The 288,358-nt window shown below is 37.0% G+C and overlaps 1 protein-coding gene across 2 annotated transcripts; it reads right to left on the bottom strand.

The window, feature by feature from the left end:
• Nucleotides 1–127,630: 127,630 nt before the first annotated feature.
• TBC1D22A (TBC1 domain family member 22A) lies at nucleotides 127,631–287,005 on the bottom strand. Of its 2 annotated transcripts, none has more exons than XM_032688434.1 (13): nucleotides 286,806–287,005; nucleotides 284,351–284,407; nucleotides 282,306–282,646; nucleotides 281,383–281,562; nucleotides 266,852–266,922; nucleotides 261,767–261,895; nucleotides 260,554–260,616; nucleotides 253,896–254,010; nucleotides 229,427–229,536; nucleotides 215,140–215,215; nucleotides 200,288–200,415; nucleotides 159,418–159,513; nucleotides 127,631–130,751 (listed from the first exon to the last, which is right to left on the bottom strand). In XM_032688434.1, the coding sequence occupies exons 1-13, from the start codon at nucleotides 286,865–286,867 to the stop codon at nucleotides 130,623–130,625; spliced, it is 1,557 nt and encodes a 518-aa protein (XP_032544325.1). In that variant the 5' UTR covers nucleotides 286,868–287,005; the 3' UTR covers nucleotides 127,631–130,622. The 2 variants fall into 2 exon arrangements, with proteins under 2 accessions (XP_032544325.1, XP_032544326.1); XM_032688435.1 differs by lacking the exon at nucleotides 127,631–130,751 and adding an exon at nucleotides 147,755–147,949.
• Nucleotides 287,006–288,358: the final 1,353 nt, after the last annotated feature.

The following is a 288,358-nucleotide window of genomic DNA, read 5'->3' as shown; positions in this document are numbered from 1 at the left end:
ACATGAGCATATGCTGATGATTTTTGTGAGGTAACAACAAGTTGGAATCAATGGAGTTTAGATTTTAACAGAATACTAATGGCAGAAGTGGCCTGTACAGCTATTCACTTTTCATGCAAAAGATTAGATCATCACATGTCAAGACTTTCAAAGCAGAGCAGTAGCTCAGCCCTAAGTAGATAAATGGGATTGAGGGTAGTAAAAAATAATAGCCTTTTTGGTTTATAGATATTTGTGTGGGATAGGATGAGCAAACTGATTTATTCAATGAAACTCCTTATTGAACTCATACAATACTCATATTCTTTTAAAGAAATTGCTATTGGAAGGGAAATAAGTTGTGGCTTCCCAGATTCATTTCCTCTATGCATTCTTCTACACTGATTCATCTTTAGTAATTGCCACACTCCGAGAAGGCATCAGTCTGCTTAATATAAGCGCATGAATCTAGGGAGGCAGGAACTCTCTCTAGAGGCCTTCAAAGATACTGAACTGTTCACCATCTTCTGTACACAAAAGTTAGGCATGGCTTTTTTTACTCATAGAAAAATAGATGTGAAAAAAGTTATCTGTAATATAGAAATTAGATCTCACTCTTGGCTATCAGGAAAAGCATACAGGTTTGTTTTTTTTTAATTAAGTGCAACATTTTAAAATATTTGACCATAAAGCATAGCTACCTGACTGGGGATTGACTTAGGGTGACTGAACACAGGAATGGGTTGCACAGAGAGGTTGTGGAATGTCCCTCCTTGGACATATTCAAAACCCATCTGGACATTGCCACTTCCTGTAGAAGACCCTGTTTCAAGCAGGACAGTTGGACTAAATGATGTTCAGAGGTGCTGGTTGATTTCAGTTGTTTTGTGATTCTGGGATTTTGAATTCCTCCCAGGTCACCTGACTGTGCTGCTACCTCTTATATGTGTCCTTTTCGTGCCCAAGTTGAATCAGGAGCAGCTTGTTCATCCATGCATGTGTCCCGTCACCATGGCTTGATTTTCTGCTCAGTGGAACGGACCATTCTTGAGACTGGAGGAGGTGATGTTGGAAACCAAACAACTCCCCTGGAAGCATCCTCTCTCCAGCACAGTTTCCCACAGGATTCTTGCAAGCAAGTCCCTAAACAGGTCGAAGTTCACTCTCTTGAAGTCTGATTTTGGAATCCTGCTGTTTACCTTGATCCTTTCTCTTGGGATCCTGAACTCCACCATCTCATGGCCACTGCAACCAACAGCCAAAATCCCCTACTCATTCTTCCTTCTTTTTAAGGATCAGGTCCAGCAGAGAATGTCCTTTCATCAACAGCACTGTCATCAATGTAATGAGTTTGTGACACCGATGCACACACCTGTATCGCTTATGATCTGCTCTGGTGGCCTTCTAGAAGATATTAGATACTTTTTGGCAAATTTCCTACACAACAGAGCAAATGGAACCATGTCTTTTGGTCTGCAGTGCTGGAGTTTTTTTATAAGGCTGTATACCTGAGTAATACAGAGTGTATTGTGTTTTTTTACAGCCACCATTTCCACAGTGCCAGATATCTTGTATATTATGGTGTTGTTTTATTAGTCTTGTTGGGTTTTTATATTTCTGTGTCACTAATTTTAGGATTTTTATTTCTGCAGAAAGAAAAGTGAACCTCTTCCATTTAAAATTACATTCTCTCCCAAGTTATTTAGCAGGAAACTAAAAGACTAAAAAAATAAAGTTCAATTTGAGCTTGAATGTTAACCAAACAGACATCTTTATGTTTTATGAATAATTTAAGAGGAAACATAGTGTGATGAAAAAAAATGTAGTAAACAGTGTACTTAATGTCCATCTGTCACAACATAATCATAAATCAAATTTGTGTTAAGCTCAGTTGAAGACGATGACATCCAGGAGTAAACTCACCACCTGTTTAAGCTAAAGAGAAAAAAATTAAAGCTTCACAATGCACTTAGTCAAAGAACTAAACGATGGGAAATTTTTGAAAACTTTAAGATGTCTAGGAGACTAAGTTAAGAAATAAATTAAATACAAACAAAATCTGAAGATCAAGATGAAAATCTATCAATCTCTTTCTGACATAGCCTTTTCCTTTTCCTGTTATTTACCAAAAGAATGTAAATAATAAAACATGAAAAAATGTAAATGAGCACTTGAATGTAAATGTCCTTAAGAGTATAAGAAAATATTAAGTTCTGTGTAGATGAAAGTTCACCCAAAAAGTGAGTCCTGCAGACTATAAATTCACGTTTAGATGCTTCTCAGAATAAATAAATAAATGGTGGCCGTATATTCACATAACAAGGCCCTTGGCCTACCGAATTGTGGAAAAAAGTAAAAGGCTACACAAACTAATTTGTGCATATCTGTACATTGTGCATAGCTTTTAATGTGCTCTACAAGACAAAAAAACAGTTAACAATGTTGACAGTAAAGGTATCTTGCTCATAATTTCATAATATCTGACAAATAAATACACCTTGTGGTATATATCATTGTCCTAGGGTTTCTGCAGATATCGACATGCACACCTAAGTAGTTGTGCGAAGCTTATCTTTTCAAAGACTTTCTGTGACTCTAAGAACCAGGCATGTTTGATTCTAACGAAAGTTTTAATCATGGATTAGAAAAAAGAACACTCTGTTTTAACTGGAAAGCCTGATGTGAAAAACCTGAAAGCTTTTCTTGGCTAATCAGGACATTTTGGTCTTAAAGTTTAATGGGAAAATCTTCACAAGTGATTGGGAGGGATGTTATGCTCTTATTGGCTCAGGATTTTTCAGGCTTCTGAATGAAAACTGTAGAAGAAATGGTACAAGGGTCTGGGAGGATTCCTTCCTCATGGCTTTCTAATCATGCTGGATGCATGAGATGGAGCCGAGGACTGGACAAATGACTAGAGTTGCCATCAGGGGTGTATTGACAACACTGGATGACCACCTCTTTTGACACACTATATAGGTATAAAATGCAAGCTGCACATTGAACATCAACTTCTCATCAAGGATTACTCTTCTGATGCTTTAAGAATCAGAAGGCTATGAGAATTTTGAGTTCCAGTACTTCATTGGGCAAATCGGTAGTACGGTTATGCTGCCAACAGAGAGGATCTGGAAAATATCCCCAGAAGATTCTGAAATCAGAAAGACTTTCTACTTCAGAAATAGAAATTCTAGATATGACATCAAATATCTGATCTGGAAGAAATATAAAAAGCTTCCTTGCAATCATACAAGCAAAGCACAGCACAATTGAGGCTATGCACTGCCTTCCTTAACACCAAGAAGTCAAATTTTAAATGTACCAGAGATTTACAACTTCCACACACATAAGTTATTAGACTAACTCCTGAGCAAGAGCAGTGTGTTTTAGCATACTAATAAGAAATTTGACCTTGACTGCTACCTGTTGTGAATAAAGAGGATAAAGAAAAAGAACCGAACAAAACTATAATCTAATGTGACTGTTTAGTTAGAGGTAGTTTTAATGGCAAATGTTCTTGCATGTGAAAAACAGCCAAAATTATTATACTATTTATAAAATACAACATAAACAAGTAATATTTGATATGCAATAGTATGAATTGGGCCATATTTAGTGTTTTAGTGTGGAATTCATCTGACCTGATGCTGAGTGTCTGCTGTATAGATATATTCATCTGCACAAGTCACCCTAAGATTTTTGACTGGTATGAAAACTCCTGGTATTGGTAATTTAGCACTCATGTATTGCTAGCTTCAAAGTAGATTCCTATATTGGATTATAGTCATAGACTGTGATAGGCTAATTGACAATAACTGGAATAAAGTGTTTGTTTTAAGGTGGTGATAATAGTTTCCCAGCAGTACTTTTCAGATAGTCAAAAATTCACATTATCCATTCTGTAGACCCAACAGTCTGTATCAGTCTGAACATAAAAGAAAAACAATCACCCTGATCCAAGAAGTCTACAGAAAGACAGTTGTAATTTCCTGGTCTCCAGTTTGGAGATGACTTATAGTCAGAGGAAATTTGAATTATCAAAGCAAATGTTTAGGTATCTGAAAATTACAATCAGAGAATAACAGAATCATCTAAGTTGAAAAAGACCTCTGAGATCAATGAGTCCAACCTATGACCCAACACCACCTTGTCAACTAGACCATGGCACTAAGTGCCACATCCAGTCTGTTCTTAAATACCTCCAAGGACAGAGAATCTACCACACCCCACACCCCCCCGGGCAGCCCATTCCAATGTTTGATCTCTCGCTCTGTAAAGAATTTCTTCCTAATGTCTAACCTAAACCTCCCCTGGCAGAGCTTAAGACTGTGCCCTCTTGTCCTACTGCTGGTTGCCTGGGAGAAGAGACCAACATCTACCTGGCTACAACCTCCTTTCAAAGAGTTGTAGAGAGTGATGAGGTCTCTCTCCCCTGAGCCTCCTCTTCTCCAGGCTGAACAACCCCAGCTCCCTCAGCCACTCCTCATAGGTCTTGTGCTCCAGTCCCCTCACCAGCCTTGTTGCCCTTCTTTGGACACGCTCCAGAACCTCAATGTGCTTCCTAAACTGAGGGGCCCAGAACTGGACACAGTACTCCAGGTGTGGCCTCACCAGCACTGAATACAGGGGAGAATCACTTCCCTGGTTCTGCTGGTCACACTCTTCCTGATACAGGCCAGGATGCCATTGGCCTTCTTGGCCACCTGGACACACTGCTGGCTCATGTTCATCTTCCTGTCAATCAGAACTCCCAGATCCCTCTCCACCTGGTTGATCTCCAGTCACTCTGTCCCCAGTCTGCAGCGCTGCATGGGATTGTTGTAGCCAAAGTGCAGGACCCGGCACTTGGTCTTATTAAACATCATACCACTGGATTCAGCCCATCTATTCATTCTTTCCAGGCCCCTCTGAAGAGCCATCCCACTATCCAGCAGATCAACACACACCCCCAACTTAGTGTCATCTGCATATCTGCTGCTGATGGACTCAATCCCCTCATCCAGATCATCAGTAAAGATATTAAACAGAACTGGGCCCAACACTGATCCCTTGGGGACACCACTAGTGACCAGCTGCCAACTGGATGCACTGTTCACCACCACTCTCTGGGCCTGGCCCTCCAGACAGTTCCTAACCTAGCACAGTGCCCCTGTCCAAGCCGTGGGCTGCCAGCTTTTTCAGGAGTATGCTGCGGGAGACGGTGTCAAAGGCTTTGCTGACGTCCAGGTAGACACATCCACAGCCTTTCCCTCATCCACCAAGTGGGTCACCTGGTCATAAAAGGACCAGGCATACAAAAGTTAAAGTATGTTAGTGCACCCTGTGGGTATCCAGGAAATATGTCTTATATACGTGCAGAAATAGAGCAGAAATCTAATAAGACTTTTATAACAAGATATTAGCAAGTTCAAATGCATTAGGGACCTTCAGTACCACTGACTGTACCTTTCACAGATACACATGAAAGTAAGAACATAAATAGACTTTTTAAGCAAGCTGGGATTATAATGAGCTTGGGTTATTCAAAAAGTGTATTCTTTCATGCTATAATCCTGGGATTAAGTTTCACTAAGATATTCATATATTTTTGCTTAAGCAAGATAATTGCAAAAAAGTGATTAAATCTCTTGTTTTATTTGAAATGTAAGGAAAGAATATATTTTTGTTTAAATATGCATTCTTGGCAAAGAAGAGATATTTGCAAGAAAGTCAAATTTGTCATATATTCACTCCATAGCCCATTTGTCTTCACAGATAAATAGGAAACTGAGTAAAGCTACTTGAGATATGTCTTATCTGAGTCTATAGATTGTCTAAAACAAGATGACTGGGGTCTTGATTTCCAGAATCTACTAAGCTATAGTGGTAAGCTTCACCTCTCTGAATCCAGTCATCTGAAAACAAGGCATCCAGCCTAAAAAAGTCATCTTGGTCTTTCTACAGTAAATTGGAAGAACCAGACACCTCTAGAGAATACCCTAAGCTAACATTTTACCCTAGATACGTTGAATGAACTGTACAAGTGCTTCAGTCTCAAATGATTAGTAAAAGAGTCAATGGAGGAAATTTAGATTATACATCTAAATGGCACATGGGAAAAGTAAGGTGGAAGTGATTCCACTCTGAGGGTCCTGACCCTTAGCTCTCCCTCACATTAGATGGACGACTATACCACTATGTACACTGAACAAGATGCTGCAAGTTGCACTGAAGAGTGCAACATTATTGTGCAACAATCAAAGGCAGCAACACCTCAGTCATAATTTACCTATTTTGTACAGATGGCACTTTGTACATATAAACTGTATATTTAAAAACAGTAGGTTAAATAATAGGATAACTTCTTACCAAAAAACAAAAAAAGTGTTCGAAAAATAAATAAGGTAATAAAACCAAGTCCCTAATAAAATGTTTTTTAGCTACCAACTTTCAGGTTTTTTAGAGTTTTGTTCTATGACTGAGTGTATTTGCTATGTTAGCTACTAATTGGCTACTCACACGTACAAATCCTCACTGACAATGATTTTGTATTAAGCTTGTAAAAACAAAAGCATTTGCTTCAAAGGTAAGATTAATGTTATCCTCTCAAATATGACAGAAATGGCATATTTTATCCCTTCTAAAGTTCTCTACCATTTAGAATGTGCAGCATTTGCTTTAAAACAGTTACACTATGTGAAGTAATGCCTAAAGTATGATCACTTGTGTTTCTGCCATGGAGATTTCAGGTTCAAAAATATGCTACATTCAACTATTCTTGCTGTGATAGAAAGAAGTAAAATAGCATCAAAAATAAGAGCTGCTATGGAAAAGTACAAGAATATTAAATACAAGTTGAAATTGAATTTTCTATTCATGTTCAGCGTACTTAATCTCTCTGTTTTTCATTGAAGTGTAGGCTAAGAAAGTCAGGAAAATTTGAGAAAAGCAAATATAATCTTTTGCTAAAAATTTGTGTAACCAAGCACAATTTATAAAATTGCTAAAAAGCTTGTGAGAGATTTGGAAAAGTCTGAAGAAAGCTAGCAGGGAGAAATGCTAATAATCAAATAAATCCCATTCTTACTTACATGGATGTCGGGAATTAGCCAGAAACGGTTAAAGAATTGTGAAAACCAGTTCTCTGTCAACAATCTGTCAGACTGCAAAGCTAAAACAGTGCTTCCGATGAACATAGGTGGATGAACAAAATATATGCATAAAAGTATGTAATCATGTCAAATCCAGATAAAGTGAAATAGATTAAAATATATTAAAAGCTGTCATATAAACTGTTCTCCCTAGATTTTGTTTGTGAAGATGGTCTCCACTGCTCTCGTGCTTTCTATTTGTGACCAGTTGGCTCACAATCCTTTTAAATATTATTACAATAAACCAACATTTTCAATCCAAATTACATGGACTCAAATAGCACTTTTTTTGTGTGATTTGAGATCTCATGGAACCACTCCCATTGGTACAATGCCTTTAACTATAGTAGCCAAAACTAAATACATATTAGTTAAATGAAGGGTTTTCATCCAAGCTCCGCAAAAGTGCAGTGTTGGGACAGCTTTCTAATGAAGTAGAATAGAAAACGCATAAATAGTTTGCACATAGAGTGCCCCTATTTTAGGAACAAGTGTATATGTATATATTATATAATGTGTTATATAACACTTTGTATGATGAAATTTCCTGAAATAGATTGATTGACACAGCTGATCCATTCCATCCCTTGGCTTTCTCAGACCGTGTATCATTTTGTATCCTGCTCAAGTGAAAGGTTTATAGTTGCCTGTTTTCCATACACTATTCCTTTCTTAGTTTCACAAAGTCCCCTAGGTTAATAGCATAGCTATATCAACGTGTACTAGGTATTTGTGGAACTGTGCATATGACTAAGGATTTGCTCTTTGGATTTCAACTTCGACCCTTTGGCTCAGATTCTCAACAATTAAGTATGAGCAATGGGTTGGTGACTTCCTTGGAGATACACTGATTTACACTGGCAGAGGTGTAAATCTATGCTATTGTTGCCTCTTGCAAAAGCATAAAGAGGTTTTTAACAGAAAACTGTTTGGAACTGTACTTAATTTTCCATTAATCACTGTGCATCCGAGTAAATGCCGAATTATTCTCTGGAAGGATTCCTGTTGGTAATCCATTGCTTAGCAGGTAATGTCATAGGAAATTACTTCTTTCATCATTTGTCTGTGCTTCTGGTGGTTTATTCTCAGTCAATAGTTCTGATGATCCCTTCACCACTTTTTTTCTACTTCATCCACTCTGCTGACTTTTTCTTAGGGATATGCATACATCAATTTCTTGTTAAAACAAGACTTGAAGAAGCAATGCCACTTTTTTGCTAGGCTCCTCCATCTGCACCAACTGCTATGTGACAGAGCAGAAATCCTGCTTAAAAGTTGTCCAATTATGCTTCATTATTTTGTAACATTTTCAACAGCTGGATGCTTGATTACATGCACTACAGAGCAGAAGTATTTTCTTTCTTTTTGCAAGTGTGCAGCTGCAAATTTTGTGGCTTTAGCATAGTATCTAGAACACATTAATCATCCTTCCAAAGACTCCTATCAGCAATAGCAATGAAAAATAACTGAGTTATTCAACAAGTAAATGATCAATTGCATATATACTTTGAATATTATAATTTGCAGCAATATAGCAATAGCAATAGTAATACTGCTTGAAAGCACCTAATATTATGAATGAAATAACTTGAAAACTATTGATTGTGGAATGTTTATCATTGCAACTATTTTTAGTAACAGAATCGAAATGACAAGTTTTACAGAAACTGAACTCAAAAGGACCATTTTGAAGGACAAAAAAAAAACCAAAACAACTGTTCATAGAATAAGTGTTCTCAGTTTGCAGGATCTGAAAGTGATATTTGAAAAAGGCTTATATTTGCTCTGATTTATACATTGCAGTTCATTTCAATATAGGACCACGAAAACATTGCTATAATGTGGGGGACAATAAAAAGAGGGGGTTTAGCTTCATTAATGGCAACAGGCAGTGTAGAAATATCAACGACATGGTACAGGATGAGGATAATCACCACGCAGAGACAGAGACAAGGAAGAGGTGTTTAACATTTTCTTTGCCTCTGTCTTCAACACAGATGAAGGAACAAGGGGGGTCTCAGTGCCCTGAGCTGGAGGACCATGACTGTAAGAATGATCAACGCCCATTCGACCCTGAAACTGTGCAGGATCTACTGCTCCAGCTGGATCCCTACAATTCTATGGAGCCTGATAGGATTCATCCCAGAATCTTCAAAGAACTGGCTGTTGTCATTGCAAAACCTCTCTTGATGATTTTGGAGCAGTGTTGGGAATCTGAAGAGGTCCCAGTTGATTGGAAACTGGCAAATGTCCTGATTTTCAAGAAGGGCAAGAACTTCAGTGCCTGGTGAAGTTATGGAGAAAATTATTCTGGGAAGTATTGAAAAACATCTGAAAGACAACACTATCATGGGTCACAGCAGGGCTTCACAAGGGAATAGTCCTGCTTATCCAACCTGATATCTTTTTATGACAAGGTAACCCATCTAGTTGATCAAGGGAAGGCAGTTGATGTAATCTTTTTGGATTTCAGTAAAGCTTTTGATACTGTCTCTCAAAATGTCCAGCAAACAGCTAGACAAACTTATCGTGTGGTGTGACTCACAGGTCAAGCACAGAGGGTACCAGTGAACAGGATGACATCAGACTGGTGACTTGTCACTAATGAGGTTCCACAGGGCTCCATCTGAGGCCCTGTGCTCTTCAACATCTTCATATATGGTTTGAACACAGGACTGGAAGGGGATACTAAGCAAGTCTGCAGATCACACAAAATTGGGAGGAGCTGTTGACTCCCTCAAAGGTAGAAAGGCCCTGCAGAGAGACCTCGACAAATTAGAGGACTGGGCAATCACCAACCATATGAAGTTCAGATACTGCACCTGGGATGGGGCAATCCCGGATGTACATACAGACTGGGGAATGAGATGCTGGAAAGAAGCACCATGGAAACGGACCTGGGGGCCCTGGTCAATGGCAAGTTGGATATGAGTCAGCAGTGCCCTGGCAGCCAGGAGAGCCAACCATGTCCTGGGGGGCATCACGTATAGCATCACCAGCCAGTCAAGGGAGGGGATTGTCCTGTTCTGCTCTGCCCTGGTGCAGCCTCACCTTGAATATTGCGGCAGTTTTGGGCACTGTAGTATAAGGAAGATGTTAAGCTATTAGAGAGTATCTGAAGGAGGACAACAAAGATCGTGAAGGGCTTTGAGGGGAAACTTTATGAGGAGCAGCTGAGGAGACTTGGTCTGTTCAGCCTGGAGGAGACTGAGGGGAGACCTCATTGCAGTCTACAACTTCCTTGTGAGGGAAAGAGGGGAGGTAGGCACTGACCTCTTCTCTGTGGTGACCAGTGACAGGATCCAAGCAAATGGCCTGAAGTTGTGTCAGGGGAAGTGTAGGTTGGATGTTAGAAAAAGGTTCTTCACCCAGAGGGTGGTTGGGCACTGAACCGGCTCCTCAGGGAATCGGTCACAGCACCAAGCCTGACAGAGTACAAGAATCATTTGGATGTGCCTTTCGGGCAAATGGTGTGACTGTTGGGGATGGTGCTGTGCATGGTTAAGGTTTGGAGTTGATGATCCTTGTGGGTCCCTTGCAACTCAGCACATTCTGTGATTCTGCGATTCTGCGGTAAGTTTAAATTCTGATGAATAAAATTATATATATTCAAAGTATTAAAGATAATTTTATTCTTAAGAAATGTATAAAACCTCAAATAATCTGAAAGACAAAGTACTTTTTAGTTTTAAAATTTATTTCATCAACTTCATGTAATCTACACAGTTTTTCTGTAACCCAAGGGGACAGGTTAGGGATGTGTTAGGGATGACCCATACAGTTTGTTTGACCTAAGGAGGCCCTATAACAAAGCTAGAGAAATTTCCAGATGTTAAGGAGAACACAAAACAGAAGAGACACAGAGTGAAAAAGAATAACTGCTGGAAGGAAGGGATAACAATATTTTCTGATTAAGACCAGTACTTTCTACATATTTATTATTCTCAAAACGCTTCTATCAGTGACTATTGATTACTTTTGTAAAGCACAGAGTCAAGAAGAGCAATATAGATAAGAAAGTAGTGGAAACACGTTTTATAGGGTGAAAATAAAAAATTACGATATCTGATTTCCAACAGCCCTCCAGGACAGCACTTCCAAACATGACAGCCATACATTCTTTGACGTCTCAGCCTGTCCCACTGACTGCATCCTTCCCATGCTTATATACAGACTTCCTCATTATTTCCTAACTTACTCTTGAACACAGAATCAACTAGAATGGAAAAGACCTCTGAGATCAACAAGTCCAACCTATGAACCAACACTACCTTGTCAACTAGACCATAGCACTAAGTGCCACATCCAGTCTGTTCTTAAACACCTCCAGGGACAGCGAATCCACCACCCCCCAGGGCAGCCCAATTCCAATTCCAATGATTCCAATACTCAATCACCCTTTATGTGAAGAACTTCTTCCTAATGTCCAACCTAAACCTCCCCTGCACACCTTAAGACTGTACCCTCTTGTCCTGTCACTAGTTGCCTGGGAGAAGAGATCAACACCCACCTGGCTACAACCTCCTCTCAATTAGTTGAAGAGAGCGATAAGAGCTCCCCTGAGCCTCTTCCTCTTCAGGCTAAACAACCCCATCAGGTCCCATAGACTACTGAGGATCTCAGTGGCTCAGCAGGTCACTAACTTCTTCCTCCTGGATTACAGGGGAGCTATTCCACTCCCCATCCCTGTCTACCAGCTCAGGACACCACTTGTCCTGAAGATGACCTGTCATTGTTGAAAACTGAGGCAAAAAAGATATTAAATGCCTCAGTCTTTTCCTCATCTTTGGTAGCTCTATTTCCTCCCCCACATCCAATAAAGAATGGAGGTTTTCCTTGCCCCTCCTTTTATTATTAATGTATTTATTAAAACACTTTTTATTGTCCTTTACAGAAGTGGTCACATTAAGTTCTAATTGAGCTTATGCCTTTCCAATTTTCTTTCTGCATGACCTAACAACATCCTTAAACACTTATTGAGTTGTCTACTGCTTTTTCCAAAGGTGATGCATCCTTTTTTTCCTCTGAGTTTCTGCAAAACTCTCTGCCCAGCCAGGCCGGTCGTCTTCCGAGCCAGCTCATCTTTCCACATGTAGGGACAGCCTAATCCTGTGCCTTCAAGATTTCTTTCCTGAAGTGTGCCCATCCTTCCCGGACCCCTTTGTTTTTAAGGGTCTCCTACCACTATGGTACAAACACGTCTTGATACCACACACAGTCCTTGACAACACAAGCTCTCTCCTGCCACCCAGCAGCCATCTTATCCCACTTCCTTGTCATTGCTTACTAAAAGTGCTGTTTACAACTACAGATTTCCTCTTGTTCTACTCAATTCTAATGTTCATAACTGATTCAGGTCTAGCCAAGGTTTGTGACTGTTTCTTGTTAAACTTGGATTGCTTATGAGACTGTGGACATTGCTTATGGGTTTGACTCTGTATTTTCAAAGTACCTTCACTAAAGTCAGTATGATATGAATAATACAGCACGTATCAAGTTGATGGCTAAAATAAAGTGGTGCAGACAAGGTAAACTGATTCATTTCACTAGTAAAGATAACCAAACACAATATAAGTAATTTTGGGAATTGTTACCCAGCTGATAGAGAAACAACTGCTGTTGTGCTGTAATCAACAAGCTGATGTTCTTGAGAGGCCATTGTAGTCACTCAAAAATAATATATTAATAATAATATATTAATATATTTTCATCATGTTATGATTGACTGTTATTGATAAGGTACTAGCAGAGTATTGCTTGCAGAAAGAAATACATTAATCTTGTGATTTCCTTCTGACACTGCATTTTAATCAAATAAACATGACCTTTGTAAGGGATATACAATAATGAAGGAAAGTAAGAAGGTGGCAAAATCATGAGACATTCATTTGGCCACTGAGTTCATTTTCTGGAGGAATAAACCATATCGTGATGTTTAATTCCCTTGTCTGTTACAGATTATCCTTTAACACATATGAATGTAGTATGAACATACTTGCCTGATTACTCAGATGCAAATTTAAACATATTATTTTAATTACAAAGAAATTTTGTGGCACAGATAACTTTAGAGACAGTTACAGTATAGTGTTACAATGTGGTCATTACATTTCAAAGGGAACCTTTCACTGTCAGTAAGAATGTTAATCAATAATTAAGATATGAAGATAAGTAATGCAATAAGCCAAATGAGTTTCATAGCTGGTTGCTAATATTGATGACTCAATTACAGGTGAAAAGTGAAAGCATATTGAAAATGTTTTTGAATGTGCTTTCAGCACTTAATTTTTAACGTATTATGAATATAAAACACCACTTCAGAGAAGATTGTATGAAAGAGTTGTTGTAGTTGGAAGAGGATTTTAATTGCCATGATTCATTTTTGTTTCTACTCCAAAGAACTTTTAAATATACTCAAGGATCATCATCTATAAGAACAGCAATAAGGGTAAGTTTCACCAAAGGCAACTAACAATTTGTAAAATCAGACTCCAACTTTCCACCAAAGTCACATGTCATGTTCTCACAGTGAAAATATAAAATTATGAATCCAGAGTTACAAGTAATAATATTTAGACAGTCTGTGATATTGGAAAGTGAAGAGTATCAAAGCCTTCTGGTAACACTGTAGTTCATTTATGTCTTTCATAGGGCAGACGCTGTTAAACCAGCACCCTAGTCACTAAAAAATATGTAGGAATGTGACACAACTGTCAAGACTTCAGTATTAGAGATGTCAATCTTCAAGGAGTTTTGAAGATTAAAAAAAAAAATCAGGAAAAAAAAGTCAGAACATACTGATTAAAAAACAAACAACAAAAAAAAATGTTCCACAGAGACATGCCCAGATATTATTAAGGAATATGGGCATAGTGTAGTAAGAGATATTGTGAATTATTATTGTAAAAATGCCTTAATGGAATACACTAGTGAAGCAGAAATATATAAATACCAAACTATTGCATTAAACTTCAGGGAAAACAGTGCACATTGTTCATCTAAAAGCACAATGATTGAATAAAACTTTCTCTTAGATTAAACTTCTTCAAAATTTAGAATGGGAAACTGCAGATGTGAGATGTCATGGATAGCATTAAAAAACGAGTATCTAAAATCAATTGGTGTCATGTTCCTGTGGGTTACCTTCTTAGCAAGATCATTGAGCTAATTCACATCTTAGAGCATTTGCTTCAGCACCTTCTGTGACCCATCTACTACCTTGGAATACAGAAACAGATAATTTTATGAATGAAAAAGGATTCTCACTGGAAGTACAGAAATAATATGGACTCACTTACTTTCAAAGTACAGGGAATATCAAATCATCTAATAGGTCGATGTTGACCATTTGAAAACTCATTTCAATGTGCCATGTTTTGAAATTTTTCCTTTAGCTCAGGACTAGACTCATAACCTGATAATCTCAGTAACATTACTGCGATTTGTTTTTGAAGAGAAAATCTCTCTTAGTAACCTTAGCCAGGTAGTCAGCAGGTCAGGGCTCAATACTCCAGCCAGGCAGCAAGGCAGTACTGTGGGGGCCCCCACATCCCAGGGAAAGGGGGTTGCTCCAGCAGGCAAACCTGAAAACCTCTCAGGAGGAAGGATGCACTCAGACCCCTTATACAAACATCAAAGTGGGATTTGGTCACTTCAGAACAGCAGCAGCTGGTCAGCAACATTGGGAGAGAACAGTAGGATGGAGATGCACTGGTCCAGTTGAAGTGGGGATCACTGCAGAGTCCAGCTTCCTCCCAATTTACCCATACATACTTTTGCTGCTGCTGTACAGCTTCATGACTTGTATGTGGCTTTCTAAGGAGTTATGCTTTATGGCCCTCTGTTGTTTTTTGGTTGTTTTGATTTTTTTTCCCCCAGACCTTGCAATGCCTTTTGGATTCTCTAGAATTGCAGGATTGATATGTAGAAATTTATGTGGGGGTAGATTGATATAAAGAGCTCCATTAAGGATATATACAACTCTGTTCGTAAGTAAGTAGGCTTAATAAATTTGGTTTTACCACTAATATCTTCTTAATACCATGAAGGTTCCAGGGATTAAGAGAAAATCTGTTCTTCCATGGAACAGAGGCAGCAGTATAATTTGAGATACTAGAAATATATACAGTAGTTTTAAATAGATGGCATGATGCTGAATTACAGATAAATTTGCCATGAGTATTGAATATCTGATAGTGGTTAATATCTTCAGTCAAATATGCCAAATAATAGAAAAGATTAACAATTTACACATTCTGAACACTGTGTATAAAACTCGCAGACAGTCCAATGCACTGATGTCAGGATATATTCCAAATGTTCTTCAGCTGTGAAAAAAAATAGGAAAATAACCGAGACAAAATGAGAGCATTCTTTAGCATGTCAAGACATGCAATGTATATAGCACTATCACATGGCAAAGGAGTGTTTACAGTAACAATAAATTAAACCTTAGTGAACCACTGCAACCTTGTTCTTCAGATTTGCACAACAGTTTACAGTACTGTAAATGTAGAATTCTGGAAATGCTGACATCTTATGCAAGATGGTTTTTTTATCTTACAACTGATGCATAGCTAAATTGTATTGGACTGCTGTGAGAAAATTACTTTGACTTTCCACTGCACAACTGAATTTAGACCTTTTTGTTCCTCTGAATGCTATGACACATAGTGACAGAGGTGAAATTCATGACACTGAAAAAAATCAATAGACATTGAATTTGAATATGGCATAGTAAGAAATAGATGTAAATTTGCTTATGTGAATTGTATAAAATAGCGCTGGCTTCTTCTACCCATTAACAAAAGAACAGGCTCTAGAAAATCCAAGGCTTACCTCCCATCTGTACAGTTGATCTCAAATGCTCAATAGATACTCCACATATCATCTCTCATTTGTGGTCACTTTAGTTACTTTCTGACCCATCTTGTGTGTCTGGGACCCTAGACTCTGGAAAGGATGTTCTGACATTGCAGAGGATATAATAAATCAATCCTGTTCCAGTCTATAATAAAAAAATACAACTGAGGCCTCACTGTCACCCTAATCTCTCTCTGGAGCCAGTAGAAAAACACATGCATCTCTAGGAGGGGAATGAATCCATGTAGTATCTAACTATAATTCTAATTAACCACCTTGGAGGGGAACAGCTTCATAAATCCCAGTACAGTTAACTTCATTTTTTGCAGGTTCCAGTTTCTCCAATGGAAAAAATGGAGGAGAAATGCACATTCAGAATTTGTAGAAATTTTAAATTCAATGCTACTTATCAGAACTGTAGGCACGTTTCTGGGTAAGTGACAAATTGGGAACTGTATAAGCAGTAAACTAGTCTGTTCATAATTTTTCTTCATTTAAATAAATTATTGCAACATTTATTTACCAATCCCTATATTTGTTATTGGAAAATTATTAACAGACAAAAATTATCAAAATTATTTTTCACTTTGGATATGATAATTTTACTCTGTTTTGGATAGTTGTTTATTTAGTTTCCATTGTAAGACTGTGAGGAACTATAGTTTATGGCTTTCAGAAAGTTTACATGCAAAAAGTGTATTTTGTTCTGCTTGGAAAGTAATTGTCAAATTTTGTCCTGGATGACATTTTCACATATTTGCTCCAGGTTAAATGTACCATTGCCACATTAAAATCTGAACACATTTCACAGCAAAGTACCTATTTCTGTCAACAAAAATCAACCTCTGTACTTGAAGAAGACACCAAGCCACCTGGAAAACTTAAAAAAAAAAATTATCTGGTATAGTTACACTGATTTTTTTGTGTGTGCAGATTTCTTTGAGCTTACAATGTTGGTTGCAATGCTTCTTTCCACATAATGGCTATTTTCATATAGTCATGAATTTAACTCTTTCTACATTAATTTCGATGCCAGTCTCTACTGGCAGTCTACTGTCTTATGTTGAAACATTTGAATATTCTTTTTAGGCATAAAAACAAAAGGAGAAAGCTAGACTTTCACAAGGAAAAAAGAATATTAAGGGATGATAAAAGCTGCTCCATAAGATGTTCCTTAATTACTATTTCCCTTGCTAGGGCTAGATTCTTACACTTGCACAGAAGTGAAATACAGGATTTGATGCAAGGGTCACTCAGCTATTAAACAGGATTATGTTTTGTGTGATAAACAACAGATCTGTTCGCTTGTTATTTGGAACAGAAGCCAATGCTTTTGGTAACTATATGAATATAAATTTTGAGAATTGAATTTACTTCCACATAACCCCTGCAATTTCAAAGAATAAACAAGCTCTAGGAAAACTGCCAGGGGACATTCATACTCTTATATGAATTGAAATTAGTAGTAAAACTGTAAGTAGTATACAATTAATTCCTGTACAACATGGAAAAGAAAACTTTACCTGTTCTGTCTTCCTAAACATGAAATACATCTGGCTTTTAAATAGTCTCCCCAAAGAAGATGTTAAAATTTTGTGCATTCATCTAGAGTAAAACTGATACATTGGGTACACAATCAAGGGAGTAGCTGAATCATCTGTTTCATCTCCAATATCCAAAGAAACAGCCAAAGCAGGCAGAGGCTTGATACATGTAATGCAAGATGTAATGCAGACAAATACTCAGTGTTAGATCTGGTGAAAGATATTGAGCTTGACAAGAATTTTAGGAATCTCAGCCCACAAATGAACACTCAAAATACTGTCAAGTGCTTAGGAGGGTTGTACAGTGAGATAGAATAGTGGGAGAAAATTGATCCACCGAGGAAGGTGATTTTTATGACTAGCACCTGCAGTTGTTCTGTCAAAGAGCTGAGACAGCTCACTGTCGTCCTTTTTAAACAGGGCAGAAAAAAGAAAGGCAGTGCTATGGTCTACCCCTAATACACCCACTTAAATAAGCAGGGTACCAACTCAAGAACGGGGGGAGAAAAACGTGGGGTTTTTTCTGACCAATGTACTCGCTACTGGAGAGTGAGGTCTGTTAGGTACTTCAGAATACAATTCATCTCTGCCTGAAATAATGTAGTCTGACTCAGAGGAATGGAGGCAAGAGGCAGGCACCTCAATACTTATGCCAGAGCAGTTCTAGGCATGTGCAGAGAAAACCCATAAGTATTGTGAATAGGACATATCAAACTTTTACATCCTGTGCGCTTTAATTGTTTTAATTCTGAAAATCCCCACAGCTCTGAAGTATAACCTGTTTCTTTCCAACATACATCCCAACAATGTAAAGATGACAAATAGCAGTAGTTCCAATCTGTGCAGCTCTCTTTTTCACTTCCAGTATGACTACCTTGTTCATGGTTTTCTGCGTTAGCCATAATGATCAGATTGTGCCATGGGAGAGTGGTAAGCTGGAAATAGAAAAATGGAGATGAAACTTTCAGGTGAAATCCTTGGAGACCATTTTCCGGTAAGACTTTAAAGGATGCAGTGTTCCACAATTTGCTGTGTTTGAGCCTGTAGATGGTAAGCTGGGCTAAAAGACTGCAACTGGGCAGTGGAGGGGAAGGCTGGTTGATTACTCTGGCTATTGCAGTCTGGGTCAGGTTAAATGACTTCAGAAAAAATAATTGGAAAGGAGATTGCTCTTCCCCAACAAATATCTATGTATGCTCAACCTGGAGACCCATCTGCAGAGGCAGATGAGACAGGCAGGGATGTAGCAGGGTGCTTACAGCCCAAGCTGGAAGTGGGAGATTCCTGTGAAGAGTCCAGAGCCCAGCTCTGCAGGTAGCATGTCTTCACTCCAGCACAGCTGGAAAGGGTCTCTCCCAGGGAGACACATGTTCAGAACTACTCAAATTCTTGATTTATTCCTCAATACTGAGAGGAAACAAATATTCTTATAAGAACACAGGGGCCAGAGAGAGAGCTGTTATCTAGCATTTATTTTATCTCATTCAGAAGTACTGATTTTTCATTATTTAGAGTATTTTTCTTTTCTAACTCAAAAATTTCTGTGCAAGTAAAGAGTACTTTTGAAGACTAGAAGTCATTGGTATCATCTAATGCTAAGATAGTGAGATTTATCTACCCTAATTAAATAGTGTTCAGTCAAACTAGGCTTCTTTTGTACTTACTGCAAAGAAGTAAGCAATTACTAAAGGTCATCTCATAATAAGCCTCAAGGATGAGTAAAATGAATTGCCCTACAGAAGAATTCTAGAATGATCAGTTTTTACTTGATAGCTAACTCCTAGTGTCTAAAATTTGGTGCTATGACTCCTTTCCTTCTCATACTTCTCATCCTAGTTCTAGCAGTAGTTTATATAGTCATAAATGTAATACCTACATTTCTGAAGATAGAACTTGGTTCTGTCCGTGAGTTCTCAGAAAAAATTATCAGACTAGTGATATCTTTTAAAGGAGAACCAAGCCTCTTGCTCATTCAGTTGCACGTATTTTTTTGAGGATGATTTTTCTTTTGTAATACAAAATGTCATCTTTTAATAGTCATCATTAACAACACTGAATTTTTGTGAAAATGGAATATCCTAAAGCAGAAGCCAAACAAACTCATACAGCAAGGCTAAAACTGCATGACTCTTGTGTAGTACACATTAGATTCAAATTTAAATTAATATTTTCTAATGTTGCAAGAAAGAATTTTTAGTATTATCTATGCCACTGATAATGTTTATTCAGTCTAAATCCAAGAAGTAAACCAAAATTCATATCAAACAATCTGATGAACTCTTTGAAAGAACAGCAATCTTTAAAAATCTTCATCATAATTATATGAGTCTTAACAGAACTTCTCTGATCTCTCAACCGTGCAAAGATGTAATAACGTTTACAAGTAAAGCTAATTTTTTTGCCTTATTAAATTTACATGTCATGTAATAGCCTACACATACAAAGTGACTGCATTTACTGTGTGCATGTAATCTCCTCAAAAAATAAGACATTCATAAAAATCTATGAGCTTCAAACATTTATTTCTTAAATGATTTCTCCTACCAAAGACACGCATGAGGCACTTTCCCAGAGTTATCAGTAAAATGTTGCTGTGGCTCTGAAATCAGAGACATGAATTCAACCACAGAAATAAAGAGTGAAAGAGGGGCTAAAGAGATAAGAAAAACAATCCACTAGATGAACAAGGAGAGGATTTTAGCTTGACATATATGAATCATGGAAGTTTAAAAGATTGTAAAGTCAAAAGAAATATCTAGGACTGAACACAAATGTTTCTTCATAGAATCACACAATATGCTGAGCTGGAAGGGACCCACAGGAATCATCAAGTCCTCTTAGCCCTGCACAAGACGATCCCCAAGAGTTACACCATGTGCCCAAGAGTATTGTTCAGATGCTTCTTGAACTCTGTCAGGCTTGGTGCTGTGACCACTTCCTCAGGGAACCTGTTCCAGTGTCCAGCCACCCTCTGGATGAAGAACCTTTTTTTAATATCCAACCTAAACCTCCCCTGACACAACTTCAGGCCATTCCCTCAGGTCCTGTCACTGGTTACTGCAGTCTGCTCCTCCTCTTCCCCTCAGGAGGAATTTATAGACTGCAATGAGGTCTCACAGTTCTTGAAATAAGCACAGAACAGATGATCTCTGCTTTAGCAACCACAGGTATTAGAAAGTGTAAAAAGGGAAGCAAAAAACTTGTTATTGATGGTGATCCTACTAAATCCAGTAGATACGTTACTATTGTCAAGGGATTCAGATTACATGGTAATTCACATGGTAATTTTCATTCATTTCTTCTCACAAGTGCCAATAAGGCTATAAATAAAATTGATTTTCACTAATATTTCATGCTTATACCAAGCTTGAATGAAATGTGACAGAATGCGTGACTAAAATTTCTCAAAAATGTAGGAAGAGGCTTCGATGTATTTCAATAAAATGCATCTGAAGCTTGCTCCTAAAGTCAGTGACACTCCCTTCTGCTGCAAAGGGCTATTACAACAGCTCAGTGAAGTTAAACTCACAAGTCTTATCAGTGTCACTAAGATATTTTTACCAATTCAGCTTAGTGTCCTCAGATCTCTAGAGTAAGTGAGAAAACATTTTGTTCAGGCAGTAGAATTGTTAGAGAACTGGGAGCAAGTTCCTGTGCCTCACATCTGTAGATTGAAAGATTATGGTAATCTTACCAAGTTTCCTTCATCAAATGACTAGTGCAGGGTTAACTTTGTGAAGTGTTATGCCATGGAAAGAAATGTGGATGGAAAGGATGATTGCTTCAGGAACAGTGCGGCCCAGTGCCATGCTTTGTATTGTAAGAGCAAGGCTCAAGAGGGTAAACTCATCTAGTGAGTGAATACGTACTTTAGTCTACAAAAGCACTTATAAACAAGGTAGCAATACAGAAATTGCTACTCCCTTCTTTATGAACTTCAAGAGATATATTTATGTATGTGCATGTGTGCTTTGAGTCCCATTTAAAAGATAACCAAGACAAATTAAAAGCTTTTGTATAGAAGCACTTTTTACATTTATTCATTTACTTAAATAAACGGTTACCCTTTTAGCCTCAGAAAGAATTTCTTCTGTATTGAAAATGTCTGTCTTTATGAGAAAATAATAACAGAAGATTGTCCAGCAGGAAAGAGAGACTTGTTAGACTTCAGCATACTTTAAATAGATACATTTGATTTATCTGCAATCCCTCAGCAATTGTTTTCTTAGCAGGCAAATAGCACAGTAGATTACAGAGTAAGCAATGAAAATTCCTTGTTACTAAAGAAGTGGCCTCTGAAGTTAATTCCCCGTGAAGTAACATCGACAAAGCTGGACGATAAAACAAACATGAAAACACTACAGAAGTTACTTGATAACATGAATTTTATGAAAAAACCCAAATGGTTTTCAGTGCTAGAAAAGTAACTTTACAGGGGAAACTAAAGCATTGACTTAACAATCTAAAATCTCAAAGCATAAATCCTTATATTGCACATTTACCATTGTTCACTTAAGAAAATTAACCCTTGGACTATGGGAAGAAAGAAGTTCATTGCAGAGGTAAGAAATATGACAAGGGCATTCACCGCTTGCACATTTGAGAAAAGAATGGAAAGCCCCCGAAGACTGACAAGAATAACAACCTTTCATTCAATGGAGCCTCAGAAGGATTGGAAGCTGTCATGTTGCTGAATGAAAGACTAGTGATGTATGTCTCATAAGTAATGGGGAAAATACAGAAGTAGTCATGGAAGAAAGATTGCTATAAGCACCTGGTAAATATTAATATATACAGTGTCATCTCAATTATCCAAATCACTAGCCAGGCAAACTCTCAATTACTAAAAATAAAATATATTCTCTAAAGAACAAAGAGGCAAATAAAGAATAAAGGATCTCCCTGAAATTAAGAACGTGATATCATGCTGATGCCATGGTGAGTTTTGGTGTCCTTCATTCCCAAATTGTGATGAATTTTGATTTCATGCTTCAAGAAACAAGATGTTCTGTGAAAGCCCATGTCATTCATTATAACAAGATATGGCTGTTCCTGGGAAGTTCTTTCTACCTGATGTTACTTGAACGTGCTGTTGTAATCACTGGGTTGATCACCAGATCTCCCTAAAGATCACATAAGAAGTTATCCAAGTCGGAGGAAGTCTAGTTGTACACAGCAATTAAGAAAAATTGGTTTTTTTCTAGTGCTTACTGAGGTGTAAAGTTGCATTTTTATGTAATGAAATATCTGACTGTACAGGGGGAAGAATCACAACATTGAGTGCTGCAAAATGCTAAAAAATTAGTCATCAAACACAGAAGAATTGTAAAAGACAGTAAAAGGAAGGTCATATATGTAAAGACATTGAGTAACCACAGGAATTAAAGTTATTTATTTTGTGTTAATACTTTAGCCCTGTGGACATCAAGGGTAATGTCCATATGTTCACACGTGGAAAAAGATCTTACAGAACCCAAGTATGACAGACTGGATTTAAAAAAAAAAAAAGAAAAAACATGACAGTGACATTAAAATTACACAGGTTCCTTAAGCCTTGATCCAAGGTTGACTAAGTTTACTTGAGTACATCAAGAGGATACTGCTGACAGGCTAAACTCCATTTCAAAACTGATAGGCTGCATAATACAGTACATCAAGTAGCACTGTGTTAATGCATTTTAAATGTCAACTTACATGCAGTGCCAGTGCAAAAGGAATAAATCTCAGAAAGAAGTCCATGATTTCACTGTAAACTAGTGATCAAAACTCAGTCTAGGTTTTCTGTCTGGGGCTGTGAGAAGCCCACACCTGGTCTGCTCTAAACCCTCAACATATCTCAGAAAACTGCTCAACATATCTCAGAAAATTTGTTAATTAAATCCTTAAAGTCTGTTGTGTGTGTTTTTGAATATTCCCTTTTTTTTTCTTCAAAACTCAAAAAGAATTAGTGTCAAGGAATAAATCACAGTTCAAACAAGAAAGGAAACAAAAGGATAAAGGCGGGAGCAGCCTTGAAAGTCATCCATCACAATTTCTAAAGCGTCATAAGCTCTTTGAGCAAGTTTTTTCCCTGTGTCAACTTACAGGCAGTGGCTCAGAGACCATTAGGGCTGGTAGAAAAGTAGCTAGCTGTCTGTCTTGTTCACAAGTGAAGAAAGTAGTTAAGATGGATGAATAAGGGTGACAGAAAGACTAAAAGTAGACACCTAGTTAAATAAAAAAATGAAGTATCAGTGACAGATGTTCTTAAATTCTCAAAGATATTTAGATCTTTTCAAATAGAACAAATTATATTTCATTGGAAACAGCTAAAAACATGTGGATTCCTTTCCAGTATTCCTGATATAGCTTCCAGACAGATTCTCGTCTCAAAGTCAAAACCTACTGAAGGTACTGGGGACAGAAAGAAAAGCTCTCAACTACTTTTTATGTTCTACATAATGAAGCAGTCCAGACACACATTTTGAAACAGTTCTGGAATTAGAGTAAAAGCATTATTATAACAAGTAGCTCCAGAATTGCCAGGTGACAGGTAATTCACATGATGGACTTAAAATCCAAAAGAACAAAAGGAGATAGCACTTGCTAAAATTGTTCTCTGGTAGACGAAACTTAGTCAACTGCTGTACCTTTATTGGAGTGTATAATTAAAAAACAGTGAATTTTTCTACTTATTTTAACAGCACAAGTCTAAGTAGATCAGAATTAACTGCAGTTAAGTACCCACTGTGGTGTTCTAAGTTATAGACAGACTAATAATAAAATGTCTGTAACAAGAAACCCAAGACAGAGAAATATATATATATGAGATATAGATATAGATATATATATGATAAATAAGCTTTCTAAATACAAACTGAGTGGTTTTTGCTGGATAAACAAGGGGAGAAGCAATCTTCTCATCTGTTTATAATGTTTCAGGCAAAAACTTTGACCTTGTCATTTTATTCTATATTTGGAAATGTCAAAGCAACTTCTTAGCAACATGAGATTTAATTAATTAAATAATTGATCCTTGCTTAATGGGAAACTACAGTCAAGCAAAGCCTTCATTAATGGATTACAGAAAATCTGATACCCTTTGCTAAATTCCCTGGACTCTTTCCTGGGAGAGGTAAAAAGGTTAAAATTCTTGCAAACAAAGATGGGGCAAATAAAATCCTTAGAGTACTATATTTCCGTTGTTTGAACTTACTTATCCACATGAAACTGTATTTTTCAGATTTTACTGGTTTTTATTTTCAAAATCTCCTTTCATTTAAAATTATTTCTTAAATCAGGGTACATTATAAATAGCCTTTCAAATTAATGATGTAAAACTATATATATTAATTTATAAAAGTGAAATATTTTACTTCACAATATATTTTCAGGATATATCTTTGATTTATGACAGGTGTTTTTGCAGTCTTCTCTGTCTTTCTGAGCGTGAATAAGAACAAAACCAATGCAAGCATTCTCTGATCTTCTGCATTTCATCTGCTGTGTTGTAAAAATAAGATAATTTACTCATTATACCTCACTTTGAATTAAAACTGTAATGCAACAAAGCAACGTGCAAAGTTTCATAAATTTCTTGGAAGATTCAGAAAGTCTTAAGTTTAAACCATAGTAAATTCTTTATAAAATTTATTCTGAGTTTAAACTCCAGGGTATTTCAAGGGGCATAAGACTGGATTTAACCCTGACCTACTATTTCATTGCCTTATCTCAGATCAAGAATTTATTATTTTGTACTGGAAAAAGTGTGAAATACATAAATCTGAGTTATATCTGAGTGTAATTTTTAAAAATTAACATGCTTTTGATTCTCAGTGTGAAAGACAGGGATGACTCTCCATGTCCTGCATAAAATCTTGGGCTGTTCTTGCTGTGCAGCCAGAGGTAGTGCTGAGCTACCTAAATGGCCAGGCAGGTTCATTCTGTAAAACCATTCTGTGTTCTCTACCCCCTCACATCCTTGTGCTCAAAAGATAGCCATGGAAAACATTGCTACAGCTGAGGCAATTTCATACCTAAGGGACTAGTAACTATTAGGCTAATTGGTCTCTTGGTCCCTTGGTCTAGACCTTGGTCCCTTGGTCTAGGCCTGCACTTGGACCTTCCTCACGTATGTCTCGGCAGATGAGAACTGTCTGGGTGGATATATCAAACTGAAGTGTGCATCAGCAAGAGAGCAGAAGCACATTTGTACACCAGATAAGTCTCAGCCTTCTTTTTGTGTACTTCCTAAGCATGTGCAACAAATACCTAGAAGTTTCATAGGAAGTTCCAAAAAAGAAGGAAAGACATCGATGGCACATGACAGGTGGAAAAAAAGAAACAATGAAAAGTCTTAGCTTTGGTTTTGTGTTAAAGCATGAAATGCATTGCAATGATAGAAATATTGGTTTTTCCCCTAATTTGTGTCTTTCACTGATTTCTTCATTAATAAATATATTTGCTTTTAGAAACAGCTTTCTTCGCTGTCTTCCTACCCGGTTTCCTATACAGTTTTGAGAATTAATCTAAATGCCATTAAAACAATTCATTTTTATAAGGCTTACAGCCCATCATACCATACATATGTAAGAATAAATGCAGCATTATAGACTGCAAGCAGTTCATCTGCTTTATGATGCAACAAAGCAACATGCAAAGTTTCAAAGATTTCTTGGAAGATTCAGAAAGCCTTAAGTTTAGCAAGAAAATGTTTAACAGAAGTAGAAGTGCAGTACAAAACATTTGAAGTCATCAGATAATTTTTAGGATTTTTATTTTTTATCTATAAAAGCCTTAATGATTTTTTCATTGTGCAATATTACCCATCAGGTTTTTTCATCTCATAGTGTCTTCTTTGCATATTTTAAAGCTTGGTCCGACTCCTACCCACTTTAGGTCAATGGGAGTTTAATGATTGCCTTGAATAAAAGGATCAAGCCCATAATGGCTGTCAAACTAACAAAAATGTTCAATGCCTTTAAGTGAAATAGATGACCTTCTAACTCACCCTCATGAAAAATGAAGCTGCTACTCTGATATACATACCATACATTCTCATATCTTGAATTACCCTACAATTTTGCTCTATGTGGTATCCATCATTTGTCACATTATGTTATTTTAAGTAGGTAACCTTGCAATCAATAGCATTGAACATCTTTCTTTGGAAGAAGTGCATTACACAATAAATCTCAGTCAAGCTGACAGAAGGGATGTTTAACCCTCACTCCCTCAGATGGCTCTGGTCAAAATTTTCAAACTGAAGCCACAAGTTAGGCAGAGTAGCACAAAATTCAGATGACCTTATTTTCAGGAGGACTTAGCAATTGCAGCCTTTGCTGAGCTCAGTGGGGAGTGTGAGCTCCACGCTTGATACCTGATAGCCCTGAAAAGCGCTTGCCCAAGTACAGATTTAGGTCCCTAACCTTAGGTACTCAAGCTGAATTATTGAGATCTTTTTGCTGTGGTGGCATAATTCAAGTGATTACCATATATTGACATATACTTTATTAATCTACCTTTCAGCTGTCATGCACTTAAGTAGATAGCTTCATATATCATCTGTTTAATAAGCCATACAGTTTTGTCCTTTCATTAATAGTTAACTACATGTGTTGGACAATAAATTGGATGAGTGATAGCATACCTTATAGACAATATGGCGGATTTAAGATGGCTAGTGATGTGTCAGCAATATCTAGTTCATTATGTGAGGCTATCAAATATTTTGGGGAAGTTTCTGAAGAGGTGACTTTATCTTTGGATTTTCTAACCTTCAAAACCGGTATTCCTGCTATTTTATTGTCATATAAAGTACATTCTTCAATCATAATTCCAGTTTAACATCTTTTGCTTACTTTGTTTCTCTCCCACACCCAACCACCCCCCAGTGATTCTGAATACTCAGTACCAAAAAATGCTAAAAAGAATAATATGCCGACTTCCAATTCAGGGATTAAAAAAGGCTAAGAAGGAAAGCATTCCAAGCTGGTACTAGTAAATTAGTCATTCCTTCAAAACACTAGCTGAATTTCCAGAAACTCTTAAAAATCTAAGCCAAAATGTCCCTTTTTAGCAAGAAGTTTATATGACAATTGGAAAGTATCTTTGAAGGTAGTTATAAAAAGAGAATAAAAGAGAAGTATAAAAGGATGAGAATGACTTCTGTAAGTCTATCATGAGGTCACTTTAGGGTATTCCATAATACATAGAGAAAACTGGAAAATGAATGCAGGTGATGTGAATAGAGGGCAACCATTTTTTCACATTATTTTACAGACAAAGATACTGAACCTTTGAGAAGAAAACATAAAATTGGACAAGAAGTATTCTTGCTGTACTTGCTTATTGTAAAATAACCTTTCAATTCAAACTTTTTCATATGTTGAAATCTGCCACACTAATAATTTCATTATTATTATCCACATACACAAGACATCAAAAATCCACCATCTTTACACACACATATATTACTCAAGACTGGGATTATTCAAACTGAAATTTAAGAGTTAATATAAACAATTACTCCTCTGGTATCACACCTTTGACTCAAAAATTACCCTGACTTCTACACTGCACTGATTTTTTCATAAAACTCTTAAGATGCAACTCCTATGGCTGTTAAATACTCGAGAAGTAGTCAGAGTCTCAGTAAAAATCAAAGATTGTTCACACTGCAGGTTCTGGAGCTCTGACATGTAGATGTGGCACATGGGGGCATGGTTTAATGGTGGATTTGGCAGTGCTGGGTTATCGATTGAACACAATGCTCTTACAAGTCTTTCTCAACCTAAAAATTATATGATTGCGTGAAAGACCAGGCAGTGGTGTGATGCAGTTTTCAAACATACTTAACTAGACCCAGTTCTTCACTAGTATACAAAACCATCAACCACTGGATTTGGAAAGTGCACAGCTGCCTTCTACCTACTCCTTGCCTGCCCTGGAGCAGCTGCCAGTGGCAGGAACACAGAACCACAGGAAAGCAGTTGTGTTTGCTGTGTGTGGTGTACTGGTATCTAATGTCCAAAACTTTCCAGCAGAAGAGTGACCTATGTTACTCAGACCTGCTTTCAGACCACTTTTCACTGTGTTTTCTGAGTACCTGAAAAAGACATGGACGAGTGGGACAACAGTGATGGTCAGTTGAAAAATCTGAAGGGAGATATCTTCTGTCGTATGGATACCAATTACCAGCTTGATATTCACACTGAGTGCAGGTTTGCAACCAGAATATGAAAGCTGCCAAATCCCAGCCAGCTCAAATCCCTCTCAACTCAGTTTGACATGGACTTATCCATCGACAGCACAAAACCTCTGAGGTGTACAGGCCCAAAAGAGAGCTCCTGTCCCTCCTTTATACATGCCACAGACAGCTCTGCATGCAGAGCTCCCCAAGGCCTCAGTGGTGACAGGTGAAATGCGCTTACTCTTGCCTTTTCTTTACCCTACCCAGTCAGTACAATCCGGGAGCAAGTAGAGGATGAATCAAGGAAAGTTTTTTTTGATAACTCTGTGAAAATAAAATCAATTTACAGGCTATTCAGAAACTTTTCATCTAGATTCCTTTCCTAAAGAAACAGGCAGGTGAATAATTCTGTGTATGAACAAAGAAAAATATTCTCGTTGATGTTACGGATATAAGACTATAAAGTATTTCATATGCTCTAATGAGGAAAGCAGTGATAAGCCCATATCTGTCAGACTAAAGGTTTGTTCCTTTTTTCCTGCTGAGATGGTTAACTTCTTGCAGCCTTTCTTATTTACATTTTAAATAATGAAACACCCACGAGGACGAGGCACTTTTCTACTGCTGCTCTGTGCAAAAAGAATATTAATAACATTATTAATAAAGCTGGGAAGACTGCAATAAATGTCTCGGTGCTTAAAACAAAGGAGCATCTTGAAGAACTCAGCAGATTTTCTGTTTCATGCAGGTTTGATAACACAAGCACAATTAAAACGTTCTCTGTTAGTAGATTAGAAATGCTAATACATGTAACAGAAACTGCCCAAAGTGTAGGCACATTTCTTCAAAGAGATTGCATTCCCAGTCGGTTACCAAACACTTGCCTGGTCCTCAAATCCCTTCTCAGATTTGCTGCTGCAAATCATGATGGAGCAAATCCCAGTATGGTCTTCACCAGTGCAAACCTTATGGGACTAAAAAATATAGGATCTATGCAGAATATGGGTCCCTGGTGCCAGAAGCTGCACTCCTGAGGCTGTGGCTTGATTTGTCCTCTCACCAACTGCAGGTCATGTTGATCCCACAGTATCTGTGAAAACGTGCTCACATGATCCAGTTATAATTGATGACAGGCATAATACATATGCTGCATATGCATTGCAGGGCTGAGGACTCATGGAAACAACTGGAACAGTGCTAATGTATTCTGACAGCTTCATTTAGGGTGGGGGAATTGTCACAATGTTTTAAATACTGTATGTTGCCATCAGGAAAATAACTAAAAGAACATATTAAATTCATGCTTCACAGTCTACACGTAGTATTTTTTATCTTTCCACAATGCTAGAGGACTTATTAGCTCAGGACATCAAAATTAATTTACTTCACTTTATCTGTGCTCTGTATTTTGCCTGGTCCAAAACAAACAAAAAAAACAAACAAACAAATTTTAAAGCCTGAATGGCAGCAGGGAATGGTTCACAAAGTGTTTCAGATTTTAGGTTCAATAGTATACTTCCTCTGAACAGTTGTGTACGGGGCGGGGGGAGGGCAAGGCTTCCTCCAGGGCAAGGATAGCTGTCCTCATTATCAACTGTTTTAAAATAAATTCAATAAAAGAGGTGGGAAAACAGAAAAATGGTAATAGTGGGTGCAGTCTGGTAGTATAATACCAAAGGAAATAGAGGTGAAGGAAGGAAAAAAGGGACTGATGTGACCTTCCTGCCTGAAGGAGGAAAATCTTTTTTGTAGGACAGACATGCGTCTTTCTGACTCACCCCGATACCTATAAATTGTCTTCCAAAATGCTGTCTTTTCTTATTCACTGCTTTTCTCTCTTTTTATCCTATTCCTTGTTACCAGGGCTTCTAAAATGTAGCCACTAAGATTTGTTACTCAAATATGAGACTGAATTAGATACCACTAAGCCTGAATGCTTGAAAATCACTGGAGTCTTATTTATATTGTGTTATCTTCTCAGTAACAGCTTTTAACACTTGTGGTGCACAGTGTATCACAGTTTTAAATAAATTACTGCAAATACATAATATAACAAGTTCTCTGTATGGGCAGACTTGTGTCATATGTATATACACATAAAGTACGCAGTAGGAACATGACAAAAAGGGAGATGATGTGGCCCATAATCTATTATTGCACCCTCTGCACTCTCTTGCAGCTGCTCTGCAGATTCTAACTTCAAAGACAGATTCAGCCTTTTCTACCTCTGAACTACAGTACAGCTGTTCTACAAACCCCTTGTGTATTCAAGTCCTGGGGCTGAGAGAGCAGAGGAGAAAGATCAAGACTCAGTGTGCTGGTTTTGGCTGGGGTAGAGTCAATTTTTGTCACAATAATTAGTATGAGGCTGTGTTTTGGATTTGTGCTGAACACAGTGTTGATGCTTTAGTTAGTGCTAACACAGAGTCAAATCCTTTTCTGCCCCTCACCCCACTCCACCAGCAAGGAAGCTGGGGTTTCACAAGGAGATGGAAGGGGACACAGCTGGGATGGCTGACCTCAACTCATCCGAGGGATTTTCCGTACCATATGACATCACTTTCAGCATATAAAGCTGGGGGGAAAGAAGGAAGAAGGGGATACTCGCAGTGATGGTGTTTGTCTTCCCAAGTCAGCATTATGCATGAGGAAGCCCTGCTTTCCCAGAGATGGTTGAACACCTATCACAGAATACTCTGAGTTGGAAGGGATCCACAAGGATCATCAAGTTCAGCTCTTAAGTGAATGGTCCATACAGGGATCAAAGCCACAACCTTGGTGTTATGAGCTCTAACCAGCTGAGCTGATCTCAGGCATAAAAAGTGCCTTAGCAGAGGATGGTTTCATTCCATTGACCTTTGCGTTATGGGCCCTGCATGCTCCCGCTCTGCCACTCTGCTCCACGTGCCTGCCCATGGGAAATGGTGAATGAATTCCTTGTTTTGCTTTGCTTGTGTGTGTGGTTTTTGCTTTCCCTATTAAACTGTCCTTATATCAACCCATGAGTTTTATAATTTTCACCCTTCTGATTCTCTCTCCCATCTCACTAGGAAGGAGTCAGTGGCTGCATGGGGCTTAGTTCCTGACTGGGGTTAAACCATGACACAGAAAAGCAGATCAAGATTCAGAAACACACAGGAGAGAATACACTGCTAGCCCCTCTCATCCCTCCTCTCTGCAGAACAGTCTGTGAGTTGCATCTATTTATGGAATTTCTGCTTAAATTGTCACAGACATTCACAATACTGCCTGGCAGAATCCATCTAGGACTGTGTACCCCTTCAATACTGTCTAAAAATAGCAGTAAGAACTTACCATTTTGCAGTGTTTGTCAAGGGCTAAAATCCTCTGAAGGTGCATATGGTGAAAGAGCTTGAGCTCTGTAAGTCATGGAATCCAGTTGGTGTTGCAGACTTCACTGCGTGCTGACCATACTGCTAAGCTTTGCTGGAGGTCAGTCCTAATACAGTACTTACCTGGACATTTCATGCTAATATCTAAGACAGATGGTTGATAATGCACTGAAGAATAGCAATCTGAGGGTGGGTGCTCTAAAGTAAGCCCCATCCTAGCTTAGTGCCTCAACCATTAAGTTAAAATCAGTGTCTTTAGTTTTTCTCAGAGGCTTCTGCAGCAGAACAGGCAGAGGATATCCCAGAGCCAGGTAAGGAAGCTATTGGCTGAAGATATGGCATCAAATATCCCAGTACTGAATAAAGCCTAAAACTCAACTTTGTCTTTTCATGGACAGGTGCCTAGTCTCTGTTCTAGTGACTGTGCCCTAACAAGGGCTATTCTATGAAACTGAACAGATTTAGCAGGAGAGAATAAGAAACATCAGCAAACACAGGAGATGGAGCAATTTGAGAGTCTCTTAAGATTCAGGAGACTGCAATACAAGCTCTCATACCAAACCAAGCATAGTGGTTCCAAAGCCACCTATAGTCCAAACAATTGCTACTCTGACATTCAGCCTCAGGCAAATTTCTTCCCACATAGCTTCATTATGAATCCAGAGCCAAAAATCAGCAACTGGAGCATCCTGATTCATCTGGACTTAGAGCACGAGAGGTTATTTGCTCCAGAGAGCAAGGTCTAGGTGACACTGTCTGTGTATTCTTCTCAGTTCCCCATGAGACAGTTCAAATGAATGAATAAATATTTGTGGGAGATTAAAGGCTTTGGATCAGATAGTTAATAAATCCCACAAGGAGAAAAGTAGTGCTTTCAATGACCATCAGATTTCCCGGTCAACTCAAAATGACAAGAAATGGTAGTCATAAAAATAAAGGTATGTTACCAGCTATGTTACAAGGGTTGTGTCCCAAGCACTGACTGACTGTACCCCAGAGGCCAGAGTCTGTGTGCAGCACTTTCTGAAATAACTTCATGGACAACATATGAGCATCTCCTGGGAAAAGATAAAAGCATTCTAAAGAGAAACATACTGAGGTAGGATGAGTATTACTGACATCAGTCCAGGGCCATTCAGGAGAATTATAGTGTATACAAGTGATTTTACACTACAATAAAAAATGCAGTACACAGAAGAATGATATTGCTAAAAACAGTAGGAAGATCTGAAGCTTTCACAAGTCAATGCAACAAAAAATACTTCTGTGGCATGAAGTTTCAAGTGGGAGCTGGGAAGAAGTGTTCCCATAATCAGATAGCTAAAAGTCTGAAAGGTAAGTTACATATGGCTGAGTGACCTACTCAGGTTGTCAATCAGGCTTGGTTAAAATACATGTAAAGACTGTAAACTGCTTCTAGAAATGTCTGAGAGTCCACTGCATATTTTAACAACTCAGCTGATTTAATGACAAAAGAAATACCTTTGTCCTCTAAACCTCTGCAAATAACGCAACTCAATGAAATATTAAAGGTGTACAAATCATCTGCAAATATTACATGTCCAAACTGCTACGATGTTCAACATATTGCATCTGTGACAGGATATATATAGAAAAACACTGAGCTAAAGGAAGACCCTGAGAGTACTCTGAATGTATAGAAGAAGAATAAGCTGTTTTAGGAACTACTGCTTGCTGTTCAATGTAAACATTGGATTGGTGAATGCTTGTTACAAAAGCTGTAGACTTCATCACCCTGAGAACAAAGATTCACAGTCACAGAGGAAGTGTTAAAATCAATAACGCAGAGAAATATCTCCGAAGTGCAAGAAAGTCTCTTGGATTCTTATAGATGGCCTAATGACTTCATGTGAAGCACAGTAAGACACTTTCCCCGGGAAGTGGTCACAGCACCAAGCCTGAGTTCAAAAATCAGATGCCTTGTTATGATCATCTAATCTGACTTCTTGTGTACCAAATACCATCAAACCTGATCCAGTCATCAAGTCCTCAACTTCCCAACAAACAGTGTAGCTTTCTGAGAGACTTCAGGCTAGATTTAAAAGCATCAGGAACAAAATTCCTGATAATTACTGTTATTTATACTTGTTTTCCTGTTTCCAATTAGCTATGGTGTCCTACTATGTCTTTTTTTTAAAATAGATCAAAGAAAATTTTGCTTCTAAGTTCTCTTCTTTATGTAAGTACTTCTTGACCTTGGCAAAGACAAAATCAAATTTATCTAAGCTCTTCTTCTAGGACCAATGCTGTTCCTATAGCTCTTTCCTAATTCCGTCCAAGATCTCCACTTCTCTTTGAAGTGTTTCGGTGTTTTGTGGGTTTCATTAATACCAGAAAAGTAGGAATAACACCTTCTTATGTCTCTACAAGACATTTCCCTGCTTAGTAATCAAAAGACCACGAGCATTTTTAACAACTGCAGCATCCTGAGAATTCATTGTGCGAGGATAAAGCAGCATTTTTACAGAAAGTTTTCTGAGAAGACACGAGGGCAAGACACAAGTAGGAGGAACTGGCAGTGTATTGGTTTTTTGATATAGTGAGCTAATTTCCTCGTTTCCCTCATTTCTTAGCCTTCCTTTTCAAACCATATAATCTCTCTTAAACATTTGGGAAAGTGTCCTAAGTGGATGTAATTTGGAAAATTATAGGAACTTTTCTAAAGTAAGGCTGTAACTCAGTGTCATGATCAAGATGGGCTTGTGTTCCTCCCTGTTACTCACATAGCTTCTACCTCTGAATTACTTGGAACATTCCCTTTTCCACACTTTCATGCAACTGCATCACATTTAATGCTTCCACTAGCAATTTACTTTCCCTTCTGCTGGGCATAATTTCATCCAAAGAAATAGTATGTTTTTCTGAAATATCTCACACATCAAGATATTTTTTAATGATACCAGCAACTTCCTGAGAAACATTTTCTCTTTTTCACTTTTCTATTCTTGTTCTTTTCTGCAATTGCTAGTATCTGTTTTAATGTGTTTCTTTTCCTCAGTGTCACCCTTTCTTTACTTTAGCTGTTCTTTGCTTTTTCTTTAAACACTTATGTTTTCAAATTAACTTTGATCTCTGTGTGTAGGTTGGCCTGGATAATACTGCTTTTTATCTCTGTTGTATGTCTGCACCTTTTTCTCCATTAATCTTCCAAACCTATAAATTATTGCGGAACATATTTCTATTTTCACCTCACTGCTTCCGCCACAGAGAATTCACACTGACTTTCAACTTACTATTTTAAATTGTCCGACTTTTATCATTCTCGACTTCTTGAGAAAGGCTGTTAATATTTTAGGGCTACATTTTGAACTCAGAGAAACACCTGTAACTCCAAGTATTTTCAGTGGGAGTCTGTAGGCATCTTTCAGAGATGAGTTTGATCTTAGTCCACAAACTAAGTCAAAATATGTTCCAGTGCATGGAATATGTTCTTTCCTCTGTCATATCTATCTCTCTATATACATACTCAATATATAGAGAGTGTATAGAGAGTATATATATACCTATATATATATATATATATATATATATATATATATATATATATATACTCAATTATGTCGTGTCTCAGTTTTGGTACATGGGGAACCACATCTTCTTGCAAGCTAGGCCTATGAAACAGTAGAATAACCATCCCATCAACACATAAAAATTAAGGCAAAATCACTTTTAGACTGTCTAGGAATACAATTAAAATGTAAATAAAAAAGATATCTGTACAGAATAATGTTTCTGTCACTTGGCATTTTAAAGGTGTGGATGAATGTTGGGCTAGTGAGAACATTAAAAAGTTGAAATCTTCAGCCTGGGCTCCGCTGTGAGGCAGAACTGCTCACAGCCTTGAACATTTTTGATACATGAAAACATCCTTCTCGTCCACGAAGCCCTCCAGTGATCTAAGGTGGGAGAAATATCTTTTGGGTATGCATAGAGCATTCTATGTTACAGTGTCAGAGGGCAGCACCTCCTGCATTTATTGAGCATTGGCCTGTCCATGACTTCAAACTCCTGCTAGATAAATTTGATTGTCCTCAACTGCGTGTTACGTTCTTCAGAGAAACAGGATGTCAAGTGGCACTTCCTAGAAGAAGGGGAGATGGTTCTTTTTCTGAGGAGCAGTGCATGTGTTCAGATGGAGAACAGGTGAAGTCAGTCATCAGCAGTGGCAAGAGTCCTCATCAGGACCGGAAGAGACAGAGCAGAGTTTGCTGCAACGTCAAAGGTTTCTGACTTAGCTGAATGTAAGTGTGAATGCAAAGACTTGCATCAGACAAAGGACATTGTTTATAAGACATTTTTATTGCTAGTCATTTTGAGACTGTGCTACTTAAAAGGCGACTTAAGCTGGCATTTTTAATACAACTAAGCTTTGGAGACTTAAAGGCTTTTGTTTGGGAACTCACTAGAAGAAAATATCTAAGTGGATACTCTTCAAATTTCTGGCCAGTTCAATGACCCTGTTGGAAAACCATTCTCTTCATTACTCTGCATGTTTTATTAGTGTCTGACAGCATGTGAAGGAGGACCTCCAGGCTCAGCAAGCTGGAAAAGCCAAGTTAGAGAGAATTTAGGGTCTTGATTCCCTGTGCATCAAGACACAATTAATGTAGCATGCAGGTTTGCAGCTCACTGACTGCACAAGCATAGGCACATGGCCCATATTCATCTTACCTCACTGACCTGAGGTCTCAGTCTCTCCTGATCTCTGTAAGAAGTGTTTCTGCTATGAGATGGATGGCCTCTAATGCCTGAGAATTGGGTCTATCTCTATTAATTTCTCCATTTGATGACTTCTCTGGGGAAAGAAGAGATTCACCAAAAACATTCGATTTGGGATCTGCATGGCTCAAGAGCTCTCCAAACAGCAACGGAACTATTTTTCACAATTATCCAGTTTCAGACATGGTCTTAGTGTTAAATTATGTTTTCCTTGAAGAGTAAAACATTGCTTTATGCTAATTGTGACCATAAAATAAAAAGGGAAGGCATAACAATGCGAGAATGAATTCACAGGCAAACATACTTTGAAAATAAAAGTGCTAAATTACACTTTATTGCATAAGCTAACTATGTACACTGCAATTTTTATAACAATGATATATTGAATTAATACAAATTTTCACAGGCTTGAATGAATTCTGTACTGAACCAGGGAGGCACTTTTTACTATTTTCTAAAAGTAACTGAACTGCTGGTTTCTTCATGAAGAAGGCAATTTGTATTGCTCTGATTGTTTCACACAATTAAGGAATATGCCATGCATAAACAAATTCTTTTCATTGTCATGAGGATAATTTTACTCTATGCTATCTCTATATTCTGAAACAGCTTGAATACAGATGGTTCTGGATAATAACCACATGTAAAGAAAAATCTCAAAGTTTTTACTAACAATCATCACTTAATCTCCAAATCCATTTACTTTTGGGGGGTGATGAAAATACTGTTTATCAAATGCCATGGTTCAAGATTATTTGTCTTCGAAGTGGACTTCAGAGCTCAGGATATCCATTTCTCTCAAAGACAGAGTGAACATTATTAGAACAGACTCAATCTCCATGGTGTCGGTTAAAAGTTAGATTCAATTATGATTTGGGATTAAGGAGAGACTGAAATGAATGTTAACCATGAGCAAATCACTTAAATTGTCAGATTATGCTTGCTTTATTGATATCTTTAATAAATCAGATAGGATATTTACATTTTTCTATTCAGAATGGAAACTACTGAATATTTAAGAGATCTGTGTTTGCATTTTCCTAAAAATTCTATAGTAGATAAACAAAGCATAATCACGCTTTCCCTGTGCCAAACCTGACCACCTGAAGAGATATTGTACAGGGAAAATAATAGTGTTTTGGCTTTACTCCTGGTTCTATAGTAACATTTCCTAAAATTAAAATTGATAGCATTTAAATTTAAGAACAAAAGACAGATTAATCATAGTTTGAATAGGACACGAGCTCCTTTGAAATTCTTACTACAGTTGCTCAGCCCTTGTAAATCAGCCCTTGATTTTTGAAATGTTTATTACTCCCTCCAATGTAGACACAGGCTCCAAAGAATTGTTTTAATAACAACAGTTGTAATTTCAACACAGTCCTCTTATTTTTCTTGATGCCTTCTTTTGAACTCAAAACAGAAACACAATAGATTTAAATAATGATTAACTTTTTTTGCCTTCTTTGGATAACATTTCTATTAATATAGGAGGAAATAATCCTCAAAAATTAAATTTTGGTATTTAGTTTATAAGAAAACTATTTGGTTTGCTTCCATGATTTTCTTCATGAAGACTTTGAAATCTATTTAAAGGAACAAATATCCTTCCATGGTCAGTTGGTAGGGACCACCTTATATTCACGTTGTAGAGACCATCACACTGGTGTAGACCTTCCATTTCCATGATGTGCATCAGGTGGCATATGCAGTTGCATAGAATTTGTTAGCCTAGAACATTTAGCTCCTCATAACAAGAAGGGCCTCCTGACACAAGCCACAGCTTCTCATCTGTTTAACACACGGCATCTCCCTGCTCGTACAGCCCATGTGAGATGATCACCCTCCTGTGCAGGTCTATGGGCAATATTTATCTTATATCTCTGGAGCATATTGCCTGCTGCCATTTTGTAGTGTCTGAAAGCCTTGGCATGATGTGGCTCATCCTTCAGAAAAGGGTTCAAATAAATGGGAAAGGCCTTGTCAGCATACAACAAAACTCCAGGGTGTTGACTCTTACAGTGGCCACAACCAGGTATGCCCACACAATATGAGAAATTAAAAGCTAGTAACACTTCCAGAAAATGCTTTTCCCACATGAGCAGTTCCCACATGAGGCAATGCACCATGACACGCAAGTGGGAGGGAAGCATTGGGTTCAGGACTGTCAGGAGAGCAGTACAGCATCACTGAGTCTCATTCAGGATTCAGAGGCTGCAGTAAGGATGCATCCCACTCTCAGTCACCAGGGAGGTGACCTGGGACAGAAGGGCTGTTGCTGAGCAGAGCATGGCAGTCCTAGCTCTATGTCCCTTGCATGCAGGTGGTGAGGTGTAGTGGAATTGGGATGTGGTGGCTCCAAGCTTGTCTCAACCTCTCGGTGCTGTGCTCCTGCAGTGCTTATCTCCTATTCATTAAAGGCTGTTTCCTTGTTTCCCTTTCATGACCTACTGAGGTATTATTGCTGGAGGACTTTCTCAGGAGAACTGAGACAGGATGCACCTTATGGAAGGAGTTACTCTCTGTGTAACCACATTTTCCTGCCAGCAGAACTACTTTCATTTTTCAAGAAGAAACCAAGTTCAAACTAACAAGTCTGTGGACATCCAGGACCAGAGCCCTGCAGAGAAACAGAAAGAAAAACAACATAACAGTGAGGATGAGCCAGCCTCATTTCAAAATGCTACAGAAAGAGAAAATCAGACAGACTGGCATTTACATGACCTTTAAGCCAAGTATTTGTGTGTGGCAAGATCTGTCTCCTAAGACCAAAAAGGCATTGACTTCTCTATGCCCTCACTAGCTCTCTGGCTTTTCCTGGAGAAATGACCAGCTATCAGTGAGCATATCAGTGCAGTTATATTTTACATTTGCACCTTAATTTTGTTTACCTTCTATTCTGTTTTTATTCCCTCTACCTTTTGTCATCCTCACATTTTCAGAATCAAAAATAGGAGACGGAAAACAGAGCAAAACACTCTTAACTGCACACACAGGATTAGGGCCACAAAACAAAACAAAACGCAAATTTAAGAGCTGAATAAAATCCTATAAGAGGTCATATGATAATTTTTTAGTGTGATTGTTCTTATTAAATGGGCAATGACTAATCTGTGTGGGTTTTTTATAGGAAGAGTTTTCCCTATAGTTCTCAAGAATTAAATGTCAAAATGGCTGTGCAGGGAAGGAACCCGCCATTAGGTGTTGCCAAATAGGAATGTTTCATTGGCTGCTTCAAAGCCAGTTACTGTCAAATACTTTGAGGAAGGAACCTATGCATGCAAAATAGAAATCAAGCGGTTGAATGGCCCCTACAGCCTTTTTTGCACTGAGGTTGCTTGTTTAAAGAAAGTTCCAGTCAAGAATAATTGAACTCAGTTCAAATTAGATTGTTGCTCCTCGGCTCTGTGAAATGAGGTAGATGATCACAGTCCACTTCCCATTAGCCTGTCTGCTTCGCTAAAACCACCTGCACAATTGAAACTAATTGGTGCCTCAATAGCAGTATCAACAGAGAGGATGCAATTAAATAGTAATGCATCATGAACTATAACCTCCCCTTAAAGACATGATACCTTTAGACACTTTTAGTGAGTGTCTGGCTGGCACTTGGAGTGGGGTTGAATTTACACCAGTGGGCTGCCAGTCAAGATCCAGTCACAAGAAGAAATGTAAGCCTATGCACAAATGAACATTAATAAGGATACATTTATTCAGCTAGAATACAGGCAGGCCTGGAGCAGTGGAAAACGCACACTACTCTATTTGAGTTGAAGGGATCAAAGTGATATGAGCCCTAGAGCTACCAAAAGGTCATCAGACACAAATCTCATGAGGGACTCCAAAACTCCCCTTCTTCCAGGGACTCATCCAAAGTCAGTGCAGCAACAAAAATCAAATGGCATTGACTCATACAGCAGCATATTTAGAGTAGACTGTACAGTGCTGCTGCTGGTAAGGGCAGCCTCTGACCAAACACTGGACTGCTTTCACCTGTCGGTGCAAGCCAGACCACAGAAGTCTGGTGCATGTCTGGCAGAAAGAGGTCCTCTTCTAACTCTCTCTATTGTCATTACTGAAAAGAATTTATCCTAAAAACAAATTTCGCCTTGGCCTAGAGTACTGGTTCCAGCCTTCACCAAGCAGTTTTCTCATCCTCCTCACTGCTCACACAGACTTCGCACATCACAGCTCTGTTAGGCAGCACACATAGCTCTGTCATAGCACCCTCCCTCCATTTACTTCCTTCCTTAAAAAGGGGTGCTCTCTGAAGATTTCAGGATTCCTGCTGCTGCCCTCTGACTCCCTTTTCTCTCAAGATACCTTCATCATCTCCTAATCCTAATACTGCCAGATCAGCTGGTCATGTAAGTGCTGTCAGTGTCCAGGATGCACAAACAACCTTTCTGTAAAAAAAGAATGGCATTTTCCATTCGACTGGCTTCTTCAGACAACTCTCTCATACAACCCAGCATGAAACTTGTGGCATGTAGAGCTTGGCGAGGTGTCCTTGTTTTGACTGGGAATAAAGTTAATTTTCTACTTAGTAGCTGGTACAGTGCTCTGTTTTGGATTTAGTACAAGCTTAATGTTGATAATACACCAATATTTTAGTTGTTGCTTAGTAGAGTTTCCTCTAAATCAAGGATTTGGTAGCTTCCCATGTTCTGCCAGTGAGCAGGTCACAAGAAGGTGGGAGGGAGCATAACCAGGATAGGTGACTTGAACCAGAGCATCATGTTCAATATACAAACTAGGGGAAGTTGGCCAGAAGGGGATGATCACTGCACTGGTACTGGCTGGCCATTGGCCAGAAGGTGGGGAGCAATTGTATTGTTCATCACTTGTTTTTCTTGATTTTTTTCCCTCTCCTTTTCATTACAAGAATTATTATTCTTATTGTTTTAAATAAAATTATTGTTGTTGTCATTATTATCGCTATTATTATTACATTTTACTATATTTCCATTATTAAAGTGCTCCTATCTCAACTCATGAGTTTTCTCTTTTTCCAACTCTCCTCTCCATCCCTCCAGAGGGGGAGTGAGTGAGCAGCTCTGTGGTACTTATATGCTGCCTTGGGTTAAAGACAAGAGGGAAGGTGACTGGGGCCTGAGTGAAGTTTGTCCTCTGCTCTCTTTAGTCAAAAATACTCGGCTCTGGCCTGTTGGATTAATCTTGCTCTCTGCTGCGCTGCTCCTCAAAGGGCAGTGTGTAAGAAAGACATGAGCGAGTCATTAAGCGCTGGATTTTGAGGAGTTGTTTTGTAGACTCATCAAAAAATTATGTTATTGGTTTTTACAGATATACGAGCACCTGTGCTTCTCTGTTACTCTTTTTAATATGGAAGTTTGTACTTTGAATTTCTACAGGGTGCTTTTTTTTAAGGACTGTAAAATGATTAACAGGCACCAACAAAGAAAACTTCATACCACAGCTGGAAGAGAAGCAAAATTTTCTGCTTGAGTAGCTATTTTTCCCTCTCTCCAGGCCAGTTTGGACTTCAGATCATCAGCTCCAGAGCCAGGACTGAATGCCAGGCATCCTTCCCTGCACTCTAACAAATATTAAACATTTGCTCTAGCCATATTTGATGCCTCAAAGGGATTGATGCTCTGCCACAGCAGAGAGAATCATTTACTCTATTGTTCAGCCTACAGATATGACAGTTCAAAGCACACTACTTTGTGCTTCTTCAGATTTTCCTGTGTTTGTTCAGTAGCGAATTGCTACTCACTGACAACTTCTGTTCAATAACATAAAATATCTGTGATGTAGCTGGAGTAATACCTGTTGATGTATCAACGTACACAAGCCATGAAATACTTCAAAACAAATTGTAGAAAGCTACTTCTGATTCCAAATAATGACTATGCAAGACAGCGTTTGCTCTCAGACCACTGGTTTAAGAGTCATCAGACGTGCAGTGCTCTCTAGGATGCACATGAAGGTCGGATTTCTCAGAAGTGATTAGAGTGCACACCTGCTCCTGATGTGACTCTTGCAGTCAAATTTTCAGATGACTCATTTAGCAAACTGATGTGCTTTGAAAGTCCAGCCCTAGATATGGAAGATAAATTGATTTTAAGCCCCCACTCTTTTTTATAAAAAGTAAAAGTCAAAGGTCAACTGCAAATAGCTTTTCCTTAAAAAGAAAGAAAATTCTTCACTTCTGAAGAGATGGTCCATTAAGCACCTGTGAACTTTCCCTCACATGCACATCAGAATTACACTAGGATAGAGAGATGTTTAAACTCGTGAGTTTTCCAAAGCATAATTCTGCTCCTGATCATTGTGCATTTTAAAAATTTTTTGTAGGAAAAAAATCACCAAAACCAGAAAAATAAAATTATGAAAAAATTGCCTACGTTTGCTCATGAAAAATCACCCACATTAATTAAAAGTGAATGTCTAAAAAATAGGTCTAAAATGCATCCAGTCTACAACTGAATGCTCATGCATCTTTATTTCTTTAATCTTTATTTCTTTAGAGCTTAACATGATTTTCTTTTCAGCTGACAGTTTCTTTCATCTGCCCTGTAGTAAGTGTGGAGGGTATCCTCTGGTGATTGTTTTGGTGCTGGCAAAGAACTAAACAATGGCATCAGCAGTGCAAGTATGAGTCAGCTGTGGCGATGCTCCTGCTATTTGGAGTTTTGCATAAGGAACTACCGCTGATTTATTTCTCAAGGATCATCAAACATAGAGTCTGCAAGCAATAATAACTTCCTCATAGCTCTCCATTCCTGAAGCAGTGCAGAAAAAGAAAGAAACAGTATTACAGATCCATTGCTCATTTCTTTCTTGGATTGCTTTACAGAGTAAAATCTTTTTTCTACCATGGTTACCAAACTATTTTTCCCCAATCAACAGAGTTGTGTCTTCAGTCTAATCAGATCAGAATGGATATAAGTTATGTTATAAGTTATGTTATATAAGTTATGATATTTTAATTTTAAAAATAAAAATACTCCTGGACAGGCACATTTATACTAGCAATGTAAAAATTTATTTTTACAAGACTCCTACATTCTTGTTTGCATCTCACAATAGAAATGAGCAAAAAGAAAATTTTATCTACTACCAAGACTTAGAAAACTGTTGAAGGCAAATCCATTCCACTCAAATGTAGCTTTGTTTGGGATCATCACTTTGCAACTATATTTGCAGAACTTGTGAACTTCTTAACCAAAGAACAAAATCTACGTTATGCAATCCTGAGCATTCTGATATCCATGTTTAAGGAATATAAACACAGCATTATTCAAATTTATTTCACTTTGACTAAACTCTTTTTTTAAGAAAAATACTCTGAAATCTAATTGTTCTTTTAAAGAACTCAAGAGACACTGTAGCAAAAAAACCCTGATCAACTGTTTCAATTTTAAGAGCACACAGTAAAACCATTAGAAGATAAAGCTATGTGTCTTTATAATACATAGTAATAAATTAATTAAATTACCCAGAAAAAATAACAACAGCTACTTCAGAGATAAATACAGAAACTTGGAAATATAAAGGATAAAGTACTTCAACCTAAAATAAAATAAACAGTAAGAGGCAGTGAAATGTTGTCTTAGTCTCAAAAGCCTTATGTTACCCATTTATTTTGTTCTGAGTCCATTTATTTTTCTCTCATGCTCTTCCCTCAATGCACTCAGTGCATACTAAACAGTATAACGTGAACTGTATCATGCTGCATTTAAACTTGATGGTACCTAAGCTTACCTGTGATTTTTAGAGACAAGGGTTATATTCAGTTTGGGAAAATTCTCTCTCTATTCCCTCTCCTCCCATTAGCATCTAAAATGTCATTTGTGAGTTGGCTTTGCCCCCAGTTTATTGACCATTCTCATGGTAAAAGGAAGAAAGCTGAAAGATAATTAGATTTTGAGTCTGGGTGAGTAATTTAAAGAGCTCTGCAAGTCTGACTCCAGGATATATTTTATGTCACCCTCAGCTTTGTTCATTCAGTATAAAAGGCTACATATCACAAAACAGGATGGCTCAACTTCACAGAGCTATGGAAGGGCAAGGGGTGACATACTCAGAGTTTAATTATGTCAGCCTTAATTTGAGTTCCATCATAATAAGTAAGTGTAACTCAACATGTTTAAAGTCAAAAAAACTGATCCTTCAGTAAGCAAAAGCAATGAATTGCTTAAAAAAGATGCTAGCTAATTGAAACCAATGGTAATAAAACCATTTATACCAGGAAATGTCCACTTCAACAAAAAAACACAAACCAAAGTAAAAAGAGCCTCATATTGTCAAAACATCCTGTGAAAAGGACACATTTCCAATTTTGTCACAAATAAAGTAACAATTCAGACCAAAAACACCCAAACTTTTTTATAAAATGTTAGTTACCATGAAAGCCTGAGAGTTAGTATATCTTCTTTGCACCTGCAACAAATAGAAAACAAAATAGCAGGAAATCAACAATTTTGGCATAGAAAATGGTTACCCAGAAAAACAGTGTTTTTCTGAGAAACATGGTGTTGTGTGCAAAAAGTTCCTGCTGATCTAAATTTGACCATGGCATGCAGATGCCATATTGTCAGGTAGTGAGTCTGTTTGAGGAAGCTGCAAACTACTAAATCCCCCTCGATCCCTTTTTCCTGGTTGTGTACCTTTACCCCAAATATTTTTTCACATTCCTCAAAGCTTTCATTTTTTTCTATACTTATTAACTGCTATGAGGTCTTCAGTCTTCTCTTAGTAATTCTTCAAAACTTGTAATTCTCTCTACACCCTCTAGACCTTTCATGTCATTCTTATCTTCTCAGTTCTCTCAGGTCTTCCAGTAACAAAAAAGCATGATTCATCTCTAAAGTTTAGCTATGCAAAAGTTCAACTGTCTAAATCAGTCACCCTTGAGTCACTCCATAGAAAGAGACAGATCCAAAAGATGACATGTCTGCTCTTAAGACAGCCAGCTTATTTTGATGTTAATTAACTTCTAAACAGATAAAATCAGGCAGGATGGATACTACTGACCAGGCCTGTATTTTGCCAGATCCAGCCCTTCACTCCTTTTGCATGCCATATTTGAATTCCAATTAAAAATTGTCTCTATAAACCCACTATAGGGGAAGTTAGATGCAAAAATGTTTACTTCATTTACTTGGAGTACTTTTATGATGCACTTTTTTGTATAAATAGCTCAAATTTCATTGCCTTGTTTTACTTTGATATTGGATTACATTCATGTCTAACTTGCTGTCCTCTGTCTTCCCTAAGGTCTCTTTTAGCTTTGCTCTCTTTCTATCCCACTTAATATATGTTTTCCAGTTTATTTTCTTCATCATGCTTTAATTCTCATTTCTGCCATCTGAAACTCCTTTTACTGTTTTGGAGCCCTTAGGCCTTTTTTTCCTTTTCTCTCTTATATCCCTTACAATATAGTTCATGTCCTTGAAAATACATTAAAAGAATTATATATCTTGATCTTCTGTCCAAACTAGATTTTCCCCTAATCAAGACATTATATAGGTTTGGCAAACTACTCAAATGCTGTTGTTGGAAAGTGAAGCTTTTGATGGAAATGGTGATCAAAACCTCTTTAACTGAAATTCATCACATATATCACAGGCAAGCAGAGCTGGGCAAAACATTTCTGAGCAGTTCTAATTCCAATTTATTTTTCAGCAGCAGACTGGTTTATTTGCTGTAATATGCTAAAATTTCTATGGACAGCTGGAATGTGGGTTTAGACAGCCTTTGCACTGTAAAGTTCATTTCTGCAATGGGGAATAGGAGAAGTAATTTTCCTCACCCTGAAGAATGAAGTCTTAACCCAAAATAGTGAAGAAGGTCAGACTTGAGGAAACGTAGTGGGGGGGAAAGCAGAGTTCATGGTAGCAAAGTCTGTTGGTCAACACTATACATAAGTGGATTGTCTCTGCCTGTCGTGTTAGAGTTCTTTGACAAATCTGAAGAAAAAGAGGTAAGAATTATTTCCTATTGCATTCACAATTTCTTGGTGTTTAATGGGTGAACACTATGAAAAACACCAGGAACACTATGAATTGTAATTTCATCATGGTATCATCACACACTTGCAATACATAACACACAGATATGAGAACTGGATATTATGGTATAACGATGGCAGTGTTGCCGGTTAGCTGCGGACCTCAGGTGAACAGACAATGGGTAGCATTTAACACACTGCCTACAGTATTTCACAAAAGGGTGAGAACTGACTTTGTGAGGAGGGTATTTGTTGTTTTTTTAAATTTGAAGCTCAAAACACTGCTAAAGACAGGTATTATAAGCAAGTACTAGGTAATTTTGTCCTTTTAGTTTTGTCATTAGACTTCATGGGATCCTTGTTAAGCAATGGCTTAACCACAAAGAAATACCAAAATACCTCTTTTCTCGACTCTTGCATCAGAATCGAAGGCAAAGCTTCCATTTCAGATGTCTCCTTTCACCTATATAATTGTATAATAAGGTGGGGAGTACCAATGTGAAGAAAGATGAAGGTGAACATGAAGCAAAAAGTCTGAAAGAAGATGGTTACAGAATTATAAAATTAAGGAATTCAAATAACATATCTTCCTCTTTTAAGAGTAACTTTTATTTTCTTAAGAAATGGAATTTAAAGATTCTATTTAAAATAAGTAAGATGATTACAGTATTTGAGAACAAAGAATGGGAGAAATTAGGCACAGAGTACATTTTCTCAAATTTCACGCAGCCATGTCACAGCTCTCTCGGTTGAGAGGAGTCTGAAAACATCTATACAAAGTAATAAAGGATAAAAAGTCTTCCCAACTCTCCGTCAGAAAGCCAGGCCTGAACTGTGCCCTAGGTAAAAGCAGGAAGAATCTTGTTGATACCACAGGCCCATGTGCTTTAGTTGTTAAATAAAACTCAGAGAGAGTGCTAAGATAGACACAGACTGCAAGACTGATGTTAATTTAAATTCAGGAAAGAATTTTCTCCTGAGCTCATACCTGGCAGCTGGTTTTACACAGACTGAGTGATCAGGGCAGCAACCAGCCATCTAAGGATGTAATGCCATTAAAGGTACAATTTCACCCCATCTGTGTCCATTTGCTCACCTCCACGGCTTCAGAGGACAGTGAATGCAGACCCTAGAGGCCAAATACAGATCACAATAGGAAACTGATAGCTTTTTTCTAAGCAGTACTGAAGAGAAACTCAGCAACATGGACATGATTATGGCAAATCTCACTCTGAGAGATGTCCTATTTAGTTATGTGATCCCTTTCCAAAGCATATCACACTACTTATAAAACAGTTCAAATTACTCAGTTCCCTCCCTCTTTTGTCAGACAGTTCCATAAACATGTTTCTTGGATGGATAAGGAGCCTTCTTCCAATTTCCTCTCTAAATTTATTCATGGCCAATTTATAATCATTTGATCTTTTGCCAATACCATCCTTTAACTTAAATAATAATTCTCCTTCCTTAATATTTACCTCTGTAACATGTCATTCATTCATTTAATTCACTTAGTTGAAAATAATCTTAATAAATGGGAAAATGTTGTAGCTATAAAATTAAAATGCACCATGATGACCTTTACTAAAGTCTGGCACTAACCTGATTTTATTAAGTATCAGAAACATTATAATAGATATTAAAATGTAGTGATATTCCCACATTATGCAAATCTATCTGGACTCATTTAAATTCTTTTTGTCTTTACTCTTCCACCTTTTTCTACACAGTTGAGTTTCATAAATGAAGAAGTTTTGATATTAAACCTAGATTTTTAGAAAAGAATTTGCATATTTGTGTCTGCAAATAAAGATGGGAAAATATGTGTTCAGAAAGTTCAATGGTTTACACAACTGATCAGCTATTTCTGCAGTGTGTCTTTCAGGTAATAATTATCACAGTTGTCTGTAAAAATTAGTTGCTTTGAAGTACACACATTTTGCACCTACTCAGAAGAGAAATTGAAATGTGGACCATGTAATTAATAAGTCTGCCTAAATCTGCCAATGCTATTAACATGTTCAGTAGACTAAATACTCAACAGCAAACTACTGACTTTCTGCTTTTTGCTTTCCTGTGGTTACTACGCCTGCACTGAAAAATTTTGCATTACCTGTAGAGCGAGTTGAGTGTATCATATGTCTGACTTGTGCTTTTTTATATAAGAGTACTGTTAAGTTTGCCTATAATAATATATAGGAATAATACCAGCAAAATTGTTTGGTGAAAAGACTTATTCCTTTGATTCAGAAAGCCAGATTTTATGACATTATGAACTGATGAAAAAGATCAGGATTTTCTTACAAATGTCATGACCTTAAGGCCATTGTTTGATCTGGAGTCAAAACAGAAATATGTATTGCCAAGAAATTCTGACCACATCACAGCCTTTGACTGCAGTATTGTTCTTTGTACTGAGAGTGGAAGGATATGTATATTAAGACACCAAAACCCATTTACCAATATACATGACCTCTGGGATGTCTTCACAGAGTCACACCATGGTTGAGGTTGGAAAGGACCTCTATTGGTCATCTGGTCCAAGCCCCTGCTCAAGCAGGATCACCTAAAGCAGGTTGCCCAGGGCCAAGTCCAGACAGCTTTTTAATGTCTCCAAGGGTGGAGATTCCACAGCATGCTTGGTCACACTCACAGTAAAAAAGTGTTTCCTGACTTTCACTTTGCGTCCATTGCTTGTTGTCCCGACATCAAGACTTGCATATGGGACAGAGCACCCTCTTTGCAGCCTTGTGATCTGTAGCAGGCGTGAGGAAGAGACATCTGTGACTCTTTTGACTGCTGGTAAAAGGGATGCTCTTCCCCACATGCAAGTTTCCCGCTTTCGCCATAAGCATGTTTCTGCAAGCTACATGTGTGAGGCTGAATATTACACTGTGCTACCCCACAGTGTTGCTGACCACATGTCCTTGGAGCTGTACTGAGCTATGTTCATTGTATCTAGCAGGCAATTTCTTCCTAGACTGTAAACCATACAGAAAATTGGACCTTGCCACCTTTTAGTGACAGAAAACATTCATGAAGGAAAAAAGAAGTTGTGTTTTCAAATTGAAGAGTTTAATATAAAGGACAAAATATTAATCCCTGTGATCCTCTAGTAAAGAAAATATCACTATCATATTCCAAGTGGTGAAATTTTTAGGTACATAACATCATAAGGGTAAGTAAATTGCTCTGGCACTCAGCTGAGTTTTCTTCTTTTACATCCTATAGTTTCTCTTTGATAATAGAGGAGTGCATAACTTGCACTTCAGCACAGGAATTGCCCACATAGTCCTGTACTTCCACCCAATCTTTTTATGGACACCCTAAGCTATTATTGTTACTGAAACATGATATTTTCACCTATTAAACATCAAATTGCAACCTCACAACCATAAACAGGTTTCAATAATCAACTTGGGTTCATAAGTGAAACTATTTATAAAGAGACTATTTATAGGTAAACCTGTGTTGCTTTATTTAGACGAAAAAGTACTATGTGACTTAATAAAAATTACTAATTTCCACAAAACCTTTAGGCTGTTAAATCCTTCATTCCCATAACAGTAAGCATTCTGAACTTCAGAAAAGCTACATCGTGGCTTAGTTACTCATGGCTTTTCCTCAGCCACAAGCAAACAATCAACTCACAGCTCTGAAATTTGTGCAGTGTATTATCATGGCTAGGCTTTGCAAACCAAGATTTGGGAAGGGCTCTACCCAACGTATTATAGCAAAATGTATTATAGCTGTGCATAGACATTCATTCATCCACATTTGGTAAAATGTGCAAAGCACTGTACAGTATGTTAAAAATTATCTGTATTGACTTCCCCTCATTGCTCAAGCCATGAGGCATTCAAGATTTCCAAGATTTCTTGTGAAACAGTGTTGTACTTGAAGCTTTACCATCCTACAGGGATTTTACAGTCATTTGTCTGCATTTACAGCATTATCACTTCTGCACATAAAAATACTCTCCTTAGCTGCCCTGAGAAATAAATATTTAACTGATGAGATTTGCAGTATAGCTCTTTATCCTGTCAAATTCTAAAGTGCTTAATGCATTTCTGTGCATTCTGTGTAACATCATGAATCAGCTTTATTTGGACACAAAATGGCATTGTGGCTTCCTGTGTTTTCCTTGAAGCACAGTAATTCTCAACTTTTTTCAATAATCATTATGTCCTTTCTGAAATTTCTTGTTTTCTAACTTCTCAGGTTCAGGTTCTTACTTATTAGGTGGGAAATGCAAGCTATTTTTCAATCCGTGACACCATCCTTGGAGGAACCCTGGCCCCAGTCTGAGAGCTACTCTCTGAATATCTCAGGGCACATTCCCAATAATCATTTGTGTAATTGCTCCAGGAGACCATATTGTTTATTATTTTTCAAAGAAAATGTCAGCTATAATCATCCAGAGTATTATCAAGCTGTCATGTTTGCAACATGTTGTGAAAATAAATATTTTTATATTACCATTGCTTGGTATTTGAGTCAAGTAATAATACTAACATTTTCTTTGAAATCTCCATGGTATTTATTCTGTTTTGTTATGATTCAGATCAATTATATTGCATATAAATTAAACTCTTAAGTATGTTGTTGAAGAGGCTAACAAAATCTTTTTTGTTGCAGCTTGATAATTCTTTTCTTCATATGATGCTCTCACATAGGAAGAATTCTTTAAAAACTCATCAAGTTCTGAAAATGCACAATGGAAATACTCTTAATGCTTTTGAGGCTGAAAGAGAACAGGCATCATAAAACAATCTGTCTACACTTGGGATACACATCTTCATTCTATGTTACACATATTCAAATCACAGTAAGGTACTCAGGACAAAGAAAAAAGATCCCAATTCTAGATATTTTCCTTGCCCTCAAATCTTTTAGGAGAAAAACTTAACAAAATAAAAGAGCTCCCAGTCTATCCTCTACCTATATTAATTCTTGTTTTGCTTTCTTTTGTTTTGCTACATCCAAGATGCTTTTGTTCAATATAACTATTCTTTACACTCTCCTACATATTATTCCAGCACACCTACTTTGGCAGGTACTGGCTCTGCCTTTATAGCAAGCCCTTCAGCTGTCACATCACACAGAAAAACTGAAATAACATTTCAGTTGAAGATTTACAGTTTGGTCCTTAAATGGTAGATTTTCACAGACCAAATGTCCCTCTGGCATGAGCAATCAGTGCAACTGCTGCTTTACCAGTTCCTAACTTCGATTTCCTACCAGATATCCTCATTGGCACATTCCATTAGCAGGGTACACTAATTCATTCAGCTCTTACAGTCTTTTGCATTGTAATAGAATGCTTGAGCAGGGATCTGATGGATTCTCATCAGATTGTTTTCCATAATTAATGTTATCTTGTTTGAGATGCTAGACAGCCTTTTGGGGTTTGCCAGTGTGTCAACAAAACATGAAATGTCTGTAGTGCCTTTAGTTGCCCAAGTTTTCTCATAATAAAGTTAGTGGCAAATCCAAACAAGAAAATTATTTCTCCCTCACTTCTTTTCCATAGTCTCAATTATAATGGCTGAGGGTAATGCATTTCCAACTGTTGTCAATGGTAGTTTTGGCCCTCAAAAAATTACTAGGAGCTGCTCCATCTCTGCTTCCAAATATGTCAGAACTGGCCCTAGGAATATAGCACTGATTGCTTTGTATTCTTCAGCTGAACCTGAAAGACAATGTCTAACACCAAAAATTGAGTAACATATGCTGTGCTATTTGAGTAATGCTTATAAAAACAAAACCCATAACAAAAAGCCCACATAAAAATAAGATCCATATAATCCATGTCTTTTTCTCATTAGAAAGTTCAGCTGTTTGTCACAATCCTTCTATATTTCTACACATTTTAATTCCAAGCTTCCTCGTGGCATATGTTAAGGTTACACATGATGCTGCTTTGGTGTTCTCAGTGGTGCTTTAACATATTGCTGAAGTTCAACTACTGTTCTGACCCTTTTATGGAGAAGGGGAAAAAAAAAAAGGCAAGCAGAAATGTTGCTTTGAAGAGAAAAGTTGAAATATTTGCTTTTAGCTTTATTTTAAATTCGTTTTATTTTAAAGTATAAGAATAACCTAATATACTAGTACGGGGCTAACTGGATGGAAAGCAGCTTGGCCCAAAAGAACTGGCTGGTCCCAATGGACACCAGGTTGAACATGGAGCAGCAGTGTACCCTTGCCATGAAGCAGGCCAGTAGCCTCCTGAGCTGCATGAAGAATGTTGTCAGCAGGTCAGGGGAGGTGATCCTTCCCCTATGCTCAGGCCTGGTGAGACACAGCCAGGTACTGTGTCCACCGTTGGGCTCCCCAGTGCAAGACAGACAAGGATGCACTGAAGTGCATTCAGCAAGGGGACACAAGGGTGATTAAGGGATTGGACCATCTCTCACACAAGACAAGGCTGAAAGAATGGGGACTGTTCAGCCTGGAGAAGTACCAGAGGAATCTTATCAATGTATATAAATACTTGACAGAAAGACGTAAACAAGACACAGCCAAACTATTCTTCATTGTGTCCAGTGACAGGACCAGAGGAAATGGCCAAAAAAATATAGAAAATTCCATCTAAACGTAAGTAAGAAACTTTTTGTTATGAGGTTGGTCAAACATCAGAACAGGTTGTCCAGAGATGTTTTGGAGTCTCCCCACTTGAAGATATTCAAACGACATCTGGACAAGGCTCTGAGAAACCTTCTGTAGCTGATCCTGCTGTAAGCACAGGGGATTGCCACAGAGCTGATCAGAGGGCTGGAGCACCTGTCCTATGAAGACAGACTGAGAGGGATGGGGCATGTAGTGGCAGGACAAGAGGGAATGGTTTTAAACTGAAAGAGGGTAGGTTTAGATTAAATATTAGGAGGAAATCCTTTATTGTGAGGGAGTGGTGGTCTGAAAAATAAAAGCTAGACACAATCCCACTATGGGGGAACTGGAATAGTTTATTGAACACGAGAACACTGTTTTAAAGGCATCTGGGGCTGGACATGTTAATGAAGGGGACAAGTTATGTACATTATGGAATTACACAAGTTTTTACTACCATTGCCCAATGGGTTAAATATTTTCTTCAACCAAGATTACATAGAGGGAAAGGGATTAAGGAGTTTAGGCATGGTTTGATACAATCATCTCAAAAGTCTTTTCTGATTTCTGCTGGAGCCAGGTTAGATCCATAAGGTAGAACTTTAACAGGTCTTGTGAGAAGGGTCCAGCTCCTTCAGATCACGAGGTTTTTGTCAGCCCTTGTTTTCCTTTGCTGAAAGCTGGGTTTGGGCTCCCACATGAGGGTGTTGAGGTATTGTAACAGGTTGTCCAGAGAAGCTGTGAACGGCTCATTCATGGAAGTGTTCAGGGACAGGTTGAACGGGATTTTGAGCAGCCTGGTCCCTGAGAAGGTCCCTGCCCACAACATGTTGGAACTAGATGAACTTTAAGGTTCTTTCCAACCCAAATCATTCTGTGATTCTATATGCAGATCTGTGAATCTGTAGTCTATTGCACGCTAAGTATAATACATACTAACTTACAGACTCTTAATAAATACTGATTTGCTATTTGCAACCTAAAGGTGTGGTGGAGGGTTTGAAGGTGGCAAGACAGAGAAACTAGTTTGCCATTTTCTTCTTGAAGATCCTGAAACTATTAGTTTACCGAAAATTCTTATTAAGGTACGCTTTTTATAATACTACATTTTTTTCTAATTGACAGAGTGTATTTGAATAACTCAAAAGATTAATAAATCTCAACTAAAAATCATCTGTCTTAGCATCCTACACAAAGGTGTGCATTTCGTATATAAGACCCCACCAAATATCGTCAGTTTTATTTTGTGGAACCGTCATATGTTTTCTCATGGGCATCTTCACCTGGGTTTTTCACTGCTTTGAAGTGACTCTAGAATTGCTAATATGTACCAAATTTCCAAAGTGTACATCGAACAAGGACACAATTTAGTGTAATATATAATTCTACTGTGAAATAAAGGATCTAATTTAGCAGAAAGGACATAGTCTGGATTCACCAGTGTAACTCTGTGTTAACAATATACTTCCTTCAAAATTCTAGATACAATAAAAATAATAGAACTTTGGCCTGATATATATTCCTATGTTTCCACTTTCAACTGTATATTCTAGTCTTCCTCTCAACTTCAGCTATGTAAATTATGGGTTTAGGGGTGAGAGAGAGAGTTATTAGATATTTTTTGTGTGAAAGAGGGTTAGAGAGAAATGAAGCTGTAATGAAAACTTAAACAGGAGATAAAACAACATTGACTTTCTTTGATGAACTTGTTTTATGCACTCCCACTATAGATGTAATTACAGTGCATTAGTACAAATTACCTTGACTTCCATGGGAAGTTTTGTGCCACATTAAAAGAAAGGCAAAAAAATAAATATTCTACTGTTACTGAGCAAACATTTTGCCCTGCTCAGTTTCTTCACCTTGAGAAACAAAAATAGCTACTGATTTTCTTCTCTGCAATAATACCATATATCTTATTAAATCCTCTGTAATTTGCTCCATTCAATCTAGTTTTACAAACACACTACTTCAATAGTACATTATTCATCATGGAAATATCTGTTTATATTATTCTTTCTAGTGAAATATGTCATGACATGGCTTTACCTCAGGGATTTTCATTCTCCTTACTTCTATACTTCACCAGTTTTTACACCTTGGATACCATCATTGTCTTAAAGACTTTCAGTGACAATGTGAATAAAACATAACAGTACCAGAGGCTGGATGGGCTGTAGCAAAACCTGGATCATTCTCCAATGAAATGACTTATTTTGAAATTTTGCTATGTATTTTTTGTAAAGTTTCAGCCGTAAGCACTGTATCCTTTTCATCTCTTTAATTTCTCACTCATGAAGAGACACCATAGTGATATTTTCATATCTCTATATTAAGACAGTGTATTTGCACTGTAAAGGACTATTAACTAAATTTCATAATAATCTTTTCCTAAGCACCATTAACATAATTAACAGCCTGTTAACCAAGGCATTAGACCTTCAGTATCACATAATAAATTGTGAGTCCACAGCTGGTAGGAGACTCTTTCAAGAGAAACACTGCTCAGGAATACAACAGCTAGAACTGTGAAAATCTGTTTGTTCAGTGGTGGAGAACTTCCAGTGTCCATTAGAGAAAAACAAATGTCTGACTTAAATTGCTCCAAAAATGTGCTTAAATAAAATATCATGCTTAGGAGCTGCACTTCCACCAGCTAGAGCTCCATCAAAAATGGTTAATTATTCTTTTAAAGACTGTTTCCTTAAAGGACATAATTTTGCTACAATAGCTATAAATTGGTTCATTAACTACCCTTCAGCAACAATTATTTGATATTATGGCAAACTATTTAGAGAAATTTTAAATCAGAGAACAAAGATCTTTCTGGGCATTAGGAAGTAGGTAAGGAAAAAGCTATCACATCCACCCATCTTGAGATACCTTGAGTAAAAAATCTGGTAGTAGCTAGTACCTTAAAAGTTTCCTCAATAATTTTAAAATGAGTGCATCAGCCAACATCTATAATTCTTATGCTGGGTTCACCATGCAAGTCTTAAGTTTATGAATTTTAATTTCCTTCCCCTTCTTTTTTAAAACACTACCACACTGTTACAACAACATTAGAGGAACATAGCTCAAGACTCTTTTTCACATACACCAGTGCCTTTTCTTATTTGTCTGGGGAATGAACTGCTGTTAGACCAAATTAACTCACATGGTGTGACACATTTCACTCAGTCTTTGCCACAAGAGCTGCCCCAACAAAAGTTGCTATGTCCTACTTAAGAAATCAGTACAGAAACAAGCAGCGTAATGGCAACATTATGGGAACATTAATATACTGTCAACCACTTAGATCACTTTAGAAAAGTCTAGGGGCTACGTGGCTGCCAAAATGATTACCACTATGTTGTCTCAAAGTACTAGAGCAGAACAATCAATATAGCTTTGTAAATTTGAGATGAACTTCAATGTCCATCCTGAGCTTTCCAGTAGCCTCAGATCCTAACACTTCTGCAAGATATGACTTGAAGAAAATATATGTATCAAAAAATATATAATTTGCCTTTAATCACCCTTTACTTTCCCAGTCATTAAAACAATCAGTTTTTGTGTCAGTCCAAAATGAGCTGTTTTACATAAAAACTTTTTCTGTTCCTCTCCTGAGCTGTCATGTTCCTCTGTTGTATGCCTTTCATTTTTTTATTTACTAGATTTTGCAAGGGCTTGTTTGGTTGTTTTTCTGCAGTCACTCATTGTATGAGCAACCAAAGGATGAATGCAGCAACAAAATGAAGGTGAAAAGGTAGAAAATGCTGCTTTGCTCTTTTAGATGTTAGATTTTCTAGGGCAGCCACACTCTTGGTAACTGAATACTATCATTTTGCTAGAAGTGTGGAAAGGAACAAGAACATCTTTTTCTAATCTCAACTCAAGCCTCCTTATCCATGTCGTGCACTATCACTGCTGTTGCCATGGGCTACTTAGCACATCCACTTTACCTCTGGAGGCTTTGCACCCTTTCTTCAATGTTCGGTTAGGAATAAAGCTTTAGCTTCAAACCTGCAAGTCTCTCCTCAAGATCACTTTTGTACCTGTTGTGGACTCTGCAGGTGTGACAGCATCTAGGACAGCTGAGCAAATCCTAATCACGGCCCCCAAACACTGTTGTAACAGCAAACATAACATATCCATGGACTAAGAACCACATCCAAGGAAGCACATACAGCCAAGACAATAGCGTAATTCACCTCTAATTTGTGCTCCAATATTAAAAAACTTTACAAGAGAGTTACAGATAAAGAGAAAACACAGTAGTCAACGTTCACATATGAAAGGGGCTAAGAGCATAGCATGGCTCCTAACAGATTGCAGACCAAGGAACATTGCACAATACTGGGACTGTGGATTTGCTAATATTTTTAACAAATTCATGCAGATCCTAATTGTACACCCTCATTGATGGTTGCAAACTCATATCAACCTACATCTTTATGAGTCAAGCTTCTTTGCTCTTAGAAATAGAGGAGAGATTTTAATACTTATAGGGAGACAAAGAAGAAAAACTTTCTTCCCCTGTTTCTACATTTTGTAGTCTGAAAATCCCAACCACGTACTGTACTGTCAGAAATCCTTCTTCAGGATAGAAATGGAGGATGTGAAGGAATAAAGTGTGTAAGAGCAGATGGGTTTTCTGCTCAAACAACCTGACACCAGATATTGGAACCCCAAGGGGTTGGTCCTACTCTCAAGTTTGCTCACATGAACACTACTCAGTTCAACACAAGATACTGCAATGAGGTGATCTAAGGCATGTCTCCAGAGACACAAGGCTATGGAGCAGAAAATCCACATGAAGAAGGGAAATCTTAGGTATAAACTTATGTTTTGTGGGGTTTTTTGAGAATTTCTTCTTCCATCCATCTTCCTGATATGCAATTGCACATGTTGGAATTAATACATGTTCCATTCCATCTCTATGGATAAAAACCAGATTTTTTTCACCTATATTTTTAGTATAACAAAACGAACACACAGTTCCCCAATATCTGCCTTGTAAATAATCACAAAAGTACTCATTTCTCAGATTTCCATCACAAATATTACTGTCACTTCAGTCCACCCATCTTCCCTGAAGACAAATAATTTGATCTAACAGGGAAAAGAATTTGAGCATAAACCAGAGTTCATGCACACAGGGGAAATCACTAAGGAAACCAAATTTATGATCACTGTACTGTGAATAAATAGCTCTTTGATACATGCTATAGAATGAAAAAAAAATACATCTGCTAGTTTGTTAACACTTATTGCAGAAATAAATACAGTGTAAAATAAAAAGGTAAACCCTCACTGAAAACAAAATATGGTTTGCCATTAACATTCAGCAAATCTCTGTGTTGAAGTGACATTAAAATATTCTTGCACATCTTGACCTATACTGATCTGTCAAAGAGTTCTATAAATCATTATTTCTTGATCATGATTCTATGGCTAGACCTTCCATTTCACTGATGTTATCTGTGGTTGAGATTGGGATCAGTTCCAGAGGAGAAGACTTTCACTGAAAACAATTCCCAGCTGAACAGAGTAATGCACAAAGACAGTGAGAGGCTCTAATGATCAGAACCAACACACTGAGCTGCAACTCTGAAGAGGTAGCAGGTCATGTAGGGTCTAATATATGAAGAGTAGATGCTGACTGTGTCAAAGAACAGAATTTCTGGGCAGGCCAATCCCTTGGGATGACAGCAGCAGTCACTCTGCTTCCATAGGGCTAGGCTAACATGGAACAGGATGACTAACTCCCTCACCCCCAGGACCACACAATTCCCTGACAGCAATGTACTTCTCCCTCAGCACCATGCAGCTCTTCTTTGATCTCTCTTTCCATGAGGAAAGGAGAGAAGTGAAGTCACCTCTGTTTCAGAGGGCAATCACAGGCTCTTTTTCTACTGGGGGTGGGGAGGGGGGGGCAGAGGGTAAACTCTCTCTTTGTTCCCCATGCAGGTCCCAAAACAGAGCCTGATAATGGCACTGATGTGGGACCATAGCTTGAACATGCACTTCTCTGGCAGCGCTTTGGGCCACCCCAAACTCTCTAAAAAGTCCTAGAAGAATTCATGCGGTTATGTGAAGATTCAGTTTTACATAAAAAAAAAAAAACTATGTCCAAAAAAATTTTATCTTCTATCTTTTATGCTTGCACAGTTTGAATATCACAGGGCAAAAGAGCAGAATTCAATTTTCAAATGCTTTACCATAACATGACTTAGTGAGCAAACTCAGGTTTCTAAACATTTGGGTGTGCACATGGTAGACAACAGGGCGGTGGCTAGGAGTTTGCCACAGGGAAATTTGTGCTGGTATTACTGAAACAGAAAATTCACAAGTGTGTAGGCAGTGCTGGGATGCTGTTAGAGGAAGCTAGGGGCTCCTACAGACCAGTATATGTGGCTGAAGGCATTATCAACCCATCTGTCCACCCCCTTTTTTCTCCAAAGTCAGCCTTCCCGTAGCAGAGGCATCAGAGGCAAACCTACCTGCTGCTCAGCACGGATCGCTCTCGGCTCATCAGTGCTCCAAGCTGCAGAGCCACCCAACTGCTGCAGTGACAGAGAGGATCACGGCGGCTCCTGGCACCCTGCTCCAGAATAGCAGCTCACGGTAGCACGGGGCAGAGGAGAGCTGAGAGCGGTAACACCTTGGATCACGGCTGCTCAGTCTGACAGAGCCCATCTGTCAAAGCCCAAAGTGAGAAAGAGGGAGAGATTACACAGAAACTGTGGTTGTATTAAGGGGACGCATAAAGTCATGCTTGTAATTAAGTCAGTTACTGTGCTCGGTATTTGTGCACAGTATCTGTAGCAGCACATTCAATTAAAATTAAAGAAAAGAAAATAAATCTCAGCTGGAGCTCTTCCTGGTAAGTGCCCAAGCAGGAAGTAGATTTGTATTGTCTGAACGATTTATGTTTGTGAGCAATTAATAAAACAGATTTTTCTGTTGATTCTGTACTTTTCACTGATAATTATGGAATATTTTGGAGGTGAGGGGCTTCCAAGTCTAATTGAAATAAATTTTCCACTCTAAAAAAGCAGGAGGTAAAAATACCCCATATCTTATCAAATTTTAGGGAGAAGAGTGTTTAAAAATTCATTGTTTCTCATGGGTTTTGAGGGGTTTTTTAAAGTACACATATTTTGAAGTCCCTACCCATTGCCACAGTGGGCAAAAGAGATCCTTGCATAAAACACAGTTTTGACTGTCAGTGCACATTTTTAAACAACAGTGGTCTGGTGTGACGCAGGGCCTGGCATATGCATTCCAGTTTTTCTACAAGATTTTTACATAAACCTAGGCAAGCCACACCACCCCTCAGTGAAGATAGGGAGATATAGAAAGCCAATGTATCTCTTCCTTACCTTGGCAAAATGCTGAAAGGAGAAAATATGGAGAGTGGGTTCAGCTTCACGTATGTTTATGTCTATAATAATAAACTGAACAAGGTCAAGACACAGGCCAATTGGTGGTCTGCAACTCTGTGTTCAGTTAAGCTGTTACCACAGTCCCTAACTCTGGCTTTGCCTTTGCTGTCTCAAACGTTGCCTAGGAAGGGCTCAAGTGCAGCAAGGGCAGGGATCTCTCAGTGCTGGCGGCCTCGGTACGGCAGTCCTGTTTTATGGGAGAAAGGGAGCAGGGTTCCTTACGTCCAGATACAGCATCATGCAGCACCAACTGGCCTCAAGACTGTAGACCTGCCCCTGGCTGTTTTATTTACTATTATAGACATAGTCCGTAAAACCCTCTAATAAAGGGACGTGGCTTCTGGTTACAGACCATATAAAACTAGATTAATGTTAAGAGCCAAGCACATTGTGTTGTTTGTCAGTTTGACCGGCAATTAGATCTACAGAGACAGTTTCTTGGCTGAAGTTTTCAAGTACAGACATAGCCTTTGCAGGTCAGATTCTGTTGATGACCTAAAGCCCAACAGCATGACCTCCATCTCTCTAGCACTGTATGTGCTGCTGTGAGGACATCTCCTCTCAGTGTGCTGCACATTGGTATGAGTCAGAAAAACCAGAGGTCCTGCAGAGCTGCAATCCAAACACATTGGACTGGGAAACACATGGACTGGGAAATCACTTCTCTAGCAAACACCCAAGGAACAGGCTGTTGGAAGAACTTCTGGTGAAAGTTACAGTTGTATAACAAAGCACACCCCAAAGAGAGGAAGAGGAAAACTGGTTAAAAAAATTTCTGATGGAAGATTCTGTCCTACTTAAATCAAAGCATTTTTGCAGTAACATTTCTATCTGTAGATTTTACAAAAATAGTCTACTCATTCCTTTTCGTTATAGTTGAAACATTTCATTTTGAGAAATTCAGAGCATTTTCTTTCACTGCTAGTAATAATGTGTTTTATTGCAGAGTATCTCAGAACTGACAGGCTGGGAGTTGCCTGAAGACAGCAACTGACTGTCCATTCCTCTGCTTTTTTAGCTACAATCAACTTAAATAGAGCATCCCTGGCAGAGCTTTGTCTAATCTAGCCTTACAAGGCTTTTTTCATGAGTTTCATCCTGCTTACCAGTCAAAAAGTTAGTCCTAATATCTAACTTAAATTTACTTCATCGTTTTGAACATATTCTAGAAAAAATGTCATCAGTCATTCCCCTCTACCTGAATATGTGTAGTAGGACAAATAACATCAAATCAAAGTTTTTAGTCCTTATTGAAACAAAACACCCATGTTATACACACTAAAAAATGTAATCTTTCTACTCCCTAAACAGTTTTTCAGGATGTTTTTCACAAGCAGGATCAGAGTCAGGTTTTTTTTCAGTTTGACACTAAGGGATAAGCAGAATTTACTACAGAATTGTCTTCCTCACTTCCAGCTGTGTTTTCCTTTCCTGTTTAAATGTGCAGGACTACCTAAGAGCACATCTGCAAATGTAAGGAGAGGTCATAGGGTGCTGCTACTTCACCTTTGTTTCAGCTGAAAAAAACTTTCAATGAGCTCTCAAACATGGCACAGGCTGAGCAGGGAAGTCAGATCAGGAGAGACCACAAGAAAAGACTTACAGAAAATTATTGAAGTCTTAAATCATGAAGACCTTATTACCATACCAATAGTAGGGGCAGTGAGAACAGCAGGGAAGTCTCTGCAAATAGACCTAAATCTTGGCATGGGAAGATTTGCTATTTATATACTTGCAACACAGGACAAAGCTACCTTTTCAGGTATCCACTGGGAATGCTACGTTTCCCAAATTAATGAAAATCAAGAGTTAAGTTAAATGACATAATAAATTCCAGACATTGATTTTTATGTTAGAAGTCATCTTTATTCAAAGCATAATGTATCATCCTGAATGTCATTCATTCAGTTATACTATTATAATGCTATTCCTTGGTGATGGCCAGGAAAAAGTTGTCCAAGGCATTCATCAACACTGTCACTATGTTATTTTTTTCTCTATTATGAAACCTGACAGTAAGAAATCTCAGATATTGGTTGAGAGAAAAACTGGGAGACAGTTGCTACCAGAGCTGGTTCAGCTCTGTGTTCTCCATTCCTCTGCTCTTCTGTTTGTCCAGACATAAGTCACCTCTAACAAGTAAAGGCAAATGGGCAGCTGTAGGGCTGGAATACCAGCAAGGAGTTTTGTAACTGGCACCCCTAAACAATGCTGATGGAGCACTGGGTGTATAACCACCAGATTCCAGAGGTATATAAAGAGTTTGCAAAAAGTGGTTTAAAATGTGGAGGGTGCTGAGCTTATGTCCCTTTCTCAGCTCTACTCCAGCTCAGCCTAGTCAGGGATATAAGGTAGATTTTGAGGGAAGACTGCCATCTACTGAGTCCCAGCCTTTCTCTGGGCTGCCCACCCAGACACAGCTATCTCAGCCTGGAAGCCCCACGTGTTCCCATCTGCAGCCTTCCCTGCCCACAGGGAATGGCCCTTCCCCTCTCTGGTATTCCCTAAATACAATGAGAGCAGTAAAAGTCTATATAAATCCTACCAAGGTACAGAAACAGAAATCGAATTTCTCTTGTATTTCCTGTTTTACAAATTAATATCTTATTTATATAGTAAGAAAAATAACAGCTAAGCACACCTTTAATGGTTGGATTGTTCTGGGGGTGATTATCTCAAACAACTAAATACACACATCACTCAGTAGCACTGCAAAGGAATCATTCTTCTTCATAAAGAGGAAGAAATTGATCTATCCTCTTCTAAGACTAGAAAGCATTACATCTGCTGAGCAACGTCCCTATTCATCAGAGCAGTAACCTGCTGCTACATTATCTGGGCCACGAGGGTGCTACGGTATTTTTTCACTTCATTATAATAAATTAGCTGCTTTGCTATTAACATGCTTCATATTTAAGAGAGATAGTCACCAGCTCCTAAAGAATCAGAGCCAGTCCATTACATAAACTGTCCCAGAGTTCAATTAATTACTGTAGTGCCCAAGTGTTTAAATGAAACTTCCTCCTTCAGATATGCCCCATCAACACAGAGTGGAATCAATAAGGCTCATTTCAAGCAATTTACCCACCATCTTCTATATTCCAGGCAGCACTTGCATTCATCTGGATACTATTAGTTTATCATATGTCTCTGACGTATTTTCCTGTCAAACCTTCCTGTTCTGTGCTCATACAGATGAATGAACAGTGTCAAAATAATTTCAATCTGTTTTATCTTTGCAAGAATTTCAGAGCTGCAGATGGGGGGTGGAGGTGATTATCTAGGTCCATGAGGGCCATGGAACAAGGACAGCATCCTTTCTGGTTGTCACAGACACGCGTTAGTTACTACTCAGCCTTCAGCCAGATCACCCTGAATAAGAGAAAATGACAATTTACTGCATCATCCCAACAGCCTTTATGGTCCTTTGTTCAGCCAAGGCAACTGTCTCCTCAGAGTCTTTGTGCCACCTGAATAATATAGAAAAAAAGCACATTTCCATTTGCCTCACTGCCTCAAATAACAGTAAGGAATTTGGGAAATGCAATTGTAATTTGCCTGAATATCAGTTTGTTATTGTTTAGTTATATCAGCTCATCCCTTTATTTAGCAGTTACAAAATATGCAGGAGATGAAGCAGTTGAAATCATCTTTATCAGCAGTTTTAATCTGAAACAAAGGGGCATTAGGCAATAAAAGAGACAAACTGAGGTTTCTTAGCAGTCTGCTTGACTCACAGAGATCAGACTGAAGGAGACGTCTGTTCCCAAGTGACTATTTAAGAATTAACCTTTAAAGAGTGCATTTGCTAGATTGAAAAGAAATGAGAATTCATTACTTCTAAAGATGTGGCCCGGACTTGTTCCTATTCACCAGGCAAGGCATTGCTCCCTTGAAGAGCCTTCCTTTGACTTTCAGATGATTTGCTATCATTAAGTAATACCAATATGCTCAAATACACATTTACTAACAAGAGCTGTCTCCTGCCTCCAGTCCAGGCATCACAGGCTGTCCTACAGACTTAATACAATTGCAGCTGAGCAAAAAGCTCATTTGAATTTCAACAGCCTGTGGTCACAACAAGGAACAAGCAATTTCAGGTTTCCAGGAATTTCTGGAAAAGAAGCGTGATATAGCTGCATAATGATATTATAGCAATATATAAAATATGCAACTAACTGAGTATTTTAAATGATACTTGCAACTCAAAGTGATGCCTCCACTTCATACACAGCTTGATTGTCAAGACTTGTATCAATAAGATGGAATGGAGCAGGCAAGAAGAGAGCTGCTCCTGTCAGTAATACTGTTGGAGTGCCATGGAGACATTGCCAAAAGGGTCTCTTTCCATTGTATTAATGTATGCTCCCAATTACAAAGAAGTTTTTTTGTTTGCTTGTTCCAGCTGTAGAATGCAATGCAATACTTCTGCTCACACTCATGTCTAGTCCAGGGGATAAAGGCTTTTTGGAAAGAGACCCCAAATTCAGCTAGAAAAAAATACTGCCTTCATATCTCAAGTAAGCATCTACATTGTGCAGTTAAGGTTATACTAATCTGATTTTTTTTTTCTTGTTAAATTTCAAATAAGAAACTCTACAGTCTTATTTTTGTGCCTTCATTTTCTCTGCTATGAAAATAGATTTTTTTTTAACTCTGTCATGGTTTGAGATAGCCCAAATTCCAATTCCCTAGCTCCATCCCCCCTCCCACATCTCAACCCAATGTGAGATGGGTTTTTTTCCAGACAAAACACAACCAGACTCAGAATGGGGAAAGGGAATATATTACAATGACTGTACAAATAAATACTACAATACATTATACACACGACTACAACTATCTCTACCATGACATAAGTATTTACAATGGATAAGATCTCTTCTACCCTCCAAATAAAAGTCCAGGAGGGAAAGAAGAGACAGATCCCTTCCAGTCTCTCAGGGCAGCAGCTTCTTCAGAGTAGCAGTCACTAAGCAGCAGCATCTTCTAAGGCAGCAGGCTCTCTCTCTCTCTGTTGTTTCTTGTAGCAGCTGACAGCTGGATCTCTGCCAGCACACACGAGGGGGGGGTATCCCCCTCGGCCACTCGTCTCTCCAAACGAGTGGTCTTCCGTGGGCTTCGTCACCCCAGACAAGGTCGTTTCACCACGGTCATATCACGAAGCACAGGGGGTCTTCGTGACGGTCTGGTATCTCCAGGAGATTCAAGCTCCTTGCAGGGCCTCTGTGCCCTGTCTCAGGCTGCGAGCTTCTTTGTAGCTTGCAGCAAGGGAGGGCCTCAAGGCCAACCTCCCACACCGTCCTGGCTGAGCTCTCAGGACGTCCGAGCTTCTCAGCTCCTCTCTGCAGTGCATCTTGCACTTCAAGGCTCTTTCAAGTAAGAGTCTATCAACTTCCTCCTTCCAGGAGGTCTCAAAGGAGTTTTGGGGGGTCTGGTATCAGTTCTTACCCCCAAGAACTCTGTAGAACTCAGCTGCTGACTCTCCTTCCCTCAGGTCTCTTTCCAGGAGTCCCTTCTCTGGTGCTGCATGTCTTTGTTGCTTCTTCGGTTCAGTTCTGGCTGCTGCTTTCTCCGGCCGCTGCCACGGCCACTGCCCACGATGAAGAAAACATCTCCCAGCATAACTATAGGCACCTAGCCCAGCATTATGCTGTTCCAGGTCCCCACAGGCTCCAGCTGGGGCTGGGGGGCCAAAGCCCCCCCTGTGGGGCTCAGAGCCCCTTCCTCGTGGCTCACAACATGGCCACCTTCTTCTAACCAAACTACAACTCTTCTCTTCCGGTCTGGTTGTGATATGTTTACATTTTTTGCAGGAGCGCTCATTGGACAGAAATTCAAAACTTCCAGGGGTTTCCACCCCTTGGGGTCTACCACTTTTCTTATCCTCTGGGGGAAAACAAAGTCCAAACCACTACAAACTCCTTCACAAATCCCAGCATGCAAAGGTTTGAATATTGATTTTAATCAGAATGCATTCAGTAGCAGAACCTGGTCTTGCAAAGAGATCGGTGCAAAAACATCCTTGTGCTTGTGGCAAAATCAGAAACCTCTTTCAGAGAGATATTAGCTAAGTCTTCTTCTCCTTTTTTTTAGGCAACTGGCTCTTTTTGGACTAGGAAACAAAAGTGCATAAATGCATTTCCAGGACATCGACTTCCTTGCAATTTTGTACTGAAGAGAACAGTGCACCTAATTTGTGAGATCATCCTTGTCCTCTAACAATGAGATGTTTTCTAGGCAAAATTCTTCACCCCTACAAAAGGTGTGCTTGATTGAGAGATTTGGAGCTAAGAGCCCTTTCAGTTCCTATGTTGGAACTGTGAAGCACAGAAATTCCTACAAATCCAACAGCTATGGGAAAGAGAGGCAAGGAAAGCTCATCTCTTTCTTATCTAGAACTTGCTCCAATGACAAAAAACTAAAAGTGAATTAAAGGGAAACAAAGGGACAGTCCATCCTGTGGGATTCTGAATGCCCTTCCCTTCACTAAGTTCCTGGGGAGATAAGGATGCTCAGCAGCTCATACTTTTCTTGATTTTTCTGCAGTTAATGTGTGGAACAATTTAAAAAAAAACATACCTTTTGCATGCTATTTGTATCAGCCCAGGACCTTTCCCAGGAATGAGATTCACTCCGAAAAAACCAGTCACAAAACACCCACTGTTCATCAGTCCCTAGACACAGTGGGGTGGACTGAGAACAGCATGGCAGATTTAATTTTAAATGTGTCTGATATTTGTTTCTCATATCATATTTTCTTGGCTATTTTTACTGGATTCTTTTGACTTTTCTTGTACTAGTGCACAAGATTTTTAATTTCTTTAATTCTCATTAGGGTACATGTGAGCTAATACAGTCATATCATAATGTCAAGCATTTGCAAATAAATAAGTATTTATAGACTTCAAAAAATTGAATTATCTAAATGAAGTTCAATAAACTGTGAAAAGATGCATTATCCTCCACATTGTATGGTGTGCATCTTCTTAAAAAAAAATTCTTTTCAACTGATTTTATGAGCTTGATAGAGCATAACACTTCCACTGGAGCCATCATAGTTTAATTACATGGCACCATATGTACTCCAAGTATTTCTAAAATGGGTAGAATTTGCAATGGAAGTGCATACCAAAATAGCTACATGACCTGTACAATAGCCAGTTTTCAGAATTGTATAGTGATCCCATCCAGAAAACACCAACATTTTCTTAAAAAAAAACCAAGGAAACAAACAAACAAACAAACCATCATTTGTACACATTATGCTGAAAGACCAGGACCCAACACATGCAGGGCCAAACATCATGGGCTTCATTAGTCTGAAGGGACTGGGCTGCCTGCAATCTGCATTGCATTGAGTCCCATAACAAGATCATTCACTATTTTACAAGGCAAGAGGAATTTCAACCAGTAGAAATGTGGATTTTAAAAATATGGGACATTTTAGAAAGAAGTGTGTACTGATATTAACAGCAATGCTGAGGTGGAATGAATTTGGGAAACATTTGAAGTAGAGCATACTTTTTAAATTAGAAAAACCAGTAAAATCAAGACTACTATAAAATATTTACTACCTGTGCTATAAATATATACACACTGCCCATACTGTTCATAACACAGAGCCACTAGCATATTTTAAATCAAGGCATGTGCCTGACTTCTTCCTTAAAGTGGTTCCATTTTCAGAAGAGATCTGAACACTGTTTTACCAACTTCAGCAGAGAAGCTGAGAATAGGCAAAGCAACCTTTTGCTCCAGAAAATGCAGGCCACTATACATCTTCTCTAAAAATATAATTACATAAAAAAAGATCTTAGCTAATCAAACTCATACAGGAAGTCTGTGTGGGGTGACTCATGCCTTCCTCTGCATTGTACTGGCAGAAAACAGAGCTGGTAGAGGCAATGCCTTCCCTGTGTGCAATGCACTCATCTGGCAGCTGCAGTGGACTCCAGCCACCCCAGTTTCTGGCAGGGGAACACGCAGGGTGTGCCAGGACCATGCTTTATACGAGCCAAGGGAACTACTGCAGCAAGAAGTGGTTAGGATTTTCTACAGGGCACAGATCCTGTTACCTACACCTCTTCTCTTAGTACCCACTAGATGCTTTTTCCTGGCAGAATTTGAATGCCTCATAAACCATGTTCTTCTCGATGCAGATTCTAAAAGGCATACATTAGACTTGTATATATAATAGATAAAAAAAAGACCTTCATAATTGGATTATTGTTGCTGTGATAATCGTAGTGCTCAATTATACAATTGTATATAAAATAACTAATGCTTCAAGAGCAACATTTTTCAACATTAAATTAAACTTACTAAAAATACAGTATCCTTCCTGCAACTTCTCGCTATATGTCAGAAGAGTAATATTGTATTTATAGCAAAGATGATACTTCTATTAAATCTTTCAATCAGTTAGTGACTGAGATAATTGGCAAAATTCTTTTCGCTGCTATTTAGTCAGCTGGCTTTAAAACACAGTTAAACTTTACAAGTGTTTCTTTTCCACCCTACTTTTATTTGACGTTATTATATCTGTCAATCTTGAACAGGAAGATGAACAGAGAATTAAAAATGTCTGTGTTTGACTGATCATACTGAAATGCACTATGGTGGTAAGTATAAGGAATGGGGGAAGGCATCTAAGAAAGAAAACATTACAGTTATGACTGATAGAAGATCAAATCTGTTAAATTTCACCATGGTAGGTTATTGATCTTAAGTTATCCTCACTGTACTCTTTCCCATCTACTAGTCCACAGAATAAAATATGTCCCCATTGCACAGACACTCAATGTAAGGTCACCTGTCTATAGAGAAGAGTTTACCTGGAGATGTAGGACTATGCAAGGACGTTACCTGGAGAAGAAGCACATTTTGTCTCTGCCAGATGTTCTCAGAAGCAGTGGCTGACAAAGGGGTAATGTAGAATGTTTAAACTTGTCAGATGAGGTCTACCAGGATTTTTTGTCTCTTATGTCATATTTACAATGGAATTCATAGCAATGTCAAGGTCTCTTTCTTGGTAAATACCTTGCAAGATAAAGGGTTTGGATACAATTTTACAATTGTAAACCAAAAAAGGTACAAAAATGAGTGCATGATTTTTCAGTGATTATTATTCTGGGCTATTGAATCTCCTGAAATGCAGCTGCTTGATCAGCCGTTTTTAATCTAAACACTTCTGGAAATAACATGGGAAAGCATTTTACATTTTCACATAACAGTGATTGTAAGGCAAAATGTTGACCTTTTTCCTCCAAAATGACATGCAGAACGGGATCTATCTAACCTGGTTTTAACCACCTCCAGTGTAGGCATTTACTTTACATAAGGTATATATTCACAGCCTAACCAACAGAAAGACTGAAGAACCTCCAGAGAATCTCCCATCCTAAAATAATTGGCAAAGATGACTAGTGCAGAGTGAGCTGATTTTCCCTATTAGGAGCTCAAGTGGGAGGTAGGAGGATTTATATACTGTTTAAGTGTTTTCATAAGGTACAAATCTTCACCACAAAAACTATTAAGAGAGGCCAGCTGGAAACATTCCCACTTAATATTTTAATATGGATTTCCCCAAGAGGAAATGTTTCACTGTCACTTAAGAAATTCGAAAACTGCTTGTTTTAAAAAAAATATGAGAAGGAAAAAAGTGATTTTATGATGCATTCCAATAATACAATTGTTAAGTAATGGGATAAAAAGCTTGACTGCACACACACAGAGGAATGCAGAGGCACAAAGGTAGGAGGGGGAGTTCAAATTACACCCTGCCCCACCTCATCGCAGCCCCATCCCAGCTATTAGCCCATCAAAGGTCCATCTCCACACCCATGAAAGAGTACAGGGGCTCAAGGCAGGTGGAGAAACCCCAGTAACTCATTTAGAGAAATAGCACCTGCCCAGCAACTCCAGGACTGCCCCAGGAGTGCCTCAGCATCATGGGCTGGGGACACCATCACCATGAGGCAGTGGGAGCTGCTCTAAGGGATGAAGAGGAAGAGCATTTCAGGATTGCATAGGACTGACTGCGAGATGTTTAGGACAGGAACCAGAGGTGCGGAAAGTGAAGGATCAAGGTGATTTTGGAAGAAACATGCATAGGAAGATAGAAGAGTAAGGAGATTAAAAGGATCAGTCATATATGAACAGGGTCTGGTCAGTATGCTTGTCTGGCTGTGTCCTGCACCCGATTACTGAAATCTGTCCTGTCTTCTTGATAAACATCTTTCTAAGTATTTTCTTGTGTGAAGGACTCTCTGGGGTGAGTGTGCTTTGGTGCATGTGTCTCTGGGAGCGAGGTGAGAGAGAGGGGAGAGTGATAACCCAGAGCAGCTCCTGCAACTGTGTGACTAAGCCCAGTTACAGGAGGGAGGCACAGTGTGTGTACTGTGTGTGTGTCAGTGCAGGTGTGTGTAAGAAGGTCTGTACCAGCAGCTGGAATGAAGTTGCAGACTTGGGGGCTCATATGTCCAGGTTTCAGAAACAGGGGAGATTGGGACCCAGAGCAGCTACTGGGTGTAAGACCCCAGCTGCTGGAGAAATTCATGCTGTACATATGGAGACATTCATTTCCACCAGTAGACATACATCCTGCTCAGACAGACAGGGAAGCAGGATGAGGAAATAGAATTAACATTTTCAATTTTATTCAAGCAAGATATTTCAACCAACTCAAACAAACTGTGGATTTTTGCTTTAAAGAATATCTTCACACTGTTTTAAATGGGTTTTTCCTCCTGTTTTGAAGCACAGTATTCCCTAGGATACCAAAGATACGCTTCTATTTATTGCCCTTGGAAAAACTTACTGGTACAGATTCTAAAAGTATTCACATCAAGAGCAAAAAATGTCTGACTGCCTTTCTGAAACTACAAGTTTGGGGAGTTATTAAAAAATTACGCAGGGGAAATTTTATGACCTCGGTAATGCAGTAGGACAGATTAAATGATCATGATGTTCCCTTCTGGACTTAAAATTTATTAAATACCTCCTACTTTTCCTGTTGATAAGTTCAGTGATACTTTTCAATGGCACAGCTCTCTGTGGATATTTTATGGTAGCTGCATATAATTACTTCCACCTTAGAACAAGAAAAACTCGGATTCAGAGGAGTTAAGTGACACAATCATCATACAAGAATGCACTAGAACCCACATTGGACCTTAGATTTATCGAGTGACCATTCTACGTGCAATCTATCAGCCTCCCAGTTTCACACTAGTTAGTTAAGTCCAGTGTTCCTTTCTCTTCCCTTCAATAAAATAATAGCAATATCACCCTTCTTATTTCTATTAACCTATAAACTGCTGTCAAAGGTGATTTCAGCTCATGTGGAATTTCTGCAGCTATTTCTAAGTAAGCCACATGGGAAACGTTAGCTGTGTAGCTGCAGTAACATGGCGCTCATGCAAAATAATCACCTTAGCATTTAAAATACATATTTTGCATCCTCTGCTGCCATAAATGGTACAAAGGCATGAAACTTGCCCCAAGTTTAAAGCCAGAAGAGGCTTTCAGAGTGGATTCAAGCTATAACCACACACATTTACAGTGTACAGGTACAGAAAGTGCAGCTGTAAAGATCCACTGCAGGTTTTTTTATTTCATGTACACCTATGTAATGAGAATTTTGTGGATTCTTCAGGAGGTGCAATCATAACTTGCATATGCACCAATCTTATCTTTGATTGTCATTCTGGGTAAGTATTTACATTTTAAGTGATGCAGACTCATGCAACATTTAATATGCATAACAGAAAATTGTGACAATACTCTTCTTAATAAATAGTAGTGAGTGAAAGCTTAGAATTTGAAGTTTAAGATATAAAATAAATTGGATTTTAATACTTAATTAAGTTGATAAAAAATTGAAGAACACTTTTTACAGCTCATTTAAAAAATATATTTCATGTGTAAACTCTCAGAAGCAACTTAAAACCACGTGGAATGGAATGGAAATGCCCTGAAGCAGCTCGAGTTTCTCCTCTCCAGCTGAATTCAAGGGCTGTTACAGTGCCCTGATTTTCACATCAGCTTTTCCCCTTTCTCCATTTTACTCCATACCTGCAGAACTTTTAGGGAGAAATGATAGGATAATGTACACAGAACTGATAGCACTACCCAGTTGACAGTGAGTACTATGAGCAGTTCTTTCAATCAGCTCTCCCAGCAGCAGCCCGTAAGCAGTGCCTGAGCAAAGAGGCAGAAATCAAAAGAATGGAGAAAATACACCAAAGAAGTTGCCTCCTTCATAACAATACCGAATGCTAAGGGCATGCGTCCCCAGAAGATGCATTCATCACACACAGAGCCACAGACTGTGTGACAAGTAACAGCTGTAAAAATGTCTTTCCATCCTCCAGGTAGGAGATTGCACATCTCTGCTTTGTACATAAACCTGGTGTGCTCTGCAGCCTGCCTCAGTCTTATCAGGCATCTTAAATCTTGCTAAGAGCCAGACAGCAAACCTACCTACCAACCTTCCTAACCCCACACAGTCCTATACTCTTGTTAGGTGCTTCTCTATTTCATAACAGTTGTGCATGCTCAGAAGTGCCTTTTGTGCGGAAATGAGTGTCTGTTACCCAACTGGGAAAATGTATGTAGATGAATAGGTATTCAGCTTCTGTCTCAATCCCCCAGAGAATCGAAATGGTTAGAAGTGCTCAGAGATGTGACTAACATTACATAAGTTTCTAATGACCACTTCCTACCTAATAATCTATACATTACAGCATTTACTATATCCCCTCTCGAGTGTCTCTTTTCCAAAGGCAAAAATGCTAGGTTACTTATTTTGTCGTATGTAGAAATCATTCTCTACCTCTAGGGTTTTTGGCGTTTTCTTTTTGGTTTTTTGTGGTGGTTTTTTGGGGTTTTTTTTGGGTGGGGTTTTTTGTTTGTTTTTGTTTGGTTGGGTTGGTTTGGTTATGTTTTTGAGGGCTTTGGGGGATTTTTTTGTGTGTGTGCTTCATATTATATACTCTGCTAAGGGTATTGTGAGATCCTTTTTAGTATATACCTATACATTCTCCATGGACAGAAAAAGGAACACATAGTGATTTCAATAATTACAGTAAATACAAAACCAAGTCACTTATCCTTTACTTTTAGTTTTGCTCTTTGATTTCTCTTATGTATTTTTTTTCTTATTTGTGCTTTTGTTTTTCCTTTTAGTCCACGATCATTAGGTTTCACTGAAGTGAACTGATCTGTAAAGAGAACATGTTTTGCAGTTCTCAGCTACCAAACTCATGCGAGAAGAGGCAAGGAGTTGCCTTCTTCCAACTAAAAGAGACAAAGTACAAAATACAACTGCTCAACTTTAGTTTTTCTAAGAAAAATACCTTCACACACATCTTCCTACATTAATCTGGTTATTGCTCTTAAAAACTGAGGAAAGAAAAAGTGCGAATTTTGCTTTTATTTCCATTTTTAAGTATATGATGTGCTTAATTTATGGAAATGTGGCACTTGGATATATGAGAGAAGAAGGAGAAAAATCCAGGCTAGAGGAGGAAGAAAGAGGATTCTATGTTTTAATAAGGTATTTAAAGCTTTTTTATATACTGTAATTTTTTCCTTTCAATGAAGCAAGCTCTGGCTTTGCAAATTAATGATTCTGTGAAGGATTTCACAAGGAGAGAAAATTAAGGGGGAAGAATTTTGCATTTAAACTAGATTTTGTTACCTATATATGAGTTGATGGCAAATTAGACCAAAGAATTGCATGGAAGTGATTCAGAGGAAGCAGAGAGGGGAATGGGAAAAAGGATTTTGGCAAGTCCTAAATGCTTGGGAAGACAGATAGCACACCCATCTGACAGAATTAGCACTTGTATCTCAGCACAGAAAGTTCAGTTGCCTTTTGTGGCCAGGATTTTTGCCAGTTGTCTCCTCCTTTACCCACAGAGGGAAAAAATCTTCAGTATTAACACATTTGTTGAATGAGGCACATAATTCTGTCTTTCACTGTACTCCATTTCTCATAAGGCACATAAGCTATTCTCAGAGTTCCCAGCTGAATGCAGCTCTGATCTTGTGGAAAGGATTACAGAATTTTATTTGAATACAAGCTAGTAGTTACATTTTGTGCCTGGTACGATTACTGAAATCACAATATGTTCCTTTTTAAGTATGGAATAGATCTATACCACCATACACAGTAGAGGCTTTCTCTGCCATTGGCAGAGAATAATATCATCTGGAGCACCTCCTAAGGCCACACAGTTGAAGTACACCTGTTATTACATGTTACAGTCTTCCTCCACTGCCATAAACCACAAGATCTACATTTTCACGTGTGCTTAAACTAATGATAGATGAATCATATTCCAAATTACTGTTGTGGAAGCCAAGCCCTGGGCACCAACTCAAGCATGCCAGAATGAGATTATATCCTTCAGCCAAACTGTGATAAAAAGACCCTTAAAAACACTAATAATTCTGACTTAATCAATGATTATTGCTCTTTTTAAATGGGGTTTAAAATTTTTTCAGTGGCTTTACTTTCTGCTTTTTTTTAAACAAGCAATGTTTTTGCCAGTTTGGAAAATCTGTCACATTGCACTAACACTTCAGGTGCGTAAGTACAGTTTAAAAATTGGGCAAGTATAGCTTGAACATGGGAATGAGAACTAATAGTTCTTTTGCTGTAATATCTGGGGAAGATGAAGGCAATTCACGTTTCTGTGTGTCACCATAATAGTTTCAACCAAACTAATCATCCTTCTCCTAACCTCTTTTCCAAGGCTATATAAAACCCCTGAGCATGACACCAGCCCATCAGAATTCAGGTGAAGACGGTACTGAAAGATGAGATTCATGGAAGAATCACTTATTTCAGAAATTATGATTTGGTAGAGTAGATTTAACTCAACAGGATTTTCTATAGAAATCTCTCTCTTGTCATGCCTTTTAATTAAGTCTGAGGCCTTGCATGGCTCCAATTACTGTACACAAAATAAGTAAGCAGGAAGCTGCAAATACAACAGAGGGAAAGAAAGGATGTCATACTTTTTTAAACATAGATGTGACAGATTTACCAGATGGAGAAGAAAATAGAAAGAGCAGAAAGAAAGATTACAACCCAACAAGATTCTTGATTTTACATTCTTCTTCTCTTCTACTTTCATTTTGCTAGAACATGGGATGGATGCCAGAGATGCATCAAACTGTCCAAGTATAATTTAAGTAGTCAGGGAACAGATGTTCACAACAGTTTCTGGTCAGTGCAGAGATTTTATTACTTGCCCACAAGCTTCTACCTACTGTGAAAACTGTATTTCTTCAAGATGCACAATATCAGTTTATATCAAATTACATTCATTCTGTAATGTTGAATGATCCTAATCAACTAGCAATGTAATACAATATCTCCTCACTTCCTATTATCCTCCTCTTCTCCAAGATTGGATAGAAGTTACTTATATTGGCCAATATTATAACGAAGTCTTCAAATGCTCAAATACTTTAGGAATTTGACTTTGAATGTTAGAGACTTCCTGCAGCGTGAACAGGTGGGAAAATGCTGGAAACCGAAGCTGAGCAACAGTTCTCCTTCCCTTCTCCCTTGTACATCCAGCAAAGGTCACTACTCTAATCCTCCTCTTTCAAAAGAAGAAGACTGTGCCAGCTCCAGAGATCAACCAAAACTTTTTCTTCTCATAATTTTTTCACAAAAAAAGTAAGAAAAATGGTAATTTCTCTGAGTTGATCATCCAGGTATACTGATTCTTTTCATTCAGGTGGGAAAGGTAATCAAACACATTGATGGCATTGAACATATCAGGTTTTATATACAGGACCCAATATATTGACATGACCAGAACTGGTCATAAAAGAAAAAATTACTGGGAAAATGCCAGTCAGTGAATCAAACGTATGACTTCAGCAGCACAGAACACTTACTGTGCATTAAACTTAAACGGCAACAACTGCAGCCCACATATGCATATTTTTGCTAGCTTTGCATAATGGAATAGATGTACAAATGGAAGAGATGTATTAGGGGATCTTTGTATCTGAAATTCTTCCCAGCTTCCTGAGGACCCACGCCAAGAATGTGTTATCATGGTAGCTCTACCAGCAGAATCCAAGAAAGACAATCTTAAGTTAGCTGTGGTTTCTCTAAATTTGTATATCAGAAAACTTTGCAATTGTTATATGTCCTTCACTGTAGTAGAAAAAAATATTGTGTGCTTGTTCCTTAAATATGTAGCAAATTGCACACAAGTGAAAGATCTCTTTTGTAAGTCTACTGTTTTAAACAGAAGGACAGTATAATGGTGTCTTATGTCATTAGGTCATTGTGGTATATATGTTTATTCATGTCTAGGAGATCCCTTAAAATAGTCCTGAAACAAGTGGTCTGGTTGGATCTCCAGGCACTATCATATCATAGTAGACCTCTGTGAGGAAATAAAATAATCATGGTAAATAAAGCTTTCACTATTTTTCCACTGTCACAAAAGCAACAATGAGAAACCATTCTTCCTTTACTTAAACCGAAGGTCCTGAAGTGACTTGGAAACACAGACGAAGTAAACACTAGGTAGGCTTTCTTTTGTTCTGCACAAAAAAAAAATAAAATCTTCAAATGTGCTGGCTAGGTAGTTAAGAACAAAAAAAAAATCCAAAAGAGAGAAACAAAACACTGAGCAGGATCCTTCTTTCCCCACTTAAAATGCACTAGCACTCAGATGTTGTGTAAACGGTTCCACACCATCTGGCAGCTATGAAGGGAAAACAAAACATCATTTGCAGGTTACTGTACTTCTCACATTTCGAATAATGTACCACAGTGTACTAATTGTCATAACATGCATCACGATATACAGAAAATTTAAAGTGCAGTATGTTTGCTCTCATTCATGTTTATGCTGCATAGCTCAGGAATGCACTTCCATTGTGTGCCCTTACTATTCCATGTTGCCTGACTGTGTAGATTGAATGTGAAATATGAGAGAGTAGTTTATACAGAAATGACATACTTTGCACAATACAGCCTTGCACAACTAAAAGTGTACAACAGATGATAATCACAGCAACTCCTTCTTCCACCATGCTGATACAGGGAGCCTGTCATTGCTTCATGGCCTGTCACCACCACAGAGCCTGTCACCACCTCATAGCTCCAGCACTCTCACAGAATTCAGCCTATCCTTCAACCATTCCCACTGGATTCTGCAGAAATGCACAAACATTAACAGAGCTCCCTTAGCACTTGGCCAAAAACCAGGTCTAATAAGACTCAATTAGAATGCATTCCCTCTCTGAGACAATCCTGCATCCATTCACTTGCTTTAGTGATGCAGAACATAGCCCCAGCATACCTACACCTATACTGTGCCCCGTTCAGACATGGAGAGATGTGTTTCTGTGTTCACCTCACATGATTATGGCGATCACTGGAAGCACCAGTTCTTTGGTAATGAGCCAAATAGGAAGCAACCACCGACTTCATAGTATCTCATGCAGGGTCTCATGCTTGCAGCTCCCTGGGTTATTTTCAAAGCCAGCCAGAATGGGAGTATAGTCTTCAGTTTCTTTGCAAATACGTACCTGTCCTTACAGAGTTCCACTAACAGAAATTTAGAGGTGGTAAACAAGGGGAATTGCTCATTGCCTAGAAATGGCAACAAGCAGGACCTTTCCAGGATTTGGATCATTCATAGACTTAGGAATTAGATGGTAGCAAATTATTTATCACAACCTCTTTCAAAAGCTCTTGTATTCTTATAAATAACACTTTCTATCAGATGTAGCTGAACTGGGGACAAATCCACGAAGATTTCCACCTTCCTGGTTGACATCCATTAGACCTCTTTTTCCTAAGGAAGGCATCATTAAAACTTACATAGCCAGACAAGTTAGCATGTGTCATCCAGTCTGGGATAGCTTTTCATATATATCTTCTCAGCCCACACTGAGGCAATTAGCAATTTTAACCTTCTTTCTCTGAAAGTTTACATTATGGAAATGTCTTGCTCTATCAGTTGGAGAAATGCATACAGTATCATCTTCCACAGCAGACTCTTATACCTTCTGTTATCACAGTTTTTCTCTCATCTTTCACTCCTCTACCAAATGCAAACTTCAAACCTACTCCTGCTCCTTCCTCATCCGCTATCCATCCTACACCCCCTCCTCCAGTTCAGTAGGGTTTTTCCTTCATTATGTGTGCATGCTATCAGGCAGACTCAGTCACAGAGCGAAGCTGGCATCTTACAAGATCCTGCCTCTGCTTTCTGTACATCTTCATTACATTGAGAAATAAATTATCTTGTTAGTTACATTATTACATTTTAAGTTGACAAGTAAATCTTATTATAAAAGTGTAATGATACAATAATATATTTTATTCATGCATTTAGCCCTCTCTTTCTGACACTTAATTATATCTACTGCTGCACGGTGATCTGAAACATTAATTTGAAAAATCAACTAAAATCCTCCATAATAGACTGATTTCCTGTCCTGCTCTTAAGGTTCCAGTTTACCATATACTGAAATTACTTTAAACGTGTCCAGTGAACCTTAGAAGAGCTTGATGGGAACAAAAAAAAAAAAAAAAAAGGAAGACTGTAAAGGAAGTATTTCATTAAGAACTGCAGAGAGAATCAAATCTTGTGTATAGGATGAAGCTTTTCAAGGAGAGAAATGGGATTTTCCCTGACATGAACAACATAACATCCATGCATCTGCTCCACTACAGTACAGTCACCACATAACCAAAGAGTGTTATGCTATTGCACAACCCAGCTGAGGCTGCTTCTCAGCTCTTCGTGGTTCTTTGGCCCAGGCAGCTTAGTCCCCGTGAAGACATGCACACAACCATGCACACGCATGTGTATGCTGGCCCAGGAAGTTGTGGTGCAGCCAGATGCTGCACACCATGGAGCCCTTAGCATTCTTGGGATACAACATATGATATTCAGATTTTTCCTTTCAGGTAACAAGCATTCAGCCTGTACTCAAGCTCCCTACTGTTACCACCCACCCCAGAAGTTGAGGGGAATCCCAGATTCTTGTTAAAAGATCCCTTGGGGCGGATTACAGTGAAAAAACACTAAATGATCAGTGTTTGTAAATATATGTTCATGGGGGTTTTTTAGAACAATTTGGTTGCAATGCAAAGTAGATATATAAACATTTTGGTTATTATTATCTATAGTAATATGGCAACATGAAAGCATGAAAATATCACTTAAGAAAATGTATAGGAGAGAGAAGGAAGGAAGGAAGGAAGGATGTAAAAAAACCTCTGAAATTGAGAAAAAAATAATTATAGTTCCCAAACTACCTATAAATTGTGCTCATGTCACTGGGGTGATCTCCAAGCAAATAATCTTCTCCCATGCTGAAAACCAGCCTGACCCTACATGCTTTCAGTAAGGAGCCCACAGACAATAGAACAGGGATATTTTCATTTCGATAATGTGAACAAAACAAAACAAACAATTGCATCTCATAAACGTGATCAATTTCCACCCTCTTTAACTAAGAAAGCTGACAGATTTTCCCACCTAGTGTCAAGGAAAGTGGAAGAAAAAAGGCTGAGCCTCTCCCTGTGGTGATAAATAAGTCAAAGAAAATTCCAGTGGAGTTGCTGCACAAAATGTATAAGAAAGCTTAAGGAACTTCGGTACCCACCTTTTGCTGAACATCAAATAGAGGTAAATGAGTAACCCTCCTGCACTCCTTTGAAAATCCTTCTGAAAATTATATTCACTTCATCACCTCAATAAAATTTTGGCTTCTGCTTGCATATCACATATCCCATCAAACTTGGGACTTGCCACTTTAAACAGAAGGCTTACCATCAGTAAACATGTCTTTTCTAGCCTCACTCCAGCATGATTCTATTCATCAGTAATAAACTCTGAATATAAATCTTTTTTACTGCTGTACTCCTCTGTGTGTCAGAAATTCATGTTCAGATTTGGTTCAAGAAGTCCAACTTCCTTTGAAAGTTTAGGAGGAAAACTCTGCAATGGCAGAACATGTCAAGTTATAGGTGACTATAAAAACATTCAAGTGACAAAATATATCTATTTGCTATTCAGGAAGCGTATCAAGACAGCAATTCATGCTACAGTTTTCAGAGTAACTAAACCTCTATAGCTGGGACAAAACATTAAAAAAAATCAGATCTCACTAAAACATCAGGTTTTAATACAAAGTCAGTCCACAAGCTATCTACTAGGAGATCAGCATTTTCTCCAAGTCAAACTCTAATTGTGATCAACTCCACTGAAAATTTAAAAATCAGCTCATGAACTCTTTAAAGGTCTGTTCTTTAAGGTCGTTTCCATGAAATTCTGGAAAAGATGATATGAAGAGAAAAGCAGTCCAAACTCATGACTTGACCCATATGTCCACACTGCTTAACCATAAGTTTGGGTGAAAGTTTACCATATGGTACTTAAGCCATCTGTGTAAGATATATTCTAAGTCACAACTATTTCCTTCAGTATGCAATATTTAGGCAAAATGTACAAAAGTGATGCTGCAATGCTATGAATGGCTTAGGTTCCCTATAAGGGTTTAGCTCAATCTCTCTGAAAATCAGCCATCTGCTCACTGAGAATAGGCGTAAATTAATCTTGTCATATAGGAATAAATAATTCCTTTTTAATACAATCTTTCTCCACTGATATTCCAGTAGACAGTGATTCTTTTTCCTTTAATGTTGTTTTAGGATGCATCTTCAATTAAGGAGTAAAGAACCCCTTCTGAACCTGTTATTTTAACTTGAGAAAAATAACTAGTTCAGTTCCTGGAAGTCAAACTATTAACTTGGACAGTTATTAAGGACCAATTAGTTACAATGCAGTTCTGAAAGAAGTCCTTAAAAACACGTATATAAATACAACCTAAATTCTACCAATAATAAGCAGAAAGAAGTTTTTACACTAATCAGGATTCTATTTTTAGAGAATTATATAAAATACATCTGTGTTTTAAATTGACAGGTCTGAACAACATATGTATGAAAAACATATTTTTGTTTAGTAACCAAGAAACAAGTTTCAAGAATAATGCAACAACTCAGAAATATACTATATTATCCTCAGTAATTGGCAAAATCAATACCTTACTGCATGACCTACAGTATCTGTTCCTGGGGGAAAAATAAATTGAATCTACTTGGGAACAGTGAATAGCACCCTAAACTTTCCTAGAACTCCATTTGTCATGTATGATTTACCACTATTTTTTCGTTTCATGATGCGTCACTTGTTGGTCTCATCTTCCTGTAGAAAGCAAATTGTTTTGATGAAGGTCAACTGTATGAGTTGGGAAAAAAGTCATGATATTTCACTTAAATGGAAAACCATCCCCTATGAATGCCATTACCAGTATCCTTCCTGATGGCAGAGTATCTTAATGCAGTGACCCAAGAAGCGAAATACTCTTATCTCTAAGATTTACCTTGGGCATATTGAAATGTAAGTCAGAGCGTAGAAGACTGAATACAAAGCATGTTTCAGCCCTCCTTAGACAGAGAAATAGACTTTAAAGATGACAGATTTTTATTTGTATTGCCAATTATATTATTATGATTACACCTAGAATTTTCCCTTCCCCTTAACCTCTCTTACCTTATAAAGACCTCATTAAGTTACATACTGGAGATATGGATAGATAGAGGCCCACATAGATTACAGTTCTATTGAAACAAAATGCAAACAGTGAGGAGGAATGGAGCAAGAAGGTTAGAAAAAATCCCACAGTTATTATGTTAGACTATTAACATTAAGGAATTTGTTGTATGTACAAAAGAGATAAGGAATAGACCATGGATATATGACCTAACCTTGGGAACCTTTTCTATATAATGACATGAAACAAAGTGCACCATTGGCTGTATGAGTGCTTAGACTAGTGGAAATTGATGCTGTTGACAAAAATTAGGGGCATGCACAAGAGAAAGTATGAAGGAGAAGCTATGAAACCCCTTCAGGACAAGAACCTATGATGTACCTTGACTGCAGTTCAAGATTCAGTTTTCTGGATGCTGACATAACCATCTTCTTTAAAAGAGAAAAAAATACAATGTCCCTTCCAAATTTCTAGTTTTTGTAGGTAGGTAAAAAATGTAAATATTTCTTAAGAAATTAGCATCACAGAATCTGTTTGCTTTTTTACAGAGTTCTCAGGGAGATTCAAACTCCGAAAGTATCATACACTTCCTCGAAATCCCATTGGATAATACTAGCTTCAAAAAATACAGTGTTCTGGCTGGAGCTAGCACGGATCTGTATTATTCACATATGTCTGATATGTAGGGCAGATCCATGTGATGTAAATTACCTTTAATAAGAAGCCTAAAAAACTCTGCTCCCTCTCAGCCCCAAAATTCTCTTGATGGAAAAATTAGATGATCTCCAAAATGTCTACCTGTTCTGTTAGTATGGTATTAAATCAATATCTGTCTCTAATGCCTTGTGCTACTCAATTTATTTTGAGTAAGGTGGGGTTTTTTCCTTTTTTTCCTGCGTAGATAAAAGTCTTACTAAACAGATTTGATCACCACATAGAAATCTCTGTCTGAGGTTGGACTACCAATAGTTTAACCACACATCTTTAGAACTTTCCCATCCTTTAAAAGAGAGCTAAGATGTCTCCTCTAAGCAACAGAACGTGCAAGATGAATTTAAGAGTCCATGTCAAAAAGAGGTAGCAGTAAAATGGAAGACTGCTGCATATAAAAAAAGACTGAAGCAGCTACTCTTTTATATTTTAGTTCAATACTTAAATCTCTTCTGCACTGAAAGCTGTTAAATTTTTTCCCTTCATCATGATTTGTGAACATTTCACTTATCAGTTGCACAGATATTTTTCATAATTCCAGAGGAAACAGAACTGTCCATATGCTATGGTCGAGCTGCAATTATTTTATTTTTTTTTTTATATTCAAGATATTTTTCTGAGGAACTGTAAGAAGCAGTGAGGGCCAGGGGCTGAGTGATGAGCTGAGCCGAGCTGAGCTGAGCTGAGGCACTGGAACCCTAAGTAGGGGGTTCAGGTAGGGTCCTAGGTGAGGTCAGAGGTTCCTTGAGAACTTGATACTAATAATTTCAAAGGTTTGTCTTCACTCAGGAGTAGCATATTATCTACCGCAGGAGTGCATGTGAAACTTGTTCTGTGTCCTTGAGTCATCTTTCATACTAAAGGACAGAGTTTCTTGGTCGCTCCCTGGGAAAACTGAAATTCGTGAAGCTATCTAAGTCATTCTGCTAATATTTTGGTCCTTCTCGCTTTTCCTTTCTCATGTCCTTCCTCTTATTTTCCTCCCAACATACACCTTGCAAACATGGAGTATTCTGTCAAGCGTGGTAGAAGCTGAAATATTAAATTAACATTAAATTATTCAAAGAAACAGGAAAGAATAAATTCACTTCCACCTTCAGTGGAAGTGCTCAACTGCTTAATCTGCAAAAGGGAAGAGGAGACAGTACTGAGAGACAAAATGGCGCATGGAGCCACAGTGACCCATTGCAGCTTTCAGACAAGCTCTTGGGTGCTGGTTTCAGTGCTGGCAGCAGTGAGAACAAGAAGAGAGGAAGAGTGAAGCATAAATTGCTGAAGAGATGTGACAAGCCTGTTTGGCAACAGTTAGTGACCGCCTGGCAGAACTAGCAAGAATCAATCATGCAGTAAGTTAATTGGAAAAAGAAAATGAGAGTAACAAGGGATAAGCTAAACAGTAGCTGAATAAGGTGGAGAGGCAGAGTCTCAACAGGCTGGTGAGAAGCAGTTGATGGAGAATATTATGGCCACTGAGGCAGAACTGTAGCAAGTAATTAGGCATAGGGTCATTGTCAGAAGGTGGGTCTGAGCTGGGAAAACTTTGCTGCTCAAGTGTGGGAATGGCTCTGGTCAGTCCATATTCCAGCAGAGCTCAGCAAGGGGATGATCGTAGCTGTCTGGATGCGAGAAGGAATTTGATTAACCCCTGGGTGGGTAGACTTATACTTTTTAGCTACTGTGCCATGTAGGCACCCACTGCCTTGCAATAGAGCATAGCTCAATAGAGCTTACAACCTTCAAGGACAGAAGGACTTTCATATCCATATTTTTATGTCTTGATATGAAAACTTATTTCTACCTGCCCAGTACAACATAATTTCATGATTTTATGTCATCGTTTAATCCCATTTCATCCACAATAGTCTCACCTTGTTCAAGATAGTAATCATAAAACTCATAAAAGTATTTATTCAAAGGATAACTTTGCTCATTTATTAGTAAGGAAACAAAAGGAAGATAACATATAACCTAATGCAAAATACGGATTTCAACTTCTGGTTTTTTGCATTAAAAATGTTTAATTGTTTTAATAACAGGATCACTGACAAACTTCTAATTTGGATCTATTATCTTGCTTATTAGAATTCCAGTGACAGGGTGAACGCACAGGCTGCTTATTATACAGGAGTTCATTATCAAAATCTACCATAGATTGATTACCAATAAAGTGGTTTTCATTTCCTTAGAACTATCATTACAGCACTCTTTTATTTATTATCCTTCCAGTCTATTTTCTTTATCTAATCAGCCTGTGTTGAATCAGCTGCTAAGTATTCAAGAGCAAATGGTTTCTTTAGCCTTGTAACCATTACAAGTTGGTAGGAACTATTCTTCAGACCAAATGTGTTACTGTTCTGCTAAAGATCCAGCTCTCCTTTCATTTTTAAATACTTATACATCAAGACTCTAATGAAAACAAATGACAACCAAATGCTTTTTCAGATGGATATAGAAAACAAGCTTCAAATAAAGAGTTTACCCTTCCGATCTAGGAAGTTTGAGTGTGCCCATTGACACTCTCCTCCTCATTAAGTGTGGAGAACAAGTACTACCCATACTGAATTTATGCTGGAGGAGAGTAGGGCCTGAGAAGGAACCCAGGCAAGCTAGAACACATCAGCTACACCTCAGCTAGATGACTGAGGTCCAGTTGCATGCAACTAGTCTCTCTGGGTGCCTGTCTGATTAACAAGGGTCTGTTAGAAAACAACACATGGCATCTGAAATTCATACTCATTTGCAATCACTGAGACTGAAATACTCAAACATCCACCGGGGGCTGTGATTTGAGGAAACAAGAGGAAACCACAGGTAAGGATTAAACACCATCTTTTGTATATAAAAGTTATCAAAATTCATAAAAATAAATTACAGAAAGTGGAAAAGAAGGAAAATAATTCGGAAGGTTTGAAGGAAGACCAGAGGGCACCTTGTGCTAGTAAACAGGGCAAACACTACATACATCACCTATTTGGGCTGAAAATACCAGAGAGAACTGAGATGACAAGCTAGTTACATCCTTTGAGTCTTATTACTAATAGGTACTAGACAAAATAAGAGATATCTATCTCCAGCACAAGATAAAAAGGGAAAAACCTAATTTTTGATTTATGATTTCCATCTCAGCTGTTTTTATTTACCTATAGTGTAACACAGCATGCAGTACAACATACTCTGAGCTTTTCTATTTTGATTTTACAACAGTTGAGAGTTTAAAGATTCAACTGATTTAACTGATTATGGTTCATAAAGTGCTAAAAGCACGCCTTTGTAACAGTCATGAACTGACCATGGTCCCTCAGGCATTTGGGAAAGACTATTTCAAGGGACTCTGAGATGAAATCTCTGAAGTTTATAAGCTGTTCCATGGGATGCTGTGATGGTTGGTTTTGTGGGACCCTGCCGTGCCAAGGGGCCCGTCCTTGGCTGGTGGAAGGCGATGGCTCTGCTGTCTGGAGACTATAGCATAGGAGAGTCTTCTCTCCACAGCTGAGTCAGATGTTGCTCACTTTCAACTTATGAGTGAAGTTTCAAAGTGGAAAGGAAGACAGTATCAAAGCACTGGCTCCAAACAGGACAGCCACCTCACAACTGGAGCATCACAGCAGCATATGGCTGATGTCCTGCTGTTTGAAAAGACCAGTTCATGTGTTTTACCCACAAAAGGCACCCATATATCCCCTTTTCAAGCATTTTTTTGTGACTGAGGAAAAGAAAAAGTTGTCAAGACTTTAAAATATCTAAAAACCCCTGTATCTATTCATGGTATTTATTTAAGAGAAGTACCTTGACAAGTGGCATCCTAACAGCAGAGATTTCAAGGAAACAAAACAATTGTCTAGCTAAAGGCTATCTAAAACTTTCTATCTAAACCAGTCTTCTCAAGTCTATCTTTCTAAAGTGACCATCTCAGTCCCTGCCTCACCATTGAACTTTACCAGAACTAACCCTCCAATGCTGTCCTGTGTGTTCTCCTCCTGCAGGTCTACAGAAATAACTCTCCTTTCTGTCTGGGAATCTGTTCTTTTTCTTATATCTTGGACCTCAAGTCCAGACAGAATGGGTGAGAGACTCAAATCATTTAATGTTCTTAAGAAAAATGTAAAAGAATCATATAAAAACATAAAACAGAGAGACGAAGGATCCTGTTTCAAAGAAGGTGCATGAAGTGAAATACCTTTTTTTCAGTTGTTTTGTTTCTAACTGGTAGGTAGACCAGAAAGGTTTTTTGTAAGCAGATGTTTTCTCTACATTTCTCTGCTTCTCATATAATATGCAAATAACATATGCAATATTTTTTAGGTAAAATGTTAAAATGCTAAAATTTTACCAGCATAAAATACATCTGCACAAAAAAAACAAAGGTAGTTCATACTAACTGAAATAAGAACAGTAGACTACATAAACTAAAGCCTGAGGGCTCAAACTGATCAATGCTGGAAGCCAAAGACGATTTATATCCCCTTATATAATACTTTATTCCTGTCTAGATATCCTGTGAGCCTTTTCTGCCCTCTTTGACAAGCTAGTAGGCTTGATGAATCATTGTTTGTTTTCTGATTTGGCAATTCCCATGTTCTTATAAAGAAAATAACATATGACAAGGTCAAGAATATGAACACAATTATAAAGGAAACTTGACAGATCAGATAAAACTTCTGGGGTATAAAGGGAAAAAAGTAAATAAGGATTTTGAGAATAGACATTAGTGAGGATCGTAGGAACACAAGCAGAAATAGACAGCTCCAGTCCTGGAAAGGCACAGCAGTCAGTTATTTGTCAGAAACAGAAAGAAAGAGGGAAGAAGTAGGCATTGTTACCTGGTAGCAAATTAAACCAGGAATGGTAAGGTATACAAATTTAAATTAAAGAAAAAAAAAAGAGAAACCAAATTCTGAGCTGGCATAATTGCAAATAAATCAAAATTGATGTCACCCCACCTACAGGGCATGGTCCCTGCAAGGGTCTGGTCTGGATAGACATCAATTGGTGTTCAAAAATGTGTAATGGTCAAGGGTACAGAGTTTGTCAGGAAAAGAAACACTGAGATGAGTAAATTCAGAATGGAGAAAAATAATCATAAACCTCAATTCAGGTTTCAGGTAAGCAAAGAAAAGAAAGTCTTCTTGAAGGAAAAGCAATTTACAAGTGAGCAGAAGAAAAAAAGATTATCTGAGGAACATCAAGTCTTTGTAACAGGAGGGGAAAAGTTCAATAAAAATTAAATGCTTTTGATATAGATCACAGAAATATGAAAGGATTTGGGCTGACAGTGAGAGATGGGCATACAGAAACAAGGTGTAGAAGAGAGAGAACAGCTGAGGTAGAAAGAGGATGGTGTTGCAGTCCAAGTGCTGTGGCAGGACTGTGATGAATAGCATCTGTTTAATTTTCTGGTTTGCAGTTAGTATTTTTTGTGTTCCTTTTAAAAATCAGTGGCTGGATTAGCAGGTAGGAAGACTGCTTGTTTGCCTTGCTTTGACCACTTTGCCACTGGGCTTTGGCAGCAGAGGAATGTTTTACAGGTGGGGCAGTTGCTTCTTTTCTGACAGCAAATGAACTTGCTCAGCAGGAAAAAGGTGCAGGAGAGCAGAGCCGGGCAGCTGGGAAGGGACAAACTTGGCAGGCAGGGAACTGCTACGGTGGAGGAACAGGTGGAGGGGAGCAGAAGACAAATATGTAGTCCAGAGCTAAAGAAAAGGGAATTTTGTGAGGTACCTGGTGAGATGGTGGAAGTCAATCCAAACCAGCAGGCTACTGAAATTTTCTAGACTGAAAATAGGGCTGGAAAGGAAAACCTGCCCAGTACAGGAGAAAGAAGGTTTGCAGTCTTTTGTTTTCAGCTCTTTTTGAGTTTCTCACTTCAAAAAAATACTTACTGTTTTAATCTGTTCTATTAAAAAGTAGTGTTAGAAGTTCAGTGTACTCTGATATGTTTTGCTGTAGTCGCTTTAAGAAAAAGAGGCAGACAGTGGTTTCTCTTCTTTCTAGTAGATTCTGGCCACCGTTGTCACAGAGTGAGGACATTTTCATCTCAGCTCTAGTCCAAGCACAGATTTTTTAGGGGATCTTGAGGAATTTCATTTCTTCTTCAGTCCTAAGTTTCTGATATATAGATATATGTGGTCAGTGTACGACAATAAACCCATGCTTACTTCCAAATCTTCGTTCGCGAAGCCCAGCCATGACGATGACTTCTGGAAATTGTACATATCCAGATAAGCAGCAAGAAACTACTCTCGTGTTTCCTTTAAGAATTTGTCCAGTTTCTCTCACATGATAGTGCTGCAAAAGCTTTTCCATTAACAAAGATATCCTAGTTTTTAGGTGTAGTACAATATTAGTGCTAGTGTAAATATGTAAAATGGAAAAGATTAAACAAATTTTAAAGAGTAGGAGAATGTGATCAGTATAGTAAAACTAATGGTTTAGGCAGCTATTATGTATGTTTGTACCCCTCAGTAGCAATGTGAGAAACATCAAGTGTCTATGACTCTTTGGTTAGAATTGCAATTCTGAATTCATTTCAAAGCATGGCAATTACCTTTTGTAACACAACACCACCAGAAGAAACTTGAAAACATCCCACGAGGATTTTTGATCAATGGGAAGACTTCACCCTTGATCAGAACTGAGGTCTAATCCTGAGCTAGGTAGTCTACACTAACTCAGTCTTAACTGAGCTACTGTGGATCTGCTTTGTAGCATTGCCTTTATGTATGTTTTCTCTGAAGACTAACAAACCAATTTTTCACAGTTTATTCAGAATAGTAGCCCCACTGATTTCAGCAGGAATGTTTGGGAAAATGAAGTGCTTCAGAGACTAGGATTAAATTTTAAGAAGGGAAAGTGAGCACTGGAGATGGAGTGGCTGTAGCTTTGTTGCTTCTGCCAGTTGGAAGCGATGATTCCTGCAGGCATACCACTGTCAGCAGTGAAAGAAGGGAGAAAACAGAATCTGTCATGAACTCGCTCAGACCTTGCGTCCTTCCCATTCTGAAAATCCAAAGGAAGACCCACTGCTTTCTTCAAGCTCCTGCATAAGAAGACAACTGATCTTTGCTCTGAGCTGTAAGTTACCTGAGGATTCCATTCCCTTGAGCAGAAAGAGATAAAAAAGGGGTTAATTCCTTATTCTAGTGAAAGCCACTGCCAGCACACACATCCTAGCTCATGGATGTGCTGCCATGGAAGACATCTGTGAGAATGCCTTTCTGGTCAAATGCAATGAGTACATGAATGAATCATAATGTGGTTGCATTATTATAGACTGAACTATTAAACTGCATTTGTGGGAGCACAACAAAGTGATGCACTTTCTCAAAAGCTAGCATATATATTCATGAGCTTTTGATCACAACAGTGATACCTACAGTTAAGCTGATAACTGGTACTGAGGAGAGTAAAAACACAGAATACCGACATATCGTGGTGTGATTTAGCCAATCATACAGGTGAAAGAACTAGAGGCTGTTTTGTGTACTGAAACAGAGTGCAGACACTTCTTAACCTATCCTTGTAGTGGAGTTCAACTGTTCATTAACAAAACTATTTAAGGAAGGAAAGCTGCTATTTATTTTGTGAGATCCTTGTGCAATACTATTGCTTTGATTCCTCCAGCTCTGTTTTAGTGTGCATATTGTTTAGGAAAGAACTTAGATAAATAGGTTGAAGAAATGCAGCAGATTAGTATGTTAAGAAAGTCACATATTAAATTATATATACATTCCATTAGCAGACACTATCTCCAGTATCACCAACATGTCTGCTTTGTGATTTTTTTTTAGTTGATCAGTTCTAAACACAGGGAGTAAAATTTTTAAAAAGTGCACCTGTATTGCACCAATAAAACAGGCAATTTTGTGCCTAACAGGCCATACAAATGCACTCTCATGCTCTTGAGGATTTTCTGAGCACAAACATCATTATGGACCTAACTGAGATTGAAGTGACAAATGGTACAGCCTGAAGCCACAGTTATCTATTTATAATAATAACCTTTCCCTCTTGAAAGCTGTATCCAACTTGTGACATGATTTCAAGATAAAATTAAGAAACATGTCTCCTCAAATGGAGTTTGGGTCGATCCAGTCAGAGCTGCCTCAATCCTTTATTGCAGTCTGAATTTGTAGGGAAACACTGTATTTTGAACCCAAGACCTGTGCAACTGGAGAATGGAATAAAGAAGCTATAATAAATTGTCTTACTGTATTAAGAGATAAGAATCTATCAAGAAGGTGCAGCAAGTGCCTTACTTTTTAATTGTGTAAGATACCATCTTCAAACATAGAGGAAAAACTTTGTTCACAGCTTGTACTTGTGCCACAAAAATGTGCAGCATTGCAGGAATTCCAAGGCATTATTCTTAATGACCCATTTAAGGCCACAAGTTCACAAGTGCTTTAAGCTGGCATTTGGCAGCATTGCCCCTAATAAAAATGCCCTGCTGACTTCCTCCACTTCTCCTGCCTGCTGCTGCATTTCTCCTGTCACAAAGCTACATGCAACTGAGTGGCAGACTGGGACAGGGAGCTCATACAAGCTCAATCTGAACTGGGAGTGGAAGACAGGACAAAAGGCTCACTGTATTATTGCATAAGAAATTTAAGCACAAGGATGAAGGCGGTGAACTAGCAAGGTCAGGTAGAAGCTTCTGGGGAAGTGTGTACATCAAGGGTGGTACTTTGAGCACCAGTGCCAGCTCCTGGAATTATAACATAAGATTGTTCTGCTCTTGTCAAGAGACATTCAGCACCCTTCTCCTTCACTGAGACATCTCCAAACGCTGAAAGAAGCAGACTAGACACAGCCTGTAAATATGTGCCTCAAGCATTTCTTAAAGCACTTATAGATACTGCTAAAACTACAGGAAAACTGCAATTTACATTCTCCAGAGTTTTTCTTTGCACACTCAAAACAACCCTATTTACTTTGGAACTGTCAAAGCAAAATGTCAGTTATTTGGTATTAGATTCCTGGTAACTCTGTCCTGGGAACTTCTTTTTTGCTCTTCTGCAAGAGTAATTGTTAAATTATGATACAAGTTTAGTCCAGTCTAAGAGCTGCGTGTAGTGTAAGCATGGGCTAAGCTGCATCCTACGCTTCCAAATCAAAAGTAATTATACATCCTGAATTACAGTTTGTTCAGAAAAGGCATCATGTGAATGCTCTGTGGGCAAGATTCCACATTTTGTCTCCCATCCCAGCACATCAGAGCAACAGCTCTGCTGGGGAATTGTATATTTAAGGAGGCAAAGCAGGATTTCTAATTACTGTCTTGATAAATGTGCTATTTTACATGATTTGTTTTTAATGGAGATGAGTTCAGAAAAGAGCATCTCATTCTTCTATGAGATGAAATAGGAGTGGGAAGAAATATTCATCAAAAGCTGATAGGTGATGACATGCCTGGTTTGGAGTGGGCATTACCTAAGGAGAAAGGCTTTTGTTTCTCTAGGATGGAAAGGGAAAAATATTCAGTGAAATAGAAAACCTGAGTGATGATTTCATTATATCAGATCAGTGATCCAGTTAGATGGACTAGGACAGTTAGTACCAGCAAATCTTCTGGCTAAACATACAAAGGAGGAGGTTACTCGCCCTTCCAGGCTTATTAAGCTGCAGGCATCATGGATGCTTTTAAGCACTGTTAAAGATGGCAGATGTCTTTGCTGGTCACATATAGTTAGGTAACTTGTTGCCTGGAAACACATCCCAGTGGATTATACACTATAAAGAATCAATTAAAAAGCTGTCTTTGTTCCAAATTTTAAGTATTCTCTTATTTTCAGCTTTTGCCTTCTCTAAGGCAACCATTCTGCATTTTTTAAATTAGCCATAATAGATATCAAACTGATGAAATCCCTTAAAAAAAGTAACCCTTAGTAAAAGTAACCCATGGTAGGAATGGGTACTTGAAAGAGCACAGCTAACACAGCAGAGGTGTAAAGGAGTGAGCATCCTTTTGACCATCCCTCTTGATTGACTGAGTAGCAGAAAAGTATGGGATAAAGATCACTTTAAGGTGCCCAAGAGGTAAAAGTGAGGAAATAAAATAGCGGTGGAAAGCTATTAAGGGATCTGGCTGTAGGCAGCACACTTGTGTTTGCATAAGGGTTGTCCTTCAGACAGACTCTTCACTGTGCTTGGCCCTTTATAGAACATCAGAGACTCCAAGGCTCAATTTAAAATAAAATCTAATCAAACACTGTATGTAATCTATGTCTATCCTGAAGTGAAGGGAAATACTCCTGAGGAATGAACTATATGCTGCTTCTGAATTACAAACACCTCAGCCTAGAATACAAAGAGACAAGGTGTTCAGTCTCACAGCCTCATTTCAGGAATTTGGCTCCCTGTCTGAAGAGATGCCTCAAGAAAGGATCACAAAATAAACCAGCTGAGAGGGAAGCCGCTTATCTAGCCAAGAGGAGACGGAACAGGTTTTTCCTTTGTTTCCCGTGTTCTCCTTACTTTCCATGTCCTTCCATCTGGAGCAGTCTGTCCGAGATAATCGCTGCCCAAGGGTAAATCTCTCTTCCCTGAAAGTAGCAGGCTTCATCCAGTCCTTTCATGCAGTTACTTAGTGTGTAACTCACCTAAGATGCAGGCTGTTTCATGCCCTTCATCTCTCCATATTTTGAAACTGCAATTTCAGAACTACCTCCCTGGAGGAGATTAAACTGCTAGCCAGGCTGAGGACAGGCTGTAAGGACTTAAAGAGAACAGCTGCCTGTCTCAAAGCACTGTTAAGGCCACAGAAGGAACTTGACATAAGATAAGCCACCACAGAGGGAACTTGTGATAAGCACAGAAGGGAGGAATTTGCAAGACGGAAGCCACAAATTCCAGGCTGACAAGGCAAGATCTGGTTAGCACATCCTGGTTAACATATCTGGACAAAAATTCCCACTGTGGCAAACTGTGGGAAAGGAAGCAACTTCTCACACACATATAACCCCAAGTTATGAGAATGGCATCTGTGACCACCCGATGGATACCCAGAACTTGGACTATATAAAGGTGGTACCCCCATAAGAACAACTCTTGGATCCCTACCACCAAGAAGCCCAGGGTGACAAAAGACCAACAAGGGCCCTGCTGGATCCACAGGTGGTGATAATCTTCTACTTGATCTCCCAACATCTCTCTCCCTCCCTCAGCCTCCCCCCCCCCGCCCCCTTTTCTATAGATTTCTATCTCTCTACCTCACATTTACTGTTAAATAAAATCCACACTATTGACTTCAGCACATGATCTTCCTTGCACCTTAATTCAGGTGGAGGCACCCCCCACAAATCAGATCATAACACAGGCTGTCACTCTTGTCAGAGATGGGTCACGATGCAGTCTTCTCTGCAAAACTAACCAATGCATAAAGAAAGCTTCCAGAAGCAAAACTGGATTGCTACCTTTACCACAAAGGAACAAGTTCAGGAGGGGGTCTCCTGCATTTCAGGTTCCAGTATAAGCTTTTAACAACCTTGTTAGCATTTTATTCAGATATTCCATAATATATCAACAGTCTTTAGAAAAGGACTGCAACGCGGGATTTTCCTTTCTTCTCTTTCAAGTGAGGATCTCAATTTCTGATCCATGAGCTAGGCTGAGAGCATGTCTAATACACCAAACATCCATGCTGAGACAGATGGCACAGCATCCACTTTGTGAAAACTGAAAGCACTCAGGTATAACACAGATGCCAAAATGCTCAAAATTGTCAAATATAAGGCATCTGTGAGCATGCACAGAGTTGAAGTTTCATGTTCCTGCAGTACACAGGGTTATGCAGCAGCTGAGCAAAATGCTTTGGGATTTAGTTATCAAATTGTGTTTATGTCCTTCAGAGGGATATAGGATTTGATCTTTAAACCCATGAGTGGGACTATTGTTTGATACTTTATCACTGCCCCGTCTGGAGCCTGCCATTACAGTTCCCTCTGGGAACAACCATTTTTAACATGTGGATCTGCCACCATAAAAGAACTAAGGCCATTTAATTTGCAGGATTAGAAATCAGTCACACAGGACAGTGGTTTGTAGGGAATGGGTATTACAGAATTACAGAAACACAGGATATCCAGTTGGAAGGGACTCACAAATGCATCTTCAAGTCCAGCTCCCAGCCCTGCACAGGACCATCCCCAACAGTCACACCACGTGCCCAAGAGTATTGTCCAGATGCTTCCTGAACTCTATCAGGCTTGGTGCTGTGACCAGTTCTCTGAGGAGCCTTTCCCAGTGCCCAACACTCTCTAGGTAAAGAACCTTTCTCTAATATCCAACCTAAACCTCCTCTGACACAACTTCAGGCCAATCCCTCAGGTCCCATCACTGGTTACTATAGGGAAGAGATCACTGTCTGCTCCTCCTTTCCCCTCCCCCAACCCCGAGGAATTTGTAGACTGTGATGAGGTCTCCCCTCAGTTTCCTCTTCTCCAGGTTGAACAGACCAAGTGACTTCAGCTCCTCCTCACACAGTTTTCACTCAAGGCCTTTCACCATCTTCATTGCCCTCCTTTGGATACTTTCTAACAGCTTAATATCTTTCTTATATTGTGGTACCCAAAACTGCACACAATATTCAAGGTGAGGCTGCACCAGTGCGAAGCAGAGCAGGACAATCCCCTCCCTTGATGTACAGCTTCCAAAGTAACAGAACAGTCTACAAACTAGCTGCAATATAAGGAAACTAATTGGTAGCTATTAGCTTATTTTCTGGCTTACTATGCACTCCAGACCAAAGTCATGAATGCATTTATGTGTTCTCTCACTCAGTACTGCCCCATTTTTTGTCCCAGACATGGGTTCCCTCTTATGCACAAAGGAGGAAATGGGTACCCTGGTCTGGAACTGCTGCAGCAGCACTGGGAATGGTGGGCAGAGGTCAGCTAGTGAGCAAAAAAGAGATGCTGAAGTAAAACTTGTATCTGAAATGTTTTGTGTAAAGGGGGCTGAAAACATTTCTTAAGGTTAGGTATTCACATCACTTTTGATATATACACCTTTCACCTATGGGGGGTTTGTTTGTGTGTTTTTTGTATTTAATAGGATAAATTTAATAGGATAAATAGGATATCTATAGACCAGCCTCTTCCTCAAAGCAGCAGCATCAGCTCTTAGATCAGACCAGTTTACTCAGGGCTTTATCCAGCTGAGTCTTGAAAACCTAAAAGGATGAAGACTGCACAAACTCTGTGGGCAACCCAGCCCACTGCTTCATTGTCCCCATGGAGAAAAAGGGTTTCCTTACTTTCCTTTCTTCCTTTCCTTTCCCATCTGAACCTCCCTTGTTTTGGCTCATGACTATTGTCTCATCCTCCTTGCATGCCCTGATGTACAGGGCCTGGCTCCTCGATGACTTCCTGCAGGCACCTGGGGTGGTTCTTCAGCCCACCAGAAGCTATACCTTCTCCAGGCCAGACACCCACAGCTCCCTCTGCCTCTTCTCACGGGGCAAGGGTTCCAGTTCCCCACCATCTTGGTGGTCTTCAGCTGAACTCATTCATGGTTATGAGTCTCTGCTTGGGACTGGGGATCCAAAACTGTTTTGTCTCTTTTCTACAACACTTCCACTAGATGATACAAATAATCCCAGGAGATGGAAAACTCCTCTTCAGTGCCTTCTTCCCTTTGTGAAGCCAGCTTCCAAGCCTAAGTGCTCTTAAGAGGGCTTGTAGATACCTGATGCAGCAGGATAGGAAGGTGCATGCTCTGCAGATACACCTGGCCTGTACAGCTGGGGATGGAAGGTTGATCGAGCCACTGTGCCAGATTTTTATCTTTAAATTCTTTGGGAAAGGATAAGGAAAGCTGATTGTTTTCCTTTTGCATTTCTTTGTTTTAGTTTAACAGCTGCTTCATTCAGTTGAACTTTATCATTTCTCATCCAGTATGATTTTGAAAGTTACAGCTTCTCTGGCTCTTCTGCGTGGCTCTAAGCCTTAAGTTTCCCCATCAAAATTAACTTCATTTTCCAGCTGTTTAACTTACCTTTTAAATTTTCCATTTCTTTTTGCAGCTTCAGCCAAATAGAAATGTTCCTACCATTGACTGTGACTTTCTCACATGAAAATTAAGCTCAATGTATAATGGTATGTAAAGGTAATGACACTAGATCATCATCTGAGAAAAACAAAGCCTTTTACCAAGTAGCCTTTATGAAATTATTCTCTGTTTTCCTGTACAATGGAGGGCTATAATCTCTCCTGGCCTAGGTGGGGCACTACTCAGATGATAAAGATATTCTGATTCCATATAAATTCTTAATGATTCTGTTTACTCTTAGAGATTCACTTTCAGCAGATTAATGATTGTTTTCTTTCTAGAGAAGATGATTCAGTAATAATACTTTTGGGTAAGAAAGAAAAACTTACCTGATGGAATTGCTAATGTTTAGGTGAAATATTGCACAGGACAGAATTGTAAATTAGTGCCCCATACACATATCTGAAATGCCTAAAATTCAGCTAAATTGTTTGCACATTTACTCTTCTGTGAATGTGGGGAAATTATTTAGAGTCAAGTGGTGATCATTAGTCAACTATCCGATTAAGATGTAAGAAATGTTAACTTCGTGGACCTACGGGACTTTGTAATTCATTTTTTTCCTATTTTTAATTAGTGTAACCCTAATTATCGATTCGTAAACAAGCCTACTGACCAACTACTCCATGCAAATTGTTTCTGTGCACAGTACCTCAGTTACAGGGAGGGTATTTGTTGTAGAAATGCAGGGACAAGCAATAATTAGAAAAAAATTTCCAGAAAATATTTTTTCAGAGTACTATTTTACTGTACTTAGGACAGGTCTGTCTTTCTGCAGGAAAGCCATAATCAGCCAGACTTCCTAAGTGTCTAGTCTAAGCTCTGAAGCCTGATCCAATACCTCCTGGAAGCAGATGTTTAAGTGCCCCCATAGTCAACAGGGAGACCTAGAGATTCCAGTACTTCTCAGAGTGCAGCTCAGGCCAACAGCAGTCAAATGGCGGCAAACAACTCAGGCATAATAGGTGGGATGCCCCTGAAGCCTGTCAGTGTCAGAACATGGACCTTGTGGTGTCTGAAGAGTAGCTTGGCTGCAGGACATGCTCAACACTTGTAGAGACTGGTCCATGGCTGTGGGTGTATGCATAGTCACCTCCTGTTTCCAGAGCTAGAGAAGGAGAAGCAGTGCCAGCCCAGCCAGGTGTCAGAGGGGTGACGTTGTTGCTCCAGCTGAGTGTCCCCATCTGGGCCAGCCATGGGGCAAGGAAGGGACAGGCACTGCCCTGCAGCTGCAGAATGAGAGTGTGTAGCTGGGGCTGAGCCACTCAGGGACCAGGAGGACACATCAGGGGATAAAGCAGGCTCTGGTCCCCAAAGTCAGGTGGGTGCAAGAGCCATATGGATGGCACCAAATAAAATTTCCCTGTGTATTCCCAAATTAGCAGGACTTTGTGGCAGGAAGGCTGGCTACCCTCAACTGCCCTCTGGATTTCAGTTTTCAGCTACCAGTTTCACAAGGAAGATGCTCAAATACCCCAGGGATGGAAAACAGTATAAAACAAGCAAACAAACATCATTTTCATCCACTCCTAAGCAAGTTAATCACTGTGAATATTAATACAGCTGTTAATCCCCTATCTAATAATGAAAATGCCTGTCTCAAAACCTCTCTGACTTTTATCTGTAAGCAATGATGCTACAATGCTCTAGTTGTCCTTTGATCTTAGATACAATGAGACTTTGAAAAGCAGCAAACTGTCCATTCCACCCTCAGGAATTTCCCTCTGATCACAATGTTTCTGTCTGAACAACCCCACCTCTATGCTGCGCTTGCAAACAAAGATCCTGCCTTCTTTCCTCGCCTCTTCTCATCTTTCTTGACCTATTTCCCAACAAAACTTATTGCTTTTCAGAATGGTAACCAAGAAAAATTTGCAATTTTTCTTAATTTCTTTTTTTTTTCCTTTCTCTTTTGATGCCATTGGTGACACACTAACCTCAGGACTCTGCTCTCAGCACTCTCTTCCTCCCTCTGGCTCAGTTTGTGCCACCCGTCTCCACCTTCTTGCGCTCCTTCCTCTTTATACTATTTGGTTTATGAACTCAATGAATATAACTATTATGTTTAGGAAAAAAAATTACTTTTTCTTTTGATGCACTTCCAGTGCTCATTGTACTACCTCTTATTCCATTCCTTCTACAAAAGTCATTGTTAAACCCCTTTTTTTGAAAGTATATGCCTTTTTTTGATTCAAAAGTCACTACTTCAGTGCCTTTTGAGAACACTTTTATCAGTGCTGGTATCTTTTGTCAACTCCCACCACATTTTCAATCTCCATTTCCCTCAGTATGATCCCTGAAGAGTAATGTTTCATTTTTCTTACATCTCTTCTCCTCAGTGCTCATTTCACACAGGTTCCCATGTTACAAACAGCACAGTTGCTGTAATCCTTCATATATTTGGACAAACTACACATTTACCTTCTGAACATTAGTACGCTGAAATTTGTTTCATGTCTGCTGTTCCAATTCGTAAATGTCATATTTTTTTCTCTGCAGAAACAAGGGATCCTGCAAGCAATTAGATTCACACTTTATTAATCTTTGAACACAGTTTACAGTTTTCCCTGTTTAAAAAATGCCCATGTTGTGATTTTCCTCATATTTGTGAGGCATTTATTCTCCAGATTGAAGATTCAGCATCTTTCTGAACCATAACTTAGTTTTGTACTATTGTCCCAAGCTAATTAGAGTTCAGCTTTTGAGTATACTAAACATAATGCTGCACTGGAGCACTCAAACACTGACTTACTGTTCAGCATATGTGCAATCTGCTTCAGCTGTAAGCATCTGCTCACGTATTTAAATTTAAGTACAAAATTAAGTCCTCAGGTGGACCAGGCTTCATGGGCTCAGTTACAGAACTGAGCCTTATATTTTCCTCTGACGTCCTGCAGTGTTGCTCAGTGTAGAACCACATCCATGCAGCACCAGGTTCTCCAGAGTCTGACCTAAAACACAACATTTTTTTATAATACTAGTGAGTAGGAACTCTGTGCCTTCTGTGCCCTCAAATGCTTTAATTTCAGTAAACCCAAATATAATACTGGCAGACATACTCATCTGTGGATCAGCACCCTAAAAAAATAGCTGTCTGTAGATGTATCAAGTCACATTACCAATCTCCTGTGAAATAATTCCCCCATGCTAGTCAACCACCAACCAGACACTCCCCCAACTAAACCAGATTTCCTACACTACTTTTTCAATAACTTTAGCATATATCCTAGATTGCTTTTCCGTACAATGGTCTGTCCCTTGAAGCACAGGAGAAAATACAACCTGAAATATAAATTTGGAAATTAATAGAAACCAAGTAATTATAAAACCTGATATTGGAATATATTACAGTTATGAAAAGCATAACAGAAAAATTGGAATAAATGGAAAACTGGTAGGAGAGAGGATATTAAAAGGACAGTACAGTGCAGGGATCAAATTTACTGATGTGAATATCTGAGCAAACTCAAAAGTGATAGTGCTGCACATGCTAAATGGTTTAGAGAATTTTAACAGGAAATAATTGTGTCTCTCCTACAAAGCTCTCTCATTTTCTACTGACAAAAGCAGATGATTAGTGTCCCTTGAATATCAACTTTTTGCCATGCAAATTTGACAAGGAGTGTCAAGTTTCAGCAAGTTATCCCTAACCCAGGCTTTCTTGCACATTTTTCTTATCTAGTTGCATTTCCTATCTAGAGTGTTTCTGCAAATTTCCTGAGGACTTTATACTTTTACTCTAGGTCAAGATATTAATTTAATCCTTCTAAAGTATGTTCCCCTACTGAAAATGCAAAATAAAAAAGCAAACCATAAAAATTCTAAAACCACTTATTCTCTTATTCTTTACAATGCAGTGGATTTTTTAAAAGATAAAGTACCAAATGCTAACCCTAATCTTCAGAAGTATGTGTTCAGTTTTATAACACTTCCAAAACAGCTGGAGATTGAATAAGACATTTAAATTAAATATATATATATATTCTGGAAACTGATTGCTTAAAAGTAAGTTTTGGCTAGTATTATTTTGAATCCTTTATAAATTTCAAAAATGGAATGGAAGGTGAAGCATGTTCTGCAGATTTAAATAATTAAGATACAAATAGACTAAGGGGTGGATTACTAACCACTGGTGCTTGAAACTGCCAAGTGATACGACCACTACAGCCATGCACAGTTGCCCTGTGTTACACTGGAGTTACTGAAGTTACTCAGGTTTCCATGAGTGAAATATCCCAATATCTGGAGATTTTGTACATCAGGAAGTTAAAAGCTTGACCTGAGCATCTGACTCCAGAAAAATGAGGAGCAACTTCATATTGCAAGAGCCTGTGCTGGCTCCCTCCAGAGTTGGGTCCCAAGCAGCAGAAAGATTGGCAGTGGCTGTGAACTGCTTTAAAAGTTTCTTAAGACTCAATTGAGAGCTTGGACACAGAGCTCACAGCTGAGTTAGGAGAGATAAGGGCCTGAAAATCTCTTTTGTGGACTTTTTGGATATGTTCCAAACACATGTGGCGTGCACAAGGCTCACATGTTTGAAGCTAAACAGATGCTGAGACATCCATGGGTCTGGGGACTGCACGCATCTTTCAGGAATAGCTGTGGATATTCAATCAAACAGCAGCAGTAACCTAGCACCTGCCCAGCTGCAGAGACTGCAAGGCAAGCTGAAGAAGCTTGTTAAGAAATGCTTCCAGCAAAACTCAACAGAAAAAATCATTGTAAGGGAAAAAAAGGGAACACTTCAAACGCAGCCTAAAATGATTATTCTGCAAATAAGTGCTGCCTTCAATCTCAGTAAAAATACCTGTTTGCATAAATCCAGCTGCAGGGCAGAGCAGTGCATGCTTTAATTTGCAAAGCAAGGGGAGGGAACCTTTGGGGTCACACACTGAAGCAGCACAGCATGTGAGGAATCTGCTTCCCTGCTCCACTTCCCCTGTGCCATCCCCACCGAGCCTTCCTCTGTGCCTCAGGGGACAGCTCAGTCTCACAGGGACCAGCCATGGGCACTCAGTCTCTCCCGGCTTTCTCTCACACTCATCTCCAGTTCTCTATCAGGGCTGGCAGCAGACCTGCGGGCCCCGTGGGGCAGCCACTGACACAGCACAACACGATGCGTGGGCATGGCAGCACCTGTCCTGCAGCACCTGCCTGGTACCCCTCCCAAGCCACACGTATTTTCCTCAGCATCCAACCTCAGCAACAAAAACGGGAACTCAGTTGTTCACAGTAGAGACCTATTTAGGGAATATTTTGCCAAGTTTCTTTGAAAACAAAAGATAGCTGAAACAGCGATGTAAATGCAGACCATCCAGCCTGTATGACAAATTCCTTCTTCCCTTACAGCTGCTTTCATTCCTCAGTTCAAGGTGCAACAGGACTTGAAAACAGCCACGGTTCCCTGGAGGGAATTAGGCTTTGGGGTTTGCAGTGTCTTTGGACACTGTGTTAGCTCCAGCTCCTCCCTGCTGCATCCTCTGGAAACCCAGGAGAAGAGTAAGCAATGGGCCTTCCCCTGAGTGCAGGCAATGCTGCTGTGGCCTGCTGCAGGGTTGGGACACCCCCCACCTGGGCTCTGTTACCCCATCTGATCATGTCCAAAGGAAGGGTTCTCAGGCCTGTGAGCTTTCTACGGGGGCTGTGATGCTTCTCCACTGCCATCACAAAGCGGCTCTGTCTTATCCTGAGTACTGCCCACCATGGGAGGAGTTTTAGCGCTGTCCACCACTCTAATGGACTGGGGTTGTGTTGATGTTATACTTCTTCTCCTCAGATGGTTTCATTTGTGAAACTGCCAGGAACAAAGGCTGAACTTTGTTAGGTGTTGCTAAATCCTGTAGTCCAGTAGGAGAAAGGCTGCCACTGCTCCCTGTTCCCAGGGCTATCCTAAAGGGATTCCCATTTTGACTACTGGGGATCCATGTAGGATCCATGGGGCTCCAGGGGCCACTTACACCAGACATTCTGGTCCCTCCAGCACCCAACTCTCAAAGTCTTGGGACTCTCCACTGCCCATCCCAGAGTGGGAGCTGATTGCCTAATTAGCTACTGGGGCTTCCCCTCTTGCCTTCCCTTGTGCTCCACATTCTTTCACATGTGTGCGAAGATGATCTTTTAATCCCATAATCTAAAAATTTAAATTAGTATCTCCACTTTGTGCTGAAACGAGAATTTTGACTATGGAAACTATAATTTGGTGGGTATTTAAATTTTACTGGTTTTAATGTCATCTGTAAAAATATGTACCTGTTAGGAATGTCTTTGTATTTCCACACAGCAGTCATAACTTGCTTCAGGTGGGATGAGATTTATCAGAAAGGATTAAGGAAAAGATCATGCTGTGTCTACAGCTGTTGCCTTATGTCTCTGTTTTCATCTGATGCCTGGCTATGTACCCCCCAAACTAGAAAAAGCTTCTCTTGTTAAGCAACTGAAAATCTTGGGAGTGAGATAGAAAAAGATACTGTGCACTCAGTTTTATATTTGAGACGTTTCCACATGATTCAGTTTTATATTTGAGACATTTCCAGATGAATCTTCTATTTCCATTTAGTAGGTCACTTACAAAGAGAAGAATATAAATTATTAATGGAAGAATGGATCTCTTTTTTTCTTTTTTATCACTCCCACTGGGCTCTGATCGGTGGAGTTATACCAGAGATGAACTGTACCACAAGCAGAGTTTTTTTACAGTCTACTTTGTACTAATCAAAATGCATAAGCAAAATGTTAATCAAATTATTTCAGAAGCTGAATCCTAGTGTTCAGGGGTTGTTCTAGCTCATTACTGCCAGGACAGAATCAACTTTCAGGCTCTTGTCTTTCTTGCCATTCTGAAAGTATATGCACTGGTACAACATAGAGGGAAAGAATAATGTTCATGTATTCACAGTAGAGATTTTGTGTCCTGTTACCTGTTCATGCTAGTATATGTTATTGGTCCTAAATAATCAGACCTTCAAATTGTGTCATAAAAGAATTACCATGATTATTGGGGAAACGTTTTTTGGAGCTAAAGACCCACTCTGAAATCCCAAACTACGTACTGTGGCTCTCTGAGTTAAGGCCCACTGAACGCAGTGGGACTTAACATATAGCCAGTAACAAAATTTCTGGCAAATTTAGGAGATAAAAGATCTGTCTTTTGATATTATACACCTCCTTTTCATCTCTATAGCTAAAAATACTGAGTTTGTTTCCAATTATCTTTTATTAAGCCTGTATAATAAATTAGGGTTTTTAATTACAGAAATAGAAATACAAAAAGCAATTTGAAACACAGAATGATTCTTTGTGCCATCAGAGGTGGAAGATAATTACCACCAGAGTAAAGTATTATTTGTAAAAGACATCAGGAGAGAAAGAGCTTTTCAGAGTCACAAGTGGCAATTACACACCAACCTCTCCAGGAATCTCCATGGCCACCAAACAACTACCTATGCTTCTGTGAAAAATCCCCTTGTTAATGTATTTCAGCATCTCTTGTTAGCAGTAACATAGGTTAGAACCTATTTTGCAAAACAAAACACTAAACAAACACTGGCAAATCTACATATGCAACAGTTGATGTCCAGAGGTTTGTGAAAGTCTAATGACTAAAAGACTCACCACTGCTGTTGCCAGGTGAGCAGTGGAGAAAGCATGTCTGTAGACAAGTTTTACTTGACAGTTATGTGGTATCTTCTTTTTTGAACAGAAGCAGATAGTAATTCCTAAAATACTAACTGTGTTCTTGGAGTCATGTTTTACACTACTGCTATTAAGGAGGAAGATGATACTGGCAATGGGAGGTGTCAGTAAAAACCACTCTGGAGTAGACACAAATTTTAGATGTTATTCAGTGGGAAGACGTGCAGTTCAGAAAGTGCAGGGATATATTAGATTACAAGAGTTAGTGCAGGCTAAGTAATGAAAAACATGCAGAAGCACATTCTGCAGTTATGAATCATTTTTCTATCACAACTATCATTTTTATTAGCTACAATACTAATTGAGTTTCTTTGCAGTTACCTCAGTTCATCTCATTATTGCGAATCAGAGCCTGTGGTGATCTCATGCAGGTAGGTTCATAATGAAGGATTAAAAGCACCCATTTCTGCAGCTATGTTTCATGAAGTTTCTTCAGCTTCTGAAGCTGACAGGTAAATGTTTACATGCCACAGGAAAACTACAAAGACTTGGAAGAAATATGATGTATAGGAACCAGTGATGGTTCTCCTACTGCCATGAGCTTATTAGACCCTTCTTAGGTGTGAGCCAGTGGAACCCAGGCAGGAACAGTGCCACAGCCCACTCAGCTGCCTTCTGTCACTTAAAGCCTCGCTAGCCTGATTGCATCCTCTGCTTACAGGGCTTATGAGCAGAGTTCCCTGCAAACCTGACATCACCCCACAAAGATGTCTCAGATCCTGAGCTTAGTCAGAATAACAGGTCAGCATCAGTTTTTCTTTTCCACATAGCACAGGGGAATAGCTGTTACATGAATTCTGAGCAAAACTGTCTCCGAATTATGGGTTTTCCACGTGAAAACCAGTCTGGCAAATATCCCTTGTGCCACATCACACAGTGAGTTGTGTTGGCAAATTGATCAATTTTCAAATAACAAGTCACCTGCATCAAAGTTCTCTAATAATAATGATCTAGTCTCTTTTTTTCTCTTAACTTTAAAAATATTTTGTATGCATTTGTATATATTTGGTTATTATATATCTGAAATTAAGAGGTTATCAGGAAATGCTGCTAGTAATTGACTTTGGGGCTAGAAAATGGGTGTAGACATGAAATGTTAACACTGGAATATCCTCTGCTATCTGGAAGGACTTGGCGTGCAGTGAGCTGTAAGGTTTGGCATGTCTGATAACCAAGATCAAAGTTACCTTTTGCTTGCAGGTCTGTCCATTGTGGACAGAGCCAGGTTAATGTTCAAGACCATGAACTTCGTGCCATGGTCTAGTTGACAAAATGGTGTTCAGTCAAAGGTTGCACTCAGTGATCTTGGAGGTCTTTTCCAACCTTAATGATTCTATGATTCTTAGGAAACAAACATATTTTTCCTGGGAGGTACTTACACCCTGTGAGCAAATCATCTCTCTTTTCTTTCTGATAAAGCTAACCATAGCAATCTCTTTAAACTTGGTATTATTAGGCCTGTTCTCCAGCCTCTAATCATATTTGAAGGGTTTTTTGACAGCCATCTGAATTTTTTCAGTGTCTGTTGTTTGTTAGTGTTTGCCCTAGGACTATTCACATGTATTTGATGAATTCATGGAGGGAAAGCCCCTTCTCAGCTTCCCCTCTCCTAGACTGAAGAAGCTGAGCTCCCATCTTCCAAAGCAGACTTTTACACTCCTCCATCCTGCACCCAGTCAACACAAAACTCCCCTTTCTCGAGCAGGAGTAATGAGAAACACACATATACATATTATTCATCATCTTTCTCCCGTGTCAGTGGTTTTTCTTACCGAAGTTCTGGGGTTTTTGGGTTTGTTTTCTTTTGTTTTATTTTCAGGAGCTGCTAAATACTAACATTTGTGCTTCTGTGCCATATAATTATTTCCCAGTCTGAACTTTATAGTGTTCTCTCTGTCTTTGACAGTAAATAAGTTCTAGAATATTCAAGGAGTGTCTTTTTCAGTTGTTCCCTTGCTGTCCATATCTGCTACCTGGTATACAGTGATAACCAGCAATTCAAGTGTGCTGCCTGTGCCAGCAAGCCCTGCTGCACTTCACACGGATGTGCTTGAGAATGAATGGGACAGAAAAGGGTTCTGCAGGGACCTGAGAAACCCCAATGCTCCTCACAGACATGAAGAAACCTCTTTCTTAGGGATCAGCAATGGCACGTAATATCCAAAAAGACTGAAAAATACAAGGAAGTTTATTTGCTGCAGTAGTTTTTTTCCAGCCCTACGCATTTGAAGGCAGTCAACTTGTTATTCAGGGAATTAGTGCCATGGGATGTGGCTGTTGGATGGTCAAAGTCATTCTGAAATGTATTTGTACCAATTGAAGCACACTAAAGCATCCATGGTGCAATGTTGACATCATTCTCTGTGACTTCACAGAGTGCACACATAAAGGAATCAGTTTAACTTTTGGCCTTCCTACATTTAACTGACTGGTAGCTACTTACCCAAACAACAAGAGCATCAGCAATGAAACAATTTCTGTGTTCAACTGGATTTCACTGAAATGAAAATGAAAAGTCCTGACAAAGAAAGGGGAGAGACAAGATCTTGTTTTACCATTTTGTTGACTTTCCTCTTCTAAATAAAAAGAATAAATTGTAATTAATATCATAAATCAATTTTTGAAGTGAATACCTCTCTAAGTATTAACAGCAGACAAAAAAAATCTTATTAAAGAAATAGGAAGATGGCATCTTATATGACCCAAAGTCTCAGACTCCTGTTGGAAAATGATGTCTAAAGAGTAATGCTCAGCAAGCAAAAGGGCACAGTTCTGCACCTGTACTTTCAAATGTCCTATAGTATGAGTTTGAAAGAACCCCTGCTGTGTAACATCTAGGCTCAGAGCAAGACTAGCCACTGAGATCAATACAGACACTCAGAACCCTGCAATACTGATAGGCCATTACAGCAATTCTAAAATCAATGGAGTATTTAACAAGGTGCTAATATAATTCCATTGAGACCAAGGTAGTGAGTCAGCCAAACATGCTTGGGACAAATTTTTGCAGAAGTATTTTCAATTACTGCATATTTTTGAGAAAAGGATAAACAGCAGTCTTCTTTGTGCATGGCATCCTAAACAACCCCATATGCCCAGCCTGCCCCCGCTATGCAGCCCACATGGTGGTGTACTAGGTGGTGAGCTTGAACCAGCCCAACTGCTAAGACAGTCCTATCTAGCCACTCACTACCTATACCCAGCACCCATGTTATTGTTCTAATACACTGACGGGAGATGTACCACAGATAAAAAAAGCAATGCTCAGAGCAACCTCTTCAGCTGCAGCCAATTATTTAAACTCCTGTAGAGCGACCTATATAGGATATTCCTCAAAGGTCACTTATAACTTAATGTAGGCCAGTAAACTACTCCTTCTTAACATCTAGTACATGGAGCAGATGCTATGGCAGCAATATTGATGGAAAATTCTTTGTCTGCATGGAAATGTGTGACCTGCAACTGCAACTTTTTGACCCTGAAGTGAGAAAAGGGATGAGGGAACACGAATGACATTGCTATAATCAGTCACCTTGTTCATCCAGTCTCAGCTAGTGACTAGATACCAAAGGCATCACTCTCTACAACAAAGGCAGTATAAAAAGCCCCCATTCTGTCCATCCTCCCTCACTGCAATTTTCTGCACCCAGTTGTGCAGGCATCTTTTGGGAAAATATTCTAAGGTGGAACAGTCAAATTACTGTGCTTTTAAAAACAAAAACAACAACAACAAAAAAAAGACAACAACTATCACCCAAAAGCAATTAACCTTGATCCTATTGCACAAGTGGTTTGGATCATGGTCAACAGGCAATTGTGTAAGTGAGAGTAATTGCAGGTGGGATGTGAAAAGGCTTGCATCAGAAGAGAAAATCTACATGGAACTATGACCTGAAAAAGCATGAGATGATCATCATCTCATTCCCAGAGACCTCGATTCTGGAGAGCTCGTGAATCTGTCCTCTCTTCTACCCTATTCAGCTGCTAAAAGAAGCTGTTGGAAGAAGCCTCTACCGTACAAATTAAGATGCAAGCAGTGGACCAGGGAAACCTTTGATTCACATACAAGAATCTTTATTAAAGTTTCCTGACCTATGGAAACTGTTACTCCAAAGATTTTTTTATGATGTGGTATTTGCACACAGGAATTTGAGACTGCAGAGAGAAAACAAAGATGAATTAAAAAAAAAAAAAAAAAAAAAAAAGGCAAAATTAGGGAGTCACTCAAAAAGGTAGATGCTGCTTGCAATTGTTACTTCATATTTCTTATGTCAAGAATCATAGAATCATAGAATGGTTTGGGTTGAACAGGACCTTAAAGATCATTTAATTCCAACCCCTTGCCATGGGCAGAAACACCTTCCACTAGATCAGGTTACTCAGAGCCCCATCCAACCTTGTCTTGAACACCTCCAGGAATGAGGCATCTGCATCCTCTCTGGGCAACCTGTTTCAGTGCCTCACCACCTCCATAGTAATTAATTTCTTCCTAAAATCTAATCTAAACCTGCCAACTTTCGGTTTAAGGCCATTCTCCCTCATCCTATCACTAAGAACTGAGAGTAAAGCAGCCAGGTAAAAGCTTAAAGTGCTTGGGCTCCAAACCTCCCTTCCAGTCGATATCTGGAGCTGTGGGATTGAACACAGCTTGGCTAGAGGGAGATTTCCTTCTTTTTCACTTCTTCATCTTGCTTTCCTCCTCTTCTTTCTCCCTGATCGTAGTCCCTTTTATCTGTTCCCTGAATTTTGCCAGTTTCATTTGAGATGTTTTAAATTTATTATTCTAGTAATTTTTTAACTTATTTAGGGTTCTTCTAGAAACATTTGATTCAGAGCTTGGTCTTGTGAATGTTAGATCCAGCACAAAGTACACAGTGCATTGCTAGGAACCACAGAAGGGGTGGTGGATACCATCACATTTAAATCGTGGCTGCATGAAGCCATTCACTGGGTACCTAAACTCAGGTTCTTTTCAGGTGAGGTTCTCAAGTAATTTTCAATGGGATATCATGCTGCAGTCAGTAGTCATTCAAGTTAATATTGAATGGTGGTCAAATTCTTTGGGTATTGATTTCAAGAATCTGGAATTATCTACTGCCTGGCAAGACTTAGACACACTTCTGAAAAACAAGCTCTTTTCGCTTGGCTGCCAGTACTAAGTTAGCATATTCTTAATTCTTGGTATAAAGTATTTCTTTAAGACTGTTTTTTATAATATGTATCCATCTACAATTATAAATCAAATAGCTTTACAATCAAAAGACAAACTTAGCCTTTTTTATCTTGTGAAGGTTTGTGTGAAATTGGAGCCTTGCTGTGGGGTTTTTTACCTAATTTTTCAATTCACAAATCCCTCTTAATTAAAATCTACAACAGCTTTTTATAAAAAGAGCACAAATTCATCAAAACAAGTAACAGCCCAAATTGTCACTGAATTGTTGCATCTGTGTTTCCTTGTCAACAAGTTAGAGATCTGGAAAGTAATGCAGAAGTGTAGATGACATTTCATTGCTGGTGTCACTACAGACTCCCAGCCCTCTTCCACCTATTCTCCTCCAGGACAGCAGAATCAGTGGTTCCTTTGGAGCATGAGTGAGTGTCACTTGCAGCTCACTGATAACATCTTTCTACTAAAATATTGGTTTACCTGGTCTTTACCAATAAAAGTGTTTGTACCTGCATTAATACAACCCTTCTCTTCTCCCCAGCCCTATGAATTGTCTGTCAAAGTCATTTCTACTCACATTGAAGAATACATAACCACATCCTAGGACAACAAGTTACCTTTATCTTTCCTATCATAATACTACTTAATTTCAGAGCAAATTCATTTTTATTCTGTCATAGGCTCCAACCTTCTCATATTTGTCTGTATCACAGTATAGTGCAGTAAGCATATGATAAAATATGAATTTTTTTTGTGGCTGCAGAAAAAAATCATGTGTACTGTAGGCTGAAGTAATTGGATGATCCTACTGGGACATTCTCATTGTCCCTGAAGGATTTGAAGTGGCAGGTGTTTAGGTGTGATGCATCCTCTCATGTCTGTGCTGTCTAACAGCATGAAGGCAAATCCAAACCTTCTGAAAGCCTGTAAAACTCTGATAATCCTGCTAAGATTTATTGCAATGGTTCAAGAAAGAGATACAAGTGAGTCCTACAATCAGATAAAAAAAAAAAGAAACTTTTTTTTTTAAAAGATAAGCAAGTCCACTTGGAAGGAAGGAAGCCTGTAATTCACCTTAAGTACTATCCAAGGAGAAACTAATTCCTTTCAGATGCAGGGTCAAGTTTTATGTGGAGTCATCTTGACCTGTAATCAGTTTGGCTATGAATAAACATATGTACTCTAAGGAACCATGGAGCGAAGATAAAATATGATTACTAACAAATCTAGTCTAACTCTCTTGGAGGTCTGTGGAAAGGCTGCCATTGATTTTGATGGGATTTGGATGTAATTCTGTCATTCAACACGGGTGCTTTTATTCAGGACATTTTGGTTCTCTCAGTGTCAGAAAAAAATGCAGCCCACCTTATCATCAGAAGAAACCAGAAAAGCATGATACTTCTGAAAATTAAGCCAGCAAATCTTTTAGAAAGAAGATGTATTACCTCCAAATCAGTCCTTCTCTGCTGGTGATGAACGCCAGCTCAAGTGCTGGCTTAAATTGGAAAAGGGTTTTCAGCACAGCTGGAAAAAGCAGGTAGAGGTTTTGTGAAGCTGGAGGTTGCTACTTTTGTCCTTCCATGACTGGCACTTTTTTTAACATATGAATTCTGGGGCACTCATTGATGACAGCCATCACTACCCAGTGGATCCACTTCCTAAAGTGGAGGGAATGAAAATACATAATTGCAGTTTGCAATGGTCAGTGCACTAACAAAAGAGTTCCCTATTTCAGTGATTTCTCTAACTACCAACAAAAAGTCCCAAATAGCCATTTCTCAGACACATCAGCTATAAAACTGAATTCATTTCATGGCTCTGAGATCCATGGGCTAAAATCTTCCTGGTGCATGACAAACAGGGCCATAAAAAAATTTAACTCATATTTCTAATTGTTAGAGCTTTGGAAAAGATGAAAAGAAAAAAGAAAATATAATTTTCCATGACTTGAAGTATCTGAATTTCAGCTTCTGACTGGAACAGAAGTTAGAGAGAAGTTGCAGGGCCTTTGAGGGAAGGCTAGAAGCAGCTGTTTAAATCAGATTGAATAAGATAGTCATACTGATTTGCTCTGACCATAACATCATTGGACAGTAGATCAATGGCTGAGCATAACTTTGGCACTCTATATAGCCTGTTGATAATTTGCTGTTATAAAAAATTTGTGTCAGAAAACAGTCTGGAAATGAAAGCAAAATTCCTTGTGGAAAAAAGTCAATATCAATGATTCTTTACACTGAGTAGAAGGAAGGACCCCACAGTCTCTCATCAGTCAGACTGGATTCTATTGAAATATTTATGTTTTTCAGCTGGTTTATCCTCAGCCCCCAACAGGACAGACTCCTTGGGGCTGTATCCCAGCCATCAGTCCTTACATACCATTTGAGGCATGCATCCTGGGGAGGCAGGGATGATGGGGATCCCCTGGCACAGCAGCCCAGGTGTCAGGTCCCACCTGGGCCAGCTGACACAGTGTGTCAACTCAGTGCAATGCCAGTTCCTAGTGGCACTGACACCCCCTGTCATTCTTCCCTCTTTCCAGCACTGGCCTCTGAGGACCATTCTTTCTCTAGGCATTTAAGTTGGCTAAGTAGGAGCCCATTCTTCTGTCCTTAGGATAACTATCCAAAAATGATGGAGCCTTGCAATTTTGCCTGTTACTCTGAAACTACTCTTAGGAAAGGGTAGGAAAAGCAAAAAGCAAATTTGTTTACCAAATTCAAGAAGAGTAACTCCACTGCTCGTGGAAACAGTTGGACAGAAATGAAGGGAAATGAAGCATGCCTCACACATGACTGCTCCGTCAGCATGGTCCAGCTGAGAAGTTGCCAGCCACCCCCAACCCTTCTGTTGAGGACACTTTCATCCAGCCTCATGTCCTCCTTTTGTATCCTTGAAATGATGGAATAGATGGGAATAGAGGGCATCCTGGTTTCTTTTGCAACCCAGCTCCACCTCTGGGTGTAACTCAGATTCAGAACTCCCCCAGATTTTTTCTTTATTACCTCTACCTCCCTCACACAAAGTTATCGTCTGTTACAACCACTTTGCACAGGTAAAGCCTAGTGCTACCCTAGCTGGCCATTGCTGACTGGAAGCCACTGTGCCCAGCTAAACCTTAGTAGGGTATATCATAAGGACTTGTTCACAGACGTTATGCAAAGGTAGGAATAAACTTTTTCACATGCAAACTTAAAATTCTTCATATATATCCACCTTATTAATTGTATTTATTAGGATGTCACAACCACACTAATATATGTGGTTCATGACCAACAGTCAGTTTAAATAGAGTGGTAATCACCTCTGAGATGGCAATGAATTTAGGATTGTCACATCAACCTCTCTCCTACAAGCTTGACTTTAAAGGCTCACTTTGAACACAATCAACTGAAGATTTTAAGGTAACTGGGAATACTCTGAAACCCATGTGCTTTCAGATCACTGGAACTAAACATTGCAATATTTCGCTGGCACATTTTTAACTTTTTCACTTGAGGCTTTTGTCACAGTTCTGAATATAGGTTTTCAAAATATCAAAAACATGATAGCAGGATGGCAGTTAAATTTTCTGGACTCTGAAAGCAGACACTCACAGGCTGGGTTTTCTAGGAAGTACCTTTCAGACTACACATGGGTGTAAGAGGTGTATCTAACTCAAGGCATGGAAGTAAATCTGTAGCCAAGCTGTTTCAAGCAGTTGAGAGAAGAAAAACTTTCAGTCATCGAGGCTGGGAGATTACAGTGTTTGGTTTTCACAAGGTACAGTAAAACCTGAATTGTTTCCCACTGAAAAATTATATTTACAGTCTGTTGAGATGAAGTAATGTACTTTAATTCATGAAATTTAGAAGAGCTGAAGGGTTACTTTTTAAATAGCATTCTCTGTTTTTACTGCAGACTGTAAGACACAGCAGTAAATGTAGTCCCTCTCCAGAGCCTGAAAGCTAAAGTGGCAGCGCTGACATACGAAATAGTGAATAATACAATTAAAGTAGTCTGCTCTTCTTCTAATATGAGCTTGGAGATGTCAGTGCTAGTACTCTTCAGAGTAATAACATTGTACATTATTAAAGACAAGATTTCAACAGCTGTTTAATGTTAATACAAGACCCCTGAATGCGTTCTGAGAGGCTCCACGTTGGTCCAATATAGGCACTGCAATTTTAACTTGCAGTACAATTACTGCCTTTTCATGCACTCTGAAAGTTTATTTCCTGTTTTGTCAGGCAATCATTAATCTTAAAAAGAAAAATAAAATTGAATGTTCAGAAAAAGCTAGCCCCAGTTCTCCATATCCCTATCTGAAGAAAAAGGAAGTTACTTTAGAGGCAGCTAAACCTCTGCCCCCTTCCTTGAGCCTTGGCATTCATGCCTCATCTTACTCGTCTTCATTTGCCTTGAGTAGAATTCCACTGTCACTGTTTTTCAAGACCAAGCAATACTGGCAGCAGCTGTGATTCGTAAAGAGCCTCATGCAGGATCTGAGTTTAAATTCTAGCTGTTCACACACTGTGTGCTAGCATATGTTATAAGCAACTATAAATTGTGTGCAGATGTGTTCCGGAATTCCAGTGAAGCCAAGCTAACAACACTGAATAACAACTCATGTGCTTTGTAATTATACATAATGAATGTGTTTTCATATAACAGAGTCCATCTCTGTGGCAGGATTTATCCACTGGCTTTGGAAGCAAGAAATAAGAATTATGGTGTGAATTTTTAAATGGGATTTTTAATACAAGATGTGCAAACCAAAGAGAGGAGACTGATTTCTGGGGAATGTTTCATGTAAGAGATTCTGATTAAATGGGCACACAACCCAGGACTTTTAAAAAAAGGATTTGTTTATAACACATTTTTAAAGTCTAAAGACAAAAACCATTTACATATAAGTAAAAAGAGAAAGTATGTAAAGATTGCCCTAGTTGGAAAAGCAAAGTGCCAACGAACAGGAAATAGAGGGAAGCACAATAAAGAAATGGGGGGGCAGGGAGAGTGCAGCCTGTAGGGAGAGAGAGGTCAGTCTAACAGTCAGGAAGAGCAGGGCTGAAGGGACATGAGCATCCCTAAGGTATCTCATACATATCCTCTGCCATACTCGTGCAAAACTGATGATTTTCACCAAAAGAGGATTAACAGCTTTCTCTCTGTAAATTAGAGTTTGGACAATAAATGCTGGGAATACTGACCACCTCTGTTGTCTGTTGCAGGGAGAGGGCAGTTCCTTGTCACTGAAAATCGTTGGGAAGAAATGAAACCCTCCAACACCGTCTTTTAAGTGTTAGTGACTGAGGTTCTGACCAGGACATGTAGCAAATCATACCAGCTACATATGTTCTTTTCAAGACTTTTCACATATTTATACATTTTTGGCAAACAAAGAAATTAACATTCATTGGTTCCAAGTTACACAATTCTCTTCATTAATTAGTATTCTATCTTCTATTGGTTATTGATCTCTTGTCCTTAATGCTAATTTGGTCCACATTCTTTGGTCCTCTTCTCATTCTTCCTCAGAGAATCTCCAGTTTCCTGGGGTAATGTCTTTGTTAATCTCCTCTGCATCTTCTGCTTACTCCCAACATGTAAATTTTAAGATCCCAGATATCCAATTTTAAACCCCTTCAGGCTTTGTTTACTGAAGCTTGTGATGTCTAGCCCAGCAAAACCGAAAGCCTCAGTTATTTAAGGACCAAATCAACAAGAAAAAGTCCATGAAGAGAAACCGAGCCACTCACTGGCAAAAATGGACAAACTCATGACCATCTAAAATAATCAATTAAAAAGTTACTTGAAACCGTTAAAAAAAAATTAGGAAAGTTGTATCATTTCCAACACCCTCCTTGCTCATGTACCAGCTGTGCCCTATCCATGGGTCCAACAGAACAGCAGCACTTCTTTTCTTGTCTTCTGACCAGTGGCAAACACCAAGCAGATACAGACAGCCTACCTGGAAGAAATAACTCTTTTCTTTTAGCTGTGTGGACAAAGCAGCAGAGGAAAAAGAAAGGCCTGAACACAGTCTCAAAACATGAGCATAAGTTAGCTAGCAGCTGGCAGAAGAGCACACCTCTGTGTCCTCTCCCATGCAGAGCCCTCAGGAAAGGTATCTCTGCATGTGTTTTAAACTAATCTAAATCAAGGTTGCTCTGGTCCCACTATCCTGCCCATTTCCAGCTTTTTATCCCCTTCTCCTGTGTGACTTTGGCACAGGCTCTTATTTGATTGCATAGTGAAGTGGTTCACAGAGCTGGAAAAACTCAAAACTTACCATGAAATTAAATTACCAGCTTTCAGCCAGGTAAGTTCCCTGGGTGGGATCCACGTGATGTCAGAAAGATGCCAGGGATAATGCAAGAGTGGGGATGGAGATGTGCAGTCCTGGTCCACAGGGAAAGTGCAGGTTACAGTTACCCAGTCCTAGATTACCTTCAGCTTCTGTGGAAGCACACTTTGATGCCTTTAAGAAAATATCACAAGCTTCTTTGCAACCACATAGATACAATTTTGTCCCTTCTGGCTAAGAGAGAGAGAGAGACCTTTTCTTATATAGTAAGACATTTCGTGGTTCCTCTTCCCCAGGTTGCTTTCCTGATGGAAAGACGGTTTGTAGGTTTAATGAGAGTACTCCCCAAGTAGACAGTAGTAGCAAATCATTAGTGAACCGCATCAGCTCTGGCAGAGTCACAGCTTTCAAGATTCATCCTGCATTTGAAGGTGATTTGCTACATCAAAGCTGAAAAAATATATTAATAAGGGAAAGGAAAAAAACTCCATTAAAATTTGATTCTATCTTGCATTTTTGTTATTCAGCTTACCTTTTAGTATAAATTTTCTTTCTGCTTGTATTACACATTCCAGTGCATTTCTCCGTACACATAGTATTTGCATCATTTGGCAGAGAACATGAAAACCTAAATGATGATCAGACTGTGCTGGAGAGGGTCTGTTAACAGAAAACACAGGCAGTTAAATCACATCATATTAAATCAGCAACATTCTTAACCCTGAAGCATGGCATATTATTTATGGACTATTTACTCTTGACTCTTTGGACTCCTTATATCTCGGGAGCCTGATTAGCTACATATTTGATGGTTATGTTTTCTCCTCTCAGGTTATGTTTTCTCCTCTCAAACTCCTTGGATTAATCCATGCAGGTCATTTTGCTGACCCACTTTGTTCAGACTTGTGATACTGCTTGGTACCCTGAGAGTCTACCTGACAATGTTGATATAGCTTAACACTGGCTGGTCTCCAGCCATCCTCTGCCACAAACAAGAAGATGAATACTCCTATCCCTTATCTGGGAGGAACAGCCACAGTTGTACTTCCTAGCTCAATTTTAGCTGTATATTTCTGAAAGATTACGTGCTATATACAAATTCAAAGTGAATCTTTTGAAAACATATCTATGGAAATCATATAAAAGCACAGAAGAACTAATACTAGAAGGGCCATGGCTCAAAAATCCCAGGTAACACTAGTTAGTCTGCCTACAGGCTGTACCAGTCAGTGAGGAAGATAGATTTCTGCTATTTTATTGTTCTATTGCCTATTTTTGCATTGAAAGTTATACTCTTTCCTTGAGACTTCTGTTAGGGCAGAGTATATTAGACCGCATTATACAGCAATGTTTGCTGATTTTCTGGAAGAACTGGTCTGAATTACATGACATTATGCCATATAATGATGGTAAGATGTTAAGATGCTACCACTTAAGCAGTTTTTAGGCCAGGATAAACTGCAGAAGAGGAAGAGGACTTGGTGATAATTATTACTGGAGGAATTTTTGCATTTCATCTGTGTCTTGAACTTCATTTTAATAGCATGTCATAGAGTTGGGCAATTGATTTCAGTGGTAATGTGCAGGACTTCATAAAGGGCCTGCCACCAGCTTTCAGACTAGAGTCACTATGGTAGACCTGGTATCAAGTACACAGCATACAGGGCAACTTGGTAAGAAAGTAAAATATGGTAAGAAGGAAAATATGAAGGTAGTGTGTCATACATATAATCAGAATAACCCTGGCCTCAACAACAACAACAACAACCAAAGAGCTGTTGTTACTGGTTCTAGCCATTTTAATAATTTTAGAATTATTAGAAGAAAAACAGCACAAGAGGAGTTGCTCCATTCTGAAGGACATGTGTTGCTACACCAAAGAGCAGCTAACTACATTGATAAGTGTTGACTTAACATGCTCCACTGCATTCCCAATCCAGCATTCCCTACTTAACAGATAAGGAGTTAGTTTGGTGATTAAATTATTTCCATCACATGCTCCCCTCTTTCAGCTATGCTGGTTGTCCTTTTGTTGTTTTATGACCCCATTTGCCAGGCCATTGCATTTCCAAATAGCAGTCTTCAGAAGCATTATCCCATTAAGGAAACAATCAGTATCTGGGGCCCTACTGGTATCTGGTTGTATTTCTTCATCTGTCAGTTTGCTTCAGGAGGTTTTGCATGCTTCTGCTGCCATTTTAATTGATTGCTTTGGTTTATTAGGAGAAGCACTGCTGTAGTTGCCAGATCCAATGCCCAAGTACTAGACCACATTGTGCTGATATGCAATAATGCAGCTCCAGATGCAGCTCCCCAGATTTCAGAGTCAGGGAGAGAAATTTTTGCTTGGGGGCATGATTGCCATGGCTAAAGACAAGTTCAAACTTGAAAAGGTGACATAAGCAACATAGTAGAACTTTCAGAGGTCAGCCATATCTCTGTAAGGACTTTGGCATGGTCTCCCCGCTGCAGCAGGGAGACAGTGTTGTCCTGTGCAAAAAATCAGGCAGGATTGTGACTTTGCTTTTTTCCTTCATGATACCATTGGCCAATATCTGTCCTTGTAACCAAGAAGCCATAGAAGATTTAATTGGGATTCATCCCTACACAATGCACGTGTGCTTTTTGTCTCCTTCCGTTTCAATATTGAACCAAGTTGCAGAGACGAAATCTGGCCCCCTGGTATTACTCAAGGTGAACAGCTGAAGCATTCAGATAGTCATTCTCTGAATGAGCTTGCAGAGGCTAAGTAGCTAGATTAGAAGAGTACAGGTGGGAGAGCAATAAATCCCATGATCAGAGGCATTTACAACAAGCTATGAGGCTCTGCTTTGTGCTGTTTGTTGCTTTAGGCTGGGATTTTTAAATCCCAGTCTTTGTTGTTTTCCCAGCTTTGTTTGCTCAAGGCAAAGTGATTGTCAAATACCTCACACAGAGGCCCCTAATTCTGAGTGGGACAGCCCATAATATACAACTTTAATGAGACACAATACTAGTATGCAGAAATATGTGATTCCGGTCTTACTGCTGCTGGTATTTTAACATATGGTTGATGTTTTCAGTATGCTATTTTCCTATAGTTTCAGCCCATATGGCAAAGCATAGCATGATGTACCCTAAAGGCCACATTTTGCCAGATTTGCTCCGCTGCTGATGTGTCCTGTCAGACCTGACCAGCCCCCAAACAGCCACAGAAACCGAGCAATGGGGTTTCCTGGTTCTGAAGGCATCATCATGGCTAGTTAAGCAAATTTCTTTTGACTGACCTGACTGAGGATATGTGATTAATTTCTGAAGCCTGGCTTGCAACGTAACTATCCCTGTCTGGCATAAGCTTTTGGACTGCGGCTGTTTTTACAATTCTTATGTTGTAGCTACAGACTTGATTGCTACAGTCGGCTGTTGTATGCTCAGAAGTAAAGGGTTACTGCTGAGGAGTCGAATGCTGAGTGCGGCTTAGGCTCTGCAATTGTAGGATAGATGCGCCCTCCCGTGTACCAGCTTCGAAGTGTTTGCAGAGCCAAAGCATTCGGACGTCAAGGCACCTCTCTAGAGACTTGAAGATTCTTTTTTTTTTTTTTTAAACAAAATTTTGTCTCTCCAAAACGCTCTTTCAATCTTCCCGAATTTATTAGTAAAATTTTTCATTTAAAAGAAATGCAGAAGCTTAGACTTGCAAAACAGCAGTAAAAATAGTGGGGCTGGGTCCCCCCTCACCTCTTTTTTCTGCTTATGTAAAGAACCAAAGTCAGAAGAAACAAATGAAGAAACACTCCCCAAGAGTTTTTGCTACTCCCAAGATTGGTCTGATAAGATTTTGTACATCCACCTTTCATAAAATCAGTTCAATTCCTATCAAATAGAGGGGTAAACAAAGAAATGTTTCAAGGTAACAGTCACTTTGCATGAACTTCTTTTAAGGAGTGTAGCACCAGACGCATATTTTAACTTCAGGGAACCACCAGAGATTAGCTAGAGCCGCTGAGAAACCTTTTATTTTTTACTTACTTTGATTTTGACACCATCATCGCTGTATCAATTCACCACAAAACATTGAATCAAAATAGTGGCCATCATATCTGTGTCCAACAATGGAAATGACTGTGTTTTTTGTGTCTGTGTTTCTTCCTAAAATATGAGAGCTTATTAGTAAATTGTAAGGTGTCCATATTACAGAGTTGTAATACAGGAGTCTCCAGCTGCCCAAGGGAGTATCTTTGTTGACAAGGAAAAGGTCCTGAAGATAATTCTGTTTCAAATGGTGGAAGAGTTATGTCAGCTATTTCTTTATATTTTCCCTCAGCAATGGCATGGAGTGGGAAGGGGAGGTATTCCTATTGTCCATTTTTGTGTAGCTGATTGGTCCATCTCAGTTCTTGGCACGTCTCTTCCCCGGTAACTGAGAGCAGGACATAGGCTGGAGGCTGTCTCTGTATCTTGGTCTATCCATGGTCCCTGGAAACAACTTAAAGAGATCCTCTGAGAAGTGTAAGCTGGCTGTTTAAAGTTGGGTACTGTGAATAATACCTTTTTGGGTGACAACAGAGCTGCTTCAAAAATATGCTTTGCCTTCCCTCCTCCTTGCTACTGCTATCCAAGGCAATCAAATGATTGGTATCATTATTCGATATTGGATTGTTTTCCTTTCAGTGGATTATCCAGTCAGATTAATTTTTGTCTATTCTTCTTTTCCTTTTCTTTCTTCTACAAAAAAGGAGTGGTATTTCTATCTTTAGGTAGTTTTCAAGCTATTTCTCTTCATCTCCTATTCCAAGTAGGGAAATTCCAGATGTATTTTGTTTCCATTGATCTATTTTGCCTAGTCACCATAAATTTCAACCTTCTTCCTCTGCTTCATTTGTTCCATCCACTTGTCTTAACTGGCAGTTTCTTTAATAGTCCTTGTTCATGTATGAGAATTTCATAGCTCTGAGCTACTTCATTTCTCTAGAGAGAAAATTAATTTGCACTTTAAACATAAGCAACACTTAGTCTACATTCAGGCACTGGCAGCTTTTATGTTTTGGGTTCCCTCAGATCTATCAGGTTTATTGTTGGGTTTTTTACCCCAATTTTTTTCTTTCCTTTAACAAAAAAGAATTTTATTACTGGAACCTGGTTTCAGAACCTGAAATTACACTTTCTTTCACTCAGACCAACCAAGGAAGAAACCTACCAATTACTTCTGAAGTTAAAATCGCTTCCTTTTCAACAAACCTGAAGCTGATGCTGTATCACTTTCTCATTCTGTAGCTCCTGTAAGTATGCCTTAAAAGCCAGGGGAAAAAAAGCTTATAAAGTTGACTATATAAAAGTGGAGATTGACATTTGTACTATTGCTAAATTCTCAAATGTATTTAATGTATACAATATAAAGTTATCACATAATATGTCAGACTAGGAAGGGACCAAAATTGGATTTGACAAAAAATCCAAGAGTACACATAAATATTTTTCCCAGAGTTGTTCTTTTGAACTGAATTTAAAACATAGCTGGTAGTATTTACTATCTCCAAGACATTGTCCAAGACTACATGCTGGGATGCAGGATTCCAAAACTATGCTGTTTCAAACCCAACTTCTATTTGTTGTAGCCGTATTAATCCATAGGTATAATCTGCAGGTACCTTGGATGAGTTCCACAGTATGTTGGTGCCTATTCACTCTAACCTCCATCCGTTTCTGGTATCTCCTAAGTTAGATGAAAGTTGGTTTTGTCCTGCCTCTTAGAAAGGAGTCTAACAAAATCTATATAAAGAGCTCAGAGTAGTATAAGGAATGAAAGCAATAATTCAGAATTAAAAGATGCGTCCTCATGATGTTCCTGTTCAATAAAACTTGATGTATTTTCCCCTAGATCTACCTGATAATTTGAAATTAATAGAGTAACACTGCTGTCTTACAGAAACTTTCTACATCAATACTTCACAAACAGGTGGTGTAAAATACTATCAGTGTATGCAAATAGTAAGACAAAAGATTAACGTTATTCAGCTAAGGAGCAACGATTTAAAGTGGGCTAGTTGGGCTGTGATACAGAGATGGGTCTAGCTAAAGAGAGGACAACATGGAAACTTGCCATTTCTTAAGCCCCGTGTACCAAAGTTTGCCTTTTCTCCTGACATGGTAAAACAATACAACTCCATTCATAAAAATGAATGCAAGGTTTAGAAAAGCTTTGAGAACTAGTCTAACCTCTGATATGCAAACACTATGCAGCACCTCCTATATGCAATTACTTTTCAGACAGCTGTTGGATTCACACTAAACTTCAGGAATAGCCTCCAATTTTTCCATTGCTAGTAGTGTTGCTTAATATTGGTGTACTTGAACAAACAATTTAGTTTCACAACAATGAAGTTATTTTGTTTATTCCATGGGTTGATAATACATTACTGATGGGTTAGTCATTTTGGAGGTTTATTTGGTTTTGTTTTATTAAAGAACACATTCAGTCAGGATGCAATCAGACCATTTTTTTGCTGACATACTGTTTCTGTGTTCCAGAGAAACACGCAGGTATATGAAATGAATGTAGTTTCACAATAATTTGTGGATTGGGAATCTGGCCAGAGAAGCAGGGCCTCCTCTGGACATGTCTCAGGTCCCCACTCCCTGTCAGAAATCACCATCCCGGCCAACACAACCTGTAGTGCTCTGCACAGTCCATTCTGTGAGGTAGGATCTTTATATTCTTCACTGTAGGGAAAACCGATTATATAGTTTGGATGTGACTTAAATAGGAAGAGTAAACCCAACCATTACTATTACTTTTGGTTAGACAGAATGGGAATTTGTGCCCTATACATTTTACTTAGCAGCCTATAATATTTATTGACATAACAAGTGGTAGGAAGAAGATCCCAGTGCAAAGATTCCATTTTAAATGAAGTAATTTGTCAACATTTCCTTTCCCACTCATTTCAATTTGCATGCAAAGATACTAAGTTTTATCTCTGGCTGTGCTACAGGGCTATAGTTTATTCACAGCAGGAAAGAGAGCAAATATAAACAGCAAGCTAATGGGCTGAACCACTATCTAGCTGGAGCTGAATCTTAGGCTGATGTCACTGTACAGTAGCTGCCACAAACAAGTCAATGTGTCCTGTAAATTACAGCTTATTTGGGCCATGTGAATATAAGACTTGAAATTCAAGTGTGCATTTTAAAAATGCATCAGAGAGAGTTTGTGATTCTCATTTGTGTACAGAAACGCTGTTTCAAATTGCAATTGCTGTCAGCCACTTCAAAACATGAAACGGACAATGCTGACATCGAGTTACGGGCTTGTCCTCTGGGCCCCTTCAGTGCCAGTGGGGAAACAGAGAAGCTTTTTCAGTGTCACTCAGAATCATCGAACAGTTTGGGAGGGAAGGGACCTCAAAGATCACAGAATGTGCTGAGTTGGAAAGGACCCACAAAGATCATTGAGTCCAGCTCTTAGCCCTGCACAGGACCATCCCCAAGAGTCACACCATGTGCCTGAGAGGATTGTTTAGTTCCAAGCCCCCTGTCATGAGCAGTGACACCTGCCACTAGACCAGATTGTTCAATGCCTCATCCAAAGCTTCCAGGGAGGGGACCTCCACAGCTTCTCTGGGCAAACTGTTCCAGTGCCTGACCAACCTCACAGTAAAGAATTTCTTAATATTTCTAACCTAATTTCCTCTTTCTCAGTTTGAACCCATTGCTCTTCGTTCCTGATGAAGAGTCTCTCTCCAGCTTCCTCCCTTCAGATACTGGAAGGTATCTTCTCTTCTCCAGGATGAACAGTTCAAACTCTCAGAGTGTCTTCATAGCAAAGGTACTCCAGTCCCCCTAAAAACTTTGTGGCCCTCTTCTGGATTGGCTCCAAAAGTACCACGTCCTTCTTATGTTGGGGGCACTAGAACTTGGTTCTGGCACTTGGCACAGTTCAGGGGTCTACTCAGAGGCAATGGCACCTGGAAGGACCTGTTTCTCTCCATTGACTACAAAAGGAGTGTGAGCAAAGCTCAGATGTAGATGTCTCCATTTCTGACATACTGTAAGACTGGAGAGATAATTACTTGCACAAATACAACAAAGTGACTACTTAACCAACACTAAGCCTTATGTCGTCCCTGTCAGGACCAGTATTTTGTGTTTACTACCTTTCATGGGGAATGCTTGTTGGATTTGAATGTCCTTTGCTGGTTACTAGTGCTTTTAACTTAAATTGATATGAAAATTGAATAATATTATATACGAATATTATATACAAAATATAATATTTTCAGAGCATTTCCACAATGAATACAAGTTTGCTAAACCAAACAGGTACCCTTAGATGAAGAAAGATGGGATTTTTTCTTATTATTCCTTTGTGTCTTACAGAAACAATATTAGCAAGCATAATTTGAAGTATTTGCAATAACTACTACAACCCAGAGCATGACTGTGCACATATAGGAAGGTAAGACTGGTCCTTACCATCAAAATACTTACATAAAGTTTCATGAGTAGCCACTGTACTGAGAATGTAGTGGCTGCTTCACCTGAATCTGTGTGTGTATTTGATGTCCTGTATTTGATCACAGTGATGGAGAGAAAAGTACTTATTTTTCAAACTTATATGAAATTTTCCACTGATGCAATAATGGTAAAATATCTGGAAAAAAAACATAGCAATGAAAACTTTTCTTTACTGATATGCCAAGTTTATTCATTTCTGCATGTAAAAGCTGAATTATTTGTTTTCATGAGGTAACTTATTCTATAGGGTTGCAGGAAATACTTGATGTCTTAGGAAAAAGTTTTACTTCATCAAGTTGGTATAGGACTAAATTTCTTTCTCCAGATATATAGCTTATTGTTAACTACAGTCTAACAGTGCTTCTACAAGCACAGCTTTGAGCTGGAGTTACAGACTTATTTTTAGACCAAAAGCCACGAAAAACTACCAAGTCTGTTGAGTTGCCTTGGCTGTTTGAATGACATCTTGTGAGTGAGATAGACATCTAACTATTGATAAGCCTGGGTATCTCGTTACCTTCTGTGAGCTGTCATGACAGCTGCGTATTTTGTATTTCTGCTGCTGCTGGAAGAGTGAACAGAATTGATCAAACGGGCTGGTAGAAGGAACTGTTCACTGGAAATCTCAGATCTTTCTGGAGGAAGATGGAAATATATGAAAATACATAAGCTGAATTTCAAAAAAAGCTCTGTGTGAAAGATCGCATCCTAAGTTTGAGGATGAAGTTGTCCAAATACCCCAAGAGGCGCATTTTCTCCTTTCTGGAAATCAGAAGGTAATGGGAATAAAACTAATCTATTCTCTCTGTTTGGTTTTGATTTTGGTTTTTTTTTCTATCACTCTAAAATTCAGAATGTTCTACTTTCCATGAGGAGGTTCCCTGAGTAGGCCCATGTAAGTGATGATTGGATAAGAAATTTCCGGAATAAAGTGGTTTGGATCCCCAAATCCAGATCTCACAGAAGTGAAATCTCAGTTGAGAAGGATACATTAACGTGAAAATCAGAGAAATACGTATACTAAATCTTGATTAATCTGATAACAAAGGCAGACTAACAGACATTGCAGTACACTTCTGCTAGAAATTTTGGCCATTTCTGACTTACATTTCTGGATGATTCTGTATTAGGAACAACATTAATATCTGTACTATAGTTCAGACTTTTAGGCTTCTGCCTTGAGCATGGTTTTCAAGCATCTCTGTACATACTGGTTTCAATTTCAAACTTTAATTTTCTCTGATGTGGAAGCTTGATCACAAGCACCAACATAGAAGACAAGTTCAAACAACTATGCTTTACTCACTGTGCACATTAATTCTCCTTTGGAAGCTTGTAGGAAATTATTTTGTCCAAAAAAAGCCCAAGTTTCAGAGCACCTGTCTCTGAGAGGCTTTCTGTAGCATCACATCTCTCCCAGCATCTCGTTTCTGGCACATGTATTCACTCTAATGTGGGCTACATACAGAAGACTTTGAAGTGCTAAAAGGCTCTCTGATATGGTGCCATTGCAATTTAATTATTTTTTCCAGTGCTGCCTCAGCTACAATAAGCTAAAGGAATTAGATGGGATGCAAGATTTTTGCTTTAACTTATAAAAATGCAAATGATCTGGAATTAAATTGCTCAGGAACTTCACTCTCCATCATACAGTGATAAGAAGCACTTGAGCCGCAGTTCTTTCCCACGGCACAGCAGTTTGCCTGAGTGATCGCTGGACTAGGAGCTTTTCCACCTCACCTCCTCTTCCCATCTCCAAAGAATTTAATGTGCTACAGAGCACTTACCTCCCTCTCCACTCTGTTTTCAAGGAGGAAGTGACCTGAAATGCAGATCAGATTTCTGGAAAGTCCTTTCTGTTGTACTTCACATTTATATCCATGGAAAGTCCTCCATCTGCCCAGGATATCAGTTATCCAGGACTGCTTTTGCACAAGAAAATCAACAAATAGCTTTCAGCTTTGTCTGCCAGCACATACCTTGTCAGATCCTGGGCCTTTACTCCACCTTCTTGATCTCTTCTGCTTTTGAAAAAAATAATTTGAAAGATGTCCCGTTGCTGATTTTATTCAGGATCTTCAGAAGATTATTGCAGATGAAGAAACACAAATTTCATTCAAGGTGAGAAACCAGCACAATTACAATTCATCTTCACTCAAGCACATAATACAAAGATTGGCTGTTGCATCCCTATCTCTCTTTTCCCCTGAATACTGTGTGGACTTTTAAAGAGAGAAGTTATTTTTGCCTTCCTTGTATATTTTCTCACCAGACACACCGGATTATTGGAAGTCTCCCACTAGTTTCCTTGAGATAAGGGATCTCAGCTTCCTATACAGAACATCTCTCCCTGACTTAATCTACTTAAACTTAAGTTTCTAGATCTTATTGACACTATCACTCACGACCTGTTACTGTTTCCTCCCTATGAGCTGAAGTTTCCTCTTCTCCTGCACCTCAGAGCTGTAAACAATTCTGTACCTCCTCTATTTACTTTGCCCTGATTTGCTCCACCTTCTCTTCAGTTTAATTCTGCTATGGTATCAAATTCATCTGCTTTTTGCAGAAAATGCTCAGCACCTGTATGGACATGGTATATGCAGAGACACACCCTTGGAATTTGCTTGTATTACTGAGTTGCAAAACCTACCCTGAGAACAGAGTTGCAGAACTAGCTGAGAACCCAGGTTCTGTTAATGCATTTGCTTTTGTTACAAAGGCTTTTAAGACTGCAAAACAGAAACACACCAAACCCATGTTTTGATGTAGTATGCGATGTGCTTGATGAAAACAATAAACAAAAGCTTTCCACTCTATATAGCATTTCATAAATATGCGTTTATTTCCTCATCTTTCATCAGTTTTACAGTTTTAACCCGTGCCTCAGTGGTAATATTTGTCAGAAGCATACAACGGAACTTCAGATACTTCTATTCTGTAGTTCTGAAGTTAAAAACAAATTAACAGGCCTTTCCATAAGGAACTGCACCAAAAAATAATGCAACTAATTTCTTAAAACATATTACAGAGTTACATAAGATTTCAACTTACATTTCTATTCTACTCCATATACTGTATTTACACAGTTAACTAATTTATTATTTACATTTTTCAAATTCTGTAGTCATAAATTTTTTTTATATTGTACATTCTAGTTTAAATTTTTATTACAGAAATTATTTAACACGCATTTTAGACACTGCAATTTCAATATTTCACATGAGTTCTAGGAGATTACTGCCTGGTTTCACTAACGATGTGTCAAGATGCCTCCTTCATAAGAAAATACATATTACAAAGGAATTTTATAATATTCAGAATCTTGAATTTTGAAAAAAGGAAGTACTTTGGATGTAATAATGATAATGTTTTTTCCTTTTCTATGCAGTACTTTGTTTGGAATGATATTTTTCCTGAGATGTAAAACTGTTAAGTGTAAGTCGTGTTTTTTTAATAAAAATTTGAGATTTTACATAAATGTTGGCCTTCTATTTACTGAAAGCTACTCCTATCTGTATAGATATATAAATGTTATTTATATATCTTATTTTCCAGAAAAGTCTATATCTACATAAATAAACATTGCTATTATATTAGGAAACTTCCCACTATCCTTAAAAAGCAATGTGCTCAAGTACAATATTCAACTTCTGACACAGACACAACAGTAAATGTGACCTCTAATGGTAATACTTTCTTCCAAGGGAAGTAAGAGGTACCTGTTGAATTTGGAAGACATGGCAGACAACTTACGTGGACCCAGTGAAGGAAATTTTATATATCCAGTCCCAAAAATGTTATGCAGGAGCATCTGACACAGCAGACAACTTTGGGTCAACTTTCCATGTTACAAGTAACTACCTAAATAATGTCTTAATAGAAAAAAGTTAATTATAGAAAACCCTTACAACATTTAGTGCTGTGTGTCTTCTCTCATTACAATAATATGCATTTATATTAACAAATCATTGTAGAGACTAAGTTGAAAGCAAATGGTCATAAATTTCATGTTTCTTTTATTCTGTTACTGGTAGATACTGTTAGGCACAATATGACATTCTTTGTAAACATAAATTTTGATACATCAGACCATGAACTGAAGTTACTGAAAACAATATACAGACACTCAAGAAGCACAGATTCACTACACACTCCAGGTACAAATGCAGCCGTCCAGGAGGCCCGACCTTGGATCCACTGCAACTGAAACCACCAGCTGACAGCAGTAGAAAAGAAATGCAGTCTAGTGACCAAGCATGCCTGCTTCTGAAATAATTCATTTTTTTCTCTTCTACCAAAACCTTTGTATATTTTTAAAATATAGGTCTCATAATCACATGTTGGTAAAAATGTATTTTACTTTATTTACCTTGAAATACCTAATTATTATAAAGTCAGTGTCAAGAACTAAGGCCCCTAAAGCAAGTAATGTAACTAACACATTTAGAAAGCTTTCTTAAAAAGAGGTATCTACATGTTTTTAAGAAGTTGAAAATAATCTTCCAATAACAAGTCATAAGACAAAATCTCTTGAAGGTTTTTTATTTCCCAAACTTAAAAGTGCACTACATTTTTGTGCAAGGCTGTGCAACTCAAGAACCAAACTGAATAATAAGTCTGAACTTCTAGTATATTGCTTATTGCACCTCTCACCCTTAATAACCTATAAGTGTATGGTAGGCACAAATTAATAGGAGTTATTTACATCCAACAGAGCAAAATCAGAATTCTTATCAGAAAATACTTCTTGAAAAAAAAACAGTGCACTTAAATTATGTAAGTTCTAAGAAATTATTCAGTATCCCATGGTTATATGCAGAAACATTAATTTTAATCTATAAACTCATAGAGGATTTTTGTTCTGCTAATGATCTCAGTATATAGTTACTGTTACTGTTATTGGGAACTAGCTTCTCACTTCCTCCAAATATTCAGGAAAAAAAGGTATTAAATTATTTAACAAATAAGCTTTGGAAAGATATAATAATTTTCCTTTTCTAACGTGCTAGAAATGGAGAATAAGGCAACAACTGAGATAAAAATACGTCTTGCTTTGTAAACCAAGCTTCTTAATACATTTCTTAAAAGTGAACTTTCATGCTGAAAAATTGAAAGGCATTGAAAGAAAAACGTTAATTACTTTGACAAGACCATGTCTTCTATTTAATTCAGTATTTTATAACACTCCAAAACATATTGAGAGGGATTTATTTTATTGTAATAAATGAGTCTTCAGCTTTAAGTAACTCCTTTGTATGGCTAAAAAGCTTCTACAGCATTCAAGACTTCAAGACTGAGAAATGTTTAGAAATATTCACCAATTTCCATTGCATGCTTCTATATTCTTATATTATTGAAGTATTATAACCTAATTCCATTGAAAATCAACAGATGATGTTCTAATATCACTGTCTTCTGAGTTATAGTAGACCTCAAAACACAGGCCTTGCTGTCTCTTATGGTCTTTATGATCACGAAAAGTTCTTTTGTTCTACTCAAACTAAGCACAAATTAGATAGACAGACCACAATTCTCCTATTTAGAGAAGGGGAAAAAAGAAGAAAATTACATGATAAGACTTCTGAACTTATTTTTCTGAGCAAAAAAATTCACTTTTAAGTTCATTCAGTGCTTGATATCCTGCTTTGTCCATTTCTTTGGTATTCTGTTCTCATTCTGCAAATTCTAACAGAATTTTAATGGTCATCTTACTTCAAACGAAAGAGCAATAAGCTGAAAGCACAACCAGAACAACTGACGCCTTAATATTGCAGAACATGATGGATTTAATGATTTCTCTCTCTTTATAGTCATTTCTTGTAATGATTGGGGGCGTCTGCAAATGCAAACTTCAGTCTGTAGGCCTCTGCTAGGAGTACACTGATGTCTTCATTTCCCCATCGTCCTGTTGGCAAATTTTGTAAAAATATCAATAACTCCTAGATGAAGAGAGAAAAAAAAGAGAAATAAATACATTTTTTCAAGCAGCAAGTAGTGTAATAGAAATATATTACTTATACAATGATTATTTATAAGCAATAACTCATATAGTACCTCTGTATCCCAAACAAACCTGAGATCCCATTAGTGTGATTTTCCTGTAACTTTTACAGATACTTGCTATTTGACCCTTCAGTTCAGAAACTTGCTATTAATTGTAGCCGCACTATGGTCATTTGCTAGATAATTTTTTTTTTTAGAAAAATAATCCATCTGTGTTGTTGCCCATCCAAATTATTGTTATGCTCCAGGGCACGGAGTTATACAACTGGATACATTTTCAAAATTATGGATGCTTGCTAAGTCTGGGACTTCCTCACAGTGATGCAAAGATAAAGATACTTCTCTGTTTATACATGAAAAATTATGAAATAAATTATTGTTTCAGTCAGTTGCAGTCAACTCCCACTTCAATTCTTAGCCCTGGTTTCCCACTCTTTGGTGGTTTCTTGTCCCAAAATACTTTCCTGTGGGTCAGTTTTTCCCCTCTCTTGTATTAGGTTTAGGCAAAATTCACTTCCAAGCAGCCTAAGCCCAAAAATAGAGGTAACAAGGAGCTCACTGGGACAGTGCCTGTATGTTCAGTTCTGATGAACATACACCAGAATCCACCATGATCCAGAGCTGCACGAAGCTTCAAATACTCATGATATGGTGAAACCTGCCAGCCCTGAGAGGCCTCTTCGGAATATCAACTACCACAAATTCTCTCCTGAGTTCATGCAAATGACAATTTTTATAAGGCTCATAATTTGACCAAACTCAGGAAGTTAGTTTGTTCTTTTTAAAAAAATGGTGTCTCAAGAAGTCACAAACCCTCAAGTGTGATGCAAAAGCCACTCTAGATTAAATTTGAAGTCCATGTTTTAAAGTGTGATGCAAAAGCCACTCTAGATTAAATTTGAAGTCCATGTTTTAAAATTCTCAAAGAACAGATCACCCGGAGAACCCATCTTATGCTCTTAATTGTTTTGATAATCTGTGGCAAAGCAGCAAAAGGGAAGTTTTGGGTGAATCAAAACAAAATGAATGCGGATTTTTATGATGGGAGGTATAAGGCAATCTTAGGAGTAAATGCAGTTGTTAAGCATGCTTGTATCTTCTGTGTGCTCTATTTTTGCAGAAAAAACACAGACAATTTGTGCACATTTGTATACATATGCATATGTATTTGTGAGGATATGCATATGTATATTTATGCATGAATATGTTTGGTAAGGTTTATTCTAAAGATCAGAAATAAGTAAGCAGGAATGCAATTAAAACCACAGCCATTATCTTGCTATAAATCAGAATCCTACAGTATCATGTACAAGTACCCAGGGAAATTATTCTTCATAAGAGTCTTATTTTCCTTGTTCCCTCTTCTCCCTCCTCTGCACCTGCTTTCACAGAAGACAGCTGCAGGAGCCCTTAGCAAGGATTCAGTGATTTTAGGAAACAGCGAGGAGCAGATTTTAACATCAAATGATTTTTTTGTGTTTGTGAGAAAATTATTTTGAGTTTTGGTCTTGCTATACTGGTTCTTGTAATATGAAAAGAGAAAGGATAGAAGTTGAGCAGTACCCTATATTTAATTATGAATAATAAGTAGTAATACAATAGTTAGCATGAGAATGTCTATATTACACTTGAGAGAACATATTTTTAATAAAGTATTGTATAACTGTCAAAATCCCACTCTTTTTTCTTTTATTTCTATGTACTTATTTGACAATTACGCTGATAACTGTAATTAATAAATTAGTCATGCAAAGCAGGAAAGTTGTGTGGAGGGATGATAAATGCCTACCTCTCTGAAAGTTCTTTCCTCCTTTTACATAAGTAACTTTCAAGCAGCTCTACAACACAGTCATTAATTCAGCGAGCTTTGTGAAATTGCCTCTTATACTGTTTGCAGTCCCAAGATTTCTCTGAGTCAGACTTCTAGGGCAAACTGCTACAAATGATTCATATTGCTGGAGCAATGCTTTGGTTTTCCTTTGGGTTACCAGTCAAATTAATTTGGCCCAAACCCATTCTCCAGCCGCTGGAGAACCCTGAGCCTTCCACCAGACCTCAGCCCTTGTACTTTGTAGAACATCATCCCACTGGTGACACAGCCCTCACCTGCCTGCACAGAAGGTACTACTAAGCTACTCAACAGCTATGGAAGGAAAGCTGAAATGCTTGAGAATGAAACTAGAATGCAAGAATCTATGTTGCTTACACATTTGGTCCACTACACTGATTGTTTCTCTGGCAACTGTACATGTTTTTCAAACCAGTAAATGTTGCTACACATTTGTGCAACACAGATAATTCTTGTAGATAAATGAATTCTGTTCATAAATTCAGTTTTGACAGTAAGGCAATCACACTGGATATGCATATAAAATGATTATTACAAAAATACGGTTTATTTTCTTAAAACCATCTACATAGCAGTTGATTTTTCAATCATCTGACTGCTCAATGACTAAAAAACAACTAAAATAACAGTCGCTCATATTAATTTTGTTACATTTACTTCTCCAAAGCAGTGAAGGTACATTATCTTACTGAAAAAACCATGTTTTCTACAATAAGTTCACAATTATAAAGGTTTATTTGGAAAGGACGCATGGAAAAACACATGATTTTCCTCCTAGGAAACACAACGCAACAGCAGCAGAAATCAGGTGCTTCAGGCTTACAGCTGGAAAACCAGAAGCATTTAACCTTATGCTCTTCACTGAATGTGCAAAGACTATAGCTTCAATATCCACATCATATGAAATTTCACATGCAGCTCAAATCTGAAATAGGACTAGTTTAATACTTCTACCATTAATTTCAAATTTATTAATAATTTTCATCAGAATTGAATATATAAATAAATGACAGAGTAATCCATTGACTGTCCAAGTGCATTTCTGTTTGACTGGGCATTTTTCCACTGTCACCAAGGCAAAAGATCAAACTATAAGACTGATATTGCCTAGAGAATATGTGTTATAAATCCACATGAAGTAACTGGCCAAAAATATACTACTTGTGTGATTGTCTAAAGACAAGGCTTATTCTCCTGTGATCTATTACAGAGCTTTAAAGCTTGCTCAGATAGAAATAAAACTTATACCTTGTTAAAAATAAAGTAAAACTTGGCAAAAACCTTACTAAAGAAAATTTGATATTTTTTTCAATAAGAAAATTTTATTTTCTATAACTGCTAAAGACAATCATGCTGCATTTACAGTTGTTTGAGTATGGCACATTTTTTGGAAACAAGGAAATTTCCACAAACAAATAAACACAAACCGCCAAACAAACAATCTTCAGATTTGAAGAAACATACAGACATCAACTACTTAATATTTACAGGACCACATAACAAGCTTGTCTAAAACTGCTCAATTCAGCATTTTACAGTTAAAAAGAGCAAAGATTACTACAGGTGACTGGAGCCTACTGATTTATTTTTAATTATTATTCTTACTTTTTCACCAACAGATAAAGCAGGAACTACTAGATTGCATGTGCAAATTAGGTATCCATGCCAAGTGCTTAAATTAATTTTCTTATCCACATCAGAATTAAAATATGAGACACTCTGAAATATGATGAATCGTAATATGAATTAGTATTTATCATTAAAAACTCATTGGCGATAAACTGCCTGGTCTGTTTTAGAACAAGAAAAGTGAGTCTGAAAAGTGGTATTTGCAAAATATTCCTGAAAGAATTCTATTTTCTCCTTAATTTAAATGATATTGTGATGCCACCTGGCTGAGGAATCAGGGCAGCCAGTACATATCAAAGCTAGGGTTTCCAAAATCCCAGTCCAATGTTTGTTTATATTTTGGCTCTATCAACAAAAAAATATGCTCAAAATTATATCCTTTGTATTTGGCGGATGGAGGGCCCTGGTTTCTTGGACTCTTACTGAGCGGAATAGCCGTATTAATCTCTTGAACTAGGGCACAGCTGCACAGCCCAGCCTGCCAGCACAACTTCAGCTCAGTCTATATGTCTGTCGTGCTTGCTCTCTCATGCCACACCCTGGGAAGGCATCTCCAACCTCCCCCCTCCTTGACAGTCAAGCAGTGGCAGATTTTCTCCTGACCAGGGAAGTCACAGGTATCTGAGGTATGTACAAGCAACAGGTAATTCCTCATCTATGGAATAACTTTGTTAAATTAAAAAAACCAACCAACCAACCAACACAATCACCCTACTCCTACTTTTAATTCCTGTTTACTTTACCTCTGTTAAAACTTAAAGAAAAATGAGTGTTTTCAATGTGGTAAAAACCTGAACATTGTAGAGAATGGGAGAACAGTCTGATTATCTTCTTGCCTCAGTCTTGACTGACCACATCTGCTCTGAAACATTACAAGTCTCCATGTTCAGGAGCAACAGTTGGGTGAAGAAGTACTACCCATAGCAGAGGAGGATCAAACTACCATGCACACTTGCTCCTCCTCCCCATCAAGCACAAGAAAAAGTGAAGACATTTTAAGCACAGTGTCACTAACGTGGTTAGGGGGCTGCAGTTGATGTTACAGCAGGAGTCTGAGAAAACTGACGGATTTTTTAGTGGGGAGAAGAGAAAGCTAAAGTAGGATCTAAGAGCAGTTCTCCACTACATACAGTGAGGGTTAGAAAGAAGAAAGAGGGGCCAAGAGGCAGGAGTAACAAGTTGAAGCTAACCTGTCATAAGGAAAAAATCCTTTGCAGTGAGGGTGCTTGAGCAGCTCGCCAGAGAAACCTAGAATGTGTCCACTGAGATTTTCACAACTTGCCTGGGCAAGACCCTGAACAGGCTGCTCGAGCTCTGATGCCTGCCTGGCTTGCAGCAGCAGATTGCACTGTGGACCTCCCTTCCACACGGAAATGTTCCAGTCTCTTAATTTTTAAAGGACATGGGCTTAATTAAAAAAGAAGTCGAAAAGCACAACAAAAAACCACTAAACATTTACTCATTTGGACCATTTCAAGAAACAATAAAGGTATGTTTCCTATTAAGTAGAAGTATGTATTTTTTATTTGGAATTAAAGAATATAGTAGGCTGGTGTAGCAGAGTTGCTGGATCAGACTATGAATAAATTAAAAATATATATATCAAACTGACTTTTTAATATGGCAAAAGATCTATAAACTATAGATCTGTAAAAAGATCTGTAAAAGATCTGTAAACTATACACTATATATTTAAAGCACAGTTCTTAAATAATTCTTCAGCACATTTGAAATTTAACATTTTTGTTACCAAACAAAAACCCCTTCTTTTATAGATATATATATACTTTAACTGCACTTGAATTTACATAATACTTTACATACGTGTCTTTGTAAAACACATTAAAATATGCTAAAATATTTTATATATGGCATGTTCAACTATAAGGTAGACAATAAAGTATTTTTAAACACTTAACAGCAGCTGTGGAGAATCTAATTTTTAAAGTAAATGTACTTTCAAAATGTAATTTGCCTTTGATAATTAACATGTATTCTAAAACTATTCTATTCACCATGTAGTCAACACAAGACAGTGGTAAACATGCTGGAAGTGCTGTGGTATAAAAGCACCTTTAGCCATATGAGAAATTAAAGTATGAGATCTATGTTTTAAACACCACAACAGAAAGATCTAGGAGTAGTACTGCCTGTTAAGCAATGGCTCTTATCAGAGCCAGAATTATTCTTGAGGGAAAAAAATGTTATCCCACAAGATCCAATACGCACATCTAAAATATGACCAGACTACCACATAGTTCAAAAAGGTGATTTCCAAAGCCCTTATCAATCAGTATATTCCTTACTTCCCTCTAAAATCAAAAAGGTCAAGGTCTGCTCCTTGTAAACTAAATCAAAACTGAATGCTAATAAAACTTCACAAATACATTTTAATGATTATTACAAAGTTATCAATCACCCTCTTTCTCCTCATTGAGATTGCAACCCAGTGAAATCTCAGCCTATTAAAACAATCTTTAGAAACCCCAAACCCAGAAGAAAAGAAAGAAAATTTTATTGAGTTTTGAAATCTGGTTCATTAGCAAATCTCCTTAGAGTCTGAAGTCTGCTATAAACCCTTTAATCAATAGAGGTTTTAGCATAAGATTGGGCAATAATATTGGTTATTTGGCAATGGCTATCTGTAGTTATGCTATTTATTGTCATCCCTACTCTGTGGATCTTGACGGAAGGAATATCGAAACCAATTACAGAACAAATAACATGTTGATAGTTAATAAAACATAATGTTATTCTAATGAGTAGAGCATGAGGGTATCTTCTGTGATAATCAAAGCAATATATTTACTTTGAAAATTCAGTTCAGACTTTTCGTCTGTGTGAATTATGTCAAAGTTCAACTGCAGGTGGTTTTTTTTTTAATGGAAGATACTTAACAGATCATAAAAAACAGTAATAGTGTTTTTATTTCTAGATAATATAAAATGGCAATAACTAAAGTTAAAATTAAACTTGAACATACCGAGGACATTAATAGAGTTAGTTTTTAATGTCAAAACTGAGAACCGGTCCTATTAATTTAACAAATAAAGGTAGTCCTAAAATGCAGTATTTTTCTATGAGAGTTGTTAAGCCTTCCTGCTGCTAACTGCAATGTAATTATAGTCTGAGTACTTCTGGTCTACCACAGTCCTATTTTGTACTGACAGGCAGAACCTGCAATCTTACTACATTCTATGAGCATAAACTTTTCAATATTATACTTTAGAACTACATATAAGTAAATGAAAGGTAAATTAAATTTATATATACTCTTTCATTATTTCATAAGGAATTGCTAACAACTATATTTTTAACAGGAGCTGTATCTGTTTACACATTACGCAGACATATAAAACACTGCAAAATTTATGCTGGTAATTTGATTAAATGGCTCCTTTACGACAGTTATTTGTACCTTCAAAAGTTGTGCTTGAAATTCTAGAACTTAGCACCTACTTTTTAAAGAACTAATGAGTTGAAATTCCACTAAAATTTATTTAGAATAATTACTGAGACAAGCTAAAGAGGAAATCGATTATTGTCAGGAAAAAAAGCCTATTTATCTTTTTAGATAATATAAAAGAGAAACAAACCAAACGCATCATACAAAAAAATTCTAGATGTTTTTATGGTTTTATGGGAAATTGCACAATACTGTGCTAAATATGAACAGTGCCGGAAAATGATTCAAAATTTTTTTTGCAGTCAGATGTAACTATGCAGGCAAAAGAAATCCGTAATACGAGAATTCTTTAATTCCTTTCCCATTTCCTTTATAACATTCTTTTTCACATGATTCTATGTGGGATTGTTAAGTGTGAAAGGAAAGAGTTAGATGGATGGCTAGGGCGAAGAGTGCATCTTCTCCGTGGCCTTGGTCCCTTCCCCCACGCTATGAAGCCGACAGACAGATGTGCAGAGCGACAGTGTGGCTCAGACCCTGTAAGGGCTGCAGTGACCAGGCTGGTAATGTGCTGTGCTGTGTTAACCTCTCATCCTCTTCCCAGATATCCAGGACAAAGGATACCTGCTGCTCTGGGACTCAGCCAAGCTCAGTCCAAATCCTCCCCCTTCAACCTGCTATCAAAGCAGTAACAACCACACTGGCTGTGACACGAAGGCACAGGTCCAGCACGCGCTGAAGAGCCCAGTTGACCTTGTTCAGCTGTCTTAGAGCTGCTTATCCCTTCTCTCTGCCCCTCGCTGTTGATATCACAGTGCACCAAATGAATAGGGCTCTACCTCTGAGACAAGTTCTCTTTTCTTTCTTGAGTACTGTTTCTCCTCTTTCAATGTGCTCAGCAATATTCCCTATGCTGCTGCCACTTCTTACTTCTCCAGCTGTCCTAACCTGCTACATGGAGTTGCAAATAATGAGCTGTACTTCTGGAGTACTGTGCATCTTATTAATTACCTATGTCTTGGAGTCAGAGAAAACATTTCTTTCCTGTTGGGCACAGCTGTAACTGAGAATACTAAGATTTCAAAATCTAATATTAAAGAGATTGCAGGAATAGGTCACCTACTGTAGCTTAAGAAATTTTTCCTGCAGATACAGGTTAAGAAGCATTAGTGGACCTGGATCCTTCAGTGGTATAGCTGACTGTCTGCACTGTTTCCTGAGCATAGAAAGCTGTGTCCCCCCTCATTCAGTGTAGGCAGATATGGCTGACAGCACAGAACAGTCCATTTTGGATACTGGATGCAACAATGCCCTCCTTGTTCTTGTAACTTCGAAGACTATGGATGAACCTAAACTTTGATAAGCACAAGATGGGGAAACCCTGGTTTATCTCTGCCAAGTGGTAGGACTGTTGAAGCCTGCACTGGACATAGTCTGAAGGATTTAGGAGACAGATGTTCTTGGCCAGTCTCAAATCAGTGTCACTCAAGAACTCCCACCTTGAATGGGAAAGTTCACATCCTGTCCATGACAGTTTAGATGAAAAAAACCAAAAAAACCCCTTCCTTTATTGTGCATTACTTAAATTATGCATCTGGAATTTCTTGAAAGGGTTATTAATTATTTCAATCAGTCTTATACATTTTAATTTTGACCTTTCCCTCATACACCATGAAATCTCAACCAAAAGACCACAGCATACAGAACTACAGAACAGTAGGAATCTAACTACAGAGCAAAAATGTTATTCGGAATTCAAGCTAGACTTGTTGCATCTTAAAATGAATACTTAAAAAAAATCTAAACAGTTTAAAGGTTAATTCCTTCTGCTAACAGCTAACATAGTATAACAAGTATATATTTTTTTATCCTTTGATTCAAATATATATATATTCTTCAATTCAAATATACATCTTCATTTCAACTGACCAATCTCTCATTAATCTTATTAAAACAAAAAGAAGTATGCTATTCTTATAATTAATTTTATATCCCTAACAACTACTTCATAGAAACACACCTTAACATCCTGAAAATGAAAGCTTATGGAAAGTTGATGGTCCTATCATTTCCCTTTCATGTTTTTCTTTTCATGACTATTGAAGAAGATTCCTCGACTCAGCATACTAAACTAGCAATTAAAGTCATGTTTCATCCACTATGGATCTCTTACACAAGTCATTAGCAACCTTAATTGCTAATCATAAAATATGTGGTTCTAAAGGACTACGTCAGAGAAGCTGTGCTCACTTAGCTGAAGAGAAGATTTACGTCTTCATTTACAAGAGTATGAAAATATATAAATTAATATGATTAAAAAGTACATTGTAAGACCACATCTTAGCTGGTGTTATAGGTAGTTTTAGGTCCTTGCTCTCAAATGTAAACAAAACCAAACTCACAAGTAATCTCCATGCCTACAATAGGAAACAAATTTGCATGCTAGATCTTTTTCTTAACTAAACTTACTATCCACACATTATTATCTCAAGTGTGTACAAGGTTAAGGAGTTAAAATCAAAGCAAGCATTGCCACAGAACCTAGAAGATTCTGTTCAACTCTATAAACAAACATTTTTGTTATACCTTTTTATGCTGAACTGTCTCAAAATGCTTCAAAATTACATGCATGTGAAACAGAAGTTAAGGTACTGATATAGAATGTTCAATACTCAAGAAAGAAGACATCTTTCAAAAGTACCCAGGTCAGGGCAGTTCCAAGCACAAGAACAGGATGGGAGGAGAATGGATTGAGAGCAGCCCTGGGGAGAAAGACTTGGGGGTGTTTGTAGGCAAAAAGCTCAATGTACACTTGCACAAAAAGTGGCAATGTATGCTTGTAGCACAGAAAGCCAAACATATCATGGGCTGCACCAAAAGAAAGGTGGCCAGCAGGTTAAAGGAAGGTCATTCTGCCGCTCTACTCTGTTCTCCTGAGACCCCACCTGGAGTAGTGCCTCCAGGTCTGGAGTTTCCAGCACAGGAAGGATACAGACTTGTTGGAATGAGTCCAGGGGAGAGCCACTAAGTTGATCACATGGCTGGAGCACCTCTCCTATGATGACAGGCTGAGAGAGTTGGAGTTGTTCAGTTTCCAGAAGAGAAGGCTCTGGAGAAACCTTAGAGCACCTTCCAGTACATCAAGGGGGCTACAAGACATCTGGAGAGGGACTTTTACAAGGGCATGTAGTAATAGAACAAGGGGGAATGACCTAAACCTGAAGGAGGGTAGGTTTAGATTAGATATTCAGAAGAAATTCTTTACTGTGAAGGTGGTGAGGCACTGGAACAGGTTGCCAAGAGAAGCTGTGGATGCCCTATCTCTGAAAGTGTTCAAGGCCAGGATGGATGGGGTTCTAATGGAAAGTTCCCTGTCCATGGCAGGGGGCATAGAGCTAGATGGTCTTTAAGGTCCCTTCCATCCAAAACCATTTGATGATTCTAAGATACTTGAACACTTATCTAAATTCATACTTAAATCAGACAAACAAAACCAGTCTGAGGTCCTTTCTCACATTTAAACTAGAAAAAACAGAGCTTCCATTTTACATATCTCATATGAAAACTGAATATCCCAGGAAGCATCCAGAAAGGTTTCACAGCACTCCAGTTGCTACAGCTCAGATCAGAATGGCCCTGAACCACTGTGATTATAATTTTTTGCCATATTGTTTTATGAAATATTGTTGTATTGATGGTATTTGGAGATATGTGTACTTCTTATGAACCAAAATATAAATCATAACAATAATCAAAAAAGCCCAGGTATATCACTTGCCATTAGTTCCATGTAGGGGGCCCTCTGGTGGTCTAGTGGTTAGGATGCGGCGCTTTCACCGCCGCGGCCCGGGTTCGATTCCCGGTCAGAGAAAAAGTCCCCCGGGTAGATGGAGCTCGTTAGCCCTGTAAGGCCATCCATCTAAGAGAAGGTCACTCTATACAAACCTACGTCCTGAGGACCTCACTGCCACCGTCCAAGCTTGCTCGGCCCCGGCAGATGAACCTCAGGATTAAAGGGTGGGCTCAGCTCAGCGCACACTGTGTCTCACCTAAAAAATCCACTGCGCAGGCTCGAAGGCTAAAGACCCTTCCCAAATCTTCGTTCGCGAAGACTGGCCATACCTACCTACCTAGTTCCATGTAAAACACAACAAATAAACAAAAACAGATGCAACTATCCAGAGCATAAAATAGTCATGAAGATCAGTGGTCATTCTATTAAAAGAAAATCCAAACAAAACCCATCCAAACATAGATTGTACTGTACCAATTAAGACTGCATCTATTACAGCAGAATGTAATTTCTGAAATTACTTGCCAATGAGTAAGTTACTGCATTCTATTTTTTTCTGTAGTCAAGCAAGATCAAAATATTTGTACAGCAGATTCCAAGAGAAAATTTACAATTCTGCCTCTCCACAAAGTCCATATGCTACCCACTCTTCTTGGTTTGGTTTTCCTGACCATAATCTGGCAATGCATTTTAAACGGAACAGTTTTTACATCTACAAATTCGCACATATTTCATTTCCTTATCTACAACGACTTAGATTTTAACACTGTGGTATGAATAGCTAAAGCTCAGCAAAAAAAAAAAAAACTACAAAGAAAATCATAAAATACCCATTGAATATAATGAACCACAAGGATGAGAGTGTACAAAAATTTTACGTATTTTGGGCTTAAACTAATTAGTATGTTTTGACAAAAAGGTATTTCACACTGTAAAATTGTCTGTGTAAAATCTCATCTTGTTTTAGAGAAACCATCTATTAAGGATGGCTGATGCAAAATTGCCCGTATATGTAAGCTAAATAGTATTATCTCAGATATAAAACTTTTACAACCAATAAACAGTCCACAATGCAGTGGCTACTTAAACTAGTGTATTTTTAAAAGTAAAACAAGTAGTCCTAAACACAATTCAAATGGAATACTGTCAGTATCCCAGGGATATAGGATTGAAAGAGGCCATTTCCATTACATTGCTCAATCACCACCATATCAAACCATATATTGGTGCTTTGCTCTGTATAATAAACAACCAATCCCCACTTGCCATGTTAAAGCCTGTAAAGCTTTTGTGCACCTCTACAGTCTTAAGGACAACAATACAGAGAAGAAACGACTTGCCAGTGGAAGAGCCAAAGCACCTTCATGAAGATATTCCAGCTAAAGGAAAGGACAGATAAAGAACCTGCCCAAGTCTTAGGTCTCTACATTGGCAGGGAATCTGACAACTGAAAATTTCCAAGTTAACCTGAGAAGCCTTGCAAAAATCAATAAGACGTAATCAAAAAATTCTTTAATCTCTGAGGAGAACACGACTGTTCACATTAAGAAATCCTTTAAGCTTCCTTGGTGAGCATAGCACAAAGGTACAAGAGCACAAGACGGGATCACACAAGCTGCACAAGTTTTCCCAACATACAAAACCAACAACATCCCCACAGATTTCTATCCACTCCTTGATTCCTTAACAGAAAAATACATGATATAGATTGCTTCATTCAGAGAGAAATTCCAAAAGTGCATCCACAGACAATCAGACTGAAGCATCAATTCATATTAACACAATATAATTCAATTCCATGCTATTAGATAAGAATGAAAATATTCTAAAACAGAATAAATACCATGCAAGAAACATGATTAACAACTATGTTCAAGACATCTTTTAATTTGTTTGGGGACAACAAAAAACCCAAACTAGGATTAATCTTAGTGTATCACACAATAACATAAATTTATTGAGCTTTGTCAGAAAATATATACTGCTCTTTACTTCCTGACATTTTACAAAGAAAGTGCTTCCCTTTATCTAGTGGGTTTATAAATCAAAGTGAAATAATTTATATACTTTTGATCTTTCACCAAAATTATGTTATGACTTAAATCTTTACCCTCATTAAAAAGCAATACAAATGCATTCAGGAAGATAATCATATTCCCTCTCAAGCTTTTTGCTTCACAAGGTTAAATAAGCAACATTCTTTTAATACTCTCTGCTAGGACCAGCTTTTCATTTCCCAGTCTACCGTTGTTAAACACAATTCTAAAGAAATTACATAAAATCCAAACACATAATTCTCATGCAAGTCCCAGAGAGATGCCATTTTTCAAAAGCACACAGACAAAGAATATATTACTGGGACCACAGGAAAATAATAACTCTAAACGGAAGCCCTGAGGTATGCACAAATATCCTAAGGCCCTGGATTTCTAAGACAATTAAAATACTATCACATTTTCTTTATATAATATTTAATTGACTTACTCACACATCAATATACTGACAAACCCAGAAATCTACAACTTAACTTTGACCAATCAGAATTTGAGATCAAATTTCTATATAAGATGATAAATACCTCTATGTTCATAGAAACTATGAGTTTGCAAATCAACAGCTGAATGCAGGGTTTATTCTTTGCTTATCTATGAAAGAACAGCCTCCAGACACAAACATGAGAGAACTAAATGTCTTTTCAGTACAGCGGGTGACAATGGAGTAGGTTAATCTTTTCTGACTGCTCATTTTCAAGATTTCCAAAATTAAAGTCCTAAAAGTGCTTGGGCCATGAGTACCTCTTCTTGGCAATCCTGGTCCACACACATAAGGAAATAACAAGTCTACACTTTAAAACTTCAAAAGAATCTGCATGTTGAAAGCAGTGGACTCTGTCATGGTATCAATACCAACAGAGCAGTTTATCAGAGGAACACTGACAATTGCAGAGCAGCTCCCTATCAGTCATCAAAGATCAAGCAAGCCAAAGTCCTTAATTCTCCCACTACGTAAGGACAAATATTACTAATACCAGGGAAAATCAGTACAGAGGGAGAAATCCTGTTTTCATAACAACAGTTTTATCATGTGACAATTAGTATTACATAAACTAAATATGAATAATACTTTGCAGTATTTCTCCCTGGTGTTGGGTTCTTACACTCACTGGGTTTTTGTAAAAATTCAAACTGCATTAAGAAAAGGTTTGTTGCCTTCAGAGATTCAGAGAAAAGCCTCAAAAAATCTGTCTGAAGGGGTTATCCAAAGAATCAAAATCACACATAAATCAAATGGGCTTTAAGGACAACATTATACTCAAATTCATTTTCGACAAAATTATTTCTTTTATAATGAATAAAATACCATTGTTTTAAAATAAATAAATATGACCAAAAGGTGTTCAAGGGTATGGCCAAAACTGTACCAACAATTCTAATGGATAAACACTTCAAGTGATGCATTATGTGGTATAAGTGTTTGACGGTCTGGTTACCGATGGTGATGACATCCCTCATCTCTTCCTTAGCAGGCAGATGAGAGGAAGAATTCCTGTATTTATCACAATAATCTCCCAGAAAGGAAACTGTAGCACAGCTTGGAAGATGTGGCCTTTTCTCACAGAAGAGAGTAAAGACGTCAGCTCCATGAAATATATCTTTCAGAGGTATATTACTGCTGGCAATTTCAGTTCACTTTAATAGGCTTGCCTGTGAGCTGGCAATTACAAAGCAGCTCCATCCTATGCTCCGTCATCTTTTCTCAGGGATGGTAATGTTTAAGAAAGGATGTGGTAGAGAACAACAGCTATTAAGGATTTCAGGTGCCCCTGTTTAACCTGCTGACCTATGCTGATCAGCACCTGAAACTAAGCAAGATGTGTAAGAATTGTGAGGAAAAAAAAGTTAACGCAAAGCTTTAGGGAATCAGCTCCTGAGCAGTGGATGCAACTACTGTAATTTGCTCAGCTAACAGCAAGAAAATGCTACTGTGAAGAAAATGAATTAGGATGGGATAAATGGGAGCTCTTACTATATTTGCAAAGGGATATCTAATGCAAAAAAACACTACAGAGAGCAAATGAGCTGTCATTTGCAAAGACTTCACTCTTTATGGCAACTGAAAGAGCTAACTAGGAGGCTGCAACAGCAACAGTAAATCTGCTATAATGGCATTTCTGAAAAAAATTTAAATCTGAGTTGTTTACAAGTAGATGACAAAACAATAGGCATTTCAGTTCTTGTTATTCTTACTGTCTTTTAGTTGCAATAAGACAATTTTGTTGTAAAATAGCAAAATCTACATGCACCAGCATTTAGGAAACCATAAGAGAGAGCAGAAAATTGAAAGAAAGAAAATTAATCCTCCTCCATCTGCTTGTCTCAAAGAAGGGCATATGTCATTCCATCCTATTATTCAGCTCATACTCCAAAAGCTTCTAGTTACTCTTTGTTCTCTTATCAGTAGTTTTGATTGAGTTTGGTTGTCAAGTGTACAGGCTCCTGTGATTTTAGTCTTCTCCAGGGTTACACACTGATAAGGCCAATAACTGACATCGTTATGCAGCAGTTTCTGCTGAAGAAACAACATGGAAAGAAAACAGTTTTCTTTGTAGAGAGATGTCTTCAGTGACAGCTCTGAATTACTAACTAAATGGAAGCCCTGCCAGTGCATTTAGTTTAGCAGGTCACTTAAATTGCTCACGACAAACAAGAATTCTTTCTTTGTTCAAGAACATACTTTTATATTGAAATGGAGAAAATGCAGAAATTCTCATTGGTATTTACTGAAAATAAATAAAAATATTTGCTGATGAGAGAAAAATACCTTACAGGAATCATAAAATGCTTTTTCTAGAAACTTACAGGACAATAAAATCAGATTTTCATTGTGTGGAAGATTTGATTTATAACTTGGATAGTAACAGCAGCTCTGTGAAGTACAAGCCATAAAGAAAGGCTTACAGGAAATCTCTCCAGATTATACACACTCGGCATCGCATCCTTCCCTTCTTTTAGCAGGAGTCAGACCAAACACAATTCTTGACAACACGTGAAGATTGGGGGGGACCCCAATTCTACAGTGTGTCCCTCCCAGCCCGCTAAACACACTGCGGGATCTGTAAGGAGTTTAGTCCCAGCATCCTCAGAGCTGGAGAGCTTTGAACAGAAAACATACATATATTTCTTTTTATTTCATATAGGCTTCCACAACAAGGAAGGACACAACTCATAGGCAGAACAAAATGAACCTGCTTCTAGAGTTCAATTATGTTATTGTACATGGTGACAAAAATTCAAAATAATACAGAGAAAAAGCAGCAAGTACTCAACAACTATTGACCCTTTTTAAAAGAAAACAGCACTTTTCCTCTGCTACTAGGCTTTACAGAGAATCACAATTTTAGACATCTTTTACCACAGCAGTGTTGTTCTAACACTGTGTTCTTCTCAGTTGGTAAGGATAACTAAAAATTACTAGATACCAGAACGTTTAGGAGGCATTTGTGTAAAGGCAAAAACATTATGCATGTTTTAGAATGATGACTGTCATTTCAAAATTATGCTCTAAGGTCAAATCATTCTCTAATTGTTTCAACAACTGTGAGAGCCTCAGATGTTTTCCATACCTATATATGATAGCAACCATGTATGTCAGTGGCAGTATTATTTGTCAGATACACAACACAAATTTGGGGCTGGTTCCTAGAGTCATAGATGATACTGCCAGGAAAGATCATTATTTATCCTGGTCTGACCTCTTGTGTGGATAATAGGAACTAAATCTAAACATTTTTTTTTTAATTCCAGGAAAAACATCAATTTGAAATCTTTAAGAGCTGCAGAAATTCATAACTTACTTTGTTAGTGTCTTGGGATTTTTCTCATATCAAATTCCTCAATATTAATCAATTCACCTATTGGTTTTCTTTTTGACAAATTAAATCTTTCTAATACTTCAGTCATTCTCTCTGAGTCCTCTCTATGTCTTTGACATAAGATATCAAAACTGGATGCAATATTGCCAAAGAAAGAAAACCAACAAAAGGCAAAATAAGCTCTTAGGTTCATTAATTCAAGGATCCAGTCATTCCCAGGTGTCACAGCATCACTCTGGGAGCTCATATCAAGAGAGTTGTCAGCATTGCCAATCCCATGGATCTCTTTCAGAGCCACACATTTCAGGGTACAGTCTCACACTCCAGAAGTATAACCTATTCCAATTCTCCTTTATTTGCAAAAATTTTTAATTCGACTATATCAAAATACAGCTTGCCTGAAGAGGTCAACTGAACAAGTGAGTCAAGATTTGTTTATGTAACTGCTCTGTTCTCCTCACTTTGTCAGAATGGTAAATCTGTGTCATCCATATATTTTCATTATCTGCTGTTTTGTTAGTGGAAATGCTGAATAGCATCATGCCAGTCACTGACTTCCACAGACGCTCACCAGATAAACCTCCTCTGGAACACAACTAACAAAAAAAATATTTTTTTAGTCTTCCTGGTACAATGCTGTGTTATATTTCTGTTGATACTGTTAAAAGCTATTTAAATGTATAGAAAAAAATAAACCACAGCATTAAATTATTATTTTGCACACTTGTATCTATCAATGTCAGTTCACTTTTCAAAAGTAAAGATAGAAATGAAGCTGTTAGGAATGATCCTGGGGAGGAAAAAAAAGTTTCATATGATCTTAACTGATAGTAAAGAAATTGGATAAGTAAATAGATTAATAATTATTAGGGAGATATTAAGTATAGCTGATAGAATTTAATACTTATAATTAAAACTATATCTTTACTATCTTCGTGAACATATTATTTTCTTCCCACAGTGTCTTCTGAGATAGATAAACAAAAATTGTCACAGATACAGGAAGCACTTACATGTTACAAGATTGCCATTAAAATCCATAGAGGAAAATTAACATAGAATTACTTTTGCAGATAATATTAATAACTCTTTTTACTATTGTTAGCTGGACACACTGTGGTCACTGTAAAACCACAGTCTCTTTATATTATTGTCCTCTGATATGTTGGAGCTTCCCTATTTACAGTCTTCCAGAAAACTAGGAAAAGCTTTGGATACTCTACCCAGAAAGAGAACAAGCCCATTAATAGCATTCAAAATCTGCATGGAGGCAAAAATAAATATTCAAGACTATCCAAATAGCCAAAAATATCCAAAATCATTTTAACTGAATTTCTTTCTAAAGAAACATAAATAAAGGCAATAAAATGACAAATTTTTTCATTACAGTTTCACATGCATGACCTACAGTGTCTCACTTACTGGTGAGTGATCGTGCTGCCACAAGGGAAACGATAACACACTCGGCAAGACTGAGACAGGACTGACGGCTGAAACAGCATCCTTTCAGCCCCAGTGAAGCATAAAGTCAGGCTACTTACGATGACTGGAACCACTTCAACCCTAATGCTACCTCATTTACTTTCTAACATTCTGTTGAGATAGCAAAGTTGCAGTAAGGATTTGGAAAGCCACAACAGTCCACTGCTGATTCATGCTGTTACTACATTATATTTATGCTGCTATCACACTACTTTATGATGGGAGACTTCATTTTGGTCAGAACCAAAGCAGATGGCGAACTACATGTTAAGAGGAAACAACATTTGCTTGCCTGTTACTCACATGAGGGTAAATAGAGTTGCTAAAGATGCACTGTAAGAACTACAAAAATCCAAACCACAGTATTCCTGAAGATATAAAGAACACAAATGGCTAAATACAGACTCTTTGGATGAAAAAAAAATAAAAACTCTCATTACAGTCTCAATAGAACTGTTGTCCTCACATGATTAATAACTAAATCTTTTATTTGGCAAAACATGCCTGTATGTTTGTATAATCATTGAAATAGAGTTCTGTGTGACTATATCTGAAACTTGTAACGGTTCTTTTTCACTAGAATTAATTTCACCTGAGATATATAGACTTTATATATATGCAAGCAAACACGTGTGAAGCTTCAAGTACTGCTCTTCAGCTCAGGAATAAGTTGTTATCCATTAAATATCTTATGTGTGAATGCTTTAGGATCACATCAGAATATCTGGACCCAAAAATTAGAGTTTCCGTAACACTGTTCAAAAAGAAACCTTCTTTAAAACAGCAATGATTACACTACATTCAGTCCAGGCCAGTCTCATTCATTCAAAATTTGCATTTGCTATTAATTTTTGTTGCTACATCTGGGCCTATTAATTGGGTGGCAGTTCATTCTGCAAGGACAAGTCTCAACAAAAACAATCACAGAAGGGACATACAGCCATATTAAATATTTTCCTGCAACTAAAACAACAACAACATTAATGAAAATGAAAAAACTAGATGAAATGCACTTCATCTAGCACAAATTTCATCAGGCAATCTCCATTAAATATTGAGAATTAATTCCTGGGGCATATAGGAATAGCTGACCAATTACACCATAAGGTTAATGGGTTCAATCTAATTACATTCAAAATATGCAATTTTCAGGGAGTATAATGAAATAAAGACTTTTGTAAACTGCAGAACTTTGCAGATATGCAACACTAGGTAGTCAGCTTTATAAGACGGAAGAGTTAGGATTCTAGTGTTTTTATGGTACCCAGAGCTCAAGACAGAAATTATTAGTGTCATTATTACTGGAATGATCTCTGAAGTTCTACTTTCAGGTAACTCTCCATGTCCTCTCTGTTTTGTAATCTTTCCTATTTCCTTCTTCAAGAAATTCTGATTGTGAAGAAACTGGTCCCTTGGTCAGGAAACAAGTGATATATTGGTAATACCCTTTTTTTAGGTTGCTCTGCTAATTAGTCACTATGCAAAACGGGTAGTAATTGAAAGGTTTAAAACCAATCAATTATTGGCACGAATATACAGAACACATAGTATGATTTTACAGAATAACTGTATGTAAAATAAAAAAGCATTCTAGGTTACGCTCAGTTACAGTAAAAGGATAAAATTCATTACTAACCAAGAGTTAAAGTTATCTTCCTATTACAACCACAAGGATACATTTCCCACAGAAAAAAACAAACCAAACAACACAAACAAACTGTATTCAAATCTATGACAGTAAATTCCTTAAACTCAAATAATAAGAACAGAGTTGCACATAAAGGCAAGGGCTTGGGATTCCCTCGGGAGTCAAATAACTCTGTCCCAAAGAAAGAAGGCTTGTTAAAGGAGCAGATATTTTTTCCATGAAATCATTCAGAATGTAAAGGGATCTTGCAAGCAATATGAACTGTATAAACACTACGGTCCACAGTTTTTCTCCACACAACAGCAAGTTTTACAAGTGGAAGTATGTTCAATATCTCTTTCCCTCTACTGAGCAGTCTCCACTGGATTTGCCCCTGGATGCTGCAGAGCTTCCATCCCTCCTCCTTACTGGCAACATCTCTGGTAACAATCACTGCAAGAAACAAGACTTAGGCTTTCAGAAGACATTCAAATCTTCAAGGAAGTCTTTACAGAATATTTAATATTTGGACCATTAAATGTAGGATTTCTGTCAGTGCCATGTTCCTTAGTAATTAGTGGAGTGAAATAAATATTTGCAGAGGGTAGAGTGAGATCAGAAGTGACTGTTTCGCACTTATGTCTTTCCACTGACTGCAAATGTAATTTAAAAGTGACTTTATTTCTAATTTAGACCTGACTCACAGGATTTGCTTTCTTTCATTAAACCTTAAGCCTAGGTATATAATGTAACACATTTTCAATCTCACTGGTCTCTGTAACATGAATCATATCTACATATAGTATTTGTACTGAACCATGCACCTGGTTAACACCTTTTTTTGTTACTTAGAAGATTAATACTGAAAAATAAGGAAGACATATTAGCTAATATCACACAGAATTGATTTAGAAAATAGAAATGACTGCTCACATTGTCATATAGTTGCTTTATTTTGGTTTTTTTGAAGGACACAAAGAAACATTAGAGTTAGAACTCTGTCCTACTAATACATGGTATAATGAACTCAATTGTCAAATACACTAAATCTGTTACTAAAAATTTTGTTCTGCATGAAAGAAGGTGTAGAAGTTAATGAATTGCAGTGTATTGTATCCAAGCACAAATCTGCACTTTCAGTGCTTACATTTGAAATTTTTAATTTGATGTATCATCTAAAATTGCAACATAATCCCTATCACAAAAGTCAACTATTCATATAGGAACTAATTTGGAACTAACTGAAGAAAAATCTGATAAAATCCAATGTTTGAAATGGCATGAACATTCACATGGAAGAAAACACAGAATATTCAAGATTATAAATTACTATATCCCTTTTTGAAGATTTTTGTTTCAAACAGTAAACAAATGTAAAAGTATTACACATTGATACTTGTGTGTAATGAGTCAAAATATGTCTCCAAACTGTCCTGACAAGAGACATAAGTTCTTAAGACCTTTGCTCTTCAAGCATACTCCTATCTACTTGCAAGAAAGAGTAGCTGGCAATCACTGCAAAACACTTCTTACATCTTACACATTTCCTCTAGAAAGAGTCACTGCAGCTTTTACAGTGAAGCATCTTGTTCCCTTTTAGGTGCTGAGGTGTGCTACTATGTCCCAGTACCTTGATTTTCAGATTTGTTAAACTCCTGAGTAATAAATGACTTGGTAAAAGCCATGTGCCTTGGAATGACACTTAAAAAAGGTTAGAGTAAAAACGAAAATAAAGTTACTAAATCTCAACACTCATAACAAAGATTACAGTTATAAATATTTATAAAAGATGAAGAAATTGAGAAAATATATTTATCCTACTTATATCAATATTGAAAGGTAAAGACTATTTCTTATCACCAAAGTTTTCAGCTTCCTACTTTTCATGCCGCATTCCAAATAAAAGTTCTACTGATAAACTATCTTGACCTTGTGGAGCTAGTCTCCTTCAGGAGGGATTTTGAAAATGTCTTCCTGTTTTGGCAAACCTATTTCATTACAAAAAAATATAGACAGATTTTCCAAGATAATTCATGGCTGCAGTAATTACGTATTCCAGGAGTTGGTTTTGCTTAACTGCTTTGGAGAGAGCAGGGCTTTGTTTCACCGACTCCTGTGATTTCTTTGATAATATTAGACTAGTTCATATCACAAAGTAACTTGTGAGTTTCAGCAGCAAATACATATATTTAAGCTACTTGTGATTCAATACCATTGTACTGTAACTTGCAATTTTACTATGTGCAACAGTTCCAAATGTCTTGAGGAGTAAGTATGAATTCTGGGAGAGAACTAGATGGAAAAAGGGCAACAGAAACAGGTGCAGATTCCAAATTCAGATATTACAAAATTTATCTGTGTTACTGTAGTCTATTAAATATTTTTAAAGTGCCAGGCATGAGCATTATTACTATAGACTCTTGGCCTATAAACTCAAGAAAAAGAAAGAATAAGAGGTGAATTTAGGTGTAAAAATATGCACATGGCTAGCTGTATGAAATGTAAATAAAAGTGGGGTTTTTTTGTTTGTTACTATTTTTTTAATGATTTTCATTCTCTCTTTGCACATTAAAGCCAAGTTTTGAGAAAAAACTACGTATAAAATAGGAAAAACAGGCCTACAATCTCATCAAAAGAGAAAGGAAAGCTACACTGAAACTTCAGAGATAAGTAAGGGTAGTGTTAGGATTTTTATTTCCTTTTCCATCCTTCTTAGGTCATTTTTAGTGTACTACATAAACTGGTCAGAATCTTCCAGTAACCTTCTAGACAGAGGGCAAGTCCACGTCCTGGTACAAGGCAATCACCATTAGTTTCCCAAGTTAAAAGAAGGATGACATACAGTTTATCTTTTATATTTCAGTTGAATATTAAAATTTTGCAATAATAAGTTCTGTGGGACAAAACTTATATTTCTAAGACCGCATGTCAAAACATCTCTGTGTTTACTTAACAATATACTCACATGTGAAGTCAAGATATTCATGATAATCAAAATAGGCTGAAGTTTTTGACAAAATTGAGGAGGGTTGTTAAAGATCAGTTAACCTTTTTCCAGTCACGTCATTCTCTGTTCATTAAGCACTTTGCGTGCAAAAATAAAAGTCCGTACTTTTATTATTGTAAATTGGCTCTTCAGAACATAAATGATTCAACAATGTTGAATCCCAGCTGTCTGCCACCAGTACTCAGAGATTAAGGAGCAATCTCACTTTAGATTGCTAGCTATGATGTTCAAAGTCTAAAACAGCAGAGATCCCAGTTTCTTGCCAACACATGACAATATATTGAACGTCTTCCAAAAGTGATCACAGCAGGGAATAAAATCACAGCAATGTTAAAAAACAAGCTCTTTAAAGTTAGAAAGATTTCCATGTTCACTCTCCTTAATTCTTTACAGGTTTTAGTATCTTCACAGAAAAGACCAGCTTAGGTTCCATACACAGAAAAGTGAGGGTGCAGGGTCCAGAACCACAAAATCATCTACTCATAAAGCTCACAGTGAAGGAGGGTAAACACTCCTCTTAATCAAAAAACTAATCCTTTCAGAAACAATTTTTTTCCTTTAATTTAGAAACATTTATTTTTCCAGTTCCGCCTCATATAATATGAATGGAGAACTCCTGGACTTTCATGCAGAAAAAGTAACTAAAAATTTACATCATAAACTAGGTACAAAATCACAAAAGATTAATGAAACCTGTATTACTGTAGTTCAGTGTAAAAAGATAGAAAAAAAAATCACACTTCTGATATCTGACATGTTTCTAGAGTAGATAATTGGTAGGAAGGATATTAATATTAAACTTTTTAAATGAAAGCCTGTTACTTATATACACAGCAGTATGAATTGGTCTTCTGAGCATCTTGTTATTCAGCATATATCTAAATTTTAATAATTTTAATAATGCATATTTGTGCATGTATTCACTTTGGTAATGAGGTCAATAAGGCTTGCTTCCTAGTACATATCTAAAATAATAATTAAACAATAATTATTTTAAATATTATATAAATCAGAATAAAGCACAGTCACTACTCTGAAGATTTTATGGCTCAAGTATAAAACAAGAGACAACAAATTCACAGAAAAGTAAAAGGAAGCAACAAAAAACTATTCAATGTGACTGTGCTATTAACAGACTCAAGTCTACATGTCAAATCTATTCTGGGCATTGCAAAAAACCCAGAACTTAACAGAAGGATCTAAAGAAAAGTAACTGAATACGTGCATTAGGTGCTCCATTTAAGTAAGGTGGTCAGTCACCTGGGAGACAGCACAGATACTTTCTTGAGAGCTCAAGCATGTGATGAGGCTCTCTCATCACCGGCTGATAAACTGGTAGTCAGCACCTCAATGTTGAATCTGAGATGACATGCAAGGTGTCAGTATAAGTCCATTAAATGCCTTGAAAGACAAAGTGTCTAAGTTTTCCTTAGTGCTGTAAAGGAAAGGGAGTTAAGGGAGATGCAAAGCAAGAAAGTAAGAAAAAATGGTGGACTGAAAAATGATCTTTACAACTTCTTTGCAATCTGGGTGAACATAATTGAAGCAAAAATGCACTTGTCAAAGAAAAGGACACTGCAGTAATAAAGATGTGAGTTGACGACGGCACGGGTGAAAATGTCTGTTAGACAGATAGAAAAGCCTATATCTTAGAATCATGAATAAGAAAAGACAGATTCCTTACCATAGCATATTGAATATATTTTTACAACTTAGCTATGTCAACAAAATGATAACTTACTTAAACTAGAAATTTGGACTAAATCTAACAAATAAACCAGTATCGGTCTAAGTATTACTTACTTACTAAGAGTTACTATTATCTTCAGTTTGACAGCTGAATCTGTCTCTGAAGTCCTGTATCCTTACAAATCTCTCAGATATCTTGTACGTGACACCATTAAACTCAACAGCCATATTTTCCATTAATATTTTAATTCTAAATATGCTCAAAATTGTGCTTGAATATTTTATCACTTAAGAGCATCAACCATTCACATCTGTCAAGAATTCAGGAAAATTCTGGAATTATGGTTGTAGGTAGGAAAATGAATAAAAGTAAATCAAAGTCTAAGACATGCTGATGTGTAGAAAGGTTTTCATTACTTGCATGTTTAATTACTTAAGCTTAGATAGTAGAAACTAAATGAATTTCACATTTTTCATTCATAAGGCATACTTTATCACATTTTAAAAAATTGTATTTTTACCTATATTAAGCATACTGTCTGTTTTCTTTTTTTTTTAATCTGATACTAATATGGAACCAGTAAATTAACACAGAACATTTATACCATCAACAGAAACATCATAAACCAAGTAAGACCTCTGTGATTCTATAAAACATCACATCAGTTTCAAAGGAAAATCTGAGGCAGGATCAAAAGTTCTTCCATTTACTGTCTGCACATTTTGTTCCCTGCTCCCCCACATGTGAAGTATAAATTGCTAATCTGAAGTATGAACAGAGCTACAGAACTATCCAAACTAGCTCTCTGTATCTGGGTTTGTAGGGTACCCTGTCTAGGTAAAGAGGACTCTTCCTAGAAGTGAGAACTGTGAGAGTATAACAAGCTCTAATGAAAACTAAAAAACCCTCATACTTTTCAATAATATTAATCTTTGATTACATGATAACACGTAGGTTTAGTTTCACTGCTATCAAAAAGTGACACTGTGGAATTTGAAAATTACATGTAATAATTTTTGCCCTCACTACATAGCATTGCATCACACAGCTCACTGCATTAAGTAGCAAATTCCAAAATGGGATCAAAGCTTACTAGAAAGATTAAGCAGCAGGAAATGCAAGCAACTATAAACTCCTAGGAAAACAAAACCATTTGACATTTCCCCCCTCCCCATCTCCCTAAAATCAGATGTTTTCTCTTGGGGCACTGGAATTTGATATAGTTGCTCTCTGTTGTCTATTGCATTTTACAATAGTCAGGCAGGAACAATTTATAAGGACATGGAATGGAGAAGTGGTGTAGAATCTTCTCTGAAAAGCCAAGAGGTCCCAGTTTTCATCAGGCAGAAACATGGGACAACTTCTACACGTAACGCACATTGCCTGACATTTATATATAGAGCGTCACCTTGCTCCTCACTTGTCCTTGGTAAAACTTACATTAACCTGCAAATCTCACGTTTCAGATGAGATCTACACTGATATCTTATACTTAACCAAATAGATAGCAGTGAGAGCAATAACTTGTTCAAATTATTCAAAGATGACAACTTCTATCATGACTTACCACCTTACAGTGAAAACATGATTTTTTATGTTATTTGAAACATGAAAAATATGTCAGAGAATCAACACATTTTTATATGCTTGCGTTGCAAGTCTATATATACACCTCTTTAGGTATATACATGTACATCTATAATATATACATATAGTATAGATACATGAGTATTTGAACATTGGAGGCCTGAGTTTTTATTTCTTCCTCTATTTCCCTCACCAAAACTTACTTCTGTTGATATCTTAATATTTAATTCTTCAGATACAAACCAAATACCAAGACATTTTCAGGTCGTATCACTCTGTAGTACGAGTCCAGTCAGCCTAACTTCTTTCACTGAAGAATTTCTTTCTCTGCTACACAACAATACACGAAAAAGCCCCCAAAGCAAGAATGACATACACATGGTGTCTGTAATAAGGAGCTATTATTATTGAGGGACAAAAATTTGGTATATAAGTCAATTAATCTGTTCATATGAGGAAGAATGAACTTCATACTTTTACTGATTGCTTAGCTGCAGCAAGACACACTTATGAGAATGCTCTCAAAATATTTGTTTCCAAAGACTATTTTCTATCACTGTCCTGTCTGTAACATTACTGCTAATATACTTCATCAAATAATAGGAATAAAAGTATTGCAAGTCCTTTAAAACTGGTCTTTGATTCAAAACCTGATCAGTGTCTCATCTGGCATATCACCACGTCTGATGTTCTGGGGAAATTATTCTGACTTAAAATTCCTGTGAGGTTTGTAATTCTACTGAAAGAGGTCAAATAGACATGTAAAAGAAGAGCAGGAGTTTTCACAGCTAGTAGTAAAGAACCTGGCCCTCTGACTGACAATTAGGAGAGACCTCCTTTATTCCTGTCATATGCAGAAAAACAAATACAACACACACAATGTGTAAGAGAAATTACTGGATGTATATGATTCTTGATACAGTTTACAGTATAAAAATCTTCTGTACAAAATGTACTATAGCTATGACCTCTCAATAATGTGAATTCAGTGCAATCATAGTACTCCAACAGCATACAATGAACTTCCCAATTTTCCAATGTAGTTTAAGTGCTTATTACTTGAGCTACTACTTTGAAGACTAGGCAATGATCTACAGCTATTATTAATGAAGTAGAAGAATAATGGATTTTATTCTTGCCTGTGGGACAGAAGTATCATTTAGAGAATTGATAACACTTTAGTTTAGTCATTTTAAAAGGTCATGTTACACAATAAAGAAGGCCAAGCCGTTTAGTGATAACATATGATAGTGATAAAACTAGCACTGGTCTACAGATCCTCAAAATTACTAATTGCATTTCTATATTGTTAGCAAGCTAAAGCAGTCTGATAAATGTATTCCAAGTGTGTTCCTGATTTTTACACTTTAGAGTCTAGTTTACATAGCCTATAAAGAAAATAAACCAAAAAGAAATACCTTAATTATTAAATAAGTAAACAAATCTGAATGCATGTAAGGAGAACAAATCTTCATAGTACTATACCGTGGGATTATTTACTTAAAACATAGTTGTAACAGATTCAGTAGCGAGGGGAAAATTATACTTTTTGGTGCAGGAAAACAACAGGAAAAATTTAACAGGAAGGATTAACAGTGAACAATTGAAGTTGAGAGGCACGGATATCAACATTAAAGTTGTTTTTGATAAAATACCCTAAATTGAGAAAATCTGATAGTGTTAGCAGGTAGTATAAATTAAAGCTGTTATGTTGTGCCCTTAGGGACTAATTTATTGCGAAGATAGGCAACAACAACTAAAGTACTCTGAATAAATCATTTTATGAAGAAAGATAAACTAGATTGAAGTGATGCACAAATTTGCACAATGGTTCATTTGAACAGGGCCGCAGAGTTCAGTCAGATGGAGAGAAAATAAGCTGGTAATAGGTCATTTCCCCAGGGTAGGCAATGGTGGGGGCTTCACAGCATGGGTTGTTTACATTCAGCCTCCAAACAAGACTTTAAAGCCTTTCAGGCATTGAACGCATTATCATAGGATAAAATCCAGTATAAACTTTTCTATGAAAGTGAACTGTCACCAATTCACAAAAATAACTGAACTTCTACAGATGTATGCAAATGATCTGCCTACCTCACATATTCAAATCCTCTTCTAAGCAACTTCCTGATATGCTCTTTGCTGGAAAACTGTAAGGTTTTGAAGTGTAGGGGCCTGAAATCCTTTTACTTCCTACTGAAAAACAGTCTCCTTATTTTAAGAGACTGCTTGCCCAGCTTTTTTGAAAGAATGAACATGACCTTGTTAGAGAAAGTTGTTATATTACACAGATGAGAAATTATAAATAAATACTTCAGTGATGCATTTAAGATTAAAAAAAATTCAATTACCTTTTCAGAAAATCTCTTTGTGAAATATCAAGGTAACAGCACCTCCAGAAATCATCTACTCAAAGTCTGCCTCAGTTAAAACAAGATATTTTTTTTTTCCCCCGGAGTGGACAAAAAAAATACATCTCCTACAGCTTATAGTACATCACCTCAGGCCCAACAGTTTCGGAGCAACTCTAACTAACAGTAAGACATTGTCAGTCTTGCTGCAATTGCTACTATTTGTCTTAAATTCATCCCCAAGTAATGTTAGGAAGGTAAATCTAAGAAATACCACCCTGTGCTTGAAAAAATATTCCCCTCACTTACCTGAAAATCTTTCTCTTCCAGGATCTCTTTCCTCCACCTGACAAGGAAGGCAGCACAGACGTACAAATGGAAGTGAGAAAAACCCTCTGGTTCAGACTGGAAAAAATAAAAATATATTATCCTTTCAAAACACAAATAATAATACTTTTGATCACTATATACTCCAAGGGTATTTTTATGACATTCACTACTAACTACAAATGTCAGCTATATCTGTCTCTCTTTGTATCACAAACATGCTTGCATTTCATCTATGCCAAACCTATTGATAACTATTATCTATAACAGGGATGGAGGTGAGGTATGCATCCATTTCTCACATTTAAATTCATTCTTTACTGTTGTGTTTTCCATTTCTGGTGTTACCCATTAGGTTATATATAGCATGAAATATGGTACTGTCCAGCTCAACATTGTGACATGAACATAATGCTTCATCTCCATTACTAGAAGCAAACTCTATTACCAGTAGTAGCTTTTGAACTATAATTTCTGCTACAGGGAATTATTAAGCATTTTAAAAATAAACAGCTTGCTCTATATTCAACTGAATTAGAGGTTTTCACTAAAGGAAAAAATCTATTCATTGTAACATGAAACATTTACAATTTAGTTTTGCATTCAGATCTGCAGCCTTCGGTTTAGTTCCAGTCAGTAGAATCTGTCACTTTATAAAATTCCCTCTAGAAATTAGTATTTTATAAATATACCTAAGAGTCCAGAAATATTTGTGATCCTATTTTTAAAAGACATCACTAAGTTTTCTCATACTACCAAATCAATCTTAGCTTTTATTTTCTATACCACTGAGAACTGAAAAAATAATTATGATATTAAATTATCAATGTGATGACTGAACTGGTGCTATGTAAAATCTCATTTAAAAATTTAAAAATAATAATTATAAAATTAAACTACATAATCTGGCAAATGTAGAGATATTTAAATGCTGATATCTATATAATTTACAAGATCTAATCATAGCACTTCTAAAATATAGCAAGTTTTTTCATATTCTCTGCTGGCATTTCAAAACTGCAGTTTACTCTTTAGAAAAATAGAGTATTCTGATCAAGTAAAGTGAACTGAAACAACTTCTTATGTAAAGCATAACACCTATAAAATATCTATTTTATTGCTATTTAACAAAGAAGAACATGGTATTAAAATATGTGCTAAAACTTCCCTGCTATCGTAAGGGGAGAAGGAAAAGTATTCCCCTGCTACTTTTCCTTCTCCTCTACCCTTACCTGATAAAAGAGCAGTGTACTACAAGAGGGTTGTACAAACACCTTGTTAACAGCTACAGAAACTACAGATCATCTGGTCCACCAAAGTGGTAAGAATTGAGAAAACAAATAATGCCAATTATTTGGAGGGAAGATTTAAGTTTAAAAGTGTGCTTGGAACTGAAAATAAGAATTAGCTAATTTTAGAAGCAGAGAAGATATATTTGGGTTATAAAATCCTGTGATATGTTTCCTACTCTAGGAAAACACTCAAATAACATTGTAAAATCCCAGGAGAAAGAAAGCATATGGTAATTTTAACTAAACTTCTCCCTAGAGTTTGTCTTAATCAGAAAATCAAAGTAAAGTCCAATTTACAATACTGAAGTTATCATTTTACAGAATCATGTACTCAGTACCGTTCTACTGAAAAATCCATGTCTTTTACTTCAGTGTTGACATTTCTCTTGGGATGGAAAGTTAATACATATAAAAGCATAGAATAGTATCTCAAGAAGACATACTTGTAAGCCAATTGCTGCTTCCACTTCTCATGTCAGACAATAATGTGACAATATTTAAATAATCTAACACAACTCTGAAAAATGCAAGGAGCTAACTCTAAGAAAACAAACCTCCTCCTACCATATTGTGTAAATAATTTCACAGAACAGGAAGTATTTCTTTTAAATTCAGCCTTTGATAATATTTTATAAACTTTCATCTCTAAAATAAGAAAAATATTTTAAAATTTTAAAAATTAAGTATAAAAACAGTACTTATGGTCTACTTTTCTCAGCCTGAACTGCAACCTCTTTCTCACTTTTAACATGAATTTTAAAAATGCTCTTTAATGTAGTAGCCTTTAATCATACATGAAGTTTCTATTATTTTGGGACATACAACATAATCTCATAAGTGATCACCTTTCTTCAAATTTGGAAGGAAACAGGGAAGTAACGTCCAATGAAAACAGACTGTGTTTAAGTCCACAGTCTGTACAAGAAAACATCAACACACTTTCCAGAAGCCCACCCTGAAGTGTGAGCTGTCACCAGTGAAGACTTTCTGACAGAGCAAGAACCAGCCCAGTTCACCATTACATGATGAACTGTGATCTGTGTGAACTACAGATCTAATGCATAACTGAAAAACCTGGCACCAGCCTCAGCATTTGTAATCAAAGAGAAAAGCAGGGAAGAAGAGAAATGATGGTTGTGAGATGAAGGCAAACAAAGCTGGATTGAGATTGCTGAACAGATAAAGTACAGAATTACTGCAGAGGGTAGATAAGAAAAAGTAAGACCATTTTTGCAGATGAAGAAGTAGAAAGACTGAATAGCCTGTAGGTAGAAAAAGTTCACTTCAAATAACAATTGTTAATCAGGATATTTGATGTATTGAATTATATGTTACCCCACCTAAATATAATAAAGGTGTAGACTACTTTAATTACATGATATAAGCAAGAAAGAGAGAACTGAGAGGAACTTGGTTTCATAATAATATATACTAATTCTCCTTACACCTCCTCACCCCTCCAACATTACATAATTTCCTGAAAAGCACATGGGAGAAGGAGACAGGTTTAAATAAATCTATCTGAAAGCAGCATTTTAACTTTGAAAGTCAATTTACAGTAGTTGTTGGCAAAATTGTTTATTTTGCTCTCTCTTATAGTGACCCACAAAACCATATTGCATAGGTAGTCAAATTAGATCATCCAAGTACTCTCTTTTTCTGATAATAATCTAAGATTCTGATTTTAAACCTAAGAATTCATTCTATTATCAATTAAAACAGAAAATTCTCCCATAAAAGGTCAAGATAAATAGCTTAAAAAACAATTAAAAGCAAAAATGCCCAGAACTGCAATTCTGAAAACTGAAAATTTTTCTAAGGAACTCGAGAAAAATTATCAGGAATTATATAAGAACAAGTACTTTGTCTTGTGATTTTTTTGTTCTACTTTTTTTTTTCCACCAATGCAATTTTCTTCAGCTTTTTAAAATGAAACCAAATAGGTTTAAATATGCAATTCATTAGAGAAAAAATGCATATCCCCTACAGATTTAAAAATTCATCACGTTTCAGAGATAAGTTTAGGTACAAAGTATTTCCAATGGATAGTTTTAGACAGTTTTAGAAATTGAGTAAAACAGCTAATGCATAATTGCCTTTTCTAACACCTGCTACCTATTATACTTTTCCATTTGTAGCTTTTGGAGTTACAAACAGTTTGATCTCTAAATGTACAGAAATGTAGACTACCAGCTAAAACCTATTTAAAATCAAGTATAAACAATGACTTTGATTTAAATATGTTAGTAAAAGATCTCAAGACAGATGTACAACCTTCCAGAAGACTTATTCTGAACATATTACAGACAATTCAGAGCACATTATCTAAGAACCATCTGTCATTATCAATAAAAATCATTTAGAATGTTAACATCACAAATATCTCATTGCCCCGCAAATGCTGTATCTCCTCTGTAGCTGAAATGAAAGGCGTACTTTATATTGAACTTCTCAAACTTCTTGAATTACACAATCACTGAAAGAATGCAAATTTTGTTGTATGACTAGACTGATTATTGTCTAGTCAGTGATTAGTCTAAGCTGCCTCCCACATCCTGGATAATTTAAGATTTAGGGAGGGTAACACCTCATGCTATTATATTTGTTGATAAAGTAAATACAATAACATGATTATTACTTAAGTACTCAGCATTATTAAAGCTATGAAGTTTTGCCAGGGTTAGGTACTAAACTACCACATTTCACACTCAAACAATGTCTCAGACACAAGGACTTCCAAACACTCAATGATTATTACATACAAATAAAGCAACTTTAAGCACCTCCATTTCTACTGCATTAGAGAGAGCAGATAGCAGAGATGAAAAGAGATTTAAATATTTTTGTCCAAATTATACAAGCAATCTATGGAAGAAAAAGAGAAAGAAGCCAGTACATGAACATCAGGGAAAAGTGGAATATGTTTTGCCTTTTCAGTCAGCCAGGACCTTTGACTTCCTAGGCACAGACTCAATGCACTGTCAAAACTGAGACTTGAAGTTCTAATCTGAGAAGAAACGCACGATGACCAGAGAGAGGTCCACCACAGTAACTAGCCTGCCACCAGGAACGATCAACAGCAGATGATTAAGAGCATAGGAGAGTAAGCATACAGCAGTACCTCTCCAGAACACACTTCCAATTTTCAAAGATTTCATGCTCACATAGGTGTTAATGGATTTGTGTTCACTTGTTTTCCTAAATCTTTTTGCGACTCTAAGCTTTTTGGTAAATCACTAAGTCCTGTGGCAAAGAATTCCAAAACACAAGTGCAGGCTACATATCATGTCTGTTTTAAACCTAAGACCTGCTAATTTCATTCAAAATAGTTCAGTTATTGCACTGAAAGAGTATGAACGATCGACTCCTGTTCACTTTCTTCAGTCCATTCATATTTCCTTCTCTTTTGCGGACTGGAATTTTTTTGTCTATTCCACTGTCCTTCATGTACCAGTTCCACCATCTTTGCTCAGCCTTCTTAAGTATCTTTTCCTGCAATTTTCTGATTTTGAAATAAGGTCCAAACTATATACAGCATGTAAGTTGCCTAAAGAACATTACTCTTGTAGCTGAATAATGCTGCCTTTTTCTCCTTTTCTTTCCCAGTAATTCCTAGCCTTTGGTGTTTTTTTTTTTCTTTTTCCATTCTTGACTGTTACTTGAGCTCATATTTTCCTCTCGCTCTCGGCTGTAGAAATCTACCTTGAAGCCCATAGTTATACTAGTAAAGCTTGGATTTGTCCAAACGCACAATACCACTGCATATCTCTCCACATGGAATTTCACCTGTTATTTACGCCTGATTGTTAACAGCAACACGTGACTCATTGCTGTCCACCTCTCACCGTTACTACTCTTAGTAACATGGTGTTGCCAGCAAACTTTGCTGTCTCACTTGCTCCTGTATCCCTTTTTAATCTCTTCAGTAGAAAGAGCTTAAGCCTCACAACAAATTCTAAAAGAATGACGTTATATCCTTTAATTTTGAAACTTGTCTGCTTGTTCTTACCATCTGTTTTCTATCTTTCAGGCAATTATTCAAGGGCATTCCCTTGAATTCCACAGCTGTATTTCTCCTTTAATGACCTTTAGTGAAGAACCTTCTTCACTGTTTTCAGCAATCTCAGTATTCTACATCAACATGTGTTCACTGGTTCTTAAAGCTTTGTGAGGTGTGATTTCTCACCACAAAAATCATGACAACACTTTCTTAAAAGGACATATTTAGTCATGTTGAAAGAACATTAAGATTAAGCTTAGAGAACACTGAATTGAAGTCAACCTAATCTTGTCATTCTAAAAGATCTTGGAATAGTTTGAGGACTGCAGCAATTTCTACTGTACACAGCAACCCACCAACTCACGTAGGATTATAACCTTCTCCTGGCCTGCCAGTTTTATAGTCAGTTATATAATGAAATTTTGATTATTCAGTAGTGCTAAAATTTATATTTTAGTCATTATACATGTTAAAAAGCTTTTCACAGTTATATGTAAAAATAGCTATTAAACCACTTATTTTTGCTGAGTATGCACATTTTGGATTGTCTTCTGACATTACTTTTGCTTCACTACGACTATTCCCAAGAGGATGATCCTAAAAGCAATAAGTGACCAAGAGCACTTGTCTAAGATTAATCTAATCTCACAATAAACACAGCAAGGAAATTGGATCTTTTATGTTTAAAAAAAAAAAAACCAAAACCAAAATACACCCTCACTTATAGGTAAGGCTTACAAGTATAATGCAAACATCCATCAATTAACATGAAAATGTATGGGTTGGTTTGATCTTTGTATTAAAAAAATCTGATCCAAACACATTTTGTAGCACTTCAAAATCTGTAACGGAAAGTAACATTTCCAGGTCATAACAGTAAGCTAGAAGTACCTGTCACAGCCAAAACACAATGCAAAAATTATTATTTCAATCCTTAGAGCTCACTAAGTCCCTCATAGAAGAGCTATTTTAAAAAAAACCTTTACAAGAACAGTGTTCACATTTCCTACTTCTGCTAGGCATGTTCAAAAAAATTATGTATTTTACAATGTTCTATTAGATTTGGTAAATTTATGCTGAAAAATAGGTGAAGATCAGTTTTCATAACAATTTAGTAATTGGCCCCTCTGATTTAGTCAACACCAACTTGGCAACAGTTCCTAAAAGATGACTCGTGATATAAATCTCTACTGTGAAATCCCAGCCATGAAGAACATAGACCATTGCTGGATTTTTTTTGGATCAATATCTTGCCCTGTTAGAATGCTCCATATGGCATGCAAAATTCATGTTAAGAATATTAATCAATATCAAATATAAATGGATGATAGTGATAATTTACCTGATTTATCTACTCTTCAACTGTTTAGTTTTAAGAACCATCTTTCATATAAATCTCCACATTACCTTATATTTTGAGAATGGAGTTTAAATTACTCCCCTCTTCACTTGCTAATATGCTCAATTCAAATACAATTCAAAATGTCAAGTGGGTATTTGACTTTTTTTTCCTACTTTTTCCAGAATAAACTGGAGTGTGTTTGTGGGGAGGGAAATCAATGTTTCTCATTTGGTTCATTTAAAGAATTCACCACGAAGTTTTTAAAGAGTTCAGTCATGACTAGGATGTCAAGCAGATTCTCACTCAATGAGGTACCTTCACATCCAATACAGAAATGTGATTTTCCTTTACAGTTATTTTTCTCCTCATGCGTGGTGGTTTATTACCTTCGCACACAGGAATGTTGCTCGATCTCAGCAAATGAATGGAGCTTCTTATGCAACTCCCCTACCATCCTTTCTTGTAGAATTGGGTATTTACAGAAGAAAGTGGAGTAAGGCAGTCTTCTTGGAGAATGCCTTCAATACAAATACAAGAGGATGCTGCACTGCACACAAAGAGAACACTTTGCAACACTTATTTCCAAAACTACTTTGAAAAGAACCCAGACAGACACAGAAGCATTATGTTTAGTAAAACGATCAAAAAGCATAATGATTTCTTCTCTCTAATTTCCCATGTTAATAAGCCTCTTCGCATCTGCAGTGAAGAGTGACCACGAGTTGTTCTTTGTACTTACTGGAGGAACTAATCTGCTGCTTTGAACTTCTACAAGGCAAAGGCAAACAACTTTCATTTCACCTACTAGTTATGACTATGATGAACATAGCAAAACCACGGACGTGGCAACATGAGCGTGAATTCTACCAGTGATAGATCAATCGCTGCCATTTTAGATAACAACAAAGAACATAATGCTGAGGGATGATATATAAACCCCAAATCTATTATACATATTTATGGCTTCTCTAGTAGAAAAAAAATTACTTTCTGCAAAGTTTACTTCTATGTTTTTAAGATCTGAAACTCCAAACTTGTTTGGTGACCAGAACAGGAGAACCAGCAGCAAGAGCTAATGGAAATCCTCCAGGCTGGTTTTAGTGCATTAACAAGTAACAGCCACGTAACATTATAAGCCCTCATCAATAACAATAGATAATTCACACTGTTTAGGTTTTAGAGAATAGTTGATTACTTACAGTTATACTTTCTTTCATTCACCACAGCTGATGTATTAGAGAACAAAGTATTTTGGTTAGAGCCATTAATATGGTTCCTAATTATCTTACCAAACCATGATGCAGTGCAATGACTCAAAGCAGTGAATCTCTGTGTAATTAACAGTGAACATCACTATACCCTTTACTTCCTCTAACAGCATGAAACACAACCATACAATTAATTTTGTTTCTTGAATGCACATAAAGTTGAAGCCCACACTTATCTACACCCCTTAGTTCCAAATATTTTCCTCAGCAAAAGGCTTAGGCAGTCAGATCATAAGAGCTGTTAAGAGGATATGAGAAGACACCACCACCAACAGCCTTTTCAAAAACTTCCACATGCTTGAAAAGTCTAACCCCCTAGCTATCTCCCAGAAATTCCCCCACCTAAACCTGAAATCCCTCTTGCACGCATGAAGTTATGGAAGTACCAACTGAGTTGTTACAGAAAGGCGGAGGAGCAGTAGGGTGAGGATAAACCCAAAGGTGACTGACTGGTTGCCTCCCAGACATAGGTGAAGTTGAAGAAAGCACTTCCTAAAAGCTGCAGGCTATTTCTTTTTTAATAGGTTACAGGGTAGATTTAATTGAAAAGCTCCAGACAAAATATTTTCAAAGGTATGCACATTTCGGATACCAAAATTTAAATCTAATCTTTGTTTCATCATTCAATGACAGAAAGCAGCAAAGGCTTCTTTTATTTTAAGCTAGGCTTAAAGTTAGGCTTCAATTATTCAGACATGATTATCCAGTTGGAAAGAAATTTGTTTTGAAGTTTCCTTCTAATTAAGACCCTATTAATTCTATCTGAAACCACTAACCTAATTTGAACTTAAACATTTAAATTCCATCTCAAGTAGTGACTTGATGCCAATTAGTTAGCTAAAAATGTGGTGGAAAAACAAGGGAAGCTGTGTTACACCAAAATCAACACTGCTTTTATTTCCAGCATTCAACTTAAAAGATACGATTTAACTTACAAAGCACAAACTAAATCCAGATCATTAGCAAAAATATGCTGCAACCGATTTAAATCTGAAGTACTTTGCTGTAAGGCAAAATATGTTTACATAAATGTTAACCTGCTTTAAGCAGACTACTGATTTGAAATAGGGACAGGCACAATTGACTAAAAAAGAACATGGCAACTTTTCCACCTGCGAGAAGACCTTCAGCACATCATGTGAATCAAAACCAGGTCATACTTCCTCAGTAACCTGCTTTTAAAAGGCAAAGGAGCACATTTAAGCAGTATGACTAATATTTACTAAAATAATTACCTATTTCACCCTTTGAATTTCTAAATTATTTACCTCATGTATCATTTTAATTATTTTTACAGTTCATTTCCAGAGAACCTTGATGCTGAGAAATTAATTAATGGGCACAATAGAAGAACTGTCAGCATTGTTTAAATATAATTTCAGTACTAGCCTCATTTACATGTATCCCTTTATTCTAAGCAGTGGTACTGTTGAATTTTTTGTATGAAATTGTTACTTCATTAAAAAGAACACAATGTTATCCTTTTCTGCAGATATTCATTGATTATCACATTTGCTGAAATACATGCTCAAGACAATCATTAGAGCTTTTAGCTCATGGATTTCAAACTAGAATTGTTTGATTATTTGGCTTTAGCTTTAATAAAAGTTATTAAATTAATACTTCAAAGCAGACTTATGAAAAGTGTTAGCTCACCATTTCACAACCGAAAAAAATAATTTTAATAACTGTACATGTATATATCACATATTTATACTGAAAGACAAAATCAAAACCTAAGTAACAGTATTAAAAAATAATGGTTGCTTATTCCACATTCTTATCAAATAATAAGAATATGCTTACTGACACACTGCCAACACGTAATTCAAAGACATCCTCTCATTAAGTATGTTTTAAGCCACATACATCACTTCCAGATAGGGAGGTTCTCGTGCCCTTCTGGACAAAAGTTGATAGTTTGGGTGCAATTAACTCTTATACAAAATATTACTGGTCATTTGATTAAAGCATATTAAACAATCCAACAAAGATATTACTGAATTCTTGTTCAGCAAATAGAAACTCTAAAATCCTCAAATTCCCACTTCTGTAAATTGAGGGAATGACTACATCAACATAATGTTTAGAAGTTTTGTGAAGATTTCTTATTAGATTTTTAACATAAAATGACTATACCAAAACTTGTATGGCCTAAGAAAAAACTATTTTCTTATTAATATTAACAACAAATAAATTTTCAAGCAAACTATTCCAACTATTTTTTCTTTCTTTCAAAAAACATATCATTAGCACTGAGAATGAAGAAATATGTGTATCACATTCAGTTATATGTTTTCTAATAGGTGGTCTTGTTGACTAAGATGGTAAATGGAAATACCAAGAAGGTATTTAGTAATCAACATAAACCATTGCCTTCCTTTCCTGTTTTCCAAGTTAATCTTTACAAGCTTAGTCACAACAGAGTCAACTTCATGACACAGAGTCAAGAACATCATCTAACTCTCTAGCACAGGCATTACAAAGATACTCAAGACACATCACTGGCCATTTCCATCCCCTTCTCTCATCATTAAACCACATTACATTCTACAAACTAGAAACTAGCAACAAAATCCTTAACTTCTGATCACCAGTATCTGGTTTCTGATCAGCCTGTTGAGGCTGGGAATAATTGGGACTGGTATTTTCCTCCATTTGCTGGCTGGCAAAAATCTTATTCACGAAAATACCGCTTCCTTGGAGAGCAACACTATCTGAATCAGTCACTGCCTAAGGATGGAAATTTGCCTGAATGTTCAGTCTTGCTTCATGATGAAGATCTAATTACACCAAGCTTTTTGTGATCATATAACTGCTTACAACATTCCTTGAACTGCATGCTTCACATTTCATTCGGCTTCTATTAAAACATACTAATAATGACACAGAAGCTGAAGTAGGCAGTTGCTGAATGCAGCAACATCTTGTCTGATTAAAAGAGAGAAAAAACACAACATCTGAAAACATAATTCAGCTGCTCTTCAGCTACGTCCAGCACAGAGGCTCTACAGCAGTGATTGTGCAAAACTGCAGGTTTATAAAAGGGCTGATGTCAAAATCAACTGAAAAGGCAATGGCATTACTCATTCCAAGTATCTGAAAATTGCTAGTCACTCAATATCACAGCTGGAAATGTTAATAATGCACGAATTTTAATTAAATTCATTAAATACTTGATAGCTACTGCCAGGAGCTTGATCTTATCTGGATGAATAAGACTAGCTGCTTCTTTTGTTAATACAAAAGACTTCCCAAGCTAATCCAAAAAATACTCTTCAGACCACTTCTATCCCCATCCACCAACTGGTTAGCACACAAAGAATTAATAGTGATGATCAGGTGCAGCTTTGCTGAACTCTGATCAGAATGAGAGTACATACAATTGCCTTTATTAGCTTTAGCAAAAATATTTCCCGTGAATAACACTATGGTTCTGAAGATGCTAAATGTCTCCATGGATGCCACACCCTGCCCAGTAGTTAAATATCTTTCAGGACACTGAATCAAGGTAAGCTCTTTGATTTGAATCTTCTTAAGATGCTGGCAATCAACAGCAGAACGATCAAGATAAAGTCTGCGCTAATAATAATTCACACCAGACCATTGATTGAAGACAGTAGCATGAAACAAAAGACTCGTGGGAATGGCAACACCCATAGAGTTGCAGTCTGCTTTATCAGGGTTCTCCAGAGGTTACCTCTGATGCTACTATTCTTACCTTGGAAAACTGAAAGTTCTATCTTGACCCTGAACAGCCCTGAGCACTTACGAGATCATTACAATAGTAACACTCATACTTTTCTCCATCTCAGGTGCATCATACATTAAGCACCAATGCTTTCCTAGCAGCCATTTTGTTAGAAAAGATTCTACAAGAATATCCATTAGCAGTGTAAATGAAAAAAAAAGTGGCAGAATGTGAGATAAATTTTAAGATATTATCATCTGCATACAACTGTATTAATTCTAATATCACCAATAATGCATTGGGGTTTTTTTCTGGAAAACCTTACTCCATCACAGATACGGCACAGGTGAATAACTTGAAAAGATCTTGCTCTACAACAGCTTTTTCCACAGACAGTCTGACTTAACTTGCTCTGCTTCATGTTTTGCCCATTTGACATGCCATCACCCTTCTGTGAAGTTTAAGTTACTCAAATCTCTTATTGCTGTCAATAAACATGACTTGCTGTTTTCTTTCCATCAGTTTTTGCGAGCAACTCTCCACTAATACGTGTTGACATTTAAATAACTGAGTCTTCAGCACCAGGAGCTTGAGACAGATGACAAAGCGAACCAGATTGCCCTAATCACTACCTCCAACCTTAAGCAGCTCAAGATAGGAAGACAGCTCTGATCCAAAGAAAAGCTTTCTGGCAGAGTTTTTTTGACTGAACACAGAATCTTCAGCTGAAATTCACAGTTAACATCTGCTATAGTACTTCTGCAAACTCCTTAATTGAAAACTATTGACCAAATAATTTAAAAGCATAATACTAGTCCCACTGAAACAACCTGGACACTGCATACTGCATTAGATTCCTAAGCATCTCTCCAAATTTCAGAAGCATTTTACAATTTATTTTATTCAAGCCTTTAAAAGAGTACCTACTGCGGTTATAAGTGACTCTTATTGGATTTATTTTCTACTATTTTAAAATTAAAAAAAAATACTTACATACAATTTTCTTCAAATCTCTTTTATTAAGTTGTAACAGGCAACAAAAAGGCAATCATAAAAAAATCATGCTACCAGGCTTCAAGATGAATTTTATCAACAAAATGAATGTGAAAGGAACAAATATGTAGCAAAATAACAATTCAGCCTCTAGAAAATTACAACAGAAACTAAACAAATATTATCTACCCAAATTGTGAACTAAAATATTTATCTATTAAAAGATGTACCATCAATACGTAAATGCATTTGTCCTTCAGCTTTATATTTTTCAAATTAATTAAACCAATTTTTCCTACATGATTCTGCTTACAGCAATGAACACTGAAGACCCTGAACTTTTAGACTTTAAAATCTGACTAAAATATATTCCAAAATGGTGGGAAAAAGGATGTAAAGCTGTATGTTCAAGCATAAATTTAAATCAATGCCAATGTTTTAATATCTTGGAAATAATTTAACCTGCAAATACAACTTCATTTGGTACACAGCTACAAGATTTTTGACACAGCTTACTCATCCTCATCTATTTTGTGTATGTAGTGATTCCTTGATTCCCAAACACCCTAAATCAATATCAAAATGGCAAAGGATATAGAAAAATTAAATAAAATAAACTAGATTTAATGCAATTAGATACCTTGCAAAAAAAATCAAGCCGAGATTTTATGATGATCAGTACTGGCCACCTAATACCATTTTGGAAAACTGTTTTCTATACACCTTGTTCTTCAGGGTAGCATTAAAAACTTACTGGTTTGAAATCTCTGCTCTAACAGAATGGTTCTGTGGAAAGATGAAGCTCGTCACATACTGACAACATCTGTAGCTCACTCCAAACCAAACAGAGGCAGTACAGTGCTAACAGTTGGAAGAACTGTGCTCCAAACAAGCACTGTGCAACACGAGCTGCAAAATGAAGTAATCAGCTCACATGAAGTTATATTGAGAGCTTATACATTGAAAAGACTCCCAGAGCCATGCAGAAACTGCTTGTCCAGGTGCAGGGATAGAAACAGTGGTGACCAACAAGCAACTGATTCCAGAAGTTTTACAATTCTCAGGACTAGTGATGAGCTACTGAACATGGATCCTGGTCACTTTTCAAGAATCTGCATTGGCCATGTAACTTTCAGACAGCAAGGACTCTATCAGGAACATTTCTAGGGCTGTTTATTTTCCAGGTTACCTCACTATAGCGTGGCCAGCCTTTGAAGGCTGTGAAAAGTCACTGCAACCCTGGGCACTTAAATTATAAACCAAATTAATAATCATTTCTGAAAAGTGACAAGTACTGCTACTATGGAAACAGGTGCAAAGGATGGTTGTCAGCACTGCTCACTGAGAGCCTACAAGGAACTGTAGAGTTCTGTTTCCATAATGGGTACAGGACCAGAGACAAAAAGAATTTAAAACAAAAAGGAAAAAAAAAGTCATAGCCGAGTTAGAATAAGAGACACGAAGAATACACGTGTAATGAAACAAGACTCAATACCAGAGAGGAAGGGGATCTACAAGTCAGAAAACCAAAAACCTCTTTATCACATATCTAATTTACACAGTAGGTATTCAAAGATAATATTAATAATCACACTTAAAAAAAATACTGTAATCATACAAAATTTAGTCTGCACTTAAATATTTAACTTCAAAAAGTGATACAGTGTCATGAAACACAACATATTTCAAATTGTATTTTATGGAAAAACCCAACAATTTTTTTTAAAGTTCTTAATTATGACAATGTTTTATTAAGAAGCAGGTGTTGGCTTGTTTCAAAATTAACCAAGAGTACATCACCTCCAGAAAAACAATTTTTTTCTTAAATACTAAAATGAAGTTAAAACATACCTAAGAGTCAACTTTCCTCTGTCTGTAATTTAAGCTTTAAAAAAGTATCATTAATGAAAGTTGTTTATACCTCTCAGAAAGGACAGATTGATTTGTTTTCCCACTAACACACTGCTTTTCCACAGGTTTGACAAATTACTATGAACAAGAAAAGAATCCCATTAGAAAGAAGAAAAACCTGCTTTTTAACAAACAGGAAGACTATTAGAACTTAAAGCCTCAATCATGAAAATGCTACTATTCGTTTTGTGGAACATTCACAATGTATAAGAACATTTTTCAGCAGCATGAGAATTTATTAAAGAATAATCAGAAGACACGTTCTTTTTTGAGCTGATTTGTATTTAATAATTTATACAAAACTTTCAAAAAAATCTGATCTCCTTTTACAGAAAGGAAAGAAAACAGTACATGATGTCATCTGGAAATTTTCATCCATAACTTTTTGCAAAAGAGAAAAATAATTGACTATATTTAAATGAAAAAGGAGGAAAGCCCAGGCATTTCAAGTGTTATCTCTATTGCCCTATCTACTAGGTCATGTTTTCTCTCCCAAATATTCATTTCTGCCTAGAACACAAAAAACCTGCTGTATAGCTTTTCATATCTATTTAGCTTATTCAAGGTATTATTACTATTTCCTAAGTCACTACATAAAACTTGCATTTTCAATACTATTTATTATGTTTCATAAAAGTTCCATTAGAAACAAATTCAGACCAAATATAAGTTCAAGGCATCATTTCCATTTATTACTTTTCATAATGCCTTTTTCATTTAGAGGCATCAACACAATCTACAGAATTATTGCCATTGTTCTCAAAGACAGATAAAGGACAAAAAAACCACAGCATGTAATTACCCTAATCTTTTAAAAACAATGGAATACATATTAAAGGTCATACAGTACAATGTACAGTAATCATATGTATATTTATGATGATCCAGTTTAAGAGTATTGTAAAAGATAATTATACATGTTCAGTTTGTGTGTGTTATATTCCTTTTCAAAAACAGGCACCAGGAGGTCAGGATGATGTCTGCAGAGGAAAAGTGAGATCCTTTAGGAGCTTCCCTTCAGAACAACTGAGGAAGGAAAGTTCCAGGGACCACAGTGAAGATCAGGAGAAAAATTACAGCAAAGAACTGGGGGCCTGTACCAACCAGAGCTAGAAAGACTGATGAGAGGATCAGGAAGCAAACAGAGTTTGATGAAATGAATCCTGTAGAGGCTAGAGAGGGCTCTCAAGTGATTGCTAAGATTCAGAAAGTCATTTCTGAATGACACAGCTACTGCAGTGTTTTGGTTTGGACTGCAAGCATTCTTTTGAAATACATTCTCACTTTCAGTCATGTACTGAATCACGTTTCTATCCGTAGATCCATTCCTATTGCATTATACTGTTTGCCAGGGCGACACTCAAAGACAGAAATCGAACCCAAATGCAAACCCACCCTACAAAGATGCATTGCATAAATGTAGAGTTGCCTACAAACTCCTCTTACTTCTGCTCTCCCATAATAGAAAGAATTTTATGACTAGTAAAGTAAATAATTATTCTAACTTCTACTTAATAAAAAACAACCTTTAAACAATTCAAAAAACCATTTTGGAATGCTTTCAAGTGAAAGAGTTAGCCCACCTCAAAGCTCAGGTCAACCTAAGTTTTCTACTGGGTATCCAGGATCTTGTCCGAGGTAGTAGTACATGTAGTTAAGAACTATCCTCTTGCACTTCAAAGTCTGCTTGCAAAGTTTTTTTAATCTCATATTCCACATTACTTATAAGCACAACATTTGATGTCATGTTTTCCCATACACTCCCTCTCTGCAGGAAAAAACAATCAGACACAAAGTATTTTGTTTCAAAAACGTTCAGCCAAACTAAATCACAGTAGAGCCTTCGACTTTATCTCAGTCATCTGCTTCATTTATAAGCAAAGAATGTTCCATGTACTGCAAAAAATTCAAAGCCTTCAATCTGTCTCCTGTCATAAGAAAAACAAGAACGTTGCAGTGCAAAAGATGGGAAAAACTGTGAATTTCCATTAATTCCTGAAGTGTCCAAACACCTTTTGATTCCAGACTAAAGCAGAATATTATGCCCAATTTCCTCAAATCTGATATTCAGAAATAGAGAACTAATACAGTCACAGCTTCAATTACCATTTAAAAATGAAGATTTCTCAGATCTTGGTAAACATTTATCACATAATTCTTAGCACTCTGAAGTAAAAGTGGACACCACCATCTTCCCTCTAAGAAAGGAAAGCATAGCTAATTCAGAATTATTAACACATGCTCTCTTTCATTATGCACTCTAAGAAAGTATGGACATGCACAATTGCTAGTCCAACCTCCAGCAGTAATAGTATTCATCAGTAATCTTCTTGTGAGCCTTTACAATGGCCCTACTACTTGACTTCAATCAGCTGTAAAGCTCTTTTATTCTGTTATCACATCAGTGTGAGGGAATGAATGCCAAGGATTGAATGCCCTCCTAAAGGAGCGCAGTCATGCTGATAGAATAGCAATGAGCTTCATCTGACACTGCTCAACACGTTCTTTCACACTCTCACTCTGATAGAGGAATGCATGCATGACAGAAATAAATATCTGTTGAGTGGGAATGCTAAGAAACATATCTACAGAATAATATACTAAATAGAGCATATCACAGTTTAATAAAAAGAGTTGAAAGTTGATAAAAAGGATGCAATTAATGGACAACTGGTAGCAGTTGTGTTCCATTTGTTAGAAGAAAAGGATGAGCAGAGTAATTATTCTACTAGTGAGGAAGATTCAGAATTTCAACATAGAACAACTCTTCTAGTAACACTCAATTCTTCTTAAGCACTTTTTATTTTTGCTGATGCCGGGACCTAAGAATAGACTTGTCCCTGCTCATTTTAACAAAGTGAAGAAAACAAGTGGTCAGATCAAAAAATCATGATTGTTGATATTTTAAGTAGAATCTGTCTCCTCCCTGTAGAGTTTAGTGCTGTGCACATTGTTTTAGCCAAAACAAGGGGGTTGGCCTGATACGAAATCTGTACAAGTATGTACAAGTATGCCCCCAGAATCTAGACTATCAACAAAGCTATCAGACAACTCAGGAAGGAGACTGAACCATCATTCATAACTTAATATTGCTTTTAGGATTAACTCAGACTTTTTTACTTTACCTTGTGTCATTTCAAATATATCATTGACACTCCACCATGAAAGTAAGTTATGCTTTAGCAGGAAAAAATAAAAAGTGCATTTTTCAAGCTCAAGTATATGGGTGGATTTTCAGTAACAAATATATTATAAAATGCTTTCCAAAAACTTAAATTTCAATAGCTAGTTATGATAAAGTCCATTTTCTGACCAGCTATGAAGCAGTGTTGCTCCTCCAGAAAGATTATTTCTACTAAATATTTTTAAAATATTTCAATCAAAACTTGTTTTCATCATATGGAAAAACATACATAACACATCTTGTGAATATCAAATACAGTGGCTGAAAGGAGGAAAGACATCAGAAAGTTTGGCAAAGAAAATGATGCAAATAACCTAAGAAAAAATTCTTTTTTAGGACATTCTCTTTTACATCAATACTAGGCTGCAAGTCCATTAATTCTGTAAATCTTATACATCATAATCAAAAAAACCATGGGTTTATGCTTCTATTTCCTGACAGTCACTAAGACATTCTGATTTTCTCCCGTCAGTTAAATGTTTACACTAAAAAGAAACAATTTTCCTTGTATGTGGCCTTATTTAAATTCCTGTGCTGCTCCATAAAGGATGAAGAGGAAGGAGGGTGCTGTAGACTGCAAAATGCCTTTGTGTTCAACCAGAAGCAGATCATTTCAATAGTGCACTACACTCCACAGTGTAGTGGAGTGTCCATTTTAGAGTGAACAGGAATACAGTGAATCTCTCTGCTGTGAAGTATGCCAGCATCAACTCCAGCTTGGAGAAACAGGGGACGACATCTGTGCCTCTTCTCAGGAATAAGGTGTAGATGTGGCAAGTGAATGGGGCTTCTGAACACTGTTTTGAGAACATGAACTGACATCTCAGCGTAGTGGAGATGCAATAAAACTTAATGAGTGACTCAACTAATCACATTTTCTTGAGGAACTACACCGATCCAGTGACATAAACAGCAACTTTCCCAGTAGAAATGTGCTAAATACTTTCCCACACCTCTCAATCATGCTTGTAAAAAGATCAAAACTCAGGATTGAGCTCTACAAAACACCTTCACTGATGAAAGCATACAGCTAAAACTGCATCTGCAGTGGTGCTAGATCTTAGTATATAGTATTTTGGTGACACCCTTTCCCAATAATGTAAGGAGGAGAAGGCATCAACAGAAATCAGTTAACATTATTCCAATGAACTGGGCTGCACCAAAGGTAGATTGTAACAAGACACGTGCTTGACGAGCTAAAGACCTCTCAAGGTTGTTAACACACATTTTTATACATTAATGAATTTACGGGCATCCGTTTCAGGATTAGGTATGAGATTAGGCTTGCTTTAGCACAGCTATGCATGCTTCCACATATGCTCATCTTCACACTTCCAAGAACTCTTTCTAAATATGAAGAGCTTTCTGATTCAGGATTTATTTGCACTTCTGAAAACAATGAAGCAGAATAAGGGCAAGACAAAGAAAAAAAAATTACTGTATTGTTGAGTAAAAACATTTAATGAAGATTTACCTCTACAAAGTCTACTTTTCTACTGATACTAGCAGAATTTTTGGAAATGACACCAGGAAAAAATATTTATAGCAACAAGCTGATTAATCTGAAAAAAAGCTAAGGTGATAAAATGCACAGAGTGGCTTAAATCATAGAAATATGCACTCAAACAGATCTAAAAGAAAACAGATACTCATTACATTTTAATACCAAAATAAGTAATTGCTAAATTCCTCATTAAAAAGTCCTTTGCAAGACTTATTTACTAGAATAAAAGTACCTGCAACATTACTCTGACTATGCATAATTTTCTGTTAATTATCTACATTTAGCAATATGATGGAAAACCTAATAATGTGGTATTTAGTGCTTATATAAAGGAACAAACTGGCAGAAAAACGAATTCAGAATGGTTTTAAATGATGCAAAAAGATAAAAGAAATTCCTGAGCTCCCCTTGATTCACCAAACAGTTATCTGAAGGATCAAAGCATGCTAACACAACTGTTTTATTTAGAAATCTTAAAAACAAGACAACACGTTTCTCCTACACTTTGTTCTCCCACTCCATCCCTGCTCCCCTGCTGAAGGAATAACATTAGGTTTTGTCAGTGTTGTTAAACAATATAAACGTCTTGTAAGTAGTGGAAAGTTATCATGTTTAAAGTTAAAGAAGTATTTCTTTCCAAATATATGCACTCCTGGCATATAGAACTGATATTAATGTTTTGTGAAGAACAAAATGCTTCTGATATGAAGAATGTGGAACTAAATAAGATAAATAATGAAAAACTGGATTATTGGAAACATTGGATATCAAAACGGATGCTTCCCTGACACCAGGAAAAGGAAGCAGTAAAGACAGAAGGAGATGAACAAAAAGCAGGTCTTGTCTCTGTGAGCAATATTAACACGTGAAGGAAGCCACTTTGTACTTTAAGTTCATTAACACAAAAAGATCTACCTATCACAATCCTATTAAAAATAAGAATTTTGACGAATAGTTGTTTAAAGGCTTTCTTGGCTTATGTAGAAGACAAAGATATACTTTTCCTATGATACAAATTAGATTTTATGTAAAATATTTGTATCAATTTTTTTCTTTACACTTCTCTTTTCTCATTTATTTGTCAGCAAATCAAGCAACCTGCTGAACTGGACTGAACGAAGAGGCCAGCTCTCCTCTCAGCTCTCTTCATATTTGGAGACCAAACAGGGAAGTTAAATTTTCCTTCTGTGTTATATTGCCAAGTGCTCAAACAAAATGTACATGGAAGGAAGAGCAGAAAATATATTTGAAAAATAAAGTATGACACATTCAAGAATATTGCTTTTAAACAAAACAAATTTACATAGAAAACAAAGGTATTGATATCTAATAAATTGTTACTTTTTTCTATTTAAATACATAAATTAGTAGAAAAATTCATTATCGATATTGTAAGCTAAAAAAATTGTGAAGGAAGAAGTGCTGCCTAATTTTGCATGTTGACTTTGCATTTCTTAGACCCTAAATGAAAAATAACATTCCAACCACAATGAGGTTATGAAAAAACAGTGTCCTTGTAGAAAAAAGACATTCTTCTATCATGTGGAGTTTGTAAAAAATTGTTAAAAATAATATCTTCTTCAACCTTTCTAACCTAAACATCTTGTATTATGTGGAAAATATCCAAATGTTATCAACAGAGCTTCAGTGTCCCAGTATGGCTACTCTAAAAGAAACTAGGTTGAATACCTTGTGTTTGACAGTAAGGGAAAATTCAAGGAAGGGTAAGCTTTAGGTATCTTCCTCCCATCCTCTGGCATCTTAGCACAGAGATATCTCAAACCAGATATTGGAATCTTCTTCAATTCTTAATGATAGATTTTTCTCCCACAAGTTTGCTCAGGGATGCATGTACAATGCATGTACAAATAGCACACATAGGAAAAATACACAGACATCTGCAGTGCTTTCTGTTCCTCAACCTAAACATTGTATTTTGATCTGAAAACTTGCTATTTTTTATACTACCAAATACTGCTATAATAAAGGAAAATCTGTTTATTTCAACTTCATCTACTGTGCATTTGGAAGTTAACTGAATTACCTTTTATATTTTTAATCAACAGAGTGAGCTCCTTCACAGTAAAAAAAGAATATTGTTATATCAAAATATATCTTTCCACTAATACCTCCCAGAGGCTTGCAGTCTTCTCTGAATTGATAACTACTCAACAACTGTATTATGTCAAAATTGATAACAAAAAAAAAGGTTCACCAAACTATCCTGAAATGTGTTTAGTTGGGTTTTTTAAACCTTGTAATTTGCTCAGCAACAGTAATATTTCTGCGCAACTTATCTCCAATTTCACAGTTTAATAATAAAGCACCACAACTATTAATGTTTCCTCTCTGTTCAGTCTCTGAAGTAATACAAGGCAACAGAAAGTAATGACAGAGTTAAAATAACAATGTATATCTGAAGTATACTAGGATAAAATAACACTTAGACATCTTTCTCTTTTATCTTTTAATTTTTCCACTTCATTGAAATCTCAATCCAGCTGCGATAATTTTTTTCAATGTAAATAGATTTACCAATTAAAAATAAATCTAGTTACAGTTTTCTGAATTTTAATATCAAAAATATCTAACAAAAGATGACACTAGACTTGAGGATTTTCAGAAACATAGCAAGAAGACATTTGAAATACTCAGACATAGTTTTGCTGTAGTTAATCTTTAAACATAACTATCTGAGACAATGTTATAAGTGCTGTTACTATTTCTAGTTGCTTCCAGATGACAAAGTTTTCTGAAATCCTTACCAAATTCCTCTAAAAAAAAAAAATCTCAGTTTTAGTCAGTGGGAAAAAAAATAACATCAAAATCAGAAATAAACCTCTTATGATGAATTTCTGTTTTAAAATATGTATTAATCTGCAGGTTAAAAGAACATCACACAGGAAGATAAGGTGGGCTTTGTATGAATCATTACTAATCAGCTATCCCCAAAAAGGAAAGTATCTTTGATTGAAATGCTATATTAAAAAGTCTAGAATCTATGTACTTTAGTTCTTTATAAAGTATCAGTATATTTTAATTACTGTTGATGAGCAATTGGCATAGGTTTTCCTGTTCATTACTCACAGTTGTGTATCAGCTTGACAGTTAAATCTTTGTTAATATCCTCATTTCTAAATCTTTTGAGTGTGATCAATGCTTACTTTCTGCTAAGAAAATGGCATAAACCACAAATTCAAACGTTTAATGGATTTATGAAGAAGAATATTGTAACAAGGACTATTTTGACAGTTTGATTAACACAGTCAGTTTCAACAACATATGTCATCCTTAAAAATACAGGTACTGCAGCTTCCTTAGTGGATGCTACTGCATTTAAATTGAAAAGCTTTCACAGTTTTCCAATGGTAATTTCCATGGAAAACAAACTGAAACACACTGAATGGCATTTGATGATGGCTTTTATAAACACATACTTCTCACAAAAGTATAAGTCAAAAAGAAATGAAGCACAGCTACCTGTGTGTTTGCTTCTGAAGATGTAATTATATTTTAAAAATGTACATGAAATCTGTAACTACTTTGCATATACATGACAATTTTTGAAATTATTGAGCTAAACAGAAAAAGATTACTAAGACACAAATTGAAAAATTTATAAAAGGCAGGTCCTGCTTGACTAACCTGAGTTCTTTCTATGACAAGGCGACCTATTGGGCTAGGTTCTGATTTATGGTTGCACAAATAAATTATGAATTTTATGTTGTATAATGATATCCAATGATTCTACCATGATACAGCAATGTCAGATCATCTAGATATATGTCAGCTTTTCTTAACCAAGCACAAATAGCCTGAAATGGGTATTGTAGAAATGTGCACAGCTTCTACATTTTTTCAGCAGATGTTGAAGATGCACTGAGTAACCTTAGCTACAGATTAAGAACCATTCAACAGTCTGCAGTGATCTCTGTATAATAAAGTGCCTACTTAATCCAGGACTATGTGAGATGGATCAAATAGAGTTATCTGAAAGCTTATGTTTGCATTTACCTTAGCAAGTAACTGAAGGCAATAGGAGATGATGGGAAGATCAAAGCAAGTTGGGCTGAGGTTTCTACAGGATATTGCCTATAAGCACCTACAAGTACAAACCTGTGTAACTAGCTGCATGGCTATTAACACCACATTGTTCAAAAAAGTTGGAAGTTCTCATTTCCATGACTGTAAAAACATATCTTTAAAACAATAGCTTAATGGTTCTAGAGAGAAAAAACATTTTTCATTTCAAGAGGAAGAGGAAAAAAAAAAAACGGAAAATATGAAAGCTGCAGTTAGAGGACTTAGAAACAAAAGTAGAAAGGTTGGTGAATTGCCAGTGCTGATTAAGACAGTGGAGAAATAATAGCTAGCCTGGGTGAAATTAAAGCATTGTGAAGTTCTGCAAGTGGAATGAAATCACAGTAATCAACTAAATACAAGTGTACTTTATTAGTCTGCTAAAAGGGCTGAGAAGTATCCTTAGTGTTATAATATTCAACCTTTCAAAATAATAGTAGCTAAATTCAGCACACTATAAACATCAGTGAAAACATCAACTTCAAATTACCAGTTTTGGAGTGTTCAACCAGAGGCACTTGATAGAAAAAAAAGTATGATTTTTTTTAACTCATTTCACAAGTTACCTTCAAAAACTCATTTCACAAGTTACCTTCAAATTAAGTTCCCAAAGGCATCTTTTTGCAACCTCTGTCAGCATACATGAATGAGAAACTTGTGCCATTGGCAAAACACAATTCAACTTCTATCTGATTGTATGAGCTCCGTATTTCTCAAACATCAGGGTTAATACAAACTGAGAAAGCTACATAAGTCACATGAATCTTTTCTACAATAAACTTTTTTATTAAATAAAAATCAAGTACTATTTTTCCCTCTCTACTGCGGAAACACACAGTTCCAGAATTTAACGCACATACCTCTAGCCTGAATAGAAATTTATCTTCCTTCAATTACCACCAGTCATGGCTTTCAAAAACAAAGGCAGATGTGGAGTCACCATCTCTGAAATATGTTTCCCACAACAGCTATTTTCACATGGTAAACTCTTTCATTGTTCACAAAGTCACCACAGTATCGCAGCACAGTAATGATGCTCAAGTTGTGACTCAGGGATTATCCTTAGTCTTGAGTGAGCATTTTAGAGAAACTTGATTTGTAGCTTCCCTGAAAGATATTACTACCGTGTGAAACACTACTGAAGACAACTGAGTTGCCTGAAATGAATCTTACCCACTGACTCCCATGTACAAGTTTGGTAACTGCTTTATTAAACACACAGTGAAAATTGATTATTGTAGACAAAAAAGTTGAATACAGAAATGAGTATTTGTTCATAGACATATGTTTACAAATAGAAAAATAGACTAGACAAAATTTAAAACAGAAGACAGACGTATCAAATTAATTCACTAATTTAAAATATGCAGGTATTATTAGTAATAACTGATTTGTATCCTTAATCAGAATAACCAGTAGAACAACGACATATTTCACAAATTGTACTTTCATGTTATATATTCTGTTCAGAGACCTGAATAGTCAGGACAACTTACTTTGTGAACCAGTGCCCACCTAAAGATCCCTATGCTGAAATTTTTTGTTGTTTCAAAATTAGTCTTAATAGTTAAAGGTGGCAAACATTCAGTGGAATAATGCTTATTAAAGACAGTTCAGAGGGCAGCTGAAATCAGATTTAATTTGAAAAGCACTGTCCATTTCTGATGCCACATTAGGCATCACTTTAGAATCTCTTCATATTCACCTACATATTGCAGCATGTGTATCATTATTTCAGTTTCACACTATAATTAATTCCAACTAAGCACAGAACAGCCAAAATTTAGCACAGATTTATATACACTTTGAAATAGTTGGGAGGTTTTTGATCAGTCATTCTCAAACTACTGCTGGGAGAAAAGAAACTAAATTGGGATAACCACATGAATACTTACAAAGAAAAATGGCAAGAAAATGAAGGAACTGAATGATGGAAGATCTGAGTAATGATAGAAGAAAAAAATTACATATTCTATCTGATTTAAAGGGATTCATATTATTCCTATTAGACAAAAGTTCAAAACAAGAATAAGAATTGAGCTTTTTGAAATTCTGTGAGAGGAAAGTACAGCACAGATTGTCTGGAAAATGTAAGAGAAAAATATGTTAAACAAAAAAATCCTATGCTGTATCTACTACAAAAAGTTACAAAATAAGAGAAGCAAGAGCTTTATTCAGGAAAAGAGGAATTCTTGGTATCAGTAATTGTCATCAGCTATCTAGGGAGAACTGTCATACAGATGCTCTGAAATGCATATCTTAACTAAGGAAGACAGGTCAGAGGGAAAAAAAAGTAGATATGCAAATCATCAGCACAAGCTGACAGTGAAGTTGTAAGAAAGTCTCAGATCACCCATGAATAGGATGGAGAAGGAAAAGTGAAAAAGAACCAAGAACCCCTGTGAGACTGGAAGAAAGGGTAGAACTGCTCTCAAAATAGACAGTCAAGGACAATGCAAGTGGCAGAGTAAAGTAAAAAACTGTCATGTATCAGGAAAACAAGAAAGGCCAGAATATTAAAGAAGCAGTGATCATTACTAGGAGCTAAAGCTCTGGACAGACAAAAGAAGATAAGACTCTTAATATTTCATGTAGTTCTAATGAAGTTATGCATTCCAGAAACAAACAGTAATTATATCAATTTCATAATCTCTCTACAAGTACCTATGCCACTATAAAGAAGCTATTTTTACTGGATTTTACTGGACTTGTTGAAACGTAGCTTGTCCTTCGTCCCCCCTCCCTGCCCCTCCAAGGTTGTGTCTGAATTTAGGTATTATGTCTTATCCAATGACAAAGACTTAAAATTATCTTGAAAGCTTAACAGATTTTCTGTGCAGGTTGTGTTAGCTATGGATGCTTTCATAAACTCAAAACAAGGAACCAGAGGACTGTACAATGTTAGAACTTATTTACATTTGTTCAGGTTTTACAACAACAAGACATCAGAAAGAAAAGGAAAAAATCAAATGGAAGTCATGGTTTAGTTGTTAGCGTTCACCTCTTTGAACACCAATAACCAACTAACAGGAGGTTCAGAAAACAGAACTAAAGAGACTCCCATCTAAAATACTAAAGTAAACAACTTGAAACTGTAGTGTAGCCTTAATGCAGTAATTTAGTCTTCATAATGTAATGTAGTAAGGTAGTCTTAAGACATGTCAGTAAAGCTGATGAGAGGAAGGAGTAGCTCCATCCTACATTGCAGGGGTACCCTGCAAAGTTCCTATTGTGCTCAGCTCCTTCTCCTGGGAATTGTGACTTACACACTGACTCCACAGACCTGCTCACAACCTACTGGGGAGTCCCTGCATCCATGACACAAACAGGAGCAAAACCAGAATGCAATAGTATTGTGTACACTAACTCTCATGTTTAAAGAACAGTAGGGGCATAAGAAGAAAACCCATAATCAGTAAGCTCCAAGAAGTTTCAGATAAGAAAGCTTGTAATGCAGTGTCCCCCTTGTTTCTTTCTTTTTTTCTTTTTCTTTCTTTTTTTTTTTTAAGAGTACCTAAAGGCAGAAAAAATGAAACAAGCAAGTATAACTTACACTGAACATCCTACAAAGATAGTGGCAATTATTTTACTATATTGTATTAAATAATGCTTATAATACATCTGATTTTTTTTCAGTAGTGGTTAAGATCTAATAACAACAATCTGTTTTTAAAGTAATGAAGGAAGCTTACTCTCCTTTCCTTACTATTAGAGAAATCCATGTGTTTGTAAAAGCCATGCAGCTGAGAGCAGTCAGTAGCTTGGATGTGAGCTGCTTCATGCATCATCAAAGGTATTTTTTATCAACAGTGAACCAGTTTGCCATAAACAACTGCCCCAAAGACAAACTTACAGTTATCTACTACTACAGCCATTCTTTGGCTACAGAATTTTTATTGTGCACAGCTAAAATTAAGAAATCTCTTTGACTTTTGCATACTAATTTTAGATTACTGTATTGGCAGTTCATAATGAAATTTAATAACTGAAAATAAACAGCATATTACACAGACACTGGAGAGATATTCTTAAGATAAAACAGGAATAACTGAAGTAACACACGTTACAACATTTAGAATACTGTATGTAAAGAATGACCTACTTTTCAGAAGTACTGGTTTATGCAGATCTGTGTGACAAAGACTATAAAAGTAACAGAATTAAATTCCAATAGAGTCATATCTGGTAGTGATACTTTGGAAGATGGTCATTCAGAGGACTCAAGTCCTGAGAGAATATCTACTCAATCAGTAGAAAGCATGGAGTACCATTTTCAGAGAACAACCATACACTCAAGAGCAGTTGAAACAATAGACAAAGGAGATTGAAATCTGACACTAACCTAGCCTACTTCACTAAACATCTGGGATAACCATAAAGCACATCAACAAAGCAAAAGTGTACAAAGCTTTTTCAATGAGGTTTTAATATTTCTTTCTTATACTAAGTGTATTTCTCCCTTTATTGCCATTTTATTAACAAGGTACCCTGAATATAAAATCAATTAATCTAGAAAGTGACATCCTATTTGCATAAGGAGCACTAACAAAGGAGTTTCCTCATTGAAGAGCCATCAAAAAGCCTCTTTTTTTAGAGGTATAGGAAAATAAATTTATAAATAGATCAAATAATAAGTTTAATGAACATTTGGAGTAATTTACTTGTTATCTAATAGAAAGCCATTTAATGCCACATTGAACTCAATGAAATCACAGAATAGGTAAGGTTGGAAGGGACCACAGTGGGTCACCTGGTCCAACTGCTCTGCTCAAGGAGGGTCATCTGAGAGCACATGGCACAGGATTGCATCCAGAAGGTTCTTGAATATCTCCAGTGAGGGAGACTCCACAACCTCCCTGGGCAATCTGTTCCAGTGTGTGGTCACCCACATAGTAAAGAAGTTCTTCCTCAAGTTCAGGTAGAACTCCCTGCTCATCGGTTTCTGCCCATTACCTCTTGTCCTATTGCTTTGCAATACTGAGAAAAGCCTGGCTCCATCCACTTGGTACCTTCCCTTCCAATACTTGTAGACATTGATGAGGTCCCCTCTCAGTTGTCTCTTCTCAAGGCTGAACAGGCCCAGCTCCCTCAGCTTTTCTTCCTAAGAGAGATGCTCCAGACTCTTAATCATTTTCATAGCCCCCCACTGGACCCGCTCCAGGAGCTCCACGTGTCTTGTACTGAGAAGCCCAGAACTGGACACAGCACTCCAGGTGCAGCCTCACTAGGGCTGAGTAGATGGGCAGGATCACCTCCCTCAACCTGCTGGCAATGTTCTTCCTAATGCAGCCCAGGATACCATTGGCCTTCTTGGCCACAGGGACATTGGACACAGACAACTTGTTGTCCACCAGGACCCCCAGGTCCTGCTCCACAAAGCTGCTTTCCAGTAGGTCAGCCCCCAGCCTGTCCTGGTGCATAAATGTCTTGTATTTGAATGGTGCTGGGTAACACTTCACCTCTACACCAGCATTCTTGCTCTGACAATTAGCTGATTTGCCTATAACGTGAGGCAGTGGGGCCAAATTCTTTTGTTCGCATCTCCACATCAAGAGGAGATGTGGCTATGCAAAATCCTCTCCACGTATGCAGACTTCCTCCAGAATGGAAAAAAGAAATAAACCATGTACAAAGACAGCGTTATGAAAAATTTCCTAACAATGGAGTTCCATAGCTGCTTTAGGAAAAATAAGCGTAGGCTCATCACCTTCCATGTACTTAGGTGATTTCATTTATGCCACCACACAGTCATATAAGAAGACAGATCATTAAACTCATCTAGATGAAAATTTACCCAACAGAAAATTATATCATCTGAAAGCAACAGTGAAATTACTACAAAGATGGACAGTTCAGCATGCCAGGAAACCTCTGACAGCTCACTCATCAGAAAGACATTCACCTTTGCCATTCTAGATGATTCAGCACATTGTGGGGCAGGAAAGCATGAGATCAGTGTAAGGAAAGTTGTAGTAATGAACAACAGCATACGTGGAAGCAAAGGCAAAAAATGTGTTAATGATTGCTTCATTTAGATGTCTCAAGTACAAAATGAGGACAAACACATGCAAGAAACCCCTTTTTAAAAAGTGTGTTATATATTCTCAGTTCCTGACTTCCCAGTCTGCATAGGCAAAACAGAAGTGAAGCAGCTACTCTTAATACACACTCATTTAACTTATGTCTAACATAAATCACTTAAGTTGGAAAGGACCTCCCAAGATCCTAATAACCTGCTAAAGAAGAGTCACCTAGACAGGGTTGTCTACAACCATGTCCAGCTGGCATCTGAATATCTCCAAGGATGGAAATCCCATAAATTAGGCAACCTACGGCAGTGTTTGATGATCTTCACAGGACAAAAGTGTTTTGTTGTGTTCACATAGAATTCTATGTGTTTCAATTTGTGCCCACTGTTTCTTGTCCTGTCACCGGGCACTGCTGAGAACTTTTAAAAATACAAACATAATCCAGAGACTAAGGGAATACATGGGGAATAGAGATACTAATTTTAAAAATACCTTTGAAATTACAGAAAAGTGTTAGGAAAGTCTGATGTGTATCCAAAAGATGCACAAAATTAAAGAGCATATGGATGTGAGAAAGGTAATCTTCCTTTCTGTCTTCTTGTATAGCAACACAGTTCTCTTTCAGACTTCGGTCTTTAAGAACAATATCAATTTTAATAAAGCCTTACTCTAGAAACACCGACTACATTGAAGTAGCCAACGAGCAAAACACACTATTTTCTAGACTGTATCTAGCATTCTACTAGCATCCTATATTCATTCATCCAGACCCTGATCAGTAAAGCACTTGAGAGTACATGCTTAAATAACGAAATTCATGGGTTGCTCTATGGAAGTCAATGAGATCATTCACATTCTTTAAGCTAAGCATAAGAGAAGTACTTTCAACCCCTCTGCATTCACAATCAACTTCCATTTAATCACAGAAAAATTAACATCTATTTGAACAGCACGGGAAGCTACCCTTAAGAACTCGAACCTAGAAAAACCTACAGGCTTTCCTATGCATACCACTGAGTTTTGGTTTTGTATGGTTTTTGCATGTCTAAATACCTTCCTCCTAGGAGAGCATGGGTACACAACTTTTTCCTTCTTTCATTTTCCACACTGAATCTTTCCTGATGTCAATGAATGCTACTAAAGAAAACCAGACAAAAACTGGCAATACATGAACATATTTGGAATCCACACTTACTTACATCAAAACAGTTGATCTAGTGATAAAGAATGTCATGTCATTAAAAGCCCTGTAGAATATTATGAAAGGAATTTTAACTCACTTTTCACAGAAACTCAGAGAGCTTACATTTTGAGACAAAGACTTCTAAATTTAAGTGTCTACAAGCATGCTATGTACTTAAGCTACACAGGTAATAAAGACGCAGTGAGTATGTTCAATGCAGCCTAAAAAGGGATTCAGCTGACCAGCCACTCTAAACGATCAATCTCATAAATCACTCTAAATCTCTCTCTAGGCTCCTCTGAGTTTATTTATTAGGTGAAGCTAAGATACCTAACACAGCAATGAACACACACAAACTTACAGTAAGACACCTATGTTTCCGCATTTTTATCTCAAACTGAACCCCACCCTGGTAAGCCCCCAGATAGGAAGGCCAGAGACTAGGAATTTGAACTAGTCCTAGATATGTCAGACCTCTAAATACAGAAATTCCCATGGACTGGCAAGAAATATGCAAACCCATTCAAAGGCATGCATTTGTGCTAGATAACAATTTCAACTTTTATGGGGAGTCATACTTAAGCATCTCACAGAGGCAGCTACTGTCAGTTTTATAATTGCTAGTGTAAGTGCCAGTGCAACTGCAGATCACAGTTTGGAATCTGAATGGGAATACTGCTCTGTCCAGGAACGTGGTCCAGCGCAAAATCAGAACCCCCTTAGTCTGCTTTCACTGAGAATTTGGGAACCCTGTCTCTCCGTAAGAAACTACAAAATAAATAGGAACAACTAACAAACTAGACTTAGATGATCAACAAAAGAGTACAAATAGTACATACATATCGTTATAATTCTACAAATATCATTAGGCTTTTTTCTATTCTAGGAGAAAACCTCAGATTGATATTCATATATCAATGTGAATGAGTGTATTTTAGTGTCACACCGAAAAGCTGAATTATTCCTTAAGAAACTTGGGTTTTCTCCATTGTGCACATAATCCTTAGGTACGTTAAAGACCCTACGTAAAGTTATATATATATATATATATATATATATATATATATATATACACAGTTAAAAGATAAAGCAGTGTGGTTCTTTTTTGGACTAACACTCTTACTTACCTGCTTTGAGTTTTCCATTATTCCAGATTGCAGTTAGCACAGAATAAACAATAAGAGGTCATTGACTTCAGTGCTATACCACTGAAATATAATTGCCTGCCACAATAAATTCCTAATGAGCACAACTCTTGCCATTGGAAGGTTGCCCAGGCAACAAAAGTTATCTCGGAAGGTAACTATCCATGTGGTAGAAGGTGATGACAGTGAGTTTCCTGACAAAGATTTTACGCATATAAAAACTTTTCAATTGCTCAAGTTGAATGGAAGCTTTTTGTAGCAGAAGTGTATTGACACAAGAAAAAATACTTGCTGAATACAAAAGGATCAAGAATCTTCCAAAGGAATGCAGAATTAGACTAAGGATGCTATATTAAAACAAGATCATGTTTAGATTGCCAGTCTTGCAATCTTTTCACAACTTCCTATTGTTTCAAATAACTAAATTTGATTCAAATCATACTTTTACATTTACTTCTAAAGAGAACAATACGAAAAGGTGTTCCTGAATTACAATGAAAGAAGGCTCAGTAGACAGTAGGATGGTGAATTCCAGCTCCCAGGAAGGAAGCTAAAAAAAATTCCCAAGAGAAAACAAGAGGTGGCAGAATCAAAGGGTGAGGTATGACCTGAGTACAGGCTCCAGAGGATGCTGTTGCTTTTTAATTCAGGAGTTGGTTTCTCTTACAGCATATGGCAGGTGGACAAGAAGTGTCACTACCAAGCGATACAGTATTTTTAACTTTATTTCCTAAGAAAATCAAACTTTTATGTTCACATTTTACATCTGTCAGAAAAGGTTACATCCCACTATGTCTGCCTCCTCTACTCCCCCACATTTAACCTACCGGCCAGTTTCAGTCAAAATGACAAATGCCTAGAAATCTGAAAGACATGATCCTACCCACGTGTTAGTAATTGGATATTAAATATTCAGATATCCAGACACTTCTAACAAGGTCACTAAGCAAGATTCTAAAAGCAAGTTATTGTCAAACAAGAGAGAAAGTGTCCATGAATTAAAAGGACAAAATTAACAGAATAGGATCCATGTTGCTCACTAGAATACCAGGTGGTCTTGAAAAAGATTAGTTTGGTAGAGACGCAAAATTATTCAGGATAGCTTTTACTGGTAAAAAATAAAGTTGGCTGCAAAAAAGTTACAGAAAGCTGTTGTGTCACTGAACCATGAAATGGCAAATGAAATTCAGTCTGGATATACACGTAGAGGTAAAAACACTGATAGACATATAATAAATTTTGCAACTAGCAGAAGATGGGAGGGTATATACCTTCCACATTCTTCTGTTCTCACTCTAAATGCTTGTTTTTGTCCACTTAACCTAACCCAGTTCAAGGATCTTTATGGTCCAAACCATGCTTTCTATTAAAAAAAAATAAAAAAAACAGACCACTGGAACAGTGAGAGCTCTTAGGTTCTCTATATTCCTGGTCATGGAAAATTAAATCTGCTTTCAGTAGATGTATTTTGAGTCTCTTGTCTCAGATGGCTTAAGGCTTTGATTGAGACCAGAGTAGTAATAATGTCTTTCTTTTATAGATTCTACAGTGTCTGTTGAGAAATGCACTCCAATTCCAACTTTAATTGATTTTTTTTTTAAATGAGTACTAAACACAAGACAACTACTGGAAAACAGATTTAAATCATCCTCATGTTCAAGGAATGAAAATTTCTGACTGAGTCTATATAAAAAAATAGAAACAGGGGAAAGAAACTATAACTGCATTTTTGCACACTTCTTAAATTCCAATGACTCATGACCAGACAAAAATCATTATTCTGTATAATATTTTTCCCCCTCTTTATCTCTTTCTTTTCCTTTGTTTGTTTGGGGTGGGGGAAGGGGGAGCAAGAGGTAGTGGTGTTAATTTCTGTAACCAAAATTTTATTTTAATAATTCCCTAGAGTTGCACATCTACTTTTCCATCTGGATAAAGAGGAAACCCTTGCTTCTGCAGTTTTTTATAAGCTTCAATAAGATTTATGGGTTCTCAGCACTTCTGGAAGATAGTACCAATATTCTTTATTGAAATATATTATTTAAAAAATATTATATATTAAAATATAAAATTATATTTTAAACAAAATCCACTTGATCAAAAGCTAGTAATGAGCTACATAAATGATACCAACAAATAAATGAGAAACAAGTATGTCTGTTACCATATTGGCCAGTAGAGTATATGAGGTCCAACATGAGTTTCATGACAATAAAAATGAATACCAAGTCAGAAAGAGGAAAAATACACTTCAGTCCTCCTTGAAGAAGGAAAGAATATAAATGGCTGGTCAATTACATGTGATAATACTTGTTCTAACTGAGAAAAAAAAATGAATAATGTTTATCTTGGACAAACAAAGCATCAGTCTCCTGGATTAAGAAGAAATAATAAATTTCAAGGAGAAAAAAAAAATTTTCTGAACTCATCTGCAGGAGTTCAGGAGGAAAGATATAAGCCAGCAGGCTCCACCAGCAATGGGTGCTCCCCATTGAAGTGTGCCTAATGTATGCAACCTGAGAAATGTACTATCTACCAAAAAAGAAACTCTTCCTAGGAAAGATGGCAAATAAGGACAAACAATCATTCTGATCTAACACTAGGGCTGCAATCATAGCTGTTCTCTCTCATCTTCTCTCCCTTGCACTGGCTGTGGTACTCAGCAGCCTCCTCACTTTGCTAATCTGAAGAAAAGCTCCCCCACAAAGATCTGAGGGGAACAGAAACTAGGAGAAAAACCTATTTCAGCAGTGAGACAGTAAATCAACTCACCAGTACTGTCAAATTCTGCCAGTGTTATTATTTGCTTTTTCCTATACCTTTTCTAAATCTGTGTAACTGTTTTGCATTTTACATGGTACAATTATATAAATATGCTTTAATTGGCACTTATTTTACATGGTAAGCCTTAAGGTGTCTTGGTAACATTTAAGTTTTCCTCACACAAGAACAAGACAAAGCTGCAAAGCAGGACAGCAGGGCCCTGTAAACAGTACCTATCCCATTGCCTGGTTTTGTGTATCCAGTGAGTCTGAGTGTGTGACTCATGGCAGCTATATCAGCCTACTTACTGGTGAGCTGGCAATACAGTAGTCAGCTAAACAGTACTAAACAAAAAGACTTCATGGCAGGTGAAAATGCTGTAAATTTTAACTCTAAACAGCCACACAGCATATGATACCACATATTTAATACAGATAGTTGCTACTTTTTTTCATTTTTCATGGTTTTGTTTTTTTTTTTCTCAGTAATTTTTTAGCCATGGAACCTGTGTCAGTGCCTCTTCTGAAAATTTAGTACTACTGATAGAGTGAGTTACACAGAGAAATCACTGCACGGAGGACAGCACAAACAGGTAATTTATGCAAGAACATCAGATCAGAAGGAAAACACTTTAATGAAAAAATACATGCACTTCATTCTACAGGAAAAGTAAATAAAATGAAGTACTTATATGCCTATGAAAATGCTTATCCTATTGAAAACACCAGTCAGCATAACACCATGTTATCTTGTATCAGGATGATTTGATGGCATTGTTAGAGACTTCCTTCCAGCTGCAAACTGTCTACAAATCAAATGTAGTTTTGAACTCAATATTAAAGCAGTTTAAAAATGCTGATAGTTAAAACTGAACACTGTTCTGCTCTAAGTATTGGTATACAACCACTGACATTCAAGTGCTGTAGTGCCATTTCCAGTCAAAAATGAAAAGCTCAGAATGGATGCCACCACTGTAATGGCATTGCTTTCTCCCCCCCAACACAGGAGTACATAGCTACATAAACACAGTGGATCTCAAAAGTGCCTGAAGGGCAACACACATTTTAAGAAATAAAGAAAAATGAAAACTTGATGCAAACGTCAATAAAATGTCTTAGTCTGAAGCAAGGATACTTTTAAGGCCTTGATGGCCAACATTTAAAATATTTATTTAGAGTAGGACAGCGCAGATGCTGAGCATTGAGACATCTCCACCTTTTCTAATCCAGTATGTTGAATCTTAAGTTACAAGCTCACAGAAGTCAGTCTCATATAGCAAAGTAATCTTTAAAATAGTGTCAAAACACCCTTCTGGCAAGGAACAAATATAAAACTAACTTGCATTTTCTAAGTCCATAGAAATATGTTAAACACTTATATCTCATGAATAATTCAGCTGTCATGCTACTTCATTTTACCAATCCTATGACAAAAAGGATGATAAAATATAAGATAAAAAGGCAAGATATAATAAAAGATAAAACTGAGGTCCTATGTTACACTATTTTGTTTTGTGGAATCTTTCACACTTGACAAAGTCTATGAACATTCGTATTAATCAGTTCTACATATTTAAAATTTGAGTGTCTTGGCTGTAACTTGACAAGGAATTTCTGGTTTGAAAGAATTTACAAGGTATTTGCTGTATTTATCTTAAACAAAAAAAAAAAAAAAAACAAAACAAAGCAAAAACCGCAAAACAAAACAAGCCTAAATCAAGCAAAAAAGTGAGATTATTCACTTCCATAAAAATTCAGGTCAGGTTAAAGAATAAACCAAACTAAATATTTATGACTAAGAAATTCTCTCCACATATCCTTTTTAAGTAAGATGCATAATGTCTTTACTTTTTACACAGTTGTGCTACAGAAGACAGTGATGTATTTTAGTAGATTTCATAGATACAGTTATAGAATAACAGAACATTCACTGAAGTGAGAATTGGAAACCTTTCCAAATTTCTCTTCCCCTAAACTCTAACTAGCTTAACTACAAGTATTCTGGATTTACTTCACAGAGCCTAAAAAACTATTGATGAATCCTAAATTAAACTAGATAGAGAATATGACACTAGCCAGAGTACTTTTGTTACTATACATTCGAAGACAGAGGAGGACATCATGTAAGTGTCCAGTTCTATTCTGAACAAAGTTAATGGAAGAACAGTAACAAATTTTGAGAGACTGAATGCAGTTCTAACACCTCCAGCCAACAGCAGTTATCTGTCACACTAGGAAATACACAACAACAGTCTATTAAGTGTACTGTTATTCCCCTGAATACCCTGTTGCAGCTCATGAGAACTAGGGCCTGCTGTGAGAATGACCAATCTAGAATTTAAGGTGGAAACAGCATAATATATATCTTTCCACTGCTAATAGAGGAAAATGGGCAGCTCAGCGAGACAAGCATGGTTTCAGCTTTGATGGAGAGAGAGGAAGACAAAAGAGAAAAAAAATTTATTTTCTGTGAAAACATCAGCAGCAGGACCCTTTCTTTTAAGAGAGGCCACTGTTCTCTAATCATCGGATTTCTGCAGGAAATGGGGGAGCCAGAATGCACTCCCAGTGCACACATGAAGGGATCTGACAGTTCCACCCACCTTCCCATTTCTTTCATGAGGGAACCTGACTGTCACACCTAACCTAACCCTCCTCTGGCACCGTTCCTATGCTGTTCCCAAATCATGTCACACACTGGGACTAGAGATGACTGTAAGCAGTGCCTTGCTAAATGCCCCATCCCTTTCCAAGAGCCACAAGATAGGTAGATGTAGTGGGTTGACCCACTAAAGCTGCTCTCTCACTCTCCCTCTGCAACTAGACAGAGGAGAGGAAAAAAAAAACAAACAGCTAAGGATTCATGAGTAGAGATAAGAGCTGGGAGAGGTCAGCGACTGATTACCTTCACGGGCAAAACAGACTCAAAGTGGGGATAGTACTTATATTTATTACTAACAGGATAAGAGTCAAAGAGTGAGAAATAAAACAGTCTGAAAAACACCTTCTCCCCACCCCTCCTTCCTTCCATGTTCTCCCTTCTCCCCCCAGCGGTGCAGGGGGACAGGAAATGGGGGTTGCGGTCAGTTGTTGTTTCTGCTGCTGCTCAGGGAGAGGAGTCCTTCCCCTGCTCCCGGGGGGTCCCTCCCATGGGATACAGTCTTTGATGGACCTCTCTAGCGTGAGTCTATCCCTCAGGCAGCAGTTCTTCCCAAACTGCTGTCCCGTGGGTCACTCCTCCATGGGGTGCAGTGCTTCATGAATGAGCTGTACCGATGTGGGTCCCCCACAGGGGCCACAAGTCCTACCCGGGAAAAACCTGCTCCAGTGTGGGCTTCCCTCTCCACAGGCCGCAGGTCTCCAGCAGGACCCTGCTCCATCTTGGGCCTCCTACGGGGTCACAGATTCTTTCATGCATCCACCTGCTCCAGCATGGGCTCCTCCATGGGATGCAGGTGGGTCTCTGCACCCCGACGGTCCCCCATGGGCTGCAGGGGCACAGCTGCTCCACCATGGTCTGCACCATGGGCTGCAGGAGCCACAGCTCCGGTGCCTGGAGCACCTCCTGCCCCTCCTTCTGCACTGACCTTGGTGTCTACGTTGTTATTCCCATGTTCTCACTCCACTCTTCCCTGGCTGGAATTTCTTCTGCGCAACAATCTTTTGTTCTTAAATATGTTATCCCAGAGTCTTTACTATTACTCCTAATTGGCTCGGCCTTGGTCAGCAGCAGCTGGCATTGGCTCCACGGGACAGGGGAAGCTTCTAGCAGAAGCCACCCCTGTAGCCCATCCCCACTAACAAAACCCAGCCACAAAAACCCACTACAGTAGAGTCTGAGCAAAAGCCCTCACATCAACAGTGCAGGGATGCCTGTAGTCCCTGCTGTGGCTGATGTTACATTGCAACATGACTAGTTCACCTCTCTGAGCTTATACTGCAGCTAAAGGTATTTCTGTTTACAATGATTGAAGAATATCAGGGAGTAAAAGTCAGTACATGCACATACTGAGTAGGCACTGAAAGAGCGGATGGCAAAAATGTGTAAATCTAAGCAGAACCACCATGTCTCCTTACTTTAGTGCTTTGGGACACAACGTAGCAAAAGCAAGCCTGATAACAGGATCGTCAGCCTTTGAGTACAGTGAGACAAGCAGTTCAGCATCTATCCAGGCCCTTACAATTATTAGTACGACTGTTTCTCCCATCAGTATCTGGAAAGTGATTTTTTTTTTTTTTTTAAATAAGATCCCCTATTAGATTTCTTGCCTTTACTCATTTTACATCGCTCTTTCAAATCCAACAACACAGGTTCACCCATAGCTAGACCCTCTGAAAAACTTCTTTAAAATATATCTTTAAACAACATTTTGGCCTATATTAGGCTTTACAGTTAAGAATACGAATCAGATGATACAATCAACTGAACAAATTCCATCTCTAAAGAGTTTTGCATTCAGAAAGCAGCACTGCTGATACAGTTGCAAATTATTAAGTAAGAAATCACATGCAGTAGAATGGCTTAGTGACAAATTATTTGTGTAAAAATCTATAATGCTTAACACTTCAGCAAAAACTTTTCCCAAATTTTACTTGCTCTTTCTTGCAGGTTAACTACATTTATTATCCATATTATCAGGGTGATAAGATCCACATTACAGGTTGGTAATAATTTTAGTATCAGCACAACTGAAACCTAATTAGCAATTTGAAGAATTGCTTGAGATAGTTCAGAAAAAAGGTTGGTAATAGAGGTATTGACATTAAGATATTCTTAGTGGTTTTAAATACACTATTAGACAAGAAATGCATACACTACAGTCTACTAAATAATTAAACCTAGAAAACAGCACAGATCTGCTGCACCTGCTGAGTCAAAACAGAATTATTCCTTAAGCTTGTTTAATATACAAAAATAGTCCCACTCTAGGTGTAAGAATTCCATTTAGATATTTAGGTATAAGAAACCTTCATTTAAAAGATACACTTGGAAATCCCATGTAAATATTTAAGTATTAACCTTTTAAATACTCCAGAGAACTACTGCCATATAGCAGAATTTGTTAAAAGTCATAATTAAATCATCAGAAACACTTGTTCTTGACAAAGATCCCATTGAAGTGTACCTTGAGAGGTGCCTATAGACCAGCAATGAGAAAGGGTTCCCTTCAGCATGGCAATAGTTTGCAAAATTAGCCACAGACTTGGTTTTCAAAGGAAGTTTCTCAAGGTTATCATAGAATCATAACTCACAGATAAGCTCAAAGTGAAGCTTTGGCAAAAACATCGTTTTCTGGGGCACTTATGGCTGGTTAGCTGGATTAAGGAAGTGCTCTCACATGATTTTAACACATAGAGAAAGCTAATGATCAAGTATTAAGTTATAGCATGTAAAAAACCTTCAAGACTCAGAAATAGTCCAGCAATAGTGACAAAATTATTCAAAAGGAGATAAATTAGCTACATTAGAAACATTTAAATAGTTCGATCTTTCAATTTATCAGAAAAGTCTTATACAGAATAAATATTTTCCAGTGGAATAAAATGCCAGGTAATAACAGATATTACAGTGAATAACAGATACTATAATGAGACAAAGGAAGCAAAAGGACCCCAGATGGAAGCAACAGCCATTAAAGTGTATGAAACTAACTGGACATTACTACATAATGAGCAGATATAAAGATACTGATATTTAAAGATGTTACATCTCTTTATGAGACAAATTATGAGTTAGCCTCATGTTTATTAACTAATTCAGTTGAAAATTCTTATGGAATTTAAAATCTTTTTACTTTTTTCTTGTTTTTTTCCCATTAACTTCAACAACAAAGTTGGTAGATAAGGATATATAGTTTAAACACATAGTTAGAAATTGCAACCAGAAGCTACTGGAACATGGAGTAATAGAACTAAGAACAGATAAACAGTTTTTCTCCCATATCAACTCTTTCTCTTGACAGGTAGGAAAGAAATTATTGAGGAAAAATAATTACTGCAACCAGAGGTCAGTAACATAAAGAATTTTGTCTGGACAAACAATAAGACAGAAGACATGACAATGGGATGGATGCTGCAAACTGAAGACTGAAAGCTAGTATTGGATTGAGTAGTTAAACAGATGGGCAATAGGAAGCCTGGCACTCACAGTCGATGGAGGGCATTGATTAAGCACAATTCAATGTTTTGCTTCTCTGAAGAGACAAAAGGGAATATTGACATTAACTCTGAATGAGTGTTCATTTTAGTACTATAAACTATCATGACATCAAGTGCTTGGTTTTGAAGGGCAAGAAGACTGAAGACATCAAATGTTTCTCAGTAGTACTGATCATTAAAGGCTTTTTCTCTTATTGTGATGATTTTCAGATGACATTATAGCAAAAGGTTCAAGAAAAACCACTCACAAAGACACTGGGATGTCCAAAACACATTACCAGAGTTATGGAGGTTTAAAAAAGTACTTACTTGGTAAGTGTCCCATAACCTGATGGTACACCGCAAAGGAACTTCTCTCATCAGCAAGTTATTCATCCAACGGAAAGCAAATTGCAAGTATTTCACCTCATGCTGATCCAAGTGCCTATGAACTTGTTCTGAAGACAGAATAAACAGGTATTTTACTGCAACTTTTCTGAAGTCTTAAGTATTAAATGCACTGTCTAAAACAATAAATACTCCTCCAACCTCAAGGAAATAAAATGTGGTGGTGCATGTAAATTCTTACAACTGAATGAAAATACCCAAAATATAAACTAGTTAACCATTACAATGGATTGATTTTTCTGCCTCTAGATGTCTGGTCTGAATTACGCTATCTTAAGAAAACATTGTCAGAGCTTACAATATATCCCAAAAATATATTATGTGAAGTGATTAGGTACATATATCTTCATTACTTTCTTAGGCTACAAATTATTTGAGGCAAGACTACAAAAGACAAGGTGGCCTCCTAAAATAATGGCCTCCAAAAATAAAGTGTTGGTAATAAAAAGACAATATTAAATTAAGAAGTCAAAGAAATATAAGGAAAGAACATATAAAGGTTGCATTCAGTTGAGATCAAAAAAAAAAAAAGTGAGATTAATGTGTAGGAAATATAGTGAGAAACCAATTTGTAGCTTAAATAATTTCTTAGTATAACAAATAAATGCAAATAAAGCCAGTACAAATCAATGGTTTCTAAAACAGTACCTATACCCACTGTGTTTATTGTAGCACATTTACTATTTGAAAGCTGTGATAATCACTTGCATGGGTTATTGCTAGAGCTAATAGAACTAATCTACTACATGGTTTGTCTATATTTAGCAGAATTTTCTTCAAAAAGGATCATAGACATTCTTTTAACAGGTTTTAGTTAACAAGCTCAAGTATGACACTGGCATGGTCATACTTACATGGTGTAAATGACAAATACTGCGGAAATGCTAATGTCTTGTTTTGGACAAATTTATGACAAGAAGTCTTTGTTAATGCCTAAATAAGACATTCCTACTGTCTTTCTGTATACAAATACATTCTTGGGAGATTTTTTCTACCCAGATCATCCTTCATCCTCATTCAAAAAGGTGTATTATCAGCTAAAACAATAAGCAAATGCTCATCTTCCAAATTTCACATTTCCCAGAAAGATCTAAAAAGGCACTAAAATACTAAATGAATTTAAAAGATAATTTTTTTTTATTTTTTATGGTAGAGTATGGTAGCACTATTACAGGAAACACTACCTAAAAATTAAGGTAACAGAAGTGATAGCAAATTATAATATAGACTGAAGCTGTTCAATGTTTTTTTTCCCCTCAAGATGCATTTTGTGGCTATATGAAAGTGTCAGCCACATATATAGTTGTTTCAATGTGGAAACAAGAAGTAAAAATCTTCTAGATTTTGAAAACAACCAACAATTAGGTTTTTTAAAAAATAAGACATCACAACATATTACTCCAAAGGTCCATTTAACACAATATCCCATCTTCACTCATAATTGAAAACAAATATCCATGAAAATGTATAAAGCACTGGTATTTCTCCATGGCATGTGTCAGCCTCCATCTATCTGTGGCTAAAGCACTTCCCAGCAGACCTGGTACCTATGTTGCTGAAGGCAGTCCCTTCCATCACATAAATATAGACAAATATATAAAACTATATGCATACCTCAGAAACATCTGTTACCTCTCCTGGGAACTTTTTTTTTTCATAGTTATATATAAAAATATGTGAATCTTTAAATTATTCATTTCATTTCCATGTATAACACTAACCGACTAATTAGATGCTTCTGCTGCACAAGAGACTGAACTTCTGCTATGGGATGTGAAATGGTAGGGAATGATGGTGGAGGAGTAATGATCTTGTGCTCTTCTAAGTGATCTCATCAAGTCCCTCTCCTTCTCTGTCATTACGTGTACAGGAAAAGTACTACAGCTTTATCACTGTATATTGTGCCTTCATATTGTCAATATTTCTAAAATTAAATGAGAACTTTGTGATGGATTTTCCACTACCCATAACAGCCTCAGTCTTCCAGCCTCAAGGTCTTGTGACTAATCTTCTTCCTTTCTCTACAAACCTAATAGCCTCCCATCACCTTTACATCCTTCTTTCCCAGGATTTCTGCAAAAGTCATCAGCTGCCCCAGCCGGCAGAGAGACAAAAGCCAATACCAAGGATTTTTCTCAGCTCTCACAGTGCAAGTGCAACAAGCATCAAGCCAGCACTCCAAATATGACAGTGAACTGTGGGGCTTGCTCTGTAGCCCTTCCTCAGCAGCAATCTGGGTCACACTTTTTTTGGTTGGTTTTTGGTTGGTTGGTTGGTTGGTTTGTTTTTCAAATAAGCAACAAAAGAGCTTTACAAAAGTCTTGTAATTCTGCACAGTGGAGACGTTTCTCCTTTTGGAAAATGATGATGAAGGAAGTACTCAAACTTGAAAAGTTATTAGAAAGAGAAGACCAAATGTGATAACCATATATATTCTGCAACCTTAGAGAAATAGGTTTAAAAATTAAGCAAGGCAGTTTATGTGTAGAAGTCCACATTTTGAAGACAGTAGAAGCTTCAGAAGCCTCTGTATTTTCATTTTCCACACAAAGGCTTGCATGCCTCTAACTTCTAAACAGTTACAAAAGTTCAGTTGGAAGGGACCTACAATGATCACCCAGTCCAAGTGCCTGACCACTTCAGGGCTACCCAAAAGTTAAAACATTTTGTTAATGGCATTGTTGAAAGGCTTCTTAAACACTGACAGGCTTGAGGCATAGATCACATCTCTAGGAAGCCTGTTCTAGCATTTGACCACCCTCTCGTTAAATAAATGCTTCCTAATGTTGAGTCTGAATCTCCCCTGGTGCAGTTTTGAATGATTCCCACGCCTTCTCTCACTGGATCCCAAGGAGAAGAGCTCAGCACCTCCTCTCCATTTCCCCCGCTCAGGAAGCTATAGAGGAAAGTAAGATCACCTTTCAGCCTCCTCTTCTCCAAACTAGACAAGACCAAAGCACTCAGCTGCTCCTCACAGGACATGCCTTCCAGCCCTATCACCAGATTTCTTGCCCTTCTCTGGATACATTCAAGAATTTTCACATCTGTCTTAAATTGTGGGGCCCAGAACTGCACACAGTGCTCAAGGTGACACTGCACCAACACTGAATATCGTGGGATAATTAATCCTTTTGACCAGCTGGTGATGCTGTGTTTGATGCACCCCTCATGGGGTTTGCCCTCATGGCTGCCAGGGCACACTGCTGGTTCCTATTGAGCTGCTGCCAACCAGAACTCCAGATCCCTTTTTGCAGGGCTGGTCTCCAGCCGCTCCTCTCCCAATCTATACTTATGATCAGCATGACTTTATCACACATGCAGAACTTATCATATGTTCTTGGTAAATTTTCAAATTTTGAATAAATCATTGATGACTGCCCAGTGCTCCCATTTAACAGGATCCCTCTGCAAGGCATCTTATCCCTCAAGAGACATAACAGCACCTCCCAGTACAGTATCATCAGCAAACTTGCTAACGATGCGTTCAACTCCTGTATCCGGATCACTGATAGAAATACTGAAGAGATGTGGCCTTAGAATTGAACCTTGAAGGACACCACTGGTGAATGATTACCAGACAGATGTAGCCTAATTCACTACAACCTTTTGAGGACTATCCTCTGCCAGTTCTCAGCCCAGTGCACCATTATTAGGTCACTTATTCAGGACAAATACTAAATTACTACCGTGTGTCTGCCTTTGTTCCAGGCAAATTTAGCTGCAAGTTAAATACACTGAAGTGAGATACTGTGTTAAATCCATTTTTTTAATGTCACATTTAGATACCTATATTGCAGACTACTATAATTAGATAATCCACTACATCAAGCAGGATGCAAAAAAGTCAGTTTTATTTCTAAGTGAAGTTACTAACTCACAAATATTTTTGTTCTTCACACAGCAGAAACAAATTTCATTTGGTTGCTTGCAGCCACTGAAAGTAAGTAATGAAGAACAATAAATTGTGCCAGTTGTGATATTTCAGCTACAGTTGTTAATGGGAATAATGAATTTCTTGAAGGTTGCTTTCTAGTCTAAGCAAGTTGAAAAATGGATTACTAAATTCTGTGCATTACAGTCAATTGATGCAAGACTGGAATAGAAGATGCACTGAGTAAAGAAGGTAATTCTTCCTACTTTGTAAGTAATTGTGAGTAGAGGCTAATTTGCTGATAAAGGTAATTTGGAGCAACATAATCTAAATCTAAATTTTCCATTTCAATGAAAATAAGTATGTATGAGCAATGAACAAGAAAATATACCATTACTGTCAGCTTTAAGACTTCAAGTATTTTATATAAACTACTTCCACTTAAGTTTCTGAGAGAAAAATTATTTTACAATTAAAAAATAATTCTTTAATCAAAATTCAAAATAAATAAGAATTGTATTTAATAAGTCCCCCAATACTTTTAATAAATCTATACATAAAGTTTGGGTGAAGGAAGTCTTCTGATTAAGGATAAAATACACTATACAGATGCATTCCAAAGTAGCATACTGGTAAAAATAGGTAACTTGTAGATAAAATCCCTTTTTAATAACTATTCATATTTTTATTAAATACACTTATTGAGCCACCTTAAACAGATGTTCCTCAAGCCAGAAGGGCCTATGCACATAAAATATTTATTCTTCATGTTCAAAGTCAGCTTCTCATGCTGATTTCAAAATTAAAATTGTATGTGACTACAGAATCACAAACTAAATGGTTAAGGACAGAAATAACCTGTACTAAAGCATGACTTGACTGCTGTCCTGACTGGGGGATGGTGTTAGAACGAGTCCCTAGGTAAGCTTACAAATAAGCAAAGAGGAAGTGCAAAATAATATAAAATTATGCACAAACTGCCAAATTGCAGTGGCACGGCATGGTGCCACCACATCTATCTGTATAATTTATCACTTCAGAACATTAGCTTTTTGATGTTCACCTTTACTGAAAGATTCCTATTGACCCTAGCAATCTTTTCTGATGCTTGACTTTGACCTAGTTTTGAAATTTTGAATATTACTTAAGGTTCATTTTTTTACTCATATTTCATACCCTGAGCAGTTCATTATTAATACTATTTTATCAATACTGTGTACTTGTAAATATAAAAAGTACTATTTCTTAAAAGTTATCCAAAATACAGTTAACCTAAGAATCTCTGGCAAAGAGGTCTTTTAGTTCAACAAAAGGAAGAAAAGTGAGTATCTCTCATGAAGAGCAACACAATTCTTCTTAAAAAGCACACAGTAGCTAGAAGAGTAAGTGCTCTGACACCAAAGCAAACTTAACAGTAAAATAATGAGCCATCCTTTGCCACAGAAGCTTATTGGCACTGCTATTTACATGCACAATTATTTTTGTGCATTGATCCTTAGAAAACGTGCAATAGAAACACATTAGCACTCCTGTTTTTCATGGAATCATATAATCATTTAGGTTGGGAAAGACCTGTTAGATCTTGATACTGATGCCTTAAGCCCTTAATGGCTTTTTATTTTTCTAATATTTGTAAGCCTTGTAAGTTTTATAGGTAGATTTTAAAAGCAACAGCCCTCACTCCCTTGCATCCCTTTCCCTGTAGCACCCTTGTTTACACATTCCTTAACCCTCTTACCCCATTCTACGCTCCCTATATCACTCTTACTCCCGAATCCAGCAGAAATGTTTAGTCTTTTGTCAAGGCAAGGCCTAGATTGTTGGTAGAACAGCATATCAGGGCCTGAACAACAAAATGAAGTCAAGAATTAGGTAACTATGTACCCTTTGTGCTCTGATGATGGTGAAGGTGATAAAGTAGGTGGCCCCAAAATACACCCCAGACCCATTTTCAGGGGGTGGACCCGGGGCGGTCCAGAGTAAAGGCCACAGGGTGGACACATTTGGGATTGGATGGATGGTATTATAAAATGTAACATCTCAGGCACGGCCTGCGTGCGTCTTGTAACATCTTCTGCCTTGGCATAATAAACCCTTTCTTATCTCACCCCTAATTAACTGTTCCGGGAGATTTTTTCAGCACCTAAATCCCACAGCAACAATACTAAACCATTAACCAAACAAAGCAAAGCCCACCACTAAACCATGTCCCTAAGGGCCACTTCTATACATCTTTTAAATAACTCCAGGGATAGTGGCTCCAACACTTCCCTGAGCAGGCTGTTCCATGGTTTGATAATCCTTCTGCTGAAGAAATTATTCCTAATATCCAATCTAAACCTCTCCCAGCACACTTTTCTCTTATCCTGTGACTTATTATTTGCGAGAACTGACTGACCCCCACCTGGTTACCACCTCCTTTCAGATAGTTTTCCAGAGTGATAAGATCTCCCCCGAGCCTCCTTTTCTCCAGGCTAAACACCCCCAGCTCCCTCAGCCGCTCCTCATAAAACTTGTGTTCCAGACCCTTTACCAGCAACATTATCCTCCTCTGGACATGCTCCAGCACCAAAATGTCTTTCTTGTCATGAGGGACCCAAAACTGAGCACAGGAATTGAGGTGCAGTTTCATTAGTGCCAAGTACAGGAAGGCGATCACTGCCCTGGTCCTGCTGGCCACTGTTTCTGATACAGGTCACGATGCCATTGGCCTTCTTGGCCACCTGGGCACACTGCTGATTCGTGTTCAGCCAGTTGTCAACCAGCACTCCCAGGTCCTTTTCCCCCAGGTAGCTTTCCAGCCACTCTGTCCTAAACCTAGAGCGTTTCATGGGAATTTTGTGACCCAGGTGCAGGACCCTGCCCCTTGCCTGTTGAACCTCACACAATTGGCCTTGGTCCATGGATCCAGCTTGACCAGATCCCTCTGCAGTGTCTTCCTACCCTCCAGCAGATCCACAGTCCCACCTGACTTGGTGCAAACTGACTGAGGTTGCACTCAGTCCCCATGGTACAGTTCCCACATACTGAACTTGCACTCCAAAAGAAAGAACCTTGTCATCAGTCAGACTGCTTTCTTTTTGAGTACTCTACCCACTGAAAGCTAATTTTTAATTGTATTCTCTCTCCTTCTGAATAATTTCTGTATTGTTCAAAGCCAGGATGCTTATGGGAGACAAAAGTACAGGTATGGAGTAAAATCTCAATACCAGATGTTGCCAGATGCAGATTAAGACTCACAACCCCCAATGTGAATTAATGAAATTCTGAACAAAACTAATTCTTGTCAAGATTAGAGCTTAGCAATGACTTAGTAGTGATTATGTATATTAATTTTTATTAATATAAATTAATAACAAAAAACATTCTTGATGACTGAAGGTGACATTCTAAAGATCATAACCATGCACCTCAAGACAAGATCGCATTATGATAGACAATTCTGCTTCAAGTAATAGTAGAGATCCACGTAAAATATTTACATGCTGATTATATCTTTTTCCAGAGTTAGTTTGCTTTTTGTAACTGGATAAAACTGTCCACTGTAAAAAATTACAATAAAAGCATTTTAAAAAATATACATTGAAAAGTCCTAAAAAGTGAAAATATGACTGGCAGAAACCCAGAAATATTACCAGATTATATCCTCCTCATGGCCTATAATTTAAACATAATGGTCCATTTTAATTTAGCTCTCTAAATGTACTTAGAATGAATGAAATCACTGAGAAGTATTTTCACCAGACACAAAAGATATGGTCAATACTCCAATACTGAAAAGCGCAAGATGCTGCTACCAAAGCAAAAGAAGAAAATACTAGAGGAAGGAAGGAAGGAAGGCCTAGTTGCCTCAAATGAAAGTAGCAATTCTGTGGTATCTAACACAAAATGGAGAAAATTATTAGGAAAAACATCTAGCAGGGATCAAGAAAACATCTAGAAGGGATCAAGATCACTTCTAGATTAGAGTGAAAAAAACCATCCTATGTTTCCCAGTGGACTTTGAACTTAATATTCAAAGTGCAACGCATGAGAGAGAAAAATATGTTTGATTAGACACTTCTACTTCGAGGTACCACCATTGGACTTCTCTAGCCTGTTCTTCTAAATCAAAACTGTGTGCATTCATGAGAGGGTTTATGTCTAACACTTTTTAAATTCCGAATCATATTAAACATCATCTTTCATCCTTTTTTCCTTTTTTTAATTTGCCATGAAAAAAAGCAAGTTTTGGCTATTTAAAAAGTGCTTACAGCAGTCAGGAATTTATAAATGATTTTATAGTCAGTCTCAACCCTTGCTAAGATCTCTGAACTCTGTAATAGCATACAAATATAATCTCCATGGTAAAACATAAAAATATGATTTAAAAGATATATTAATTAATTACAATGCCCAGTGAACAGCACTTACAAGTGCATTAAAGTATAATACAGTAATTACAACCATAAAATCAGATATAAAATAACTACTAGTGAGCTAAATAAAATAGCTTTATTAAAATGAAAAAGAGCTTTATGGTGCAAATTAATTAAAACAATTATAGAATGCTTACAAGATTTTTAATCACTTCAGCACCAAGCTGACATATAAAGATGGACCAACAGACAAGGACCTTATTAACCACTCATTTTCAATAGCAGCAGTAAGGTCTAAATAAATTCTATGTCCATTTCCAATTCAAAATGCTTTCACATGGATGAGAATACCAGTTTTGCGACTCTTACAATTAGAGCTCTTTTTTCCAGATACTTCAACACTATCCTAATTCAAAGTTATTGGTGTCAGAAAAATATTTAACAATGTAATTAAACATGAACATAATTTGCACATACAACTATGCATTCTTTAACCATCAACCAAAAAATCATTAGCATGATTGAATATGTAACAAAGATAGATCAAATGTCACCTATTACCACAGTTTTATTATCAGTTCATTGTATGGCCACTCAAGATTCCAATTAAAAAACAAATTAATTAATCTATATCTATCACGTATACTGAACAGATCACTTGTTCTGAGAGTTGTTATTAAACAACAGTAAACCATTTAATAGGAATATGTATTAGTCTTGGTTGATATTTTGCCTTTTTGAGACCCAGATTTTCTTTTTTAAAAAAGCAAAACAATTTTCTCTGCAGTTTAAAAAGTTCAATCACCAGAGAAACTGAATGTCCTTCAGAAACTATGAAAGTATTAAAACTACTCAGTAGGTATCTCTAAGCACTCTTTGGCTTAACTTGTCATATGAAATTAAGTTCTGAGCAGAACTGGGAAACATCTGTGTTCGAAGCATTGGACAGTTCTAAGGGAATAGGCAGCTTTATCTCCTGGGACAAGAACCTGCTGAATGTCAAACATCCACACAATGCTCAGAGAAGAAACTGTAAGAAACCCAAGTGAACTCTGGACATTTGAAACTTTAGTAGCCCAGAAAGAACACACAGTTCTTAAAACTCAGAAGTTATAAAGGATAATTCCACCGCTACTAATATTCTAATGAAGGATGTTTTATAAACCTCTCCAATTAAAAAAGAAACCATAATATTATACATAAATATTATGAATTTTATCAACTAACCTTTTAGATGTATCTATAGCAAATATTTCAAAGCATGAGAAGTACACAGAATGGTGCAATTAAATAAGCTCTTTCACCATGGCTAAACAAAAATGAAAGTATTTTTTAAAAGTCATTATTTGAAATAATCCAAATATAACAACTTCAATTTGGCACTAAAAATACCTCTCTCTTAAAAAAAAGTAACTTTTTTAATAACATTAAAATGGAAACAAACTAGAAATTGTCCCAATTAAAATACCATATGTAAGAATATCTGTCATCCAAAACAGATGACCAGAAGATGCATTCCCAGTGGAAACAGCAAAAATTCCAAAATATTACTGAAACTTGGAGAAATGCAGTTGAATTCTAGATAAACTTCCTTATGGGAAAGTCAAAATGCAGCACTCTTTTTATGTTCTTGGGTATTTTTCCATCACTTCCATTTTCAAGAAAAGGGGAAAGCTATATACAGCAACAGTAAGTTCTTTTTTCTTTTTACTTTTAATAATTTTCTGCATTTTTATTTTTCCCTGACTTGTTACTAAGAGTGAGGGTCGATTCCACAAAACGATTGGTGATTTCTGGTGAAAGAATCTGGAACAGTAATAGCACACTATTTCTTAACTACGAGAAAAAATAAGACCAGGTTGTGCAGAACAAAAATGCAAACCCTAGGCTGAGCTGTTCTATAAAAGATGCAGAAAAAAAATCTTTTCAAACTTATCCTCAAACAAGATGCAGAATACTTATACTAAGTTTAGTCACCAATACTGCCTTTATAGTTTTTTGCAATACTAGTAAGAAGCCAACATAAATAAAAAATGTTTAACATTACAGTAGGATGGTCTTTTTCATAGAACTGCCTTCTAGCTAATTTTAGAGAATGCTACACGATTTTAACATCTTTTACCAATGTTTGTGGAAACCCAAGACTACTTTTATCTATGAATGTTCAGACTTCTACCTCAAGCTCTAATGTAATTACCAGATGTCTTATAGTAAACTGAAGAAACTGAGACTCTCTCAAGCATGAAACCAGCCAAATGCTGAGCACCTGTAAATTCTGGAAACACAAATCCTGAATTAATTTTGGCATTCCTATACCATGTCTCTTTGCTTTCAAGTCTAAATGAAGCAAAAGTGGAAGACAGCACGCCATGTGAGTATGACCTTTTATAAACCATGAGAAATGGTTCATGATTTACAGCAGAAAAGCTCTACTGGCATTACAGGAAACAGAATTAGTTATAACAGATTTCTTACATTATTGAGCTATCTATTGACCCTCCCTCTCAGTTTTTTTTTTATAACTCCTACAAAAATCTGAATTATGATGACAAAGAGATAAATGAGACTGAATAATGTTTTATCTTCAAATTCCATCTCATCTATAACAGCGATAATTAAAAAACAAAAAAAATTCCATCAAACACAATTCATCAAAATTGTTTTCTGGAGTTTAAGCAGAATGAGATTATGATTAAATTAAGAGGGTATTTTGGCTATTTGAAGTCTTCTGCAATGTTCTGCAGTGCATATACAAGGACAGTTACTTTGAGGGGAGTTGTGATCCGTAATGCTGGGTTAATGAAGTTTGCTTGAATCACTAACATAATGCATTAGCAGTCTCCAAAGCAAAAGCATCACTTTCCATACACTGGTAATCCATTACTATTAGAAAATAAGCTGTATGAGCTTCATCCACTCACACAGCCACTTACTACATCAAGATCCTCTTCACCATGCAGTTAGCCAGCATCAAGCAAATAATGTGACACAGTAACAACAAGAACATTATTTTCTTCTACAGTAACCTTAATTAGCACTTAGGATATGTACAGATAATATAGATTGTGAGTGTTTTTTTTAAAAAGCCACTGAATTCATACGAACCATACATTCCCCTTTAACTACAGTATAGCAGATCCAGTATAAAAGACAAAAGCAAAAAGAAATGAAGACTAAAGCACAACAACACGTAATTTAACCAAATTGTCATGATGCCACCAAAAAGCCAAGAAGTTCAGAATCTCTTACCTCAGGCATCCAAAAGTTTATGACAGCAGTACACATCTATCATTCTCTAATTAACAACTAAAACTTTATTTTAATCTTGCATGTACTTTGGTGAGCTTTTCTTGCAAAAGAAAGTAACTGAGTGGACAGTCTTGTAGACAAAAAGAAACAGCCCTAAGGATATTGAAAGTATCTTTTACTATCCAAAACTTTTAACTGGACCCCCTCTATTATAAAGGTTGTGATCAGTAGGACAAAGTCCAGTTGACAACTACTCACTAATGGCATCCCTCGGGAGTCAGCGCTGGGGTCAATACTGTGCAACAGCTTTATTAAAAACTAATGATAGCATAGAGTGGACTGTTTGTGGATGTTACCAAACTGGGAGGAGTGGCTGACATGTTGAAAGTGAGAGCTACTCTTTGAAAGGACCTTGGCAGGCTGAAGGAATGGCTGATAGGAACCATCTGAGGTTCAGGACAGGACACGTCCTCTATCTGGGATGAAACAGTCTCATTCAACAAGCACTGACCAGGCACAACTTGACGGAAAGCAGTGTTGCCAAGGATTTGGGGATCCTGGTGGACAACAAGCTGTACCTGAGACAAAAGCATCCTTGCAGAAAGACCAAATGTATGTTGGTTTTCTAAGCAAGAGAGAAGCCAACAGGTCAGGAGAAGTCATTCTTCCTCTGTATTCGCCACTCAGGAAACCGTGTCCGTAGCATTACATCCAGTTCTGCAACACTGGCATTCATGAGCAAGTCCAGTGGGTGCATAGGGAGCTGAAGCATCTTACACACGAAAGGAGGCTGACAGAACTGGGTTTGTTCAGTCTTAAAAAGAAGTCTATGAACAGCTACAACTACCTAGAAAGAGCATGTAGAGAATGTGGAGCCAGATTCTTCTCAGAGGTACACTGAGATAAAATAAAAGGCAGTAAACCTAAGTTCCATTTTTAAAAAAAAAAATTATTTATTTATTTAAAAAAAAAAAATCACAATGGAAGTAGTTAAACTTCCAACAGCCTTACTCGAAGAAGCTGCACAATCTGCATCCCCAGAATTACTCAAAACTCAACAGGGCAAGACTCTACACAGCTCGATCTAAGTTGACCCTGTCTCCTTAGATAGAGATCAAGAGAGGCAAGGGCAGAAGTTTGGAACATTGATTTCCAGAGGCCCCATATAACCGAAAGAATTATAAATTTCCATAATGTCAATTACATTAATTACTAGCTTCTTTTCCAAAGCGCAATGATACCTTTTTAAAATACTTCCTAATTTCTACAAGGGAAAAACATCTAATGAAATTTCCACCATTCTGAAGCATTGTAATCCCATTACTTTTTAAAATAGTTTCCCTTAACATCTCTTCTACATATGCTACAGGTATGCCATATAGACAAGCTGCAAAATACACTTCCTAGAGGATGATAAATTCTTTAAAGTAAGGATTTTGCTTTGCTTTCTCCAATTATACTGCTCAAAACATCCTCTACTACTCAACCATGGAAATGATCTGGCATTAAAATTAATCTGAGATTTTACTTTGTAAGTATTAAGGACAGTAGGAAAAATCAACATTAACTAGCAAACACTCATAATGTCTACTGAAAGCTACGAAAATTATAAAGACCCCACAGAATTATCTTAAATTAGATAAAAATCGGGAACCACATTTTACTTTCAGTTACAAAGAATGATCAAAGGACAGTATAAGAAAACACAACTATTTGCTATAACTATCTGCCTTATTTTTTTTAAAGTGTGAAATCTTAAAAATAATGCTTCCTAAACCTACAGAAGTTATTTAACTATATCCCCAAAGCACTGAAGGTACAAATAAGACTTCAGCATTTCTTTCTTCCTTAAAAAACCAAACAATAATATATTGCATTATACTGAATATTTTTATTAAATCAAAAAATAAAGTGGATTATCAGAATGCTATTTTTAATTTTAAAACCTTGGTTAAACAATTTGTTTATATAAATATTCATTGACCAAGTTAAGGAAGTCTACTTATAGGCCTTATAATTATACACTTTATTTAATATATAATCATTTGCTTCTATAAGTGAAATGTAAACACCAATACTGATGCAAACCGAAAATGACATATAAAAAGTCACATTACAAGCAGTTAGATTATTTTTTAAGTACTTAAATACACTCATTTAAAGATATTTTTAATATAAATATTTGGCTACCTAATATACAGAAATATCCCCTTTTATTTTTCATATTCATTTGTATTTTATAAAATGTATCTACACCAAGAATTTTTACATACATTTGAATGTATAGTGTAATATTACACAAGCATTGTTCTCCTGCCCTTAGTTTTTGATCATTAAAAATACTTTAACATCCTAGAAAAGCACAAAGACCATTATCAAATATTCAAGATGTACATATGAGCAGGCAAAATCTCCTATGGTAAGCACTGGCCCAAAAAAACTTCACAGTATGTGTAACAAAAAGATGGAATTAATGTTTCCAAGAAGATTATCAAATATTAAGCTACACAAGGAATATTTTTTCTAAGCCATCACTGACAGGCTAGTGTTGCCTGGTTCTGCTTGGCAACACTTTGTTAATACTGTGTTCATTAATTTAACAAACTATCAGGAGAGTATGTTTAGAATGGGCAAGCATTATCTCTTGCATTTCATTTAATTAAACTCTGTTCTAGCAATATGACAGTCAGCATTTCATGAAGGGAATTATTTTAAGGATGAAGGTGGAAAATATTTCAAAGTGCCCTGCAACAACACGAAAGCATAATCTAAAATTACCCCTGCACATACTGTAATTTATCTATAAAATTAAAGATGTTATTTCTAGAGTTCATAATTAATTGGATTCCACAGAGAAATTATTCAGGCATTCCAGATAGTAAAATGATGCACAAAGGCACAAAACATAGTGCCAAAGGACAACCATAAACAACCACTGTGACTTGCATGAATTACAACACTCATTGAGACTTAATGTGAAATGAATACTGGCTGCCTTTTGTATGTGGTCATTACTCTGCTGCAAAGAAATTGCCATTGAATTCTGATTATATTGCCTTTATAAAAAGTAATGAAAGTGGTTCACGCTCTAGAGGCTTTCTTTTAAATGACACACGACAGTGACCCGCAAAGGCCAGAGTGCGACAAACTAATGATGACACCTCACCTGAGGAAGGCAATGTTACCCCACCGTTGCAGGTGACTGCAGTGAAGTTGGTTTGTCTTCTTGCAAACATTTTAACTAAACACTTTCAATGAAACATCAGTCAGAAATAAGCTTAGCCATCAAGACTTACCATCAATCCGACTAACAAGTTCTTCCAGCATTTTCACTTTCTTCTGAATTCCTGGCTGTGCAAATGTGTAGTTATCCTAAGGAGGAGAACATATGCAAGTCATTAGTTGTAGAAAAGAAAAAAAGTTTCTTTTCTTTCAATTACTTATCTAAATCCATGCATTTTTCTATGTTTTCCTACAGTGTTTCTGTTTTCCTTCTACATTTCCTAGGTCTCCTTCTACAGTAAAATAGTAAATCATCACAATATATAGCCCTGCGAGTCCCCATCTCTAACAGTATATATCCTATAGCTATGCCTGCAACAACTGCTCTCTACTTCCTAATCTACTGAAGTTACAGCTTTATTGCACAAGTCCAAGTAGCTTTGAAAGGCTCTCATATGCCAAAATGTGCCATGCTAGAATTTTCTTAAGGTGGTTTTTTTCTCATGAATTTACAATTCTAACACAAATAATGTAGGAAACATGAAAATTTAGGCCATAATCAGAGACAGGAAAATAATTTGATCTTTAGAAGTGTGGAATAATAACTTCAAGAAGCATAAGAAATCAAAAGTCTGTTTTAATGTAGTCAAAACTGTTCTGAACCCAAGATTACAGTTAAAATCATCAAAAATGCATCAAAATCTAACACGCAACCTCTATAGCTAAAATGGCATTATATTTGCATATATTTGTTTAAATGTATTAACTCTAAATGGATTTTTAATTTTTGGATTGCAGTTCTACAATATAGACTAGAGTTTGAAATAATGAGAACAAGACAGGTATCTCCGCTTGAACTCCGAAGTGATCAATCTTTTTAAATTATTACATTATTTAAATATACAGCAATGTTTCTGAATATTTAACTGAGAATCCTTTCATTCAACTCATTTTGTTACAGTTTTGCTGTGGTTCTTGAGAGATTTAAGAAAAGAAAATTAGCCATACATATTTTAAAAGAAAGTTGCTATGTAGAGTTTTTTTGGGGTAACCACTACTTACAGAGTAAATGAGGGTAAAGGATTTTTCATCTCAACTACTACTGTTTGAGTAATTCCTTTATCAATTGGAGAGATGAGTAACTATCCAAAAAGTCAGCCCAAAAAGATTTTCACTGACATAGAAATATTAATTTTTCATTACTTGATTTCAAATTTTAACTTGGTAAAGTAAAAGGCATGATTATCAGTTCATTTTTATGTATCCTGACACATTTTTCTATTAAAAAAAAAAGGCTTATTGACTTTCTTGACTATATTTACATGATTTTTCTTTTGATTTGTTTTATGAAACTGAATTGCAATTTAATCTTCAAATTCTATAAAACTAGCATGAACTATGAAGCCTAAAAGTTCTCAAGGCAAAATGATATGCTAACAGTTGTTAGTTACAGTGCATCAGCCAACAAGTGATTCACAGTATCAAAAAGTCTACTACTGCTCTCATCACATGTAACTGACCACAGTAGTAGCTATTTTAAAAACCATAGCAAAATGTTCTACTGGCCTAGCAGTAGCCCTTTCACAGTAATTAATATCAGAAATTAAAGTATAAACCAAAACAGCATGGACGAGGAAGCAAGAATAATTCTCTGAGTTTTTGAATTTTCCACAAGAATCACCAAGTAAAATAGGTATCCATTTCATCTTGTTGGCATTGTTTCTCACACAGAATATAAGCATCCTCTGTAGTGCAATAAAGCACCAAAACTGAAAGAATGGAAAGACTCACACAGAATTCAAATCTATTATAATCCCGTTATGGGGACAAAGAAACTATCCCATGCACTGGAAAACTGCCTTTTCCAAGGCAGACACACTCCTGTATAAGTCAGGTATACTATCCAGGACACAGCATCTTTAGGTAATCATTATAATTTTCTTCACAGAACCTACTCTAACAACAAAAACTGTATCAGGTTTTTTTTTTCCCATATGCTGTTCTGTTTATTTAAAGAAAGTTAACTGGTGTTTATAGAAGTAGTACTGCACTCAAAGTACAGCAACATGGAACTCAATTATTTCCTCTGTAACAGATCCTCTGTAAAAGTATCCTCACATATTTAACACTGAAAGTCAACACAGAGTTAAAACACCAGTGCTTTGATCACTACTGTCTCCCCAGATAGTGCAACTCCCAACTGTGATCTATGAATCTGAAACTGTTTTCTCTCTCAAAGCCTAATGTACTCCACACACACCTGGAAATGCAACCCAAAACTGCCATCTTGATTTGAAAACAGGAAAGTTTGCTTTTCACTACATTTGATCTTTTGCTTATTTATTTTTCTGTTCATTATTTCAGCTGCAAATGAACATAGCTGGGAGTCACTCTTCTATTTGTGCTGACTCATCTAACTGGAAAGATCTTTATTGGCTCCCCCAGTTCTCTCTTCTAATTAAACTATGTTCTACATACTCCCTCCTATGACACTTGTAGTTGACTTTCTGAAGTTTGTGAAATTGTGAGAAGGACTTTGTAAACATAAAAGGTATTCTGTTATCTACTATCCTTGCCCCTTTTGTTCTTAAAGGTGGAGAAAAAAGCTAGTAATGCAGTTATGGAAAAAAAAATGTTAAACTCAGGAAATTAATGAACTAGTGCTCAGGGCAACATCAAAGTACAGTGGCTAAGATTTTAATTCCTCTATCATTCAATTTAATTGGTGATACCAGCTTTGACATTTGACTCAACTTTTCCCCCAACTCTTCTATCTCCTCCTCGCCAAGTACTGCAGGGGAATGGAGAACACGTGGTTAGTTCGCAACACTTCATCTCTGCTGCTCCCAATGAGCCATACATCCTGCCAGAAAGCCTGCTCCTGTGAGGGCTCCTCTCCACAGGCTGCAGCTTCCATCAAGCCACCCCCCCCTGCTTCAGCGTGGGGTCCTCCACGGGGGCTGCAGGTGGATCTCTGCTCCATGATGGGCCTCCATGGGCTGCAGGGGCACAGCTACCTCACCACGGTCTTCATCAGGGGCTGCAGGGTGCTGCTTTGGTGCCTGAAGCATCTCCTCCCCCCTCCTTCTTCACTGCCCTGGGTGTCTGAAAGGCTATTTCCGCTCATATTTTTTCGCTCCTCTCTCATCACTGCGCAGTGGTTTTTACCCTTTCTTAAACACATTACCACAGAGGTACCACCATCATCACCAATGGGCTCAGCTTTGGTCCATCTGAAAGGGGGTGGAACTGGTTCTGTGTCACACAGGGCCTCTTTCACACAAGACACCACTGTAGCTCCCCTGCTACAGAAACTTTGCCACATAAGTTCTCTGCTAACTTTCACAGAAAAAAAAAAAAGTCTAGCATTTAACTCTCCTACCTATTCCCCCTCACAGTTGTGGGTCCTCTTTTCATTACTCATTCTACATATTTTTGTTGTATTTCCTCATTTATTCCTTGTGTAACTTTGACCATCGTTATTAAGCAAAAGACAAAGTCTTAAAAATGTCATAAGTAACTGAGAACAGAATTGTCTTGCCTCAACAGATCTGTAGCAGAGAGTTCACACAAAATATCTGTTATTTCTAAACACTGTTCTTGACACTTTCCAATAAGCATTCACATATGACAAAATACGCATAAGTACACAACAGAATCCATGATAAATATAAAAAATTCATGTACTGGTGTGCAATATCTAAATTCCTTGATGTTCTGCTCAGATGGCTTCCAACACACTTTCAGGGAACTATGCTAACCTACTACAGATGAATGGTTATAATATCTAGTTCAGACTCTGACACATAATTAGTTTCACCTTACAATACAGAAGGTTAAGACTTTATAATGTCACAAGAGATCAAAACTTGCTTCAGCTTCAAATTTTTGTGTTAGTAGTCTGTACTTATTCTGTATAACCACCCCACTGTCCCGCAACTACAACTAGATCTGGCAGGACTTCTTCTCAAAACATAGTCATTATAATTTATAATAAAATACTAAAATCACAGACTTCACTAAACATTATTAAAAGTATTAGGTAACTTCTTACATTTTTTAAGGGTAGAGAAACTCTAAATGGAAGAAACTTGAAAAAATACACAGGACAAATTTAACTGGGACTATCCTCCTATACTCACAAAAAGAGAGCAGGGGGAAGAGGGTGGAAAGAGGGGAGAAGAGAGGGAGTGAGAGAGAGAGGAAGGGAGGGAGACATTGCAGGTGTTAGCTTTTTCTTTAAATAGGTGATGATGGGATAATTTAAAAAGAAGAAGAAAGCTGAAGAGGAAAGGAAAACAATCTTTTATGTCATCATGAAGGAGAAACAGAACCAGCCAAACTAAAAGAAAAACCATTGTCAATAATTTGATATAATGAATGCAGCCAAGCAGAGGTATAGGCACAATGCTTCTCCATCTTTTCAGGTCACACACGCTGTTCACCAACAATGTACTGATGAAAATATAAGCATCATTTATAGAAGCAAGTGGAAAGTTTTGACACAAAGTCTTCACGTGTTGTTTGTTCATTTTGAATAAGGTTTTATCAATCAGAACAGAGTTTTTAAATATAAAGCATACATTAAGCACCATAGGGACACACAGACATAGATGTCTATTTTCTCTACTGATGTATATTTAAGAATTCTTATACACCAATTTAGGTATGTTCAAATATAGTATCACATGAACAAATGACAACTGAAAGAAATAAAGCTTTCTTTCTTATCTCATTATGTCAGAAAGTGACCTTAGGAATTTTATTTTTTTAACTCATTTAAGTGCTTCATTCATATATTTCTGAATTCTATAAGCAAAATCCTATTTAAAATCTCAGTTCACCCTGCTCTCAAAGTTATGCGAAAAGGTAGGGGGAGGAGGGAGGGAACATGACACTAGTTGATGATAGGCAGCACATATAATAACACTACCAATGCTAGTTTAGCCAAAATGTTTCTTGAAGATCGAGATTATAATGTAAATTCACTCTTAAATACAGTTCAGGAGGAAGAGAGCGTGCATGCACAAGAACAAGCACAAGTGTGCTGGACTATGCTGTTAGTACATATTCCATAGCATGTTCTATAATTACTCCAAGATACTTCCTTTAAAAGAAAAGCTCTTTCTACCTTTTTAATTATTAAACCTGACTTTTGAAAATGTAAAATTACCTAAGTACTAAGAAAGAGATTTACAAAGCATTGCAGCCCAAATTTTTTTTAAACGCAAAACAGTATCTTACTTATTCCTACATAAAGGGATGAAAAAAAGCAACAGCTTATTAAAAGGTAGGTACTGATTCTCAAGTTAGAATAATATCCACAGTCTCAGAACCAAATATCCAACCTTCTACTGGGCTGTGCAGTCAAACCTAGTTTCATACAAGTGGATTTATTATAAATTACAGAAACTGTTCAAGTAGCAATAACAGAAGTGCTCAAGGTATATTTTTGGATTCTGGCATAGGCCAGACAACAGTTCAAATCTGGATAAGAGCTAGGAATAATAAATATGGACACCTACAATCCCAAAAACTGATGCTGTAAATTTTAGGTAGAAGATAAAATATTTGTATGCTGAAGCATACTGATAGCACAGTATATGTCATCCATAGATTACAAACAGATTTGTTGTCTTCCTGAAAATTTTGCTCTCAGTGACAGGCTAGGAAACTGCATTATTAGCTTCCAAAGAGACACAGGCTCTTTAAGAGCTTCTGATGACACCTGTTCTTAAGAAAAACTACAGTCTTCAGCATAAATCCTACTGCTACCCTCAATTTTCTATTACCTGAAGTACTAACCAAAGCTTATCATTACAAACTTAAAACAGGATACTGGGCCAAACAAAAGAACTACCTTGGCTTCTCCCTTTTAAGAGCAGTCAGCAGCAAATTACTGTAGGGGATGGTAGGAGCAAAAAAAGTCTGCAGTGATGTATTTGCAGCATTCCTTCAGCTTCCAGTTTGCAGTGCTGAGACTTCACTAACTCAGAGTGGTATCTTCATAATTAAAGTTGTTTGAAGATTTTTCGTCAACAAAACTTCAAATTTTTCAGATTCTAAACCCATGCAAAATGTTTTTCATCCTTTGACAAGTAGCCCAGCAGCTTAGCTACTCAATTACTCTTTTTTTTAAGACTATCACTCAGCAGAAGTACAAGATACTATCTAGGTCTTGCATCAGATGAGACGGAAAGCAACTACTCCCTATACACCTTCTTCATGCAGCTCATCATTTTAAAGACTTCTATTACATTCCTCCACTTAGCTAAGTCATCCAAGTTGGAGAACATAATCCATCACCCAGAAACTGTTCCACTTATTTGCTCCATTATTATTTTTTTGACTTTGAAGCCATCCTTTTAAAATGAGATAGACAAAAGGGATTAGAACAGCATAGAGCATACTGAGCACAAGCTCATTTTAGGTTTTAAAAGTAGCAAAGTGATGTTTACTCTCAAGAACTACTTATATAAACCCTCCTCCTCCCTATGTGATAATAGGTAGTGTTTCTACCATATATGCTTAGCTTTTTTATGGACTTCTGGTAAAAAGGACTTTATCAAAATGCACATTGGAAATACAATTAAACTATATAGTTGTTCACAGGCTCACTGATTCCTTCCAAAAGCTGTCAGGTTTGTGCTGCTTTACAGGAGCTATAGAAAATATTAAATAATATAGGTTTTTATCTTTTCACCATTAATTCTGCTTATTCTACACTTTCTCCAGACTTCGCTGATGCATGTGTCTAATTGTCTGTGCTCTCCTGAATCCCCTTCAAATCATTTTCAAAATCTAATGTCATATCTAACCTATTCCATTCCACCTAGTACAAAAGCAGTTTTGAGCGTTGGCCTTCTTGTTTACCCATTATCAGAGATCTAATGGGAGAAAATCACAGATACATACTAAACTGAGCAGAGTTAGCAGTTGACCCTGAAATTCTTACTAGGCGTCCTGATGCACAGCATCCTAGTGATGTCTTCTCAAACTGATGGGGAGGAATATAAGTCCTCAAGTGACTAAGCAAGCTACTAGAAATCTCTTTAATTGAGAAAGGTAAAACTTGCTTACAGAAAAGTTTCTAAACTCTTGCTCTTCTTTGAACCTTCTTTTCCTTCACTGAAAGTTTAAAACACCATAAAGCAGTATTTGCTCCAATAAATTATTAAGAGAAATAGAATCAGATATCTGAGCATGAATACAAAAAGAATTCTGGACAGAAGCACCTACTGTGGCCAGGCTTATGTTTCAGAAGATTTGAGTCTCATATATGACATACGGATAGAGTAACAGAAAAATACCACTTAGGAGTATCATTTGATAAGTGATTATTAAAAATGGTGAAGTTGTCCATTTCTCATCAGAAGAAAAGCCATTCTAGAATGCTGAGCAAGCACAAATCCCTGCCTTGATTATAGAACCTACTGCTCATGAAATTTCTCATGTTCATGACTTTCCAAAAAGCTGTTATTTTTATAAGTGTTTTAGAACACAACTCTAATCAAGCAAACCATTGTTTTTCCTTGGAATAGTCACATCTTCAGGACAAAACCCACCATGTTTTGTCACTCTCAAGATCCAACTTGGACAAGACACTAGCATAAAATGAACAACTTGGATTTCTGGAAACTACTAAACGCTTATCACCATAGAGAAGTTCTGACTCACAGATGGAGTTACAGCAATAGTAGCTGCAGGGACAGACACAGACCATGAATATGCAGTCGAACCGTTGAAGAGAACAACACACAGAAATAACTGCTGCTAGCATTTCTGACAATCCCTGACAAGGCTTCCACATTTCTCAAGAGTACATTTCTGACTGGCATTAGAATCTGTTTATACAGGAACTGGAGCACAACTGTCTTTCAGTATCAGTTATACAATGTTAGCAGAGACTCTGAAGACTGCTTGTCAGATAGTTATATCATATATCCCATTTTCCCTGAACACACCACATTTGCTGTGCTATATTCAGCTGAGAAAGTTGGGATGAAAAACTACTTTCTCCATTCAGCTAATGAAAAGGTACAAAGAAAGCTATACTTGACCTATTTTTCCATTAAAATAAACCTTTGGAAGGTCCTATAAAGAATTATTTCTGCACATACTTCTCAACATTTGAAATGCATGTTCATGTTATTTATGCGTTCCAGCAGATCTCTGAAAGGTTTTCCAAGCAGCATTCCATCCATCCATCCATCCATCCATCATCCAGACTTCAGGCACACCTTAGCAACAGCTTTCCATAACTCAGGAGTGAGAAAGAACTTTGCAGGATTCCCTTCAAAGATCATAAATCTTGCTATTTGATCAGCCATAGAAATAGATAATATATACCTCAGCATACTCCAGTCCCTGGGAACAAATTATCTCCCTTTTGTTCTAAAAATTACCAGGCCATGATAAATAATGATATTAATATTTTAATGCTATTTTTATACATCTGGTTAGATAATTATGCAATGCATATATTTCCTCTTTGGTTATTTTATTACCATTACACTCAAACTTAAAATGAAGAGTTATACTGTATTTTATACATGAACATTATATTTTCAGGTGGCACAGATTAATGCAAACTTTTTCCTTGAATATTAACGAGACTCTATTGAGAAAAGTGTTATAAAGGACAATTTAGTAATTAAAAAAAAGTTAATTACAATGGATATATGGGAACATCTAGTTAATTAAATGGAAAAAATACTCATGGGATAATTTTAGTTTTCCCATATGCACAGCCACAGGTGAAAATGCAAAAATGCTCATGCATCATCTACAGTTTGCAAGCGTTCTAAAGACAAACAGCTTTATCACGAGCATGGAAGATATATATTTTGCATATGGCCACACACATCCTCAGAAACAGAGTTTTATAAATCCGCATAAATCAGCACACCTTGCAAGAGAACACAGGTCGGAGACAAGTTCTGTGGAAAAGAAGCCGAAGTCTCAACAGACAGCAAGCTCAGAATGAGTCAGAGGCAAGTCCTGGCAGCAAAACTGGGCAGCAGCCTCCTGGCCCAGTGGATGAAAGGATTATCCCCACTCAGGACTCACTGGGAAATCACAGAGGTTGGCAGAGACCTCTGGAGGCCATCTGAGTCCAAGCCCTGCCCAAAGCAGAGTCACTTGGAGCAAGCTGCTCAAGGCCATGTGGAGTCAGGTTTTGAACTCCAAGGATGAGGACTCTACAACCTCTCTGACCAAACAGTTCCAGAGTTCAATCACCTTTACTGTGCAGATTTTCCTTGTAATGCTTAAAAATAATGTCATGGTTTGAGCTGTCTCATCCCTGGGCGGGGGCTGGAAGTGGTTGGTCCCAAGTGAGTTTCCGATCAGGGGACAATCAGAGCTGCGTTTCACCCTGTGAAATTAGGATATTACAACAGCCGGAAGGAAGTTGTTGGCAGTGAGAGAGAGGGATTCAGAAGCCATGAGGTGAGAGGAGAGAGGCCCAAGGGCCCCTTGTGGCAGGCCAGGTCCTCTTTCACCCGCCCCCAGCTGGGTTGCGGGGGAGCCTGGGACAGTATTATAACTGGACCATGTGCCTGTGGTCCAAGGCTAGGGGTTTTTTCCCCCCCACTGCCCAGGAGAGGCGGTGGCGTACACTTGAGAGGCCAGTCAGGAGGTTGGAGCCAGCCCCCCCAGCAGGTAGGCACAGCATTGGAGCCAAGCCAGAGACGGGTCGACGGGTGGCCCAGGAGCTGCAGAAGCAGCGGAGATTGTGCAGAGCTGGAAGAATTCCAGGCAGAGGATGAGAGAAAAACTTCAAGCAGTGTCACTGCTACCCCCCCACAATGGCAGGGGAGGGAGCAACCTGGAGCTGAGACTGAAAAATGGAGACAGGCCGAGGGGCTCGGAGGTGCCCTCGTGGGTTTGGACAAGGGCAGTCGAAAACTGAAAGACGAGGAGTGCGGGGAGGGAATGACCCCCCTTGCCACGTGAAGTCAAGCTGCAACAGCTGAAACAGAGAGAAGCCAAACCAAGCAGGCTTTTTCTGAGTAAGGACTTTTGGTGAAAACCATCTGGGGTATATAAAAGACTGAGCAAGACCCAGAAACCCTGCAACCTGGAGAGGCAAGAGTGGACATTTTACTCTCTGGGAAGAACCTTCACGAACCACGGGGAAAAGGACTCAAAAGCTGACTCCCTGTAATCATGATGAAGACCTGGTAAAACAAATGTTCCTCTGCAGTCCAGGAGGAGACCTCAGTAGAGGCTGAGGAGCTGGTGGGGGTGCAAAAGACCCCTTCTTGATACCCCAATGAGAAAGACTTTAGCTATCGTCTTTAGCTATTGTCTTGAAGAGTTCTTCCGGATTGATGTGGAAGGACCCCAGGGGTGGTAGAGATTGTATTAATACTGTGTATTTGTTTGATTTCTAGTTTCTGTAGTTTTTATTCTGTTAGTAATAAACTTTGATATAATTCCCCATGCTGAGTTGTGCCTGTCTAAAAACTTCTCTTCCACATTAAAACAAATTGTGGGGGAGCTTAGAAAGTGGATTTTTGTGGTGTATTTTAGGACCATATCCAGAATACTACATCCAGTTTTAGGGACCTCAATGCAAGAAAAATGTGAATAAACTGGAGCAAGAGAAAAAGGTCACCAAGATGCTCATAGGTATGGAGCACATGTTCTGTGAGAGGCTAGGTTGTTCAGCCTAGAGAAAGGAAGGCTTTAGAAGCACTTAGTAGCAGCCTGGTAAAACCTATATTATCAAGACAACACAGCTCCATTTTTAATAGTGGTGTATAGTGAGAAGATAAGAGACAAGCAGCATAAACAAACAAAAACTGTTCCATCTGGCTATCAGGAAGAAACTCCAACATAAGGACAAGCAAACATTGGAACAGGTTAACCCCCAGAGACTGTGCAGTCTCCATCCTTGGAGGTTTCAGGACCCAACTGGACAAAGCCCTGAGAAACTTGATCTGACCTCACAGCTGACCCTGCTTTGAGCAGAAGGTTGGGTAGAGGTCTGCTCCTACCAGAATTATCCTATGTTCTTATGATTTTAGAAGTTCTCATTTGTTTCCTTAAAACAACTAAGAAAAAGTTGGAGTGAGGACAAAAAATAAAGACAAAATTTAGAGCACAGAATCATGAAGCACTGAAAAGGAAAACCATTACAGTATATCGTTATCCAAAATTGATGACAGTATATGCAGCTACAGATTACAACATTAACTGACAGTTTAGAGAGAGACAAATTTATATTAAAAAATCTCCTACTATTTCTATTAAATCAACTTTTAAAATCTCAATCAAATTGTGATGAGACACAAGTGCAGTCACTTAGGAACCTATAACTAGAGACAATCAACACAGAAAGAAGATGCAAAGTAATCTGAAAACACAAAATAGTTTAAACTATCATGCAATATCAAACATTGAGTCATGGAAAAGTTCTGCAAAACTCTTTAACTGGAGCCAAAGACATAGAAACTCCCCAATCACAAAAAACTAGCACAAGTAAATCTGCTAAAGCAACACATGATTTGATCAAGTTTTTTATTTCTTCTCTCGGCTAAGAACTGCATACATGTCAGGAAGTGACTGTCCTGATTCTCAATGCCAGCTCTTATCCTTTATTCCATATGTCTCTGTGGTTCAAAGATGTGTTCTTATAATAAATATACACAGAGTCACATTAGATACATAAGGGAGGGAAGTGAGATGAGTGAGGAATGGAGAAATAATAGATACCATGTGTAGCAAAACTCGAGCAAGAAATACATATCTCTTAATAACACCTTTGACAATTCTGGAATCAAGAAAACGAGACGGTCAAGATGGGTTGGAAAGATAAAAGAGTTTTCTGTTAAGAATAATAAAGGGATACAAATACAATCATTCTTCCATTACACTCGTAAACACTGAAAAGACAAACATGCAAAAAAATGTATCTAGTTCATATCAGTCAAAAATTTCACAAGATGACCCTAACTGATATCAAAACACACTCTTTAAACTTATCCACTACTGGTAGGGTAACATCAAATAGAAACTTATACTGAAGAATAAAATGATGGAAACATTCTGCAGAGATTCTTTGATTGCCATTATTACCATGTCACATATTCCTCTACTCTAAAATCCCTGTACGGTTTATTCAGACATCTCAGACCACACTATCACTAGTCACACATGAGTCTCTTACACCATATCTTCAGAGAGAAATGATTGTGCATCCAGAATGCAAGTCAGCTAGAGCCATAGCATCATACAATGAATCCACCGGGAATCTTAAAAGTTCATCTAGTCCAAACCTCCTGCCATGGACAGGGATAGTTTCAGCTGAATCAGGTTGCTTAAAGCCACATCAGACCTGACCTTGGACACCCTTCCAGGAGATATCCACAACTCCTTTGGGCTCCCTCATCGTAAAAAATTTACTCTTTATGTCCAGTCTAAATCTACTCTCTTTCAGTTTGAAATGTCACCCCTTATCCTAACACTACAATCCCTGGCAAAAAGTCTCTCTCCAGCTTTCTTAAAAGCCCCCTTTAAGTACTGAAAGGTTATAATAATGTCTTCCCAGAGCCTTCTCTTCTCCAGACTAAACAACTCCAACTTCCTCAGCCTTTCTCATAGGAGAGGTGCTCCAGCCCTTTGATCATCTTCATGGCCCTCCTCTGGACCCATTTCAACCGGTTCACATCTGTGTTGTCCTAGGGATCCCTGAAATGGATGCAGCACTCTAGGTCAGGCCTCACAAGAGCAGAATAGAAGGGGAGAATCAGCTCCCTTGACCTGCTGGCCACTCTGATGCAGCCCAGGGTACATTTGGCTGGCTGGGCTGCAAGTGCACACTGCTGGTCATGTCCAATTTCTTGTCCTCCAATATCCCCAAGTCCTTCTCTGCAGGGTTAGTTTTCCCAGCTATCTCAACCTGCAACTACATGACTGTTCTACCTGGCAAGTAAAGTGGTATCATCACAGAAAAGAAAAGAAACAAAACAAGAGAAGGAGAGAAGAAAAACAAGAAACCCTTCCATTTCAGCAGCACTCTGCAGTTGCAGTGAATTAACTGTAACACCATTAGTCACACCACTAGCATAATCCTTCAAGCCTGCTTTTGATAGATGAGTGCATCCTTGAATACATCCAGTACCATTCCATTTATATAACAGCTTAAATTTTCATTGATGCAGTTTAATTCCATTACAATTAGTTTCCATATTTTGCTTATCAGTACTTGATGGTTTTGTATGAAAACAGAATTTTAAGGACAAATGACCTAATCTCTAAACCTCCATTCCTAGGAAAAAAACTGAGCAGCAGGCCAGTGACAGACAATGTTCCAGAAACAGGTAAAACAGTTGGAGGGCTCGCATTTCTTTACCTGACTTTCTTCCTTTCCAGTAGTTTCCAAGTTCTCACTTTTTTTCTTTGTAACTTTTCACATATTTTTAATGTGATCAAGTATTTTAAAATTTAGTAGCTCTGAGACATTGAAATAAGGAAAACAGCATTTTTTACAGGAATCGACATGAGAAAATGACTATGCATTTCAACAGCACTACACAAAACATTAAGCTATTTGACTTTTAACCAGGAGAAATACACTTAATATACCTTCAAAAAAGTGAAAGACTTCTGTTGTTGACTCAATTTTACAACAATTTTGTCAAACATGAACTCCGTTATAAGTTTCAATTCACAATGTGCCTTAGCCAATATGCCTTAGCCAATGAAGCATTCATATTAAACTATTAGTCACAGGAAAGAATGTTGTAGGTACTTCTTCATAAACTTATATACCCACGAATGCAAACATGTACACACAAATCCACCATTATCAGACTGTAACTTGCTGCATTTAACAGAAAATTGTGCCTGCATTTATAGCTTTTCCACATAGAAAAAAATCAAACAGTGACACAGCATAAGTATAAAGTTTTGAATTGATATTTTAAAAATATGAAGATAATTTTAGGAACTATTAAGACAGTAATCACCTATAGATTGCTATATTAATGACTTAAAAATTAATAAGTAAGCCAGTTTTTCATCACCTCAGTGAGATCTTTAGCAAACATTCTTCATGCTTGGTGACTGAGGTACAAAACATGCCTCTAGAACTGGAGATTTCAGCTATGCTCTAGAATATCACACCCCAATGAAACATGCAGACATTTTGATGAAAAGAAGTTTCACGATTATTTTTTTCCTTTTTCTTTCTTTCCTTTCTATGCCAAACTAGCAGTAGATTTCTCCAATGGGAAAATCAATTTCTCCCTTGTTTTTCATAGATCTACTCTTTCTCAACAACCTTAAAGTTGTTCAAAGCCATGACATTAATTGGTTAACTCCACTACTTACAGACAGGAAAAACCAATTTACCTGAATGCCATCAAGCAACTTGCTCATGCACCAGTAACTGTCAGCTTCTATGTTCTGCAGCACTTCTTCAGCCAGACTGGAAACATCAAAATTTTCCACTTCTTCTTCTTCTGTTTCAGCAAAAGAGAGATAAAGACAAGTCAATGAAGTGCACAGAATAAATAAAGCAAGGATGAGGAAAATAATTCAAAACAAAGACAGCCACCACTTATCTTCTAGTCAGAAACTTCAATGCACATTTACTTTAACAGGGACTAAATGAATCATTTATTGCTCAACTGTGTCATCTAATGGCTTTAAATGTTAATGAATACTTAATTTCTTGCAGACTGTGAAAATCTCAAATCATGCCTGGTTAACCAGAATTAATATATAATAAATTGCTTTATTCTAAACATTTCACACCTGAAAGAAGACCAGAAGCACTTTGAGAGCCCTCAAGCTATATATGAACAATCTCTGAAGAAGATGACTATGTTTGCATCAATGCACAGAAAGTGCAAATATGTTGCCAGTCTTCACTGAAGAAAAAGCCCCGAAAAATACCTTTTAGAAAACCACTGAAATTTATTCAGAAAGCAGACTACAACTTTTCAAGGAGGATTCGTTTTTCAGGCAAGTATTTGGAATTAGAAGGAAATTACACAAAAGGAAACAGATTCCCACCCTCCACCCCCAAAAAACACATGGTTCTCAACACTGGAAAAGCACAGAATCCAATGATGTATGGATTCCTGGAAACTGTCTTTCACACAAGCATGTTAAAAGAAATTCACATTTCAACATGAACCAAAACTTTACCACCTAAGTTATATTGTCTTTTTAAAGCACAGCATCTGAATTAATCCATTTTGAAAAGAACACAGAATGTGTGCTGTGTTGCCACCTAACTCCCAACGCTCACATGCAGCTCCAGAAGAGAGTTTAACATGAACTGTGAATGCTCTGAGTAAATGCTGTAGCTTCTTTCTTGCAGCAGCTCACAGTGTCTTACTATATCAAGATGAGTATCAAAGAAGCATCTGTCTCAGCCTTGGTTTATTCTAAGGAGAGGTCGATGTGCAGAAGAGAGAGGTGTTTAATTCTCCCCAAATAGTGCATAATACACCATTATATATACTCCATTATACAACTGCAAGGTAGCATAGAATACCAAGAATATATAGTATCTTAAAACTCCTCCATTACCCCTAACTTTTCAGTATGTAATTACAGACGCCTAAGTACATCCTTAGGTTATCACATTTGATTATGCTACCTTAAAGCACTTATTTGTCAATTGACAATAACAATTATCATTACATACGTTTTAAAATAATTTTAACATACCAGCGATTTTATCACTAGTAATAGACACTACCAGCAAGGTGTTACCAAAGCATTCTTGTTTGCATTGCTGTCTGTATGTGGGTGTGCACCTTCTAAAGGATCACTGGGTTTGGATTGCGAAATATTAATGGCTGTAGGACAGGAAGATTAGGTTGTATTAATATAGCATTAGTTAAGATATTTACTTACCAGGGAAATCTGGTAAATAAAATAGGGAATTGCAGCAGAGACTCCATAAAATAACAGCACAGGATGAACTCAGAGGTGGCAGGGTTGTAAACAACATACCAGTAGTCACTTACTGGTTGTTAAAGGAATGCCACCTTTGCATTGGAGTGCAGTTTCGCAAATCCAATAAACAAGTATTCAACATATTTCAAATACCCTGTATAATAAACTCAGATATAACACTGCCTTGGAAAACAATGAAGAGGGGGCAGCAGACTGCAACAGCAAATTTTTTTACAGCAGACCCTTTTGTAAGGAGGGAGAAAATCCTTCCCCAATGTCAGCAGAGTATTCCTCCCAGTAAAAAGGAGGAAGATCCCCCACAATGGACAGCAAATTCTATCAACGCTTCTTGGAAAATGGGGATAACATAGGAAGTAAATGGAGATGACGCTCCCCTTTCTGCTCAGGTCCCATCACTTACTCAATTAGACTCTTCTCATTAAAGACAGTTCCTAGAACAAACTTGGCTTCATTTCACTCAGTAAACCTAACCCCTGCACAAAATAACATATTAAGAGAAGAGCCCAGCATAACATAAAAGTATTTTCATGGTAAAGATGCTTGAATACAATGGAGATAACAAGAAAGGATTAAAGGAAGGCAAACAGGTCAGCATCAGTAGAAGAACTGAAACATCTAGCAATGAAGAAACAGATTGGACAAGTAGATAAGGTGAAGTACATTTGGCAATATTAATCCAAATTGAAATGCCAGTTTTGCAGCTCAAAAAAATACAAAAGAAAGGTTCCTGAAAGTCCAGAAAAAGTAACAAAGAAACATCAACACGTCCTTTACTAAGTTCCCTAACAGAAAAATTACAAGACCTAGAGAAAGACAGAAAATTAGTAGACTTAACATGGACAAAAATAGGTTGATTTAAGATGACAAGTTTCATATGAACCTGTAAAAAATATCAATATTAAGTCTTTATCTATCTATCTACCTCCAACCTGATGTACCTTGAGACTTTTAAACAAGAAAACCCCACAATTTTCAGAACAGAAGCCTTTTTAACAGTTCATAAATTAAAATTAAGGATGAAGATTCACATGAATTTAGAAAAGAAAAACTTTTCCAGAAAGAAAAGAAAATTAATGATGTATCCTCTACAGTAGAAACAAATTCTTTGGTACATCTTACACATGTTAACTCACAAAAAAGTCTTACAGTTATACAGTTTATTAGATATTTGTAAACCAGTGCCCCAGTGAAAAAAAACACCACCTCATTAATATTTTTAATTTTCATTTTAATATTTTAAATAGAAAAAAAAGAAGTAATCCATTCCCTCTCTGCTTCATTATGTCTATAGAAAAAACAAGAAATGAATCAGAGTTCCTCATATTTACATAAAACACAAATGTATACTGAACTTCCCTTTGAATGAAGCAGTCTTCAGGCCCTCCTCCACTAAACATTTGCTGAAAGAATGAGATTACAACTACTTAGACAATGTGTTCCTTTGCAAATTTCCTGCCTTGGAGTATCTTTTCTTTTCATGATACTGCTATCATATTTCTGAACAAAAAGGAAGCTATAAACCGTAGCACAACACAATAACTCTTCTACAGGTGGGTGTGAAAAGATAACAAAATAAGACTTTTTATCTTCTCTTTCTCATCTTCCTTACCTCCTTTCTTGTCCTCTTACAAAATCTACCATTTCACACTATATTCTCACAGCAGGATTTAAACCAACAAAAAAGCTGAAGATACACATAACCTTCGAAGGTGGGGCATCTTCACCTCTCCTCTCAGCCAACACAAAAGAACAAGTTTAGTTTGTGGCTAGTCTTCGCGAATGAAGATTTAGGAAGGACTCTACCCACATTTGCTACAAGTGCGCTGGTGGCTAAAAAGGCCAGTGTGAGATAGACAAGTCCGGTTGCAAAAGGCACAGCAGAAAGACTCCTTGGATGGTATCGATAAGACACGGTTCTTTCTACATTGTCTTTTCTCCTCGAGAGTGATCCTGCGTGTGTTCTCAAAGGAAGCAGCAGCGTTACAGATGGTGTGTCTCCAGACCTCCCGACTGGAGGCCAGACTCGACCAATGATGATGATAATGACAGAAGAACAAGTAGTGTTGGAGTACTACCTGACCTGTTCTAAACTAGTAACCCAAAATAAATCAGATTAATTACATTAAAAAAAAAAAATCTTGTTTCTCAGTATTAGCTATAATTTGGTCTTAAGAGGATTGTCTCAGAATGCAGACCTCTAAAATGTGGGAGTATAAAATTAGCTGAAATAAAACTTTAAACACCCATCAAAAGATTTTCCATTTTGTGACTGAACTACCTGCAATAAGCAGTCAGAAAACCACAGCAGTTTGCAAAGTTAGGCTGAATGAAGCAACCTGGACAGCAAAGACGCTCCAGTAATAATATTTTGGAAAAACTAGATTCTGACTGTTCTAGTACAGATGGATTATCAAATTCGAATGATGAATTTTTTTTTCCCCAGAAAATACAATATAACTTTTAAAAAATATCTTTCCATGGTTCCAATTACTGTCCATCACAGGTATGTTCCCCAAGCACAAAGAGAATGTCAGGACAGGCTCTTCTGAAAAGAGTACAGGTCTAACATATATTCACTACTCTAAGTAAAATTCTTATTATTCCACTGGGAACAACAACAAAAAAATTAAGAGATGGAAAGGCAACCATTATTGAGTTCTCTCTGCTCTAGTTTGGATGACTTTGTAAAGCAACAGATACAGAAAGCATTTAAAATATCCAGTTCTTTCACTAAAAGAATCCATAGTCCTCAATTATAATGTCATAGAACCACAAGTTCAGCCATTACAGAAATAAAAACAGCACTTTTTGGAAGTACTCATCCAGGCATCTTGTTCTGTCTCTTCCTTCTGAAGAGACATCTGAGAATAACATTATGCTTTTCTGTGGCTTAAATGGACTGATCTCTAGCATTTTCATAAGCCTCTTAAATGCAAAATAAATATTCAATATTTTTATATGTTCTTTAAATATATAAGCTACTTCTAGCCTAATTTTCAATCCCATTGTGCTTCCATTGCATCATTAAGTCATCTCTTCTAAAGTCAGATAAAAAAGTTTTGAAATTAAAAGAAATCTAATTAAATGTGTCATAGGTTGCCACAATGTGTATGACAACTCAGTTGTACTTTAATTATACCCTACTAGCATTTACCCTATGTAAAACAGCCGCGTCAAACTTCAGCTTAAAACTCAGCAACCAAATCTTCCAAAGAAAAAGTCTAATTACTTCAAGCTATATTAAAATACATGTTCATTAAATCAGCTAAGTAGTATATTTTTGGATATGTTATATTAACTAGTACTTTTTGATTTAAATGTGGTGTATGCTGAAGAAGGACCTACACTGTGGAAGCATCCAGGCACTATTCTAATAAAGATGGCACAGCATCACAAAAGCTAAGTCACAAACATGCAAGTCCTCAGTGATGTACAATGGTTTCTGCGGCACCAATTCACCTTAATTTGCTACACTTTACTGAGGAAGTTCAAAGTTGACGTTAAATATCCAAGTGACCCTTTTCCACACTACAGCTGAAATTGAAAAGGCCACCCATTTTAATGATAAGCTCCAATTAAAGAACATTTGACTGGCAGAATGCTATGTAAAATCATAGTTTGCATATTTAACATTTACTCATTTATTTCAATAGGCACATAGTGCAAAATGCTTCTTTTCCATGTAGTTTTAAGGGGAAAAAGCAATCAAGTTCCACGTTGCTCTCCTTCTTTTTTTTCTTTTTTTTTTCCTTGTTCAGATGAAGAAATGAACACACTAGAGAAGTTTGGAAAAGAAAGAGTAGAAGGGATTTCAGGAAAACAACAGAAGAAACAAAAATAACAATCCCAAAAGTACACGAGATATTATTTGTGCTTGACAACATAACTGCAATGTCTGGTTTTAAATAACTTTACATTTATTTTCAATGAGTGAAATCTGAATAGACATTAGTATAAAATAAATAAAAGAATATGGACAGAAATAGAAGGTCAGTGTGTGCATGTATCAATACCTGGGGGAAAAAAGATCACTGTATCCAATTACAGTCTTACAGAAACATTTCTCATTTTCTTCACTTTCCTGTGGAGATCTTTATCATGTTATCTACGTAACTGTAAAAGACAGCAAAATAGTTGCCTGGAGGAAAACTGTTGTAGGATGGAGTCTATGACATGCTGATCTGAATATGTGCATTGCTGTAAGCATGGTATTAGCTGTTCTTTACTCATTCCCAGGGTATGCTTCTGAAACTTCCCACAGTGAAAAAAGAGTAACTTTTTCTAAACAGCTTTAACTGGATCCATTTCCAAAGGCAGACACATAAAGATAAAATGAAAAAATAAAAAAAAAATATTACTTACAGCTACTTACAGATTTAGTTTTCCAATGACAGTAGAAATATACATACTAAATAATGTGCCTCCATTAAAAATAGATTTTAAAACAAGATTAAGCTTAACTGATGATTTTGGTGGAAGGTGTTCAAAATATTAAAATTAAGTTCATATTTGAACTCTGCCTTTTATATGTAATTGATTTCTTCTAAAGAATGCTGGACGACTTTGACCTTTTCAGTACAGATTATGCATAAAAACATCTGCCATCACAGACAGATGGAATTATACAACACAAATTTTTGCATTAAAGAACTGAAAAAATTTTATTTCAGAGAGAATTTTATTTATGAAGAAATCATGTCCTGAAATAAAATACTGAAAATGTATGACATTACTAGAATGGGTTAATGATATTGCTACAATAACTAGCAGCCCTCTCAATGCATCCAAATAGCAATCTGTCCAACTGCATTCAAATGCAACCAACAAAAGTGTAACTTGCATTTAGAACTTCTCTTAACTCTGTTGCCAACACCAAAACTCAGTCCTTATAAAGCGGGAAAAACCGAAAAATTTAACTTGATAGTTTTAGTACTTCATTACACTAAGCAAGCTCATACAAAAGATATCTCTATTAAATAAAGCATACATTTTCTCAAAGGAAATCCATTTTTAATGAAACAGACATTTAATTGTGTTATTAATGTTTTAATTTCAACTTCTTATCTTGAAATGGTTTCTCAACACTCAGAATCAGCAAAACTCAGATGAATCTACTGGAGTAGGAGGTAGGGAACAAAATGGATGGTGGTACAAGAAAGACCCAGTGCTGAAGCTCAAAAGAGACTGCAAGATCACCAATAAATTATGACTGTTCTTTACATACACCTAATATATATAAAACAATACAAAGAAACATTAGATCAGTTAATTATCTGAACATTTTAAAATTGTTCTTTTTTTTTAGCAATAATTTGTGTAAATTTATTTCTCATCTAATGTAAAAAAGTATTACCATATACTTCAAGTCCAAATTATATAGCTCTTGGAATGGTGCAAGGAAACCATTCTGGCCATACATGCACAGGCAATTGTCTATATATAAAGTTTACTCTGCTGTGATCTACTTCAGATGTTGTATCTTTAGATAGACCTAATCTAAAAGTTACCACCCAAGCATACAAACTACAAAACCACACATATATAGTTGCATGTAGAGGTGCACAGTAATATTTCCACAACTAGATCTTACATATTCCACTTCAAACTCACTTTTCAAAAAGCTTTACGAAACAGCTATTCAGTCGCTGCTTAACTAAGGTAATGTTTTTCTGAGGAGATCATGACATAATAGAGCATTTAAATGTAAATTCTTTCAGTAACAGTTACCTAATTAAATATGTACAAAACCACATCAATATCTCTCATTGAAAAGGTCCTAATTACATATTAATCTGATAGAAATAGCTTTTGAGTTGTTAAGGATTAATCACCAAAGTAAAACCTTCCCTTTCTCTGTGGTACTACAGTCACAAAGGTATAATTAAAAAAAAAATTAAAAATAACTTAATCATCTCATCAGTCCAGGCTTAGGTAAATATGACCTTACTGCATTTCAAGTATTCCCCTACAACCAGTCATGTTCTCACAGACACGACGTATTGATGACTTGTCTGTTTTAACACTGTTAATAATCTTACATTTGCTTTCAGTTGATCCGCTACAATCTCCTTAAGATGCAATAGGAAGCGAGACGAACCTCTTTATATATCAATATAAGAATGATTATACATTATTAATTCTCTAAGTAATTTTACTGCACATGGCAACTGTTACAACCTCCTCCGACCTGGAGAGCAAGGTAAACAATCATGTCCAAAACCACCGTAAACTTGATAACTTGGACCGAATTTCTATGTTCATCAAAATTAACATATGACCCTGCAAGTACTCTCAATTTGCTCTATTACAAAACAGTAAATATTTCATATACTTTTTCTCTAATTCCAGATTCTGTATGAAAGTAATCAGTAAATCATTCAGAGACTTCCTTTAGTGGGCCTACATGATTGCCAGTAAGATTTTTCTACTCAGGTTTTTTCTTGACTAGATTTTAAAAGCAAATATCCTTTTTTCCTCCACACTAAACAATCCAGAATTTGCCCCTTAATTTTTATTCATAACCCATTGCAAACATCTATATAGAAACAAGTTTGTTTTTAAGGATAATAAATTTATTTGAAAAACAGAAATTCTCAGCTCATGACACAAATTAAACAAAAGAGATCAGTTCCTCATCAGCTGCAGACTGAGCTTACTGCTCCACAAGTCAGACATGAGGAAGATGAAAAATATCTTTACTACTTCAAAATTTCTACAACTGTAACAGGGTACAAAGGAGAATTAAGTAAACCTGGTGGCACCAATAGGTCTTTGACCCATAGAACTTGCATGATGCCAAATACAAGACCGGTAACCTCTTATAGGGGTGAGAAATGTGGCTAGTAAACCTGGCAGTTTACCAGCGCAATAAAGAGTATAAGCCACATCCTTGGACATGACATTACAGTGAAACAGGAGCCTTCAAAGTTTATAAGATGGCAGCTCTTCTTAAAAATGTATCTGAGCAATAATCTAGACCACAATGCTCAGCACAAATTCTTCTCAGAGTATTCACCTCAATAGGTTAGCTGCTGTCAACCAAAACTGCTTGCCAGGGAGAAGTGGTGCATGTGATACCAAATTACAGGACTCATAATCAGCAACCAGTATGCACGATAAGCACAAGATCCTGATGACTATTTTCTTAGAATGCCTGATAAGGGAATTTCCTGAGAAATCCAAAAGGTGCTTAGAGAACCGGAAATGAAAGATTAAAGGTTGAACATGTCTCCCACATTGCATTTTAATTATCTAGTTTGAGCTTATCATTTAATTTTTTAAAGCATCAAGTCTACGTATGCGCATATACACAAACACACCAACACAAAACATCCAAGTATGGGATAAGAGCAAACCAAAGCGTGGTCAAACAAGTCTAAAGCAAACCTCAGGAACACAGGCCTTCCCCGTGCTAAGGTACAGGTTTGATTAGAGGGCTATTTAGGGACCATCACTCTAGCACTGGAAACGCCTTCACAAAGAATCTATAAATTAATTTAAATTTAAATCTGTAAATTTAAAAAATAATTATTTATCGGGGAGGGAAAAAACCCAAATGCACTAAAAGTTACAATATTTAAAAGATAAAAAAACCAGTCTATGTATCTGCATATGCAAGGGTGACTTTTAAAAGTATTGAAAATTAATATTTCTTACCTGAAACTACAGAAAAAAAGGAAAAGCAAAAAAAGAATTTGTCTTGCACGTAATTACTTAGAAGGCTGGCAAAGAGATTCATTTGAGCAATCCCATAAACGACAATATGTTTAATGCAATACCTGGATAACTTAGAAAGACCAAAAATTCAACTCTAACTTGGACAAATATAAAATTATACAAATTATCCAAGAACTTCTATGTAAATATAAAAGGTTCTAAAAATTCAGAAATTTAATTTTTTCTGTGACAGAAGACTGAAAAATTTGCCACTGTCAAGTAAGCTCAGCACCCACTTACATATGACCATAACTCTATATAAATTCACTCACTCATGAAGCAATTTTTACTTTAATCTATTAATGTAATTGAACAGCACAACTAAAAAAGTTCTCAAGTTAAACTGGACAGCAGAGGAAATAACTGTTCTTCAGTGACATCATACGCACAAGTCTATGACAGTGGCAGTTTGCTGCAAATCCACACTGTGTAATATCAAATTTCTTATTCAAAATTATATGCTTCCTTATTTTGTAATCTCCCACATCACTCAGAGTTAATAAGAAAGAAATCCACTTTACAGACTTCTTGCCTTATTTACAACAGAATGTAAATACCATCCATTATTTCCACATTTTAGCACAAACTGCAAATACTGAATTTGAAGAAGCATATTGGAGGAGAATGCACTCTGCAGGCAACACTACTTCTTATGTTACTTAATTGTTAAGTGCATTCCTTAACTAGCTTAAACTGCTGTGATTTAAAATTTCCTAATGAAACTATAACATATGCTTCTGAGGTAAAAAAGCTGCAAGGTTTGCTTTATTCATGAAGTTCAAACCTTTTTCTACATTCTGTATAGGTATTTATTGTTAAGATAAAGAAATAATCAAACCTCTAGGAAGAAAACCCTGCTCTATCTATTCTAAAGTAATAGAATAGTCTCTTCAATTTTCTTCCAGAATGTTACTTTAAGAAAGGTAGTTGCCTTTAAAATACGGCCATACTGCACTAAAGTAAAATTTTATCTCATAATTTACTAAAGATGGAACTCATAAATCAGTTCACAAATATCTTTGATGAGAACACAATTCATAAGTCAATTTTTTTTAATGTATTGGGTTTTGTCAAAATGAATGTGCTATAAAAACATTACCTCCTTTCTGCTACTTTGAAATAATGCAATGAAAACCTACAGAAGAAAAACTGTTTTGCAAAAAACCTTTCTTTTTCCTATTTTGATTATTGTGCTTAAGTACCTAATTTTTCACTTCGGCTTTATGAACTTGTTTTCCACAGCTTAAAATTAAAAGTATCAAATTTCTCAAATAAAAGACAAGCAAAATATCCCCATGCCGATGAAAACCCCAATGACTTTATTATTACTGTGATTTAAAAAGGCTTTCATTTAAACTACAAGCAAAGCCAATTCTTAAAGTTTCAGCAAACAAATTTCTGACAAATCTATTTGTATTGGTTTGAAACTTATAAAGCATTACTAACTAACCGAATATCTCATTGAAAAGAAGACATAAAAAATTTGCCTACAATTCTGTTTAAAGCACTGATCCACCTAATCTGAAAATTTCTTCTTAGATCATCAGATGCTACTGATTTATGCAACAGGATTTTAATGTTAGCGTTCCTGGCATTTGTACAGCATGTTGTCATTGCTTAAGCAACTCTCTTTTAGCTTTTCTTCCTGTGAGTTACTTCATAATAAACACACAAAGTTGTGATATTTGGATGTCAAAAGCCACCTTTAATGGCATAAAAGCCATTAAATTAATTTCCCAGTCTGCTGGAAAGCATGCTTGAGAAGATTTATATCTGAAAGTATAACCACCTCTGTGCCACTTCACCATAGAATGATGATCGTTAATTATAACTATATGGAGACCACGGGGAGAGGGATACGAATGCAGGAGCCAGAACTAAAATAAGCTGCTCTCTTTGGAATACATGTCTCTCCCATAGTTACATTAATTGTAATTAACTTTCTCCTTCACAATTCTTTCATTTTTATACTGAAGAAATCCTTTGATTTCTCTTCAATATCATTTTACTGCTTCTACTTATTCAAGATACTGTTTTCCATTTATTCCCATGACCCAACATTTCCAGTCTGTAGTTTCAAATAAAATACCTTGCACTAACCTCTCATGACTTCCTCACAGTACAAGCCTATTATTTCTTAATTGCCTTCAAAAATAAGACAATATAAACCACAAAATATATTTCAAACTTCAGAAATTCATTGTTTTTTACACTATTATAGAATTAACTTATTTTTTAAATTCTGAGAGTGTGCATTAAGCATCTTGAAATAACACATCTTCCTTAGACAGATACATTTAAAAATTTAGAAACACACACACACAGAGATGCAAAACAAACTTTAAAAGTAGATAATTAAAATCCACATCACCCTATGCACTAAACCAGGACTTTCATTAACAGATTTTTTTTTATATACACGGGGAACAAAACTTCTTTTTCCTCAAGTACTTTTTGATATGGCTTAGAGAAAAAAACCAAACAAACTTGAATAATACAAAAATACTGTGATTTAATGGACAAATCAGAGTTATCTGAGAGCATCAAACATTTCAATACAATAGAAAGGCTACAACTGACTTATTTATTCAGATTACTCACGACAAAAGTTTTGAGCTTATTTTTTCTTATGAATATGTAAAATAATATTCAATATAGAGTACAGTTAGACACTAGGTGAGAATACAATCCATACTTGAGCTCTAAACTACCTGAGCTACTTGAATTAGAACACAAGCAAGATCATGGATCTCCATCTCAAGAACAGTAAAGACTTAGAGAATGGTTTGGGTTGGAAGGGACCTTAAAGATCAGCTATTTCCAATCCCTGTGCCTTGGGCAGGGACACCTTCCACTAGACCAGGTTGTTAAAAGCCCCATCCAACCTGACCTTGAACACTTCCAGGGATGGGGCATCCATAGCTCTCTGGGCAGCCTGTGCCAGGGTCTCACCACCCTCACAGTAAACACTGTTTTAAAAGATAAATAAAATTAAAAAATACAATATAATAAATAAAATAATCACATAGCCAATGGAACAATTGCTATAATCTTACAGACTTTCTTGGAGGGAATAAAAATGCCTGGCTGTAGTAAAATGATGTGGAATAAACTTTCAGGAAAAACAGATAGCAGAGACAACCTATAGGCCAAGAAGCAAATCTACTCACCAGTCAGCAGAAATAAAAGAAAAACTACTATAATTATGCTACCTCAGCATTTTTAGAACTTGTGCATTTACCCACAATATAAAATTAATATAATTTAATTAAACTAAGGACACTTAAAGGTCTTGAAGACTACTTCTAGTAAAACACAGAAGGTAAGTTGGTAAGTAACTCAAACTGGAAGACTCTCCAAGTTAGAGAGAGTATAACAAGCAAAAAAAAAGAGCAAGGTAGAGTTCATAGGATGAATGTGCATCTTTTCATGCCAACTGATTTATAAGGGAGAAAAAAAAGACAAGTTTACAGACAAAAAAGTTGCTTTCATGCTCTTTAAACAGATATTATCATAGTACAGAAACATTAATTTGATTTTGTTAGAAACCTCTGATTAGTCCTATTTAATCTTAGAATTTTTTATTAATTTAGAGATTTCTTCTATGTATCTCCTATAGCAAAAATTCAAAAGAATTCCTCTGATTTTGTCCATAAGACAGGGTCTGGAAAGTTTCTTCACAAGAAACATCTAAGCAAAAATTCCACATAGCTCCCCTGCTATGAAGTGACATTTCATAGGTTCCATCACACCTCTGTCAGACTTGTTGACTCTTTGATAGACTTCCTGGCACTGATATGATTGAAGAAATTTTTATTATTAACTTTCAAGTCTCTACTTGGTTTTTCCTCTAATATGTAAAACCATGACAGTCATCTAAAAGAAGATGGGTTTTACACAGGTTTGAACCTCCTGGCTGCTTTTCAAAAAAGTATTCACACTACAGCTTTACTAAAAAACAAATAAATGGAGGCTGAGCCATACACTGTAGTATACTGATCAATATTCTCAAGACACACTTCTTTGATATGACATGGAAGCATTCAAAGATTTAAAACAAAAACTCCAACAAAACAAGCAAACAAACAAAAATCCACAAAGAAATCACCAACAAACAAAAAAAAAGAATCCAAAATCCCCAACCCAAAACCTCAAACTCCATCTACAGATGCCTCCACTTGCAATAACATGGAGAGAGCAGAATAGATAACAAGAAGCTGTAAGTTTAAAGAAATGTAACCCAATTATTTTTGTTCTAACAGCAATAAGAAATTTTGGTAACATTAGGAAGAGTAGGATGATGATTGTAATCTTATGCCTACAGACATAGTCCAAAAAAAAATAACTGGCAATTGCCATTTTTTCAGCTACTATCTTACATTAACAAAGAAAAACATAAAAAATTTTCATTTAATTATCTACTTCACAAGAAAGTCAGTCATATACAGCAACATTTTTAAGAAAAGAACATTTAATTCAAACAGCAGTACCTTGAAGTAATTACTACCAGGCATGAGAAATTGTTAGGTCTGATAAATCCTCTTTCCAACACTTATTTTTTAATCTTTGAGATAGTAGGTGTTTGTTTCTTCAATAGCTGCTCTTAAAGCTTTTCTCTGCAGTCAATCTTTCTTAATCCCTCTAGATACTTTATTTAAAGCTTGTCAGTCACAGATCAAAAAATGCAGCAACTATTGCTTACTACACTTTCAATGAAAATACTGCAGCATGATAATTAGATATGATACTGCTTTGAAACACTTATTTAGGAAGGTTAAAGTGACAACTTTGGGACTCAGCACAGCAACTTAATATGTAGAAGCTACTCTGAAAAAGGAAGAGCATCTTCTAATATGACAAGTATGAACAACTCAGATATTTTCTTCTTAAGTATGGAAAAGTTCTTTCCTTTATTCAAAGTCTAACAAAAATAATGCTGACATCTGGAAAAAAAATAAGAGGAATTTTTTTTGCTTTAATTTTTTTTAAAAAATGTATTTCCCCCTCTCTTCTCCCAAAGAAAGGGAAAGTTACCTTTTAATATAACACAGTTTTCCTGTGAAGGTATATTAAAAAAAAAATCATTTAACTTTTATATTTTACATACCTGAGTAACCTCAAATGCAGTCTTTATTACAGATGCACCACTAACTTTTTTATTCCTCTTATTACCATATTTTATTTGACTCAAAACAACAAGAGTTAGGAATAGCTTTTAAAACAGGTGAAAGCATCTTTCTTTTTACACTCCCTTATTTATAAAATTGGACCAAATTGTATCAGATACACAAATCAGGGAGATTACACCAAAGAACTGTTCTTAGACAAACATGATTTCAATTTAAGGCATTATGAAAGTATAAGCACAAAAGAGTAAAGCAAATGTTTTACAAAGTAAAAAGAAAAAAAACTTAAACATGTACTACTCCTAGTAATCAAACAGAAGCTCATGAGAAAAATTTTTAATCGAACTATCATCTTGAATTATGCCTTGCCCACAAAAGTACCTTGAATATGCAACAGTTCAGACCTATAAAACCCAAAGACAGCGTTACCTGAAAATTGTTTGAATAATCAAAAAAATACCATACTTAGGCTATAAACAGTAACATTATAAAGCAATGCAATGATCCTATTAGGGTTTAGTAAAGCCTACTGTGTAGAAGGCAAACTATTTCCAATGATGTGTAAACAGTGACAGGGAAGCTTCATAAAACTCTAGCAGATGAACACAACTGTGACAGCTGTTCTTTCTCCCTTTTCATCCAAACTTGAATTTCGATTTTGACTGAAGTATGAAAATATAAATGCAACAGAGAAGTTAAGTTAATAATAGAACTGGAGTCATATCACTTCACTTTTCAAAAGGTTGGGGGTTTGGGTTTTTTTCCTTCCGTAAGTTTTATGACTGAAAACACTCAGTGTTGGCTTTGTGAGCTGAGTTTTGACAACCCTGGTAACTCTACTAACATACAAACTTTTAACTTTTACACCAACATGACAACAGTTGTGTTAATCACTTGTTAATGACTTTTTAAATGACTTTTTTTCATGCAAAACTATTCCTTACATACTGAGTTTTTTCATTCATTATTAATATTCAAGAATCTATGCTTTAGTTATATAGATTGTCCTTCCTTTGAAGATAATTTAAAAATTTTAAAAATGAGAAGGACTAATACACCTTAAAAGTTATGATGTTGGGGTTCTTTTTGTTTTGTTCTAAACAGGCACCCATAAGACACTACAATGCCATTAACTCAAAATACTGATTTTCTCTCATATAGAAAGCTAAAAATAACACACAATTAAGCAGTTGGATATACTTAAGATAATCATGTCTCTTTTTTTGACAGCTATTGTTAACAACAACCAGAGAATTTTAACTTTAATTAGACTTATTCCACTACAAACAGACAGGAACATTTTTTAAAATTATCCACAAAAACAGTTTTAGTTAAAATACATTAACTTTTCCCTGAAAGACAGTGAAGTTGAGGTACATCCTACTTTGTCAACTAATACATCTTCATGATTTAAGTATCCAGCACTATTCCAACTCTCTATCTGTCATCAAACTAAATAAGATATTTTATCACTGCCCACACTTGATTCAAGCTTGAAATACGTGCCAGTCCATAAAACCAAGACACTTGATTTTGCAATTTGTGTGGTTAATTTGAATGGATTGTAAAGAACCTAATCTGTTTCAATAGAGGTCATGAAGACGACTAGAGATAGTTTTTCCATTGCATCAGGATGATACAACTTTGAACCTTTTGATTATAAAGAACTACAAAACTACTTAAAAAGAAATTAAGACTATAGAAAACATGACAGAAGTAACATAAAAAAAGCAAAGATAGGGGGCAAAGCCCAAGTCTATAGGATGCAACAATGCATCTAACATTTCAGATGAACTGTTCTAATTAGCTTGAAAATCTGACAGTATATTAAAGAGAGAAATAAAAATTGTAACAGTTAGAGAATGATTGATTTTGTAAAACAGCACTGTCTATAATAAATCAAGGCCCTTCAAGACAGTACTAGGAATAAAAAAGAAGGTTGCCATACCCTGTATCTGTCTGTTGAGATACTTTTCTGAGTGCTCTCTAACTTGCTAAGCAAAAAATAAGTGGAATTCACAAATTCTTATCATGAGCATGCAGTTTAATAACATAGCTAAAGCAGTCTCAGTGCTACCTGGCATTAAACAGAGACCTTGTTTCCCCCTTCTTCCCTAACACGCTCCTATCCCCACACCCCTACTCTGATCCTCAAGATGAGTGCAGAAGGTTAAATTATTCAGTATATTATGGGCTTAGTTTCCAGCCAATTTAACTGAACTGATCCACTGTGCTAGAGAAAAGCCAATGCTGACCAAAAAGAGAAGATAGGAATGCATGTTCCAGGTCGAGAAAGAGAAAGCAAAGCTACCCATTCTGACAGCAGAAAGCCCTGATTTAGCTGTGTGATCTAAGCATATGGCAAGCAAACCCTTTTCTGTCCAACTAAACCTAATCTGGAATTACTCAAAGATGCAGCTCCACTGTGAAGTTTAAGGAACAGTGAAAGGAATGGGCAGGGTACCCCACAGTGACCTCTTGAAACAACAAATGGGATCTGGAAGAAGATAAATTCTACAGCATGTAAGAATCTAGTTCACAGTGTTCCAGGCTCTCATTGGGAATCAAATATATTAATGAGTAAAATATATGTAGCAATATACTATTACCCAACTACATGCAGTTACTTGTAAATATATGCTCAGCTGCTACTTATTAACACCTTCTCAAGGTATATTCCAAAAAATGCCAGAATTGGGTTGGTGCAATTAGCTAAAAATTCACTAATTAAATAAGTAAATCATATCATTTTGATCAAGGTAGACTGAGAGAGTGCTTATGCAAACAGATCCACTCGTGTATATTTGATACTAAATGCCACCACTAAAGTCCAGTAGGTTAAGCAACTAGGGAAAAACAGTAGGGAACAAACTCTATCACTACCAAGTTACCCACAAACTGCATATCTGGGTAAAGCTCAACTACATTCATTAGGACTTTTATACTATTATAACTAGGTAATATATTTTATACTATTATAACTAGGTAAAAAAATAATCCTTAAATGAAATAGTTATATAACTCTAATCCAGAACAAAGTGGTCACTACGGAATTAGTGAAACTGCAACTAAAAAATTAATACTCCAACAAGTCATGCTGAAAGATAAAGATGAATTTGTCCAGATAAATAATTAAAATAAATATCCAAACACAAAAATAAAAGGATCAAAAGATTAAAGGCAATTTATAGTTCACTAGTCCCCTATTAATCAGTTCTCTCCATTACACAAGTTCTGTCAACATATTTGCCCTTCTTCATCCTCTCTTATTCCCTAAACCTTCATAAACTAAGCATGAGGTGTCTTCTTAATACTATCTACATTTTCCTTAGTTCTGTTTGGAATGCCTGCAAATATTCTGCTTTACTAAACAACCCTCAACACAGCAGTATATCATGGAGTACACTGCTAGCTGACAAACAATTCAAACAATTCACTACTAGTTGTTTTCACATGGATTTTCCTACTTGTTTAAAGTGAATAAAAGAATGTAAAATAGTAAGATTTCTTTACCCAATTCAGCATGAAAAACTATATTATATATTATTAAAGATAATTGCTGAGATATTGTGAATAATTAATTTTTTCTTAAGTGAGACATACAAAAACCAAATTAACAATTTAAAAATATAATCTGTCTAAGTGCTTAAAAAAAGTGCTTTCTAAAGCACTAAAATTCAGGTTTATATTTTTATTGTCTTTGTTTCCATGTAATTTACCTGAAGGAACTTTGGGTTTTTTCCAGAACTACAATTCCAAAATATTTAAATGAATGAAAAAAATTTCTAGCTGCTTTCCCACTGCAGTCAAAATCAGTCCTGCCATAGAGCACAGAAGCCTGGTACAGAAGTACCCAGTCCTCTGTGGATGGGCTCAAAACTTGTGGACCTTCTTCACCTTTCCCATGGCACAAAGTGGGAACTATCAATGTGTAAAACCAAATTCAAATGCTGTTTATCTTACCCATCACATTCCTCCCTCTCTTCAGCTCCTCTGCAGCACTTACAAAATACTTTCACTGTCCACAGATTGGCACAGCAACAGGGGGTGAGGGGGGAAACATATTCATAGAAATTGAAAAAGTGAACAGTGGTTATCTCAAAGCAAGCTAAGATAATGCTGAACAACTTGTGTGTCATGTTATGGTTATATATACATCTATGTGTACATATAGTAAGTGTTCCATAACACATGAAAGCAAAGAGTGCTTCAAAGAGAACTGAGAGGCAAGTAAAAAGTTTCAGGTCACCAAGTAGCTCAGGTATATTGCAGCTCTTTTTCAGAGGAAAGCATATGATATTTTCTAGACATATGTAGAAGATGTAATTGGCTTTTCAGTACTTTCAAGTCTTGAATTCCAAAGTTTTGTGTAACCTTTCTTCATTCTCTGCCCACTCAAATCACACAGATAAAAATATTCCATTTAATTATCAAAGAATATTTCACACAATATTGCTCATGTTTATGATACAACTTCACTGATGTCATGAGTATTACTATAAAAAGTTATGGAAATTACTAAGAATCAGCACCAAAATACACCTTTGTATATGGAAATTACATTACTGGCAATTTGCATTAAGGAGAAAAAATTTAATGTGATCAAAATGGAATTTGTGGTATGGAATTTTCATATGACAGAAAAGTGATTTAAATTACTTTGAATAGTTTTTCACACAAGTTTTACAATGGTTCTAAAAAACATTTGTTTTCTTAATACTTTCATAACTTGCAGGAAAACGTTAAAATGTCAGTTATGTTTCACGTCCCTGCTTTTACGTAAATTTAATTTGTGTAAATTTCATAAATGACTTCAAGCAAATGTGTAAATGAAAACATTTTAATACAATATTGTGCAAAAACTCATATTTATTTAAACAAAGAAAAACATTAAAACAGTAGAAGTTTGTTACTAAAGTTTAATGACAAAATTGAAAGAAAAGTTCAGGAGCATACAACAATTGCAAATAAAATCTTTTCATCTATCTCAAGTTGAAAAATTCCCCACATTCCTGAGCACTCAGTCCTCAGAGATTTTCCAGAATTTCTTTCCTGGTAAATCAGAAGACAGCAAAACTTGAAGGGCCTGGGAGAAGCAGAAGCATCCAGTTAATACAGTTATAGTTCCTTGTTCAACTTCCACTTCATAAAAACAATCTGTTGTTCCTTCAGTTTCATTCAGTCTCTTTTAAGTTGAATAACTACAAATACGTTCCATCTTTTCCACTTTATCTCCTCAAAACCTCAATGCATGGGTCTTATTCATAATTCTCCAAGGACTAGTGAATTGGTGGAAAGGTCTAGGTGTTCAGACAGCAGGATTAATTATCTCAAATTAATTTACATACTGAAGCAATCAAGGCTTCAGCTTCATCTTGTGAAGGAAAGGAAATAATGCATGCTAAACAAAATTTTACCCTAGAACCCTCCGAGTATGAAGAAAAGCAGCTCTCTAGAGTCAGTGGGTTAATATTCTTTGTTCTCTGGCTTATATAATTCAGAAATTCAATTTTATGTACATTCTAAACAGATCTACTTATTGCATAAAAATTACAACTCTCCTCAAGAAAAAAATAATCTCTGCTTAATTGACAATTTTTTCATATTTTATAAACAAACATTGAGGAATTACCTAAGATACTGCCATGATAAAATGCTCTGAAACTTTACTCCAATTAAATAACAACAATTTTAGATACAGCAAACTGTGGAAAAAATAATTTTAAATATAATTATTAACAGTAGATCTGTTGAAAAAGAAGGAAAGAAGGCAAAAATGAGACTGCATACTGGTTTATAGGGACAAGAAGACTTTCTGTAACATGTGAGAGGAAATAGAAAGAACTGTAAGCAAGGGAGCTATAGACAGATGAAGGCTTTTTCAAGACCAAAGAGCCTCTCTTTACTCATAGTAACACTGGTCTGGAAACAAATCCCACCCCAATCCCACTAGGATTTGGGTCTGGATTAATTATTCCATGAAGTCATGGCAGTATCAATTTAAAAAACACTAGGTAACAGAAGTTTCATTTAATGCCTTCTATGAAAGGATTTAAGATCACATGAAAAAATACTTACAAGAGTAAGTAAGACCTCTCTTTTCAAAGTTTTCAGTTCATGAGTTCTTGTAAGCATCATCAAGCTCCTCTAACTTCAAGGAGATTGCAGACAATATCTCAATCGCCATTCCAGTCTTCAGCAGCCTCGTTTTTCTTGGCATTCTTTATCCGACATAAAATGATGAATTGCTACAATAGTGTTCATTTTCTGCCCTGGACTTCCTACTGATTCCTAATTTGCTCTTGATCCAACACTGCTAGGGGGTCTCAAAGTTATTTCATACAGTCATTCTACTTATCAATGGCCTGACATGCATCCTTATTATGGTCGTGTTTCTCTTGAGCTTTCATCTCTCTGGATAGTGAATAAATCCAGGTCCTCTCCGGGGTTTTAGATACACACACAAGGCCCAGTGAATTACTGAAATGACAATTACAGCAAAGTGTAGCTAACTCTATGAGTAAGAAACCACGAGCAACTGTGCAGCACAACCTAATACTTGGAAAGAATGTAGATCAACAGGAATTCAGGGCAAGAGGAAGGTGTACAAAGAGTGCAACGTGTGGCAACCTGAAATAGGACTCGCAGTCCAGCGCAAAATTTCTTGTTCATTAAGGCTGTGAACAGTGACAAGTCACATGGTACATCTTATTAACAAAAACACCTCTGGTGCATCCACAGGGATGAGATTCATTTTGACACAAACTAATATGCTGCAAACACACAGAGCTTTTAGGAAAACTTCCCTGACAGTAATTAGCATTTGTTCTGACAACACGTTTGTTACACCACCGCTATGTCATGCAGGAGGTTAGAAGTAAGAACAAAATAGTATTCCTGCACTTGTAGTGTTTGAAATTCTAAAGAAGCTGTTATAATATGGCAGCAAAAAGATCTACAGCATTTTTCATAAGGGGAAAAATTAAAAAAAATAATGTTGAGATTAACATACAGAATCTTCTGGTATAAGAAATCCAAGGTTTAAATTCCTCCTTCTCCTAATTTAGACCAAAAATTCAAAACTGAAATTACTGTATTCCAGTAGGGGCCACTGTTTATCCCCTTTGAAAGTTTCCTTAATTGCCATTTTGCCTTTCCTGGCTTGGTTTGACAACCAAATTTTATCTTGCTGAAAATGTTACAGCATTCTGCTTTTATTGCAGAGTGGGGAACTAATGAGACATTACCAGATTACACTTTCATCATACTTACACTGATGGAAAGGTTGAAAGTATGCCCTCAGCACTTAACATATTCAGTTCCTACATTCAGTCACTCAATCTATTCTCCACGTGTGAACCTATGTGTTAAAATCAGGTACCTCAATCCACACTAAGCCATAAGGACTTCAGTCCTTATATACAGACCCACAAAACCTATTTTATGGCATTCAGATTTGAATGAGAAGTAAATTATCACTTCCACCCATGTCATTTGTATCTTCAAAAGTTCTGTAACAACATTGCTCCAAAAAGTTTGTAGATGTCTTTAGCAGAGCAGAAAGCCTCCCATCACTAGAATAAATATGTCACACATTTGTTATGCAAGATTAAGGATTAAGGGCTCTCTCAGTTGTCATAAAGCCAAAATAAACATGGCTTTCGTCCCACCAAAATATTTGACAAAACTGCAGTTGTGTTTAAACATTACAAGGATATACCATCAGATGATCTAATCAGCACAACCATTAGAGGCACTGTCAACCATTAGAATTTATTATTAATCTTTAATAATTCTTTAGGACCTCTTTTTTTTAAAAATTATAGACAGAACCTAAAATAAAAGGCATTATCACTTTCAACTGTACAAATTAGGACCCAAGTGACTTTGAACTGCAACAAAAAGGTTTCAGTTAAATTGAGAAAGAAAATACAAAATCAAGTTAAAAGATAGCAATAAATAAAGCACTGTAATGGAAAAACCAATATGCACTTAAAATCAACAAATGGGATCTAGAGTAAAAACGCAAGTACATACAGAGTATCACTAGAGTAAATATTAAATATATTAGCAGTTTAAACATTTTTGCTAGGACATTTCTGCAATTCTGCAATTATTTCTATCTAAATTACTAAACCACAATTTACAGTCTGATTTTTGATTCCTATAATTTTATTACAAAACTCAGGATTTTTGAGGTACTTCATAAATTTCAAGTCCCCATTTCAACTTTAAATAAAATGCATACTCATTCATTCTAACTTGAATGCATCACTCAGTGGAACTTGAATATATTAGATTCAAATCAAAAGGCTATTTAAAGACAAATCTTTGAAAGTTTTTATATGCCCCTGAGGGGAAATAACTGCTGTAAGGAGTTAGCCAGGACCACTGCTATATTGAAAGAAATACCTTCATTTTGCTATTTTACTTATGACATGGATATTAGCTTTTAAATGAGCTTTCAGAATGTAGTTTTCTGAGCTTCATACACTTTCAGTGGCAGAATATCTTCTCTAGTTGAAAGTTTTTGAGTTTTGTCTTTCTTCACTGAACACTTGCTGGAACAGCTATGCTCTCTGATATGAAAACACTGACAAACTGCAAATACATTAACAATCACCAGGGCCTCCAAATGTAAGTTGGTGGTAAAGACAAACTTATTTACCATATTAATTAAATGGCCTATTTAACATGGAATATCAATTCTCTAATCACATCTCATTTGAACTTCTTATTTCAATTAGCAACCCTAAAGTCTACTAGAGACCCTACTGCTCTAGGATCATTAAGAACATTTTCATTATCTGTCAAATGAGGGAGTAAAAGGCAGAAACTGCAAATAGTCTCAGGAGTGAGCCTCTACCATACTTAAGAGATGATTAGAGAGAAAGCAGCAGTAGTTCTAACTGGTTGCTTAGCAATGAAATGTCCCCGTATGAAACAAGAAATGAACAAAGCAACAGAGGTGTTGCCATGCAAATGAGTAAATGGATAGTCCATCATCCACTCAAGGATAATCTGTCCTTCATTAAAACCAATCAATCTGGATTAATCTGGATACCAATGTGTATCTTGCATAGAGAAGGCAGGAAGAATGCACTGAAGTAGGCAGACAATGCACTGCTTAAGTTTACATACACAACGCTTATATTCTCACTGTATGTGTGTATGACAAACAGAAGTACAAGGAAAACAGTTTTAATTCAAACCAGATTAACACTGTCATTTTTACTCTTAAATCTTACCTCTTATATCCATAGTTATACCCCAGTTATTATTCAATTATTAACAATTAGTCATTCTCTTAATGTTTATAACAATTTAAATACCAATCTATAAATTTAAGATTTAACCCACATCTGAGCTGGTTAAGTTTTCAAAAATATACTCACACATAAAGCCACAAACAACACAAATAGAGCTGTTGACACTATTGTTGTTACTCATGTCAGAAGCCCCAGAAGAGGTAGGTTTTTAACCAGGAAAATTTGATTACTGTTATCTTAAATTTCAGAGCCTAATTCCAGGATTTTTTCAGCCACAGATGCAGTTTTAATAGGTTCCTTTTATTTTAATTTTCCCTCCACTCACTTAAAAGGTTTCCTTGTTCCTTGGGTTATTTTTCTTGTTTTGGTATGGGGTTTGTTCTGGGGTTTTTTTGGGCTGGTATTGTTGGATTTCTTGGTTTGCTTTTTTGTTTTGCTGCTGCTGTCTGGTGCATATGTACAATTTAAAGTTTTCACAAAAAACATGAACAAGAAACACAGAACAAAACTACTGCTGAAGAAAAATGCATCATGAGTGGTGAATACTTTTAAAGTACAAATCAATATGATTCCTGAACTCCACTGACTAATTAAAATCTGATTGCTTCTCAGTATATATTTAAACAGAATACAGATTTATAATTTTAAAAATTATTATAAAAATTGTATATCAAATTATGCTTTGATTAGCTCATCCAAACCATCAGTCAGATTAAAATAAAAATTATGTTTCAAAACCAATATCAATTCATAATGTGGTATTAAGATAAATCTTACCTATATATTCACAAACGAAGACCACAAAAAAAGGAGTAACAAGATCATTTATGCCCTGAACATATCCACTGGCTGGATGGCGTATTGCCCAGATGAACAAAATTCTTTCAAAGATCTGAAAAAGAGTTAAAGAAACCATCAGATAATTTAACAAGCGACAACCACATTTTAAACAAGACACTTGAAAATTATCATAGAATCATATGACATACTGAGTTAGAAGGGACCCATCAGGGTCACTGAGTACAACTCCTGGACCTACGCAGTTCATCCCAAGAATCACACCATGTGCCTGACAAGCAAATGCTTCTTGAACTCAGACAGGTTTTGTGTTGTGACCACTTCCCTGTCGAGTGTTCCTTTCACCCTCTGGGGAAAAAACCTTTTTCTGATACCCGACCTAAGCTTTCCCCAACACAGCTTCATGCCATTATCTTGAGTCCTGTCACTGGTCACAAGAGTGAAGAGATCAGTACCTGCCCTGCCACTGCCCTCCATGCTGATGTTGAAGACCTCATTGCAGACAAACTTAATATCATAGAGCTACTAGTATAAAAAACCATACAGAAGAATAAATGAACACTGGTATCCATAACTAATTTCCAGTGCTATGTAAGTTTCTCAGTTCTTCAAAAGAGAGCATTTTCAGGGTATCAGCACATGTTAAAATCAACCTAGTATATAATTCAGTTACAGTACTTACTGCAAAGTAGCCCTTATTCACTGGAGCTTTTCCAATAATATAAAATTCCTCTTTCCTCAAGAAAAAGAAATATTACATAATCTTCCCATGATTTTTCACCTCTTTGAAAGAAGTATTCTATTAATGCAGTATTCTATTAATTCGTAACAGAAAGAAGTACTTGACATAGTTTAGATTTTTTAATAAACATGCCCATAAAAAGAGATTCCATAACAGTTAAGCTTGCCTAATACTGCAGTGTGGAGTTTTACACTTAAGAAGTGTGTATACTGGTTAATAAAAAATGTGAAACAATCAGAAAATGTAGAAATAAGGCAACTGCCTGCCATATCACAGAACCTCACCTCCTCAGCTCTGTAAACTGCAGCTTGCTTAGGATCTGCAAAAGCTCATAAATCCACAACATATCTCAGCATGAGGAGACTAGAGAGTAGAAAAATCACAGAACTTTCCTCTGACTCAATTTAGGTCTGTGACATTCTGTATTTCCTCTCAATTATTTGCTTCTGAACATGCTACTTGCCTTTGAAAGGCTGCAAATAAGCAGCAGAGGGAAAGCTGCTACGTGCCTTGTCCTAACTACAGGTACTCAATCAAGTATACATAATTTTCTGAAACAAAAGAATGTTTGCTCATTCTTGAGAGCACAAACAACATCACTTTTCTGATCAGGTCTCAATACTAACAAAAAAGGAGCCATTTTCAAAGGACCTCAAGGGTTGTATAGTTTGCTGCAACCTCAGAAATCGATGAATGCTCAGGCTTCAAGAAAGCCTGTAAAGACCTTCCCTGAAAGGACACAATAGGGAGAGGAAGCTTATTTATGAAGTCAGTATTATTAATATTCAATCTCACTTCAAGTTTTTGTTAGATTGAGAAGTTGACTATTTTAATTCAATTTTAAATAAAATCTTATTGTTCAGTTTAAAAGTCCTCTTGTAGTTATTTTTAAATAAGGAAAGGTGCTTGAAAGTCTCATTACAGGCTTCCACACAATTTACCTGACACTGAAACATATTTGCACCTTTTGCTTTGAAAACAAGTCCCAAATATCAACACCTACCCTTTCCCCACAGGTTTTCCTTTGAGAATCAACTGTCTTCCCTGGCTGAAAATTCATGGAATAAGGGAGACAGTCAACAAAAAGTACAAAAAGTTTTGGTGAGCACTGAAAAACAAGCTGTAACGCAGCTCACGTCTGATCCATTACAACTACAATTAAGATTCAGTATTTGCTCAGCATGATTTCAGAAATTAGTCAGAAAGGGAGATACTCATTAACAAATTCTCCATAGAAGCCTCTCGTTCCCATTAGCCAAGATGCTTATTTCTTTAGCTACAAATTCTTGGTGCTAGTCCTGTCACCTCATGTTTTTTAACATGTACTGCATACTAATCCAAAAAATACCAGTCTCTGCCCATCAAGCAGTAGCCTGTGGGGTTTCACTGTCTATCAATAATTGTATAAAGATTTTACACCCTGTAATTTACACCTTACTTTTACATTTTACCTAATTATACCCTTATGAAATTGCAGTTATATCCTAATTTTTACTATTACTGGAAAACTGCAAATCTAGCTAGGTTAGTTAGCTCACAGCCACTCCAACTGCTTCTGGCAGTTGCCACTTCTAGTTTCAGTAACAGCAATTCTCAGTATTATCAGTTACCAGTCTGTTTCACTTCAGAAAAAGGACATGTTTAACATACTGCAAATACAAATAACTTTCTTGAAAAACAAACAGCAGATACAGGTGACTAGAGGAACCTATTTAAATAGTAATTACTGAATGCAGAACGGTGTTATGTACTAGGTTAAATAAAAAACTCCTGGTGTGATGGGGTTACAAAATATGCAGAGTAAAAAAAAACAAAACCAAAAACCAGACAAACAAACCCCCACAGTAATTCAGTAAGAACTATTAAAATACCCACTGTAGAAATTATAAAAATTGTGTTTTTTCATGAAGGCATTTCTAAAGTCAAACAACCCACAAATTTGTACCACCAACCTTTTGTTTCCTCAGAATCTGACAATATATGCAGTCTATGCTGCAGATTGAGAGCCCTATGGATTTTAAAACATTTAAAACATTTTTAAAATCCAGGTATGGAAACTAAGGGAAGTGGGTGCCTATTTGGGTTTGCTTGTGGGGGGTGGTGGTTAATATTATTGAGCAGGAAGCATCACTGATGGCACATCAGCTTTAATATCCCTAAATGCACCTAATCAGAAATCCAACAAATACACACTGAAATAGTGTTTTCAATTTCCTACCCATTTTCATAAGGTTTCATTTACTGTTCTGAATTGAAAAAAATGAGCACTGAAAACTTGAACAGCAGTCTGATTTAAGTTTCTATACAGCACTCATCACTGTGCTCAAATAGGATTCATTAAAAAGGTCACTTTCCCAAAAGCTTCCCTTCTTGATTTCCAAATCAGCAACAGAAACTGGAATTATTTTTCTGCTGTGAACCACTACATCTCATGAAATGTCATTACCAATCTATTATTCTCTTTTGAATGTAACGCTCATTCATAATTACAGCAAGAATTATATTCACATACATAAAGAGAAGAATCCATCAGCTTAAATGCAAGTTTTGAATTTCTTGTGAGTTTTGCACACAGGGTAACCCTTTGAAACCTGTCTTTGACCCATAATTTAATTTCCTTCTCTTCTTTATAGCCCTTGCCATCTCACCTTAAAAAAGGGGAAATGACTGTTGCCCACCTGTGACCAGCACCATCTTCCCTCTCCCTAGAAGGGAGTCAGTTCTGGGAACAACACAAGGCCCCTATCTAGATAAGCCCCTGGGAATAGGGTGGGATCCCCTGCGAGGCTAAGGGATTCAGCAGTGGCAGGTGTCCAGAAACCCAGAAAGCAAGGGAAAGAAACAATGGAGAAGATGGATGCTATGATCCTTTCAGCATCTTCTGTACAATGGCACCAAGCAAGTTGGGCTTGGTTTGGATCAAAGAGAGAGCAAAGACATATTCAAGCCCATCCTCACAGTAGCCCACACATTCAGTCAGATCAGTGGAGCTCTAAAATGAAGAACCTGCAACTCTGTAACATTCAGGATACTAATAGATCTGTAAAAATTAAATCAGATCTCTATCACTTCATTATAACTCAAATACTTCCTAGATTTCCCCTTATCCTACTGCCATCCACCCTTTTCACAGTTTTCTGTACCTCAAGAGCACTCACTCCCAGCTATAAGAATCTTATTAAAATAGACTTTTGGTTTACACTTTCTTTTTTATTAATCAACTGTCCAATCTCACTCCTCCAAGCCTTCTATCATTTTTGCATCCATTTTCTTACTACCTGCAAGGGAAGAAGAAAGGTGTTGGAGCAGGGAAGATGGATGGGATAGGGTATGGACAGGGATTGGGGGGAGAGTGATTGTGATGTGGTTTCTTTAAACATTCTTTTTAAACATGAAAGCAGCAGCACTCCAGTTGTACAATGCCTTAATTTACTTTATAGGGATCAATTACGGCTGTTACGTGGCTCAATTTACTAAACCTTCAAACTGAGAAGGGTAAGTCCAACCTGCAAGTAGGGATATCGAGCTGTATTCAACAAACTAATTTAAGGAGCTGTATACACACACTGTTAGCGTTGGAAGAGAACTCAATGCCACTTGCAAGTACAATCACAATTTCTAGAAAGTGTGGATTTAAAATACGTTTACTTTAAGGCAGTGTTTAAGATGCACATATGCAATGAAGTATTAGAAAAATATTCCTTTGGACAAGTTCAACGAATAACTAGAAATGAAAAAATTCTAATTTTATGAAAAAAAAAATCTGCAAATGAGATCTCAGTAAATAACATTAAATGAATATGCTACCTGAGCACTGTTACTTGCTAAAAGACAATTAAAAGCAAAAAAGACCTTAATAATTTCCCATTTAATGATCCCACAAAACTGACTGAAACTGCTTTCCATACTCAAACTTTACTAAATAATATTTGGCATTGAGGAACTATTGATATATTCGATTTTACTTAGAAGGAAATTAATCAGACACAGTATTTCCTTTTTTAGTTATTCCCAAGCAAAACGAGTAGTGTTTTATTCTACTAGTCTATTCTACTAGTGTCTACTAGTTCTGTCAGCATTTTCAGATTAAGTATAATTCAGTCATAAAAAAAAAAAATCTTCAACTGTGACTGCTTGTAAAAAACACTGCACTACTATCTTTTTCACAGTAATATATTCTCTGAGTTCCCAAATAAACTTTTAAGTTCTAAGTTAATCATTCAACCAAAAAGGGATTCAAGCTCTTCTGTAACTAATTCTTTTCAATGTCTTATTATAGGATGTTTCCACAGTACACTAAATATTTAAGAAAAATACACATTTCAAATGTTGGAAAACCTTAATGAGATCTTCTTTAATTATCAATACAAGCTTACTCTAACATTTCTAACTGTAGTATGGAAAAAGTCGATATTCATTGTAAATACAAAGTAGTGTTCCTAAAAACTATTATCAAGTTCACATATAGTCTAAAGTAACACATTAACCATCTCTTAAGAGCAGTCATATATCTTGTCTCATGGATAATCAAAGGAGCAAAAGACAAAACCAGTCCAAGATCCTACAGCTTTCTATCTGACAGTCTCATCATTTTACTAAATAACACTTTATCTCAAACTATTCTCTAATGAGAATTTGATATCTTGGTATCATTTTTATTAAGGTACTTCTCATCCAAATATTTTGGTTAAAAGAAAGGACATTAAGCACATTCTGTGAAGATGTTTACCTGGAGCATTCTTCCTCCCGTGACCATCTTATAATGAAATAATATTCACCTTCAATTTCACTTATTGGCTCATTTCTTGCTAAACACTGACACTGATCTTATTTATTTCTTTAAGTTTATCTTACTGATATTGTTTCCTTCTCATACCTTGATTTTACTCACATTACTCCTTGATTCACTCCTAGAAAAGCTCAAGTAAAACACCAATGTGTAGGAAAGCACTATATTTATATTATTTTCTCTCAAAACACCGCACTAGGCTATTTCTTCAAACCAATTTCTCCAACACGTGTGGAAGAGCGTTTCCATTATACAACTAATTGCAACAACGGAAAAACAAATGAAAGCTAGTTCTGCATTTAACTTCTCAGAATGACCTATCAGAAGATGTTTTATTGGGCTCTATAATGGTACAAACAGAAACTACATGGAAGTACATTTGAACATCTAACTAGAACCATTAGAAAGGAGAATAAATTGAAGAATTAGAAGAAATGATTGAAAGAGGATGATCCACATCATCTCTACTATTTATGACCCATATACTTTAAAATGAAAAGTCCCCATGAGATTCAATAACCCTACACTATAGGACAATTTGACTCACATATCATTAAGCATGTATTTAATCATATTATTATATATTTACATTAATCATATAATTACAAGAGTAAGAAAACAATTTAAATAGTGTAGTCAGCATACAAAACTTAGAAGGAAGTAAAATCAGGTAATGCACTCATGCTACAAATTCAAAAAAGAGAATTTCCCAAAAGGAACACTCTATGATGAGAACTTCCAGGCCTTGAATAATTCTCACAAATGCACGGAGCCATGGGACTATGCTCTGCATTACTTCAAAAACACAGTATTAACAAAATATATAAAAAGGAGAAAAAGGAAAAAAAAACCCTCAAAGGCACAAGACCAAAGAAAAAACTGACAGATTTGATACAGGAAATTAATGAGATGCCTTTGCTTTTACTACTCATATTTACACTGCTATTCTTAGCCTATACTTATATATCCTCATTTATTTGTTTCAGGTAGTTCTGAAGTCAAAATAGCAAGTACCATCAAATTAATTATTAATCAAACTGTGATATCAGATTCATTAAGAAAATGTTCTCTAACCAAAAAAAAAAGTCTTTAGATATCATTCTTACCTCTGTTACTTTGGGTTGAAGTCTTAAAACTTCAGGACTCATGCGTGGGATATCTATATGGATCTAATTAGACAAAGAGGAATACTGTAAAAGGAACCAACAGCACACTTCCTGAACAACACAATACTTAAAGTAATTCTATTATTTTACAGTATTAGTTATAATCCTGTTGTATCATTATTTTTGGAATTTTTACTGTATTTCAAAACATTCATCCAAAGCTTTAAGTCATTGTTAATCTATCAAAGAGGTAAAAGAAAAAAACATATACATTTGTATTCACATTGTAGGATCCTTACATCACAATTTTTTTGCAAATTAGGGTCATATTGACAATGCTAATTACCTCAAGGTAATTACAAGTAAGCACATACTACTACTTCTATAACCTCATGTTCAACTGCCACTGTCATAGAATCGTAGAATCTTCTAAGTTGGAAAGACCTGTAAGATCATCAGGTCCAAGCGTTCAAAGGTAAAAACAGAGTTTAACACCTATTTTAATATATTTGACAATCAAGAAGAGAGCACAAAAATACTAGGATTTCTAAATTTTTATTCCGAACTTCACAAAGGAGTTTTATGCAACAATCCTAAAGTGATGATTTTGGGCTCCATACACAAGTACCTTATGTTAGTGATGCTATATATTTCTTGCTACTAAAGATCAGGCTTGCAGCTGAAAGAAAGATCTCAGCCTCCTCTTTGGGAAGGTAAAGTAGTATTGTTTGGTCTATACTTAATGTTACAAATTATTCATTTCAATACCAAACTTGAAGATAACCTATCTACTTATCTGGGTGGGCATAAGAGTTTGACACCCCTATGTTTATTGCACATCATACACAGTTTCAACTTCCTAAGCAAAAGTGTGGAGCCAGTAAAAAACAGTCACTGCTGTACTTTCCCTGTCTATCCTCATTCATTTGAAGGAAGGTCTGAGCGTGAGACTAAAGATTTGAAAACACTACTAATCTTAAACAAAAAAACATGGCATCACTAAAGCTGATAGACTAAAGAGAAAACCACTCTTTCAAATTTCAGAACAAACTACTCCATATTTTTGCTTCTGAGATTTAGAAAAATTATTAGAGAGTTGTCTATCCAGTAAGATTAAAGAAACAGAGAAAAGCAGTAGCAAACATCAAAAACAATCTCTTTAGGTTCTTTAGGAGTGTTCTGCAGGTAAAAGTCATTTCAATGGGTGTTCTACCTGTCTGTAGGTATCTTGGTGATTTTCATCATTTCTGGAATCATAGTATTGTTCAACAAATGCAAAATACTCTTTGCGTTTTCTTTGTAAAGTGCTTTCTCTTCGGTCCACATTTGCAGGAAGATAGCCCTGAAAAAAACCAGTGACATGAGGAGGATATTACTCTTTGCCTTGCATACAAAAAGCACTGCTGGCATTTGATCACATGTGACATAATTAACTGACGTCGTGCCATGTAGTCCTACACAGATCTGAATAATCCTTCAATAAACTATTTTTCTTAACAGTCCAACTGCTACAAAAGTTCAGATACAAATACCACATAGAATCACTAAAATAATGTTGACTTCCAGAGAGAAAAGTTCAAGTATATAAGTTCAGGTAAATATAATGCCATATGAGTTCTTTAATTTCTATGTGGCCAGTACCAGAGCAGGTTTATTAAATTTTTAAACAAAATGCATATTAGCTCAGTTGCCTTCAAATAGGAATTATATAAATTAGCAAATACGTTTAAAACATGGTTAAACTTGTAACACAATGAAGTATTAATTTAAAAGCTTTAAAAACATTCTAGCTACATTATCTCACTGTTTCCAGTGAGAAAAAAAACAATTTCAAGCTTTCATTTCATCTCAGCAGGTTACTAAAAGTTTCATCACAGAAAAAGAATCAACAGTTAGTGGGCTCTTAGTTTTAAGAACACTTGATGTGTTTCCTTAGTTGTTTCCCAAAAGCAATTTATAAATATTATCTTATTTTGCACATGGTATGGGCATACAAAGAAAGTTATGTTAATAGATCTGCAAGATCATACATTGTTGCATTAAGTATAGAATAGATCTGAATGGTTCTTCATTGAAGTAATTCATATATATATTTGAAAATCCCAATCTTTCTCCCCCCAAAATAATTTTAAAATTCATTCTTATTTTCTTCTTTAGTTCAGTTTGATATATAAAGTACACTTATTAGAAACATCATTATTCACGTAAATGGCTACCAAAAAGTTTCCTGAATATTCACAAATAGTTAAAGCTTTCTTGTAAGCAACTTGCTTTCAAATGGTCAACACCAACATCCCACAACACTGCAAAAAAGAAAGTCAATTCAAATTTAACCTACATGGCCATCCTAAATAAATACTTTGTATAAGATTCATTTTAAAGATGGATGGCTTTGAAAGAGATCTGGATATCCAAGACAATATAAGAAAAATCTAATTATTTACTAGTCAAGTCAAATTAAAATATTTCTTGTCAACAATCCATAAATTCCCCTTCCACAATAATAGCTTTCGCTATACTAATAATAATTAGTAAAATACTGAAATCAAACTTAGGTTTAAGTTTCATTAACAAAAATAACCTTCATAACATCAAAAAAATCCTATACTAGAAGTGCAGCAATATTTGCACTCATACAATGAGTCACAGCCATCACAGGCAACTAATAAAAGAGCAGATCATACTGACAGTCATCACACAGCATGCACAGGACAACCAGTGGACGAGTCCCAGTCACCATGGATTTAGGAAGGGCAGGTCCTGCACTGGAAAAGGCTGCCCAGGGAAGTGGTTGAGTCACCATCCCTGGAGGTATTTAAAAGACATGAAGATCTGGCCCTTAGGGACATGGTTTAATGTTGGACTTGGCAGTGTTGGGTTCATGGTTGGAATCAATGACCTTAAAGGTCCTTTCCAACCTAAAAAAATTCTATGATTTTATATTAAAGGCAGTTAAAATGTTATTCCTGTATACTTTAATTTCTGAGCTAATAATAACAACAGAGCAAGTGCAAACCATATTACTTTCCAGATAACTTAAGAGGTAATTGCTTTTGCAAAACCATATCTTTTAAGATATACTGGCTTGTGTCTGGTTCCAGGTACTTTAAACCGCATCACCTTCATTTTTGCCTCAAGACTCTATCTGACACTTAATATCCTGTCCCAATCTTTTGTATTAAGTTAGACATTGAATTCTGACGCCTGTTTATTCTCAACAGTTGTGTGGGGGTTTTTTTTCCCTGTAGGATATCTTAGTTGGTTGCATTAGAAAAGAATTCATTTGTGAGATCAGATGTGATTGTTTGAAGGACCCTGATACTTTCTCACTCAATCTTTTTGCCATTATTCAGTTTCAAAGACTGAACTAACCTTTCAATTCGACACGTTGTGTTTGCTGTTCAGTTTACAAATTAGGTTTTATTTTTAACAGTTGGAAAGGTTTGCAACGTATCATCAGTGAATAAACTCATGGAGAGTTTAATCCATTTATTCATTAATTTCCTCCAAAGGCTTTTGCAAACGTATCTTCAGTTTTGTTATTCAAAAGAGAAGTGAGCCTGGATAGTTCTGCTTGCTGTTTAGGTACAGTGTACCTAGCATTTTTGCTATATTTTAAAAATAAATCATGCAATTTTTATACCTACTGTTACCAGTAGATATGCATAACATTAACAGATCCTATTATACTGATTTTCATATGCTTTCCTTTAAAAAATATATTCATCAAACATGTTAACATTATTAACCAGCTATCTATGTAATAAATATCTCAACTGATCAATTTCTTAAATCATTCTTAAAATTCCAATTTCCATGTTGATTCTACAAACAAGATAAAAACCATCTGCCTCAGACACTACCAATTCCCTGAAAAAGTCTCAAATTTGGGCTTTTTAAATAAGACTTTTGAATAATTCCAACACAAACATATCCAGCCTTAACATAGCTCTAAACTGTACTTTTGTTTCTTCATCTAGTTCCAACTCCCCCTGCCACAAGCAGGGACACTTTAAACAAGGTTGCTCATAGTTCCATCCAACCAGGCCTTAAGCACTTCAAGGAATTATCACACTACTCCTTACCTGGGACACACATTAATAAGAGCTCAGTATTAGGTTATCATTAGAAAAAAGCATGGTGAAGCTTATGACCACAAAAACGGAAAGCACTTTTTCTTCCCCACTTGGGAAAGAAGATGAAAAAGATGCTGCCTTACAGCATAGAAAAGTAATGATTACTAAATGACTCATCTTTGGGTTTCCAAAATATATCACATGAGGACCAATTAACAGATAAGACATCACGATAAGACTTTCTTAGAAAAGCTGAGAACTTTCAAAGTATTGCCATTTGGAGGTAGAAACAAACCAACCAACTAACCAAAGTCTTGTAGGTCTCTTATTAAAAAAGAAAAAAGCCACTTAATTCTTAAAGTACAAAAAAAGTAACCTGAAGACAGTTTTTTTGCAGAGGTATGACAAGACAGATCAAGTTAAGAATTGAACTGAAATAGATCCTGAACTGGAGTGGTTAAAGCAACAGAACGACAAACTCTACACTTAAGAACTCCTCTAGACCAGGAATCTGAGGAATACTAAAATAAAGTTAACTTATGGAATTAAATCGAAGTTCATAGAAAGCCCATATTCTTACTAGAGAGCAAGAAGAGCTAGTTTACTTTATGTAAAAGTTATATTTTTAAAATTTGCATAATTCTTACTCTCTAAATCCCAGTGTCAGTCTTCTGATTCAGAATTTAAACTATTCTTATGCTTTAGCTTACTGTGTTTCAAAGTCAAGTTCGAGCTAGCCATATTTTTTTTAATTTGAGTATTTTAAAACAGGCATCCTAAACTTCAAGAGAAAAAAAAATGCCCTTTTCATTACCAAAATCTCACAGACAACTTTGGAAACAGAACTAAAATACACTGTAAGCTCCATGTTTAATTTCAATTACAGTAGGATATTTGAATATCCACCATTAAGCTGCATCTGCATTTAGCGCTAGAAGGAACTAAGCTGCAAATTTAGTAGAACTCATCAGCAAGAGAGACTCTTTCAGTCACTGGAAATCAGTGTCAATCTGAAGTAAATACTTTGCATTCCCTACGGAATTATTCTATAAAAAGCAAAGCAGTTTAAGTCTACTCTCTGAAAAATTCAATAGTGTTAAACTGGTGTGTGTATAATTCAGAATTTTAAACAGTTCTTAAATGCATGAAGATTTGCTGAGAAAGTGTCTTTCATAACCTCTGGAGAGTAGACAGAACAAGAGTTCTGTTTCTTTTTAACACAAACATCTTCACAAGCCTTCTCCCAACCACAGGCAGACAAACAACAGCTAAAATGCACAACTGTTTGCCATCAAAAGTACTATAGCTTAAAAGGTAGACATGAAAAATACTTCTATGAGGAAAACACTTTATTTTTGCAGAAGAACCATTTTAATTTGAGAGCAAACACTGAGATTAAAAAAATCCTGTTCTCTAACACCAAACCCAGTTAATCACAGATTCCCACAAGCTTCTCTACAGTGCCCAACCAAAGCACCTCTGTGTGCTGCTCCACAGTATTTCAAGCTACTACCAAGCTACTACTACCTATTCTCAAGCTACTGCCATCGCAAAATCCTCTGGCCATTGGGCAAAGTTCAGAGAGCTCAGTCAGTCAAAGATTCACATTACAAAAAAGTGATTAGCTTTTTAATTAGGTTGTCTCTCTGACATCAAGAGAGCCAATGCCACAACTTAATTGACCACAGCAGTTCTGAGTTGTTCATCCTAAACCACTATAGAAAAATCAGGCAAAAACCCTACAGATCCTATCAGAGCTTTTCCTCAGTACATTGTTAATCCTTTCTTCCAGTTACTTTAATGTGAAGTCCAAATGAAGCCTTTCGTAGGACACTGATAGGCTTCGTTTCCTCTACTGCGTGTCTATTCTCAAGAAAACCATAAGAATGTTCTTGTCTTTGAACTCTCCACCACTCCATCAGAACTGGTTGAAAGAGGCCTCTGTTATCACACAAGCCTTTCTTTCATAGAAAGCCAGGCTGAAAAATAAAGATATATAGCTGACATGATTTACTACTACTTCTCATCCCCCAACCCTTTCAATTTGATAGGATAAGCCTGAAACTGAGCAAAAGAACATAACTTCCATTACAATTCACCAACAGGACACAATGTTTTCAACTATCACTAATGGATTAGAACTCAAGCAAAATTATTTGCAATGCTTGAAAAAGCTATTGTTACTAAATGCAAAGGAAGAATTAAAAAGAAATACAACTTACTGAAAGAAGCTTCCACGCAATTGGACGAACCTGTTTGGGAATGCCAGACCAACTCAATTTTCGCAATTCATCTATTAAAAGAGAAATGTTTCATGAGAACCAAGGAATCTATTAATTAATATACACAGATATATTCAAATTAGCACAAAGGTTGTAACAACAACGATCATGTCTTCTTAGAAAATCCAATGAAATCAGAAATACAGGACAATCCTAATGACAATAAAATACTGGATTACTGCTATCCACAGGGATACCTCTGATAATTGGTACTGAGTGTGATAAGGTAACTTTCTGGAGTATTTCTCAGCATTAATTTTTAGTGTATGTACCTTACATTGTCTCACTCGGCAACTTACTGTATAAATGTATTATTCTCCCACTGTTTTTTGAGATACATATGAAAGGTACACACAGGTAAAGTAGTTGTAATACATTAGAGTATACACAAAATATAAGGAGCAGCAGTATATGCTTTCAAAAATATTAAAAGGTTCACAGTACTTCTGTACACTATGCATGGATGAAGGAAGCATGAAAGGATGCTCATACACATAACCCCAAGAAACGTGGTGGTATCACAATAAATTTCTCACTTATTCTTCATCTCAAGGAGTTGAGAGACACTGGAAGAATACAGGATGACCAAAGGATCAGTAATATTAGAAAAATATGACACTACTAGAGTTCATTGTGAACCAAAGTCTCAAAGAAACAATGAAAGCAGAACTTGGGCAGACTATAAACACAGATTAAGAGACAAACTGAACAGTAAGTCACAGGCTGGCACAATAAATATACTTCATCGTGAGTATGTTGTCACTGCAAATACAAGGACTCAATGGGAAAAAGTCTCCAGCTGTGATGATCAAGCACAAGACGCCCAACAGGGACCCCCTGACAGCACCTGGTCACATAATTTTACCTTTTTTCCCATTATTTGATCTTCTTTTTCCACTACGCTTCTACTTCCTTTTCTCTGTCCCAATTTAACAAACCACTCCAATTACTTCTTGCCTTGATGGTCCCAGCTTTGCTACAGCTATACTCAACTTTGCTATTTCTGAAATGATTACCTTCGCACCGTTGGTCTTGTAACACTGCACTTTCCAAAGTGCCTCCCGTGGCCACTCTCCACACAATGGCACTGTTCGGGCATTTCTCACACAATTCCCCCTTTACTACTCGTGGAATCCCATAAGGTGCTATCTATAACTTCTGACAGCTTCTCACGCTGTGGTTTGTTATGTACAGCAATTTCTCACATCATTTCTAGTAGTTCTGCACACCCCAGGGAGTTTGCTCGGCCTCCGAGCAGCTTCGGTATTTGCTTGCAGTCCCACCATATCTGCAACAAGCTTCAATTCCAGCCATGATTTGATGTCAAGCAAATCCCCATGATACCAAGCACTAAATCATAAGTAACAGTATCATTGGTTATATTCTTCTAAGAGCCAAAAAGGCAGGAATCAAACAGAAGTAGTAAAGGTAAAGTAAACATATAATATAAACAAAAGTAGAAAAATGGTATTTTGTATAGTTTATGAACAAAAACAACAAAAAAAGAGGGAATGTTTGCTGTAACTAAACACATCTACAAATTATTTATGTATTTCTACTCCATCCCAGAACATGATAGTTAGCTCCAGTGGTTTAATAACAATGAAGGCCCCAAGTCTTCAAGAGCAAGTGATCTCCAACTGTGCATCATCCTGCTCCACTCCTCCTTGTGCAGTATTTATGAACAAGTGTGCTTTGCTGGATCTGATCTATTTGTGTCACTGGTAGTCTGGTTGAAAGGAAACTGATCTTGTGCATTAGTTTATTATTTTCTTACACAATCATTTGGGTAAAGTTTCACATAGAACTCTTCCTTTGGACTGCATTTAATAACCTCCTATTGTATTTGATAACCTCCTCTGCTCTGTTGTCATGTCATCCAGGATTGGTCTGAACTTTCTCAAGGCTTTTGTTTCTGGTTTTGCTTTCGTTAAGTGGTACAGTAATTGCTTTCAGGACAGAAACTGTTAGACAGGCATGTGATTGTACATTTGAAAATTAAGAATCTAGAATTAAGTAAATTCTATCACAAACCATTAGCCCTGGGTATGTGATAATTCCACTTCTTCACACTGACTGATGCCCTAAATCACAGACCTCAGTGATCCTTCCAGTATCTCAGACTATTCCAAAAAATCACACAAAATTCTGGTTCTAACTTTTCACTACAGTGAGCTCAACTAGCATTTTGCCAGTGACAAAAAGCACACAGTAAAATTGAAAGAGGTTATGCAAGAATCCTTATCAGGTGCAGTAGCAAACCTCAAAAGCACAGTCTGACCCTTCCATGTCACCGTTGTTAAAGCATCACTTCATGTTATGCTCTCCTCTGATGGTTCATCACCAAAACAAGAGGAAAGAAAACAAGGAACCCTGTCCTTTCCAACAACAATTACAAAAGCAGAGTAAAAGTCATGCCTAGAAGACTTAGTCTAACATTGCTATAGTAAAAAATAAAAATTATTCTAGTGATAAGAGAGAGAAGAAAATATTAAAGCATATACACAGAGTACCATTTTAGATATACCCAAAAGACTGTCAGTGAAGCTAAATGCTGTTAAAATACATTATCACACGTACATTTTATTTGACATAGATAGCTAACTTTTATAGAAAGTGTATCTATATACTGTTTTTATTCTTAGAAGTGACCTACCAGGTGACTTCATAAAAATCAAATGATAACCCAAAATTGAAATACTTGCGTTCCAGTTCTCAGGTTACAGATAAGACATAGTCTTAAACAAAAAAAGAGCTGGGATTAAATCATTCTGACATTTTTATCTCATAATTAAAATACTAAATTCATAGAATAGTTTAGGTTGGAAGGGACCTTTAAAGGCCATCTAGCTCAGCAACCCTGCAATTAGCAGGGACATATTCAACTAGAACAGGTTGCCAGAGCTCCTGACCTTGAATGCTTCCAGGGATGGGACATTCACAACTTCTCTGGGCAACCTGTTTCACCACCCTCACTGTAAAAAATTTCTTTCTTATATCTAGTCTCAATCTACCCTCTTTCAGTTTAAATCATCACCCCTTGTCATATCAAAACAGACTGCAAAAAATTCTGTCCCCATCTTTATTATAAGCTCCCCTGAAAGGCCACAACGTCTCACCAGTGCATCCTCCAGGCTGAACAACTCAGGCTCTCTCAGTCTGTCTTCATAAGAGAGGTGGTCTAGCTCACTGATCATCTTCATGGCCCTCTGGACTCACTCCAACAGGTCCACATGTCCCTTTTTTGAGGACTCCAGAGCTGGATGCAGTACTTCAGGTGGGGTCTCACTAAAGTGGAGTAGACAGGGAAAAGGGGAGAATCACCTCCCTCAACCTGCTGGCCATGCTGCCTTTGATGCAGCCCAGGGCACATTTGGCTCTCTTATCTGGTCAGCCTCTCATCCACCAGTACCTGCTCCCTGTCCTTCTCCCTGGTTTACTGCCCAAATCCCTTCATCCCCCAGCCTGTACTGATATTGAGAGTTGTGCCAACCAAGGTGCAGGACCGTTCACTTGCCTTTGTTGAACCTGATAACATTCCCATGATCCCACTCCTCTAACTTGGACAAGTCCCTCTGTATGGCATCCCATCCCTTAGGAGTGTCAACCACACCACTCAGCTCGGCGTCACCTGCAAATCTGCTGAGGGTGCACCTGATCCAATGGAATATGTCACTGATGAAGACATTGAATAGCACCGGTCTCAGTGTAGACCTAAGGGACACCACTCATCACTGATCTCTATCTGGACATTGAGCCATTGACTACTACTTTCTGGGTGTGATCATTCAACCAGGAGTCCACCTCTCTCCAATTTATAGAAGGATTTTGTGGGGCACCATGTCAAAGGCTTTAGAGAAGTTCAAATACATGACATCTGCAGCCTTCTGTTGCCTACTGATGTAATCACTTCATTGCAGAAAGCCATAAGATTGCTCAGGAAGGACTTGCCCTGGGTGAACCCATGCTAGCTGTTCCAAATCACCTCACTGTCCTGCACATGCCTTCACAGAGCTTCTAGGAGAGTCTGTTCCATGATCTGCCCAGGCACAGGGGTGAGGTTGACACATTGGCAGCTCCCAGGGTCCTCCTTTCTACTCTTTTTAAAAATTGGTGCAATGTTTCCCTTTTTCCAGTCACCAGGGTCTGCCATGACTTTTTAAATATCATTGGAGAGTGGTTTGGCAATGACATCAGCCAATTCCCTCAGGACTAGAATATACCTCATCAGGTCCCATAGACTTATGTATGTTCAGCTTCCCCAGGTGGACACAACACAAGCCTAGGCAATAGCACAGGCTTGAGGAAGAGTGGCTGGAAAGCTGCCTGGCTGACAGCCAGCTGAACACGAGCCAGCAGTGTGCCCAGGCAGCCAAGAAGGTCAATGGCATCCTGGCTTGTATCAGCAACAGTGTGGCCAGCAGCACCAAGGAAGTGACTGTCCCTCTGTACTCGGCACTGGTGAGGCTGCACCTCAAATCCCATGTTTAGTTCTGGGCCCCTCACAACAAGAAAGTCGTTGAGGTGTTGGAGCAGGTCCAGAGAAGGCAACAGAGCTGGTTAAGGGTCTGGAGCACAAGCCTTACGAGGAACAGCTGAGGGAGCTGGGAGTATTGAGCCTGGAGAAAAGGAGGATTGGGGGGGCGGGAGGCGGGGACCTTATAGCTCTCTATAACTACCTGACAGGAGGTTGTAGCCAGGTGGGCATCAGTCTCTTCTCCCAAGTAATAGGGCAAGAGGAAAAGGCCTCGAGTTGTACCACGGAAAGTTTAGATTGGATATGAGGAGAATTTTCTTCACCAAAAGGGTTGTCAAGCACTGGGACATGCTGTCCAGGGAAGCGGTTGAATCATCTCCTTGGACATATTTAAAAGAAATGCAGATGTCACGCTTGGGGACATGGTTTAATGGTGGAGTTGAACTCAATGATCTTAAAGATCTTTTTCAACTTATATGATTCTGTGATTTTCTTACAGTATGAGGCACTTTGCTCCCCCAGTCCCTGTCTTGCAGTCCATCTGTGGGAAGAGAGGTTGCCAGTGAAGACCGAGCCAGAAATTCTGTTGAATACCTCAGCCTCCTCTTCATCTGGCAAGACCAGTTTGCCAGTTTTGTTCATAAGGGGGGGGGGGGGTTCGCTTTCTTTGACTTTTCTGAGTGACATACCTGTAGGAGCCCTTCTTTGCACTTCTTGCCAAGTCCAGCTCCAGCCATGCTTTGGCCTTCCTGACCTCCACCTTACACAACAAGGCAGTATTCCTATACTCTTCCCAGGATACCTGTCCCTGCTTCCACTGTTTGTCTAAGTTCTAGCCTGTAAGCTGCAACAATATCAAAATTTTTTTTATCCAATTTTCTTTAGCTTTTCTTTTAAACACCTCATTTCTCCCTTTTTCTCTCATGTTTCCTACTGAATATTTAACTTTCCCACCAAGAAGTGCTAAGTACATGCACATTTTACAGTACCTTGCAATAGAAAATCCATTTGAGGCTGAATTTTCTCCACATAACACATAATAAAAACTTTTTTAAGTTTCACATTGAGCCAATACATAGCACACAGCATGCTCAAGGGAACAAACAGACATTAATCTGTTTAGAGCACAAGAGCTACAAAAACATATGAAGTGCCTGACAGAAATCAGGAGCTTAAGAGCAAGTAAGTCCACAAAGATGTCACACAAAGAAAAAACTATTTGAATACACCTCTATAAACCTTCTGTCCAAGAAACAGAAGTAAATGAGACACTTGATACAAGATTGTTAGAAAAGAGGTATAATATTCTACTGCTATAAAACAGCCTTAACATGATAAGAATCAGGACAAGATGTAAGCTCTCACAACATCCAATGCTCAATTCTTCCTGGTAACCAAGAAAGTTGTTGCCTGAGTGTCAGGCCTTAAAAGCTGCCACCAGCCCCATGTGGCTCCTACTGTCAGAGCAGCTCAAAACCTGGAACCCATCTCAGAGCTTCAAAGAGACTGAAGAGTTCTCACCTACATCCACAGATGTCAGATCTTCACAAAGAGGAGGCAGAGAGAGAGAAGCAGACTGGAAAACAAAGCACTACTTTTCTAACTTCTGCCAGTTTTCTACATGGGGAATCTGTTCTCTTCAACCTGTCCACCAGCACATTTTCATTTCCTTCCTCATCTGAAAATATTTTGCCTTCCTCCCCTTAATATGTGTCATTATTCTCATGGATTCACAAAATTAAAGGATGAATGGCAGCTAATGGAAAGAGATGCCAAAAATAACTTGTTTATTTGAGAGTTCTGTTTGTGGCTATTTATTTGTTTGTTTTGTTGTTTGCGTTTTTTTTAATACTCACAGCATCCAGACTCACAATGTCATGGACACATCTTTTTTTCCCCAAATTAGACCTTGGCTATTAGACTGTTCGATTTTGTTTTTAATAAAGGCAAATAGGAAAGAATGAAATTAGAGGAAAATAAGGAACAAATCTAAAGGTACCACATTTCTGCTCTGTAGGGTACAAATAGACTCCAACCACACAGTAAGTTTATTAACTTCTATTGCATAGAATGCAGTAGCATGGAAGTACAGATGAGAAAGTTTCACACTTGGAAACTGCTGTCTTGTAAAAACGCACTTGACTACGTATGTCTACCTCACAGTTTGCAACACTTTAAAGTGAGGTGTCAGAAAAAATTCATCCTCAACCAAGACACTAAGAATAGCAAGGAAATGTGCTTGTACTTATATTTGAAACTTGACCTCTATTGATTACCTAATTAATCATTAAACTATTTGTCAGTGGCTGATGTATTACATTTTCCCTAGTCAAAGCATAATTTCAATTTATTGTTATTAGAGTAATTCCTTCCCTTGTAGATTTCCCAAGGCATTAGACATCCTAGTCATGAGCTGGAGAACATGCTCCCAAGCACAGGATTTCTACAAAAAAGTTTTAATAACACCTACAAATCATACACACACTTTCAATCAAAATAGCACTGTAAAAATATCTTCACTTCACTACAACCAATACTTTCTTAAAATTTCAGAAAAATTATTTTGAAAATGGGCAGTTGTAAAACATTCTAATTACAGACATGACCATTTGTTAAAAACGTGAGCACAGAACAAGTTGAAATTAGGCAGATCCAAAAACAGTATCTGTAAAATCCTACCTATGAACTCTGTCCCAGACTGAAAGGACACTTTCTGAAGAAACAGCTTGAACCTCAATTGTTACTCTGTCTTTCAGTTGTCTTATTATTTGATATAATTCTGTGACCAATGAGTATGAAAATCTGTACAAATCCCCCTAGATTTTAGACAAAAAGTAACTCAATTTGCTCGCACTAGCCAACTATCACTTCTGCTTAGGAGACAGCAGCTACTTTTCACAGAAACATTGTTTGGTTACGATATCTTATTATGAAGGCATAATGTGGTAGGAAATTGCTTCAAATTGATACAATTAATTTAATTTTGGAAAAATTTCTTTTATCTAGTTTACTACAATACATTTAGATATACATTTCCTCTCTGAAGAAAAAAAAGTTTAAAGAAATTATTCTAACAGAAATCTTAGGGCGGTATCCTTTTACTGCAGTAGATTTAAAGATTCCTCATATTTCATAAATATTTCATGGGGTATTTTACAAAGAAAACATTAATTTACCAGCCTTTTAACCCCACAAGCAATTACTAGAGCTATTAACCAGTACGCCTAAAATACATTAGGGCAAACAACCAAGTCTACAAGTATTTTTCTTGGAACTACAAGCTTATAATTCTATCCATTACAAATAAATAAAAAATATGTCAAGAAATATTAGAGGAGTTCAAAATTTCTCTGTATGTATTATTCATTTCTGATACAGCTGTTATTTCATTGAGATCACTGTAAATGGCTACATGAAGTGATGGCCTGCATGAACAACTCCACGACAGATGTGATAAACTAGATTTACATGTTTTATGTTCCTATAACATAAATTCCCTGGATATTTTAACTATATAAAGCTGGAAAGTTCTTTCAAGAGTACAGATGCACAGAACTGCAGCTCCCCCAACAGCATGTTATAATACAGGCAGCACATATAGAAAATAGCTTTAATAGAGGGCTTGTTATTACTATGGCAACCACAGCAACTGGTTTTCAAAATGAATAATAGCTCTGTTAGGCACTTCATTAATTTATTTTTTTTTTTTAAATCAAACACTGCCTTTAATCTTCTCAATGGAACAAAGCGTTACTCTGAATGCATGCAGAAACAGGAAATAAAGTCCAATCCACCGTTGTAAAAAGAGGGGAAGATCCTTTTCAGAACCTTTGGTAGAAAAGAACAGGAAAGTACATCTTGTCCATTATTTCACATCAAAAGTCAGAGAAGCATAAATAGATGAGGTTGGTGTTAGAAGGTAAAGAAAAGCAAGCGAACATAAGATTAGAAACACTAAGGGCAAAAGGAAGATTAATAAAACTGCTAAGAAAGACCTACAACAAGTGAAGCCAATGATGGAAATGATGGTAAGTAATGGAGAATAACTATGCCAGCAGAAGATGTTAAGTGGCATTATAGTTTTTCACAGTCTCCCAAAACATTCAATGTGCATCATCAACTGTAATGCCATTCAAACAGTCTCTAACAAACTTTCCAAGTAAAACTAAGGGAAAAGCTTTTAAATCCTATTCTGAATGTTTTTTAAAAAATTGTAGCTCTTACTGTTTTAATTATGAGTCATTACTCCAGTGGTTGCACTGGGAATATCATTTCAGTTCAGCTATACCTTAGGTTCTATTATATCAAATTCCTGTAAAAGGCAAACCCATAACCTCTAATCCATACAAGTTTCTGTTAACTGCAAACATGGAAACATCTCCAGAGTAGTTGTCCATTATGACCGAAATACAGTGATCGTGACTTGAAAAGACAGACAGAACTAATGTCACATCACATGAAGCAGCAGCAGGACACACGTTCACTTTATACTATACATCAACAAACTGAAAGAAGAATAAGCACTAACATGATCAACTACAAGTGGTTCCAGGCTGCAAGGGGCAATAAAGTTCTAAATTATACGGGTGAACCAGGAGTATAGAGATAAATCACTATGCAGCTCAGTGCAGATAAATTAATGAAGTTGGGAACAAAATTAAGTGCAATTCAATTAATGCATTTTGTAAAGTTTTGAAACTTTTCACCAGCATCAGTTTGGCAAGCAATTTTAAAGGACATAACAGATTGTTGTTACAGAACACTGTATTTATGAGCCCTAAATTAAAGGTAATTACTTTGTTAAATCAGGTTTAATATAAAACTAGAATGGATGTGAGCACAAATAGGAAAATCCTACTTTTCAAGTTGCTGCAACAATACAGATGACCACTGTGATGAGAAGTTTTCTTTCTGAATTTAATTTCTAGAGAACCATCCTAAAATTCTTTTATTATAGTACACACAGGAAACTAGTTATTGTTATGAGATAATCTGAGATAACACCATTTTTAATTCCTGTAAAACTATGTAATTATTTTCTGCCATCAGATTAATCAAGAATTTGTCTATTCTTTACATGTTCTGTAAGACTTCACAGCAATCTACTAATTGTATAGCAAAGAACTATCTAAGAGAGCACCAGACTCAGCAGCTACTGGTACTCTATGAAATCTCTTTTTTGAGATTTCATTACAATGAGGAAAAGAAATAGATGAGGTTTAAAAAATGCAATGAAAAGTGCTGTTGAATGTGAACATAGGACACAACAATATCAATAAATTTAAGAGGGAACGCCTTACCATTTCCATGGATGCTTTTACAGGGCCTTCTATTAGTTTTATCAAAGTAGTATGCTAAAACTTCCATATGTTATTTTGTTCAACTTGGAGTATGTCATGACTAAGTAGAAAGAAAAGTGACCTTAACAAACAAAACAGCTTTACAACTTAAGAAATTAGTTGGTTTGACTCTAAAAAAAGTGATATACGTGTTTTATGTTGCATAACAGTAGCATTACAACATTGTGAAGCTTTATTAAATCAGAAAAACACAGTACACCAAGCTCACTGTTGGTTGTTGCTTGTTTTTGACATCCAATTACATACTCATTAGACATATAGTGTAAAAAAATCAGATAATTAGTTGATTTTAAGATAAAGAAGGAATTAAGGAAGTGCTTTAATAGGCTAATTTTTAAATTGATATTAAAACACCCATCATACAACTGCTATGCTGAGGCTGCAACTATGTGATAACTTGTTTTTTTTTGTCATCTGATTTTATAAACATAATCTGCTTACACTGTTTACACACTTAAACAGCTCCCCAAAATATTGTGCAAGACTACTTAAACGCACAAGTTTAACAAATTTAATAGAATTGAACTTTAATTGGAAACCTGACAGACACAGAAGTACTGTTCCTCTAATATGTACAAAGTGCCTGTTGAAGGAAAGACATTTCTTCCCAGAGACACTCTCCCTATGCTGCTTTGTTACAGTTCGATCCCCTCCTCTTAAAGCAGCCAATTGTTCGCAAAAGATTCTGCAATCTCACCTTCACTCAGCGACAGAAGCTCCACTGCAAGGAAGGACAAGGCATGAAATTAAGTAAGTCTATATCTTGACTGCAAGTCAAGCATAAGCACGGGCTGATTGCACAAAACAACTGCTGCAAATTGTTCCTTCTGAATAACCTGGCATGCAGTACCAGGAGTGGGAGGCTACACAGACACACAGACCCTGCAGTCCACTCTGCAGCTGTCTACTAAAACCAGCAATAGTACCAACAGTCCTATCCTGCTTCCTGAATTTGCATTCAGTACACCTCAATGTGAGCTAATTGACAGGGGTCAGTCCTCAAGTCCCTCACCAACCAAAACTGCTTGTTACAACAGGCTCCTTCCACCAGCCCACATTTCTTGCAGTAACATGATTCTACTTGTTTAGCAATTTTCATTCTGTAACTTTATGAGACTTATCTCTCCGTGCTTTGCATTATACTACTACTTGAAGGTAAATTGTTAGGGCCATTGAATACCTCTCTCTTGCAGCACAAAACATATACCTAGAAGTAACATTTCTATAGGAATAGGGGTTTTTTCATACAGCTAACTGCTCTTGAGATCCAATTCACATTATTCTGTCCCCATTTATAACATAGGTGATAACATAGCAATAGTCAAATAAGAAGTGCCAAATGGAAGTAAGGCATGTTATTTGCATGTATTTATCATACAAACAACAAAAATGCCTGCAGGACACAGAAGTGTCTTGGGAGGTCTTAAAGAAAGACTCAGAACAATTATTAGGGCAATTATAAATTATAAGCATGAGTTGGTTAGTTCAGCTCTACAAAATATTAAAAATTAATTAAGGGCACTTTTGAGCCATGGAAATAGGCTCTTTATTCATAAATAAGAGTAAAAAAACCTAAAAATTAATTATTTTATTTATTATCTTATTTATTATATTATATTTATTCTGAGAGTTCTGGGGTGTTTTTTTCAATTCCTTTCCTAGTTCATGTTCTCAGATAATGCCTCGCTCTAATAACCATTTGTGTACGTAAGCACCTGCTGGATAAAACTGTACATTGAAACTTTGAGAATGACTCTTTCATTATATATTTATGTAATATTTACCAGTGGATTCATATCCCAATTACAGTCTATACCTGATATATTATTTGATGGGGTTGATAGAACCTACCTATTTCTACAAGTTCACAACATCCAATCTGTGGACCAAACCCAACTTCAAAATCTGTTGGTGGTTAAAATAATCTTCACTTTCAAATTTATACACATAGTCCACGTTTTGAGAGTTTTCTTGTGAAAGAACATGTTCTTTCACAACCTTTAGTTGACATACAAGACTAACATTGTATTTTACACTGTCTTTATAGCATAATGATAATTCGAATGAGACTGAACGTATTTCAAGGTCATTTGTATTTGTGTTCATAGTAAAAGCTGATTTCTTACATTATAATATGCAAAAAGTCTTGAGTTGAAAATGTGCATGACATGGCTACAGTTCCACATATTAACTTTATTTTATATTGCTTTGAAAGGACTCGTCACATAATCTATTCCAACAATATGCAAAACTATATCAAGGAAACAAAGACAAAAGAAATATTTTACTTATCTTACCTCTAAGCAAAACAAATACTAATACTTGCAGAAATGAACAGAAATATTTGCAAAAATGTCTCCAAGTCTTACTAATTCAATTCATCATGACAAACAAAACCCAACTCTCTGTGGATCTAATACAACACAGACCCACAAACACCTCAACATCACACACACACAAACAGAATAAGCCAGCTGGAACAGAATAGCTATCTGACCCCACATTATTCAGTACAAATTTTAGCCTGGAGCCTGTTGCCTAGTTCTACCTTAGTCCATTTTCAGTATTGCTCTGAAGAAAAACAGGAAAAAAAAAAACACTCCAACAAGAAATTAAAAAACCACCACATATAATGCACAACAGTTTCCCAGTCTACTGCTGTCATTATAAATCAAGAATTCTTCTTAAATACAGTCTTCATTGTAGCACAGAGCTAAACTAAGCATCTTCCAAAAATGCATACATTTAAAATGCATATACATATTTGCATGTATACATGCATAGACACTTTCCCTAATATATACCAATAATGTAGTCCAAGCACTACTATCATATATGATCTACTCCTAATAGCTTCATATTCAAGAGTTTGCATGAAATAAAATTTATTTCTTTCACTAAGAAATATCATTATATATATATATATGTATATATATGTATATATGTATATATATGTGTGTATATATATATATGCAGGCTACTGGATATATTCCAGATACAAAAGTAAAACTATTTGCATCAAAAAAGTCAAAACCTGGTTTCAAATTCTACTCACACAACTTCAGATTCTGTACTGATTACTTTGCACAGCAAAAGAAAGAACAAGCTTCCTAAAAACAGACCCAGAAAAGGCATTATTTAGTGATTTGTACAGGAAATAATACTGAGAGCTTACTAAATATTTTTCACATTTTAATATCAAGCAAACGTACTCAAATTTCATATCCTATATTTCAGTGCAAGATTTATAAAGTTCAATAGGGAAAAAAACCAAACAAACCCGGTTTGTTTAAATAACTTGCCAACAGCAGGGTGATTGCACTCCTACTAAGAGTGGAAATTTTCTTGCAAAATTATTTTACTTTAATCCATAAATCTGATTTACCGGGAAAGCATTCCCAACTAATTAGACAGCACAAGCAAAATGGATAGTTTTAAATTAAACTCTGTCTTCTGACTTTGTAACCTTACGTAACAAAGATTTTTACCATTACAACATTCTTAAAAACTATGAGTTTTCATCTCAGTCACAGTCACATAACTCATAACATCTGTTAGATCAAAGGGAGAAAAAGTGATATTTGATTATCATTTTTGAGTTTATGAAAAATATGTAATGTTTTAACACCTCACTTTATTCACAGTTGCATTTCACAAGAATGTCCTATAACCCACTGAAGTGCTAAGTCTCGTCCAGTTCAGATTATTTCCACAGTTGTACTTTGCTAGCATCAATCTCACAATAAGACACAGCACAAAAAGAAAAAAAAAAGGCCACAACTTGGACTGTATTACACTGGAGAAGTGCCATGACAACTACTGAGCAGGAGACATCAATTCAAGACCTGCAAACGTGCAATTTCTACTTCCTTCTGCAGTAGATATCCTGCAGATATCTTCCACGATGGTCTACCTCAAAGACATTTTCTCTATTAATTATTTTGCCATAAACTTCTCCTTCTAATCACAAAGTTCTCCAAAAGCAGTGCACTAATTCTACTTACTCCAGATTTTCACTTGGGATACAAAGCCATCTGATTCTGTGATACCCTCTCAGCACTTGTATTGACTATTCAGTAGCTAAAATCCAGTGCACAAAGGGAACAGTCAAGTTATCTGACAATACATTTGTTTTCACATCAGCATGTTGTCAGCACTCACAGATGAGACACAGAACTACTGTATCAGCCTGAGAACATTAAGAATGCTCACTGAGTAGACAAGCAGCAATACTTACACGCCTCATCGTCTCTCACATTTCTATTTATTTCTAAGCATGAAGATCACTCTTTTACTCCATGCTGTTCCATTATCAGGCATTAACAATACACACAGCTAATTATACTTTGGGGTTTTTTCTCCAGAGATTAGTCTAGTAGGAAGAAATAATTTGAGAAAGAACAAGAAGCCATCGAACACCCTACATATTAGAAGGATGTACACAAATCACTTATTAAAGTGTGAATACTAGAAGTTTTCAATTTCATTCTGTCTTTCTTTCGCCAGATCAGTTCTAAATGTTGAAAGGATTAGATCCTAACCAAACTGTCAGGCAGACAACACATCAAACAGGAAAATTCTATAGCTTAAGAATAATTTAGATGTATTTCATAGCTCCTATAAGAAACACTCACCAAGATCTGTATTGGGGCCAGCAAGTAGCTGCTTAAATTTGTCTAATCGGGATGCTTCTCTTTCAGTTAATGCAGGAGTAACTGAGGTGTTGTAGTCTCCCATTCCACTCACCAAGGGAGGTGTGGACGTTTGTGGAAGTGACTGTGATCTCTGCATGGAAGAATTTTCACTTGCGTTATCTGAGGGGAAAAAGAAGGAGCTAGCAGTTAGCCTCAGCTAGTAAGAAGGCTACTAATCACTTGAATTCTGTTTTTGAAAAATGCAAATTCAAGTATAGCATAAGTTTGGACTTCAAAATACTTTGATATAGCAGAAGCAGCATTCCTCTTTCAAGCAGTATTCCACAATTAAAACACATCAATGAGAGATCGTACTAATGGGTTTTTAAAATCTCTGTGTTACCGAAAGCTGCTCATATTCCCCTTGCCATTCTTTAAAAAAACAAATTGAGAAAAAAACCAAACTGAGAAATCACTGCAATTGGTTACTTTAAAGCTTATACGTAAGCCACAGACCAGATCACAAGAGTGAATTTCTCAGTCCACACACATGATTTTCTCCAATTTTTTAATATATTTTATACGATACTACTTTAATAAGAATTTTTCACATTAGCATTACTATTAACTGCATACATCTTGGTGCATCCAACCAATAAAATACATTCAATAGTGGAAGTTCCTTCCAAAACTGAAGATTTATTAAGGCTGAAAACAAAGAAAGTTTAATTATTCTTGCCTCACACATGTACTTCTCACACACATACATTAAGGTTTAGTATGGCATGCAGTCAAATCAATGTTAATAAACAGTATTCTCCTGTAGTATTAAGAAAATGTTGGGAAGTGGCTATTGTTTTACAGGGCAAATATTATAGCTTTCTTCATTTAACTTTCAACATCTTTTTCACTTTTTAATATACCTGATGCACTCGCTGTATGACCTTCACTGACTGATTTAACAAGCCTATTATCACCACATGCAACTGAAGTCAGCTGTGCAAATTCCTCTTGTTTTTCTTCCTGTAGATGTTCTTCCTGAAATTTATGCTGTTCTTGTAGCTTGCTGTGATTCTGAATTACTTTGTGAGCTGTTTCCATGACCACTTCTGTATTTAAGTTTTCAGCAGCTATTGCTAACAGTTCATCATCATCATCCCCAAGATCCCAGGCATCACTTGTGTTACTTTCAAATTCTTGGAAGGTGCTGACTTTCTTCAGTTTCACTGGAGTTGTAGGAGGCTTTGAACCTGGTTTTACCAAGCTGTTCAAAACCAAATAAACAATATTTAGAAAACTAGTAATGAAGCTATGGATAGGACTAAAAAGCAAAATACATACTTGATACTATACAGGTAGAAAATATTTATCTCCCTCCACTCATGTTACTGCTACATCCATCCATGATAACACACAGCTGAAGAAGTCTGAGAACAAGGGCTGTAAAAACTGACTCTTCTTCGCTTTGAATAGAAGCTGAACAAATCTTTCCTTCCCTTGTGCTAAGAAAACAAAAACAAACAAAAAAAAAAGACCAACCCTCAAGTAAAATAAAAGGATTACTACTAGAATAGCTTACAAAAGAGACAGGACACATTGCACTGCTCTTGCTTCATAAATTTCTGTAGAGGTTTTATCCCTTTCAATACAACTGCTGTATAACAGCACAGGAGCCATAATCAAGTCATGGTCTACTCCTAAGTCATCATAAGCAGTCATGCAATACAACCACTGTCATAAACAAATCAAGCCTCACCTTAAACTTATTAAATCTATCATTCCTCCCCATTCAGGCATGCCACCATGGATTTGTTTCAGAACTTTGCTCTTCCCACAGGCAAGATATCTCCTCTACTTACTAGTCTAAGTGGACCCTGATCAGCTCCTAATCTTTTGTCCCTCTATCAACGTGCAGTGTGAGATATGAACCAATATCACTCCCTCGCCTGGCACTTGTTCTCACTGAAAATAATGCAGAGCAATTACATCTCCCTTCAGAATTCAGTGAATAAGGTATAAAATTCAGAAGGTTTCTTAGTCTGCTCTCAAAAAATAAAAAAGTTACTGCCAGTAGCTTAACTGTGCTTTCACAGAATGGGTCAGGTTGGAAGGGACCACAGTGGGTCATCTTGGCCCAACCTCCCTGCTCAAGCAGGGTCATCCTGAATACATGGCATGGAACTGTGGTAGTACCGTTCTTGAGTCTATTTCTGACCATCCCTGTCTTCCCACCTGAGCTGGTTTATCATTTTTTCTGGTACGATAAGGCAGGCAGAATTGCAACTCAGAAAAAGCTCTCATGGAGTCCTCATACAACGTCAGTAGAGTTTCTGTTACATGGTACAGGGAATATCTTCCCTAACAGGTGCTATAACACTTACTCTTTCACCCAACTTGTCATCACTGTCTAAAACAGCAAGGTCTTTCTCCAATTCTGCCATTTCAAGCAATAAGCTTCTAGTTTTTGTTACTCTTTATGAGTCTGTATTTTGAATGAATTAATCCCATTTCTTTTACTTCAGCCCTCAAAATCACACATTTCAACTGCCTTCAACTTTCTATTATCTGAAAATTAACCAGAATTTTTACTTCTTGTACCATTTTGAAACAGCTCTTAAAAAAAAAGTGTAGTGGAAGCACAAGGTCCTTCCAAACCAATATTTGTCCTTATAACACTTTTTTTTGTCCTTACCATAATTTCCCATGTATAGGGCATTTCAAATACATACTAAAAGTTGGCAATCTGCATTACTTAAGAGCTGAAGAGCTGATTTGTTGCTCCCCATGTGGTAAGCATCAGGAAGTCACAAAAGAGAAGTCAGAACAGGGAAGTCAAGATTATGACTAAAACTAAAAAAGTAAGATTAACAACAAACTTAATAGCCAACAGGGAAAAAAAAAAAAAAGAGATGACAAAATAACTGGAAATCCAAAATACCTGGAATATTTAAATAATAGATTAACTTACGTTCCATGCAATAATGGATCAAAAGGTGGATGCTGAGCTCCATACACGTGTTGAATACTAAAGGAAAAGAAAGAACGTTATCACAGAAGTAACAAATATTTGGAGGGTTTCTGTGTATTAAATAGTAAAAAATAAACAGAACTGAAATGTTCCAACAGTTTTCTGTTTCAAAGAATTCCACATACCACCAAAAATAGTGAGGCTGAAATTGATGTGCACACTAAAATGTTAATTAACAAAAATCACAGATTTGCCAAATAGGAGCTCTTTGTGAGAGCTAAACTAACTTAGTCTGTCTTATTTTTCTGACCAGGAATTAAAACAAGAAATAAGTTAACTCTGCAATAAGAATCTAAATTGCTTTAAAATTCTCTTCTCTGATTCATCATTTCTTCATTTGTCTCTTGCAAAAAAAATTAATTCTCAAAGATGTATCTGTAAAGATTTAATCTGCTGTGTACCCTTGTCACCCAAAATCCAAACAGACACTTTTTAACCACTACTAAAAGGATGACAAATTCAAAGAAAAATGCAAATGGTGCCATGTTAGAGAACAAAAGCCATAGAGGTATTAAAAAATGCTTTGAAACAAATAGGCTTCCAAAGATAGATTGATTCACTACAGTGTCTAACATTATAAAACAGCATGTTATCGTGTGAAAAACAAAATTCCCTACAAACTAAACATTCATAATCTCCCAGTTATCAGCTATAAAATCATTTTTAACTAAAATACTCCACAGAAAATGCATCAAGATTTACATGTGGCTTCATTATAGCAATTACTACTATAAAACTCTGATTGTAAGAGAAGCAAATCATATGCAACATTAGCATCTACCTAAACCTGTACCAAAACCCACATAAAAGAAGACAAACATGGTCTCCTGACAAATAAAGAACAATCTCCAGACCAGAAATATAAATAAGTCCAAACTGTAAACCTGAGACAGAACCAAGCCAAAAAAAACTGTAGTCATAACAAACTTTAAGAAAGGCTTTGACTCACAGGACAGGGGCAGCATTAACACTAGTGAAATTAGCCCTGGCAGTGACTGAGACTGGAGGTTTATAAAAACTCTGATGATTTTTATGTGATTCCATGGGGAAAAAAAGTCAGTCCACCATCAGCCTTTCCACATGACTGTATTCCATACTCTACACAGTCAAATCTCTGTGCTTCTTGCTCTACCGTCACATGAGGTTCAAGTGTCACTGTCCATCTCAACACAGAATCTGCCTTTTCCTTACACTGCTCTATCAATACCCACAATGGAAATCTAAACAAATATAAAGCAACAACAATCCTCTCCATGCCATAAAAAAAAAGAAATAAAAATCAAAAGCACATTCTCCCCAGTGTCCTTGTTTTGCCACACGCCTACAGTTGCCTGCAAATTAACTGCAACTATTCATAAACACCATGCAATGGAGAAGAGTCAAAAATGTTTTACCCTCAAGGGACTCAGCAAAGTTACAAAGTAAAAGGTTTAGAGGAACAGCAATGTTGGACTAAAAAAGTTAGTTTATAACTAGAGAAACAAGGCCACTTCCAGTCAGGGCTTATGGGTCACTGAAAACATAGGAAGGTAAATGATGAGCAGGACAGTGTTGCTGAATTCAGGTAGATGGTACGAAGTGCAGAGAACCACAAATACACTCCGTTCTCGCAAAAAGAACATAAAAAACTGTACTGTGAGAACAGTTTAGGGATAAGAGCAGAGAATGTTATCGCTAAACTATCATCTGAACATGCATTCCCAGCCTGATATAATGGTCAAGAGAGTTCAGAAGACTTTAGGGGTGCATGCCTTGGAAAACCTTGAATGAGAGAATGTGTCTTTTAGTTCTTTGCAACGACACAACGAGTGGTCTGCTGTTCACACTTCAGGAAGAAAGTCGAGAAACTGATGATATCTGGAAATATCCAGCAGAAACTAAAAGTTGTCTCTATGCCCAGAAAATCCAGTTTCCTGCAAAGCATTTAAAAAACACCAAAACTTGTATCAAGTTTCAAAATATCCTGACTTGTATCGCTGCTGAAAGCCAAACACATTCTACCACTCAAAATCTCCCGGCGAACCAACCCCCAGAATCACGCTGACTCTTTTAACCACGATGTCAGGCTAGAAGCGCACATTCAGATAATTAGTTAACAACTTCTGATATAAGTTATAACTAACCCTTACTGAGACCACCAGCATCTCCCCCGGGCCCCCGGGGGTGTCCGCGCCGGGAAACTCCGGGTGAGGAGCTCACAAGGCACCGGGTTCGAGCAGGGACCGACCGCGCACATTTCGTGCAGGGGGGACACACTGCTGGGTCCCGCTGAACTGGGCAGTAAGAACGCAGTGTTGTGGAGGTAGCGATGCCAGACTGCCGAGGCCGGGCAGCGCCGCCCCCCGCGGCCCGGCACCGCCGTCCTGGGCCCCGACCTTCCCGCGGCGCCGCTTACCTGCCCGGCACCTTCGCGCCGCTCCGCTTCCAAAACTGCTTCCTGCCCCCGTCGCTCGCCATGGCGGCGTCACCTCATCCCCGTCCACACCCGCGGCCCCAACCCGGCCCCGCTGCCTCAGGCTTCACTCCCCGCCATGGCCTTCCACGGGAGCGGCACTGAGCACCGCCATCTTGGCACGCGAAAACAACGCTGCTCCTCATTCGCCCCCCGGAGCGGCCGGGAAGTTTAATCCAATCAGAAGTGAGATTGCTGCCGGGTGGGCCCGGCCGGGCCAATCGCAGCGAAGGAGCGGGGGGCGGGCGGTGGCGGCCCCGGCCCGGCCCCAGTCCCTGGCTCGGACGTTCCCCCGCGCGGTTCCCGTGGTTCCAGAGCGTTCCCACGAGTGAAGTTTTACTTCGTGGCATTCTGAGTATGAATGTTTTTGGACTTTAATCCTTTTCGATTGAACCATACAGACTAATTCTTCAGCGTACTCCTTAGAAAGAAATGCAAAACTTGCTACGTCCGTAGAAGGAAACTTTAATGGAAGAGGACATCAGTTTATAACAAAATCCATCATATTTTTTTTCCACTTTACCTTTTACAGTTATTTCCAATTATTGAGCCAGTTACTGGGTGGTGGGTTTAACCTTTCTCTGTTTTAAAGTTCTCCAATCATTGTACCCATTTCATTTATGACTTTGGCATGATATGAGGCTCAGAGGGTTTATTTGTCTGTAGATTTCTCAGCAATTCTGATCCAAGGATACATCACTTCTGCCAACAAAATAGGTGTGGGTTAATGTTGTTCTTTGGAGTATGACTCCTGAGAAAACAGTGCTGAGTTACAGGGGTTTTCTGTTCTCTGTGGGATTTACTTTTGGGATTTTTACTTCTAAGAACTGAAAAAAATAAAATGTCTCATAGATCTTTCTAGATCACAGTCCACAGGCGAAAGCTGTAATTTCAATGATACTTATAGATAAATATGCTAGTTAGGAGGGGGTCTGTTGCCAGTATGGTCAAATAATGTATTGAGCTACAGAGAGGTTTCTGGACATCTTTCTTTTTTCCTTTTCTCCCTTTTTTTAACTGTTTCTTTCCTTTTTCCCCTCCTTTGTTTTCTTTTTTCTGGACCATTTTTCAGAATCAAGTAACTGTGCACAATTGGTAAATATTATTGAAGATGCTCAGGAATTTTCTGTATGTTCTAAAATGTACAAATGTAGCCATGCTCTTGGCTGATCAGAAGTAGGAGTATTGTAGCTTCCACTAGAAATGTTTTGAACAAAGTAGACACTGAGGTGTTTGTTTAGTGTCATAGTTGGTGGGCTGTGTGGACAGGTACCAATTTGCTTTTCAACTCTGTTCTGGAAAGCTTCTGCTGGTACAGTTGTGCTGCTGTGGTTACACAGGTAGACTTTTCTGTGCAGGTACAGTGCATTTTGGGAAAAGAACTCTTTCTGATGATAGATGAGAAAGTATGGATTGATGCTAAACATAAGTAACTAAGCTGACAACAGCACTCCCCTGCTAACTTAGCTGCACTCAGACCAGGAGGATTTGCTAAT

The sequence above is a fragment of the Chiroxiphia lanceolata genome, chromosome 5 (genome assembly GCF_009829145.1).
Source record: "Chiroxiphia lanceolata isolate bChiLan1 chromosome 5, bChiLan1.pri, whole genome shotgun sequence".
NCBI classification, from domain to species: Eukaryota; Metazoa; Chordata; class Aves; order Passeriformes; family Pipridae; genus Chiroxiphia; species Chiroxiphia lanceolata.
Note: the sequence above shows the minus strand (reverse complement) of the source record. Positions and strands in the feature narration are given on the sequence as shown.

Bases quoted from the DNA above. Each gene is read 5' to 3' on its own strand.
- TBC1D22A (XM_032688434.1), bottom strand. From the start codon at position 286,867: ATGGCGAGCGACGGGGGCAGGAAGCAGTTTTGGAAGCGGAGCGGCGCG. The intron at 282,647-284,350 runs GTAAGTTAATCT...GGTTTTGAACAG, and splicing joins GATCCATTATTGCATGGAAC to CTTGGTAAAACCAGGTTCAA. The intron at 261,896-266,851 runs GTAAGTTGTATT...GGTTTTTTTCAG, and splicing joins TTGCGTGGAAGCTTCTTTCA to GGCTATCTTCCTGCAAATGT.